At 46.3% G+C, this 257,101-nt stretch overlaps 5 protein-coding genes and 4 long non-coding RNA genes across 10 annotated transcripts; 4 read left to right on the top strand and 5 right to left on the bottom strand.

The window, feature by feature from the left end:
* Positions 1-6,257: 6,257 nt before the first annotated feature.
* Positions 6,258-9,362, bottom strand: LOC126545816 (uncharacterized). The gene is made up of 2 exons (XR_007602444.3): positions 7,753-9,362; positions 6,258-6,366 (listed from the first exon to the last, which is right to left on the bottom strand). It is a non-coding gene; the product is annotated as an uncharacterized lncRNA (long non-coding RNA).
* Positions 9,363-37,669: 28,307 nt separating this feature from the next.
* LOC129388212 (uncharacterized) lies at positions 37,670-40,441 on the bottom strand. Its single transcript, XR_008615243.2, has 2 exons — positions 39,898-40,441; positions 37,670-37,890 (listed from the first exon to the last, which is right to left on the bottom strand). It is a non-coding gene; the product is annotated as an uncharacterized lncRNA (long non-coding RNA).
* A 1,347-nt stretch (positions 40,442-41,788) lies between these two features.
* On the bottom strand, positions 41,789-42,891 carry LOC129380533 (uncharacterized). The gene is made up of 2 exons (XR_008608655.2): positions 42,442-42,891; positions 41,789-42,332 (listed from the first exon to the last, which is right to left on the bottom strand). It is a non-coding gene; the product is annotated as an uncharacterized lncRNA (long non-coding RNA).
* Positions 42,892-43,230: 339 nt separating this feature from the next.
* Positions 43,231-75,522, top strand: LOC126545805 (neuralized-like protein 2). Its single transcript, XM_050193810.2, has 6 exons — positions 43,231-43,549; positions 44,524-44,926; positions 55,738-55,894; positions 59,854-60,056; positions 61,925-62,051; positions 69,464-75,522. The coding sequence occupies exons 1-6, from the start codon at positions 43,481-43,483 to the stop codon at positions 69,477-69,479; spliced, it is 975 nt and encodes a 324-aa protein (XP_050049767.1). The 5' UTR covers positions 43,231-43,480; the 3' UTR covers positions 69,480-75,522.
* Positions 75,523-75,612: 90 nt separating this feature from the next.
* On the top strand, positions 75,613-101,434 carry LOC126545804 (zinc finger TRAF-type-containing protein 1-B). The gene is made up of 5 exons (XM_050193808.3): positions 75,613-76,333; positions 78,737-78,975; positions 82,685-82,896; positions 89,860-90,046; positions 101,064-101,434. The coding sequence occupies exons 1-5, from the start codon at positions 76,124-76,126 to the stop codon at positions 101,266-101,268; spliced, it is 1,053 nt and encodes a 350-aa protein (XP_050049765.1). The 5' UTR covers positions 75,613-76,123; the 3' UTR covers positions 101,269-101,434.
* A 284-nt stretch (positions 101,435-101,718) lies between these two features.
* On the bottom strand, positions 101,719-109,405 carry fab1 (1-phosphatidylinositol 3-phosphate 5-kinase fab1). The gene has a single exon (XM_050193789.2). It carries the CDS (start codon positions 109,093-109,095, stop codon positions 103,108-103,110), a length of 5,988 nt encoding a protein of 1,995 aa, XP_050049746.1. The 5' UTR covers positions 109,096-109,405; the 3' UTR covers positions 101,719-103,107.
* Positions 109,406-109,806: 401 nt separating this feature from the next.
* On the top strand, positions 109,807-187,892 carry LOC140216112 (uncharacterized). Of its 2 annotated transcripts, none has more exons than XR_011892778.1 (3): positions 109,807-111,410; positions 112,143-112,273; positions 114,484-114,618. It is a non-coding gene; the product is annotated as an uncharacterized lncRNA (long non-coding RNA). The 2 variants fall into 2 exon arrangements; XR_011892777.1 differs by lacking the exon at positions 114,484-114,618 and adding an exon at positions 187,805-187,892 and having other exon boundaries at positions 109,809-111,410.
* Positions 114,637-117,380, top strand: LOC140215434 (uncharacterized; the record flags this gene model as incomplete). Its single annotated transcript, XM_072285991.1, has 3 exons — positions 114,637-114,835; positions 115,311-115,393; positions 115,452-117,380. Coding segments are annotated over 3 exons (1,080 nt in total), but the record flags the coding sequence as incomplete, so codon positions are not given.
* LOC126545795 (uncharacterized) lies at positions 186,505-247,110 on the bottom strand. Its single transcript, XM_050193794.3, has 17 exons — positions 246,969-247,110; positions 214,584-214,750; positions 209,788-210,007; positions 206,282-206,419; positions 205,489-205,757; positions 204,317-204,586; positions 199,994-200,266; positions 198,443-198,607; positions 197,458-197,611; positions 196,348-196,645; positions 194,882-195,148; positions 192,088-192,215; positions 190,451-190,831; positions 189,342-189,579; positions 188,599-189,194; positions 187,787-188,155; positions 186,505-187,644 (listed from the first exon to the last, which is right to left on the bottom strand). Exons 2-17 carry the CDS (start codon positions 214,708-214,710, stop codon positions 187,488-187,490), a joined length of 4,050 nt encoding a protein of 1,349 aa, XP_050049751.1. The 5' UTR covers positions 214,711-214,750; positions 246,969-247,110; the 3' UTR covers positions 186,505-187,487.
* Between the last annotated feature and the right edge of the window lie 9,991 nt (positions 247,111-257,101).

The following is a 257,101-nucleotide window of genomic DNA, read 5'->3' as shown; positions in this document are numbered from 1 at the left end:
TCAATGCTTTTAAAAACCTACCAAAGAGTTTATTACTGAGCCATCAGAGTTTCAGTAGAGAGTTTTAGAATAGTTTTTGGGCCCCAAAGAGCTTTGCAGGTGTTTGCGTTGGGTCACACAGGAGTGAAGAGCTTTAGAATAGGGCTTTGGTGTGGCTTTGCATTTGTGGATAGTGTCTTGCGTTTGCAGCGCCACTATGGTGTAAAAAAAAAGCTATTGTAAATATTAAAATAAGATATAACATTTTACGGTAATAAAATTAATCTTAATTTTTGCATTTAATTACAGTGTAGGGGTTATTCTATTAGCAGCAAGCAATTTGTTGCATTTAGTTTTTGAGTAACCAACTTCACGTGCCTTCATCAGCCAAATTAAGCTGTCTTAGGCATACGAGCCATGAACTCTACAATCAAATTCGGAGTCGGCAGTGTCTAATGAATTAATCTTCATAACATGCGTTAGTTGAGAGAAAGCGATAACCGTAGTCACTTGTCCTAGCTTACGAACTTCACGCGTTACCTGGAACCATAGAGTTTCTCACTATAGCGCCTAGAGGGAAATCTAGCGCCACCGTCTATGGGAGTTTCTTAAGGGGCGCCGTGCCATCATGGGAATGACGGTATATGTGTCTGCGAGGCTTGTGTTGGCTGGTGTTAAAGGCTTCATCTAAAACGTGGATATGGCTACAGAAATAATGCATTCTTAAAGTAAAATCTTCATAAAGTGGTTCAATTCACCATATTACATCTTTACTAACCTACAATGCATGACCAAGTGAAAAAAAGCAAGAACAGATGACCAGCTGTTTCAAAGCTGGTGTGAATCTTTTCATCTGTCCTCCAACTTTAGCGGCATGCTGATACTTTTCACGTATCATATAATTCTACACGCAATAGCAAGTCCTCATAGTTAAATGAAACATGTTTTTGCGTAATAATAAAGCTAAAACAGCTTTTTACGTGTTGTTTTAGTAGAAAATTAATCATTGTAACAGAGGGAAAGGTGCTTGCCAGGTGCGTCTTCAAGGTGTCCTGACTCTCCCGAGAACGATGCCAGTCCGAAGCCACAATATACCGGCATTCCCATCGTTCTCTCTCTCGTGCATTCCTATGCATACCACTAAAGTTCCTTGATTATTTGAAAGTAGCGACACTCTTTGAACTCTGCCGCCGCTGCGCGATCTCCTCGCCTCCTCCTCGCCCCTCGCGCGTTCCCCCTTGGCAACCAGTTTTGCCCCCGTTTTTCTGCACGACGATTGGTCTCCCTGCCGTTGCCCTTGGAAAACGCGCGGATCTTGAGTTTTGCTTGTGTTTTATTTTTCGTTCGCGCCATTTTCCTCCTGAGCCAATGCCTGAGCACAGCTGGCTCGGCGCTTTAGCTCGCCGTAGCGAACATCGTGCGCTGTGTTTCCTGCTCTATGTGCTAGTGCTATGCCGGGCTGTTGCGCATATAAATGCAGCAAGAAGCCTGAAGATGGTTATGCCATTTTTATGATACCACAAGGAAAGCGTGACGGCTTGCGCAGGAAGCAATGGCTGCATGACATTGACCAAAAGAACTTTGTTCCGACAAAAAACAGCGTTGTTTGCGAGCTGAGGCGTCTTTCTTATAGCTCGTAGCAAAGCATCCCGTAATGCTGCATTTTTTTCTCATTCTTCCGGCCTGATCACCAGCGTTTTTGTTGCGGTTGTCCTCAGTATGCTTAATATTCTGGGGCGGCTCCATCACCTCGCACGTCGCTAACTGTTGTTATTCAGTTGGAAGTGCAGCATTATAGATTCCACTTTGTGCCCTGAAAAAAATAGTGGCAAGTATACCCTTGGTATTGCAGGTGATGAGCGTTAGCTAGTCAACATTGAGTTTTTTTTTTTTTTTAAGTTTTAAGACGAAAGCCTTTAGATCTCTATGTTTCAAGGTCGCGCTGTAAACTGGGAGTATCACGTGACCCAAAGAAGGCCAGAGGTGACCCAAAGCATGTGCCCCCTGCTAGGAATGGCTGGACGGGGTGGCAACGTGCCAGCTTTCAGCCCGCTGCACGTGTTCCAATCCAACCAGAAGGGGCGCACTTCAGAGAACTGCGGATGACCGGCAGCCACGTGGCACGCGGTCAGCTCAGGAATGTGGTACTCGGCCGCGCCACCCGGGACAAAGCAGAGTTCTACGAAGCCCTCTGACGTCGGCTCTGGACCTTTACACCTGTGTGTGTGTGCGGCACGTGTATGACAGCCCTCATCCTCCAAAAGGGCGGGTCATCTACGGTGACGTCGAACGATGACTGGACGAACGTTTCCGTCCACTGGGAATAAAGGGGGGACCAAGGGCTTATAAGCAGCGATTGTCGGCTGCTAGTGGGTGCTCGTCGTCGGGAGCTGAGTGCTTGTTGTCATGCTAGAAATGTACTAGTGAGCTGTGTGCTCGTAAGCTGTTTGCTGTAGGTTAGTCTTGCGGGCTCCATATGGGAGTGACGCTAGACTGTCGATGTATGTCTTGCCTAAAATGTTAATATGTAAATAAATCCTGTTCACCGAGTTCCTCTCTACGACCTTCAACTCCTTCAAATGGTGGCAGCGGCGAGATTGTCCGACAAATCCCTACACCCCCTGTATAAGAGAATGATTACCCAAAAGTTAGTTAATGAATCATTAGTGATTGACATAAGGTGGATTATGGAGGATTAAGGTTGATTAGAGTGTATTAAGAAGGATTAAGATGCATGAATAAAGGTTAAGGTGGGTGGATGAGGATTAAGGCAGATTATGGTGGATTAAGGCGAAGGGTTGATGAAAAGTATTAAGACTGATTGGGGTACATGAACAAGGATTAGGGAGGATTAAGGCGGATAAAGGAAGATTAAGGTCGATTAATGTGGATTAAGGTAAATTAGGATTGATAAAGGAGGATTAAGACCGATTAGGGTAGATTAAGGTGGATTTTGCATGAGAAGTGATGTAGAATGAGGGGAAAACCAGACGAGTTAACGGGTGACAGTCATATTGCCTATGAGTTTTAAGGGTTATTGCAGGGTTTGATAATGGACGCTGTCTCGCATGATTTTATTTTCCGCCTTATCTAACTCATATCATGGGTATATGGTTCCGAGGATCTCTCAGCGTCGCGGCGAGCCGATACTCGAGAAAATAATGAAACAAAAAGAAAAGTTAAACGCAATTGGCATTTTCTCTGCCCGCAACTCGTTCCACGTGCATACAGACCAGCTGACCACGAAATGTATCCCTTTCCTGGTCCCTCGATTAGTCTAGACGTAGAAGGTTCAACTAACGAAGCAGCAACGATGCGCATGAACGTTGAATAGACGGTGACAACTGAATGCATCTCGAGTTAATCGTGCGGGCACCGAATTGATGAGGAAACTGGCCTTCACATCCCAGGAGACGCCGACAACTACCGCCATCCAAAAGGGGTGAAAAAGACAACACAATGTTGACTGCTGAATAGCTGTCAAGTCTCAACGTTGATTTGGCGGCACTTTAGAAAGGTGTGTGAAAAGTGGTGGCGTGGGCGGAGAGGGGGGGTATGCGTTTTGATTCCGGGGGGGGGGGCCTTGGGTACGTGCCTGACCTCATCCTTCGCAATGTTGCACATTCGCACAGTGGAATTCGTATGTACAACTATATCTGCGCATTTCTTCAAGATCGCACAGCCACCGTAGGAATGGGACCGCATCGATCCAGTGCGATTCGCCTTGTAGGACGCGGGACACCCCAGGGCTCAGTTCTTTCCCCTACTCTATTCAATATCGCTCACGCAGGGTTCCCCCGACTACTCGACCAGATACCTGATGTCGCCCACGCTATTTATGCGGACGACATTACTATCTGGTCGACACGAGTTTCCGACGGAGCCATCCAGAACCGACTGCAGCAAGCAGTCAACACAGTTTCCGAGTACGCGAGAAAATGCGGCTAAGATGTGCTCCGGAAAAGTCGGAGCTCATAATCATTCGCCCCCGCAGCCGTTCCTCTACTCCCCCTATCACTGTGCACGTGGATGGCATACCCATACCACAGGTTAAGATCGTGCTCGCATCCTTGGCCTACGCGTCCAAACGGATGGCAGGTCTAACTGTACTGTTGCCCTTCTATCCAGACAGATTGAGCAAATTCTGGCCATGATCTGGAGGGTCTCCAACAGGCGCTCGGGCCTTCGAGAAGAGGACCTGCTGCGCTTGGTGGAGGCATGCGTGATCAGCCGGCTTACATACAATGTCCCATTTCAGCAGTTGAACCAAGCGCAACAACTTCGCATAGAGGCAATGATTCGAAAAGCGACGAAGCAGGCCCATGGCCTCCCAAACTATACTTTCACACGCCATCTCCTTAACTTAGGGACACATAACACACTAGGCGAGCTGCTAGAGGCGCATTGGGTAAGCCAGCGCCAGCGCCTCCTACTCACTCCTACTGGCCGCCATCCCTGTCTGAAACCTGTCCAACGATCTTGTCGTCAGCGATACGCCAAGCACTGAGTTTTCATCCATTGCCACGTAATATGCACCCCGAGCATGACAAAGGACGGCGCAAAGCCTGTGTACGATACCTTGGCCACATGCTTGCAAACATCCCGGAAACACATACTTTATACACGGATACATCACACACACTGAAGAGGGCTATACCTCGGTAGTTTTGGATGGCACCGAATCCCTGAGAGCAGTGGCGTAGCAACAGGGGGGGCCGGGGGGCCGTGGGCCCGGGTGCAAGGGGCCAGTGGGGGGGGGGGGGGGGGAGGGGTGTCATATACGTCTGACACCCTTTCCGCCAGCTACACGGGGGGGGGGGGGGATGACAGAAGACCTATGGGCCCCGGATGCAAGACGACCTAGCTACGCCGCTGCCTGAGAGACTCTGCTGCAATGCGCGGAACAAATGCCGCTTACGGAGAAATTCTCGGTGTTGCTCTTGCAATTCGATACGCCATCCGTGTTCCTGAGGAAGTGTATATATTGATGGACTCGTAACAGGCATGCCGGGCGTTCCTATCAGGACATGGCATCCCGAGAGCGGCGCACCAAATTCTCAAACAGATCCCGCAAAATGCGCCGACCACACTTCCCCGCATCCACTTACTCTGGACCCCTGGTCATGCCTCGCTGCCGGGTAACGAACGCGCACATGCGGTTGCCCGAGAAATTTCGCTCCGGGCGGCTCGGCATGGTGAGGCCACTGGTTCAGGGTGGGGGATCCCTTGTTCCGTTACAAAAACATCCTACGTCATTATACACGCATTCGTCGCGCCCACGCCGCACCACCGCCGTCCATCTCGCGAGAGGAAGCGGTGGCGTTACGCCAGTTACAAACCGCAACTTTTCCAAATCTTGGCTCTCTCAATAAATTCTACCGGCCCACACTGTTATGCAGATCGTTGCCCTGGCTGTGGCAGCTCGCCCACAATCTTCCACGTCACGGTTGAGTGCACTGCAAACCTTTTTCCTCCCTTGCCAACTCTCCTTTACCCCCTACGTAACAAAGAGCTGTGGGACGATGCCCTCCGCGACGGACCTCCCGAGGTCCTCCGAGCTGTGATACAACGGGCTCGAAACATCGCCGGAATCATCTTAGGAACCCTGGAATGAGGGTTCCTCCCACACTGCCCAGGTGAAAATGTTTTTACTTCCAGCTGGATTATGGAACTGGAAATTTCACCCAGCTGGATACTTTTCTAGCTGGGAAGGCAGCTGGAAAAAATCCAGCTGGGTGAAATTTCCGGTTCCATAATCCAGCTGGAATATATCCCAACTGGAACGTCTTCCAGCTGGATCCAGCTGCAAGAAATGCCAGCTGTAATTCAGCTGGAAGAGGTTCCAGCTAGAATCTCCAGCCAGGACTTTGCGTCTATAGTTCACGAGGGTTGCGATGTGGGCTTGTTGGTAATGCATCTTCAAGGGGAGTATGGTAGCGCGATTCAAAGACGGGACAAGAGAAGACACAAAGGGACACACACAGCGCTGTGTGTGTCCCTTTGTGTCTTCTCTTGTCCAGTCTTTGAATCGCGCTACCATACTCCCCTTGTAGTTGCGCCTATAAACTCACAGTCCGGGCTGGCACACAGCACTGGTCGCCATGGTGTTGAGCCATGCCCAGGTGAAATCCCAGGGTGTAACCTCGCATCAAGCAGGATACAAACTGGCTAGAACTCGCATGGATCAGCTTGCTGTCGCAAGTCACAGTTAGTTCCTAATGTGACTGGCCACAGGACCAACTGGTCCGGTGAAAATACATGCAGGCAAAACAGCATGGTGCTGAAACTTGAAACCCTTTATTTGAACACTTGCAGCAAGGATTGTGAAAGCATATCTTGCAGCTCCCCAAGGTGTGAAATGCACTTGCACATCGCCTTGTACACCATCTGAAAGAAATATTTAGGCATAGTGAGTGAAATTTAAAACAATCATGACTTTAATCCACTCAGTTCTAGTAAACAGTGAGCTTTACCAAAATCACGTGGATTGTATCGACAGCCTTTGGACAGTACCACAGTGTACCTTCATCACAGCCCCTTCTACAGTTTATGTGGCGCAAGGCCTCAACCTGAGCTCTCACGAGGCTCTCAACCTGAGCTGCAGGAGCTATGCAATGATTGTTAAATTGTTTAGCGCCATTGAGTGTTGCTTTAGTGTAAATAGAATTCAAATGAGCTCATTTGTATTTTGAACTTGGTGTGTGATGTAACTCAGGCTCCCAAGAAGCATTCTTCTGCTGAATAACACAAGAGCTTGAGGGCCAGTCTTTAATGTTATTGCTGTTTTGCACCAATTCAAAAGCCTGCCATTCGAGGCTACGTGTTTGCGAGCACGCACTTGCAGTGAAAGCACAGCATAAATGTGCTTCTATTGCGTTGGGCAGATTGACATATACGCACTAGTATTTAATAGACGTTTGTGCAACATTGGGCACAAACACTGCACGGCACTATATTCAAATGGGCTATTGGAGACAAAAGGGGCTTACGCAAACTGGCAAGCACTTCACATATGCTGCGTGATAATTTTTAAGTTTTATGCAATTTTTAACAAATCGCCAGTTGAAGATACCGTAATTCTAGTCCTTGAGCTGGGTCCTTCTGAGGAGATTACCTGCACGAAAAATCGAAACAAATATTGAACTAATTTTAAAAATTCAATAATTAACTTCCTAATTTATTACATTACGGCACATGTCGCAATCTACGAATTGTAGCCATTGAGATTGCCAGGCGTATCCACTTGGACTTACTCTCCAGAATGACACCAGTTGAAAATATGTGTCATGAAACTCTCCGTAAAATTTGGTCTACTTACTTTTTTAACAAAACGCTCTTTTATGTATTGGAGCACAAAAGTAACTGGAACGCCCATTTATTTCGCCTCGCACTTCAGAAAATTATATATCGAAACTGGCGTAATTCTGGAAATTCATTTAAAGTGGATGCATCTTGCAAACTCACAGGCTACAATTCGTTAATTTCAATATGTGCAGCAAGGTTAATTTGTCAATTTTTGCTAATTACTTGAAGATGTCTTTCGAGTTCGCCTGCTAATAATGTCCACCTCTTCGAATAATTCAGCTCAGCGACAAGAATTACGATATCTGCCACAGGCCATTTCTACAAATTCCGCAAAACATAAAAATGATCAACCTGTATACGAACATCACGTACAGCAGGGACCTATGACATCATGCTCAAGCGTGCCAACATTCAGGATAAAAACAAACATTAACTTACGCTCAAAACATAAGCAAGTGAAATAATTACCTCCAAATTGTAGAATCCGGGCTGGAGAAAACGGTGCTCTTCGATCCGCACTGGTGAATCACAACACCACAAAGTACAGCAATAACAACCGTTGATACCCGCTTGCCTGTACTTGTAACGCCGTCCAGAGAAGAAACTGTCCAAAAATATTTACTTCATGCGCAAGATCATGCAGGCTCTTCACAAAAACTTGATCACACGCACACCCGAGAGACTCTCGTTGTCTCACAAAATTGCCTCGCCGTGACAGATTCCGCCATGTGCTGTACGAAACTAGGGCCACTGTGGCGTCGTCATATTTTTTATATTCGGGCTGCATCTGTAATGCTGCTGTTTGCTGCGAATAAAAATCCGAGCTTTTCCGAGAAATGCTTATATTGCAATACCAGGCTATTATTTTATTATTAGTGTCAAAAGAGCACATCAAGACAAGATACGAGACTAAAGCTACTAAGCATTTAACAAAAATGGCGGCGATTGTAGCGGCGTCGTGCAGGAAGGAAAAGATAGGAGCAGCGGTCATTGCAGCCTGATGACTGCTGAAGGTGCCACATGTTAAGGCTCTTTTTTGTTAGGGAAGGAATTGCTATGCTGTAAACACTAGCCGTTTGCGCAACGGCTCATCATGACCAATCGGGCAAGCTCCTCGCTAGACGACGTCGACAGTGTAGCAAGATAACACAGTGTCGATCAAGAGCGCGTCGCTTTTGTCTACTACAAGTAAGGTTCAATAAAAGTGGCAGTTTTCCTGGAAATATATTTTTTGGCAACTCCTACTTTCGATTGCAATCGATCCCGATCGAGCCCGATCGCGATCAAAGGTACCCTGAGTGACGAGCATTTCCATGCAGTTCATGCAATTAATTACGATTGTTGTCACAACACAAACGAATAAAAATATTTTTTTTTTTTTTGCTGCTGCTGCAAGAGTAAAAGCTCTTCGTTCTGATACAAACACCACCTAGGGCTAAATATGGACATGTTGCAGATACAAAAAATGTCAATGCAAGTGGGAAGCTCCACTTTCCAGTCGATAGATTCTACTTCCGGCTGGAAAATGCTCCATCCAGTTGTTTCCAGTTGGAAGCGCTGTTTCCAGCTAAAAAATGCTGTATCCAGTTGTTTCCAGCTGAAGCTGGAAAACTTCCAGCTGGAAGTGCTGCTTCTAGCTGGAAAACTAGCTGAGGTGGATTCCACTTCAAGCTGGAAAGTGCCATTTCCAGCTGGCTCTGGAAAATTTCCATCTGGAAGGGCTGATTCCAGTTGGAAACCTGGCTGGGAAGACCATTTCCAGCTAGAATTTCAGAGCCCATTTTCCTCTCGCCATTCAAATATTAATAATAAAGATGTTTTACTCTCTCTACCCCACTTTCAGTGATGAATTCCACAACCGCACACTTCAAGCAAATTGGTCGATCTTCCAACAAAAAATCACCGACCTTGCTAATAACCACATTCCAGTTGTTTCAGTACCTACTAACAGCAATAAACCTTGGTTCACAAAAAAATTATCAACTTTAGAAAACAGGAAAAAACGATTTTTTCGGTCGGCAAAGCAAACCAATTGTGCTGTGGTCTGGGACAAATATTTACAGGCAGAGAAAGTTTATCTCTCACCTATACGCCGCGAAAAACACTCCTTTTTCCATGACATGTTGCTTCGTGTACTAAGCACTAACCCCCAGAAATTCTGTCAATTTCTAAACCCCAATTTGAAACAGAACAGCGCGGTTTTCACGGGGACATGTTGCAAGCAAGGAGAAACGACACGGACGAGCGCGGTCCCCGTGAAAACCGCGCTATTCTGTTTCAAATATGTCTTACCAACTCGCCCAAACGTCTGTTCTAAACCCCAAGCCACCGGATGCTATCACTATCGCTGACCATAACGATATAGTAATCCCCGAAGAAAAATGTGCCGATGCATTTAACCGCGCGTTTTCATCTGTATTCACCACTGAACCTGATGCTCTGTTACCTATACCATCGTCACCTGTGCAATCTGTTATGTCACCCATCGAATTCACTGAGCATGGCATAACGGCAATAATTGAGAAGCTAAAACTCTCATCGTCATCGGGGACGGATGACATCAACTCTAAACTGTTACAAAATACTAAACTCATCTGCGCATCGTACTTTAATCTTCTCGCAGTCTTTATCCTCCTGTAACATCCCCGTCACCTGGAAGAAAGGGCAGGTCGTTCCAATCTATAAATCAGGTAATAAAAACTCACCTCTTAACTACAGACCGATTTCCCTAACCAGCGTACCCTGCAAGATAATGGAGCACGTCATTTTCACCCGAATTATGCACTTCCTTGACACTAACTTCTTTCACCCATCCCAACATGGTTTTCGTAAGGGTCTCTCGTGCGAAACGCAACTTGCTATGTTCGTCCATGACTTTTTTACACGTTAATCTCGATGCTAACACCCAAATCGATGCCATTTTTCTGGATAATGCTAAAGCATTCGATAAGTTACCTCACCAACGCCTAATACTCAAGCTCTCCCAGCTGAACCTGCACCCTGACATCTCAAATTAGGTTATTTAATTTCTCACTAACCGATCACAGTCAGTGCATGTCAACAATCGCACCTCCGCACCCCTCCCTGTAACATCTGGCGCAACGTTACTAGATGATCTGGCGTCCCACAAGGAAGCGTTCTAGGCCCCCTACTTTTTCTTATTTATATTAACGACCCTCCCCTTAATGTTTCCTCTCAAATCCGTGTGTTCGCTGATGATTGTGTCATCTACCGCGCAATTACTAATGACTCTGACCACATTATTTTGCAAAATGACCTTAACAAAGTGCAAGACTGGTCCATGCACGACTGGTTAATGACCCTTAACGCCAATAAATGTAAGGTCATGTGCTTCACTCGCCGCCATCAGCCCTTATACTCACCGTATAATATTACTAATAGTACCTTAGAAAAAGTGGACACATTTAAATACCTCGGCGTCAACCTTTCGCTAACTTAGACTGGTCTGCTCATGTAACGCGCATTACTGCCTCCGCTAACTAAAACCCCTTGATAATTTGAAAGTAGCGACCGTCTCCTCCTCACGGCGCTTTCCTCCTCGATTCTCCTCGCCCGCCGGCTGCGCACGGCGCGCTTTTCCTCTTGGGCTCCCGCGGACGTGCCGCAGGATTCTATGGAGGCGTGTTATTTTGGGCTAGTTGCGCGCCCCAGTGGGGTAGAAAATTTTGAGAAATGCTAATAACAGCATCGATAATGCTGGAGGCAACGTTTATGAGGAGGTTGACTTTTTCCTTAAAGCCGTATGAACGGGGTATACCGATGTAAAGGGAGCTTTGAGGCGAGTTATATACTACAGACAATTTTTCTGCCACATGATCAGATGCTTTACTTCGTGCTTCTGATTTAGTATTGCTTGTGGCACATCCCTTTGTGTGTGGCTCATTAAGCGAAAGCCTTATACCTCTGTTTCAAGGTCCCGTTGTGAGCTACAGAAAATATCACGTGACCGAAAAAAGGCGGGAAGCGAACCAAAGCATGTGCAGCCGCGTATAGATGATTAATGATTAGCAAAGTAATGATTGATCAGTGATTGGATTAAGATGAATTCGGGTGTATTCAGGAGGATTAAAGTCAATGAAAGTGCATTAGTGTGAATGAAGGTGAATTAAGGTGCATAAAGGAGGACTAGGTTGGATTAAGTTCGATGAAGGTGGATTAGGGTGGATGAAGGTGCGCTATGGACGATTATAGTGGATTAGGGTGGATTAAAGTGCATGAAGAAGGATAAGGGTGAATTAAGAAGGATTAAGGTGCATTAAGGAGGATTATGGTGGGCTAGGGTGAATTAAAGTGAATGATGGAGGATTACGGTGGATTAGCGTGGACTAAGGTATATGAATGTGGATTCGGGTGGATTAAGGTGAATTAACGACGATTATAGTGGATTAGGGTGGATTAAAGTGAATGAGGGAGCATTAAGGTTGCTTAAGGAGGATTAAAGTGCATTAAGGAGGGTTAGAGTAGATTAAGGTCGATGAAGGTGAATTAGGGTGCATTAAGGAGGACTTCCGTGCATTATGGTGGATTAAAGTGAATGAAGGAGGATTAAGGTCGATGAATGTCGATCAAGCCCGGCAGAAGTAGATGTCCCAGGGGATTACCACGGAGAAGGTGCTTCCTTGAACTTAAGGTCGGAGAACTTACCATCCCGGAGCGCCCCAGTATCAAAATATTGGGGCTAGACTTTCAGAACACGCTGCGCTGCGGGCTCATGTTAAAGAAACTCCAGAGGGCGACCAACTACACACTACAGCTCATTCGCCGGGTGGCTAATCGGCACCAGGCATGGGCGAGGACGATCTGCTTCGGCTTGTGCAGGCATACATAACCAGCAGAACCATGTACTCGACACCATATGTCAAACTCGCAGCCACGGACTTAGCCAAATTAAACACCATGATCCAACGAAGCACAAAGGCAGCCTTGGGCCTTCCGGACCACGCGGCCACCGCAAGGCTAGAGGCCTTAGGCATGCATAACACGATCGAGGAGCTCTTAAACGCTCACCACACAGCCCAAGTCCGTCGTCTCTCGCTAACCCCGGCTGGCCGCACAGTCCTCCGGAAGCTTAGTCTCGAGGCTATCCCCGAGGGGACAGAGTACATTACGATTCCGCGAAAGGTCAGGGGGCATATTTATGCCCCACCTCTACCCCGCAACATGGACCCCGAGTTCCATCAGGGCCGTCGGCAGGCCCGTAGTGAAGCCATTTGGCGACGCTACGGCTCGCAAGATGGAGTGCTCTACACAGACGCAGCCAGACACCCTCGGGGCGACCTCATGACCGCGGTGGTAGCGGATCACAACGGAGGACTGATAGAACATACAACAATCACGGCTGGCCGAGTGGTGGAAGCGGAGGAAACCGCGAATGCCATGGCCATGCATGCGGAAGCGAATACCGTCATCAGCGACAGCAAGCAGGCCATCGGCAATTTCGTCCGTGGTAGAATTTGCAAACAGGCGTACCATGTCCTCACACGACGCCCCCTAAGCGGCTTGAAAACCCTCGTGTGGACCCCCGCTCACGCGGCTGTGCCCGGCAACGCGTCGGCTCACAGTTTGGCTCGAGATCTCGCGCGCCGAGCCTCGTCCGCGGATGCGGACGGCGTGAATGAGGAGGAGAGACACGAGGAACCCTGCGAGACTTATTATGAAATAGCTCATCGGTATCGCTTGAGGCGTCGCGCGCTGCCACCACCGGCCAAGCAACTCGACAAAACGCAAGCGGTCGCGTTTCGGCGACTTCAGACAAATACATACCCACACCCAAAATACATTAACAAAATCACAGGGGGCAGGGAAAGCGACAAATGTAGGCTCTGTTCAGAAACAGGAACACAAACACATAATGTGGGAATGCACCTCGCTCCCGTTCTCTCATCCCCCCGTCAGCAGCGAGGGCGGAAAAGGCCAAGCAGGCCCAGCGCCTTACTTGAGCCCTAACCCTCAGCCACGTCCCTCTTTACCCTTCCCCCTTTCAATAAAGTTTATCACCACCACCATGAATGTGGATTCGGTGAATTAATGTGCATTAGGAGGGTAGACTAATCGGTCTTAATAATCAATGAACCCTAATTCACCTTAGTCCACCCTAATCCACCTCAATTCTCCTTCATCCACCTTAATACTCCCAATCCACCTTCATTAAACCTAATCAACCCACATCTCCCTAACACACCTTAACCTACCCTATACGGTCTTAATCCTCCTTTATCAACCCTAACCCATCATAATCCACCTTAATCCGTATTCATGCACCTTAATCCAACTTAATCCAGTTTAATAGTCCCAATCAACCTTAATACACCCTAATCCACCTCTATTAAACCTAATCCAGCTCCGTAGTCCCTAATCCACATTAATCTACCCTAATCCATCCTAATCGGTCTTAATCCTCCTTTATCAACCCTAATACACATTAATCGATCTTAATCTTCATTTATCCACCTTAATCCTTCTTCATGCACCCTAAGCCACCCTAATCGGTCTTAATACCCTTTCATAAACCCTTCACCTTAATCCACCGTAATCCGCCTTAATCCCCATCCACCCACCTTAATCTTTATTCATGCATCTTATACCCGTGTCACACGGGTGTAGAATAATTAAAGGCTACGACCAACGCTCTGTGGAGGTCACTTCGCGAGTGCGACTACAAAAAACTGCTGCTGCGTGAGTCTCTTTCGGGTGGCGGCGTATACAGCGGCCGCGGACGCAGGAGCCTCGAAGGAACGATTCTCACTCGTCGGGGTTCGCTTCAAGACTGAACGTTTATTTTACAAAAGACATCGCAGTGACTAGAAAAGGAAGAGAAAAGAAAATACAAAATACGAGTTGTCCGTTGGCCGCACCGACGCCTTCGTCTTTCTCGGAAGCGCCGGCCATTCGCGCCCAGCAGGCGGTCCGCCGAAAACACGGGCACGGATGAGGTTGCGGGTCGAGGCGCCGGTCGGGACACCAGCCCAGCGGGGCGCCCCCTCGTCCGTTCGCCGGCTCCCTCTTGGTGCGGCTCCCTCTTGGTGCGTCGCCGGGTCCCCAACCACGGTTGCAGGAAACGCGCGACGGTCGCTACCAATTCTCAACAACCTCCCCCGCAATGAGCGTCGGCTCATTCCTCCCCTAGTTCAAGCGGGTAGAGGGCTTGGACCGGTCGTCTCAGCAGCTTTCGGTCCGGCAGAGAAATCTTGCATGCTCGAACTCGGCCATCCCTTCCAGGAAACGTTTCGACAACCCGGCACAGCTTCCACATCTGTCGCGGGACCTTCTCCTCCCCGAGTAGAACAATGTCCCCTTCCCTTATGCTTCTCTCTTTTCGCTGAGCGGTAACATGAGCAGAGCGAAGTTCTAGTAGGTATTCCTGCCTCCATCGTTTCCAGAATGAATCGACAAGTGTCATGCGGTGTTGCCAGCGTCTTGTGAGCGCAGCCTTCGTAGATTCGCTGGAGACCGTCTCTCTAGTGCTAGGCAAACTTGTCATTCGGCGCCCTATTAAGAAATGCGATGGCGTTAGGGGCAGAAGCTCCCCCGCGTCCGAGTGAAGGAACGTGAGCGGGCGGGAGTTCACAACCGCCTCGATCTGAGTGAGGACGGTAGTCAAGCTGTCATAAGGTAAGGCACTTCTTCCGAGGACCTTTCGCAGCGCTGTCTTAACAGTTCGCACCATGCGTTCCCAAAAACCGCCCCACCACGGTGCTCTTTCTACGATGAACTTCCAGGCGATGCGGTTGTCGCCCAAGTAAGCCTGCATCTCGCCTCCCTTTATAGCGTAGAAGAGCTTTTCCAAGTCTCTCGACGCTCGCTTGAACGTTAGAGCGTTGTCTGAATAAATTTTCCTGGGCATTCCCCGCCGGGCCACGAACCTCTTGAAAGACATAAGGAAAGATTGTGTTGTCAAGTCCCTGACGAGTTCCAAATGCACAGCTCGCGTAGTGGCACATGTGAAGAGGGCTATATAGGCCTTGTAGGAATTTCCAAGCTCGGTATAAAGTATCGGCCCTGCGAAGTCCACTCCAGTAATTTCAAATGGCTCTGATTCACGGATACGGTCGTATGGGAGCGGTGCAAACGGCTCATCCGCGGGGCGGCTGCTTTGTCTTTGACACGGAACACAACGACGAATGATTTTCTTCACGGCCTGTCTTGCTCGCAGGATCCAATATCTTTCGCGAAGTTGAGTCAGAGTGTCCCTTACTCCAGCGTGTAAAAGCCGCCTATGCTCCCAGGCCACCAATAAGCGTGTAAACGGATGCACAGCGGACAAAATGACTGGGTGCCGCGTCTCTTCTTTATGCGCGCTATTCTGTAGCCTGCCTCCAACTCTCAATAGGCCGTCGCTGTCAATGAATGTAGTCAGACCCGCGATGGCGGACTTACGATTAAGTGTCCCGGTAGAGATTAGAGAATGGATGTCCTTCCCAAAGGTTTCTCTTTGTGATACTTTCAGCCAGTAACTCTCGGCCTCTGCTAACTCTTCCGCTGACAGGCTTCCCCTTCGCTTCTCAGACGCGTTCCGTGCGTTATGAAGAAAGCGCATAACCCATGCGGTGACACGAAGCACCCGTGTCATTGAGCTCTTGTGCTCAAGATCCATGAGAGGCATTCCGTCTACCAGTGTCACGGTGTTCAGCACGTGAACTTTCCGGAGCTCTTCGGTGCAACATTCAGCTTCAGGGGCGTGTGAAGGCATCTCTTCGTACGTTTGAACACCTTTTAGCCACTTCGGTCCCGTCCACCAGCTCTCGCTGACAACCAAAGCGGAGGGCAGCAGTCCCCGTGTTAACAGATCTGCTGGATTTTCTCTCCCCGGGCAATGTTTCCAAACAGCGGGATCAGTTAGTGCTTGTATCTCCTGTACTCTGTTGCTCACAAATGGTTTCCACTTCAGCGCGGAGCTCTTAATCCAGCTCAAAGCGACACTAGAGTCGGACCAGCAGTGTAACTGAATTGTTGGTATGCCTAGCCGTTCGATCAAGTAGTGGGCCAGGCGTGCGCCGATCAAAGCACTCATGAGCTCCAGCCGTGGTAGTGACAAACGTTTGAGTGGGGCCACTCTTGATTTAGCCATCAGCAAAACAATGTGCACTCCCTGATTCGTCCTCGATTTAATATAGGCAACGGCACCGTATGCCTTTGGACTCGCGTCGCAGAACACATGTAATTCCGGCTCTGCGCTGTCGTTCTTTATGTCCTGCCCCAATTTTCTAGGAACGGAAGCATTTCTTAAGTCAGGGAGCTGTTGACACCACTTGTTCCACGTTTCGAGAATGTCTGACGGAAGTGGGTCATCCCATTGAGCCCCTCGTTCCCATAGGCTCTGAAACATAATCTTAGTCGTGATAGTGATGGGCGCAAGGAATCCAAATGGGTCAAATATGCGAGCCGTCGCTTGTAGAAGGAATCTTTTTGTGTCCTGACGCTGTTTTAGAAAGTCAATCAGGGAACCCATTTCAAACGTGAATTCATCGGTGGTCGGTCTCCACTCAACGCCAAGGATCTTAGTTACGATATGTGCTGAAATTCCGTGTTCGTCTCCAGACTCTTCTGACCATTCTGCTGCAAGGTTTGGGTCATTGGACTTCCATTTTCTCAAATTCATGCCTGCCATCTGAAGAATATGTTCCGCCTCCTTGCATATGCGCATAGCGTCCTCTAGAGTATCGGCACCTGTGACCAAGTCATCCACGTACACGTCGTTGTTTAGCATGCTTGTTGTCTCCGGAAAACTATCCTTTGTGTACTCTAGATGGTGCTTTAGTGTCGCGGCGAGAAGGAACGGACTGGATGTTGCGCCGAACGGGACCCTCGTCATCCGGTACTCTCTGATTGGAGGGAGAGCTCGTCCCTGTTTTGGAGTACTTTCATACCAGAGGAAACGAAGGGCGTCCCGGTCATCCTTTTTAAGCTCAATCTGCAAGAATGCCTTCTCGATGTCGGACATGATCGCCACATTGTGTACTCGAAATCGAGTTAAAATATCCGACAGATTTGGGTTCAGATTAGGCCCGGCGAACAGGACGTCATTTAGAGACAGTTTTCCCGGCGCTTTAGATGACGCATCGAAGACGACCCTTAAGCTTGTGGTCTGACTGCATGGACGGGCCACGCCGCGGTGAGGCATGTAATAAACGGGCCCTCTTGGGGACTCACCCAGTCCGATGACCTCTTCTGCGTGTCCAGCAAGCACGTAGTTCCGAACCGCCTGGTCATAATCGCGCATAAGGTCATTGTTGCCCATCAGTTTTGTCGTCAATGACCTGAGCCTACTGAAAGCCGTGGCTTTGTTGTCTGCCAAATCGCCAGCATTCTCTTTCCAGGGAAGGGAAACTTGATATCGGCAGTTGTTTCTGGAGACGTTCTCCCGAAATTCCCGCAAGACTTGGTTGTCTTCCACGTCGGCCTCTCCTTCGTCGACAATGCCAATGTGCTCGAGCTGCCAAAACGATTTCAGTTGAGCGGCAGTGTCGTCTTGGTCTTCCTCGCCGATGACAGCCACGCGCAACACTCCCACAGTGGACACGTACGTTGCTGTTGATTCTGTGGTGTGCGTTGTCCCCTGCAGGGTCCAGCCAAAAATGGTCTCCACGGCTACGAGACCGCTGTCCAGGCGCCTGACACCACCGGTTGTGACCTCCCAGTAGTAATCGGATCCCAGCAGCAGCCCTATCTCTGCTTCATCTTGCGTACTGTCGGCGAGTTCGAGGCCTTGCTCTTCGAGGTAGTTGACGGTGGAAGCTTCAGGTGCTGGCACGATGTCGCAGCAGATTTGTGGGATCTCAAGCGCTTCAACGCGGATCTTTTTTCCGCTGTGTCGACTGCACAGCCATAACTCCACTCGGCGGCACTTCATTCCTGAAGACGGCTTGTCGTTTCCAAATGTCATTATTTTCAGGGTCTCCTCTCCCATCACACGCAGTTCCATCTTCTGTGAAACCTCTTTCTTGACAAATGTGCGCTGACTTCCGCCGTCAATCATCAGCCTGACCATCGCTCGCTTCTCCCTACCCTGAACCCACGCTTGAGCCGTCTGCAGAAGGACACGGGTTCTCTTCTTGGTGCCTTCGACTTGCAGCGAAGACTGTACGATTGTCTCAGTGAGTACAGTCTTCTTTTCCGACTTTCCTGTTGCTGGTGGTCGATTCAGGTTACACAGGACTGCAACGTGCCGGCCGGAACATCTCTTACATTTAAGCCATCTTGAGGTGCGGCATTCGTATGCTCGATGACCTGCCTTGGCGCACCTAAAGCAGAGTCTTTCCCGCTGCACAATTGTCCTCTTCTAATCCGCAGTCAAATCAACATCACAGTCGGCGGTTAAGTGGCTGCTCGCTTCGCAAAATTTGCACAGTGTTTCAGCTTTCATGACGGCAGTTAAAACCGATGCGGACGCCTTCTTTTCAGGAATATCCTTGCGGATCGAGCGACTCAGCCTGTCGGTGCTCAGCTGTTGACGGATTCCACATTCGGCCCTCTCTCGACTTTCTACTTCGGTCTTGAGGAAACTGAGGAAATGTTGAAGATCATCTCCTGGCGCGACTGCAGATGTTGTCTTTTGTCTGAAGTAACCGAGGCAAAGCTCATTCGGGATGTTCTTCCGTAGGACTGTCAATAAAAGCACTCCATAAGTGCTCGACGCCACACCCAATGCCTCGAGACTCCGAACCCCCGTTTGTACCTCATCATAAAGGGTCCGCAGCCTCTCGGTGTCGAGGACGTTATGGACAGGTCGGATGTTGAGCAACCTCGACATATGTTCTTCAATGATAACATCGTCCTTTCCGAATCTTTCGACCAGTGTCTTCACTGCAATTTCATAATTTCGGTCACTGAGTGGTAGCCCGTCGATAGCGGCTGCTGCTTTGCCGGTGAGATAGCTCGTCAAGTACTGAAACTTGTCAATTGGATGTAGAGCTGGATTCTTGTGGATGGCAGACTCGAACTGATTCCAGAATCTGTGCCATGAGCGCAGGTTTCCGTCGAATTTGGCGATCTCTAGCTTCGGAAGTCTTGTCGTTGTCGACGGTAGCTGAAGAGTCGTCGTAACTGCATGCTGGACGGAACCTGACTGTGCGACGTGGTCAGAGTTATTTCCTGTTTCTGATGGTGTGCTTGACCTTGTTTCGCTCGCAGCTCCACCTCTCAGTGCCCTTCTTATCCTTGTTTTCAAGTTGCAAATTTTCAAGCTGTACGCAGCGCACTCTGTTAATACGGTGTCGAGCTCTTGTAGGTCAACTTTCTTTTCTATGGCTTCGTTGACTGCTTTAAGCTCTTCAGCTTGTTCAAGAAGGATGTCCAAATGTTCTTCAAGCTCACCGGTTGGTGCTTCCGTCGCTTGAAGTAAGGTGCTGGCCGCTGCGATGGTAGTGTCGATGGCTTGTCGCAGGGCCGCTTGCTTCCTTTGTAGTCGCTCCATGATGCAGGCGAAGTTATTCCAGATGTATCACTCCCGGGTTTCGGCACCAGAAAATTGTAGAATAATTAAAGGCTACGACCAACGCTCTGTGGAGGTCACTTCGCGAGTTCGACTACAAAAAACTGCTGCTGCGTGAGTCTCTTTCGGGCGGCGGCGTATACAGCGGCCGCGCACGCAGGAGCCTCGAAGGAACGATTCTCACTCGTCGGGGTTCGCTTCAAGACTGAACGTTTATTTTACAAAAGACATCGCAGTGACTAGAAAAGGAAGAGAAAAGAAAATACAAAATACGAGTTGTCCGTTGGCCGCACCGACGCCTTCGTCTTTCTCGGAAGCGCCGGCCATTCGCGCCCAGCAGGCGGTCCGCCGAAAACACGGGCACGGATGAGGTTGCGGGTCGAGGCGCCGGTCGGGACACCAGCCCAGCGGGGCGCCCCCTCGTCCGTTCGCCGGCTCCCTCTTGGTGCGGCTCCCTCTTGGTGCGTCGCCGGGTCCCCAACCACGGTTGCAGGAAACGCGCGACGGTCGCTACCAATTCTCAACAACGGGCGTTTGGAAGGCCTTCCAACCGATAGTCAGTTGACTCAAAGGTCAAGTTCGAGCTGCTAGACGGGCGGTTTCGAAGGCCGCCGAGTCAATAGTCTATCGAGTCAACGGAGCACCCTACAACTCTATCGAAATCTCGATGGCCTTTGAGCAACGGAAGCGGAAACAGCGCGAACATGCACTCTCGTTCACAGTGCGCTCGTACTCACGGTTAGAAAGAACAAATCAAACCAACATGCTCTAAAAATACTATATATGAGTGTTATTAATTATTCAATAAAGTATTTCTGCAACTTGACACGTGCGAAGTGCACATACTCTCGACAACAGTGACATGCTTGTGTTCATTCCCTTCTCCACGTTGTCTGGTACACTCTCCCTCTACTCCATGTGCTGTTTTTAATGTATGAACAAAAAAAAAATAAATTATAGTGCTTTTAAGTGGTTTTAATGTTGTTTCACTTTTCGTGACATGAAAACCAAGACAAAGATCCGCAGCGGCACACAATTCTGCAAGAATCGCCTGAACCACTCCACGGCCTTTCAAAAGTGCCGTTAGCAGCGCGACAACTCCTTTGAGTCAATAGAGTTGTGGCGTTTCGAAGGCCGTCGACTGGAAGGCCTTCCAAATGTGCCCGTGTGACACAGGTATTAATCCTTCTTAGTGCACTCGAATCCACCTTAATCTTCTTTAATACACTCTAATCAACCTTAATCCTCCATAATCCACCTTATGTCAATCACTAATGATTCATTAACTAACTTTTGGGTAATCATTCTCTTATACAGGGGGGCACATGCTTTGGGTCACCTCTGGCCTTCTTTGGGTCACGTGATACCCCCAGTTTACAGCGCGACCTTGAAACATAGAGATCTAAAGGCTTTCGCCTTAAAACTTAAAAAAAGAAACTCAATGTTGACTAGCTAACGCTCATCACCTGCAATACCAAGGGTATACTTGCCACTATTTTTTTCAGGGCGCAAAGCGGAATCTATAATGCTGCACTTCCGACTGAATAACAACAGTTAGCGACGTGCGAGGTGATGGAGCCGCCCCAGAATATTAAGCATACTGAGGACAACCGCAACAAAAACGCTGGTGATCAGGCCGGAAGAATGAGAAAAAAATGCAGCATTACGGGATGCTTTGCTACGAGCTATAAGAAAGACGCCTCAGCTCGCAAACAACGCTGTTTTTTGTCGGAACAAAGTTCTTTCGGTCAATGTCATGCAGCCATTGTTTCCTGCGCAAGCCGTCACGCTTTCCTTGTGGTATCATAAAAACGGCATAACCATATTCAGGCTTCTTGCTGCAGTTATATGCGCAACAGCCCGGCATAGCGCTAGCACATAGAGCAGGAAACACAGCGCACAACGTTCGCTACGCCGAGCTAAAGCACCGAGCCAGTTGTGCTCAGGCTTTGGCTCAGGAGGAAAATGGCGCGAACGAAAAAGAAAAACACAAGCAAAACTCAAGATCCGCGCGTTTCCAAGGGCAACGGCAGGGAGACCAATCGTCGTACAGAAAAACGGGGGCAAAACTGGTTGCCAAGGGGGAACGTACGAGGGGCGAGGAGGAGGCGAGGAGATCGCGCGGCAGCGGCAGAGTTCCAAAGTGTGTCGCTACTTTCAAATTATCAAGGGATTTTACTGCTAACCAAACACTGGGATTCCTGAAACGCCATCTGCGTCATGCACCGCAACACGTCAAACTACTAGCATTCAAGACGCTCGTACGTCCGGAAATTGAATACGCATCCCCCATCTGGTCACCACATCAAACTTACCTTATCAATGCACTTGAAAGAATTCAGAATCGTGCGGCAAGATTCATTCATTCTTCGTATTCTTACAACACTACCGTATCACTACTATAAGTACAGTCCGCCTTAAACACGCTATCATCCCGGCGTCGCATTCATTCGTTAATCCTCTTTCACAAGTTTTATTACAGTTCGCTCCATCATGCGCCATATGTGTTGGCCCCACCCCCTCGCCATTCCCTGCGTACAGGGCATTCCTTGCAAGTAACCCGTCCACGCAGCCGAACTACAACCTTCTCTGCATCCTTCTTTTGCCGATCATCAACCGACTGGAACGGCCTGCCCCGTCATATATCCGAAATCACCTAGCTGTTCAACGACGTTTGCTGATAAAATTAAGCGTAATACTAATATTCTTCATTGAAATCATGTGGCCACTAATTAAAATGAACATTTGTAAACCCCCCTCCTTATGTAATACCCCCATTGAGGGGTATTTAAGGAAATAAAAGTGAAGTACCGCTCGCGTCCGCACTCTTAGGTTGTTGAGTTCGTCTTCTGTAGTTCCAGGCTCCAGTCCGTGTATGACTCCCTTAAGGAGGTTGTCAGGCGTGGAGATGTAGGTTGTTGTAATCGCACCGCTGGCACGAGTTTTTGGGGTCTCGGTGCTGACGCCCGTTATTGCCAATGGGTCGCAAGCCGCAAGGGTAGCGTTGGCCTGGCGGCCTGGGGCACTGGAAGCATCCGAAGGTCCCGGCAAAGCAAGAGAAGACTGGTAACAGAACAACTTGTTTATTCTAACATAGCAAAAGAGCGGCCGGTCAGTTCGACCGAAGTGGAGAGACGGGAGAGCACGTAACTCAACAGTACAAATCGGAGCCTCTCTCCTGGCGTCCGGGGGCAGCTGCTCTTATACCCTCGGCGTCGCGGTCCAAAAGAGAAGGTCACGGGATGAAGGTCGCGGGATGAAGGTCACGGGACGGCGGAGCATGACCCCACGACGGCGCGAACTGTCGAGCCGAGAGACCTGCTGAACCGAGTGTAGTGACGCATCGCCAACCTTCACTTGGGGAGCTCCGCTCCCCTGATGCCGCGCTTTGACAAGCGTGGGCACACACACACACACACACACGAAGACACGTGGCACTGAAACACGCCTGGACACGCTTGGCGGGTAGGCGCTGCGGCGGCGTCGGACGGGCCAAAATGTCCGCCGCTTTGAACAAAGCCCCGGCGTCCGTTGCATCCGCGCCGGCATTACCGCGCGTTGTAGGCGAAACGTAACAGACCGCCCCGCCGGGGGAAGGAGATCCCGATGGTCAGGGGACTGCATCCGCTGTCCGGAGGGATGTCGCTCGATGATGCTCATAACCGAAGTTGGGCGTCCTTGGGCGTTTCTTGAGCGCAGCGCACAGAGAAGGCCTCGTTCTCACGTTCAGGTGCACACAGGACACTGCAAAGTGACTTCGGGAGAGTTGACATTTTTGTTCTCGTTTCCGGCAAGCGTTAGAACCACGCCAAAAGTCAACCGCTCAGTCAGCAAGCACGGCACAACCCTCACTAAGCCCTGCCAGGCTCTTCCCCCTTTTATACTGCTGCCTAGTTCCTTACAGTAGTTTAGCAGCACTCAGAACGCGTCCACAAATCGGAAAAATTGCACTAAAAAGCACATCATCACTTTGAAACACTACACAAAAGCAATAGGTTAAAAATCCTGCCTCAGGAAGAAAAACATCAGTAACAAGCAATTTTGAGGCTGATTCCCACGTTAGGGGCTTCGACTTAAGCCATCGGCGTTACCGTTGAGACTCCCCTTTTTGTAACGCACCTCAAAGGAATATTGTTGCAAAGCGAGGCTCCAGCGCAGGAGGCGGCCATTTTTGGGAGAGATGGTCTGCAGCCATTGGAGAGGGCAGTGATCCGTTTCAATGATAAACCTCGAGCCGGCTAGGTAACATGACAATTTCTGAACGGCCCACACGATACACGCACACTCTTTCTCGGTGGCGCTATACGCCTGCTCACGACTGGTCAGCTTACGACTAGCATACAGGACGGGGTGTTCTACTTCTCCATTTTCCCGTTGGCACAGTACAACGCCCATGCCTCGCTCACTAGCATCACACTGAACAACGAACCCTTTTGTGTAGTCGGGCGATCGTAGCACAGGCTGGCTTGTTAGGGCGCTCTTTAGGGCGCTAAAAGCTCTTTCCTTCGTCTCATCCCAGACGACTGTTTGCGGCTCTGTCTTTCTTAGAGCATCCGTCAAGGGAGCCGCGATATCAGAGTACCTGGGGATGTACCTCTGATAGTAGCCGGCGACACCTAAGAACGACCGAATATCGGTCTTCGTGCGCGGTTGCGGGAAGTCTCGCACAGCGGCCACCTTTATTTCAGAGGGGCGGCGTCGACCCCGACCAATCACGTGTCCGAGGTAGACAACCTCGGCCTGTGCTAACTGGCACTTGGGAGCCTTGACTGTCAAGCCCGCATCGCGCAGGCGGGTTAGCACTGCCCGCAAGTGCGCCATATGCTCAGGCCAGGATGCGGAGAATATCGCTACGTCGTCTAGATACGGTAAAGCGAATTCTTGCTGTCCCCGCAACACTTTATCCATGAGGCTTGAAAAGCAGTATGGCGCGTTCTTCAAACCAAAACTCAAAACTTTAGGACGGAATGTCCCCATTGGTGAAATGAACGCCGCATACCTACTAGCCTCTTCTGTAAGTGGAACCTGCCAATAACCCCTGACAAGATCTAGGGTGGAAATAAACTGAGCGCTACTCACTCTCTCAAGGCGCTCCTCGATGTTAGGGATCGGATAAATTTGATCCTTAGTGATGGAATTAAGCCTGCGGTAGTCGACGCAAGGACGAGGTTCCTTGCCCGGTACCTCAACTAAAATCAAAGGGGAGGTATAATCACTCTCACCCGCTTCAATAACACCGAGCTGTAGCATTTTCTTTACCTCAGCCTCCATAATATCGCTCTGGCGGGGTGACACCCGGTACGCCTTGGATCGTACTGGCTCTGGGGAGGTAAGTTCTATGTCATGAGTAAGGACAGAAGTCCTACCAGGCCTCTCAGAGAACAGACCTTGAAACTCTTGTAAGAGCTGGTGTAGTTCGGTTTTCTGCTCAGGCGACAGCGATGCTTTACTTATTAAGTCACTAATGACTTGATCGGTGTCTTTCCTGTTCGTCACTGAGCCTAGTCCCGGAAGCTCGACCGGAAGCTCTTCTAACTTTCCCGCATCGGGAATTTCCTCTCCAGTATCTGGTGCCTTTAACGCTACAGGCTCAATTTTATCCCGTTCGGGCGTGCTCTGAATACTAGCTTGCTGCGCCTCTGACCCTTTCTCATCGTTCAACAACGTCGGCCCCGCAACTACCGCCTTTGCAGCGAGCTCCCGAACCTTCGATCTGGTTAAGGCCTGAACGCTAGCCTCCCCAAACAAAAGCCCCTTCTCGCGCAGGAGGTGATCGGACCTGTTTGAAAATAAGTACGGGTACTGGGGGGGCAGCATAGATGACACTGCGGCCTCCGTCTCAAGTGCTCTTTACGTTCGCGCTCATCTTTCTCTTTCTGTTCTTTAAGTTCGCGCTCCTGTTTCTCTTTTTGTTCTTTAAGTTCGCGCTCCTGTTTCTCTTTTTGCTCCTCCCTCTCCTCAATGGTCTCAAGGCATTCCGACAGCTCGTCATCCTCAGCTTCTAACTCAAGAATAGCCCTTAGCAGTTCTGGTTTTCTGAGTTTGTCTGAGACATCCAGACCCAACTCTCTCGCAAGCTCCAGCAATTTCGGTTTGCGCAACGACTTCAAATCCATGGCTGCTCTGAATGCTGCTTTCTCTACTGCCTACTATTGTCTTGCCGCAAACTAACCCGGCAGCAACGACAACCCCAATTACCAGTTCTGTTTCTAACACTAACAAAAGCCTGGCAAAACTCAGAAGAAGAAAGTCCCGCACTCACCAAACCTCGCAGCCAAGACTTCAGCGCAGTCGTTCCGCTGCAGGCAACCAGTCATCACACAGGGCTCGTTGCGCTGCTCCCGGATGGTCGTTGTGCTGCTCAGCATACAGTCAACCGCATCTCTTCGCTGCTGGCCTCCGTTGTCGCGATCTCACCGCTGGCAACCAGATGTTGTAATCGCACCGCTGGCACGAGTTTTTGGGGTCTCGGTGCTGACGCCCGTTATTGCCAATGGGTCGCAAGCCGCAAGGGTAGCGTTGGCCTGGCGGCCTGGGGCACTGGAAGCATCCGAAGGTCCCGGCAAAGCAAGAGAAGACTGGTAACAGAACAACTTGTTTATTCTAACATAGCAAAAGAGCGGCCGGTCAGTTCGACCGAAGTGGAGAGACGGGAGAGCACGTAACTCAACAGTACAAATCGGAGCCTCTCTCCTGGCGTCCGGGGGCAGCTGCTCTTATACCCTCGGCGTCGCGGTCCAAAAGAGAAGGTCACGGGATGAAGGTCGCGGGATGAAGGTCACGGGACGGCGGAGCATGACCCCACGACGGCGCGAACTGTCGAGCCGAGAGACCTGCTGAACCGAGTGTAGTGACGCATCGCCAACCTTCACTTGGGGAGCTCCGCTCCCCTGATGCCGCGCTTTGACAAGCGTGGGCACACAAACACACACACACACGAAGACACGTGGCACTGAAACACGCCTGGACACGCTTGGCGGGTAGGCGCTGCGGCGGCGTCGGACGGGCCAAAATGTCCGCCGCTTTGAACAAAGCCCCGGCGTCCGTTGCATCCGCGCCGGCATTACCGCGCGTTGTAGGCGAAACGTAACAAGGTGTTTACAGAATGTCTCTTGCCTCGCAGCTCCTTGATCCTCAGGATCCGTTCCGCTGTTCGTTCTTCGGGTGTGCGTGCTATGACGATGTTAGAGCCCGTTGTTGCGTACTCCAGGGTAGCGTATCGTACTGCTGCCGAGAAGTAGCGGCGCCTGCCTATCGAAGCTCGACCGACGTTACTTATTGGGTAGCGTCCCGTTGTCGGCGGGCTGCAGGCATCCGGTAGACCATGGCGACCAAGCAAGGGCGAGACGATTTCTAGTGCAAAACTTGCACGGTTTATTCAAAGGTAGATGAAAGAAAATGAGAAGTACATGAAGTGATTAAAAGTACATTTCGGAGCTCCTTAAATAGGCTCTCTACAATCGTGGGCGTGATCTTGCTTTCGTCGATGTCACGTGACCGGCACAGAAAGAGGGCCCCTCCTCCTCTGGTTATACCGAGCCTGCTGAAAGGAAGAAGTCGTCCCGCCTCCGGGAATTGTAGACAACTGTCCGCCTCTTCTGCGCGTTGCGGGTTCGTGGAAGCTCTCTTCTAGGTCCAATTCGAGGAAAGGGTCTCTTAAACTCGCACACCCACACACACATACACACACAAAAGAGGCCTGTACACTGCGGGGCTTCCGGCAGACAGGCACACTCGAAACGGTCATGGCGAATTAGAAAGTCACGCTTCATTTCGACGAGGCCTGGTAAAAGGTCCGGCGAGAGAAAGTTCTTTCTGCACGTGGATCAGGACGCCCACAATAGCAGGCGAAGTCACGCCTCATTTCTACGAGGCAGGGTGAGATGGTCGGTTGAAATTCCTTTCAACACGTGGTGTCAGACGCCAACCCTAACACCGTCCGTATCCGCAGCATGAAATCGTCTCCTGTGATGTTTGCAGGTCCGCCACACGCCTGGACTATGGCTCTGGATACCTCATGCGTCCGCAATTCCCGAATCACCAATCCTGGTTTCGGTCTAATAATGATTTTCATGTCATTCTTGGGTAGAGAGGTAGAGAGGTGCCATGCTTCGTGGTTGGGGTGGTTGACCCCGCCATTCGACTCGGCGGTCCGCGCTTCTTTTCTGATTTTCTTGGGCGTTCGTAGGGATAATGCAATTTGCCACTGACCTTGCTTGCTGATGTCTTCGGCGTTCTCAGCGTCGGTGGCGGACTCCTCGTACTTCACCTCGTCAGGCGAGAGAAAGTCGTCATCAACACTCGTGACTGCCTCCGTTTGATCTTCGGAGTCCTGGTCCTCAGGGGACCTCAGGGGACGTGCACCGCAGCCTATAGGATTATATGAGATATAGGACTATACGGATTATAGGATTATACGAGATTGTACGAGAGAGGAAATAGAATGAAGCTACCACCCCCAGATAAGAATCTCAGTAAGGAAGAACAGGTTATATGGAGAAAGCTGCAAACCTATACATATAACAACCTGCACTTTCTCCATAAAATTCATGCCGAAAGATATACGGACACATGCCCATGGTGCGGAGCCATGCCAACCTTAGACCACATCTCATGGGCATGCACGGCATATCCACAAAAGACAAACACTGAAATTACGGAGCACACACAATGGGAGGCGGCGCTGTCCAGTTCACAGGAAGAGGTCCAAAGGGCCATCATCCGACAAGCAAGACGGCGCGCGGAAGCCAGTGGGGCCCTTGTCTAGGGGCTCCACCCATTCAGCGTTTTATTCTTCAATAAAGTTGTTGTTGTTGTTCTTCTTCTTCCGTTCAGAACGCGCAGCGAAGACGCACAAAGACAGCAGCAAGAGGGCGTTCAACGAGCGCGCCCGGGGCTCGCGTTTACGGCGAAGCGTTCGTTGAGGCGACGTTGCATAAGTGCGGCCGTCAAAAGTCGCGAATGGGATTCTCGGGATCGTCTTCAGACTCGGTGCAGCCGAAGAGTTTGGCGGCCTATGACTTGACAGGCTGTAGTCGCGGGCGCCGCGATGTTCGGCTCGCTTTTGCTTCCCCTCTACCGCTCGCTCCGAGAAGCCGTTGCGAAACCTGCCGTTATGTTTCACGCTTTCCTTCCTACCTTCGAAAGTTTCAGAAAACTTTTTTTATTTTTGTTCAGCGACTGCTTCCCCACAGAAGGCGCATGATTGCAATTCACTGCGGTAAGTGCGCAAACACAGCGTGATTCTGCGACACGCCCGCCCGCTGCTTTCGTGCTATATAGTTTGAGACATTTATTCCGAATTGGTCGCGCTGCCGATCTCGCGACTCTTCGGTCTCCGTTAAGAGTGGAATCTCCATCGCATTGCGGTTCTAAGAGCGCACGTTAATGTTTTCGGCTCGTCGTCAAGTCAAGACCCCAAGGGCTTGTGTTTTGCACAGCGCAAATGAACGGCGTCGGTCAACGAAGAGCATCTCCAGATTCGCGTCGATAGAATACTACAACCTTGGTGACGACGGACTTCCTCCGGTGCCCGGTGAATATACGCTTGACCTATGTGAACTGGCTAGTTGGTTCTCAGCCAGACGAGGTGGAGCGCTCACTACTAGGCAGTGCGTGCAGCAGGAAGGACGAGCAGATAATATCGATGCTGGAAGCACTGCAGAATGCCAAGTTCAACGTGGAAACAAGGAGGGGCGCATTGAGTTTGATTGCTGCTGTATGCGACTTTTCCTTTTTAAATTTTCTGTATATCTGGTCGGAGGTTCTACAGGAAGTTAACGAGACACAGAAGTACCTGAAGACTGCAGTAATCAGCCTCCAGCACTGCAGCCAGAAGCTCAAATCGTTAAGGATGCTCCTGGAAGAGCAGCGCGTTGAAGGTGGGGAAAAGGTCATCGCCCAAACCACGGCAAAATGTGAGGAAATGGGGATTGAGGTACAACAACGGGTTACGTGTCACGTTATTTTTGTATTTTGCTTAATGACATAATTAGTCAAGGTTATTTAACCAGAGCAGCATTCCGGGCCAAGTTGGTTATCCATTACTCAAGTATTATTGCGCAACAAAATGTGACACGGACGTAAGAGAAGAAGAACCATGGAAGAAGGAAAACATGCTATTCGCAGTTCGTTTTCTTCATGTAAGCGCATGCGCAGTCATCATCATAAAATTTTGCTTTATTGTAAGAATCTACACTGCTTCAGTGGCACAATAAATTTATCTGAAAGGTTGCGCTTGGTGTGTGTTCTTCTTCTCTTACGTCCGTGTCTTTTTTTGTTGCGTAATAATACTTGAGTAACGCAACGAAGCTATGGGGAAAATTCCGATTAGAAAGTTGCAGAGCGGTTTGCAAAACGTCCGAATAAACAGCTTCTGTCTTTCCGTTGGTCTTTCTATATATTAGAGTTTTTCAGCTTAGTGCGCATGGAGGTGGAAAACTGTTTATGAAGGAAACTGTTTTCCTTCCTGACATCTGAGAGCTTCTTTATTCTATGATGTGAACATATGTGAGTGCGACAGCGCAACATGCGGGGCCTTGCGAGTCCTGTGAGTGAGTGAATAAACTTTTATTGGGTCCAGCAAAACGCGATGAAACGCGCACCCGGCTAATCCCACGACGGGACTTCGCAGGAGCGAGCCACATGCACTCTTCCTTGGTGAACCTGGGGCCCAATGACCCGCACTCCCAGAGCATGCGAGACAAAGTAGCCAAAGTAGCAGCCTCACCACAGTCCTGCGAGTGAGTGCAAAACGCAATGAAACGCGGATCGACAGGTCTATAGACCGCCGGTCCGATCGCGGACGCGCTGGACAGCCAGGATTTAATTGGTAATTTGGTCATAGATTTCAGTCATTTAATTGGTCCATGATCTGGTCTTCAAAGACGGACGTCGCAGGAGCGCGCCCCGCTCTTCCTCGTGAACTTCGATCGGAACCAACGGCCCGCACGTACTCCCAGAGCATGAGACAAAGTAGCAGCCTCACCACAGGCTACGCAAGAACAATTCGGGTAAATGTCAGGATATCTGCTGTAAGGGACGCCGGCTTTGGGTTGGAGCTATAGTTTGCAGGAGTCTGAGCGTGACCGCCTGCGCCCTGCTGCTTAGGTTGGAGTGACGCGGCGGGAAAACCCTTCGTGACCCTTCTCCAGTGGCGTAGCTAGGTGGCTAGGTCGTCTGGCACCCGGGGCCCATAGGTCTTCTGTCACCCCTCCCCCCTCGGGTGTAGTCGAGGAAGGCGAGGATATATCGACAATTTCCTGGTTTCAGCACCAGTACGGCCGCCTTGGATACCGCGCACGTCCCCCGGGTCCCCCTCTCCTTCGCTTTATTTCCCAGAGATCGCGTATGCAGCAGGTAGACACGCTGTTTTTTCTGCGCCAAATAACACAGGGTACTGCACTGATAAATTGTGATAAGCGCATGTGTACACATCTTCTGTCAGACTGTAAGGCTTGGCAGCCAATACAAAGGCGGCATCGTGGAAAAAAATATGGCTCACGTCACAAGTAACAAAAAATATCTTTATAAAGTCTTAATTACCAATTTTAGCGGCAATATTGCACTTGCAAAATTGAAGCCCGACATTCATATCTTGCCCAACAACAACTTCACAAAAATCGCCGTAGGTACTATGGCGCGTAGTATTTTGGCTGTGACCCGCCGTGGTTGCTCAGTGGCTATATGGTGTTAGGCTGCTGAGCGCGAGGTCGCTGGATCGAATCCCGGCCACGGCGGCCGCATTTCGATGGGGGCGAAATGCGAAAACACCCGTGTACTTAGATTTAGGTGCACGTTGATGAACCCCAGGTGGTCGAATTTCCGGAGTCCTCCACTACGGCGCGTGCCTCATAATCAGAAAGTGGTTTTGGCACGTAAAATCCCATAATATAATAATAATATAGTATTTTGGCTGTAGGCAGCCCTGAACGAAAACGAAAATTAAATTGTGTGTCAGCGACGCTGATCTCCCCACCCTATTAGAAAATGCCACCTGCCTCCCTGCTGCGCGGGCCTATTCGGGCCTTAAGAAGGCCGAGGGCAGGGTAGACAAACTTGAGGTAGACATGCAGCAACTCAAAGAGGCAGTACAACTGGTGGCCATAGTTACCCAGCGTAGCGCGGAGGGTAGACCAACTCTCAGCCCAGCTCAGCCAACTAGTCACCCCAATGGGAACTAGAATGGACCAACTGGCAGAACAGCAAAAGCAAATCCTTCTGCGGTTGAATCATGGCCAGACTCAACACTAGGACAAACACTATATGGCATTGGAACTCTAGGGGCTTCACAAAAAAAAAAAAGAAACGTTATCCAAGCCCACCTTGCGAGACGCGATGGTCCCGACATCATCGCGCTCCAAGAGTGTGGAAAAAACGCTAAACTGAGCGGATACAAAACGTACTCAGGCCGGTCGCCAAACACTCAGACTGCTACGCTGGTGAAGCGAAATATCACCGTCATACAGCATGAGGTAGGATGCACGCAGATTGACTACGTGTTAACGGAGATTATACCGCAGAGGAGGAAAGAACGCAGCCTGCTAGTCCTGAACGTCTACAGCTCTCCTAAACTAAGGAAAGGCTGTGGCTTCAGGGAGCTCTTTGCCAAAGCGCAAGCATTGGCACAAGGGCAGCAGCGTCTCGTAATAGTAGGGGATTTTCATGCGCCACACCAAGCATGGAGATAACCACTCCCAGATAAAGGGGAGGGAATTATGGGACGCCTTGAAGCAGTGCAATTTAACACTCCTCAACGATCCACTGGCACCGACCAGGCAGGGGAACAGCGTGTCGTACGACACCACCCCCGACATGGCCATGATCGGAGCGGACGTTGAGGCTACATGGCACAACACTAGAGAGAACCTAGGCAGTGATCACACAATCATAGAGATCGTTGTCCAAAACGGGGTCAAAATCAAACGTGAGAGGAAAACACTCAAATCCATCAATTGGCAATCCTTCCGCGACAACGGAGGGGGTTGCGGGGAGATCACCGGCATAGCTGAATGGACCAATAGCATCAAGCAGGCGTGCAAGGAGGCTGTGGAGGAAATAGAATTAGATGAGGAACAAGACTGGGTTGATAGCCACATGAGACAACTGTGGCAAAAGAAAAAAGAGGCAGAAACCGAGCTCGCCGAAGAAAGGGCAACCGTAACTTGAGAAGGAGAATAGCAGCTCTCAACAAGGAAATTGAGAGCATTGCCCAAACACTAAACAGACAACAGTGGAACGACATCTGCGATAGACTAGACGAGCAATTAAGCTCCATCACCACCTGGAAAGTATTGAGGCACCTCCTGGACCCAGACAACACCAAAGCAGAGATCATGCAGGAGAAAAATGCAAATACTAACATACAATTTCCGGGGGTCGGAGGAGGATATGATTAACCAGATAAAAGAGGAGTACATACATAAGGGAAACAAACACCGAAACATTCCCCGACTATAGCGGCGAAAACAACGAGGAGCTAGACGAAGCAATCACCATAAGAGAGGTCCAAGCTGCCTTAAACAAGCTCAGAGCGAAAACCGCGGCTGGCCCAGATGGGGTCAACAACAAGATGCTGAAACCTCGATGACAACTCCCTTCAGCAACTAACGGCATTCATGCAAAAGTGTTGGGAGCAGGGGGAGATACCCGGGGAGTGGAAGAAAGCAAATCTAGACCTCATCCCCAAACCAGGGAAAGAACTCAAACTAGAGAACCTTAGGCAAACATCGTTAACCTCCTGTGTATGCAATTAAGCTCATGGAGCACGTCATACAGAACAGGCTCAACGGATACTTGGAAAGTAAGGAACTCTACCCAGACAGCATGGTCGGATTCAGACAACAAATCCACAAACGACGTCATGCTACAACACAAAGAACAAGTATTGGAAAGGAAGACTAGTGACTCGAGAGTCATAGTGGGACTGGACGTCAGCAAAGCGTTTGACAACGTCAAACACAAAGCGATCCTGTCACACCTCAATCACCTAAATATAGGAGGCAAGCTATACAACTATATAAGCTTCCTCACGGACCGAACGGTGAACATAGAAATTGGGGGCACAATAAGAGAAAACATTAAGCTAGGCAACAAGGGAACACCGCAGGGATCGGTGCTATCCCCTACCCTTTTTAACATTGCAATGATCGGGCTGCCAGAGAGACTCAGAAAGCTAGAGGGCCTCTGCCACACTCTCTACGCTGACGACCCCACCCTTTGGGTCGACAGAGGTGGTAGCGATGGCCAAATAGAAGACACCCTACAAAGGGCAATCTGGGAAACGGAAAGCTATCTGAGACCCATAGGGCTAAAATGCTCGCCGGAAAAATGGGAGATGCTAACCATGAGCAAGCAGCAGGTCAATATCCAGCTCCTGGTCAACAACACTCCGGTCCCAAGGGTGGACAAGGTCAGGATACTGGGTATTGTTAAGAACGGCCAGCTGCAGTGTAAAGTTTTGCCAACCCGTTGCGACTGTGGAAGCAACATCTCGGGAGCATCGCCGCCAACCTCTAGCCACAGCGTGACTAAATCGACTTTGTGTCGGGGAACAAGACGCGCATCCCCCACTCTCCGTCGCTTCAGCTAGGATGCGTTCGATGAAGCAGGCTTTGTGCTGAAACCGCCGCCAACCTCTAGCCTCATCGCCGTTGTGACGGAATGAGTTCGGCGGGTCAACTATTGTTCCCAAACTCCCCAACGCGGACCTGATCTGCTACGGGTGCGCGAGTTGCCGCGGGAACGCCGTTTTGCGCTGCTTCCCACGCACCGACCAAGACGCAAGATAACGCGCTACCCGGAACGGCTCCGAGTTCTACGGGGATCCTCTGACGTCGGCTCCGGACCTTCGCACCTATGTGTATGCGTGTGTGCATGCGTGTGTGTAGACCGTCCTGCCGGGAGGCGGCTAGTTTGCGATGACTAAACGAACGTTCGCATCACCTTGTATCGGGAGAGGACAGAGTGTTTAAAAACCGCTGTTGAGCGGCGGCTCAGGTCACTCTCTCTCAAGCAGTCATGTTAGACTGATGTACTTTCAAAACCAGTCATGTTAGACTGATATAAATACTGTAAATAAACCCATATTCCTCGTTCTCGATGAGAAGCAGTCCTTCCCTTCATCAACGTCCCCAGCGTGGATAAGTTGGACGACGGCATGGGCCAGCTACCTTCTAATTCATGCCCGACTCCAACCTTGACAACGGATCACGAGCGATGGGAATGAGCCCCCAATCATAACAGTATGTGGATACAAGAAAATGGGAGAAATACCGAAACGATAAACAGACTAGAAGCCACGACCAACCAAACTTGCAGGCTTCTCAAGAGGATAGCAAACAAACATGCGGGGATGAAGGAGGCGAACCTACTTAGGCTTGTCCACTCTTTGATCATTAGCCGAATCACCTACGCTATCCTGTACTTAATTACAACTAAAACAGAGAGAGACAAGGTAGACATCCTCATCAGGAAAGGTGTCAAAACAGCCCTAGGCTTACCACCGTGCACATCAACCGAGACGATCCTCAACCTAGGAGTGTCAAACACCCTAGAGGAAATGTGTGAGGCGAATCTCACAGCACAATATGTCAGATTAACTGGCAGCAAAACGGGCAGATCCATCCTTAGGAAACTGGGCTACCAGAGCCCAGAATCGCGAGAGGGGATAACCACCACCCCCAAAGGAATTACCAACAGGTTAAGAATACCCCCCCCCCCTCCCAAGAAACATGCACCCCATACACAACAAGGAACGCAGGAGAAGCAGAGTCCAAAGACTCCAAAGCTCCCTCTTCCAAGACCAAGGGGTAGTGTACACCGATGCGGCAGAGTACCCAGAAGGGCACTACGCTGCAGTAGTAGTGAGCGACAAAGGCGAGCTAATCTCGAGCTGTAGCGTGAGACACTCTTCACCAGAAGAGGCAGAGATGGCGGCGATTGCCCTGGCAATCACAAACCCATCAACCAGAATAATTATCACCGATTATAAAACTGCAATCAAAGCCTGTGACACCGGCAAGGTGGCCAAAGAGGCCGGCAAAATTCTGCAGGTAGGCAAGGAGAACGTACCCAACGACCTAATTAGAATAATATGGGCGCCCGCCCATAGTGGACTCACTAGGGGACGAGATCGCCAAGGAGGTAGCCCGAGGACTCACACACCGGGCCCCAGCGCAGGCAGACTACTTCCTGTCCAAAAAGCGAGACCTAACCACATACAGAGAAATTCTAGAACACTATAGAATGGGCAGGAGAACCCTCCCTCCCCCCCATAGATCTCCCACAAAGAAGGAAGTAATCTGGCGAAAACTGCAGACGGGTACCTTCCCAAACCCGTATATCCGACACAAATTTAAATGGCATCCTGAAGTGCACTCTTCCAAAACATGGAAATAAAGAGTCATGGGAATCCATCCCTCCGTAGCCATGAAGAACAAGCCCAGGCCGCCGCCGGAAGCCAACTAATTCCGGCCGACGTCTAGGGGGGAGGTAGACGGTGAAAGGGGGAGCTGCGTCTCACCCCGATCACCCATACTCCCTGACAGGCGCAAATAAAGTGCTTTCTCTCTCTCTCTCTCTTCATTCTGATCAATCAATAAAGCCTTCTTTTTATTTGCTGCTGTACGGACAAACGTGATTATCCGAGCTGCGGTACCACCACAAGATTGGAAACAGAACAGAGCACGCTTCGCGTCGATTCTTGGCGTCACAAAAAAAAAAAAAAAAAAGGCCGCGATGAAGCCCGTGCCAGCGAAAGCTTGCACTGTTGGTCTGCACTCGCAATGGAGAGGATTGAGGGATCAACGTCACTGGTCCACTATTTCATATTTCTTTCCCTGCTGCCATACTGGGCGCCGCCCGCAGTGCCAAAGCACTGTAGGCTGTACCCACGAAACACGCAAGCAGCTATTTGATGTCTAAAAGATGTCTTGAACGGCTAATTCAAAAGCCTAATAGCTGTCTTGATCAAGACATTTTGTAGCCATGGACGTCTAGGTGTACTTCAGTAAGCCCTGCTAACGTTACGCTAAAAGTTGGCTAATGGACAGCTTGGCAAGAACAACTGAAGACATTTATTAGACATTCCCTCAAATTTTTGCGGCAGCTGTTACAGTAACAAGACGTTTTCCCACAGTTACAATTTATTTTAAACGAGGCATGGACATCAGAAAAAAAAAAGTTTATATTGTCGGATAGAGTGATGCACAGGTAGTTTTTCCAGATGTGAACCATGGGAATAGTGTAGTAAGACCTCATTGGTCAATTAGTGCTTTTTAATTAGACTAATCAATTGAATGCCGCCTGTAAGAATTATTTTGCAAATGAAACAAGATCTGTATTGTATGATGATATCATTCCAGTGTTCACCCATTGACCTAAACAAGAACATCTCTGCATGAAACACGTCATTATTGACAAAACTTCGCCCTGCTGGGTTCCCTCCAAATTGAAATAGCCTCTAGCAAAGAAAAATTGTCAGTGATGCTGCAGTTCAGGCAAAAATTACATCCTGGTTTCAGCTACAGGGGGCACAATAGCATTACACCAGTATACGAAACAGAACACTGTGCTGCAATGAGTTAAGAAATAAAGGATAGTACACATCTGGAAGAACACTCTGCGAACCACTCTAACTAGCAATATAAATATATTTTTTCTGATGTCCATGCTTCTTTTAAAAGTAAATTGTAACTTACTTTGTGGGTGCCTCTTGTAAGTAACGCCACATGCTTGCACAGCATCAAGCAGAAATAATGGCCAGTTCTTCGGCATATCAACCATTAGTGAATTCCTTGTACGTTGCATGTTACCAGAACTGAAAGATAAATCATGATATGCTGTTATTTTTTTTCATAAACTGTACGATGAGCTTTTCATACATAAAAGATGAGTGCAAGCGAAAATGCAGCAAGACATCAACTTCACACCATGTCACATACTCATACTTTATTACCTAATAAATTAGAAAAGACGCAGAAAGTGTAATCAACAAGAGTGACAAAAAGCAGCAAAGGTGATTATGGATAAATCTTGAAGATGATTGCCGCCGCTGCCAGAGTAGGCCAGCCTTCGTAGGAGAGCACTTGCTGCCCACAAAAGCTTGCTGTCACAGGCCACGCGTGACGGTTCTTGTAGACATAGGCAAGCAATACCTGCACAGAAGAGGAAAAAGAAGGCGAGGGAGGAAATGGGAATATTGGAATCGGAACTTCAATTAGTAATATGTGCTAAGTAAGAAGTTTGCTCACATTAAAAATAAATTTAAGCACTCCTTTCCCTTAAATTATGGGTATCTTAAGGTAAAAAGGTTAAAGGTTAAGGTTAAAATGACTAGTATATTTCCTATCATCAGAAGCCAACAAACACTGACACTAAGGACAACATAGGGGAAATTACTTGTGCTTGATAAATTAATGGAAATTAAAGTGGATGAAAGAACACCTTGCAGCAGGTGGTAACCGAACCCACAACCTTCGCATTTCGCGTGCTATGCTCTACCAATTGAGCTACAGCGGCGTCGTTTTCCCATCCACTTTCTTGGGTATTTATGTGTTCTAGTAGAACCCTGGGAGTGTTAGCCAGCGCCACAACTCGGAGACCTTGTTCCTGCCATATAGTCATTAAGTTGCATAGCAGAGTCAGCCTTTAAATTATTATGGTGTTTTGTGGCTAAAAAGCCACTTATCAACCCGTGAAACAAGTCTGAGAAGCTTCCTGCAAAATATAATCAGTTTAAAACAGTAATTCACTCTGCAGGTAAATGATGTACGAACTTAATTAAAAAGTTAAATAGCATTTTATATTGTTAAACTAAAAGTAAGTTTGACATTTTGCACTGCCTAGCTGTTGCCTTCTTTTCAAACTTAAACATGACACAGTACAGAGTAAGCAGGTAGCATGCAAAGGAGGACTGGTGATAAAATAGTGTTCCAAAGCAACACTCCTAGCTGGATCAATCACTTTTGTTGATATATTTTCATGTGACCCCAATTGGTTTAGGGCAATACCTCACACAAATGGTGCAACACCTTGGATGATGCGTCACACAAAATTGAAAGTATCTCATGATGTGATCAAACGATAACATTGCCCACTGTCTTGGAAGTGTTAACATGCTGTTTGGGCAAGAAAGTGCAAAGTGATTCATATAGGTAGCAAATTCATCAGAGCATCTATAGCCTCAGGTAATTCTGAGAATCTATGTTGACTCGCAGTTGAGAAGCCACTGCACACAAAAAGGTGTATTCAAGTAATGGTCCATGCTGAATAATTTCCCACCTAGTGAAAAGGCAAATGTGGCAGGCTAATGGGCTAGGGCAAATAGATTGCTAAATTCTGATAACACCTCCAATGATATTATTGAAATAGGTGATAAAAAACAGCACAGGTAAAATTGCAGTTATGACAAAATTTTAAAAGCACCTCTGCAAACTGCTGGAACCCTGAGCATCATGCCTGTTCTACATGCACATATGTTGCAGCGCAATCTACATCTCAGACGCAGACGCCTCCACACATCACTTTGTGATCTCCTCACAATAAGGTTAAAAAACAGTCTGGCACAAGCTACCTGATGTGATTCATTTTGCAAGCGCCAGCCAAGTGCTGATGGTGGTAGAGCGAAATTGAAGTTTGTCCTTGTATGGAAGCCTCGGCCCATGTTTTATCAATTCTAGCGGCAAAGCACACCTTTTACAGCCCACATAAATCTTAAATTACACTGCTTGCTGATGCTGTACAGTAAATTCCTGTAAAGAAACTAAATCACACAGAAAACATTTAGAATACCAATTCAAATACTGGCTTGAATACATTTGTGCATTAGGGAAGCAAGGTGTAATGTACACTGTTGTAGCAAATTTTTACTCATGTATGGTACACTTGTATGACACAGCAGAGTTAATTTTTGAGTTCTTACATAGCAATGACTACCTACAGGTACATTTTGTAAGGCTTAGGGAAACTAATTATTAGTAGAACTGTGTATGTACACTGGCACTGAGAAATTGGTTATAATAGTGGCAGCTTATAATGGACCAGCGCAAAAAAATGCCCGTTTGTGAGACACCAACTAGCTATTTTACCACGAAGCACTCCCTGGCCTTAACCCATATAAAAAACACTGGGAGGACCAGAGAGGGTACAGTACATTGGCTTACACTGATCATGATGTCCCGTCATCCAGCTAGCGCCAAGGTACAAGAAGGATGTCCAGCTGTCTATAGAGTGAAAGGAACAAAATAAGATAGCATCAAGTCAGTTGAAAGGCAGATTTGCAATTACAACTAAGGTGACCCAGTCACAGTCATTCAATAATAAGTGCCAAGCTGTCGTGTTTTCACTCCCAGATGAAGCACCTACTAGGTTAAAGGTTTTGCTGCTTATTTAGAACAAAACACAAGTGAAATTTGTACATCAGCAGACGATTTAATTTGGAATTGTATAGATGAAGTAAACATAGCAGTTATATTTTTTGTTTTGCTATAAAGTGGGAACGCTACAAACTGCATAGTCACTGACACACACGCGCGCACACGCAAGAACAAAAGGACACAAAATAGGGCGAGTTCAGCCTGGTTCAGCATTACAGCCAGCGCGTCGTCTTCGAATGCACTCCTTTCGGTTGGTTCGTGCTACGTCAACCACAAAGACTAACAAGCAGGGCAAAGTTCTGACTGGTGTTGCGGAAGTCGTGGAGCGCGGTAGTGCTGAACGGCTGAGCACAAGCAGAACCCTCGTATAAAAGTAATGACGAAAACTCGCAAGGCAGAAGAGCCCATATATCAAGAACTGTCGCGGGTAACACCTAAAAATATTCACATTGTAACGAAAAACGAAGTGCAATGTATTTCACTTACCGGAAAAAGCGTTATCCGAACGTGCGACGTACAATGACGCAGCGAGGAAGGCGGCGAACGCAGATCCCGCCATTGTGGTAGTAAGCCGTCGGCGAAAACACGCAATACAGCCGATGTCACGAAGCACTGATGCAAAACACACGGCAAACAGCATCAGCACAGCTAAATGACTCCAATTAATATCCAGTATGAATGTACGGAACGGCTTAGAATGACGCACAACTGGCATAACGAACCCACGACCAGCCCACGACCGAGACATTGCGGGCGGCAGTGGCCGTTTTTTCAAACTTCCTGCCTCCCAGTGTTCCCAGCACAGAATGAGATGTCCGACAAATTTGGATTGTGTCGCCGAAGTGATCGCAGCGCGGTGGCTTTGTGACACCGCTGTGCAACGCCGGCGTTTCGCTCCTGCTGCTGTCAGTATACGTTCTGCGCGAGCATAGAATGGCTTCCAGGCGTCGTGTGCGCGCCCCGTATGGAAAACAATAACACGCCCTTGATTGTTGAAGTTCTGGTGTGAAATTATTTAATATCAAAGCCAATTAACTTATGTTGCTTCCAACGAGTTCGATTTGTCTGTGGCGTCTTTAATTCGCTAACGCCGGCGGCCAACGGTAACCGCACTTTTAACACGCCGTTTGGCATTTTATGCACTTTTAGACAAAAAGATCTAGAAAAGTTCTTGAGTTAGACATTCTGAATGCGTTTACCAAAACAGACTCTAGTGACACCAGTAGTGGGTTTTGCCGCAGATAGAATATATACTAGCATATTCCAAGTGCTGAGGTTATGTTTAGAAGAAATTCTATTTTCAGTCTTATCATAGACCAATACGTCTATAGCCGTTTGTAGCCGTTTCAAGAAGTTTTTAAGAGGTTCTGTGTTTCGTGGGTAGCACCCAAAACGATTTTGTTTAAGTTTTTGTTGAGTTAATAATATGACTTTGAGTCCTCAATTCTCGAATTGAAGTACTAATTAAGGGATTATTCAGGATATGGTTATTACTATCTGCTATATTTTTCATGCTACCGAGTTCCTAGTAATCACAAAGACACATAACTTCATAGAATATCGGGAAATATCCTTACAAAATTCGCCTTCTTTAAAATAAAATTCCGTGCAGCTGACACAGACACTGTATTTGTGACATGAAGTCACACAACAACAAAATGATAAAGAAATGGTTAGCTAGGACTAGGAGGAATATCTTTTATTCAACACCGCGAAACTGATAAAAAACAATTACAACGATTCAAAATTGATAAATCGAACATTGTATACATATTGCCGATGCACAAACCATGGTGGGACATCGAGCCTTCTGCACTAATGACCAGTATAGGACACATTTCCTTCTAAAGTTCTTTTTTCGACACTTCGATCGCTTCTGCAAACTCATTAATTACAGTAGTAAAGTTTATATTTTTTACGTGTTCTTTTTCTATGGTCAGTATCGCCAAATTTGACAGCCTTTCATCACTCATGGTAGAGCGCAGACACGTTTTGATCAGCTTTAACTTGGAAAAGTTTCTTTCGCATGATGCAACTGACACGCAGCTCGTGAGGAACAAGCGAAAGATAACGGTAAGATTAGGGAGGGACTCAAAAGAAGTTCAATTTGGCGATAAATTCCAGGAACTGTTGTGCGGTCCATGTCCCCGTGACATCAAGGTGATTTCCAGCGGCCTTGAGGTGCCTTCGTAGCCGGAGGATCTTTGGGACGATTTCTTCGACTGAAAATTGGTCATATATTTCAGTAAGACTCGACGTCAGTGTTTGAAGCGTTTCCACACTTTCAAACATCAGGGAAACAGGCTATATGATGCTGAAAACCAATGTCACCTTCTCCATAGCCTTGGAGCGGGTGTCCAGCTCTCTGTGAAAACGATCAAGTCATTCAGACATTGCCCTTCCGGTCTGTTCTGTTAAGATCAGGCCAGCGTCCCCTGCTCTTTCTCCTGACATCTTCTTGCGATATCTACTCACTCAAAAAAAAAAATAATAAAGTGGTTATTCAGCGATAAATGCAAGAAAAATGCGTTAGAATTTCGTCGCACCTCTTTAAGGTCCCGGATTTATTGTTTAAACCGAGTTCAGCACACAGCAAAATGTTGTTCCGGAGCCGTGGGAGCCATCCGGAGCTCACTCAATTAGGGTGACTCAATGCTCACTCGACACACATCCTACCTCGTCGTGGAGCGACGTGCACATAGAATAAAGAACCAACCACTTCCTCCGTGGAACCAACTGACGGTGGTCAGGAACAGACCACCTTCATATATATATATATATATATATATATATGCCGATGCACTTAGACGACGCGACCAAATGCATGTTGATCACTTTTGTATGTAGTGCACTTTCTTTGTGTTGTCTTGTCACAGAGCTTCTGCACCTTTTCTGAATCCAGCAAACCTAATAGCACAGTCTTTCGCGGGGAAAACAGAGAAATATATGTGAGAGGGCAACTACTACCAAACTCTATGGACACTATTACAGGTACACAGGTACACATCTAGCGCCGCTATGTTCCCAGCATGCACGGAACGTGGCAGGTCATTTCTAGCATGGCCTCCGAGATTGCCAGTCGCACAAGCTTGTCGCGAATCGCAGACGCTGCTGTAGCACCTGGGTAGGGTGGCTAATCTGTCAGGGTGTCACCGCGGGCCGCTGGCGCATGCTGTGGCGGCTGTGACCAATGCATTGGTGCGGCAGTGGGCTGTTGGCGCAGGTGCAGTGTGCTACCAGTTCACTGCGTGCACGCTAGCGTTATGGTGGGCGCTTGTAAATCTTCGGTGGTTGTGCAAAACCGTCGTAAATGTGGCTAAGGCTGATATTGTGGAATGCGTGACATGCGCCCCAGCTGAGGAGCTTCAAAATGCATGTCCGTGTCAGCAGCAACGACATGTCGTTTGGTGGGACTATGAACCTAACGACAAAAAAGGAAGTACGTATCTTCTCTAGTAAACGCGAGTTGACATGTTGCATTTCCTCGCTCATGTGCATGCGAATCACTTTCATGTGAAAGTGATCTGAGCGCCAGTTTCATTTTCTCGTACTGTGCTGCCACGCATGTCGAGACGCTTTGCGCTCGACACGATTGCGCATTTTTGGTCGTCTTCGAAAGGATGTAGGCAGTGAAGACGAAAACGGTCATTAAAAAGAAGTTTCTGCATAGTTTGTGTAATTGCGGTTGTGTGCTCAATGTTAGTCTTTAAATTGTAGGTGTTCTGTTTCACCTGCAAACAGCGGCACAAGTGTATTGTGTACGCATGAACGCTTCAGTGACTCTATTTCTGGCTTGTGACAGTATTCGAAGCCCCCTTCTACAAAAACTAAGGGCTGATCTGTGAACTGGTTTAAAGCAGCGTTTTTGTGCACCATGCATTAAACTTGCGACATGAGAGTTTCCTTTCTGCAGCATAACGCATGAATTTGTGTTTGACTTTGGTCTGGGTGGGTGCTGTATTAACTAAACTACTTGTAAGGCTACGAAAAAAAAAAAAAATTGAGCGTCTTGGTAAATTTCCATGTGCTGTAGCTTGCAAGAAAGTGCTATGGGTACTTGTCGGCACCATCAAAAAGTGTGATAAAAAGAGACGTAACGGGCTTGTTATGCTCCTTGTGCAAGCAATTGTTGGTTGATTGTTAGAGCAGCAGTGTTGGAAAGATTCTAATGCCCAGTAATAGACAAAATGGAGATGTTCAACACTTCTGCTGTTTGTATGTGTTGTAACCAGACTTATAAAACACCGCTACACATGTGCTGCAGAAGAACCACAGTGTGTATTCTTTATCCATCCTTGTAAATTTTAGCCAGGGAAGGCTAAGTGATGTAATTTTTTCTGTGCTTAATTGTGTGAGAAAGAAAATATTTTATTGAAATGAGGTCTTGTAATGGTGCACTGTATGCTTTTGCAGGTGGAGCACAAGTGGAAAGATATTCCCAATGGGGCATCTACTGTTCCTGCCAGTCGGTTTCACAGCTACCATGGACGTAACCTCATTTTGTGTGACAACAACATGGTTGCCTACCGCAAGACGAGCTTTGCCCATGCATTGGCGTTCTCTGAGCAACCACTCCTTCCAGGCGAAATCTTCCTTCTAGAGATAGCACAAAATGAGCGAGGATGGAGCGGCCACATGCGACTTGGCTTAACTCAGCATAATCCCGGTTGCCACTTCCCACTGCCCCAGTATGCTTTGCCAGATTTAGCCAATATGGGCCACTCCTGGGTTTTTGCTATTCACAACTCGGAACTGGACTCTGAGCATCTTGGCAGTTCACCTTACGAACGGCTTGACCCTTCCACATCAGTTTTAGGTATGTTTCTTTTATCTTTCTTCCCAGCACAATTGCATGTGTGCATGTTTTAGCCAGTTAATCCATATTTAGCTATTAGCATAGTTAATCCATAGTTTGCCATTGTTCTTTGTATGGGTTCATTTCATTTTGTTAAATGGCTATTTTTTTTTCATTCTTGTCACTAGTAATGTTTAAAGGGCTGGTAACTTTTAGACCCGCCGTGGTTGCTTAGTGGCTATGGTATTGGGCTGCTAAGCTCGAGGTCGCGTGATTGAATCACAGCTACAGCGGCCGCGTTTCGATGGAGTCGAAATGCGAAAACACCCATGTACTTAGATTTAGGTGCACGCTAAAGAACCCCTGGTGGTTTAAATTATTCTGGAGTCCCCCAGTACATCATGCCTCAATCAAATTGTGGTTTTGGCACATAAAACCCCATAATTTTTTTTTATTTCTCTTTGTAAAGGGTGGGACGAAGATCATGTTGTTAGTGGAAGACAATTTTGGATGTAGAAGATCAAGAGGCTTGTTATCCCACAGTTTTAGCACTCGGAAAAGAACATTTTGCCAAAAATAGCAATCACTGAAATGAGCTGCAAACTATCCAGCAGACAGTTGAACCTGCCCCGTATGGAGTTCGCTGCATGTGCACATCCAGTTTGGAGTCTTCTGTTTCAAGTTATCCGCACCTGTTTATGGTCGAACCTGCCTGTAATATTGGGACAAAGCTTGCTTCTGCCTTTGTGGTTTGAATTTGCTGAACTCTAGAAAGTGGGAGGAGTGGACAACCTTACTTTGCCAATAGCATCTGGAGCAGATAGGTTGTACACCATAAGTAGGAGGACAAGGTGTTATGAGTAACTTTGCAATGTAGTGTTTTTAAAAGATTGGGGGGTGCGTGCGGAAAATGCAGATGGCAAGCAACCTCCATTGAGAAAGTTATAGAAATGCAACCTCTATAATAAGCAACATATAAAATTGAATAGTTTCAGCTGTTGAATGTGATTGCAGCACAGTTGATAGTGATAGTTGGTAAAAATTGACCAAGACATTGTTGTGTAATTGCAGCACTGGGTGCACTTAAAGGCCAACTACAGCAAAATTTTGGGCTGCGTTATATGCCTAAGCTCAGATAGTGCAAACATAGAGTGGCCTCCATACAAAATTTTGCATTTAAAATATGAGTGGATGCATCACAAAAGGCTTGCAAAAGTATGTGTTCTTGACTTAAACTGGAAAAAAAGAACAGAAAAAAAACCCCCACCCTATTATTGTTTGCTGGAAGTGATGCATGACTGAGAATGTGCGACTCCTCAGCATGTCCTCCAAGGTTAGACATCTCCCATGCCCATGGTGCGCTGAGAAATGTCGCTGGTGACATGCTGAAACTTTCACCTTATCCATTAACCACTAAGGGCACACGTCTCCTTAAGTGCTATTTAAAGGCCACTAATAAGAAAATTACACAATTACAATCCCGGCAGCTTTGCTCAGATTGCTTCTGAAGTGATATTACTAATTTATTACCAATTTAGCCAAAATTCATTGCAGTTGGCTGCTGCAGCATCTTTGCCATGTTTGCAAAGTTAGCACGGTCTGTGATACATGTCAGTCATACATATCAGTCCCACGTCTTCACATAATGCGAAGACGTGGGATCGTTCCCTCCCTGCGGCAAGTTGTTTTTTCATCCACTTTCATTGCCATTAATTTATCATTTCTTTAATTTATTAGTAAGTACAAGTAATTTCCCCTATGTTATCCTTGGTGTCTTTATTTGTTGGCTTCTCGTGATATGATTAATAAAAATCAGGCCCCTCAGTTGACCCCCTTTCCTCTCATCTCAGTCTTGATGTCATAAAACAAGCCATTGGTGGGTGAACACAATGCAGTAAAATTGTGAAAGTGAACCAATCTCTAATGCTGCTAACAAGGCAAGAGCACATAAGGCTAGGACGCGGTGCCATAGGATGGCAGGGCCACCTGAAGTGCGCAGTGCTCATAGATTAATAAGATGCATTGGAAGAACACATGTTTGGAAATGTACCTGAAAAGTGTACATATCCATGTCATGTGTTCCAGTTTGTAAGGCAGGGAAGAAAGTTGGTGAAACTTAATAGTTTTTCTATCTTTCTACCCCAAAAACATCCATTCAGACTTTGTGCTGTGAGATGTAGGGATACTACACAACTTAATGCAAGTATGGTCATTGCCCACGAACAGCTACTGCAGTATGAATATAGTGGAATAGATCTGTAGTTCGCTGCGAGCATCAAGTTGGTCACATGCCGCAGACTTCTGCAATCGTCAAGAGTGTGTATTATGAGTCAGTATGCATCAAGCCAGTTACCAGTTCCGTTCTGTTGGTGCCTTTGTTCAGATGTAATTTCTTGGATGCTGCATTGCTATTTCCAGCACATTTTGCTGATTTTACAGAATGTGTTTTGAAGCCATGTAGAAAGGTGTTATGGAACCATGTTTTCCAAAATAGGGTGTTGCTTCACTGAAAGCAGCTGAGTATGTACGGTATTTTCCGGACTACAAGTCTCGCTCCCCCCCCACTCCCCCCCCCCCAAATTTTAGTCAGTGTTTCTTGTACAATGGTGCGACTTATATGTGCATAAAACCATGTGCGCTGGCGCGACCAGTTACCAGTATGAGTAGCATTCTTTCCCTGAGCACGCCGCAGGAGCAATGCAAGCGACTTGCTTATGACGTCTCTAAAAGTTATTCAGAGGCCGACGAAGGTGACCCATCGTTGCTGCCGGCCGAAGTAGCTGAACTTTTATACTGTCAGAGGACAAGGTCTTCGATGATATTTAGTGAAGTGCCAGGAATGTTGGATTTCAGCACCTGAGAGGAGTGTTGGTTGAAGCTTCTTTCTGCTAGATTTTGTGGCTTGTAAAAATTTTGTTTACAACAATTTAGTGCCCTGATATGAGTAAGTAGAGCATTTCGCGATGAGCCTACAAGCATGTATAATCCCGTTCCATCATGTCAACCCAGTTAAAATAGGCAGTTTTTTTATGCACCGGTGCGACTTGTATACCAATTTCATCTTTGAAACTTGCGAAAAGTTGGGGGTGCAACTTCTAGTTCGGAAAATAGGGTATTTGTGTTTGTTATGTGAGAGAGAGAGTAATAACATTATCTTTAAAATTTTGTTTGTTGAAATAGCTATGCAGCTTTTTTATAAACAGTGCATAATAAATTTGGCCATCATGAAAGGAAACTTTTATTTAGCAGCAGGTCTCAAGAACATTAATCACTTACTCTTTCCCAAGAGGAGGTGTAGGTAAAAGAATTTCATGTTTCACAAAGTTTTCTTTTCTTTTTTTTGTCTTACAAAATTGTGTTTCATTTACTCATCCTCATGAAATTTGAACTGAAGGATGTTTGACTCTTTCCTTACCATGGCCATTGAACATGTCATGAGTGACCCATAAGCATTGTGCCTAATCTAAAAGCTCCTGGCCATCTACAATCTAGTTTAAGGAGTAGACTTCAGTTTTCTTCGTAGGTTTTTTTTTTTTTTTTTGCCATACTGAGGGTGGTTGTCAGCAAGCACGCAGAGGTGTGCACTCAGGACAGCGAGCACTCAAATAGCTGAGTGCTGAGCCCTTGCGAAAATGATGTTGGTCTCACTATTCTGCTGTGTTCTGAAATGATTGTTTGGATGCTACTAGTAGCAGTGAGTCTGAAGATGTTATCAGATCATGGGAGCTTATTTTGGACCATAGAACCCTGCAAAAACAGCCGAGACTGTTGTCATCTGCTCAGTGGCAAGTTTGATTTTCTGCCTATTGATGTCTAATTTTTTTGTCCCATTCAGATGCTGTAGAGATGTTGGAAATATTGTAGGCCTTATTTACAGTGCGTCTACAGCATATTACAGAGCTGTGCTGTTATGAGCCCAGCAGAGTGTGATGTTCTGCCCAGATTTTTGGCACCTACCAGGAAGCGGAAGTTTCATTAGGCTGAAAACACTTTTTCTATTTCACATCCTTGATCAGCTATAACATTGAAACTATCATGTGTTGTAGACAGTTTAGGTGGTAAAATTTTGTATATTTTGAAATATTTTAATGTGATTAGCATCCTTTGTCTACTTCAGGCATTTTGAGCCTATCTATCTTTTGTAACCTCTTATGCCAACCCAGTGCCCCAAGTTGTCTATGAGCTTAGGCCACTATGTATGTGCTCATGGTTGTGATGCCATCATGGTCGTTCCAGCTTTGTCATCTGACTCTCGTCATGCCGTCGTCATCATGCCTTCTACGCCGACCTAGTGGGCCAAGTTGTCTAATTGCTTCAACTACTAGGTATTTGCTCGTGGTGGTGATGCTGTCATGGTCATTCCATCATTGCCATTTCAGCATTGTCACCTGTCTCTTGTCATGCCATTGTCATCACGCCTTTTATGCCTACCCAGTGGGCCAAGTTGTCTAATAGCTTGGGCCACTCACTAGGTATGTGCTCATGGTAGTGGTGTCGTTGTGGTCATTGCAACATTGTCATTCCATCTTCATTAATCGCCTCTCGTCATATCGTCATCATACAAGCTTTGTGATACAGTAGAGGCCGTCGTGCGCTCATCGTCATCAGACTGTCCTCATACCATTGTCATGCCATCGTTGTCATTGTGTCATCATCATACCATGGTCAGGATACCATCGCGGTCATTTTATTGTCATAATTGTCATGCCGTTGTTGTGACGCCGTCGTTTCACATTTTCAACACTCCAGTAACTCATCCCATTGTTGTCCTGCCATCACTGTCGTACTGTCTTCATTGTTCCATCAATGTCAATCCTTCTTCATTCAATCGCGATTATGCCGCTGTTGTCATACTGTCCTATTCGTACCATCATTGTCATTCCAGCTTCTTAATCTAGTTGTCATACCGTCGCGATCATGCCATTGTCGTTATACACTCGTCATCCCAATGTTTTCATGTCGTCGTCACGCTGTCACCATTATACCATCATGATCATTTAGGAATTGTCATCACGCCATTGTCGTCATACTACCTTTGTCATTTCATTGATGTTATTCCTTCTTTTTCATTCCATAGTCATTAGTGTATCAGCTTCATAAACTAGTCCAGTGGTTTCCAGCTATGTATATGTTGGGGACCCCTTGTGAACTGGTGGAAGTGAGGTGGGGGGCGGGGGGGGGGCGTATAAGTTAACACAACCATGCGGCGGGAAACAGGTTCCTTTTTTGTTACCTGGCAAGAAATGGTCAAACAATAGTGTCATGTCAATTCAATCTGGATAGCTTGCCAATACTTCGTGCGGTCATGCTTAAGCAGTTTCATATCTGCAGCCACATTCAACCTGTTTCGGTATTTGCTTTTCAAGTATACAAGCCTGAAAGAAGCATGCTCGCATGCATTTGTCGTAGAAAACTGCAACAAAAGCTTTACAGCTATCTCACGAAGAAGGGGAAACATTTCTGTAGTCTTCAACCAGAATGCCTCAAGGCTAACATAAGCAAGCCCGGAAAAAAGAAAAAGAAATTCTGTGGCGTGGGTTCCGTGAACCCCCAAAAATGGCTTCACGGAGCCCCATTTGAGAACCATTGCAGTACTTGTCAGGCCGCCATGCTCAAGTGTTACTATGGTGAGTCAGAGCCATAGCAACATGGGAGGGTACCGGATTATGCCACATATAACCAAGGTAATGGAAATCTTACAATGGCTATAGATGTTAAACATATTTTACTTCAGAAATTCAGTGTTGCTATAACGCTAATCGCATTACGATCGACAGTAATCTCGTTCATTGAACTCATCACACAGGAGTTCTGTTGTAATTTTCTTTTATTTCTGCATCTTTGTAACATTGTAAGCACTTCCCATATAATTTTTTAAAAGTTTGCATTTCACTAATTATGTTATACATTATGCACTGACATGTGTCTTTCAGATTTCTATCTGTAAAAAACACATTTCTTTAGTTTTCTTTTGATATCTAGCATGTTATTATGACCATGATTACATATTCAATAAAAAACAATCCTAAAGCCTTCAAAAAAGGGCATTCTTTTGATCATGGTATGATCACGCCATGGTCATTGAATGTGGGTGGCTCAAGAGTGCTGTGCTTGATTTCATGGCTCCTGGCATGCTTACGGACTTTCTGTGCCATTTATGACATAGTGTAAAGAGTAAACTTTCATTTCTTAGTAGCCTTCTTCTTGTCCATGTGGCAGCAACCTTAAACGAGCATGCGGATGTGTGCACCTTGTGATTGCAAAGATGGCGGGCTTTTCACAGCTGGGTCCTCATGTGGGCATCGTCAATCTTGTGATTCTGTTGCACCCTCAAATGATTGTTTGGGAGTCTGAAGATGATATCAGATTGTGGGGTTTAAGTCGGATGATGGAGATGACCAGCAAAATCAGCCTGGGCAGTCACGAGCTGTTTGGCTTGCAAGTTTCATTTTCTACTTTTTGATGACTAACGAATTTCCTGTGGCATAGAGAATTCATAAAAATCATCGCCCAAGAAAAGAACTGGACGAAGCGACAGTATCTGGAATCTGACTATCCAAACAACTGCACACACGCTTAATTGAAACGATGGCAATCTCCCGCCAACTTACGCAAAACGCCAGAAGCGATTATTGATGCCGATTTAAGCTGAAGGTTTTATGCCTCTCAGCTCGGTGAATAAGGCTTCCGTGTGGGAGCCGAAACGTTGAAACATTTTTTAGACAACCGAATTTTGGTCGGTGTTCTGTTTTTCTTCCTATTATGCTATTACTTCCCGATCAGATGAGATTTCATCAAATTCTTAATTTAATTCATAAAAATGTTTGAAATATTATATTTCTTATTTATGGTATCTCTACAGCATATGGTGGAGATTTGCTGCACCCTGCCAGCCCAATATTTGTGACACCCACTGGCAAGAGGCAGTTCCTACTAGGCAAAAAGCATTTTTTATAGCACATGTTGCTTAGGAGCTAGAACATTGAAACTTTCACTGGTTGTAGGTGAAAGTGCAATTGAAAGTAAAACATTTGAACGTGAAACAGTTGAAGTGAAAACATTACGTATACTTGAGAATATTTTTTCTTTTATTATTTTTATGTTATCAGTGCAGCATTGTAAACATTTCTTGTACTTTTCAGTGAAGTTTGTTTTTCACAAATAATTTTATGTACTGCACCCTAAAATGTGTTTGAGATTTTTATCCTTGGAAAGGAAGTTTCATGAGCTTTTTAATGATATATAGCATGTTATTGTAATCCTGATGTCATATTCGATAAAAAATCTTACTAAAGCCTTAAAAAAAGGGGGAGGGGAGGCATATTTTCCATGGTAACGAAAAAGTTAAATGTGCTTGTGTTACTGTTTAATCATTTTGTGTTGGTTGTACTTGAGCACCCCATTGATCACCATTGTGTGTTCTGTCCACCACTACAATACTCTTGGTGAGATCTCTTATTCTAGCAGATATTGACAAAAAAGCAAAGGATCTTCTAGGGGTGCTTAGACATGCTTTATCATTGTGGTATACCACCTCGAGCAATATGACCACGAAAAGTCAGATGAATTTCAAAAGCATGCTACATATTAGCTTGTCAGATTTGAATCCACAAATCACGAGTAATCAATGCTTAAATTGATATCAGTGTTCGTTGCATTTGTGCAAGTTGCTTTTGCACCAAAAAACCCGATGCAAGAACAACCACCTCTCAGTGTTCCCTTTTTGCTAATGATTGTATTTTGTAGTTTTGGTTTGTCTTAAATTTCAGTGTGCACTTTTTTGGCTCATTGAAAGTTGTTCCTTAACTCTTTCCTTACCTTTACAAATGTGCTCATTTTTGGCATTTTTATGTTTCATGGTTTTATTTTGAGATATATTAGTCTCAATGTATACCATGACACATCAATTTGCATCCTGTTCAATAGTGCTTTGATTGTAAGTAAAGCAGAAATAATTGGTTAGAGAGTTTTTGAGAGATTGAGATGTAAAACTTCAAAGTGCCTCAATAAGCATAAATGAAATTAATAATTTGCTATTATAGTACTAAGAGTAAAAAAATGAAATATACAATATTTGTGCCTTGCTCTGAGTCCCCAACTTCTGTAAGTGAGACCATTCCGAAGAAAATATTATGCAGCTCTGCTGGTGTGAATTCTAGCCATATTTATGCCCATGCTGTGTGGGAAAGCCATTAGTTTGCGAATGTGAAAATGGGTAAGCTCCTATGGTACAAAGAGCACATGTTTTTACTCCTTGCAGAGAGCACCTGCATCTTTTTTTACTCTCTCTCAAAGCAACGGTTAGGTTGGGGAGCATGCGAAAGCATCCTCATACATTGTTATTGTGTTTGATTAGCTTTTCTGTACACACACTGGAGTAGTCATGTGTGTAGAGCTGGGGCTTATTACAGTTGGCATGTAATACCCCGGGCAAGAAGGATCGTCAAACCACCATGCCCCATCAAAACGGAGGGTGGATTCCTAATTTTCTATGGTTGTCTTGAGCAGTTACCGTTCTCGCTGGCGCCCCGCAGTGTTCACGGGCCCCTTTCTGTGGGTGCGGGTGAACCCTTTTTACAAACTGTGCGACTCAAAGAGGGACCCTTTCCACGAACTGTCAAGCTCTACAGGAGAACTTTCGCAAACCAATGTCGCCTAGAAGAAAGGATAAGCGCCTACGATCCCGGACCTGCGGGTTGCCACCTGCAGAGGTGGGCCCATCCAGGCTCACCGAAAGTCAGAGCAGCTGCAAAGCCATGATGAGGACTTACAACGTCACCTGCTGAGTGCTACCTGTGGAGGCAGGCCCGTACAGGCTCACCAAAAGTGAGAACAGCTGCAAAGCCACGACGAGGACTTACCATGTCACCTGCTGAGTACCCCCCTGCGGAGGCGGGCCCGTACAGGCTCACCGAAAGTGGGAGCCGCCCGTCCACAACCAGACTCAGTGCCTGTCACGTGACATTGACGTGAACGAGATCCCACTTACGATTTTAGTGAGCCTATGTAAAGGGGCTCCGCAATGTACTTTGACACTTCATTCTCTTCTTCTTGTCTTTCACCAACCATTGAATAAACCGTGCAAGTATCGCACTAGAAATCGTCCCGTCCTTGCCTGGTCACCATGGTCTACAGGACGCCTGCAGCCTGCCGACAATGCCACGCTACCCAATAGTAACGCTTGATATCAGTTGAACATAATCACCAAACAACACACACTCCTAAGCATGTACTGATGTCTAAGACATTTTAAAAGAGCATAGACATTGGGATAGAAAATTATGCAACCTGACAAAAGCTTCTGTGTCTTCACTACTGCTGTCATTTAAAAATGATTTTGACGAGGCAGTTAAAGTGCAAATTTTGCATGGTTTGTTTGCGGAAGTGCTAGTAGAAGTGGTGGCATTTTGACGATAACTCCTGCAGAAGTTTTATTTTTCCAGACTCCCCATTGTGCCGAAAATTATCAAATCTGACCAATAGTTACTGTTGTCATTTCATACGGTGCATGGCTTTACTTGTGGTAGATTTCCATTGGCAATGCTTAACAACTTGTCGAAAAACTGTCGAACAAATGATATGTTTCGGTGGTTGCGGTGCAGTGTGCATTGATTGCAGCCAGCTTGTGTGTGTGTGTAAGCATTTAGAATTTTTTTTGTAATGTTGGCTTTTATACAATATTCTATCCAGTTTGTTGCACTGTGCAAAACCCAGGGAGTGTTTATTTCTCAATGCCATATGTGTAAAATTGGCATTGAAGAAGGCGTTTAAATAAAAACACAATATTGTTGTGCTATATACATAAAGGCTTGCGAAAAGAAATGAAAGTTTTGAAAACATAAAATAAGATGAATCATTTCTTTAAGTTTCATAATCCTAAATTGGAAAAAAAGAAGTGCTTTTGACAGAGCCATTTAAAGTGGCCATGACACCAAATTTTCGAAGGTGAAATATGCATTGCATGGGAAAACGAATGCATCCCACAGCAAGCTGACAAATTTTGAGTGCATTCGGTGTGGTAAAAAAATGGTAATACCTGAATTTTTTTATACTGCTTTTAAACTGCCTGGCAACACTAATAGATGACAAAATGAAGTTCCACTGCCGGCGATGGCTCCCTCAGACTACTAATGGAAGCCTGTCCCAAAGGCCATGCTTTTGTGTATTGCAAGTGCTGGAAATGATTGCTAGAGCCGGAAATACATCATGGTCACCATGCGTGGTTTTGTTTTCACATGTGCATCTTGCCAGTCAGCCCGAAATAGTTTCTGAAGGTGTTCTCTGGTTTGTGTTTTAAGCTAGTGAAAGAATTGCAGGCACAATGCGCTGTCCGGAGAATTCAGGAGCTTTTGCTCACTTCCAGGGGAAGGTTTCAGTTGAAGCACTTGTACAGCTGTGGGTATGCACCAGTTCAGTACAGTGTGCACATGGTTTTAGAATATTTCGGAGCAAACGACACAGCATTGATGCACTTTTTGATGTCACACAAGTTATGCCGAAGTGGTGGTTGCTGTTGGTGTGAGGGGCTTAGAGGCAGCAATTACAAACTGAAATTTCTGGTTAGAAAGTGTGCTGAGAGCTCAGTTGCCTAATGGTGTTCAACCATTAGGCCACTCCGCTCTCAGTTCCAATGATAGACTGAGATTAATTGCTACAGCAGTGTCATGCCCACTTTGGGTAACTCATTTAGTGACTTTAAGTAACTAAGTGATGACTGAGAAATTTATTTTTCTCACAGGCTTTCCTAGGCATAGGCTTACTGTAGGTCAAATAAATGGAAGTGAATTTGTGTATTGAATTGGGCTACTGGTCTGTTTGAATTGTCTGTGCAGGCACTGGTGAACACATCTACACAAGCCGGGGTGTTGTCCCCCGAAGCATGTTGCTTCCGACAAAGCGACCTAGGGCACCTGTGGGTGGTGAGGACGGTGTCACAGACTTTTCTGGTGAAGGGACTTCAATCAGCTCTGGCCTCGGCAGTTGTGGAAAGTAAGTTGCTGGCATTTGAGATGTTCCATACTAACACAATGCAATCAGCCCTTTGAGGACACATCTGTGTCATCAGTTGCAATAAAACGAGATTTAATGTAACCTAACTTTTAGGCAAATAGTTCTGCAGAAGTCTGCAAGGTAGAGGGAGTTTCATGATGTGAAAAAATTTTTATCCACCTGAAAGTAGCATGAAGCTACAAAGAAATGCCCTTACATGTTCCTCTGAAAGAAACCTATTTTTTGTGTGTGTGTGTGTGAACTGTGAACAGATGTTGTAGCATAGCAGAATGTGTGATCCACTACACAGATTCTTTGTTAAGTGGGTTCACCTGCGCACGCTCTGGTGAGCATACAGGTGCACATTGTGGTAATGAATTGTGCATCATGATGTAATGAAATATGCTAACGTGCAGTGTGCTATCCTGAGGGGCCTGGTGCATGTGTCCCAGTGCAGCTGTGTTTGCAGAGGTGACACCGCATGGACATTCATTGCGATAACATATTAGGCCATTGAGCCACATTGTGCTGCCACCATCGGTTTCGTATTTGGTGCCTACAATGCCACCAAAGTGGACAAGCAAAGCTTTTAGCAAGAAATTTTGTAATGGCTTTGCCTCATCCCTGCTGTATCTATCAAAATGAAGTAATGAGTGGTAAAAAATAAGTTACTACTATGCGACTTCTGGTTTTTCGGTGTGCATGTTTGAATGCCCTGGCTCTTTGACATGCTGTTTAGATGATATGTTTCTGGTAGGCCTACAGATGGTTGAAATCATCATACAGTCTTAAAAAGAATCTCTTTTCCACTGTCTTGTGGAAAAGCCTAAATTGGGCAGGCTGGTAGCTGCGTGAACTAGCACTTACGTCAGCACAATAATACTTTAAAGGGAATGCCTACCTCCCATCTTTCAGTGCACTGTAAAGCATGTGGGTGTAAGCCTTTCTTCGATAGAACTAAGGTTATCGTCAAGCTCAAAGACAAGCAAGCTCAAAAACTTGCAGAAGCCTTTCACATACAAAAAATACGTGCTCGTCCTGTGTCGTTTCTTTTTGTGTTGCCACCATTTTCCGCGCTGATTCAAAGAGTTGAAAAGAAAATACTTTTTATCACAAAACTTTAGCATTTGAAGTAAGACTAGAGAAAGTGAAAGCCTACTGCACTATTGTGCTGAGTGCAATAGGAGGTGCATGAACAGCAGCAAATTTATAGTGAGGCAAGAGGACTGGCTGCTGTCATGTTCACTGTTCTGTCAGTTCCGTGCACTCATTCTTTCTCCACAAATTTGTTTGAGCCACATACAGTCACAAATACTAGTGTATGTATCTTTTGGAAACGTTGTAGCTAAGGAAAGATAAAATGCAGTTAAACCTCAGTATAATTAAATTGGTAAAATTTGCACTTTACTTCGTTATATCGAAATTACATTACAGTTGTTGACGAATTTGTTTTGCGTGGCAGGGGCCATAAAATTTTCCGAATTATCGGACAATTGTAAAAAACAAATTTAATTAACAAATCTAAGTTCATTTTGTTGAACTTGAGAGTCGGCAACCAAATATACGGTTTCATGCCGTGTAAACGATATCTTCGCATCTACAGTTCAAGGCGATGCTTTCCTGTCCACTCCGGCGCTGCGGCTGATAGTGTTACATGCAATGGGATGCTGCTATTATGAAGAGCGCAGGCATAGAGGAGTGAACGCTTCCTGTTTCTCTGGCTAAAATGCGTCTCCGAAACTTGAGATTATGCGACCTTCAGCACCAAACATGCAGGAAGACAGCGCACATGAAGCCATGGCCATCTTGGCTGTGCCCTTGCCACAGGTTACTTCCATAATAGAGCGTGCAGGCCGCGCATGTGCTGAGCCGAGCTGAGAGCCACACACAGCCACGTCCGGGCTTGTAGAGGAGACGCGCACTCACCTGTCCACAACTCTACCCCACCCCTAGCTTGTGTGGGAAGACAGGCACGCATCAAGCCGCCATCCTTTTTGGTTCACCGTCGCGAGTTTTCCCTCGCACTCGCAGCATACGGTGCAAAGGGTGTGATACCATCTTATCACACTTGTGACTTTATATGGAACATGATGGTTAGAGGGTCTTGTTGCTATGCTGCTACACTTGGGTGGCAGCTTTCTGTCACACGGTGCGCGATTTGAGAAGTGTGTTCGCAAGCAGCTGCATGTAACTCAACCATTTGACCATCTATGCCTGCAGCAATTTCCATTTATTGCCTCAGTATTCCTTCACGGCGGCACTGAAATTTTGTTATATTGAAATTGAGTACGAACACACTTCGTTATATTGAGGTTCAAAATACACGGTGTTGTATGGACAAGAAGTTATAAAACATTAAGTACTTTGTTATATTGAGAATTTCGTTATGTTGACATTCATTATATCGAGGTTTAACTGCATTCTACTTGACGCCCTAACCAACCATCAAATTTTACTGTATCATGTGGCTGATCTTACATGTGAACTTTGGCTCTGTAGCTTTGGCTAGGCCACAGAAAGCTGTTGCCAACTATAGTCTTGTCTTCATTCAGCTTGACAAATTGCCTGACCTTCTGGGTGTCTGTTAGCTCATGTTTCTCATATAGAGCAGTGTAAATAATGCAACAAAACATCATCTGGCAAAGGGTGATGAGTCAACACTAAAAAAGAAAAATTCAGTTAAAGAAAATATGGTCTTATTGATGTGAAAAGACATGTATAGGTTACTGTATTTAAGGCTTAACTCTCAGAGAAATATTTGTGAGGCTTGTAGACAGATACACAGCACTACTAATGGTGTAATGTGCCTGCTTAAACGTCTGTGCACACAGACACGGCAAAGGAGGCATAACTAATTTGCATCATGGTGCTGTCATATGCACTGACATCTGCTACAATCATAGGTTTTTGAAAGGACTCCACAGCGCAAGTTTCTGTCAAATCATTAAAGTCCTGTCGTGTTGTCCAACTGAGCATACTAGTGATTAGGCCATTAAATCTCATGGATTCCCAAGAAAACTGATTTATTCGTCATCTGCATATATGCAGTCCTATCATTCCTTCAAAAATAGTTGCTTCACTAGCTGCTTGAGATATGACATTTACATTTGCTTATAGAAGGTGATTTGCAATAGACTGGCAAGGGAACAAGAATTCATGATTGCCATTCAGCTTCTAGAGTCTGTGCAGGAGTATGTATATCTCGGTCAATTACTCACGGGGTACCCTGGTCATGAGAAGGAAATTTATAGGCATTACGAAATCCTGACTGGGAGCTTAGAACAGTCATTGAAAAGAAAAATTTTCAATCATTGCATTGTACTGGCGCTAGCATATGGGGCAGAAACTTGGAGGTTAACAAAGAAACTTGAGAACTAAGAGCGATGGAACGAAAAATGCTAGACATAACGTTAAAAGACGGGAAGAGAGCGGTGTGGATCAGAGAGCAAACGGGGATATAGGATATTCTAGTTGGCATTAAGAGAAACAAATGAAGCCAGGCAGGCCATGTAGTGCGTAGGGCAGATAACCAGGGTACATTAGAGTTACAGAATGGGTGCCAAGGGAAAGGAAGCGCACTTGAGAATGGAAAAAAGTTTGGTGGGGTGATGAAATTGGGAAATTTGCAGGCACAAGTTGAAATCAGCTGGTGTAAGACAAAGGTAATTGGAGATCGCTGGGAGAGGCTTTCGTCCAGCACTGGACTATTATATTATTAATATTAGGCTGATTATGAAGATGATACTGATGATGATAGATTGTTTTGTACCATGAAAGCCATGAAAGTACTGCATTCACTTATGACTTGTTTACTGTCATGGACATAGGAAACCTAGTTTCGACTTTGGTGTCACTATGTGCTGTTCATCTATGTGTTTTTCTTGCATATCAGCAACATTTCAGAGATAATTATTCAACTTCCTTTTCTGTTCGTTCTGCCCTTGTGGCTTTTGCTGCAGGTCAAGCATTCTTCCAACGGATGTCGGAAGTCGAATTGGTGTCATGTATGTGACCAGGGGTCAGTCAGCTGATATGCACTTCATCATCAATGGGGAAGACCAGTTGTATGCAACAGATATCCCTCACCAAGATGCCCCTCTCTATGCTGTTGTAGATGTCTATGGCACCACCAAGCATGTTCGCATTGTGCAGCTTTATGGTGGTAAGTTTTGCCTGAATTTGTTGTTTTGTGACATTTTGGGGAGCGTTAAAAGTAGAACTCTAGTTGAGGATGTTGCCAGGCATGGTGTATAGTGAGTTTTGCACTTTGTAAACCGAACAGAGCTAGGCATGAATTTCAGTTGTTCTGCATTGAGGTTTTCTAGTGGGAAGAGCAGCAGCGGGAAACACTTGGTACACTGCATCTGGTAATTTCTTTTTTTTTCAGTCCCAATTTCTATGGATCATTCTTTAGGGCTCATACGTGGCATGTGCTAGTTGTACACATTGTTTTCACTTCTCATGTAGCAAGGATGTCAGGCACATGTGCGTTAACAAAATTTGTTGCTGTGCTAGTTGGTTCGTGCTTAACAACTGAATACTGGTAAGTGCAATTCCAAGATGGGACAGAAGATGGGCACAGAAGCGCTTGTCCTGTGCTTCTGTGTCTATCTTCTGTCCCGTCTTGGAATTGCGCTTACCAGTATTCGGTTGTTAGGCACATGTGCTAAGTTGTGAGCATATTTTTTTTTGCTTCTCATGTAGCACAGACATCTGGACCATAACCGTACTTCATTGTTTGCTTGATATGAGTGCCTTGAATTTAACCATACACCACCATTAGAAGTTATCACCCGGATAAAAGCATAGCTCACAACTGCACTTGATGCTATGTAGCGATTTGCTAAACGCATTGCTAAGCACATTGTTCTAGAGCTTGAACTAGCTCAAAGTTCAAGCCCATGTTTGTCCACATTAAACTGGCTTGCTTTCAAAAGAATTGCACTAGCAGACATGTAACGGCATGTAATGGCTGTACAAATTACACTAAAGCATTTACTACTTATTGTATGCCAGATCATCTTTATTATGATTTTACAAAAAGCCTCTCAATTTTGCATTAAACGAGCATGAAAAGGTGTGAAGTACTTTTTAACTGTAAATTTAACATTGCAATGTATAAGGCTTGATTGCTGTCAATGCCTAAATTTCTCTTAAAGGGCCCCCGAAACACTTTTTTTAAATTATAGAATGACCTCACTATATATGTACCCCCCCAATCTCTATAAGCCGAGTTATCGTACCGATACCGGGCTTTTTTTTCCCCCCTTATTTTTTGGTCTCCGCTAGCTCGCTGGCAGTAACGCAGTGGAGAAGCCAAGAGGGAAAAGCCCTGGCTAAAGGTTGAGTGTTGCGATGGCGAAAGGGCTCGTCGCGACACCCCGCACTGGCCGTGGTAGATTACACTATGCAGCACTTTGCCGCCATCTCAGAGGCCACGTGTAGTAGGCGCAGCTACGTGCAGTGCAAAGATGAAATTATTTTTCTGTCTTGTTGAGATTGCAGACATGCATATTTTTTATCTAGTTAGCTCAAGATTAGTAATTATATAGTACTGAGAATGTTCTTGTAATCACAAAATCAGCCAGTAGCGTTGGTCAGCCAACAGCTTTTGATCGGCTTTTGATGACGGCATTGTGAAAGCGAGAGCAAGTGTCTGTTTGATGCTTTTGACACAAGCTTGTAAATTTCCTGCTGCATGCAGTGCAATGATATTTGGCTTACATGTTTACAGAAGCCTCTTTAACAGATCGGCAATTTTTTTTTATCATGCTCAAAAAGGTTTTAGGGCCCCTTTAATAGCTCTAAATTTATTTTCATTGGTGAAATGTCAGGTCATCAATTATCCTTCCACTCTTACATAGTTTTCCTCACATCATCTTGCAACTTTTAATCTGGTGATCGTGCTAGTGTTGAATAAGGATATAGTGTTTAAACAACTTTCCCTTTCTTCAGTGTAGCATGCCAGGCAGTCCTCTCTTGCCAGTAAATGGTGCGATAAATGTGTTGTTAATTGTGTGCTGCCCACAGTGGTGGCATCTTTGCAGAGTGCCTGTCGTGATGCCATCCTTCAACATATATCAAGCTGTGCTGTGCGGACTTTGCCACTTCCACGCAAGCTCAAAGAGTACCTGTGTTATCACTCATCACGGCCACAGTAAGCACTTTGCAGCGACTCCAGCTGAAGACCACTACTTCTGCCTCATAATAACAAAAATCCTTGATAATTTCAGAGCTTTTTCTCAAACAAGTTGTTATTGTTGTTGTTGTCTTAGATAGGATTGTGCCTATGCAATTCCTGTCATAAGGGCTTTCTCCCTGTGTGCCATGCAAATGGATCTTTTGTTATCTGTGCAGTATTGAGCTGTTTCATAATGTTATAAAGTCTGTTATTTATCTTGCACATAATTAAATCTAAGACGGACTCTGCACAGTTACTAGTGGTTGTCTTCTATAGTTGCAGTTAGGTTTTGAAGTATCTTTATCACTGTATGCCGCACTTTTTGAGGTGGTGGTAGCTAAACGAAAAGGAAGCACGAACTCACAAATTTCGTTAACATTTCTGGTCTTAGGGACCTGCGCTACGACATTTCTGAATTGTGCTTTTATGTGTGGGCACCCCTAAGCCAGAATTTTTTCCAAGTAGTGACCAGTGATTGTTGTGCAGAGTATTCTGCAGTGTGTTTAGTGAGCCTATTGTATTTTCATATGCACTACATTACCTAATAGCTTAGCACCAACTGCTGAGCATGTGTATTATGGGATTTTTCCACTGTAAACCCTTGTAGGGGCAATATATGAGTTGTGTCCAGCCACCATGCTATCTTTGAGCATGCTTTCTAAGCATCTTTAGTAAACTGAATGTTAAATCTTGCTCTGCACTGTGCTGATGTTTATTTTGTAAGGTACTACTGAAGACAGTGAAATGTAGGCAGTAAAAGCCTTGTGGAGATAATTTTTATGGCTAGTTACATGGAGAAATATTATTGAATATTATAGTTGCTTGCACTTGGGAAGTAAGTTGTTTGAGTGATGTGAAAGTAATACATTATAGTTTTATGTCTGCCTGATTTCTGATGTTTGTAGAATAGTGTGTGTTGACTGGACGTTATCTCAGCAACGTTCAAAATGTCAAACCTGTTAGAGGCGATAATAGAGGGTTTTGAAATTCAGGTGGAAGTTACTACACCCCATGTTCGTCCACATGCCCTTATTCAAATAATTGCCTCTCTCTCTTTTTCTCTCTCTTTATTCTTTTTTTTTTGTTACTTGCCACACTTACTCCTGACCTGGAATAAAAATATGGTTGTTGTCAAAGCCTGTTGCTATCTTGAACAGCAAGGCTTTGAATTTTTGCAGTTGAAATCTCAGCGTTTAGGTTGTTATCAATTGTTATTGTTATGAACTGCTTGCTGAGATGTGCCAACATATAGTAAACATATATTTACAGAGTACTGTTGTTGGGTAGTTGTCTGTAAATACTAGCTAACACTATTTATGCCTCTCATGTATGTATGTATGTGTGTGTGTGTGTATGTATGTATATATGTATGTATGTATGTATGTATTTGATCCATAGAGTGACATAATGAGGTTGTGGCTGTGTGAACTCATGGGTCTGTAGTTTTTGTTCACTTGAGGTCACATGCTGCAATGGTCTCGCACAAGGCGCATTACTTCAGCATTGTTATATTGCCATGTAAGTGCTGTGGCTTGTTGGGTATAAAATAATAGGTGCTCTGTAAGCATCACTCAGTCAGTCCTACTGTACGACTTTGCATGATTAGAATAGGCACTATTGTTGGACATCTTCTTTGTAGCTTGTTTGAAAAGTGCATGTATGCTTGCAACTTCAATTTTTGAAGGCTTTCATTATGAGTGGCGTGTTGACTTGAGCACAGGTACAAATGAATGTACCGTAAATTAACCGGAGGACACAGCTTTCTCATCGTGAAATATGGCCAAGAAATAAATTTTTTAGAAATCAAATGCCATATTTATTAGATTATAAGGTGGTCATGATTATAAGCCAAGGGTGCTGTTGGGGAATACGAGAAAATTAACTTAGCTATGTACACTAATATAAGGCGATATAGAGTAGCTGGCAGATTATTCAGAGTTGGCAGGGATTTCCTGAAATACCAAATAGAAGCCCCGGGAATGACGAGTGTGGGTTATATGCGAATTTCGCTTTGAGCTGTGGCTTTACGGTAGCATTGCACGTGTCTCTATGGAAAGCGTACTTCCCAGTCTTCAAATTTGCTGCCTCGGCCGGCTCCTCCAGGCAGAAGTGAGTGCACGAGGAGCAAAAGTTTCAAGGTCTTGCGAAAGTTCCTGATTGGCAGCACCCACCGTGTGACTGCAGCACGCTTCCCCTTTGGTTCCCCTAGCAACTGGCATGAAGATTGTCAGCTCTTTTTACTGATGAGCCACTGAACTCTCACAAAATGTCAAGATCAACACAACATAGTTTCAGCATCAGATCTCGCCTGTAATAATGTCCCGGCGACCGTTAAAGTAGAAATACAAGACTGTGCATAAATGTAGCTGTTGTAAATGGAAGTCGCCAATAACTAAAATGTAGGCTGCTCCTGCAACTTTTGAAAACAGTGCCAGTGACATGCAGCACAGTGTGGACATGCGGTCCAGCACCTTAAGCATGCATGGAACATTGTATACGCGCATAGACAACTCCGTTCGGGCACATTGGTAGCCGTGTTTTGTACCAGCAGAAACTTTCGATCATCGTTATGTGCATATTGCGAACGCTGCAAATGCTTGGCCTGGCACATCGTGCAGGGTCATGACGCCGTCTACCAGCATCAGTAGTATAATTCCGGTTCTGTTACAACCTTGTTTTGTCTCACTGGAAGCATCTTGTGAACATGCTGAGACATTTAAATGTCTCTAAGTGCGTTGCTGGCGACAGCTCAAAATGATGTGGACGGGTGAGGATGAATCATTTCGGACTTTCGCCCGAGTGTGAATTCTTTCTTGTACAATGCACATTTCTAGATGCATTTCTCAGCAGCGCTTTGTGCCAACAATGCACAGTCTGGACTAAAGGTTGAGCAAGGTGCAAAGCATGCTTTGGCAGTGAAGATGGTGCTAACTATTGCAGGATGCAGTGCAGTCGTTAATGAGTGGTTGTCACTGTGAATGGAAGGTAGCAGGGATTTTGAGGTAAACCTTGGAGCAATGCAAGCTATTAAACCTACTGGGAAAGGCGCAACTGCACTGACTGATTTTAGTTGGTGATGAATGTCTCACTTTGAGGGTTACACCACAAAAGGTTCCGAAAACACCTCAAGGTAGAATTTTAGCTTGATGGCAAGACTGCTGTGACTTATGTTTTTTCTGATGCTTTTGTGAATTAGGTGGAACCAGCATCCACAAAAATGTGACAGTGGTGTACGATGGAACGTGGATAACACGTCGTCATACATCCCACATAGGTGTGGCACCGCGATAGTTTTACACAGGGTTGGTGTTTGACTGCGTTTTGCTGTCGGACTGCTGTCATGGGTGTACGCTAGGATGCACATGTGTGCCAAAAACTGTTGATGCTAACTATGGCTAAATGTATGTGGAGGCAGCACTAATACTATTCAGGCATTCAGTTGAAAAGTACGCCTTGAGCTACACAAACATTGTCTGTGGTGGCGATAGCCAAACTTTCTTGGCACCGTGTGAGTGCAAGATTTATAGTTTATAGCCCTCACAAAAGAAGACTACGTCAACCACGTAAAAAAAAAAAGGGATGGGAACAACTCTAAGGAGAAAGAATTAGTACAATAAAATGTTTTCAATATATCACTGAAAGTTTTATGGAAGCGTCAGGGAGGCATTCTTAATCTTTGTGCCAATTTTATCAGTATTTATCAAGAGACAAGAAAATTTGTTCTGAAAGCTATGTCCCCCCTTTAATCCCATAGTGCAGCCTCGGTGTTACCTCAGCATTTCCTTTTCGTATAGCAAAAGTGACCATAAACATGTCAGAAACATTCTACACTGTAGCTCTGGCATAACAGCAATGTTTGAGCAGCATTCAGCAACATATAAACTGGCTCGAGATATCTTGTCTTTCGTTAAAGTAACTTGCATGTCAGTTGATTCATATGTGTAAGTGCTTGTGATTTTGTTGCTTGTGAAGTTGTTACATCACTTTGGTTAAAAATGTCTTGTTTATGAAATTCAGACCAGTCCACTTGTAACAATACAACATGATAGTATGTCGCTTGTGATTATTTTTGTGTTCCTCCATGCAAAACTGAAAAGCATACTGGGTGTCCCAGCTAACACAGTTATAGAGCAACTCTTGAGCCTCCTGTGCAGATGAAACCTACTGTATGTTTTAGCAACCTCCTAGAGAAGTATTCAGTACTTTTGGTTTTATTGAAATAGTAATTTGTACTGATTAATTAAAATTTTTTAAATTATTAACTTTATTGCCCTAGTTTCAAGACAAGGTTTCTATAGCACATTTGAAAATGCCACCTTCAGTTGTGCGCTTCTGAGTAACTCTTTCGTTCGACATTAAAAAAAAAAGCTGTTATAGCATGCAAACGGCAGCCTGCGGCACCTTTTTAGAATTTTCATGGGCTTTCTTACAAGCATGGAAAAAATAGAGATGGAAATGATAACACATTGTAAAAACTGAAAGTAATGGTTTCATAGATACTCTACATATGTCGTATTGACATTGTGTAATCACTAGAGTTTGTAAATAATGAGTACTAATTACTTAATGAGAACACAACAATACTGTAGGCTTCTTAAGGAGGTTGCCAACACCATACACTTGGTTCCATCTGCACACAAGGCTTCATATTTTGAAAAAACGCTAGCTCCATGTTAGCTGGGACACCCAGTATAAATCATACATTTCATATTGCTCATCAGATGCTGCTATGAAATTTCGTTCATTGCGGAGCTGTTTTAAGGGAAGGTTGGCCATTATGTGAAGTAAAAATTCCACCAATCAAATGGTGCTGATGTGGACCGGTGCTGTCTGAAAAACCCTTAGGTATGTTTTGAAAGTCAGTGTGGATTTTTATTCAGTCCAGATTATTGCCAACGCCATAAGTGCAGTGACTGATTGAGTGTCGTAGACAGTGGAATAGTAACAGCTTGGCCTGCTGCTGAACAAAGCACAAAAATTACTTTTCTCCGCATATCTAACGCCTTTGTGCACAATTTGGTTACATTGTTAAATTGTGAAGTATAGCTTTGTTCATGTTGTCATAGAACCAAGCCATTTGATGAGGTGCGCTTTTCAGACACCACACTTTTTAAAGATAATTGACAATTTTCAAAGATAACTGAACATAAGTGCAGCCCCAACACCATTTCATAGATATTTGTGGGTGAAAGTTTTAATGCGAGTGCAGAAATAGTGGTAACCTAGCCATTAGGCACTGTATGTACCCCAACAGATGTGGCTTGTTGTTGAGACTGACTTAATTTTATAGATTTTTTTTGTTGCATGTTCATATAACATAAATTTGACAGTGCTTTATTTATGCTTCACATCCCACCCCCCCCCCCCCAGATACATGCATTTCAAAACATATCTCGGATGAATTATAGCTATGGCATAACTAGCCAAATTTGATACTGTGTAAATGAAGTGGAAAAAAATGAATAAAGTTAGACTGTAAAAAAAAAAATGACTGCTTTCAATCAATACATTTAGGCATGCTTTGTTTGAATGCCCAATATTTTTATTGGAGACTCTTTCAGCTAGTATTACATGTTCATATTCACTTTTATTTGACTCGTTCCATGTGTAAAGGGATTGGCAAAACTTAACACTTAGATTAAGACTTGAATGTGGTGTGAATTTTGGGTATATTCTTGGCGTGGGTATTTATTTGTCGCTGTGTCTCAGTCTTATGGTCTGCCAAAGGCTTTTAGGTCATTAAACAAGACTCCACCATGTTACAGTAGTTTGGAACCGTAGAATGTGTGTTACAGCAATTTAATAAATGTGATGTAGCAGTGGACAACAGGCAGGAGTGGATCCCATGACTTCACAGTACCAGACCAGATGGTTTATTTACCTTAGGTGGGAGCTGCACAAGAAGAATTTTAAAGGTACCTGTTGGCAGTGGCTCAGTGGTGTTCTGCTTTTGAGCATGAATTTGGCTTCTGGCCGCTGTTGCCACATTACAATGATGCAACAACACCTGTGTACCGAGCTTTGGGTGCACGTTATGGAGCCCCAGTTAGCCAAAATTAATTTGCAGCCATCAGCTACAGTGTCTCCATAGCCTCTGCTCCTTTTGGACGTTAAAACCCTTCAATCGGAATTTTAAAGGTACAGAAATTAAACATCAGAATGTCATTTTTGTTGTCATCTAAGAGTAAGAAACATTGCAGCAACATTTCATTAATGCTCTAGTCCAGTGATCTGAGCTTCACTGCAAATGAGCCTTTGTAATTTTCTAACATTTTTGAAGGCAAGCTCATTCAATATACAGACTAAGAGGGTATTAAACTGAAAATATTTTGTTGTACGCTAACATAGCTGATGACCTGAGTGGACAAGCAGCATTTTGTTTGTACACTGTACCAACTGAGTGGCAACCAGTATTAGTGTTTGGGCGTGTGCACTATTGTTGGCTATGTAAGTGTAACTCTGCGTAGCTCACAGCTCGTGACTTGTAAAAAAAATTTTTTTTTGCCATTCCTATTTTTACCTTTTTTTTATTGTTAGTGCAAAAAATGTATTGATACAGTAGCCATTATTATCCGCTCCTGACCAAACTAGGATAGAATTTTACTTATGTTTTTGTTTTTCTATTCCTCTCAACTTACTGAAAGTTCTAATTGTTACGATTATCTGTGGATACATCGGGCATCCCTAGAATTAGCACATCTAAAATATGTGCTTGTCAGCTTTTCATTAATCATTAGTTTAAAGTGAATAGTCTGAGGGTGCATCTGTGCTTCACTTCAGTGCACTGTGGACCAAATGTATCAAAATAGCATGCAGTTGAACTGTAACAATAATTTTGTCTCTGACTGTAGAACACGTCGAGATACTCCCAATGTGCAGTACAGCACGCCGCTTTTTAACTGCTGCTTTCATTAAGAAAACTGTAAAGTGATAGAGAGAATGCCTAGGTCATACTTGACATAGCACATATATTTCAGTTCCATTCCTGTTCATGCATTGGCATTGGCCCAAGCAGCACCTGTTTGTGTTGTCGCTAAAGTCAGCTGGTGCAGAGTGGTGGGCAATAGGAATGAAACATAGTTGAGGGAGAACCATTGCAGTATACCAGCCATGCTGCTCTTAGAAGGGCAAATTTCAGCTGCTCTTTGTGTGTGCCCTAGGAGGCTGTTTGCAGTCTCCATGAATTTCCCTTTTGTGATGCAAAATACCATGTGGCCATATGTAAATAGATGTTTTTTGTTTAAGAAATGTAGTGTTGCAAAGTATAGTTTGATTTTATAATAAATCACACATGCAGAGCTTGACATTTCAACTTCTGTTAATTTGACCTTGATACCGATGAAATTGATGGAATTATCCATCTGGTCTAATTAACTCTTTTCTTACAGAGCCATAGGAAATTGACCAATTTGATCAGCAGCTTTTCGACACATTGTTAAACATTGGGACAGGAACTCTTCCACAATCAGTGCTGCCATGTACCATATGAAATGAAGACTGCGCTTTTACTTTTGGTCATTTGGCAATATTCGACACATTGAGGAATTGCAGAAAAGTAAAGCTTCGACAAGAGGTGTTGTTGAAACTCGCCTCCAGTGATTGTCGTACTTCTATATAAAACAAGACATAATGTGCACTTTGGTCAAGTTGGATACGTAACTTTTAAGTGACAGCAGCAGTGAAGACACGGGAGTTTCTGTCAGGCTGTCTGATTTTCTGTTTCAACATCTACACTGTTTCAACGATGCCTCAAACAGGAGTGCACATTGTTTTTATTATTATGCTCGACTAATATCAAGTGCAACTTCATTTTTTCCTGCTGTAGTTTGCGTTTGATCATTAGTATTCCCACAGTGTATATGCTATACTCATGGAATGAAGCATGTCAGTTAACAACTGCATATACCTTTGTTTCCACTGTCTCGAGTTAGTGTAATACTACCCTTGACAGACGGGATTTGAACTAAGGGACATCTACTGGAAAGGTGTTCACATAGGTGACACACAACAGAGTAGTATTTTCTTTCTGGTAAGGATCCCTTGCAGAAAGGGAGATATCTGAACTACTTTACGGGTGCAAAGGCATTGCCTCATGCCCAGCTAATCAACAACTCAAACGTTGAAACACTTCGTAGTCTTGGTAATAATTTATTTGCTTCCAAAAATTTTTCCTATGGTTAGCAGATGCCTAATTTCTCTCGCAGTGAACTTTGATTGCAGCCATACTTTCAAACGCATGCAACTGTCCCCGTCGCAGATGTAGACACCGTAGCATCACCACACTCGCTGTGGGCTGCTTCATTTCATTTGTTTTTCTGGCTATCCAGTTTCGCTGGTGCAGCATTACAATGAACTGGAATATATGAGCAACGTACTGTTTGCTGTGCATTATCACACAAATTGGTGCTCGTAGTGGTGGCGTTGTCATTGCTAACTATTGAATGCATCTAGCAAGCCGTAGTTCTACCCTTGGCAGTCCTGGAGCGCGCGTCTGGTCAGAAGTCTGACGCGCATTCTAGATCAGCCATGCTCCAGCACTAGCAGCGTGCTTGCTCATTCTGCGCACATTGTTGTTAAATGAAATTTTAATTTCGCTGCTAACAAGAAATCGCACTGACAATAACGAATAAGTGAATTGTAATGCTGCGGCACGTCCTTTATGCATCATACTTTCCCTTTTTTTGCTGTATGCATTCTTGTTTTTTGTTTTGCACTGACCAGATCCACAGTTTTTTAGACCGTGCCGTACTGTGTGTCACTGGAGAAACTCCTTTTATTATTAAATGTGCTGAGAAAACATGTTACAGGTGTACTTAATGCATCCTCTGCACCAATCTCGTGTGGAAAAAAGAAGAGCAAAAACAATTCCATCGCATGTAGTCTGGTCTCGACGTTTGCTGTGTGTGGACATTTGATAGCGTTGCCACCACCACCACTGTCATTGTAGCTGCTGGTCGTGCCGCTGGTCACAGTGCACAAAAAGTCACTTGTTTTTTAGAGGACTGCAAACCCCCCACTTTTTAGACTGCACTTATGATATCCTCAAAGGCAACTTTGCCAAGGGCAGGCTGAAAATTGGGATTTTCAGCATGAAGTAGCTTGTACTTAACGCATTCAGTACCCATAGCATCACCGAGACGGATGCTGCAGCTCTTAACGTGACAGTGTTAAGGGCCCCGTGTCGCAGAAAATCTGGTGTTGGCATCCAGTGTCGACTGTCATTTTGGCACAAAGAATTTCGAACCATGCAGGCCCTCCATGTAGTGCAAGGAACTTACTGAACTAATTGAATTTCTCAAGGTATAATACGTCAAAAAAATCGTAAAGTACGACTTACACACAACCTACAGACATGATAGTGTCGGATTGTAATTTAAATATATAAGAAAACTTAATTTTCTTACGCGGAAACTCGATACACAAACCCCTTTCCCATGGCTTCTACCATTCATAGAGCGGCCACGGCCTTCGAGATTTGCGCACGGCCCATTCCTTGGAACACGTCCAGATGGCGCTCCCCTCCGCTGTATCGTGGCCCACGCAAGAGGCCGTGTTTCTACCAGAAAGCTCGCCTTCATACATAGCATTTCCCGCCAGCGTTTCGTGGTAAACATTATGGTTGCATAAGCTGCAGTTGCCGGGAAGCATGAGAAGTAGTCGGGGATCTTTCAATGCTATCGCATTCTACTCTTAAAGGCAAAGCTTAAGCGTCCTCCAAATTTTTTTAGTAACAAATTTGCACTTTCTGAAATTATGTGCAATAGGTTTTTTTTGGCTTAGCCCATCCCTGTGCTCAACTGATTATGTGCATAGCACTGAGCAGCACGATTTCATACTTATTGTTGCTTTCAATGAACATGATCATTTGCTGATGGATCGTATTCCCATACAAGGCGTTCATAGTTCCTTGTTCCATCCTGCTGCAAGGATTGTGTGATTGCTTTTACGTTAGTTAGAACTTAAGGCATGTTGCTCTCAGTCCTTCCACATCACCGTACGCACTACAGTACGACAAGGAAAAATTTTATATGCGATATTGCACCTTATAAATTCGACCACACGGAGTGCTTCAATTGTGTGGTGACCATATGAGGCTGGAAGTGAATGATAAAGCTGGCATATGTTCCGCTGATAAACTTGTATCTCAAGCATGTCCTGCACCTTCCCACCCCATGCTTTCTACTTCCTAGCCTACGTTTTTTTACTTTTGTTAAGCACAGCTGATAAAACCTTTTGCTTGAAGTGAGAGAAAATGCAGCAGCTGCAAGGCAGTGCCTCGGCAATAATTGGTTCCCTTTCTGTTGGTTCCCCCCCACTCATTCACACTATAGTATAGTATCAAGTAGAAAATTGAATTTTATTGAACACACCTTTACTTTTTTCTATCTTCATATTGGCAGTGAACTCCTACATTCTCCAATCAGTGCCCCAGTAGCAATCTCACCAAGACTTCCTCTGCCAGGGCCAGCGCAGACATCTTGGTACTGATCAGTCGAGGTACGATTATCCATCTAGGACTGATTTCAGAATCTAAAGAAAGCCTTGGCCCATAAAATGTATGGGCACTGGCTGGGACCTTCTGGCAGGATCGTATTAACAGGTCCCTTGCTGTAGATTTATATTTTTGAGGAATTTTATGGTTGATGAGCTAATGTGACTTCAAGAGCTATGCATATGTATGCAATAAATGTATTGTACAATTGAAATGGGGTCTGTACCTGCATATCACAGTATGCAGCAGGAATGATTGAAGTTGCATAAGAACTGCTTGTTATGACATTTGTAGTGGCTGCTTTGCCCCATGTAGCTCTTATCACTTGCCAATGGTATTTAAGTGGCAGTCTGATATGGTCAGACATGATTGGATGTAACTAACTACATGTAATTTTAATCTATTCATTTATTTCTGGTAATTTTGTAATTGATCGCTCACTTTTTTTACTCAGTAACGCTCACTGTAATTCATTTGCTTTTTCCAGTAACCAATTACTATATTGATGAGGTCAGCTATAACAGGCAATGCAGATTTGAGCACTTCAGTTTGACAGGAACTACAGTAGAATGCTCGCGGTCATGCAAGGTAGCGGCCTCGTGGATGCACAATGTTCAGAGAGCCAAACCCTGGTACTCGGTATTTGTTTCCTCATCTAAACAGTTTACCGGATGTTAGCCGATGAAATGAACTGGTGCTGCTCTGGCTCGATAGTGATGATCACTTCATACATTGATGCTACAAAACCATATACAGAATATTTTTTTCAGCTTTTCGTTGGCCCTACCAGAAGCTTCTTCTCTGGGCCCCAGGAACAATAAAGCACTGCGCTTCATAGAGGATCGAGAGGCGAGCATAGTGGCATTGAGTAACCACAATCATTATATATGGAACGTGTTCGTACGTTACAACACCGCCCTTCCCTCCAGCATGCACATCAAGCAAGTTTTAAGCATCACTGCTGATTTGTATACGTCAAAACGAGGGAAGATGACTGACAAAAATTTTGAAAAGTAATTGTTGGTGAAGATAAGCATGTGAATGGCTGAAGAAGATGCACTGAAGAACCAGGCCAGCTCATTATATGTACTGTATTTGCGCAATGTTAATAAAGGTTGGAAAGAAAGTAATGTAAGAGTAATGATTACATTTCAGTAATCCCTCAATTGCTTTCGTGGGTCACTGTAATTGATTACATTATTTAATGAAGTGATTGCGATCGGTTACTTTTTTTTTTGTAGCATGTACAAGTCTGGATATGGTGTCAATTTAGTATTATGCTGGCTGTTCATGACCTCTGCTTTTTAAATTTCACTGTGCCTGCAGACTTCGTTAGTGGACATTGCTAACATTTCACATGCTGAAGAAAAAAAAAAATCTTGGAGGACGCTTAAGCTTTGCCTCTTAAGAGCGGAACATGATAGCGTTATTGGGCCCTATTGACGCCAACACCAGATATTCTGCGACACAGGGCCCGATAGAGAGCAATTTTAGGCCACTCCTGATGGGAGTGCAGGACAGAGCAATGCCTCATACCCTGATAAGGCAGAGGCTACAACCAGCAACTCGCCAATGGCTCATACCGCCGTTAGCAAGGGAAAAGGGGTTTGTGTTGGAGTTTCTATGTAACAAAATTATGTTTTCTCGTATATTCAAATTACAGTCTGATGCTATCATGTCTGTAGGTTGTGTCTAAGTCGGACTTAACAAACTTTCTGATGCATTTTACTTAGAGAAATTCAATTAGTTCAGTAACGCCTATGCACCACGCGGGGGGCTTGCATGGTTTTAGTTCAGGATGATTTTTTTCTGATGAACAACACTGCCGACAGAGGACGCCGACACCGGATTTTCTGCACCACAGGGCCCTTAACGCTATTGCGTTAATACTACGTGAATTAAAGAGATAAGCTGCTGAGTGCCTGGAAAATTTTGTGAGTGAATTGAAGGTGTTGTGGTGTGAATTTAAATTTAGTATCATGACAGTGACACATTACCATAGTGTACTACACTAGACTGGCCTCATTTGCCAGATACTTTTGCTTTTCTAGATCTGTGGCAGGGTGAAGTGGGCGGTTTATGAACATGGGTTGTCTCGAGTAGCTTGGATTGTTCCTACCTGGTTCCTGTCATTTGAAGTTGACAACACACTTTAACATGTGGGTCCAAACCAGACCTTAAATATATATTCGTAGTAGTACGGAATCATTGGCAATGATCCATTGAGCTCAGATGCATTGCACATCACTTAAAAAGAATACACTGCAGAAATCCCCATTGTGTAAGTTTCATGCTAGGAAAAATTGTAGTCTCTCAAACCGTACCAGAATGTTTCAAAGGGAGTGGTTGCAGTCACCTGAAAATAGAGTTCGCGTCTGAGAGAAAATATTTCCCGTTTCGGTCGTTTACATGTCAAAATCAATTGAGTGAGAAAGGTTTCGGGTTGCTGTAGTGATGCATGCTACATGCGTTAAATAAAAGCCGTCTCATATATATATATATATATATATATATATATGTACACACACACACACAACGGTATTTTTTTTTCTTGACTCATTCGTTTTTATTTTTCAGACTACTAGAGAGAAAACGCGTCTTTTGCCCCCTTCAATTCTCGGCCTGCCCCATTGGTACAACGTTGACTCTATACTTTTGCGTAGTTTCATTCGTCTGCTGCAACATGATCATGTGTGTCCTTATTTCTGGATTTTGCTCTGCTTGTGCGTTGCTCTGTATACCTCATTACGTACGTGTGACGCTGCGTTAGTGTTGAAAAAATACTCTCGCACTGGTGCGCATCCGTAGGAAATTTTGATACCATTGATACTGTGTAAAATATACTTTGCATGCTTGTTGACATGCACACGTACGTCTACAGCACTCTTACCTGACAAGAACTGTACATGCTGCAGTGCTTTTGTTCCCGTGGCAATAAATGGATGCTAAACAGTATGCTGCGTTGCGTCATTGTCTTGTATTGTTGACGCACTGCAAGTCAGTGCCTGAAACGATAACTATTTTGTCATTTGAACCTTTTTGCTTCGAGAGTAACGCCTCCCATATGAAGTGCATCACTGGAATTATGCCAAAGTTTTCTTGTCTTGCGTCTGCATTAGAAATCACTTCGCAGGACCTTTGGTATGACTCGAGTCAAACGCGCATTTTGTTTTATCTAAGTGACCTGGTTGTGTAAATCAGCAATGTTTATCGGCATGAAGCGTAAAGAAATAAAACGGAACCCTTATGATTTTTTTCTACAATAGTTTCATTCGGTCGCCGATACGCATAAGTGCTGGTGTTCACGAACACATGCCACCAAAAACCTCGCTGCAGCATGCGCACGCCAATTGCCTATTCCCAACCCGCCCCGTGAGTAGGAAGGCAGTGACGAAGGAAAGACCTTGCGCAACGCTGGCGTGTCCATCACTGGTCAACCAAAACCACGTGGTCCGCTTTGCGCGACTCCATTGGATGGCGGAAGTCTGACGTGAACAGAACAGCTGGTCCGTCCGTCTAGATCAAAACAAACGGCATCCCCACAGAAGGCAGCAAAATGGCTGACGAAACTGGTAGCTCCGTGTCAGGGTCGGAACTGGCAGAATCGACAAGCGACGAATTGTTGGCTGAACCTGACGGACCCGCTAAGAAGCGCTTCAAGGCTGGCGAAAGAACGCCTGGCAAGTCTGACAAATTGGAGCACAGGCTGGGCGGCATTCTTTGCTGCGCGGTCTGCCTGGACCTGCCCCGCACCGCCATTTATCAGGTACGTGGGAGATCAGCTGATCGCAGATCCAATCCCAGGCTCGTAACAGCTTCCTCCCGCCCTTGTGAACGTCGCGGTCGAATAAACGCGGCGCTTCACGGTCGCTCATTCGACGGAGTGTGCGGTTGAGAGTGGCGGCGTATTAGTGTCGCATTGTAGAGATGCAGGTGCTTCGTCGTAGATGTACTGTACATGTACATGTATATATAAATTTCCCCCCTTGCTTCCTGCCTTTTGTCCTGGCATATGTTTTGTGTTTGTCTGTTTAGGCTTCTTTTCTATATAGGCATTTCTTAAGAAATGCATTCACATTCATTGTGTTTGCGTTTTGTGAATTGAAATAGGGACATCAGCGATGCGAAGTGTTTTTCGTGCGGTGTAGTGTAATATTTGACGTCAATTATTGCTTACTGTTAACGCGATAGCTTTACTGCTGAGCAACTGCGGCTGTCACTTCTCAGTTAAGTTCTTTGGTTCCTGTCGTGTGCTTTGCCGAGCTTAGATGATTGCTGCTCTCCAGTTTATCAGTGGCTCGAACATGCGCCTGTTGTTGAGTTCTGTGTTAAAAAACAATGTGGACTGAAAGACATTACGTAACGTGCATTACCGGGACTTGTGCCGTCGCACGCGTTGCCAACTGTTCGAAAGACGAAGATGCACGGGCCTTTTACGAAGACGTGTGCCCTTGGTCACAATTATCACGCACACACGGACTGTCTGTACAATTCTGTAAAATAATCACTGGTGGTGCAATAAACACAACCGAAGCATATATACGGTGTTGATTCTATTGTGTAGACTGTGCATATGCAGTGCTGCCTTGGCTACTTCAAGTGGCAGTTGGGACTGCATGTAGCAGAAGGCAGCTTATGCGATGCCATTACATAGTCATGGTTTGACGCTTCATAGGTCCCCTTCGTGTGTGACACATATAAATTTATAGCATGCTGTCTTGCATGCATTGTTTACATTGTGGTCTAGAGCCACTGCCATTTACTGATGTAATGTGGTTCATCATGCACAGCCTGCCGGAAGATATGTCATCCTTGTGTAAGGGAAAACTAAATTATTAATGGATATCAGAGTTCGCTCTGTGAGAAAGGGTAAGTATACATTGCCAAAGAAGAAAATTACAATAAATTTTTTGTTTTAAGAGTGTGGTTCAAAGTGAGTACATCTCATAATGTGGTTGGCATGGGCCTTGACACAGGGAGTATTCATCTAGAAGCTGCATGCCCTTCGGATGATTCAACTGTAGCTATTGCGAGCAAGAAGCATAATGCATAAAAAAATGGAGGAATTAATCTTTGTTGGGTTCTTGGACACATGCACTTGAATAGTCTCCAATATGGCAAAGGCACCCTTAATATATGGTAGTTATGGGTAGTCTAATTACAAAATGGGCAGATATTGGGTACCGTTTCATCCATCTGCTTTGCAAGCCTAATTGCAAAATAACCCTGTTTTAATAGCAGTATGAACATACAATGAATTGGTGGACCTGAAATTTAGATACAGATTGAGGTGACAAATTCTGCACAGATAATTCAAAGGGATGTAAAAGGTATGGGACTGCACTTGCACAAAGAGATGAACACGGTATTGTTGCTTGCGGTTCTCCAGAAGATAATTTTTTGGCATTATGCTAAACCAGTTATTAAACCAGGTGAACAGTTTCATATGTTTGTGTGCATGGAGAACCGAACACTGCTTATCTTGAAGACACATGTCTCTGGATTGAGGACTGCACTGTCAAATGGCATGCTTTGTTCTATCAAGGAGCAGCATAGTGTGCTGTGTAGCAGGGACAGGCTGTGGGACTGCCTTTTTTTGACAAATTAATGTCTCCAGGTAATGTAGAATAGGTAAGTCATGAAGTTGTCATAAAGGTTTTTGTCTAAACTTCTAGTAATACAGCTTGCTTTTATATATCTTTCTGCCTCTTTCAGGTTCATAGACCAGAAGATCCAGTCGAGCACACTTGCCCTAGCTGGGGAGCTTGCATGTGTCTGTGTACACAGTCTGTGACACTAACGCACTTGACTGTTGGCCTTTAGCATCTGGTGCAATAGTAGCTCTTGCCGCAACATTTCCCCCAGGACTTGGACAGGACTTGGTTGTGGTCAACAGTATTCTTGACACACTATTTTATTTTTTTATTTTTTTTTTTTTTTGTTTCTGTGCTGCTGCCATGTGTGTACAATTTAGGGTGTTTGTGGTAATGCACATAGGTGCTTCAAGTGCCCAGGCTCAAGGCTGGGCCTTTCTGTGCTGTTGTCTGACCACTTTTGCTGCAGTTCTTTTTCCCACTTGCAAGGTTTTCTAACGGAGCAGCTTCCCAAGAGGAGAGCATTCCACAAGGGCAACAGTGGTGATTTTCCTCTCCCTGCTGTGGTTTTGCAGTGCACCAACGGCCACTTGATGTGTGCCGGTTGTTTTACTCATCTCCTGGCAGATGCGCGTCTCCGTGACGAGACCGCCACCTGCCCCAACTGCAGGACAGTCATCAGCCGTGAGCTCTGCTCACGAAACCTCGCTGTTGAGAAAGCAGTCTGCGAACTGCCGACCGAATGTCAATTCTGCGCCAGTGAACTTCCCAGATCACAGATTGAGCGCCATGAGGCAGAACTCTGCGAAGAGCGGTGCGTCTCATGGGATACATTTTCTTGCTCCTTTGCCTTTGTCCATTTTTTTCTTGTTTATAAACAATGGCCATATTCTTGATCAATCACTTATGGGGACATGATTTTCAGTGTGTGTTTGTTGGCCAACTTCAGCAGATGTGACAAAAGGAATGGCACACTTCCAATCAGCATTATTTTCATGTCTCAGAGTTTCTGAGTGGATTGAGAGGTTGCCTATAGCAATACAGAAGCTTTCTGCTGGAAGTTGTCATGTAAAAGTGAATGTAGAGTAATTATGCAAGAAAACTGCTGCAGGTGTCAGTGTCCTGCAGCAACTGACATTGGCAGAACATAAAGAAAAGTAATTTTAGTTAGTAATGGCAGCATTTTTCACTGTGAGTAGGGTCATGAAGTATCCTTGAGACAGAAGAAAGGGCCAGTGAGTGAACGTGGCGTAAGCTCACTACAGGTCACAGTTTAGCATTGAGCTGGAGATATGAGGGCCACTGTCTTGAGAAACTCAATTGTTTTTGAGCCCCTCACTGCATGAATATTTATTTTCTTGTGAAAAAATTGGACATGCCTTTGTTTAGTTGTGATGTGCCTAAACCAACGTCATTTATAAAGAAACTCTTAGTTACAACCTCATGAGCCAAAAATTCTTGCATATTATATATGATACACACCATGCAGTTATGAGCTTATATATATAAATTGATCTGTGGTTTTACATGCCAAAACCACGATATGATTATGGGGCACATCGTAGTTCAGGACGGATTAATTTTGACCACCTGGGGTCCTTTAAAGTGCATCCAAAGCATGGTACATGGGTATTTCTGCATTTCACTTCCATCTAAATGCGGCGGCTGAGCGGTGTATCTTGTGACAGTGCAAAAAATATTGGAACTATTGAAAAAACTTGACATATTGCTTTTGAAAATGGAGTACATTTCTCACAGCGGCAGCTAGTACAAGTTCATTAAAATTTTATGCCTTTCTAGTAATTGATAACTTCATTATCTAGGCCAGATCATTTATAGGCCTTGGTTTTATGTTAATTTTCTGCTTTGCATAGTCTTGAGAAGTTTGATGCATGCCCCCCAAAAAACCTTGTTTGTTGTCTTCTGAGAGTTATTTGTTGTTACTGCTGTTATTAGCTCTTGGAAAGTGGCAGGCCCAACGGTATTTTCATAGTAAGCACACCTGACACTTTTACTTTCTTATATACTATACACCATTAATGGTACCAGGAAAAAGCTTTAGCCCATACAAACATACCTTGCCACCAAGTTTGTTCTTTCACAAGGAAAGAAATCTCTACTGTCTGCCACAAAACCCACAACTGCATGCTGTACCATATATGATACAGCAGTTGATGCTTGTCTCACAGAGCCACCCCAGTGTATTTCTCGATCAAAGCCTCACACTAGGCTAATATACTGTAAATAATTCAGTACCTTAATTTTTTGTGCACTATGTTCAAGTGTATAAATTGTGAAATAACTTGTTTATTTATTGACTTCTTGCACATTGAGTGAAGAGCTGCCACCATACAGCCTTTAAAGAAAAAGTAAGTTAAAAACGATCTCCAATGCTAATATTGCTATGCATTTCATTGCTTGAGAGGACATAGATTCTGGGTGAATATGTAGGATATTCCTCCTTTTTGATTCTGTTTTGCTAGCAATAGTAGTTCTATGTGTATCGTATATGATACACCATGCAATATGGGGTTAGACATTCAGTTCTTAGAGGATGGTTCCTTTTGGTCATCCAAGAACAGCTGTTGTAATTTGTGATTTTCTTTTTTGTATTGGTGTATACCATAGCTGGATTGCTGGTATATCGGCTCCAAATAAATATTTGGCTTTATTTTACACTAAGATGTAAAAGACTCATATTGTGAAAGGTTGGGAAGGAGGTAGGAACTGCAATGCAATTTGTTGTATTCTTGGTGCATCATGGGGTAGTAGTTATTAGAAATAATTGATTTGTGATCTCGAAAATGACATTGCATCTATAGCTGAGCAACAAAAGTGATGGTGCTTTTCGTGTCACATGGGGGGTGGTGCCACAATTTTTCTGTTAGGGGGGTGGGGGATAGCATAATTTCCTTTCGTTGGCGGTGGAGGAGGTCACTACATTACTTGGCATGGGCGCCAGGCAAAAATATTGCAACCCCCAATTTGCAACATGTGAAATTGTAATTCTTAGTATATAGTGTTTTATATTTAATTGGCTTGAATGAAAGACTGCGAGGCAAGCATTAGAGGCGGGCATGTCCAGCTAATACTTGCTGGTAGAGAAAGAACACATGGTGGAGCCTTATCCTCAAATGAGAGGGAACGGCATGTGTGCAAGATGTGAATAAATTCTTGGTCAAGTGACAACTGCTTGGCTGTTCCTAAATCAAGCCCGAGCTCAATGCACAGTGAAAGCATTTGTTACGGTGGTTTGAAAGCATGCTAAAGCTTGAAGAGAGATCAGAGAAAACATTGGGATACTTGCAAACTTGAAAAGCGCTTGTGTGCTATGATGTAATGAGGGCCACTGCTATGTTATTCCATTTGTTGTTTCGTGCTTCTTTGAGGCATTGATTTTCAGCGTAGCGTTTACACCATGACACCCATATAGAGTAACGCAAATGCTAGCAAAATACGTAATGAATGCCTTGCTTACAGTAGAATGCCGCTTCATTTAGTTTTATATTACTTTCTGTGGCCAATTTAAAATTTGAATTCCTTGGTGAGGTGCTAATCTTGTGTTTGATTCTATAAACATAAAGCACAATCTTTCCATTTCCACCATAAAGAGCAGCTGAAAACTTTTTCAAAACCACGAGCTTTCATCTCATTATTATAATTTCTCATCCCCTGAAAACGAAGATCATAGCTTAACAGGCCACAAGTCACCGCAAGCTGCTTTAATTTAACAAAAACGAGTGGCAGTGGCTGCAGGAGATGCTGTGGCTTGTTTAACGGACTCTGACGGTGAAGACGATCGTGATGTCGTCCGAAGTATTGGTGAGGCACGTAATTCGAATATTACACTCGTGTGACCCCTATGTTGACTCAACTTCCTCGCACCCAGTCTTTCATTACTGCGAGCACACTACGGGAATGGAGCTTCGATGAAAATTTCAACTGCAATTGCAGCACTGCTACACGCACAATTGAGAAAATACCTTCAGGAGTTTAATTGTACTGTGGCAGCATTCCAAACCCCTGTAAATCTTCCAAGTTCCAAAACCTGTTCAGCATACCTATAATGTTGCAACGTGGGTCGGTAAATTCAGTCCTTTTAAGTACTCGAATGTTTGCTATACAATCACTTTGGTTTTAAAAATGTGTACGTTGAAAGCAAAGCATCCAGCCTTTGTTAGTGTAGATGTTACTCTGCCGTGGTGCTACATATAAATGGTCATTATTTGCATCTGCCACTTTGTTTAGCCAGACTAAAGTCTTGTCTTTGTGATGCTCTGGACAGCACTGTTTACCTCTGTTAAGAGTGAACTTCACTATATGAATGCAATATATAAGCTGAACCTGTATATCTTTCTTTTGTATCATAAAAAAAAAACTCTTTCGTTAACTGGTATGCAAAGCTTGGTCCAAAAAGCATGTCAGGAGTACAGAATTTCCGAATGGTTTGCACAGTGTGTAAGTGTAAAGTCTACTGCATGGCTGACCTGAGCTTGAGTTGAGAGAGTGGCATGTGAATGCAGGTTGACACGCTGTCGCTACAGTCGGATTGGTTGCCAGTGGAGGGGCCCATACCATGAGCTGGAGGTGCACACCCAAGTGTGCTCCCATCCTCACAAATCAGGCGGAGAAGTGATGGAAGCTCTTGAGCTCATTGACCAGCAGATCCACAAGGAGCAGATGCTGTACAACACCATCTTTGAACTGCTGTCATTTGAGAAGATCACTTTCAATGGTACTGTACGACTGTACTTGGCAAGAGCAAACTTAAATGGCACATTCTGGACACACTTTTGCATTTTACTTGGTTGGACTGCAAGCCAACATGCCGACCTTGTGTGATTGCACAGATTGCACAGTGGCATATTAGCAACAGTGCAAAGTGCGTGGATATGTAGGTTATTGTTGTTCCCATACCATGTATCGGCACAGAAAGTTGTTGACAGGCCATCAAAATTCCAGGAGACTTTTTGCTGGCACGTCAGAGGCATCATGCTTGTGTTTCTTTTGCATAGACGGTCATCACAATTCTGGTTCACCATATTGGAGTGCAGGCTTATCATGAATGTTGGATATCGTGAAGGCATTTTTGTGTTGGATGCGAGTTCAATATATTGAGGTTTGACTGAATGTCCAGCTACTTTCACCACCCAAGACCACACATTTCTGCTGGTGGGTGAGCTGAAGACACCCCAAAATGAGTTGCCAGAAATAGTTTTTTCTGGAAATTATTTCTGCACATTTATATTTTGTTACGAAAGAGCAAAAAGTTGCTAACATTAATGTCTGGCGAAATTGGCAAATGATGCAAGTTCTTGCAATCCAAGGAGACTGTCATCACCTGTAGAACAGAATGAAGCCATTCATTGTTGTAAAACATAAAAGTTTTTTTCATGAGCTTATTTTCTTGCTCTGCCTATATGTATATATATATATATATATATTTAATTGCCTTGTGAAGCCATTGTAACGATTTCCTATGACTGGCTGGAATTTACAGCAATAACTTATCAGGGTAAGACAATGTTAGTCTAATACACGTGCACAGCATCACACGTCCCATGTCCCCATGACAGCACCATCCTAGCCTTTTTGTGGTGCTGATGATTGCAAATGCTCCCGCTATTTTGTGTCTAATGGCACATTCGGCTGGTCATTTTCAAGTGTTCTGGCAGTGCGCATTACATTCGGCTGGTTCTTTTGGAGTGGCTGGTTCTTTTCTTTCGACTTCGCCCTACCATCTGCTAGCCGCCTGGTTAGCTCAGATGGTAGAGCAGCTGCCCCGGAAAGGCGGTGGTCCCGGGTTCGAGTCCCCGACCAGAACGAATTTTTCTTCAACTGCGAGGCTTTTCTTTCGAGGAACCCGTATGGGTTTCCTTTGTAGCAATTTGCTACAAACGGGTGGATGTCTGATTTTCCCTTTATGAATTACTCCTCTCTACCCTGCGGGTTTCCACAGAACTACTTTGTCAAACTCTTGCCTTTGCTTCGAGTTGTCGACAAATTCGACTTTGCCCTACCATCTGCTAGCTGCCTGGTTAGCTCCGATGGTAGAGCGGCTGCCCCGGAAAGGCAATGGTCCTGGGTTCGAGTCCCGGACCAGGACGAATTTTTCTTCAACTATGAGGCTTTTTTTTTGAGGAACCCGTATGGGTTTCCTTTGTGGTGGATCTCTGATTTTCCCTTTATGAACTTAAGTTTTGATGCACAAGTTGTGGTATAGCCTGCAGTGCTTGCGTGCCGAAACTAGATGTTGTGTTTGTGCTGCTGCCCATCATGTGTCCCGGTTAGATTTTGGACGTAGAATGAACTTCATGAATGACCCTTGTGTGGAAGACCTTCTGTGCAAGTGTTTCGACATTAACTATTAACATCTGCTATCTGTGATTCGACTGTGGCCTTCAAGAGTTGTGTTTAGTGAAATAATTATTTACTCAGAATTTCTTATGTTCACACCTGGGTGTCGCACGAATGAGCTTGTAAGAATAATATTATGGAAGAACAAAATGGCAGTTGATGTTTCTCTTCAATAATATCAATTTACATTAATGTTGTTCACATAAGTTCTGGTGTTTTCTAGAACCAGCTCAATTTCAGCATGTAGGAACACCACTGTATCTTTCATATCAACATACCACGGCACGATAATATGAAGCTGCACATTCTGAAACATTTTGCAATAGTTGTTTTTACATAATTTACATGCTTGTTTGAGCATGGTCAGCAGAAGTGACCACTGGCACTTGTACTTAAGCTGCTGGCAAGTCAGGCTACTGTGAATGATTCCACATTCAACAGTTTAAACGAGCTTTTCGAACTCCATTGGAAAGCATTGGTCCTTTCCGAGACTTCTTCACACAGACCAATTAAAAGTGATGTCAAATTACTGCTAATGATATGTAGGTCAACTGTATATGATAGTTGTCAGAGCCTGTGCTGTTAGAACATTTGATCAGCTGTACCTTCTTCAAAAATGTTAGTAACAATGCACCATTGTTAGCCTCCGTACCATAAAGTAACAACCGTCAGAATTACTGGCAAGCTTATGCAGTTGTGCTGTGGGAGTAGGCTATAACCACCACGCGTGGATATAGCCTCGTAGTCAACAAAAGTGGTTATCGTGGGAGGATGATGCAATACTGAAGGCATATTAGGGCTAACAAGTACAAGGCATGTAGATCAATGCATGAGCCAGAATGGATGCACTTATGCCATGTAAAAGATATCTACAGGAGTTTTGTTTCATCAACCGTGCCTGCAATACAATACTGTCCAGAGTTCTACTGACAGTAAGTGGGTGTTTACCAACAAATGTTTTTGCCTGTGCAATGGCAATACCCACTTCGGCCAAGTGTGTACAGTGAAACCTCATTAAACCGTAGTTGGCTGGAGCTCGGAAAAAGTACGTACTAAACAGTGGTACTGTTTAACCGAAATAGCATGAGCTCGCCCACTTACCTGTCAAAAATGGAACTCGGAGAGAGTGCGATGAAAGGGGAAAATAACATGCAGTATTTATTCCCTTCGCGCGACAAAAGTGTTATTTTCGTTTGATGCCGCGGCAGCCTAGCACGACGGCAGCGGCCTCAAACTTACTGAAGCTGCGTGCCAGCTTTTCAGCCAGCCCCCTCTTCTCGGCAAACACTCGCATGGCAGATTCCTCGTTGGCGTTACGTATTCTCCGTGCACGTGCGCAGTAGTGCTGCACAAGTCCCGGGGTGCCTTTTTCATTGCCGGGTGCCGGAGTTTGGAATACTTTTCGTTTGTAATAGTTACATTATCGCGCCCCTGTTCTCGTCGTGACGATTGCATTCATGAGGCTGACGAAGCGCGCAGCTTCTACCCCTGTAGGGCCTGAATCGCCTGTCCTGTCGCTTTCCGTGTCGTCCTCATCACTGTCACTAGTCGACACTTCGGCAACAACAGAGGCAACGATGGCGAAAAGTCTAACTTCGTAGCCATCATCTCTTTGCGGTCTCAGTAGCGCTGCCAAGCAACTTTTTCGCATTCCAAATGTCACACACTGTAGTCAACAGCAGATCCCTGTCGTGTGCCAGTGCCGATTCTTCGTGTCATGTTCGATAGAATGGACAATGTCTAATTTTTCTTCTATGCTGAGCAGCTGGCTTCTTTTTTATCTGAGCTTCAGCATGACGCGAGTCCTCGATTGCGCGACGCCACAATGCTCTGGCACAGCGTCAAAATGATGTTGATGTTGATTGGCTTCACGCGCAAACGCACAGGGCACTTGGAGGCCGTTGCTCCGATCTCTGAGGCTTGTTGTTCTGCCGGGCCGCCCATGGAGACGACGCACCGCCGTGTTTGTGCAACGAAAAGTGGAAACGCTACGTTTTAACCGATGCGTACGCAATAAGCTGGTGCGGTTTATGCGGATACAAAACACATTATGTTCCATGGCTCCTGAGTCGGGGATTTTACTTTACTACTTTTAAAACGAAACTACTGTTTAAGCGGGTACGGTTTAATGAGGTTTTACTGTACAATAAAAGTTGGTCAGTCACTCACTAAACATGACCTGTGACTGATGAGTTGCAGTGTGGCACTTGAGGGATGTGGCTTTGACAAGTGGGTTAGCAAAGAGCATTAACAGCGGCAGTGTTGTACCTGCTTGTTTGTGGAAAATGAGCAGAAATGCATAGATGAAAGACTGGCAAACAAGAGGATAATTTTTTTGTAGCATCGCGTGGGTCTTTCCCGTGTCTTTCCTGTGTATGGGTATTTCCTGTAAAGATCAGGTGCTATTTGTTCATTGCAATAGGCATAGATGTATGCTGTTGGCTCTCCTGTAACATCCTTCGAGGAGGCATTATGGCTGGCATTTGTCACCAGAGAATGACAATTGGCTTAACCACATAATTGGTGATGTTGTCTTAGGTAATACAGTCGGAACCCACTTGTAACGATACCGGTTTTGACAATATATTGGTTATAACAATGAAAACCTGCTGCACCGTCAACTTTTGTATGTTTTCCATAGTGAAATAACCACTTACTACAATGCCCCGATGCTGCATTATCGATTGTGACGATGAAGGCTGACTGCTGGGTGTCTGAGCCGAAAGGCAATGAAATTTGAAATCTTTGAAAAGAAAAAAAGAAAATAAGAAATTCGAGCTGCTGCACGATGGCCCGCTGCTCCAACAGCTGCCGCGTGCTCACTTTCCAGCCTTCTCCGCACGCCTCTCTCCCGTTACTCTTCCAACCCTCCAAACACGAATGGGCTGCGCCCATAGCTCTACGCCGTGCCACCCTCCAAAACGCGAATGGACCGCGCGAACTGTGCTGCTCCCAGATTGCTCGCTTGCTCCTCATTCTGTACAGTTCTGCAAGCAGCTTAATCGCTGCATTTGTCTTTGTTGGCTGTGTTGAAATCGTTCCTGGCCACGTGGTTTCTCAGGCTCGTTTGACTCGCCACTGAAACGAAAGATGGCTGATCAACCTGCTGATCATTGGCAATGCACGACATTGCAGGTGGAAAGAATGCGCACGACTATAGATTTGGAAACTAAGTGCTTCTAACTGATGAGGTGATCGTTGCGAACGTGCTTGTATCGGATAGCGACGGTGACGACGGCAGCGATGACGCGGTAGGGCAGGCTGCCTCAACGTTGGCCTCACAGGAGGTCTGGCAGATGATTCAGTTCCTCCGGGGCTTCATTTTTGCGAGGAACCCTCCACTGCACTACCTGGAGCACCTGGAGGCAAAGTTCTGACTGGTGTTGCAGAAGTCGCGGGGCATGGTAGTGCTGAACTGAGCATCACAAGTTGGCGGTTGGACGTAATTATATTTATTCAATCGTGTATTTTACTAATTGTAGCAACGTGTCATTATTTCGCGTCATTGCTGGCACCTCCAGGACACCAAAGTGGCAACGGGGACACCAAAGCTAGAACCTGGACTGGTTCGTGGGTTGGGGCTCGCCGAGGCCTGCGCGTGCAAGGGGTGTATAAGATTGGCTGTCCACTATCGCGGACACCCAATTTTTTGTGCAAACATCCCCTGGCACTCTTCGATCTCCGCGGCCCCAACCCACGGGCCACCCTGCTTCTAGCTTTTATCCCCCCGCCTGCCTTATTATAACCTCAGGCGCTCTCCTGAGGCCTCCGTTTACAGTTCCATGTCCCCTCCTGGAGTGCTTGTAAAAAATCCAAGCTATCGTCGCGACGAAAAAAGCGACCCGCAACTTGTACAACACCAGTCAGAACCTTGCCGCACCTGGATCCCTTGGAGAAGGATGTCGGCAAGCTTCGCGTAAAGCACGAAAGATTGATAACTATAGGGTTTTCTCGTGCAAGCCAGTGAGAAGTATGTGGCGAGATGCTTGTGGCGATCTTGCCTCAGTGTTTCATCTGGATTTCTCAAGCTGACAGGCTGCTGCGGCAACCCTCTCACATTTTTTAAAACGCCCCTTTTGGGGCCACCAAAGCGATGCCTTGGTGGGGCTCGCATAGCGCTTGCCACCTGTAAACCTTCTTTGCAGTTGTTATAGCAGTGCCATTCTTTAACACCGACAGCCACGGCTTGTTACACGCGATCTGAGCGCCCAGGTAGCAGTTAAACGAGTGAACACAATCACCAGCCAGATGGAGGAACGTTATGGGGAAGGGCACTGGCCTCCCTGCCATTATAGTTTTCTCACATCTACTCTGCCATCCTCCTATGTTGATTTTTTCATGCAACCCGGTTATAACAATTATCGGTTATAACAATGGAATTTTCGTGCCACTTGAATATTGTTATAAGTGGGTTCGACAGTATGGGAACATGCGTGATCTCAATATTCTGACTGGCATTTGTATGAAAGGTTTTGTTTGTATTATGTGCATCATACACTGGTTTGTTGTATGACTGTTTGTGGTCAGTATAGTTACCTACAATTTTCCCTGAACAGCTTTTTAAAAAAATTTTGCACTCACTGCTGCTTTGTTTGTGCTCAAATTTTGCATCAAGGTTGCATATGATTTGAATCGTTCAGCATAACTCCTTGCATGTTGTTTGCCTGCCTTGTAAAAAAGAAAAAAAAAAGGAAGTGGAATCCATCATTTGGCTGTCCTCACTGATTTATGAAAACCAATCTTGAAAGCCATGCTCTGCCATACTGCAGATGTCAAAAGGGACCAGGGAATATCATGGCCACTGTTTTAGGAATAACTCTGCGAAGGGTGCAACCAAAGGCAACTTTGAATTTTTTCTTGATTAATGAGGCAAGTAACAGTGGCAAGTGTTAAATTGAACAATCCAGACCATAAAATGCAATGTTGATGCAAAATTTAAGGAAACATTAAACTTGGTAAGTGAAAAAAAGAATTTGAAAGTTTTTAAGGGGAAAATGCAAATCAATGTATAAATCTCTTATCTTCCAAAAGGGATGAGAGAAATTGGTAAAAGTAGGGGTCTGATGAAAAACTTATTAAAAATTTTCAACTTCATTATCAGGTTGCATATCGGCAAGCTGTGGCCACATAGTTAAGATGTTTCTTGTCAAGGTTGCCTTCTTTTTATGGGATTTTTCTTCTGTTACATTGTGGCACAAAAGGTTTCCTTTTGCAAAACTTAACACTAGAAAAATTGGGTGTTATTAATTTTCCTTTTGCACAGCTGTATCAAATTTACTTTTGTGGCTAAATGAGTATGGTTTTCAGTGTATGTTTGTAATGGCTGTGCCATTTTTTCCAGATTTGCAGTTTAAACCATACCGCACAGATGAGTTCATTCACAAGCTGTACTATGAGACATCTCGCTTTACTGCCTTTGGCTCACAGTGGGTTGTAAAAGCACGTGTGAATGACAATCAGCGTGATCCGACACAGTCTTGTGAGCGCACCCTCAGCTACCACCTTGTGCTCAAGAGCAAAGCTTCAACGTAAGTAGCACCTCTGAATTAAGCCATTAAGAAAAGGTCACTGGTTCATTTCTTTATTAGAAGCCAAGCCTTGGCAAATTTAGTAGACGATCGCTTACACTCCAACACTCACTCGTACTTGTGGGTACACACTCAGTCACGCTTGTATCCTGTTGCTCTCTCTGGCCTTCGCATCCACACTGACATTTACTCGCATTCTTCAGCACTCATACGTGCATCCACTTTAACTCGTCAATGCTCATGGCCGCCCGTACTCCCACTTGAAAAACAAATGTAAAGGAGTGCAGTGCCATCAGCAATGCGACGGGCATACTGTATATTATTCAGAATGTGTAAATATGGATAGAGTCCTATGCTATATATGTAGGATCCTTTGTTTTCAGGTAAAAGCTGATAATTCCAGATTTTGAGTTAAACCAAATTTTTCCCTAAAGTTTACCCCCCCCCCCTTCGTAAAGGGGTAATAATAAGTGCAAGGGTTACATAACCAATGAACGCTGCCCACCTTGTGTAAGCAAGTGGTCAAGACCATTAGTAACATTACAAAAAATAAACATAAAATTCAACAGCTGTAACGTGCTATGAAGCAAACGAGCAAACGTAGCGCTGACGTTGCTCTCTGTTGTGAACAGTAGCTCTGTTAAGAGGAAGCTTTACTCTACTAAGTTACGTTACAAAGAAGGGTGGCAGATTGGTTTAGTGGGTATTCCATTTATTTTGTTGCAAGGGAGCATGGTGTGAAGCAGTAAAACAGGACAACAGACAAGGACTAAAGGCACAACAGGATGGCACAGGAATGCTCAAAATGCATATGATAACATAAGTAAACAAGGGCTTGTAAAACAACAAAAAGCATCTCGCTTCTTTGAATCATGCCCGTGTGCATTACCTAAAAGTGCAGAGAAGAAAGTATTTGTTCATGTGGTTGCTTTTAAAGGTGTAAGTAATGCTTACGAACAAGGATTTGTGTAAAAGAGTTTGTCATATGACTTGTGAGCAGCTCTTTGTCATTGCTTATTCCTGCGAGTGATTGCGTGAATTAGTCATTTGTGAAAGTTACTAGGAAAATCTCAAACTTTGGGCAAGAAGCAAAAACCTCGACTTCTTTCTCGTTTTCCTTTTTGAAGGTAACAGATTTTTACCCCCCAAATTAAAAAAAAAAGATATGCAGCCTGACAGCAAAGGACTCTACATACGTGTTGCAAAAGCGCTTAGTTTTCTTGCACTTTGTTGGTTACTACTGTAGCATAACAAAGGTGTTGTTTGATATGTCTTATTTTTGTGATGGATGAAGAAAATACTAAAAGAAAGACGAGCATCTTTTAAGCTGGTGCCAATGGTGTTCTATGGGGGAAGCAGGAATCGAGCATTCCCATTGACTTATGCCTAAGCCCCAGGATAGTACAGGCCAATGTGTCAAGTATAGTCAGTTATACTGAGCAATAGCAAGTGAATTCTGCCAATATTAGGAGAGGTAAAAGTGGATCTAATGTATGTTTGCATATTGAGTGTCATTTGTTTGCAACAGTCTGTGGCCAAAATACTCCTCACATAAGTTGCTTGCAGACCGTTTATGCCATGGCAAATTTTTTGTTTTACTTTAACAATAAGTTTGACTGCTACAATAATATTAGAAGTGTGCATGCATGAGATTGTGAACAAGCTCAAGTCTACATTACCTACACTAATGAGAAAACATGCAATCTGATCAGAGGAATATTTGTGGGATGGGAGTACATAAAGGCATTTATGTGAATATGATGGAACGGCTACCTTAATCCTGTGCCCTGGACAGTTCTTATACCCATGTCACACTGGACGTTTTAATATCATTAGATTCGAATTACATTTGGTGCAACGAATGCCATTTGCCCTGTTGTGATGCTACACAGGAAAAACTAATCTCATTCGGTCATGATATCAATGGCAATCATTGCAAAAAAAGTTGATGTGAAAAGTACAATGTGGTATGTGTAAAGTGTCTCAAAGTCAGTCTATTTATTTTTATATAAATATGGTCTGTCACTTCACTAAAACACTCATATAAAGCTATTTCCAGAATATCTGGTCACGATAAGCCAAAACAAGGCTTAGCCAGCTTAGTAGCCATAGACGACAAATTGAAGACAAACAATATGACTGACATGGCAGCGCTGAATGACAACGCTCAGTTGCAGCAGGTGAAGCGGCTAGTTGATGTGTACTTTGCATTGCAAGCGAAGCATACTAATTGGAAGAGCCTCCATCGTCTTTAATAGACACAGGTGCCATTCATGACGCCAAAAACACACGTGCACATAGGCGCCCCATCGTTTACAGTATGGCTGACTAGCAAAGCTACGGCAGTCAGATGCAAGTGAGGTGGAGAGTAAATACATTTTGTGACAGCTGGCCATATGGCTTTTCTTTCTCTAGTTAAATGACAGGTGCCTTAAACCAAGGAAAATTATCTTTTTTACACGAATGCTTCTAAAATTATGTATGGTAAATGTCATATTTTGCCTTGTTTCTGGAGTAGAGAGTATACATTCGCTTCGAGTGTGAAGCTGAAAGAGCTTCTCGAACTCATTCGATTGTGGAAGTCATTTGATTATATAATGGCATTAAATATGACTGTGTAGCAGCCAAATAATATCATTCAGTGCTAATTCCATTCGATTCGAGTGACATTAAAACGTCCGGTGTGACAGGGGTATTACTCGGTTAAAATGTTTTTCGCAAGTGCCAGGGACTACGTAGTCTTTGTCATCCACATGTTTGGCCACTCTTTCTAAGTGCCAGTAACGGGCTAGGCTTGTCCAATCTATTTTTACATTCTCACGAGATCACTTTTTAGCTGTAGGGGTAGGAGGCTTACAGCTCCATTTGTCCGGCAGAGATATAAAAAATTGTGACTGGCAGTTGCATGTTGCCGTGCCCATCGCGAAAGTTCGGCTTTCATTTGATTTAGCCTCCAAGCTCCGAAAATGATTTGCTTCTCTGTGAAAGCATTGACAGTGATGGCAGTGTTTTCAGTGCTATAGATGCCGCCAGTGACTCCGATGTCGCCAACTGCGACTATAGTTCTGATAGGGCGCGGCAGTGGACGAAGTGCGATGGACATAACCTGGTTCTTGTTATTTCGAATTTCAGGCCCAAGTTTATGCTATTTTATTTATTTGTCCATACTGTGAGCCCTTTTCGGGCTGCTACAGGGTGGGAAATACAATCTTATAACAAAACAGTGGCATGCGCAAAAATAATTAATCAGTAATTATATACAAGGCATGTATAAGTACAGGGCACACATACACTTATGATTAGTAAAATAGCATTTCCAAATTTCTTTCGCAGGAAACCACAGAGTCAGCATTTTCGAAAATCTCGGAATTAAGTTTGTTCCAGTCAACAATTGTTTTAACCAAAAAAGAATGCTTAAAGACATCAACTCTGGAGGAATAAGGCATGAAAGCATAGCTGCGATTACTCCTTGGTGATATTCTTCCAGGAGGTCGCAAGTACAGGCTGGGATCCACGCTTAGGCTTCGCGTTTGTAATTGGAAAATGAATTTTAATCTAGCAACCCTCCGGCGCTCAACCAGTGTCGGAAGGTTAGCCCTATCAAGTAACCCTGTAACTGATTGTGTTCGATTGTAGCAGGAAAAGATAAACCTGGCAGCAAGTCGCTGTACTTTTTTTAGTTTATTAATGATGTACTTGCATACTCTAGACTAGGGCGAACAATTGCCCGATATGCACTTAGTTTTACATCAGAACTGGCAAACTTCAATTTCCTTTGTAACAAGCCGAGCTTTCACTGTGCGGATCCACAAGTGATCGCCATATGACGGTTCCATTTTAGATCATGTGTTATAGTTATTCCAAGATATTTCATTTCTTTTGTACGTTTTATTATATCGCTGCCAATAGCATAAGAAAAAAGCGAGGGTAGTTTCTTATTTGATATAGTCATGCAAGCAGACTTCCTAAAGTTAATTTGCATATCCCCATAAAGTACACCAGTCATTAATAATCTGCAATGACTCATTCAATAAAATTTGTTCACTGGCGCTGTTTACCCGGTAGAACACCAAACAGTCTTCAAAGAGTCGTACTTCAATCAGTAGGTTAATGTTCATGGCGTGAGAAGACCGCGCCACCCGATTGGTTGAGCTGGCTGGTGTCGTCGAGGAGGAGGAAACGGCTGAACACTTGATACTTTCTTGTAAACGACTTTACCCTGCAGTTGAATGTAACGGGGAGCTATTCAAAGCTTTGGGTTTTAAGGACAGTGAATATAAAATAGACTTTGAATAGGTACAAATAACTAAATGGAGGCTATCTGATTGGTAGATAACATAACGCAAAAGTAAAGGAGTAAATACATAGGTATGCATGCATATAGTACCGTTCAAGGCTAGGTGGCGTGTGCCGCCACCACCTGATTCAAAGGGTTGAGCCTAATTCATCCATCCATCCATGCTAAGCGAGCCGGCCCGCGCGCCGCTGTCGCGCTGAGACGCCATTTTGAAAAACTACGTGCAGCGACTGAGAAATGCAACAATGCCCGGGTCAGCGAGAAAGTTTCATACGCTGAACAAATTCGGCAGAAAGCGGAAGAAATCGATGGTTGGTAATTTTAAAGGTCGTCGCACTTCCCCAAGATGTGGTGAGGGCGATGTAGAGGCTACATAGAGTGGACAAGGCATCGAAGTTGGCGACAACAGCGTGGGTCCAGCCTGTGCGCCACCTCGTGAAGCCGACAGCAACCGCCATGACATGGTGATGCTGCAGCCTTCTGATGTGGAGCAGAACAGGATTCGAACCGAGGAAGAACTCCAGGAACTCGCGTCAATGGCAGCGATGAAAGGAAATCGGATTGTTTTAACCGAGACAGCGGGGTGGGTTGACAGTACGCTTGACGAGACTGCATTCACCATCATCAATTTGTATCTGCAAAACCAGCTTTTGAGGTTTGCAAAGTACACAGCGTGTGATAGCGGCAACGTTGAGTTCAAGAAAGGTGAGCGAGAATATGGCCTCGCTGTGAAACTTACGCTCTCATGTTCCAACTGCGGAGACATCGCGTGGAGCTTGCCGCACATAAGCGCCGATCAGACGGTGAACCCGTTCGTTGTAAATATTTTGGCAGCGCGTGCTATGCAGCGCACTGGGAACCAGCAGGCAGCACTTAATGATATTTTTTCGGTGATGGAACAACCGCAGTCTCCACTACAAGACGTGGTAGAACTACGTGAAAAAAAAATTGACCCCTGCAGCAATTTGTGCGGCTGAAGAAGTGATGACCAAAAGTGCATAGTCGGTTTAGCAACTATACAGTGTGCTGAACCTGGGAAACGCTAACAACATCGCTGTATCTTTTGATGGTTCGTGGATGACACGTGGACACTCATCCCATATAGGGGTAGGCGCAGTTGTTGAACTTTTCTCGGGGCTAGCGCTGGACTATGTTTTAGGCAATTTTTGTGCTGGCTGCGAGCGGAGACTAAAGAAGGATGACGCAATGTACACAGCTTGGAGGGCTAGCCATTTATGACAGAAGAACACAGACAAGAAGGTTGGAGAAATGGAGGTGCAAGCTGGCCTTCTACTTTTCGAGAGGTCCCTCATGAAAAATGGCCTTCGCTACACAACAGTGCTATCTGATGGCGACAGCCGCACTTGGTTTGCAAGAGGCTGATGTCTATGGTTACATAAAAATTGAAAAAGAAGATTGTGTTAACCATGTGCAAAAGCGTATGGGCACAGCCCTGCACAACTTGATCATGAAACACAAGGGGACAGAGAAGCTTGGTGGCAGAGGAAGGCTCACGGGTGACCTCACAACAAAGTTGAGCTCTTACTATGGTTGGGCGCTTAAATCGCACAAAGGAGATGTAGAGGCAACTCGCAAGGCTGCGATGGCGACATATTACCACATTACTTCTAATGATAAAGTTGCTAATCACAGTCTGTGCCCAACAGACCCAGGTTCTTGGTGCCGGCAGAATGCAGCAGCAGCCAGAAGCGAGCCTACTCCCAAACACCGGTATAACTTGCCACCTCATGTGTGCAAAGCATTGCTTCCAATTTATGAGCGCCTCTAGGAAAGGAAGCTTCTTGAGTGGTGCCAGAGAGGTAAAACTCGGAACAATGAGAGTTTACATTCCATAATCTGGCCACTTGCATTAAAGCAACGCCATGCATCATTATTTACTGTAGAAGCCACTGTGGCAGAGGCAGTGTTGCGATTCAACGCAGGCAACAGGAGGACATCGGCAGCAATCCTGAACAAGCTCAGCCTGAATCGCAGCCCAATGAGCTACAAACGGATAGCTGAGAAGGACAAACGCAGAGAAAAAGAATGTGCTCAGAGTCATTCCTTGGCCGACAGTGTTCAAGGGGCACTGAAGAGACGACATTTAAACAGCAGCAGGCAATTAGACTACATTCCTGGTGGTTATTAGGAATGTATGTGTGTAAATATGTGCAAAACATCTGTTAATTTTCATTAAATTTTGTGCTGTTTGTTTTTTGCATTTTTCTCAAAGCACAAATTTTTGGCTCCATGCAATATTGAGGCCTTGATATCTCAACACCTAGAACAGTTAGAACTGAAATTCTTTTTGTAGAATGAAGTCTAATGTGTACTCTATGAAAGATAGCAAGCGGATTTCTTACCTTTCATTTAAGAAATTATTTTGCTACATTACGTGCCATATGGTTGCCACATTTTGTGCGCTTACATTCAATAGGCTGTAAAGTATCTATTAATGGTCACATCAAAAAAGTGTTTGCTATACTTCAATCCTTACTTCTTATGCTATCTAACCATGCCTTACAAATAATTTTTATTGTGCCATTTATCTTTAATTGAGGCCGCAAACAATGGGAATGAAATGTTAATTTCCTTAAGAACTAATTGAGCTACACTAAAACTAAGTACATATTTGAAATCGGTGCACAATAAGTTGCACGAGTTTGATTAGTATGAATGGGAAAATAAAGATTATTTATATAGCAGTGTGCCCCCTTAAAATATGCCCAAACACGCTGCACATCATTTTCCTGAGGTATCGTGTCAAGAGCTATCTCTAGATTATCGAGGATTGGTGTGACATCTGCCCTTCAAAAATTTAGCACATGCATATTACAATGTTTGGCAAAACCCTTATCGTCTATCCTAAGGGTGGCTGCTATGGTTTTATGGTCCGATATTCCATTTTCTACATCGATTTGGCAATCAAAGCTGTCATCCGATAAAAATACCAGATCAAGTATTGAGTGGCATTGGCCCTGTATTCGCGTTGGTTCATTTACCACTTGAATTAGACTGTTTTGCCATTATTTCCAACATACAGTCCCCGTGTAGCCTATCGACAGTACTTGATATGCGTGCGTTCCAGTCAACACCAGGCAGGTTAAAATCGCCCATTAGTATTAACCTACTACGTCTGTTAGTTATGCTTACAATTTAATCATCAAGCTTCTGAAGAAACGTTGAGGAACTGCCAGGGGGCACGATAAATAACACCAATTATTAAAATGAATCTATCCATGAATAATTTGCACCAATTGCTTTCGTGATCCTCAATGACAGGAAGTGGTTCGTACTTAATTGAGTTCTTGATTAACAAGGCAATGCCACCGCCCCTTGTTGCCCTGTCATTACGTACGACATGAAAAGAATTGGGGAAAACTTCTTTAGAATGACAGAAAGTTGAGCTAGTTGGTAAGGATTCATTATGCAAAAAAGAGGTGAGGCGTGCAGACAGGACACAAGAGTGGAGAAGTGGACAACATGAACGCCGCGTTCGTGTTGTCCACTTCTCTACTCTTGTGTCCTGTCTGCACGCCTCACCTCTTTTTTTGCATAATGAAAACTTCATTTTTAATGTCGCGTTGTAACCACGTCTCCGTAATGCCAACCACGTGCGGGTCATGTATTAAAGTTAGGAATTGGAATGGTTCGTGCTTATTAACAATGCTTTGTGCATTTATATTTAGTAGCCTTATTTCTTGGGGCTTCTGTGGTCGCGAACACTCATGCGGCCCAGATTGGCTGTTAGTGCGTGCTTCGGCCCGTCTGTTTGCCATCAAGGCCCATGTATACGCAACGTCGCCGATAAATAGTTTGTCATGCATGAGTTTCACCCTTGCGCCAGACTGCCGATCCGACTGCGCTGAACGCCAATGCCTTGTTTTTGCACTGTTTCTTTTGAGTAGTCATCAGATAGTGTTATCTTCGTATCTTCAGTTTTTTGCAGTTCTTAAAGATGGCCATTTTCTCACTGTAGTTATATAGCTTCAGGATAATGGGTCTACCTCGGTTTGCCTGCTTTTAGCCGAGCATTAATCCTTTCCACTTAAGGACACTGCCACACCAAGGCGGTCACCAAACACACCCTTAATTACTTTGTCTTCTATGTCTTTGTGCATCTCATTTGGGCGCTCCAGTAGACCAAAAACCATAATATTGTTGCGTCTAGCTATATCCTCCAAGTCATTAATTCTTTGCTGCTGTAATCTGATAGCACACATTGCGTTCAAGTGCAAGTAGCTTAGTGCATGACTGCGCCACTGTGTCCAGTTTTTCCTTGAAACGTGCAAGTCTATCTCCATCAATGCCTGCTTGTCCAAGATAAGTTTAAGCATATCCTCAGTTGAGGGGCCAGGATCTCTATATCTCGCTGCCACCAAAAGTTGCAAGCAACATCACAATGTGCACAAAATTTCAGAGCATTTCATTGGGAGTGGCAGCACAATTAGACAAAGATGATTAGAACAGAAACCATAAACAGGAGAATAGTAACCAACCTGCAAAGCAAGCCAGCAATGTCTTAGCGACATGGTCACTTCGGTGCTGCCGCTCCCACTGAAGAGAAACGGACGCAGGGAAGGCTTCATGCACTCCGGGAACCCCGTAGATGTGCCTCCGATTGGTGGGCTCCAGTTGACGGTCAATGTGACGTCATCGGAAGCAATCGGCGATGAAGATTCCAAAACATAACATGTGCTGCCTGTAGTGCTTGACACTGCACTTGTTGTGAACTTACTATGCTCATGTAATACATATTTTGAACCTGTAAAAAAAATTGCTATCTGGATGTGCAATTAAAAAAAATGTCATTTTCTGAACTCTTTGCTGGCACTTGAACAGCGCAGTAAAGCAAATACTGTGAACTGTGCACCTGTGGAATTCAAAAAAGACGCTATAGGCAAACACCGGATCAATCTAGATTGTTTGACTAGCCTTCTAGAAGCCTTGCAAGGTTTGTTGTATGCCAGGAGATGGACTTAGTTGCAGAGAATATTGCAACTGAAAGGGTTGCAAAATGAATCCGCATTTTAAGCTGCCCACAACAAAAAAACTGTCTTGTGTAGCTGCACTGGTGATCTCGGAGGTCATGCTCTTGTTGGTCGCTACAGTCTCCGAGACAGAGGCTTACCCAGAGAGGATGCCATACTCCTTCCTGTAAAATGTGCTGACAGAATGGTGTGAATGATTGAGTTCTGTAGGAAAATTTGTGAGTGCATTTTCTTTCCGTTTGAAATGCAACTTTTACTCTAGTCTAACGTGCCCATCGTGTCTTTCATGGGTAGAAATGTGAAATGCAATACCTTTGATTGTTCCCTTACCTGATTTTCATAAGATACAGAATCGGCAATGTGTTCTCACTTGATAAAAGAAAGAAACTCTGAGGCTTCTGAGGCTGCTGGAGGTGCAGTTTGGATGTCAGCTATTGGTGGTGTCCAAAAATGACAAACTCCTGGCACCTACACTGCAGCAAAACATAGCTTTCAATGTTGGGAGGTGGGATTTGAAAACCACGGATTGCAGTTTTGGTTTTGTACACAATTCTAATGTGCTAAACGTATTTTAGTGAATCTCATAGTGTGGCTGGTCCCAGTGAGCTGGAACCAGCCACACTATGAGATGGGTGATAAAGAAATTATACAAAAGACAAATGGAAATTAAAAAAATTGGGGATAACGCAGCCTGATGTTGTGCACCTGATGTGGTTGCATGTCTGCTTGAAAATGACAGGCTATGTAATTCACACTTCTGGTAATTCAGACATCCATAGTCCCCAGGGCTTTACATGAATTAACAGAAATCTACTAAAGGTTAGAAATTTAACGGACAAGCAAACTTCCTACCACTGTGGTTAGGCATGACTAAGTCATGAAAGAGCTTGACGATCAAAAGAGGGAACAATCTTAGTGAATCATAAGTGTGCACATTGCCCTTTTGAAGAGAATGGCAGATTGCTGCTGTGACATTTGTTGTGCCAAGAGCAGAAATGTTGAGGGCTGCAGTGCGTTATGCATAGCCTACAAGTGAGTGCACTAGTGGAAATGCAGCGGTGCTGATGTATTCTAAATATTGAAGAAAAGTGAGTGGACTCGCGCTGATGCTGCACTGTGAAAATGATAGATTTTGAGCCGTGTTGCTGATGTATAAAGAAGTCAAAGTTAAAAAAACAATTGTGTAAGGCTTACCCATGTGCCATGTGCTTACCCAGCAGGCATTTCTTAGATACACTACAACAAAAGAGGCAAAATATTTTGTTGCGAGAGCCTTTGGAACATAAACCATTTTTACACTGAAGCTGGTTTGAACAGAAACCAGCTCTCTCGTCAGTGCTTAGTCACAGCACGTCCTCATGTTTAAGAAGTGGTGGTTTTGTGAATTTTACGCTTAAGCAACCATGAAACCTGTGTGTTTTGCATCTTGACATTGATTTCACACATGGCTTTTTCACCATGTATTACTTTTCGGAGTATGAATTTAGCCCGGGAAGTGATAAAGGTCATGGGTGCCTACCTTTCAAAAGTTCATGGCTACTCGCCTTCAGGATAAATGTGAAGGTGTGTCCAAAACAACCTGTTAGGGCAGCTGTTAATTGGGTACTGTGCCGTGTTGAGTCTGTTAAAATATGCATAGCAACTTGATGGTGCTTTTATTGCTGATTTGATTTAGTGGAAGTTTCGTTCAAGCTGCTCCTTACAATGGGGTTTGTTTCTTGCCATGTAGCACTATGGGCATCCACTACATGGTGCTCAAGGGCCCATTTGGAGACCTCAAGGTGAATCCGCGCCTCTACCAGCATGAATTTACAGAAGCTGCCATGGAGAGTCCGTATCAACCACTGCCGTTGCTGGACTCTGCCGAATGTAACAAACTGCTTGCTGCCAAAGCCTTCAACTTTCGCCTCATCATGTTTCATGTGACCAAGTGAAACTGCCACCAGTCATCCAGATTTCAAGCACACTGTATATTTGACTTCTCTTCTTCCTGAAGATCTGTATCAAATCCCATGTGCCACAGATTACTTCTGCCTGGTGGCTTAATTTAGAACCATTCCCCAATCCCTTGTGTCACACAAATATATCCACTTTCCTGTCTATTGTGCTTTTCTCATCTCTGTAGTCTTTTGATGACAAATCACCATGACAAAAATTGTGCGCACCAGCAAAGTAGTCACAAAGGCATGTCAGGGTTCGGTCAGGATATACCCATGCCGAGAAGAAAGCTGCACTGGTGTGTGCAGTGTAAACTTCTATGTTGATGTTCTACTTACATTAATTCAGGCTTTAGGTTGTTGGGCACTATGACGCAGGTGCCACAACAAAAAGCATCTATAATGAAAAAAAATTGCTTTGTTGAATGCAAGTGGAACAGACAAAACTCGCTGTAAAGTTCTTTATGGTGCTGGTTTTCAACGTTACTTGCACATTGGAACAACCATTTCAAAAATGGTGTTTATGAAGCATCAGAGTTGATGCACAATACCGTCATTGCACATCATAGCCTTATACGCTAATGCATGATACTGCACTCGACAAATGCTCGCACAGCCACCACCGTCGAGACCAATATACCAAATTTGTGACGAGTCTCGCAACACTACTGCCGCAAAGGGTGCTGGTAGCAGCAGGGCTGAAGGGTTATGGTAAGAGGCATTTTTTTTTTTAACCCCATGACAAACTGGCTTAGCATCCACAATGGTATTCTCGGTATTCCCTTCAAGGCTGCCTTGAACCAAAGTACAGTGCAAAAGTGGTGAGGACTAGGTGTTGGGCCAGCAGGGCCCGTGTACATGCACTTTGAACACCGCAAGATCAGTCTTTTGACCATTGCTACACTGAATACTTGCATGTATGAGCAACCTTGTTGATATGCAAGTCTATTGCCCTGGGCACTGTACTCCCAACATTAGCAGCTGCTGTCACTTAAGCTTTGTTTGCTACAGACAGGCATAACGGAGGCATAGTTGCTTTTATAGAGCTTGCGAACTGATGAATACATTGCTGCACTAACATGAGCTTTGTCTCATTTTCCCTTAATTATGTCTCTCTACCTTGTGGGTTTCCGGAGAAGTATTACAGGAAAATAAAGACTAGTAAGAACTGATGGGGTGAGCGCTCGACCTATCGTTTCTTGCTAGTCTTTCCACGTCTTTATTTTCCAGTTAGTGCAATAATGTATTCATTAGGGCTCAACCAACTCGCACAACAACAAGTTCTCAACTTGTGAACTGAATTGTCTCTAGGTTGCTGGAGTGATGGTGGGTTTCACACAGCTCGTTGCTGAGCATGGTCCACTTACACAGCTATCTCAAACCCACACTTTGCAGTGCACCTTTTGATGACTTAAGCAAATGCAGTTGTATTTATACTGTATTCTAGACAAAGTTTTAGCGAAGCATCATCTGAAAAGTATGTGTTTACCGTCGTTAAAGACTAGAAAACTCTCCATTATGCAGTTTTAATTCACGTATATTGTGAAACAAAAGTGGAGTACACAGCACTGGCTTTTGGTTCGTATTTAAGCTTTTGCTGCTAGAATGCTGCCATTTCTATAATGAAAGCTCACAGACATCCAGTACAATCTTGAATGAAGGTTGCATAATATTCGTTTTAGGCTACAAGCAATCCAGAAAGAAAAGCTCCTTTGCCCAGGAAAAGGTTCTATCACAGTAGCGTACAAGTTAATCACAGTACTTTAAAGTCAACAATGAATAGCACATTTCACAATAGAAAGCAGAACTTGCTTTGATGTCAAGATGCACAGCACATCAACACTCGACGCCTCTGCCTAGGCCACTCCAGTGATCAGGTACACACAGAAAGTACTTGTCCATTGCCTCACAGAACCGAACTCTATAAAGGTTTGGCCAGACGATTGTGGGAAGTTTCCCATGGCCCCGAAGAGTCACAGTTGACTTCACCACCATCTCAAGCTTCTTGTCCCAGGTGAAAGTACGTATGTAGTCTATTATACCAACCACCAGCTCTTTCCGGTCATTGTCAAAGCCAACAAGCAATGAATAATCCATGACAGAATTATCAGATAAAAAATTTGCATCATTCCTGATAGCCAGAGATAGGACAGTTTTGGAATGTGGTCGAACATACAGAGGAGAATCGCATGTTGTCTTCAGCAAGTTTTCATCTAAAAGGACCACATCGCCTTCAGTTTGTGAGCGTGTATTTACCATACGATTACGCACAGAACCCTTGAGGTCAAACTTTTGAGCAATGTTACGCTTGTAGAAGAGGTTCTCCATGACCAGGAGGTCTAGCTTTGATGCAGCATTGGTGGCAGAGTTCTTGTACCCGATGCGGAACACACCAACAATCTTGGCCAATACGGTGGGTTGCCTGTCGGTACAAGCACTGCTTACATATTGAAAGTACAGGGGTGCAAATTCAAGGAAAGACTGAACCTCGTAACGAGACATTTGCTTCAAGATAAAGCGGTCATCATGTGTTTTGCAGAATGAAGAACCAGACTTCCCACCTTGTGCACTCCAAGACACGCACCGAGAAAGTGAGTGGATGAAGCGATCTTCTCCATGAGGAAAAATGAGACATCGCAATTTTCGGAACTGTTCAGCAAAAAATATGCGGCAGTAAAACTGTGATGTTGCATCACTGAACTGGGTTTCAATGTGCATGTTGGGGTTCTTGTGTCCAGTTCGCTTGTCTGTTTCCTGGCTGCTACAAAGAGCCAGATCATTAAAATCTACCATAGCATTCTCTGCAGGTGCTTTTGTAGTTGGACTAGGCTGCTCACGCAACTGATTTAGAGCTGTTGTCAGAGTTGACTGCAGCTCTGCAAGTTTCTGTTCGTAATCCGTGGAAGCAAGAGCATGAGCGATAATAGAGCTGGGTTCCTGGTCATATATAACAATGGGAATTCTGGCACCATGAGACACATTAAAATGGTCTGATGCAGGAAATGGGCTTTGAATAGGATTGCTTCCAGAGCTAGACAGAAGCTGGCTGATAATGGTTTTAACAGTTCCTCTTTTTTCCTGTTTGCCAGGTGTGTCATCATCTACTTTGGATGCTGCGGACAGTTTCGTACGATTTTCAAGCATGCGTTCTGCACCATCGGAACGAGACCGTTCGTGGCTCCTTAAGGCTGCGGACTTCTTTGACTCTGTGCTATCGTCCAACCCTGGTGCTTGGCTATAGCTGTCCTGCTTTGGAGTACTTGTGTCTTGGCCCATAAGGCCAGCATATATCCCTGGAGAAGCGCCGTACATACAGCTTGAAACTGATGAGCTGCTACTGGACACCCGTAGTGCTGTGCCAGTAGGAGGACTAAAGCTGTCGTCGGGTAGGAATGCAACATTGTCATCCCTGATTATATCCAGCATTTGATGTGGTTCAATGCTGAAGTGGCCCTCCACAATGTCTGCATCTCCAGCAGAATCACTATCTCCCAGACTGCTGGCTGTGTCTATGCTTTCATTGAGTTCATGTTTGGCTGAACCTGTCTGGTCATCTGAAAATGCTGTGGTGTCAGCTCCAAGTGAAGATGTGGGCTTCTTCATTTGGCTTGATTTTGCCAGCAACTTTTCTTCTCTTTTTCTGACTGATTCAAAGTCTTGTAACCTTTTGTTCCAACAATTAACAGCATCTGCAATGTAGTGTTTTAGTAAGACAAGGCTGTCATTGATTTTCCAGGCCAGTGAACATGCCTCATTGAGGACGCACGTGTCCAATGTAGATGGATCTTGTGATTGGCACTTCTTCAAGTTTGGTGATGTCAGCTGGAGCTGAATGTCTTCTATTTTCTCTTTAAAGGCATTCTTCTCCGTTTGCTGCATTTCCATGAGGTCTGCGGCAAAAGCTTCATATTTAGTAGCCTGCACCTGTGCCCTAAGGGAGCACAATGTCTCAACGACAGTGTTATAAACCCAGTAGCCTTTAAGTGCCAAGTCCCGAATCTCATCAACAACTACACTAACTTGAGGAATTTCATCAACAATGGAGATCACAGGTGGAGGCAAAGCAACTTCCCTAATTGCGATAGGTGAGTACTTGAAAGATGCCACTACTTGCTGTGAAGCAAAGTATTGATAGTGATCATGGTGCAAAGAATGTTGGCACTGCTCATGTGAGCCCCTGCATGTGTAGGCATGACCATGAAAACGCAGCTCCAAGTATTTGGCAAATGAAAGTGACCATGTTTCCTCACTCATTGTAGTAAGTGGTGTCACAAAGCGACATTTACGGCACCAACTCCACATGAGAATAGAACTCTGGGCCGTGGTTGGTGGATTGTCTAAGTGATGCAACAGAATTTGAATACAACCATTTTCATGAACAAACTTGCGCACATGCTCCAGCATGGGGGTGTCGCAAGATGTATTGGGACATGTGTAGGATGATCGAAAGCAATAGCGCTCTAGGAAACCACCAAGTGGAATGTCATTGCGACCATAAAAGTCCATATTGACCACCCATGGATTGACGCAGAAGTATGGTGCATTGCTTGAAGTTGGTGAATAGCTACAGAAAAGCACAGCAACCCTTTGATGGTTGTAGGGACTGAGAGCATCAGTTCTGCCATCACAGATGTGCTGGTCTGCTGTGGCCCCAGCCCCATTGGTTGGTGAATGTCCTGGCAAAGTTTCAACCTTGCCAAAGTTGTGATGGCAAAGGTTCTGGATTCTTCCGCCACGGGCCCGAAAGTCTGCTAGCAGTGCTTCTGCTTCAACTGATTCCCAAAAGTATGAAAGCTTCTGATAAGTAAAAGGGTGATATGGAAGAATGACCACCTTTTCCAGCATATTCTTGGCACTCAATGTACTCAATGATGAATCATCAGGTTCCATTTTGTTCCACACTTCCTCAGTGTCACATGTTTTAGGAGACCAGTAAATTTCATCAGAGAAAAACTTGCGCAGTTCACAGCGGCGACCAGCTTCAGTCTTCAGGTAGGGCACTGTGAGCCTAATAAAGGGTGAACAACACAGAATTGTTGAATCCAGGGCTAACTTAAATGAGTTACTTAGTGGCAGAACTTGCGACTTCAATGAAAGTCTGTGCTCTGTGACTGCAGCTGCATCTTCATCCGAGTTTAACAAAGTGTGGAGTGGATCACTGAAGTCTTCAACACAGCTAATCTCTACTTTTCTTGTACTGTCCTCTGGCCCCAACGACACCTTCTGTTCTGTGTGGTCCGATGCAGCAAGGCTTTCATCATGCATGGCACAGTTCTCTTCAACTTCATTTTCCATATCATCCTCGGTAATGTGTAACCGTGCTGGTGGTTCAGCATGCTCATCCATTAAGAAAGCCAGCTCTAGTCGCCAGTTAAAAGCTACATACAGCATGAAACGAATTATGTTCTTGACTTTCTTTAGTTCAGTTCCCGAGCCTCCTCTCAACAGAATAGTGCATCCTAGTGTGCTAGTGCATCCATCGAAAAACAGAAGTGTCTTGAATCTATTTGATGGGAGTAGATAGGTCTTCACAAAAAAGTTTTGGCAGGAACCCAAGTTAGGCTTTCGAAGCTGGGCATCTATGGAGCTAACAATAGCTGATTGAGTGCACCGTGAAACTCGTTCCATAACCGATGGCTTCACATTGATTGCTAGAGTAACATCCATCTGCAAAAGCTTTTCTTGTGCCAGCCGAGACACTGTTTTTTCAACAAGAAGCAAGTCTGGCTGAAAGACCTGTATCTTGGCAACAACGTGCTTGAGATACTCGCATTCTTGCATAAGAATAGGGTCAAGTGAGGAGAGCTTGTTTTCAACTCGCTGGTACACAATGGACGAGCCCACAAGAAGAATGCGTGGGTTAGTCAACTGTTGTCGCATCTTCTTATGAACAACATTCTTTGTGCAAACAACGCCATTGACAACAGCACATTCAGTTCTGTGTCCCCCTGGAATCTTCTTTATATGAACATACTGCCGAATATCCATGTCATCATCCAGGTGCTTCACATCAGGTGTTACAGTGCTTGCGACTCTGTGAATAATTGGCAACACTACCTCAGCCCAAGGCAATGGAAGCCCATCAGCTGCTAGAAGCTGGTTCAACAGGTCTTTCTCAAGCGCACTATAGGCCGAGTTCAAGCTCTCTTTGGCTTCTTTCACCTTTGTTTCATCAAGCACAGACTTTTGCTGGCCAGAGTTATTCATGCTGCAGCTTGCATACAAAGCTCCACTGACACAGTCATCTGCAATAGTGCGATTACAGATTTCACTATTTATAGCACTTCGATGGGAGTCCCAGCGGCTACGCCTTGTGTCCTCAGGTTCTTCCTCCTCTGGGGATATGGCCAGTGAGTCACGTGGTCTTGAGACAGTTACTCTGGATTCTTTCAAATCAAGATTGAGAAAAAATGTTGATGTTGATGCTGCAAGTCGTTTCTTTTCCTTGTATGGCATTGAACTGTCCAAGCGGTCAGTTGGCATCTTATCTACTCTGAGTATGTCATCCATAACGGCAAAAGGAGAAAGGCTGCCAGCAGGCTGAATTTCAGAAACCCAAAGAGGATCTTGATTCTCCTCCACAACTTCATCAGGAGGGCTGTTCGAATGGCTTGAGCCAGCATCTGTCTGATTGTCTGAACCAGGCTTATATAGGGAATAGGCATCAATAAAGATTGGCTCATGAGGTAGCACAGGCTCCAGGAAATTGCTATCAATCAAAGCCTGTCCAATTGAAATTGCCTCCCCTCGTGAAGAGACTTTCCCCTGTGCTACAAGCCAGTCCACAAGTTCATTCCCAACTACACAATTGCTGTAGGAATGAAGGCGGTGCCGGTGGGTCTGAAAAGAGACTCCATGAACTGGGTGTTGTATCTGAGACCACAACTCACGAATGAACATCTTGTCGTAGACAGGCGTCCTGCCTGGTGAAGGGGTTTGGAAGCCAGACTTGTCTGAAGGGCTGTAATCTTCCGTGTCTCCCTTTGGAACGACTAAGGCTTCTTCCCGAAATCCCACTGAAGTCTTTCTTCTTCCTGATGAACCCCATGTGCCAGTATCAGGTGAAGTGGAGTCTTCCTCTTCCATGCGCATCATACCCAGCTTATTCTGCAGATCCGACAGGACTCCACGCAAATCAGCACTCAAGTCCAGCGATTTGACGTAGGATAATACCACCTGACAACAGTACATACAAACCCGCAAGTCTCCTCTATATCCGATTATTTTACCAGGAATCTCACGGTTACAGCAGCGGCTGCAGAATATCTGGCCACAAATCCTACAGTGGTGGCGCCGACGAAAAGTTGTGAACTTGTCGCCGCATTCGTAGCACTCCCTGCAGTTGCTGTCCGGCATCCAGTATTGTTTGAAATCTGCGTCTTTGTACGCATTTGGGGCCACGATACCGCGGTCCATGATGTGCGCGATACGACTCAACACACCAGAGAAACTGCGTGTGTACAAAACGTCCAGTTCTCCTCTGCCCTCGGGAGGTGGTGGCGGTACTGTCTGTGGTTCAGCAGTTAACGCACGTGTAGCAGCTATCGGAGAGTCGCATTCAGTCCTGGCACTGGGCGATGATTGTGGAGCAGGAGCAACAACTTCGTCTTCGGGGATGCATTGACAGGGACTCTCTTCACGCACTTCAGGCACTGCGGGGTCCGCGGTAGGACCAGTTCTTGGTGCTCGTGAAAGCTTGAAGAACCGGCTCAGAGAAAACCCACTCGCTTTAGTTTTCATGTCGGAGCTAAGAGGAGCAAACTCGGTGAGCGAAGTGGGCGAATCGAGTTTCTTCGCTCCGCGACGGTAATCAGCGGGCTCCATTTTGCACGCCCCGTTGACAGGCCAGCTGTTTTCGATGCACGGCTAGGACATTGCTTGGGCTTGAGCGTGGTTGGTCTGTCTTATTGCGATTGGTTTCCTGCCAACATATGAGCACTGAGTAAGGAAGACCCACAGGAGCGTCAAACAAACCATGTCCACGCACTAAGCACACCGAGTACTGCGCTAAGCGTATGAACGGTATGAATGATGAATGAAATTACTCTTCCCCACACCGTAACTAGAGCCGTAGCGGCCATAGCCATAGAACCGTAGCGGCCAACTGGGCCAACATGGGGCCAATAGCCACCTCCGGCCTCCCAGCCCTCCGCTGGCTTGCCAGCCTTGCCTTCTCAACAGAACAAACACCAACTGGAACTATCCCTATCCCTGCCGCGCGAGGACGCCACATTTTAGGTAGTAAGGGTGTGCGAATATTTGAAACTTTCGAATAACGAATCGAATAATATCCTATTTGATGCGGTGTTTGAATTGAATAATCACTATTTGTAAATGTGAATATCTTTTGAATACTTTTCGAATTTTCAAAACGTCAAGTGAGCACAAATAAACATAAAATTGGACCAAAAGTACATGAGAGAAAAAGAGAAAGTAAAACACGAGAACTTGCGTACACTCAAAAAAAAGTTTACACCTTTTGCGGCTTATCGTGTCCCCAAACTATAATCGTCATCTGCCTCGCTTGCGTTTCCTCTCTTGAAAACTGCGCTCGCTACTTTCCTGTCGAGAATGCTGTGTCAAGATGATAACGCGCAAGCTGTTCGTGACTAAGAAGTACCAGGCTCGCAGCGTTAAAGAAAGGAAATGCGGGCAAGACAGATGACGATCCCTCACTCTAAAAAAAGTTTACGCCCTTTGGGTTGTATTTTGTCCCCAAACGATAATCTCCATACGCTTTTTTTTCTGCTATATATCAGTTAATTGCTGAATGTACTGTAACTTATCTTTTCGATTACTTTTCCAAAGTTTGAAACAAATTTCAGCATTAGCATTTGTTGGGCGTGTTGGTAAACTGACTTGGAAAGCATATTTAGCGCCAGTGAACAAGGACGGAAGGGAGAGGACTCCACAATGCGCTAATGTGGTGTAGTCTCCCTTCTGTCCTTGTTTGCTGGCACTAAATATGCTTTCCAAGTTGGAAACAAAGAAGTCTACGAAAACTCAGAATCTGCTACACGAAAGTTTTGGCCACATGTACGTTCTTCTTTCGCTTCGCCCACTGCTTGTGTATTTTGTTCTACTGAAAAAATGTACATTTCATGCGCAAACATTCATTTTATGAAGAAGCAACGATCGATCGATGCCCAGCAAAAGAATGGGACATCTTATGGACATTCATTACATATGAACTGATGACATAGCGCGATATAGTCGCACCAACTACAGGCACCAACTGCATAGCATCGTCGATGTCAAAATCATAGAAGGGCGTATACAATGTGAAAGTTTTGGAGGGCCTACAATGCGCGCCTAATATACAAACTTTATGGAAGTCCAATGTACGTCTGAAGTACTGTTTTTAGAGACGTTCTATGGACATCCAATATTTTGTCCGCTGTATGTCTGATGAATGAACTAAATAGATGTTCAATGGACATCCAAAACTTTGATGCCACTGTACGTCCCTTAGATTTATGTCCATTTAAAGCATGTCCATAGGATATCCCATATTTTGCTGGATGTTTGGATCAATCCGGCACATCTATTGGATGTTTGTGGCTACCTGGGATCATATTTATAACACGCATGCTGTTCTTGACTTGGAAGTACCAGTCTCACAGCATTAAAGAAAGGAAATGCAGACAAGAGACATGACGATTATTGTTGTGTGGCAAGATATGACCTAAAGGGTGTAATTTTATTTAAGAGTAGTGGAGCAGGCTATACACTCTTAAAAAAGTTTACACCCTTTGAGGCTTATCTTGTCCCACAACAATAATCGTCATCTGTCTTGCCCGCGTTTAGTTTCTTTAACGCTTCCCAGTCGCGAACGGTTTGTGTGTTATCAGTTCGACACAGCATTCTCGACAGGAAAGTCACGAGCGCCGAGTTTTCAAAAGAGGAAACGCATGCAAGGCAGATGACGATTATTGTTTGGGGACAATATAAGCCCTAAAGGGTGTAAACGTTTTTTTAAAGTGCTCGTGCACTCATAAAAAAATGCTTAAGCCCAATGCACGCATAGATAAGTGGCACTCCTGTTCTTGCCTCAGTGTTCTGTACTGGCGCTCCCTATAGAAACCGACACATTTAAAAAGGCTCTGCAAAATAAGCTGTTCGTTTCATATAGGACATAGGTACAACTAGTACTTTTCACTATCTAGTGTTTCTTACGCTTTGGTTTTAACACTGCTTGCTATGTGGTGCGATATGGATTTGTTGAAGTTTATGTATAACATTGCAAAGTATTCTATCAAGTAGTAGGTATAATTTCTGCTAGGGCATCTTTGGTCCAACATTACAATGAAATTAACCTGAAACGTTTTCTTTAGACTTGAGATCTCAACTTTTTTCCTCCCATTGTATTCACTTTCAATAATGGTACATACCTGTACTGACATTATATAAGCGCAACTGAGATCTTAAATGTGTTAGTGTGACATGCGTGTTAGAAATCTGCCAGGCAGACAGTATGATTCACCCCAAGGTGAGGATGGAAAGCATTCTGCTCCTTGGGATGCACTGTTGATGCTGGGAAGTTGAGGCATTGTTAGGCCCTTCATGAAACGCTAGCTTCTTAATGAGCCACGTCAACCCTAAGATCTAGCTTCTTTTTCTCTTCCTCTCTCTTAAGTGGTGCTTGAGGCACATAAAACTGCTGAAGCTTTTTCTTTTTTCGTACCATTCTCCTATATGTTTCAATTTAGCCACCACTGTCCTCCAAAAGTGGCCTGTACTTGAAAATATACCACTTCTCAGATAACAATACCACTAAGTGTCAGATATTTTTGAAGTGTCACTTCATATTGCTCTTTTTGTAGCTCTATTCAAACACACAAGTGCTTGACTACCCATCTTGTATCCTTCAGAACGAAAATCAAGGCCCTGAATTGACAGACAACACTTTCCAAAGGACCGAGTGCAGACTGCAGGATACAAGAAAAGGGGCTACACAGCAACCGTGCACCTTAAAGTCGTTGAAACATTTCCAGATTTCAAGGCAAGTAAAAATTATTTTCAATGTTTAATATTAGCAATTACTATATCATATTTGCTTACACTGCAGAAACAAGGCTGCCGCATTTCTGCTTGCTAAGCCTGCAGGCACCTTAAATTTTATACGTGTTCTAGAAATAATTCAGTGCAAAACAATGCAATGCTCTAGAGGGTTGACATTATGATACCAAAATCTTTATAAATGGTACTGTTTGCACCACTCCACAAACAGCATTAACAGTACTAAACATGATGACTTTTATCTTGAAATTTACTCTGATGTTGTCAGCTCTAGCACGATAGCCTCTGATGCAGAAAAAGGAATAGTGGTATGGCACCTCCGTTAACATGTACAGAGTCCCTGCTCAGATGTGGCACAAGTTTTTTTTTCCACCACCATTACAAGTGGTCCAAAAAGTTGTCACTTTTAAGCCAAAGCAAAAAAGCAATGTGACCAAGTAGGTCACATGATATTCAGAACTTCCAGATGAGAATACATATTAGAGGGCCCATCACCAGGTTTGGGCATTGTAAACAAAAAAGCGTGGTGCTTAGATTACATGGTGGCAATCATGTCCCCAAAGTATGAAACAGCTGTGTGGCAAAAGCCCATTTGAAATTTCAAACAGAAGGCCCTGCGCACTTGAAGCGAGAGAGCATGAGAGAATGTCACATGCAAAAGTACCTCTATGCAAGACGTGCTGCTTGCAGCGTCACCGATTTTAGTGCGTGACCTTGGTTAATCATCTAATGTGGAAAAGAGAGTGAGAAGAAGAAAAAAGGAGGTGGGGCTTGTCACATGAACGTGATGCAGTCCACCGGCTTTGGTATGATAGAAGGCAGGGAAGCAATGCTGCTTGCAGAAACTAGTCGATGCAAAGGGGGAAACTGTCTCTGTTGACAGAGATGCCCTGCCTCCTGGTGCCATCATGACAGGAAAGTTCAATTTCTTCTACCTTGTCCAGTAATGAACCAATTAAAAACAATAATTTTGGTAAAATGCTTCCTAGACAGTGCATTAGAACTACTAGCGATTACACAAGTTTTGCAGTTTGGCCTAGTGAGGCGCCTTTTAATTTTTTCTTACCATAAACAAGAGCCCTCCTTTTGGCTATGTCGGGCTCTGTAATAACTAGTAAATTCAAATAACTAGTAAATCCAAATGTGCAAAATGTCAGTGTGCACAAAGATGTCCACTTTATCTGTACTACATGTGGGAGGTGTAATCAATAGATTAATCAGCCTGCTTTGTCCAGAAAGGAATGATGGAAGGTCACATTAGCCTGAAAGCTGTGCAAGTTGTCTTTTCTGTAGCTCAAAAGATGGCAATAGCAATCAGCAATGCTACAGAAAGGAAATCGCATATGCCACAACAGTTGAAGATTGTAGTACCCATACGAACCCCAACATCTGTGAAGAATAATTTGACATGAAAAGTGCAGCTACACTACTGCAAAAATACAACTACTCAAGCAGAAAAGCTGCGTCATTACAAACAACATATTCAAAGAAGCACACTATGACATACTATATACGTTCTTGCTGTGAAACAGTAGAGTAGAGAAAGCAACAGAGAACAGTATTGCATAAAAATGTTGCAGGTCAGTAAAATATGAGCCAAACAGTTGCCAATTTAAGACATTTGTATCTTGGTATTGATGCTGAAGTAAGCTAAAGGCTATGTACTTAGGACTGGTGCCTATAAAAATGCAGGTGCTACAACAAGCATTATAACTGGTGTGGCCCGTACATCTGAATATACTCTCTGCTGTATCTGATTTGCCGCCTACTGTACTCTGTCACACCTCACATTGTATTGAAATGAAAAATTGTAGGCTGCTCGACAGCAGCATGAAGGTACAAAATAAGCCCGTATGAGTTTCTCAGGAAGAAACCATTGCAGTTGAAAGAGAAATTCACCCAGGTCCGGGGATCAAGCCTGCGATCAAATCCATTACGACATTGTTGGTGTGCCGTCTGAGTTAACCAGGAGGCTAGCAAATGGCAAGGACAAATTAATGGTAACTCAAAGCACAGGGCAGCTGAATATAGCATAACTTTGTAACAAAAATAGGACAATTTTAATATTATAGATGCACTGCAGCAGTAAGCAGATGCAACTCTTTGTTGGGCTGTGCCTTAAATATTTACTCATGGTCAATTGGTTCTCAAGTTTATGTGATGCCATTTGCTGTCTCTACATCTATTTCACAGTTTCCTGTAACCGTAGGAACTTTGAATTGCCAAGTCAAGGTAGCAAAGGCAGCTCAACTGACAAGACTGTCTGAAGCCCTTTCATCAGGACAGCCTGTGCCATCTCGGAAAATTATCTTCTTTAATATGACCAGACTGTGCTGTCACACTTAACATGGTTTTTTGCAGGCAATTAGTGTTGGACAGACTATAGATGTGAATGTTAGTCACAGAATTAATGACTTTGTGCGTGAAGGCATCACATCAGTGCAAGAGATGAAAAAATGCATCAGTTATTGTGTTCACGATGTCCTTCTTGCAGGAAGGCAGCCTCCTGATAGTAGTTATGCATTTCATGCTACAAACAGACATAGCAAATGACATTCAACTTGCACTGAAGAAAGAAAGGTGCAGTGATCTTGATCAGGAAAATGCCATTCATCTGGTTGAGGAGCATCAGAAGCAAAATTTAGATGCTCATTTCTTTGTGTGCTCATATAATGAAGGCTGCAGCTCACCTTGCAATGAAAGTGAAACTGTTGAATGGGTTTCACAGCAGCATAGGAGCACATTCCTATTCTGTTTTCAGTCATAATTCATGAGTGAGCTTTTAGAGAAATATGGAAGCAATGTAGTGTGCCTCGATGCTACAAACAAGTCTACTGATTATGCACTACCACTTTTTTTTTTGTAGTGAAGATACCAATGTCTTTTATGACAGTTGGAGCATTTGCAGTCCGATTTGAAACAAATATGTACTTGCATCAGGGAAGCACGTGAAATATTTAGGGCATGGAATAAGAATGTGGCACCCGAGTATTTTATGATATATGACTACTGCCAAGCAGAGATAAGTGCTATCAAGTCAGTCTTTCCCCACAGGAAAATTCAGCTTTGGGATTTTCATAATGAGCAGGCATGGAAGCGATGGGTGCGTTGCAAGGATAACAGAGGGGAAAATAAAGACAAGGTCTTGCCACTTAATGCAGCGTTTGGCCCATGCCACCTGTTCTAATGCACTCAAGTCTCTCAGAGAGTCGGTATTCTGGAAAAACATAGGGTTCCAGGAATATATGCTTGCACATTGGATACCCATGTCAGAAATGTGGGTTAAGTACCACAGGCAGCAATTTGCAGTCATGTTTACAACAAATAGTGAAACAGAATCACAAAACAAACTCCTAAAGGAGTTTTACTTGGAGGGTGGGCGTGGCAGGAGGAGTTCGACTGGACTCATCACTGGTTTAGTGAAACAGTTCTTCCCTGACTGGCAGCAGCAGTTCTGTCAGCAAAATATTTTGTGGTCTGCATCATACAGAGTGTACCACGAAGGTATTCCAGGATACTTGCATAACAGACCTCCAATAGCAGTGAAGCACAGAATGAGCAGGCTTCACACAGCTATGTGCCACAGCAAGGAAGCTGTGGCCAGTGGAGACAAACAAGGCATTTTCAAAGCAAAATCCAGTGTGCCTGGTGAATTTCATACTGTAGACTTTAATTGTCCATCTTGTTCATGCCAAGACTTCGCAAAGAGCAAGCTGAGCTGCAAACATTTCTGTGCTGTATTTAATAACAACCAGGACTTCATGTTCAATTCCCTGCCAGAAAGTTACAAATTGGGACAGCTCCTCACCATACATTCTGGTCAAGCAACGCCAGAAGCAGATTCCAGCTACCAAATGCAGAAATTAAAACCGACTACAGTCTGTAAGGAGCCACTCCTAGAAGGAAGTCGCATGGCTTATCTAAGATCAGGCGCTCTGTTCGAGAGACTGCAAAAATAGTGAAAGGGCTGTCAGTATGTTGTACAAATAGGCATAAGCTAGAGAAGGTCCAGTTTCTCCTCCTTGAGGCCCAGAAGCCCTTGGCAGAGGGTGCACCTACACCTGGTTGCATTATAATGGGCGGCTCCCCGACCAAGGGCTGCTCAGGAGAAGAAAAAAGCAAGCTGCCAAGGTCAACATCATTTCGCCTGTCTGCCATAAAGAAAGCTAAAAGAACTGCATTGAAGCACTGGAAATCGCAGGGCACTGTTGGCTGTAAAGCACAAGGAATGCGAAAAGGTCTGAATCTTGCTCCCTCATTCTAAAGCGCCTTTCATATGCACACACCTTTCAGTCATTTAGCATATTATGTCCACTGCAGGATGACGGCCTTTCCCAGCGACCTCCAATTACACCTGTCTTGCACTAGCCGATTACAGCTTGAGCCTGCAAATTTCTTAATTTCATCACGCCACCTAATTTTCTACCATCCTCGACTGAGCTTCCTGTGGCACTCATTCTGCAACTCTAATGGTCCACCATGTCTACCCTATGCATTACATGGCCTACCCAGCTCTATTTTTTCTCTTATTTGTATGGATTTCTCTTTTCATATGTAAAACCCCTTGTTAGAATTTTTTTCCCATACACTTGTCTATGTGCAAGATATGCTGGATGAGTCTGGAAATCTTTGCTATGTCAACAACTTTCAGCCAGTGTTCCTTTTATGTTATTGTTAAACAGTTCCAGAAATGGTCATGTATGCGTTGCGTATGTGTTTCCATGCATTACCAACAGATGTTTGATCTCCCTGTCTTCTGATGCATTTGCTACAAACTTGTGTAAGCGTTTGTAGACATGACATCTTCATTTGAATCGCCATTGGAATATGAACCTGGCAACGTTTAACGCTAGAACGTTATCTAGTGAGGCGAGTCTAGCAGTGCTATTGGAGGAATTAGACGGCAGTAAATGGGATATAATAGGGCTCAGTGAAGTTAGGAGGCCAAAAGAAGCATATACAGTGCTAAAAAGAAGGCACGTCCTGTGCTACCGGGGCCTAGCAGAGAGACGAGAACTAGGAGTCGGATTCCTGATTAATAAGAACATAGCTGGTAACATACAGGAATTCTATAGCATTAACGAGAGGGTGGCATGTCTTGTTGTGAAACTTAATAAGAGGTACAAAATGAAGGTTGTACAGGTCTATGCCCCTACATCTAGTCATGATGACCAGGAAGTCGAAAGCTTCTATGAAGACGTGGAATCGGCGATGGGTAAAGTCAAAACAAAATACAGTATACTGATGGGCGATTTCAATGCCAGGGTAGGCAAGAAGCAGGCCGGAGACAAGTCAGTGGGGGAATATGGCATAGGCTCTAGGAATAGCAGAGGAGAGTTATTAGTAGAGTTTGCAGAACAGAATAATATGCGGATAATGAATACCTTTTTCCGCAAGCGGGTTAGCTGAAAGTGGACGTGGAGGAGCCCGAATGGTGAGACTAGAAATGAAATCGACTTCATACTCTGCGCGAACCCTGGCATCATACAAGATGTAGACGTGCTCGGCAAGGTGCGCTGCAGTGACCATAGGATGGTAAGAACTCGAATTAGCCTTGACTTGAGGAGGGAACGGAAGAAACTGGTACATAAGAAGCCAATCAATGAGTTAGCGGTAAGAGGGAAACTAGAGGAATTCCGGATCAAGCTACAGAACAGGTATTTGGCTTTAACCCAGGAAGAGGACCATAGTGTTGAAGCAATGAACGACAATCTTATGGGCATCATTAAGGAGTGCGCAATAGAAGTCGGTGGTAACGCCGTTAAACAGGAAACCAGTAAGCTATCGCAGGAGACGAAAGATCTGATCAAGAAACGCCAATGTATGAAAGCCTCTAACCCTACAGCTAGAATAGAACTGGCAGAACTTTCTAAGTTAATCAACAAGCGTAAGACAGCGGACATAAGGAACTATAATATGGATAGAATTGAACAGGCTCTCAGGAACAGAGGAAGCCTAAAAGCAGTGAAAAAGAAACTAGGAATAGGCAAGAATCAGATGTGTGCGTTAAGAGACAAAGCCGGCAATATTGTTACTAATATGGATGAGATAGTTCAAGTGGCTGAGGAGTTCTATAGAGATTTATACAGTACCAGTGGCAGCCACGACGATAATAGAAGAGTGAATAGCCTAGAGGAATTTGACATCCCTGAAGTAACGCCGGAAGAAGTAAAGAAAGCTTTGGGAGCTATGCAAAGGGGGAAGGCAGCTGGGGAGGATCTGGTAACAGCAGATTTGTTGAAGGATGGTGGGCACATTGTTCTAGAGAAACTGGCCACCCTGTATATGCAATGCCTCATGACTTCGAGCGTACCGGAATCTTGGAAAAACGCTAACATAATCCAAATCCATAAGAAAGGGGATGCCAAAGACTTGAAAAATTATAGACCGATCAGCTTACTGTCCGTTGCCTACAAAGTATTTACTAAGGTAATTGCAAATAGAAACACGAACACCTTAGACTTCCATCAACCAAAGGACCAGGCAGGATTCCGTAAAGGCTACTCAACAATAGACCATATTCACACTATCAATCAGGTGATAGAATAATGTGCGGAATATAACCAACCTTTATATATAGCTTTCATTGATTACAAGAAAGCGTTTGATTCAGTCGAAACCTCAGCAGTCATGGAGGCATTGCGGAATCAGGGTGTAGACGAGCCATATGTAAAAATACTGGAAGATATCTATAGCGGCTCCACAGCCACCGTAGTCCTCCACAAAGAAAGCAACAAAATCCCAATAAAGAAAGGCGTCAGGCAGGGAGACACGATCTCTCCAATGCTATTCACAGCATGTTTACAGGAGGTATTCAGAGACCTGGAGTGGGAAGAATTGGGGATAAAAGTTGATGGAGAATACCTTAGCAACTTGCGATTTGCTGATGATATTGCCTTGCTTAGTAACTCAGGAGACCAATTGCAAGGCATGCTCACTGACCTGGAGAGGCAAAGGAGAAGGGTGGATCTAAATATTAATCTGCAGAAAACGAAAGTAATGTTTAACAGTCTCGGAAGAGAGCAGCAGTTTACGATAGGTAGCGAGGCACTGGAAGTGGTAAGGGAATACATCTACTTAGGGCAGGTAGTGACCGCGGATCCGGATCATGAGACTGAAATAACCAGAAGAATAAGAATGGGCTGGGGTGCGTTTGGCAGGCATTCTCAAATCATGAACAACAGGTTGCCACTATCCCTCAAGAGGAAAGTGTATAACAGCTGTGTCTTACCAGTACTCACCTACGGGGCAGAAACCTGGAGGCTTACGAAAAGGGTTCTGCTGAAATTGAGGACGACGCAACGAGCTATGGAAAGAAGAATGACAGGTGTAACGTTAAGGGATAAGAAAAGAGCAGATTGGGTGAGGGAACAAACGCGGGTAAATGACATCTTAGTTGAAATCAAGAAAAGAAATGGGCATGGGCCGGACATGTAATGAGGAGGGAAGATAACCGATGGTCATTAAGGGTTACGGACTGGATTCCAAGGGAAGGGAAGCGTAGTAGGGGGCGGCAGAAAGTTAGGTGGGCGGATGACATTAAGACGTTTGCAGGGACAACATGGCCACAATTAGTACATGACCGGGGTAGTTGGAGAAGTATGGGAGAGGCCTTTGCCCTGCAGTGGGCGTAACTAGGCTGATGATGATGATGATGACCTATGCTTTTATTTATCCTTCACAAACTTCTCACAATATCATGGTGACCTAATTAGTGTGTTGCATATATATTATACAGTAGATTCCCTTTAAGATGAACTCGAAGGGACCATGAAAATTTGTTCGTCTTATCAGAAGTTCGTCATACCTGAAAATAATTGGCAACATGACCAGGTGCATCCAAATATCTTACTGCAAAATGGTAAATGAAGTAGATTTACAATGGGGGACAAAAACGACATAAAAGGCATTAATAGAAATCTGCCTTCAAGTGGTGCTCTTTCTTGGTTTCATCCAGTCTGTGATGGATGTTTGGTGCTTCTGTGCAAATCAGCGAGCAGCCACAAACGATGTCATCTCACCCAATGACTTTAAAAATCCTTTTGTGCCTTCGTGCTGCTGGAAAAGGTTCACTGGGGAGTTCAAGCAGGCATCTGCCGCCTCACAGGTCATCGGTGCGAGCTCCGAGATAGTGTATGAAGGAGCGCGCTGAGCGCGCGGCAAAGCAACGCAACCTAGAGGTAAAGCCTAGGTTAGGTTGAGCGAAGTGGGAAAGGAAAAACTAGTGTTCCTGTGCGGGAGCATATACAGGGACACTAGCAAAAACGAGGCGAAGCGTTGCGGAGGAGGAAAGTAGGCGGAAGCGAGCTGGGTTGACCTCCTCTGGCAGTTGTTACAGGTTTTGTTTGCGATACGGACGTACCGGCTTCTTCTCATGATGGCATTGTCCTCGTGCTCCATACCCTGTGCGTGCGAGTGAAAGCATGCAACGGTGAGCCGACGATGGCGGCTCAATCTCGCGTGCGCAATTGAGGTAATGAGGTGGGGAAGCGCGCCGTCTTCCGTCGCCCGCGTGACACCGGGGAGGGAAGGAGGGTGGCGTCGTATATCGGCCGCGCGCGGGCTTTATCTTGGGTGTGCGTGCGCGCACGAATTATAACGCACTATGGCGAACTTTGCCGAACCAAACATGAGCTCTCCTCGCACTTGCCACCGACGAACGTCGAGTGCTACAAGCATCGACGTACCGCTAACCTGGTCCACGTACTGCTTTGGTCTTCGGCAACGCGAAGCCGCAGAGGCGAGGTCCGCAGAAATCGTGGACGAATGGCTCGCCAAGCACGCCGCTGCCGCGGCAGCGGCTGTCGCGCGATTGCCTTGCGATTGCGGCTGTCTCGCCACCCTGCAACACCCCTTTCACTCCCAGTGGTGCTGTTAGCCAGCCGGAGCCTCCCACCCCGGCCCTCTTGCAAGTTTCACCCTCCTCACTTCCCCAGTCGGCTTGGCCTGCTGGTTCTCCCGAACCAACTTCCGCGGAACTCCCCGTGAGCTCCGATGAGGAAGATATGGATTTATCTTCCTCTCGGAAACGCGGCCGCGACAGCGATGACGAGGGTGACGCCCCAGAGCAGTTGATGGGTTCCACTGCCCTCCCAGAGAGCAAGAAGAAGTCAGCGCCTGTCCCTCCTTGCCCCACAGCTGAGGACCGGGCTGCCGCTTCGACCGCATCTGCAACCAGTACCGCAGTGCCCGATCCTGCCATTCCTGACAGGAACTGCACCCCCGGAGATGCTGTGATTGCCCAGGCAACGGATTCACTTTTAGACACTCCTGCCAAGTCTACCACATGGGCCAAGGCAATCTCGGAGGTTCCCCAGAAACCTCCACTACTGGCTGCCCTCGGAAAGACACCTGCTGCAAAGGTGACAAGCGGCAAGCCACAGAGCGCAGTTGCCTTCCTGAAAGATCCGCCAGCTCCTCCGACAAAGCGCCTTGCCTCGATCGAAAAAGAAGAAGGGCAAGGGGAAGCGACGGACAACTCCAGGTAGCCTGCAGCCTCCAGCGACTGCAACCACCTCGGGCCCAGCGGCTTCACCGCAGCAACAGGCTCCCACCAGCCCCCAGATCGCACTCTCCCCGGCACCCGAGAGCGGCGAACCAGCAGAGGACGCGTTCACCACGGTCCTCTCAAGGAACGCCCAGCGTCGCGCCAGGGCTCTGCAACAAGCCGCCACAACGGCCCTGTTCCGCCCTTCTGTCCCGGGAGGGGCCTTCGAGCGAGGATCCCGCCTTGCGATTGCCGCTGTGCTCTCTGCGCTACCAGGTGTGTCCGCGGTCCGTGTTATAACACAAAAAGAAACATCGTGGCCACGGACGCGACCTCACAGGCCTGCTTGGAGGAGCTGCTCGCCACCACCGAGCTCCGAGGCCATTCCCGTTGCTGCTCGTCCACCAGCTGTCCGTGGAAACAGCACGGGCTTTATACGTTGCATTGACGGCGAGTCTACCGACGCAGAGCTGGCTGGGGCGATCGAGTCCAGTGTCCCTATACTGTCTGCGACCCGCTCCGGCAACAAGGCGACGCTCCGCTTTAGCCGCCCGGTCCCTCCCGAGCACGTGTCCATATACAAGCTCCAGTTCCGGGTGAGGCCTGGAAGACCGCGTCCACTGCAGTGCCAGCAATGTGGCCGATATGGGCACGTGGCTGCAACCTGCGACAGACCTACCAGCTGCCTGCACTGTGGGAGGTCGCACGAGCGAGGAGAAAGCTGCCCAAATGCCGCCCACTGCAATAATTGTGGTAGCAATCACCCTGCTAATACTCCTGCCTGCCCCAGGTGGCAGGAAGAACGCAGGGTGGCAACCATCATGGCGACCGCCCCTACTGCCCTCTCTCGTCGTGCCGTCCGGGCCTCTGTGCGGGAAGAGGCACAGCAGGCGAAAATTCAACACCACACATTGAACGACCACTGGTTCTAGTGCCGATTGCGCTTTACCAGTGTGGATTGGAGTCACTTCATTAGTGTGCATTATGCTAACTTACCTGCCCGTTTCTGGAAAAATGGGCTTGATCTGTGCACATGATGTTGCTAAAAAAAGTCAGGAGACTCCTTGTCTTTCGTGAGGACCCGATTCGATAATGCTTTCGTGAGGACCCGATTCGATAAATCTAGACGATTTTGTAGGCTCCTATCTTTCAAGCCTTGGTGCAGGTTAAGGTGGCACGGGTGAAAGGCCGAGTCGTTTAGAATCCTGCAAACCGATGACTTGGAAATTGGTACCTTGGCGACCACGTCCCGCACGCTAGCATGAGGCTTTGAGGCCATAAATGCTAGAACATTCGTGCATAGGCTAAGACTCAAAGATGGAGTCCTCCGCCGCTGTCTTTAGAAGCTGCCGGTTTTTCTCAGGTTTTCATAATTTCTGCTGGTACTCGATGCGTTTGGTCTACCGCCACACTTCCATGACTGATATATATTTGCGGCCTTCCTATTGTTGCCAGTGACCAGTTTATCGATGGTGGTGACGACCGCCGTTGCTCTGGCGCCGTGCTTTGGAAGCGAGGCGTCCGCGTAGAGAACCTCGGGGTCCTCTTCCAGCAGTCGAGCCAGTGCCTTGGCCCGCGCAGAGCGTCTTTTGTCGTTCCTCCCCGGCTGCATGTTCCGGGGGAGGGGCTTGGTCTTAATAATGTTTCTCCACGTAGTGGGGAGCGGCTCCGTTGTCGGTTGCCGTTCAATTTGCCATCCTATCTTGCGTAGGACGGCCCGGCCGTGCTCTGTCCGGCTCAGCCTTATACTCTCTGGAGGGATAGTTGTGCTTCCACCAGCTCTTCCACCGTGTAGTGGGCACCCATGTCCAGCAGCTTCTGCGTTGACGAGTAGACTGGGATGCCCATGGCGAGCTTTACTGCTTTCCTTATCGTCGTGTTCGGCGTATCGCGGTGCACCTTCGTAAGCTGGAGGTACGGGGCGGAGTACGTTACGCGTGACACGACAAATGCCTGCACCAGGCGCAGTGCGTCTTCTTTGATCCCTCTGTTCAGGTTGGTGACTCTACGGATCATACTCAGGACCTGCTCTGATGTGGTCTTGATTTTGTTGACGGCTGCGTGCGCCTTGCCGTCGCTGCGCAACAGCAGGCCCAGTATCCGGATCTGCTGCGTTGGCTTGATCTCTGTGCCGTCGATGGTGATAATTATATTCGGCGGCGGCTCTTTCTTTGGTCTTCCGGGCTGTACCATGAGCAGCTCCGATTTCTGTGGAGCGCAGCTCAGGCCGCAGGTCGTGGCATACTCGTGGACGGTCGTTGCCGCTCTCTGTAGGGCTTCCTCCGCCCAGGCATCGGACCCGAAGCAGAAGTGGCCGTGGCCCTCGCACTCGCACAACCAGGAGTGAGGACCGTGGTCACAGACTTCAAGACCGCCTACGCAAGCTACCACAAGGGGAACATCTCTCCCGCGGCACTAGCGATCCTCACCAAACGCAAATCACCGGGACGGGCCGTTGAGCTCCGTGTGGGTCCCGGCTCACTCGCAAGTGGAAGGCAACGCACTCGCCGACCACTATGCCCGAGAACTGTCAATCCAGGCCGAGCCAGAACTACCGCACCCCGTGACAAATTACAAAGACATCATCCAAATGTACAGAAGCGGCAGATGTAGGCTTCCCCGTCCGCATCCGCAACTCAGCCGAAGGCAGCAAACGATCGTGCGACGCACGCAAGCGGGGTCGCTAGCGCATCCCGTGCTCTTGCACAAGATGTTCCTAACAGAGCATGAAACTTCATGCCCGTTTTGCAGACGATCAGAAGGCACTCTAGCACACATCCTTGCAGGGTGCACTAAGCTCAAGAACCCCCCACCATCCCTACCCCCACCCTTCCCAGCCCCAACCCCCCCGAGCGATGGGAGACCTTGTTTTCCAGCCCCGACCCAGCTCGCGCTGGCGGCTAGGGGCCAGGAACTGCTGGATGCATATGGGACCTGAGAAGAAGGTTCCACCCCGTCTGGTGCCAGCGCGCACCAACCTTTACTAAGGGCTCAATAAAAGTTGATTCTCTATCTTATTGTTGCCATTTCCCAGGTAGCAAACAAAGTCTTCAAAACGTCGTATTAATGAATTCAACGTCTCAAACAGCTTTTTGACCAAACTCGACGCATTAAAAACGTCGCAAGCAAGATACCTTAAAAACGAGGGGTGAATACGTTTCGAAAATGTTTTCATAAGTCTGGCCGTATCTGTTCAGTTAGCGTGCTGGGTTTTCGACGGCGCTGGTCTTGGCGGGAGAATTCTCCATTTATCAAGCGTCACTAGTGTCAATTGCTGCTGTATTCGCCCTGCATTCGCATGAGTTCGGCTAGGGAAAAGAAGCCTTTTGTGCTGTTGACCTGACGTCAGAAGAGACGAACTATTGCAAACGAAGTTGACACCGCAACAGACCACGAGGAAATGGTGCGCGAGTGCAGTAATATTGAAGCCGCTCTTTGTGACGCGGACACCACATCGACTTCGGAGGAGCGCTGCCAGCCAGTATACTGTAAGCAAAAATTAGCCAAGATGGGAGTTTTATAGGCTTATCAGCCCCAATACCTCCCATGCCTCCCTTGCAATACACTCCGTCAGGAGTGAAGACGGCATATGTCTTCATTATACTCCCATAGGTTAGGAGCGGAGTATAAAAACGACCATGACCCAATTATACTCCCCACGGAGTTTCAGGTCACGTGGTTGGAAACTCCCCATGGGAGTTTTAAATAGCACGGGCGTGTGTGTGTCAGTGCGCGTCCGTGTGAAGCTTGTGAAGCTCCAATGCCTTCGCTGGTTATTTCATATGAGCATTTGCAGAGAGAACGAATTATCAGTGCAGCGAGCAGCTGCAACGACTCATTAGTGCTTTGTGTGAATGTGTTAAGGTTATTTGCACTGCTCAAACGCACTGGAGGACTTCCCTGGGTTGTACGCTTGAAAATCCGCGAGAATGTTTTTGGTGTCCGAGAAAACGCCAAGGCGACAAGATGCCGTGCGCCTGTGCAAGGCATGTTTTGGCTGTGTACGGCCGTTCAATCTGCGAAATCGCGCCATTTGTACATTGGACGTAAAACAAGTCGTGGTATACAACTTTCAGCAGCAGTTCACAAACTTACGGGCAAATTTCAGCAGAACGTGCGACTTCTCCGTCACAGCGACGGATGTTTCGTCGTGTGTTGGTTCCCGGCAAACTTAAGTTTGCGTCTTCTCTGCACTCTGACCTTTGCCATACTACTCAAAAAGTAGTCTAAGTGGTCTACTTTCTGTGCCTTCGCACCTGCGAGCATTGAGAAAACGCAATTTGCAATTTGAACAGCAGCTAAGCGACGCCTGACCAAGGTAAACAACAAACGTTCTTCGAGCGTCAGTATTTCCCTTGTGGCCGTTTCTATAAAGATTTTAGAAGAAGAGTAAACGCATAACCAAGCATAAGAATACAATTTAATAATATAAACAGCTGATAATAAACATACTGAGAATAATAATTACAAAAAGGAAATATAGCTGATTTCCGAAACCAATGCAATTTAGTTTCGGTTTCGCAATACGAGGGTAAGGGTTCAAAAACTCGCTGTAACACCCAAACTAATCGTGATAGGGACATACTGTTTTTTTGCAATATGTAGCTAAATGTTTGGGGTATATTAAAATATATAAAAAACAAAAAATCAAATATTTGCAAAAAAATTGGCTGAAGGCTTAGCTTGGTTAAGCCTGGAAGATTGCGAAAGCAATACCCTTGGCTGCGCCTTGGTTCGGCTGATGGTGTGGACATGGTTGCCCTTTGTTAAACTTATGGCTATACATCATCCGACATAGCGCAAGGCAGCGCGCCGACCACAGCGAGGAGCCGAGCTGTAGCCCCATTTATCCTCCTAGCGTGACGTCACGCCAGCGAGCGCCCTCTGTCGGTAGCGCCGCAGCAGCGGCGCGCAAGGCTTCGCCTCCACCATCGATGCCGCGAGCTGGGGCCCCGTCTCTCGGTCTGGCGTGACGTCACACAGTCACGTGACGCGCAGCTGTGTAAGGAGGCGCCTCGACCACCGATGTGGTATGGGGAAAAAGCAAAGCTGAATCTGCTTTATTTAGGCCACTCTACCAGCTTGTTACCGTAAAAATGGCACCGTTACTGCCTACCATAACTTTCGTTTTCCTAGTCATTTAGTTTTGAAGTGCAATAAGTGCTGGCGTCCTCCCCAGTTTTTGATACTTTAACTCTTGCTAATGTGAATATCAACGAGCAATGATTGCCTACCATAACTTTCGTTTTCCTAGTCATTTAGTTTTGAAGTGCAATAAGTGTGCTGGCGTCCTCCCCAGTTTTTGATGCTTTAGCTCTTGCTCATGTCAATATCAACTAGCAATGATGTCCTCTTTACTCTTTGCTTTACCTTTTGCAGTACCACAAAACTAAGCGGGGGAACTCAGGTGTCACAGAATGCTCTGCTATAACTATGTTATTTCGCAATGACTGTATTGCACCTTGTTTAAGCACTTGTGGCAGGTTTAGATATATTTTTGATGTATTTCATATGGTCCTGGCTAAACCTGCAGCTGGATGAGTTGCTTTCTGTTTATTCTATTTCTGTGTTATTCTGTGTATTTCTATGTCATTATATTTCTGTGTGGTTTGTGCAAAAAACACATGGACAAGAATCAAAAACCAGTTGAGTGCTTGTGCCCGTGTCGTTCATTTTTTCCTTGCCTGTGTGCTTATGCAACAAATTTATTTTCTACAAAGCACTACGTTGCTTACTTTTGTGTGCATCTTCCAGCTTGGAAACCAATATATTGTCTATTTCCCAGTGTGGAAAATCAATACTGAAAATTCTGACATTAGCATACTAGCTGATGCATGTGAACAGATACTCCAATGTATTCCTGCAAAACCTCCCCGATCAGAGAAAAAAAATACTATGGCACCCTACAAAACTTCCCTCATGAATGTGAAAAAGTACTTCCGTAGTTCCCTGCAGAAGCTCCTTGATGGATGTAAACATATACTCACATAGTTCCCTGCATAAGCTATTTGATGGAGGTAAACATCTACTCCCATAGTTCGTTGCATAAGCTCCTTGATGGATGTAAACATATGCTCCCATAATTCCCTGCATAAGCTCCTTGATGGAGGTAAACATAAACTCCCATAGCTTGCTGCAAAAGCTCTTTTATGGAGGTAAACATATACTCCCATAGTTCGCTGCATAAGCTCCTTCATGGATGTAAACATATGCTCCCATAATTCCCTGCATAAGCTCCTTGATGGAGGTAAACATATACTCCCATAGCTTCCTGCAAGAGCTCTTCGATGGAGGTAAACATATACTCCCATAGTTCCCTGCAAAAGCTCCTCGATGAAGCAAACACATACTCCCATAAGTACATCCAAAACCTCCGTTCAGCAGCGGAGTAAATCTTTTACTCCGCCAAACCGGAGTATATTAACCTCCCATCGGGAAATGCGATAGAGGACAAGTCATTTACTCCCATCTTGGATCATTTTTGCTAACACCCGCATGGTCAAAATAGACCATGCGGGTGGTAGCGCTGATTCTGACAGCACATCCTCTACTTCAATAGCTTTGGCTTTTTCATAAACTTTATAATCATTCAATTCTTTCTGACGATTTCTTTCAGTGCCCTGCAGTAATTTTTTTTGTCATGACCACTATATATAGTGGTGATGACAAAAAAATTGAAACGACCGATATGTCACTCTCATCGTTTTGCAAATTCATTCATACCGCGCACTATCGTAGAATGGAACCGTTTGCCATCGCACGTAGGCACTCAAGGATACGCAGCAAAATTCAAAGAGCTGCTACACACTGAGCGCAGTGTCCAACCTAATTGATTTGTTTATTTTTTACGCGTTTTGTTTTCACAATGAGATTATATATATTTTACCGATGGCATGTTAATCTTTCCTCTGTTCCATTTTGTAAGCATTCTCATGCGGTGTATTTATAAGGCTTTTTCTATATTACGCATGAATAAAGGGGTCGAGTTTAAGAGCGAACATCACTTTCGATGGCACCGAAGGAATGCATCGATACATCCGTTAACGGTGCTCATGCAGAAAGTGTAGCGGTGAATTCTACTGTGAGCACAATGTATACAAAAACAATGTGCAGAAACCACCGTCGATGAATGTCAGTACAAGCGAATAGCCCGAATGGGCGAGCGGACGAAAGAACGAGAGAGAGAGCGGGCGAAATATAGTTGGCGATAGAGCAAAAGAACGAACGAACGTCTTCCTTGCACATCAACAGTATTATGACCGACCACTGACCTCTTAACAACCACAAAAACAGCCTGAGACAGTAAGCTATTCGCTTTAATATTCATTGGACTCAACGGTATACGGGCTCGGCACCCTTGGGCGCATAGCTTGGTGTGATCACGCTCGGTCAGACAGGCCGATCGTCTAACCACAATGATGCGGCACTGACGACGCCCGAAATAAAAGGCCTGCGAAATGCACAACAGGAACGGCCAGCTCACTGCTCTGGTTTGAGACGGAGTGGCATATCGAGCAAGCGAGCCAGCGCTCGAAAGAACAACGGAAGAGAGGGCGGCGTCTGGCTTTGCGCGACATAATTCACAGTCGATACACAGAAACGCACAGCGCGCATGACAAGCCGACGCGCACACCAAGCGCTCACACCGCGGCGCTTAACAGCCCGTCAACTAAGGTCGTCAACACAATCCAACTTTACGCAAGGTCGCCATATACGATACATGTCGTCACATAGGTCACATGACCAAGCGTGTGGCGAAGGCTGCCGGGGCGCGTATTTCCAACTGCTTGTAGGTACAGCGGGGCGTGGCACTTGCGGAGACGACGGACGTTTGCGCGCATGCGCGAGTAAGAGCGGGTGCGAGAGAGGAAATGTGGGAAGTTTTGCTCCTTGAAAATACGACTCTGCCTAGGTACTACGGAGGAGTTTCTTGGCGCGCGTTGTATGCGCTTGTCCCTATAGGCTCCAAACTCCACGCTGTCGCTAGAGGAACATGAGGCTATCGACCGGCTTCGAAGCAATCCTGACATCGTCATTCTTCCGGCTGACAAAGGAAACGCAGCTGTTTTGCTTGATAGTGATGACTACACTAAAAAAATGCTGGCACTGGTTAGTGACGCCAATACCTATAGTCGCCTGACGCGTGATCTAACAGGAAAACTGCAAAGGGACTTCCAGAAGCTTCTAGCTGATGACTTCCATTTGGCCCCACCCCAGCATAAGTCACTCTATTACCGGCTACTTTGTCACAACGGATAAGCTCCTGCACTTCATGGCCTACCAAAGATACACAAGCAAGGCGTTCTTATGCGGCCCATTGTCGAATACACTCGCTCACCTCTGTACAAGCTTTCCGGTTTCTTGCAGCGGATCATGCCGCCACTCGTTAGATTCTGTGATCTGTGATTGCGCGACATGCTTATTTCCCTTGTTTGATGCATTATATAAAGTGGCTTTTGTTGTGCCGGCAGAAGTCGCGGGGCGCGGTAGTGCTGAACTTACCGCCGCAAGTTGGCGGCTCCAGGCAACTATATTTATTCGATCATGTTTTTACTAATGAAAACAACGTGTCATTATTTCGCATTATTGGCGGCGCCTCCAGGACATCAAAGCGGCAACGGGGACATCAAAGCTAGAAGCCGCACTGGTCCGTGGGTTGGGGCTCGCAGAGGCCGAAGCGTGCCAGGGGAGTATAAGATCGGCTGTCCGCTGTCGCGGACAGACAATTTTTTATGCGAACACCCCCTGGCACGCTTCGGCCTCTGCGGCCCCAACACACGGGCCGCCCTGCTTCCAGATTTGATCCCCCCGCTACCGCTTGGGTGCCTCGGAGATGCTGCGCCGCCTGCTTTAATATAACCTCAGGTGCTCTCCTGAGGCCTCCGCTTGCCGGTTACATGTGCCCTCCTGGAGCAGTGCTTGTAAAAAATCCGATCTATCGCCGCGACGAGAAAAGCGACCCGCGACTTATACAACACCAGTCAGAACATTGTCTCTTCAGATACAGCGATCACCAAGCGGCGTCCGCGCCCACTGCCTCACCGCGCGGGCAGCCAGCGGTGAGGCCACCATGGTATTAACCAACTCGATCGCACTCCGCAATGCCGGCATGTCTAGGGGACAAACGAATACAACGCACTCCAAGAAACCTCCTCCGTAGTGCCTAGGCTGAGTCATATATTCAAGGAGCAAAAGCCCCCAGATTTTCTCTCTCGCGCCCGCTCTTACTCGCGCCTGCGCAGAAACGTCGAGCTTGGTCAAAAGTGCCATGCCCCGCCGTACCTATTAGCAATTCTAAATACGCTGCCGGGGTTGCCCTGTGAAAGCGGGCCTCTTTATTCTATGAGCGGGCTATGGCGGGCTGTGCTTAGTTCCGCAATTGTGCTCGTTTGGGCAGTCGTGTGTTTCTCACTGTTTTCGGTTGCGCTGTCTGTTGTCAAGCAAATGCTTTGTTGTCTTACTTCGCACTGCGTGTGCAGCGATTTGTTTGTATGGTTTTAAGTTGGAGAGCAGCCGAGTTTCTCATTCGAGAGCGCCGAGTGGAGGGCACTAATTTGCCCTTCAAGCTCATTGTCATGTCGCTATAGCTATATGTGAGGCGCCTTTTCAGTGACGTTGTAATTAAGGCGTTAAGAGCAGTATTAAGATGAAAGTTTGGGACGAAATGTTGCTTTTGGGTGCCTTGAATCGGGATCGGCCGTCATGCGTGAAACTAGCAAATTTTGCAGAATGCGATGGCGGGAATGCCGTGTCTGCGCACATTGCCAATATGCTCTAGACAGCAGCCGCTGTGGTAATTCAGTCTTCCGTTTAGCAAGAATGTTGCAGACAAGAGAACTGACAAACGTGCTCTTTGTTGATGTTCATCACGACTACGGTATAGCGTAAGACATGAGATGAAGTGCCCGTCGTATTTCCGTGCCCTGGCCGACAGCGCACTCGTAGAATATTGTGTGAACCACACCGTGCTGTTATCGCTTGCGATTCTGCTTCGATTCTGTTTTGGCACCTTTTATCCCACGTGACTGGTACCTCATGGTCTTAAGAGGAACTTTGTGTCCAATATGAGACGGCCGAATTCGATGTTCTTCGGCGCCTCGGTATGCTATAGCAATATCTTTCGCTGCTTCTAGCTTCGCCCTTGTTATAGTTTCTGTAGTTCGCGATCGGATACCGCATACATTTATATGTATAACTCGCTAGTGGATACTGCACTCGTGAGTCGTGAATTCCTTTGGCGTAAAATATCCTGTTACTCCAGGTAGTCACTACATTTTGCTGTTTGTGACTGGTGCCGGTCTCCACGCTGCGTGGCCTCGAACTCGGCAGGCGCCGAGCCGACTTCGTGCGTGCGCCATGTTTTCGCACGGAGTTTCGGAAGCGCTCGCGCTCGCGGTTTTTTCGACTTGTGCGCTATCCGTGCACTTCGCGCAACAGGGCATCTGCTGTTCTTGGTCCTTGTGCAACAAGTTTTCCAAGAGTACGTCAAACGGAGGAACCTCTTAGGCATTTAGGGATGTCAGTTCATTAAGTAAGTTGATGGGTAAAAGTACATAGTACTTGCTGCTTAGCGTTCATATAATATTGCCATGTAATGCCGCAGAGAGCTCTCCACATGTCAGTTATAGGCACTCTCGTTAGTGCGCTGGTTTCTCGCTTTGAGAGCGTGCTCTGCCTTCTCTCGCCGATCGGTGCTGGCTACGTGACAAGCAACTGTGTACCCGCCGTGGTTGCTAAGTGGCTATGGTGTTGGGCTGGTGAGCACGAGGTCGCGGGATCGAATCCCGGCCACGGCGGCCGCATTTCGATGGGGGCGAAATGCGAAAAACACCTGTGTACTTAGATTTAGCTGCACGTTAAAGAACCCCAGGTGGTCGAAATTTCCGGAGTCCTCCACTACGGCGTGCCTCATAATCAGAAAGTGGTTTTGGCACGTAAAGCCCCATAATTTAATTTTTAAATTTAAGCAACTGTCTCCGAAATTCTTCCCATGAAAATAGCGCCGCTTCATGATTCACGTACCGCATGTCCTCACTGACTCTTCTAACGCGAAGTATACACTTTGCGAAGCTTCCTTGCCTTGCCCGAGCCGTTGAAATCCGCGACTTGCTCGAAGTGTTCTCACCAGTCTTCCACATCTTCGAAAGTATCGCTGTAGAAGGACTCGGGCGTGCGTGGTGGGTACACGATGAGCTCAGACGATGCCACCTGGCTGGTCATGGTTGCACCGTCGCTGGTAGCTGTTGCCTGCACTGCTGCAGCAACAGGCAGTCCGAACTTGGGCGGGTCTTCTCGGAGGCAGCGGCTTGTGCGCTGGTGTACTGGAGTCAGTTCCCTGGATCCCAATCGCTGAGGGTCGGTGCTCCGCTCTCTTACGAACTGGGCACTGAAAATCATACCCCGAACCTCCACCAGAAATGTAGCACTCTTCAATGAAGCACACTAAACAAACGGGCGAACTTGTGCACGGAAACACAAGGCTAAAGCACTTTCACACAATTTGCAAGCAAAGTTAACAGGAGCATATCAACAGTGAACCGCGTCTCCACAGCGAAGACACTTTCACGCGTCCCGAAGACTAGGAGCGACGCCGTGACTTCTCATTGGACGGGGGGACTCGGGCGCTGCCGTGTGCGCGTGCACAAGAGACACGCGCTATCTCGCCATCCGCGAGCCGTTGCTGGCGCTCTTCTATAATGGCGATGCGATGAGTAATGCCTAGGGGCTTTAGCGATGAGGCGCTTGGAAGGGTACCTCACGAGAGTGCTCGTAACTGGCATGTGGAGAGCTGTCTGCGGCAATATGGTTGATTTGCACAGCAATTTTAACCCATGTATTGCGGAATGGATTTGTGCATAATTAATTGCATATATTGGTACCTACCTGGAGGTCTTAGTTGAAAATGTGATTACAAGGTGACAATGTGTCAATAAATGCAGCAGTATCGGACTAACGCTTGGTAACTTAGCGTGGTGTCTTGAAGGGTAATAAGCAGATGACAGGTGACATAAAACGCGATAATATCTTAATACGTAGTGGCTTTAATACTTGCTTCATTGCAATGTACCAACTGATCGTTCTCATTCAAACCACTGGCATTAACACAGTGGCCCCTGGTCAAAGGGCGGGAGAATATGCGGATATACATCGGGGCATCTTCCCTCATGTGCTTTTAAGGACGTCCTCCAAATCGTTTAAGAAATGCAAGTGATCATATTGCTAGCAAAGGAAGGGCGAGTGAACGCAATTTACATTTTCATTACATAGTTGAAATGCTTAGTATACTTAATGTGGAATCTACATATTATGTGCCCATTTCATTGGACAGCCTGTTCAAAACGATTTCCGCAATACATTTTTATAGTTAGCATTGGTTTTGTTAATTTTAATGATCTGGACGCAGTGTTGTAGTTGCATATTTCGTGCTCATGCCACTTTCATGAGTCATAAATTTAGCATGCCTTTCACATTGTAGCTTAAGTGTGCTGCTACATGTTTCATTAGAAGGTGCAAAAATTTGAGTGTGAGGCCTGCCCACTTATCTGGCAAGCACATCGAGTGGCAACACCTAAAGTTCAGTGCTACCAAGTGAAGAGTGAGCGCAAACATGTGTCAGAGATGGTATGTGGGCAAGCCGTCCTGGTGAAGCCACTGCATCTGCATTCAAAACATTTCAACTACCAACGTAGCGCAAAATGTCGTGTCCACTTCGACGAAATGGAGCACCAGTGCAAATATCTGGGCATACATGTTCAGGGCAGCAAGTGTGTCTACATCGAAAATAGTTCAAGTACCAGCATGTACGGCAGTGCCATTACCAACGGAACTGTAGAGTACAAAGTGCTGCGCTCCCAAGATGTTCATCAGTGGAACTCTGCCTGGACTATGTGCTAAATATTTTTGGATGTGAAAGTGAGGGTGAATTGGTAAAGCATTGGCTCGGGGCTACGTGAGCGAAAGGTTTTTCACATTCAGAGTGCTTTTTACAGTGAAGCTGTTAGCCCCTAGTTGTTAGGCATTTTTTGTGTCCGTGTCCGTTACCGAAAATGTGGGCCCATCGCGGTGGCCGTACAGGGCCAGAAGCGATGGCTCGTACCCTCGTAAGGCAGTGGCTTCAGCAAAGTGAAGCGCACAGTGCATACATTCTTTGGAAGCACGGATGCAACATATAGAACAGCGTACCTTTCAATAAAGAACAAGCGCAAAACAAGCATCCGAGCGACATAATTGATAAGGTGCGCCTGGTAACAATGCGAAGCACGTAGCGCTCCCCGCATACGTTTCCTGATAGCGATTACTGCTGCGCAAGCTTCCACGGCGATGGCAGCTTGCGACGTGGGAAGTGACGTTCCTAGTCTTGAGCACCTGATTTCATTGTTGTTGCAGCAGCACTACGGGCGGCGGTTTGCTGTCAAAATTACCATCACTTTAAAGCAGCAAAGCACTGCGTACCCCAACAGCAGTTGTAGTGGTGGTACTTAACAGCTTCGCTGGACATCCACTTTCGCAGGGCCGGGTGGCGAGCCAATTTCTTTTATTTACTTTAGGAGACTAGAGATGTGTGCAAGGTGTACTAATCTCTTCATGGGTTTGCAAATGATTGATTGCGACCTTATGCCTGTTTTTGTGAGTGGTACATGCATGTGCCTTTCGTACAATGCTGTTTATATAAATGGATTCGTATTTATTATGACCATTGCTCCCTTGGTTACTCAAGCACAGCTTCCTGTGAATCCCGGTTAATTTTCAGGTTCAAAAAATTCAATTATGGGGTTTTACGTGCCAAAAACCACTACCTGATTATGAGGCACGCGGTAGTGGGGGACATCGGAAAGTTGTAGCAACTGGGGTTCTTTAACGTGCACCTAAATCTAATACATGGGTGTTTTCGCATTTAGTCCCCATCGAAATGCGGCCACCGCGGCCCGGAAATTTCCAGGTTTATACAGTGTTCTAAAAATGAGGCTTGCGCATTCATTTCTCGTGTACTAGAGTACTAAGATTGTTTTAGTTATGTATAGCGTTACTCAGTCTCATCGCACTCTGCATTACAGTGATGCTCACTTGTTGCACAGATTTCCTTGTTTGAGTATCCTTTAGGATCATTCACTAGATTGTTTTTTAGTTTTAAGGTTCTTTTAATTCTCTGACCATTACTATATTTGATGTACCGTACAGGCAATATTTTCAAGCTTAACATGTTCCCGTTGTTTGGTTTTTATCACAGGATTGGTTTTTTATGCTATGTGTTGTTATTCCTTTTTGTGTTCTTTTCAAGCTTCTAGGTTATTGGTAACATAGCTTGTACACAGATACCACGCGATTAAATGTCGCATTTTCATTCTGTTTCTTGCAGTTGCTGTGATATCAATTTCTAAATAACTCTAGTCTGTTCATCTGATAGCATGTGCTTTTTACTGTGCAAAATAAGAAACTTTAGCCTACCTCGCGTTCTTGCTGTTCGTCATTGTATGCGTACTTACGAATATCGTTTATGCATGTTCTAGTCATTGTTGATCAATTTCTAGTTCATTAAGAATTGTTTCTAGTAGTTTTATTCATTCTTGATGTGCTTTTAATTCGATTTACTTCGAATTTCTCATATATTTTGCTCAAACCTTGCATAAGTATTATTTTTGCAATAAAGTGTTGCTTTGTGATATGCTGTTTCATGCGCTCTTGGCACAAAAGCGCTGGCCTGGCCGATTGTCAAGACGCGCCCATTTCTTAGCGGGATGTCATTCCCATTTTGGTTATAAACATCGTTGGTAGCTCCGGATTTTCGCCCCGTTTGCTGGTTTTTTTTTCGAACTCTGTTGTTTATGGACCGCTTTGGCGGTTCGTAATTACTACTGGCGCCTATCTACAAGGTCCGTCGTCATCTACACCCTCCTGCTGCGTCGTCCAACTCGAGTTCTTGCGCGGCTTCGCGAGTGCGAGTGCCCCCGCGGCACTCGCCGCGTCGGCGCGGAGCATCCAAGCTGCTGTCCGCTGCGTCGAGGGAGCGGAACATTACCGATGCAACTGCCATCCAAGCCAGGAACGTCTCCGTGGGGACAAGTGCAACGTGTGAAGGCGGTACCCTGAGCATGGATACCACCAACATGGAGCAGAACAGCCCTGCTGTCGTGGCGCACACCTCAGCCAAGAGAACGAAGGAAGCTACTGGCCTCCCATCGGATGAAAATGTAGCTCCAGCAGCCCCGAAAAGACCTCGCTCATCCCAAGGCCTGCCCGCACGACCGACACGCACGTCTCCTGAGTCGCCAACGACATCGTGGTGCAAAGTGGTTATCAAGCCTCGTGCTAGATATGACATGCCCACTCTGCACAACCGTATCATTCAAGCGGCCCTGGACGCCTGCCTCGAGACTTCCCGATTTCAAGGTTTTGCTCTACACAAACTCACTAATACGGTCTCAGTATGGGTGTCTGCTATGGCACTAGTTTATAAACTCGAAGAACTGCAACAAATACAAGTCTCGGAAGAGTGTGTCCTTCCAGTCCAGGCGTACCTCGCCAGTGGTACAGATTTAAGACGCTACGTGGTTAATGGCGTTGACCTTGACGAAGAACCCGAGAGGCTCCTGCAGGAACTATCGTGTCCCACACACAAGGTCGTGGCTGCTCGCTACCTAGGCAGCGGTCGTACGTGCCTAATCACGCTTCAAGGTCCTAATTCCCCACCTGAACGTATCCTGTATTACGGCTGCGTACTGCGCCCGCGTCCGTTCAAGCCTTCCGTTGTGTACTGCTACTCTTGCTTTAGACAGGGACACATGAAATCATCCTGCCCCTACCCACCTAAGGACGACACCATGGAGCCTGAACCGTCGGCATCGTTTAGATGCGGCCTATGCCAAACAAACGATCATGACATCACTTCCACGACGTGTCCTACGAAGTTGAAGACCACCAAGAAGGCTCGACAACGCCATTCTCGACAGCCAGCAAGGACCCCTCGAGATTCATCAATGAAACAAGTCCCTGTGTACAATCGTTACGCCGTTCTGGCCTCGCTGGAAGAGGACGCTAGCCAGGTGACAAAAGCAAGTACAGCGACAAGTGATGCTGCCACTCGTATCTATAGCGCAGCTGCTAGGTCGTCCACTTCACGACCGCAACGGGCATCACAATCGATAGAAGACACGCCGCTTACTTTGGCAGACGAAGAGTTCGAGATCGACGCTCGCCTGGCCAACCTTGAAAAGAAAATCCAACGTCTCAAGGAACGCCGTACAGTGCTCCGGCGTCGTCATGACGGAGCGCGGTCGTCACATTCGCCGTCGACGTCTAGTCCTGCTCATATGGCTAACCCGGCATCTGTGTCGAAACCTCTTTCACCCCAAGAACTCCTGCGCTTCGTTGCGCAACAGCTCCAGCATCTCACCTCGGTTCTACTGGCCAATCTTAATCTATGATGGCTGCTACGTCTTCAAGTGTGCCAGAAGGCATCTTACAGTGGAACTGTCGCGGCATCGCGGGGAAGGTCGGAGAGCTGCGTCAGCGTCTCAGATATGGGAAGCTGCGTGTTTGGGCTCTACTGCTTCAAGAATCCAACGGCCTGCCACCCATTCCAGGATTTGTGGCATACTCATCGCCTTCAATGTTGGATCGCAGGAGTGCTACGCCCGATGTCCCTCCAGGAAATGCTGCAGCGTATGTAAGATGCACTCTTCATCAGACTCGAGTTGATCTTTCACGGTGGTGTACTCTATGGCAAGAAGTCGTGGCCGTATTGGTTCGTCTCCAACGCACGGACGTTATCATCGTTTCATACTATGCCCGCCCCTACAGCGGTCGTGAGGCTCGGTTGTGTCTCGGCTGGCTGGCGCACCTACGACAGAAACATCCTGGTTGCCCCATTATGGTCGCAGGAGATTTTAACGCGCCCCACACCACATGGGGATACGCTATTTCCAGTGCGCGTGGTACATGTGTGCTGGACACATTTATGGACGCCCAATTCACTCTGCTTAATAATGTGTCGGTGCCTACTCGTCGGCGAGACCACCCTCGCGCGCCGCCACACTCACCGGACTTATCTTGGTGGCTAGGAAGGACGACCGTCTCGTGGTCATGTGAACCCGACTGCTGGGGTAGCGACCATCATCCGATTCACCTTGGCTTATCTTCGGGAGGAACAGGCCGCCTCCGCCGACTATGTCGAGTGGTGGACTGGGATCGATACAGGGCGGTATCAGAAAGCAATGTATCCAACTTCATGGTGGACCCGTCCCATTGTCTTAAGGCGGCATTAGTTGAGGCGACACGTACGTCGTGGGTTGATGAATCGCGAACCGCTCCTGATTTGCAACTTCTGCGTCGCTGGGCCTCGCGCCGCCAAGCAGAACTTGCATCAGAACGTGACCCTGCATCAAATACCCTTCGCTTAGAGGCCCAACGCCTTACTGCAGTAGCTCGGCGCCATGAACACCGCTTAGAACGTGGCCGCTGGATGGACTGGTGCTCTTCTCTCGGACCTTCGTCGTCCAATGCCTCCATTTGGCGCACCTTCCGAGTAATGGAACGTGGTCGGCGCCCTCCAGAGCCCGCAGCCTGCGTCCTATTAGCATCGGGCCAGACACCAGCAGTATTCGCAGAAACTGTCGCCCACACCTTTTTTCCGGCTTTGGACACAGCACCGCCTCCCTTCCTTGTTCAAAACTGCCTTCCCGCGGACGCAGGCACGCCGCCTACGCTCTCTGACATCGAGGGTATACAAGCTGCCTTCACTATGGCGGAATTTTTAGCGGCAATCGACCTGTCGAAGCCATGCAAGGCACCAGGACCGGATGGCATACCGTATGAACTTTATAAAAACACGGAACGCAAGGTTCTCGAAGTGCTGTTGGGGGCCATAAACGAAGCTTGGGCTACAGGAGTCATTCCCGATTCTTGGCGGCATGCAGAAATGGTCCCTATTCCCAAACCCGGAAAACCCCAAGATAATATCGCTCATATGCGCCCAATAGCACTAACCTCAACGTTAGGCAAGCTGATGGAGCGTATGCTCGCGACACGTATTACATGGTGGCTCGAGCGGTACTCATGGTATCATCCTGGCCAAATCGGGTTCCGTGCTCATCTAGGCGCAGAGGATGGCCTTGCGTACCTATCTTCTATGGTTCTCATCGGAGGCCGCTCCCGAAGAATTCGCACGATTCTGGCAATGGATATTCGTAAAGCATACGACCATGTGAGTCACGAAGCGATTGTCGAAATTCTCCATTGGCTTCAGTTCCCTAGCCGTGTCAGCACATTCGTCGAAGCCTTCCTGTGCGCTCGCACCTTCTCCATTCGCCTGGCTGGCCAAGCAGCAGGTCAGTTCGTCGCACATCGGGGTGTCCCACAAGGATCTGTGCTCGCACCAGTCCTTTTCAATATTGCTCTCCTTCCACTAGCCTGGAAGCTAGCCACGATACATAACGCACAGTACATAATGTACGCAGACGACATCACTGTCTGGTCAGCTGATCCTGAAATCTGCCACCAAGAACAAACCCTCCAAGAGGCCCTAAACATGACGCACAACTGGTGTGCTCAGATAGGCCTTGGTATTTCCAAGGACAAGACGACGTACATGTCAGTAGCGAACAAGTATGGGCGCCGTCTACTGGCACTCCGGCCTCTTCAGTTAACTCTGGATCAGCAACCATTACACGAGGCTTCAACTCTCCGTGTACTCGGCCTTGAAATGGATTGCTCCGGATCTGCGGGACCATGGGTCAAGAATGCAAAGCAACAGGCTGCAGAAACGATACAGTTGATACGTCGGATTGCGAAGAAATCTGGCGGAGCGAGCACCAACATGGCTCGCCTTCTTGTCCGTTCTGTATTGCAACCACGACTCGTCTACAGAGCCCAGTTTCATCATCTCACGAAGGCACAATGGGCTCGCCTTGAGGCCATTAATAACGAAGCTATGCGGGCCATAACGGGACTACCACGTCTCACTCCGTTGCCAACCCTACAGGCTGAGTCCCAACTCAACACTATTGACGAACTCGTACACCAACGTCGATGCGCGTGCGCCCTAAAGCCATCATATTTCGGCTCGGCTGCTTCACTGGCCCGGTACATGGGACACGAAATAGACAATCCAGCATCTACGAGACCCGATGTAGCTCCGTGGAAAAGGGTCCAATTAAGTGACAATAAGCCTCTTGGTCGTCTGTATAGCCCGGTTCCTCGTCAGGCGAATGCCCATGTTTCCCGCCTTCACCGTGCCGATGACAATCAAGACGATGCGACTCTTGTAGCATACACTGATGCCAGTGTTAATGGCACCATAATTCACACAGCTCTCGTGTGTCCATTGATACCAGAGGCAGGCCAAACGTGCTCGTATGTTGCCGATCCTGCACCACCGGCCTACCTTGCCGAGCTTGCTGCCATACGAGACGGCTTGGCCGCGTTGCTACCTACTGTTCAAGATGCTCGATACTCTCAACTCATCATTCGCACAGACTCGACTCAAGCCATCCACGACATACGTAGGGTATCTCGGTCCACTCTATTGTCAGATAGCATTCACCGTCTTGCTGCCACTACGAATATCCTCATACGCGTCCAGTGGGTGCCTCGAGCAGCCTTGCCGGGTCTCCTTGAAGCAGATATGGCAACCCACCCACAGATTACAACATACCCACTTCCACATTTCCCTGAAGACGCCTGTGGACGACTGATCCGGGAAAAGGAAAACCTCCGACGTACCACACGAGCTCTCATACCTCCGTGTGGGTCAGACCTCCCTGGTGGGTTAACCCGCCGAGAGGAGGTTACGTTAAGGAGGCTACGTGTCGGGGTCGCGCTCACCCCGTCTGTGACCGCTCTCTGGCCACAACAATACCATGGTCCTTACGGCTCATCGTGCCCATTTTGCAACACAGGAATCCAAAATGTGACAGCGACACACCTATTATGGACGTGCCCAGGACTTCATCTAATCCGTCTCCGCCATCTCCGGGCAACAGGCCTCCAGCCTGGCCGCCCACCCGACCTTGAACGTTGGATTCATGGAGCCCACCATCGTTCACTCCTAGATTTTTTGCACGAGTCGAACCTATTCGTGTTTTTCTAACATTTTTTGTATTATGCCTAAGGGCATGCTTTCGAATTAAAAAAAAAAATAAACATCGTTGCCCCATACTAAAGGCGGAATTGCGGATTCTTTTTCGTGGACATGTTTCTTTTATGGTGACTTGGTCGAGGATGCGTCGTAGCACTAGACACCGACGCTTCGACTCATTTGGAAAGCGCGAAAACGAGTTTCAGATTATCGTAAACCTTTCAAGACTACTTCTAAACCAGCTTTTATATAATGTCTTAAAAGCGTTTAGAAATCATATATGAAGAGCCCTGGCAAAGGAATTATTTGTGTCTTTCCCAATCCTATTTCAAGACCAGCTTTTCGAATACGTTTTGAAGAGCTGTTCTAGATCGTCTGAAAAAAAACTAATTAAGCCGGACATTAGCAGGCATGTACGACGTTTTACCAACGAAGTTGTCTTACTCGTGTCTTCTTTAAACCGTTTCTTTTGTCTCGGATAAACGATACAAAAACGTTATGTATCTCATTTGTGCTACCTGGGTTGCAGCTCCTAAGACAAGGATCATGTTTTCTTTCTGATCATTAGAGAATGACATGGCGACTTTAGGACGAAAAGAAAACATGGGGTTTTACGTGCCAAAACCACTTTCTGATTATGAGGCACACCGTAGTGGAGGACTCCGGAAATTTCGACCACCTGCGGTTCTTTACCGTGCACGTAAATCTAAGTACACGGGCGTTTACGCCCCCATCGAAATGCGGCCGCCGTGCGCGGGAATTGATACCGCGACCTCGTGCTCAGCAGCCCAACACCATAGCCACTGAGCAACCACGGCGCGCGCATGGGACGAAACAAAACGCGCCTTTAAACCTTTGCACTGACGTTGTCAATTCACTCTTGTGGTGATAGGTTTTGTGGCAAAGAGTTAAAAAAAAAAGAAAAAGAACCATCCGTGAAATTTATCTACGCTAAGACAACAGCTATTACAACGTGTTGCCAACTAACACCAAAACGCGTTACTTCAGCCGGGGTGCGGCAGATAAGAAACTAGCTCGATCACCTAGTTTTTCTTTATTTCCTTTATTTCGCTTTGGCTAACTCAGAGAGAGCTTGTTTGAGGGCGCTGCTTCATGTTGCGGGTGGGATCACAGTCACGTGGTATTTTTAATATTTCGCGGGGTTTACTTACCAGTCGGAAAAAATGTGTACGCATGTTAGTACGTCGCTGAAAATACCGCAATTAGATGTCCCTTGGCTGTGCCTACAAATACCTCATTGACATTTTGATAATTAGGATAGTACGTCTCGAGTTACATAATTAATTACAATTACCTAATTAAATATCAGCAATGAAGAAAATTACTAGCAGCTACTCCACTGCACCGGAAATAATATACACTAGGTATTTTTCGAGTAACACAATCACTCTTTTTTAAATCTATGGGTGCATGATAGTTAATTGGGACACCCTGCATATATTTATGACATCTGCGTGCAAGTGACGATGTTTCCATTCCTAATAAATGTTGCAAATTATTGGAAGAGTTTTTTTTAATGAGTCGTTAGCACTGCTTACTGGAAAGAGAAACAATACTGAGACACATATCCTTCCCGTGCATCTCACACGCCGTTAATAAAAGATTCTGCCAAAGGGTCACTGAAGTCTGCAGGTTTTTTTCAGGGTCAAAAAAGCACGCAAAGCTGTTTGAAGCGAGGTGAACATACAGCAACGTATTCATTCTCTAGGCATTGGCTATCCATACCTTTAGACAGACAGACCAAGAACTTTAATTACAAGGTCCTGAGAAGCTTTGCCCTAGGGCAGAGCTGCGGACTAGGGCAGAGGTGCGGACCTTTAGAAATAATTTTTAATTGGCTACCTCCTTCTTCTTCGAAGATATAATAAACTTTGTCCTGTGTGTACATTTAATATCTTGTGCATGTACATGGTGTTTACAATGGAAATTTAAAACAATGTTGAAGTGAGAAAATATGGAGGAGGCAGCCGCCTCTTGTTCTCCTAGTGCGCTTGTCCACCTAGTGTCAGGATTTGAAGAAATAAAGCGAACGTATGAATTAAAAGCCGTGCACGCCCGCGCCAAGAATGACGCAGTAAGCTATTAGCCAAAATGAAATTTTAAGTTAGAACGTGGAGGCAAGTCAATAGAAACCGCAAATTGGTGACAAAACTCTGGTAATGACAGTTTAGGTGTGCGAGTTGGGGGGGGGGGGTGTAGTAGGGGATAGGCTTCGGCATCACCGCGTGGGGAAAGCTTGCGCCCTTATTTTCGCCTTGTCGATCAGTTTTGACAGTTCTGCGAGTTCTATCTTATCTCTTGAGTTGGACACTTTCATTCTTTGTCGTTTCATTAGGTCCTTTGTTACTTGGGAGAGCTTGCCTACTGGTTGCCTCGGTGCCTTGCCTCCCACTTCAATTGCTGCCTCTGAAGCCAGCCTAGTTACGGTTTCATTCATTACCTCTATGTCATCATAATCATCTCTCTGTTCTAAGGCTGCATATTTGTTTGCAAGTGCCAACCTGAACTGGTCTGCTTTTACTCTTACTGCATCTGGGTTGACCTGTTTCTTCTTGACCAATTTTACTCTTTATCTCTTCAAATTGAGGTGAATCCTAGCCATCACTAACTTATGATCATTGCACTTTACCCTACCTAACACTTCTACATCCTGCACTATGCTGGGATCAGCAGAAAATATGAAATCAATTTCATTTCTTGTTTAATCATTAGGGCTTTTCCAGGTCCACTTTCAGTTGCTACGCTTCCTGAAAGAAGTGTTCATTATTCGAAGCTTATTCCTTTCCGCGAATTCTACAAACATCTCTCCTTGAGTGTTCCCAGAATCCATGCCGTAGTTGCCAATTGCTTGTTCACCAGCCTGCTTTTTTCCCACTTTTGCATTGAAGTTGCCCATTACTACAGTATACTGAGTTTGCACTTTTCTCATCGCTAATTCAACATCTTCATAAAACTGATCTACTTCCTCATCATCGTGGCTGGATGTTGGAGCGTAGGCTTGTACTACCTTTAATCTATACCTCTTATTAAGTTTGATTACGACTGCAGCCACCCTCTCATTAATGCTGTAGAATTCGTCAATGTTGCCCGCTATGTCCTTATGGATTAGGAATCCTACTCCGTATTGCTTCTTATCTGGGAGACCTCTATAGCAGAAGACATGTCCATTATTCACCAATGTTCTTCTAATCTCACTAAGGCCGATGATATCCCAAACAATGTCTGATAGTTCCTCAAAGAGTCCTGCTAAGCTAGCTTCACTCGACAGAGTTCGGCAATTAAAGGTTAACAGCACCGTTCAGTAAACCACTGACGTCACTGTTATAGGGCGGTAGTTGTTTATGTCTTCCTTGTCCCCCTTTTCCTTATATATTGCGCTCATCCTGCTGAGCCTCCACTCATCGGGGGCTTTACCGTCCATTATCGTTGTGCTCACTACCTCTTTTATTGTTTGCTTAGCTTTTGGGCCCAAAATATTTATTAACATAATTGTGATGCCATCAGGACATGTCCACGTGCTACGAGGAACTCTCTTCTCTGTCCTTTACCACTCTTATTGTTCAAGTGGAGCCACTGCACTAACCGGTCTATCCTCGTCTGATAAAGTACATTCAACGTTTCTGCGTTCTTTAAAATTTTCTCTCATAATTGTTCTTATATGTTCCATATGACCGGGTAGTTGGAGAAGTATGGGAGAGGCCTTTGCCCTGCAGTGGGCATAACCAGGCTGATGATGATGATGATGTGTTCCATTGCCTCATACCCTTCTAGCGGAACACCTTGAGCTGTAACTGTAAACCTCTGCTCTACGCTAGTCTTGTTAATCACGGAGTTCAGATGTGTGAAAAATATCTTAGCTGCTTTTCTATTCTTTTTGTTTACTTCTGGGAACCATCAAGTTATTCCCTTTCGTCTAATCTTCTCATCGATCAAATGGGATGCTTCCCTTCTACAGTTTGCGAAGTTATACTATTTTTGTCTACATGATCTTGTGGTTCACCCTTCTGCTTCGAATATCTGTGTTCCCTGGAGGCTTCCTGACATTACTCTATTGTCTTCTTAACGTCCTCATCCCACCAGCTCTTGGTTTGCGTCTTCTTTTTCCTTTGGGACTGACTCGTACCTTAGCAAGCTCTAGCTCGAATAGCCCTATTAAATTTGCCTATGTCCATTATGTTTTACTATCCTCAGAAATTACTTCCTCAATTTGTTGCGTTACTATTTCCAGCTGCTTTTCCGAGTAAAAAATGTTCATCTTGCCTCCTTCATACTTTCGTTTCCCTTCTAAAACTCAGCTTGCTACGTTTGTGATCACTACCCAGGCTTCTAGAGCCATATTCATCTATGTTCATTACCTCTCGCCTATCATACATACTATGTGACATTAGTGCGTAATCTATTGTCGAGTGCAGGCTACCTACCTTCCATATTATGTGCACTTCACCCTTATCAGCACTGTTACATACAACTAAGTCATGCCTTTCACACATATCCAGCAACATGTTGCCTGTTGAGTCTGTGAACTACTATGTGCGCATTCATGTCTCCTAGTATAATTATCTCGCACCCTCCTCCCAGTTCATTAATGTCACTCGCTATGCATTCTACCATTTCTTGTTCTCTCTCTCTCTCTCTCTCTCTCTCTCTCTCTCTCTCTCTATATATATATATATATATATATATATATATATATATATATATATATATATATATATATATATATATATATATATATATATATCACCAGCCTGGTAAAGCCCACTGCAGGGGCAAAGGCCTCTCCCGTACTTCTCCAACTACCCCGGTCATGTACAAATTGTGGCCATGTCGTCCCTGCAAACTTCTTAATCTCATCCGCCCACCTAACTTTCTGCCGCCCCCTGCTACGCTTCCCTTCCCTTGGAATCCAGTCCGTAACCCTTAATGACCATCGGTTATCTTCCCTCCTCATTACATGTCCTGCCCATGCCCATTTCTTTTTCTTGATTTCAACTAAGATGTCATTAACTCGCGTTTGTACCCTAACTCAACCTGCTCTTTTCTTATCCCTTAACGTTACACCTGTAATGAAGAGAGGAAGAGAATGACATACCGATCATCATCAAGAGCGGAGGGCACGAGACCGGCGCTCGAACACCACCATCTTGTTCTCCCTGCTCACTGTTCCGAGCTACCGCCCGTTTGTTGGACTCGCCCAATAAACTTCCTTACATTTGGTGGATCGTGCTGGGTACGCACATCGCCGGCACCCTGGAACTCCGATCCCGCACGTTGCACTCGACCATGCAAGCTGACGCAGCCCAACAGCCGCCACCTCTCCTGGCCGCCGTTTGTCCCGGCCCGGTTCGCCAGCGAGACCCCCCGGTATTTTCGGGTACGGAAGACCAGGACGTCGAGGACTGGCTGTCGTCCTACGAAAAAGTTAGTGGACCCAGCAAGTGGGATGACGCTGCTAAGTTGAGTACCGCGAACTTTTACTTGGCTGGCGTGGCGAAGCTGTGGTATACGAACCACGAATCGGAATTTGAAAACTGGTCTGCTTTCAAGGAGGCAATATCTCCGTTTTCGGTCGCCCTGCCGTGCGGAAGTTACGCGCCGAGCAACGGCTGCGCACACGGGCACAGGAACCGAATGAAACTTTTACCGCCTATATTGAGGACGTAATCGACCTCTGCAGGCGCGCCGATGCCTTAATGAGCGAAAGTGCCAAAATACAGCATATTATGAAGGAGGGCGTCGACGACGATGTCTTTCAGATGCTTCTTGCGAAGTCTCCTGGCACTGTTTCTGAAGTTGTAACTCTTTACCACAGCTATGACGAGTTGAGAAGGCAGCGGGCTCTCACCCGACGTTCATCTCAGACGTACAATCAACCGCTCGCTGCACTGGACATCATGCCTGACCAGTCATACCTTATCGCACAAATGAAAGAATTTGTGCGTGAGGAGGTGGCCCGTCAGTTGTCTCTCCTGCCGTTTGCTCAGCGTCAGGAGCTCCCACAACAGCAGCAACTGCAGCGACCAATCCCGTTAGCTCCCGTGCTTCGATACGCCATTCAAGAGCAGATTTCCGAGGCCATGCCGGTGCCCATTCAGCAGCAACCTGTCGCCGCGCCTCTTAGTTACGCTGAGGTAGTAAAGCGGCAGCAGCTTCAACAGCCCTCACCACCCCATGGTGTGTCGTATGCTGCAACCCCGATTCAGCCGTCCGTGACATGGGCTGCTCCCATCCCTGCAAATCCCTGGCGAACGCGCGACAACCGGCCGATCTGTTTTGCATGCGGTGGCCCTGGTCATATCGCCCGATTCTGCCGCCGTCGCGCGCCAGGATACTCAGACGCCCGTTCACCGAACTACATGGATCGTCCCCGCTCTCGTTATGAAAGTCCGGGTCCCCAAACAAGCACGTCTTCACGTGACTATCCGCAACGCACGTCTCGTCGCTCACCTTCACCCCGTCGCCGCTCCTTGTCGCCCATGCCTCGTCGACCTGCCCCTGAAAATGAGGGAAACTAGCCCCCGCAGTTCGTGAGGCAAGAACTGCGCTGTCGAAATGCTCAAGTCCTCGAACTCTGCCGTCGAATATTGTCGAAGTTTTTGTAGAAGGCACCCGTGCATATGCTCTTGTCGATACCGGTGCTGCCGTTTCTGTTATAGACGCCACACTTTGCCGCAAGTTTCGGAAGGTGACCACGCCTCTTGAGATGATGTCCTTATGTACAGCGAATGGATACCCTGTTCGGCCTATAGCTGCCTGCACTGCTCGACTTATTATAGCTAAAGAGCACTACATTGTTGAGTTTACCGTCCTTTCATCCTGCTCGCACGACATCATACTTGGCTTGGGCTTTCTATCGTATAATCACGCCGTTATTGATTGTGCCAGATCTGAACTTGAGCTCTTCCCGTTGTGTGACCAGTCCTACAAACCCGCTCATCAAGCCGCACACAAAATAGTCGTCACAGAAGACACAGAAATTCCGCCGACAGCAGCTGTTTTGCTCCCCGTGTTCTGCAACAGCACATGTGATGAAGCTGCATTCTTTGAACCATCACGCCTTCTTCTAAGTCGGAAGCCACTTCTTTTGCCTTATTCGACCCTCTCTATTTCGAATGGAACAAGCGCTCTCTGCCGCACAAATCCTCTTCCATATCCCATCAAACTGCTTAAAGGTGAATCCCTTGGATGCGTGCAACGCATTGATATCGGCCAAATTTTTTCCGTGCAGCAAGATTCAGCTCGACGCGAACTCGACGTCATCAGTGCTCTTACTCCTTCTGATGTACCAGCTGCCGACCTATTCGATTCGTCGATCGCAGACGGACTGTCACCATTTCAACGCTCTGCTCTTTTCCAGCTGCTTTACCAGTTCCGCGACTCTTTCGATGTTGCCCAACGTTCCCTTGGCCGAACTTCTACCATTGTTCACAACATCGACACCGGCTCCAACAACGCCCTTAGCGCGTGTCCACCGCGGAACGACCAGGTTGACGATATGCTTAAACGCGACGTTATTCGCCCTTCACAAAGTCCGTGGACATCCTCTGTGGTTCTCGTTAAAAAAAAAGGATGGATCGATTCGCTTCTGCGTGGATTACCGGCGCCTAAACAAGGTCACTCGAAAAGACGTGTACCCTTTACCCAGAATTGACGATGCCCTTGATTGCCTACAAGGTGCCGAGTTTTTTTCGTCGTTAGATTTGCGTTCCGGGTATTGGCAGGTGCCTTTAGCAGAGGCCGACCGTTCAAAGACAGCCTTCGTCACGCCTGACGGTCTATATGAATTCAATGTCATGCCCTTCGGCCTCTGCAATGCGCCTACCACCTTCGAACGCATGATGGACTCGGTTCTGCGGGGTTTGAAGTGGCGCATGTGTCTCTGCTATCTCGAGGACATTGTTGTCTTTGCGCCAGATTTCGCAACCCATCTCGAACGCCTCAACCATGTCCTGACGTGTCTGAAGACCGCTCAGCTGCAACTAAATCTCAAGAAGTGCCGTTTTGCTGCGTGAAAACTTACAATTCTTGGTCACGTCGTATCAAAGGATGGTGTGCTTCCGGACCCAGTTAAACTACGTGCCGTGATTGACTTCCCCAAACCGACGACTCTAAAGCAGTTACGAAGCTTCATAGGGTTATGCTCCTACTTTCGTCGGTTTGTGCGCAACTTCGCCTCTATAATTGCGCCTTTGACCCAACTTCTAAGCAGCGCCTCCAATATCTCGTCATGGTCTTCTGAGTGTGACCAAGCCTTCTCCACCCTTCGCCGTCTCCTGACGTCACCACCTATACTGCGCCACTACGATCCTACGGCCGCAACTGAGGTGCACGCAGACGCCAGCGGTGTCGGCCTCGGCGATGTTCTCGCGCAACGAAAGCCTAGGTTCGCAGAGTATGTCGTCGCATACGCCAGCAGAACGCTCACCAAGGCTGAGTCAAACTATAGCGTCACCGAGAAAGAATGCTTGGCAATAGTCTGGGCGCTTGTCAAGTTCCGCCCTTACTATATGGCCGCACGTTTGATGTCGTTACGGACCATCATGCATTATGTTGGTTGTCTTCGTTGAAGGATCCGTCAGGTCGCCTTGCCCGCTGGGCTCTTCGACTTCAAGAATTTGACATCCGCGTTATATATCGTTCCGGACGCAAGCATGCCGATGCTGATGCACTGTCGCGGTCACCACTATCCACCGAAACTGCGTCCATATCCACTATAGACCACCCATTGTCAGCTCTTGACGTCGCCACCGTCTCCTCTGCACAGCGCCACGATCCCTGGATCGCTTCGCTTCTTGACGTTTTATCCGAGGCACCCACTCTTTCGACCACTCGAACACTGCGACGCCAAGCTTCGCACTTCAGCATCCGTGATGGCCTCTTGTACCGGCGCAACTACTCGCCAGATGGTAGGAAGTGGCTCCTAGTTATCCCCCGAACGCTGCGCTCTACAATCTGCGCTTCCTTTCACTCCGACCCGCAGTGTGCTCACGGTGGTGTCTTCAAGACGTATGAACGCTTACGGAAAAGGTACTACTGGCGCGGAATGTTTCGCTTTGTCCGCAAGTTCATTCGCGGCTCCCACGAGTGTTAGCGACGAAAAAAACCACCGCATCCTGCCGCAGGTTCATTGCAGCCCCTTCCGCGCCCAGACCGCCCATTCGACCGCGTTGGAATTGACCTTTTGGACCTTTACCTTTGACCGCGGCGGGAAACCGATGGGCTATCACTGCTGTCGACCACCTTACACGATACGCCGAAACCGCTGCTCTTCCCACGGCGACAGCACAGGACGTCGTCTCTTTCATCCTCAAGCGTTTTGTGCTTCGGCACGGTCCTCCTCGCGAACTCCTCAGTGACCGTGGCCGCGTTTTTCTCTCCGATGTAATTCAAGCACTTCTCCACCAGTGCAACATTGTACATCGGACGTGTACTGCCTACTACCCTCAGACGAACGGTCTCACTGAGCGGTTTAATCGGACTCTGGGCGACATGCTTGCGACACATGTTGCATCTGATCAATCAAACTGGGACCTGGTTCTTCCATTTGCGACATACGCGTATAACACCGCTACGCAAGTCACAACCGGGTTTTCCCCCCTCTTCCTTTTGTACGGTCGCCAGCCGACGCACACTATCGACACGTTGCTGCCATACGCACCAGATGCCTCAGAGTGCACGCCCGTGTCAGCAGCGGCCCGTTACGCTGAAGATTGCCGACAACTAGCCAAGCGCTTTACTACAGCCGACCAACAATGCCAGAAAAACGCCCGCGATGATGATCACTCTCCTGCCGCAACATTCGCTCCTGGAGCACTTGTGTGGCTGCTTGTACCACCCTGCGCCCTTGGCTTGTCGTCCAAACTGCTCCCAAATTATCATGGTCCCTACCGCGTCGTCGAGCGTACTTCCCCCGTAAACTATGTCATTGAACCTCTTACGCTGCATGGCGACCGTCGTCGACGTGGACGTGATGTTGTTCACGTAGACCGCCTCAAGCCGTACTTCGACCCTCTTGTACCCACCTGTTAGATCGCCAGCATGGCTCCACCTTTCTCGACGGGGGCAATTGTAATGAAGAAAGGAAGAGAATGACATACCGATCATCATCAAGAGCGGAGGGAACGAGACCGGCGCTAGAACACACAATCTTGTTCTCCCTGCTCACTGTTCCGAGCTACCGCCCGTTTGTTGGACTCGCCCAGTAAACTTCCTTACACACCCATCATTCTTCTTTCCATAGCTCGTTGCGTCGTCCTCAATTTAAGTAGAACCCTTTTCGTAAGCCTCCAGGTTTCTGCCCCGTACGTGAGTGCTGGTAAGACACAGCTGTTATACACTTTTCTCTTGAGGGATAATGACAACCTGCTGTTCATGATCTGAGAATGACTGCCAAATGCACCCCAGCCCATTCTTATTCTTCTGATTATTTCAGTCTCATGATCCGGATCCGCGGTCACTACCTGCCCTAAGTAGATGTATTCCCTTACCACTTCCAGTGCCTCGCTACCTATCGTAAACTGCTGCTCTCTTCCGAGACTGTTAAACATTACTTTCGTTTTCTGCAGATTAATATTTAGATCCACCCTTCTCCTTTGCCTCTCCAGGTCAGTGAGCATGCCTTGCAATTGGTCCCCTGAGTTACTAAGCAAGGTAATATCATCAGCGAATCGCAAGTTACTAAGGTATTTTCCATTAACTCTTATCCCCAATTCTTCCCAATCCAGGTCTCTGAATACCTCCTGTAAGCACGCTATGAATAGCATTGGAGAGATCTTGTCTCCATGCCTAACGCCTTTCTTTATTGGGATTTTGTTGCTTTCTTTATGGAGGACTATGGTGGCTGTGGAGCCGCTATAGATATCTTTCAGTATTTTTACATACGGCTCGTCTACACCCTGATTCCGTAATGCCTCCATGACTGCTGAGGTTTCGACTGAATCAAACGCTTTCTCGTAATCAATGAAAGCTATATATAAGGGTTGGTTATATTCCGCACATTTATCTATCACCTGATTGATAGTGTGAATATGATCTATTGTTGAGTAGCCTTTACGGAATCCTGCCTGGTCCTTTGGTTGGCAGAAGTCTAAGGTGTTCCTGATTCTATTTGCGATTACCTTAGTAAATACTTTGTAGGCAACGGACAGTAAGCTGATCGGTCTATAATTTTTCAAGTCCTTGGCGTCCCCTTTCTTATGGATCAGGATTATGTTAGCGTTCTTCCTAGATTCCGCTCGAGGTCATGAGGCATTGCGTGTACAGGGTGGCCAGTTTCTCTAGAACAATCTGCCCACCATCCTTCAACAAATCTGCTGTTACCAGATCCTCCCCAGCTGCCTTCCCCCTTTGCATAGCTCCCAAAGCTTTCTTTACTTCTTCCGGCGTTACTTCAGGGATGTCAAATTCCTCTAGGCTATTCACTCTTCCATTATCGTCGTGGCTGCCACTGGTACTGTATAAATCTCTATAGAACTCCTCAGCCACTTGAACTATCTCATCCATATTAGTACTGATATTGCCGGCTTTGTCTCTTAACGCATACATCTGATTCTTGCCAATTCCCAGTTTCTTCTTCAGTGCTTTTAGGCTTCCTCCGTTCCTGATAGCATGTTCCATTCTATCCTGATTATAGTTCCTTATGTGAGCTGTCTTACGCTTGTTGATTAACTTAGAAAGTTCTGCCAGTTCTATTCTAGCTGTGGGGTTAGAGGCTTTCATATATTGGCGTTTCTTGATCAGATCTTTCGTCTCCTGCGATATCTTACTGGTATCCTGTCTCACGGAATTACCCCCGACTTCTGTTGCTCACTCCTTAATGATGCCCATAAGATTGTCGTTCTTGTTTCAACACTAAGGTCCTCTTCCTGAGTTAAAGCCGAATACCTGTTCTGTAGCTTGATCCGGAATTCTTCTATTTTCTCTCTTATCGCTAAATCATTGATCGGCTTTTTATGTACCAGTTTCTTCCGTTCCCTGTTCAAGTCTAGGCTAATTCGAGTTCTTACCGTCCTATGGTCACTGCAGCGCACCTTGCCGAGCACGTCCACATCTTGTATTATGCCAGGGTTAGCGCAGAGTATAAAGTCTATTTCATTTCTAGTCTCGTCATTCAGGCTCATCCACGTCCACTTTCGGCTATCCCGCTTGCGGAAGAAGGTATTCATTATCCGCATGTTATTCTGTTCTGCAAAGTCTACTAATAACTCTCCCCTGCTATTCCTAGTGCCTATACCATATTCCCCCACTGCCTTGTCTCCTGCCTGCTTCTTGCGTACCGTGGCATTGAAGTCGCCCATCAGTACAGTGTATTTTGTTTTGACCTTACCCATCGCCGATTCCACGTCTTCATAGAAGCTTTCGACTTCCTGGTCATCATGACTGGATGTAGCGGCGTACACCTACACGACCTTCAATTTGTACCTCTTATTAAGGTTCACAACAAGACCTGCCACCCTCTCGTTAATGCTATAGAATTCCTGTATGTTACCAGCTATATTCTTATTAATCAGGAATCCGACTCGTAGTTCTCGCCTCTCCGCTAAGCCCCGGTAGCACAGGACGTGCCCGCTTTTTAGCACTGTATATGCTTCATTTGTCCTCCTAACTTCACTGAGCCCTAAAATATCCCATTTACTGCCCTCTAATTCCTCCAATATCACTGCTAGACTCACCTCACTAGATAACGTTCTAGCGTTAAGCGTTGCCAGGTGCAGATTCCATTGGCGGCCTGTCCGGGCTATATATATATATATATATATATATATATATATATATATATATATATATATATATATATATATATATATATATATATATATATATATATATATATATATGTGTGTGTGTGTGTGTGTGTTATAATGGGGCGTTTGTGCTCAACACTCCTTATATCAAATGGATACAGTTGCAGAAAGCGAACCGACAATGGCAGAAACCAGTGCAAGCTTGCTTGCTTGTTCCTTCACCTCGAGCTTCTTAATCGTCGTGTTCTTTTCTGTGGGAGCAGCGCATTCTGCTTCTACGAGCAGTGACGGTCTTCTTCATTACAATATTTACATATAATTAAATGTCTCGATTTCTCTTGCAATAGAGCAGGCACACAGCGGCGCTGTCATGCAGTTCAAGTGTACGGGCATTATACAAGCCTTTACGCCAGATCGTGTGTCCCAGCTAACGTTAGCCAAGCAAACGTTAGCCAAGCTGTTAAAAAAAAAAAAAAAAAAACACACGTTGCAAGGTTTGAGTATACGCCATACGGTGTTCGGTCATCAAACTTTAACAGCTTGGCTAACGTTAGCTGGGCCACCCTGTATAATTAACAAGACAAGCAAAAGAACGCCTTTAGGAATTGCTTATACTGTTGCCTTTCGGGTCACTTTATGTGCACTTTATTGTCACTGAAAAAGCCAACTTCATGCAGTGTCGTAAAGCCAAGTTTCTCTAGAATTAAACAAACTTTTCGTGGGTGTTCTGCAAATAAATACGTTATTATGAGAGTATTTCGGGCATTTATCTAATGTGCGGATTCAATCAAGCACTTAAAAAATTGGCATTTTGGAAACGTTTCCTTCATTAAAAATAACTTTTTCTAATTCAAAAAAAAAAAAAAGAAATGCTGCCGCCCGAGAGCATACCAGCCGGGATTTGCTGCCGCACGTGCTCCGGAAAGCGACGAGGGTGGAGGACATTCTCATCAACTACGCCGTAATATTGCAACACTACCGACTGGAAAAAAAGTATATATCCACTACCACATCGAAAATTAAGCAATGAAGAAGCCACCACCCTCCGCAGACTACAAACGAGTCATGGAATCATCATGCATCGGATGCACTCCACAAAATTCTCATACCTATGCCGATATTGTGATGTACCCTATAGGGTACATGACAATATCACACCAACACCACGTGGTCGAGGGTGTATACACCCTCGACCACGTGGTGTTGGTGCGCCCGCACCACGATCAAAACAATCAAGATGAAGCTTCAGAACCGCTACAAGCCATCGAAGAAACGTGGGAGGCAATGTTACCGGCACCGAGCCTGGAGGATCAGCGAAGTCTGGTGGACAGGGCCCGGGCCGCGGCATCAGCCAGCGGCTTTCTGGGCTGAGAAAGCCGCCCACCTTGGGCCAAGAAGGAACACTTTCTCGCTGTTTCGCACAATAAAAGTATATTCCTTCGACTCCTCAAAAATAACTCGGAAGGTAAAGGGTTAAAGACGTGAACTCAAAGGAAATAAGTCTAGCTGCAACACAGAACATTGGTTGCCTTGCTTTCTTGACAACCTCAGCCACTGCAATACGTTTTGTGGTTTCACACCTACTTACCTACGAGCGTGAAAAAAAATATGCACACGTCTTTGGTATAACACAGCAGTCATAATGCACAACTAAATGAATAAAAATTAACTGTTAACCTAAAGAAACCGAGGTGAACCTTCACTAATTCACGAGCAGGTAGCCTCACGCTCCACTGGCTCTTGAAACAGTATGCTGTGAAAGCGCTGATAGTTGCGCGAGTTGGTAGCTATTCCTTATGATACTGCAGCACGCAGACACCAAACAAGGACACAAGGCAAAGGTAACACACAAGCGCTGACTCGCAACTCAGTTTAAGTTCGCAAATGAAGCTATATATATGTATGTATAAACTGCCGCCGTGGCCGTAGCACAATTTGTAGTGCAACGCGCACGTAATGCAGATGTTGTGGATTCGGCTCTCACCATCAGCAAGTTGAGTTTTCTGCCATTCCCATTAGCTTCTAATTTTTGAATTTCAATTAGAAGCTACAAATAATTTATCCTATGCTTTCCGTTTCTTCATTATCTGTTGTTTTGATATAGTTCTGACTAGCAAATACGTGCGAGCGTTCTTGCAAACCGGGCCCCTCGATCAGTTCCCCTTCTTTTCGTCGTCCAATACTTGATAATCGGCTATATTGTGCATATGGCCTACCAATTGGTCTTTCTTGCAGCCTGGTCATGTAGGAGTTTTCTCTCTTACGTTACAACCAGTGATGTTTTTTTTTCTTTTAGAAGGCTCTGTATTCTTTCTAGGGTGCACAAATACCTCTTTAGCGTTTTATCTTCCTTTTCCATAACTTCTGATATTTTTTAAACAACTATTTATTATGGGTTTTTGAACCGTTCGTCAGTATCAAATACCTGTCATTCTCGGAAAGCTTGTTTGCCACCAGGCTTAAAGGTGCCAAACGGCTGTTTGTGTAGTTCTTTTCATGACTGTTGTGATCTAGTGTTTAAAACGATCTTAATTGTGCGTGATAGTTGACTGCCTGTTCAGTGCAAGTGCGTTCCTACTTATACTGAAACAAATATTCCTGATGTATATATGTGCGTCTGCGTTTGTCTATTCGATATTCGATGCTTACTGTTCGTATTCGATTCGTATTTGAAAAAGTCGATATTCGATCATCTACCTCCAATATTTACATACTGGATTATGACAGCTTAAATTTTTTGTTATCTTCAGATTGGAAGGTTACAAATACAGTACGATTCAAAGAACACAAGCAACGTAGTTTTCCTAGCATAAAAATGCATTTAGCCTGCATATTATCCCTAATTTTTTTGTGCTTATCGACATGCGTGGTAGCAGAACTATAGATTCTGTGAAACGCGCTTAGCCGCATGTTGCTAACATGGCAATGGCAATTAAGCGAGCTTTGTACCGGTTAGATACCATATTTTCGCCCTTGATCTAGCTGAAAGCCGCCGTGAAGTACTGATTGGTCTGAAAGGCGTGAGAAACGGAAGCGATTTGTTCAGTCGCGCGTCAACGAGCTAAGCCGTTCCGATATTTACGCTGTTACACAGTCGAGATGTCTTATTCATCTGCTGTGTTCTAAATCTGAGCAGAAAATTTATACCACTTGGTTTTGGTAAATTAGTTCTCTGACACGCTTGCCAAGCGTCTACCAATCGAATGGATTTAGCGACACCGCTGAACCCGCAGCGTTTAAACGCTGCGGGTTCACATAGGTTTTGTAATATTCAATTATATGTACATTTAATAGGTTTTGTAAATTATAATTAAGCTTCGATTTTGTGACCACAATGTCACTGTGACCACTGTGCTGTGAAGCACTATCACAATGTGAAGGCAACCGTTTGTTCATCATGGCCACGGAGCCTATGCGTCGTACAGCGAGTTTCAGCCGCTTGTATGTACCTTTTGAATATTAAACTGCGTTCTAGAAGGCCGTCTTTCAAGCAATCTTTCTAATTTATAAGCTGTTAAAATATCGCCAACAGTTCATTGTAGTCACTAAAAAAAGTTACTGATTGCTAAATCGCAAAGTTCGCGGTAAGCAGATAAAAAAGTCAGAAAATCTAGCGGCAAAATCACTAAAATGGCAACACTGATAAAATATCGGTAAATTATAAAAGCAAATTTGATTTTGTGTGGTTAGACGGCTTCAACAAACACGGGATGATGCAAGCGATGGTAGATCAAACTTGTTTTGTACAGCCTAGCGATAGCTTTCCCAGCAATGCACGCTTGCAAGCCGCGTCCCGCAGGCGTCTCGCGCCGCTTACTGCGGAGTCATCTGCTACAGCACGTGGAGGCGAGGCCCGAAAGCAGGGGATACGTAATAAATAAATCGTGCCTACGTGAGCCCAATTATGAAATAACACTTGGCCTCAGCTGTTGTTTTGTTGTGTTTGTGCAGTGTGCAGCCGACATTGCCCACTTTCACAAGTGTGTGTGCGTAGGGGGGGGGGGGGGGCATAAATGGCTTACCTTTTCTTTTCAATTCTGACTGTGGGGGAAGGGGCACACCTCACCCCGAATCAGTAGATACACCTATGACAAGCGCGGTGTCACGCACGTACAGGCAAATATAAACACATCTCACTCGATGACCACGAGCGCTCGCTGTCGCAACGCTGAAGTGATGAAGACCGCCGGCGGCGAGAAGCGAACGCTTCGTGCTGCCGCAGTTTCACCGCGAAAACATCTTTCACAACCAAATACGTGAAAGTAGTCTTGAAAGCTCTGGGAACCTCAATTGCCCTATTGAGGTTCAATTACACTATTGACAGACCAAGTTGCCCGAATCAATGTCTAGATCAAGACTTGAAAGACTACTGCAGGTTTGCAGAGGTGGGTAAATTTACGAACTGTTACCGAGTACTCTGTGTGCTATATAAATACCAGTGATGAGTGCGCTGAAGAACCAATGTGGCCGAGACTCCAAGGGCAGCTGGTGGAGAGGCCAGACCCCCATTATCAGTGCTTCAAGCCGCTTTCTGTAGACCCGAGTGATCTTGGTTGGGACTCTAGGCGCATATATTCCCGAGTTTCAAAAGTGTGTGTGTGGGGGGGGGGCAAATGACCTACTTTGCCTCCCCCCTCCCCCAGTCCTGAGAGTGGGGGGGTGGTAAGTGCCCCCCTTGTCCCGCCGGTAGGTACGCTATATGGTCCTCGCCCTCCATCTGACGCTGCTCCGAACCGGGGTTACGCGCCGCCCTAGCCATTAGCGCCTCCACCTGCTCTTCCAGCTCGGCCCGCTTTTCCCGTTATTCTTTAAGCTCGCAAGCTGTTTGCTCTAGCAGGTTGGCCTTAGCACCCTCCCTCTCACGCAACTCGCCGACCTGAGTTTCCAGCTCAATCATCCGCTCTCGCTCCACCTTTAGCTGCCCTTTGAGCTCCTCAACACTAGCTGCCCATTGCCCTTCCATCCGCCTTACAGGCCCCTTTAATCCCTCACACAGCTTGCACGCGAGCTAGCCTTCTCGGCGTCGGCTAAACTCGCGAACTCCGTATTGTCGAAATAGCACCGACGTTTGCAAACGTCGGTGCTATTTCGACAGTACGGAGTTCACTGTACTATTTCACTGCTATTTCGACAATACGGGGTTCACTAGCACTGTATACGACAATATAGTGTTAGTGAGTGCATGCACTCACTAGCACTGCACTACTAGAGCTAGCACTCACTAGCACTGTACTAGCTCGCCATCACCCGCGGCTTTCCTAGCCTACCTCTCCATCGCCCGTCCGACTACCTAACAATAAAGCCCGCCAAAATACCTAAACAGAGCACCACGGTAAGCCCTACGGCAATCTCGCTATCCCGCTACCTCCCTACACCTACATGGTTTAAAACTGCCGCCCTACACTGCTTAGACCACGCGCAATAACTCGCTTCCAAGAAATAAGCCAATAAAATACAAAAGCACTTAGCTTCGCTTACACCGATTCCCACATGCAGTGCGTGGGATCCGCATCACACTTTTTTTTTCTTGAGCTTTTGGTGCGCGGCGCTATGCCGGTGATGGTCTGGCGCGCGACTACACGACGTTGATGCAAGTAGTTCAAACGGAAATACGCCCCTCTTGCTTGACTGAGTGCACTTGATATACGTATAATGTACATGGTAAGTTAAGCGTTAAAGGAGGGGTAATATTTCATCTTTATAGGGCAATGCAGACAGCAAGCGCGAGCAACTTTAGCGAATTATAAATGCAAGATACCTATGCCGATCAGCAAAAACCCGCAAAGGGTGGACAAATTAGCGGATCTCTTACGCATGTAGGGCCCTCTGGGCCGTACTTATCGGCGACAAGGTAGCGTAGCCGCCTGCGGGATTATCTTACTGATCTATGTCGCGGAAATTCAAATCCCCTCCCTCTTTTTTCCCCTTTTTTTGAACGATGGTGTATCTGCGTATGACATCCTCCAGTGCACTACATCTGCAGGCTTGGAGTGGCGCCTGACACCGGCGAAACATGCCGAGAGCGAGTAGGGCTATACTAATCCAGGTACAACCAAATTATGAAGGCCCACTAAGCTTGAACAAAGACACTTCTTCACCAGAACAGGAATTGGCCTCCCTGGTGCAGTATTTGGCCACAACCTCCCTAATGAAATGATATCTTTAATGAACCAATGGCCCTCAGTCCCCATCAACTGCGGAGCACCTGACCAAGGCGGCGGTCAGACTTGCAACGCAGCAGAGGGTGCTAAGAATACCTGGGTCCGGACAGGCAGCCAATGGAAACTGACACTTGCAACGTTTAACACCCGAACCCTCTCGAGTGAGGCTAGCTTAGCAGGACTCTTCGAAGAACTATCAGGCATTGCTTGGGATATTATCGGCCTTAGTGAGATTAGAAGAACTAGTGAGGCTTACACATTGCTGAATAACGGCCATGTCCTCTGCTATAGAGGTCTCCCGGATAAGAAGCAATACGGGGTAGGATTCCTAATCCATAAAGACATAGCGGGCAACATTGACGAATTCTACAGCATCAACGAGAGGGTAGCAGTAGTCGTAATCACACTGAATAATAGGTATAGATTAAAGGTAGTACAAACCTACGCTCCGACGTCCATTTACGACGATGCGGAAGTACATCAGTTTTATGAAGATGTTGAATTAGCGACGAGAAAAGTGCAAACGCGGTATACAGTAGTAATGGGGGACTTCAATGCAAAAGTGGGGGGAAAAGCAGGCGGGTGAACAGGCAATTGGCAACTACGGTGTCGATTCTAGAAGCGCTAGAGGTGAGATGCTGGTAGAATTCGCAGAAAAGAATAAGCTGAGAATAATGAACACTTTTTTCAGGAAACGTAGCAACAGAAAATGGTCCTGAAAAGCCTTAATGGTGAAACAAGAAATGAAATTGATTTCATACTTTCTGCCGATCCCAGCATAGTGCAGGATGTAGAAGTAATAGGTAGGGTGAAGTGCAGTGATCATAGGTTAGTGAGGGCTAGGATTCACCTCAATTTGAAGAGAGAAAGAGTAAAATTGGTCAAGAAGAAACATGTAAACATAGAGGCAGTAAGGATAAAAGCAGGCAAATTCAGGCTGGTACTTGCGAACAAATATGCAGCCTTAGAACAGAGAAATGATGATGAGATAGAGCTAATGAACGGAACCGTAAAGAGGTTGGCTTCAGAGGCAGCAATTGAAGTGGGAGGCAAGGCACCAAGGCAACCAGTAGGCAAGCTCTCCAAAGTAACAAAGGACCTAATAAAGAAACGACAAAGAATAAAAGTGTTCAACTCAAGAGATATGATAGAATTCGCGGAACTCTCAAAAGTGATCAACAAAGCGAAAATAAGTCATATTAGAAATTATAACGTGACAAAGACTGAAAAAGCCGTTAAAAATGAACGCAGCCTGAAATCACTGAGAAGGAAAGTTGGCATAGGACAAACCAAGATATGTGCACTGAAATATCATCAGCAATCTCGAAGGTATAATAGAAGCAGCGGAAGAATTCTATACTGACCTTTACAGTACTCAGAGGACTCAGGAGCACTGTATTCGAAACAATAATGAAAAGTATACAGAAACTCCTCCTATAACTAGAGGTGAGGTCAGAGAGGCCTTGCAAGGCATGAAACGGGGAAAAGCGGCAGGAGAGGATGGAACAACTGTCGATTTAATCAAAGATGGAGGAGACATAATGCTAGGAAAACTGGCAGCTGTCTATACGAAGTGTCTATCGACTGCAAGAGTCACAGAAAACTGGAAGAATGCAAACATTATACTAATCCACAAATAGGGCGACATTAAAGAACTAAAAAATTATAGGTCCATTAGCTTACTCCCAGTATTATATAAATTATTTACCAAAATAATCTCCAGTAGAACAAGGACAACACTGGACTTAAGTCAACCAATCGAGCAGGCTGGATTTAGGAAAGACTACTCTACAATGGATCACATCCATGTCATTAACCAGGTTATCGAGAAATCCGCAGAATTCAATAAGCCTCTCTATACGACTTTCATAGATTACGAAAAAACATTCGATTCAGTAGAGATACAAGCAGACATAGATGCATTGCGTAATGAAGGAGTACAGACCGCTTACATAAATACCGTGGAAAATATCTACGGTGATTCCATAGCCACCTTAATTCTACACAAGAAAAGTAGGAAGATACCTATAAAGAAAGGGATCAGACAAAGAGACACAATCTCTCCAATGCTATTCACTGCGTGCTTAGAAGAAGTATTGAAACTATTAAACTGGGAAGGCTTAGGAGTAAAGATCGATGGCGAATACTTCGGCAACCTTCGGTTTGCCGATGACATTGTTCTATTCAGCAACACTGCGGATGAGTTACAACAAATGATTGAGGACCTTAACAGGGACAGTGTAAGAGTGGGGCTGAAGAATAATATGCAGAAGACAAAGATAATGAGAAATAAACTGGCAAGGGAACAAGAGTTCAAGATCGCAAGTCAGCCTCTAGAGTCTGTGGAGGAATACGTTTACCTAGGTCAACTAATCAGAGGGAATCCTGACCATGAGAAGGAAATTCACAGAAGAATAAAAATCGGTTGGATCGCATACGGCTGACATCGTGAGCTCCTGACTGGGAGCTTACCGTTATCACTCAAAAGGAAAGTATACAATCAGTGCATTTTAACGGTGCTGACATACCGCGCAGAGACTTGGAGGCTGACAAAGAAGCTTGAGAACAAGTAAGGGACTGCGCAAAGAGCGATGGAACGAAGAATGCTAGGCATAACTTTAAGAGACAGAAAGAGAGCGTTTTGGATCAGAGAGCAAACGGGTATAGACGATATTCTAATAGACATTAAGAGAAAAAAAATGGCGCTTGGCAGGTCATGTAATGCGCAGACTAGATAACCGTTGGACCATTAGAGTGACAGAATGGGTACCAAGAGAAGGGAAGCGCTGCAGAGGACGGCAGAAGACTAGATGGGGCGACGAAATTAGGAAATCTGCGGGTGCTAGTTGGAATCGGTTGGCGCAGGACAGGGGTAATTGAAGATCGCAGGGAGAGGCCTTCATCCTGCAGTGGACATGAATATGATGATGATGATGATGATGATGATGATAATGAAATGCAAGATATTTGTGTCCTGCTTATTTTGTTCTATAAGATAGCTACCGACCCCGCAACGCCTTACAGTATCACCCGATGCGGGGTGGTTTAGCGGCTATGGCGCTGCACTGCCAAGCACGAGGTCGCGGGATTAAAGCCCGGCCGCATCTCGATGGGGGCGGGGGGGGGGGGTGATAACGTTCGTGATCGTGCACGTTACAGAAGCCGAAGTGGTGAAAATTATTCCGGACTACGGCGTGGTCCATATAGCCAGAGCGAGGTTTTGGCGCGTAAAAGCCCGGAATGCAACTTGTTTAAATGTATATATATATATATATATATATATATATATATATATATATATATATATATATATATATATATATATATATATATATATATATATGTATAGGGCCAGAATTCATCTAACGCGCAAGTAATAACCAATTATATCCTCTTTTAATGTTTCCTGTTGAATGCTCACGATACGTGGAGCCGGCTTGTTGGCGTATAGGGCTTGTTTACGAGGACTCCTCTGCACGTCGCGAAAATCGCAGGTATAGTGGTCACGTGGTATAACAAACCGCTGACACATGCGTCACAGTCAGCCTGGTGTATAGTGGTTGCAAGCTACGCAGTGACCGTATCGCCGAAAGTTGGACGCACGCCGCGTAGGCGTGCGTATAATTGTATTATATTTCTCTCTGCGGTTCTCCTCGTTCGACGCGCGTGATAATAAGCCGCTTCTTTCAGAACTCGTAATGCCTTTGTCTTCCCTATAATCCTCTGATCTAAGTCTTTCAATGCAGCTTCGACCATTGCAGCGACCTGAGCACTTGTACGAAAAAACCCTACGCCAACAAGCCGCGCTCTATTTAGCGCGTATTGAATTTCTCAGGTTAAATGATGGTTTAATTCATGATTGAATGCACGTTTGGGGAATCGAGGCCTTATACCGAGATTACGGACCCGGCAACTAACAAATCAATATATAAAATAAAATAAAGCTCCACAACAATATTTAGTTAGTAAGCTTTCAACGATCCAATTAAGGAAAACATTTAGAGAAAGTTGTGGAGAGGGTCATTGTTAACGCATTGGATAGCCGCACAGGGCGCCCTGAAGCCACCTGAAAGCCATAATTTCGGCTTGCGCGTCATATTTGTGATTTTTTAAAAGTTAGTTCTCGTGCAAAAGAAAACGTTTCGTAGTGGTTCCAAACAACACTCAAGCGAGGGATTCGGCGCTCAGTGCTCCCCCCGAGCGGACGTGCGCAAGGAGAGCTCCGCCGAACTCTGAGAGCTTCCTGTCATCGCTGGACGAACTTTGGCCCGCCGCACTGCGCCTCGCTTAAACATCGGCGGCCTCGGCCGGCCCCAGCCCCCCGACCCCGCGCCGCACTGCAGGCGCTTCGCCGCCGCCGCTGCCGTGCTCGGCATGAATCCGCCGCCCTCGACAGCTACGACTGCGTCGCAGCCTGCGCAATCCACCACGCTGAACCCACAGGGCATGGACTTTGGTGACGCTTCACAAGGAGGATTTACGTGCGTGACCCCTTTAGCCCCACGGCAGGACGAGGCCACCACCATAGTTGTGAAGTTGACCGATGGATTCAACCTCTCCTCAGTAACACCAATCGAGTTGAGCCTACACATTCGTCGGGCGGCCTACCTTGCCAAGTTCGAGAGGCAGGACGCAGTCGTAATAATTCCAACCACCCAAAACCTCATCGCGAAGTCCCTCCGAGCGGCCGCTGCTTCTTCGGTGAGATATTATTTTCTGTTTTCTTCGAAGAATCAGTGCTGTGTTGAGACTTCACTGTTGTCCAGGGGGAACACACATCCCGTGGGATTCCTGTGTGCTAAAGATCACGCACAATATCGCGTGCTTTGGCTGCGCTCCGCAGCGCATCTACGCCTACCACGGCGGTAGGCAGCAAAGAACACCGGCACGAGCCATATGTCCGACAGCGCGTTCCTAGGCGCATGAGTGCCGCAGAATCGGTGCCGCACTCGGAACTGCCACAACAAGCGCCCAATGTCATCAAGCCGGCGACGCTAGTTTTCAACGCCGCCCTACCTTCCAGCGCACCTTCAGTGAATATGGCTGAGACAAGCGAAAGTGAAGCCAAGAAACTACGGGTTGACGACGACAAAACATCTACCTATGATCTAAGTGAAGATGAAGACATAGACTGCGATGAAACGCCGTTCTCCTTGGTAACGTATAAAAAGAAGCGGCCTGAGGGAATTTCAGTTGTTTTTCGACCCTCACAGGAAGGACGCAACTTCTGGCAAGTCAATCCAAACCGAGCTACGTCGGAAATTGTCTCCGCGGCAAAAGAAAAAGTGCAGTCTTTCCGCGTTAATAGCGATGGAAGTTTCTCTGTCAGCGTTACTTCAGTCTCATCTGCAAGACATCTACTGTCGATGAGCGAAGTGGCTGGTTTGGAAGTCAAGCTATTCATTCCGGCGTCTTATACCAAGAATGTTGGCAAGATACGCCATGTGCCAGTTGAGTATACGGAAGGACAACTGGTTGACTTCCTGAAGGATTTTGGAGTGACATCAGCCCGTCGTCAGGCGCGCTACAATCGCCAAGAAGACGGAGCGGTAGAATCACGCCCTCTGAGAACCGTCATCCTCCATTTTAGAGAAGACAAACCAATGCCGCAACGAGTGCATTTAGGTTTCACGAGTCACCCCGTAGAAGAATATCATGGCCCTGCTCTAAGATGCTACAACTGCCAGAGATTTGGACATCTATCGAAGAACTGCCGCAGTCAGCGTCGCTGCAAGATATGCTCTGAAGAGCACAACGATTCAGAGTGCAAGTCTGTGTGTCAGCCAAAGTGTGCCAACTGTGGTGGAAACCATACAGCTTCCTACTCCGGGTGCCCTCAGAGCAGAGCTGCCTCCAGGTTACGCAGACATGAGTTAAAATACGGAAGGCTGCCTCCTCGTAATGCGCCCCCACTCAACCTTGATGCTGTAAGATGCGCGCCTCCAACTCCTAGCAAAGAAAAAGAGCAAGGGGTCCATATGAGCTATTCTGCAGCTCTGAAACACTCAGGTCGACAACGTTCTGACAGTGAGCGGCATGATCCACGTTCAGAGAATGCTACTCATCTTGCCCAGGCTTCGAGTGAAATTCGTCGACCTTCTCAGCAACGCCCTCAGCCATTGACACAGCAACCTCATCTAACATCTGAGCGTCTGCCTCAGCATTCGCCTCAACCACACCAGTCATCCCAGCGACCATCTCAGTCAACTCTTCAGCGACCTGCTTCGAGCACGCATGGAGCTTCAGCGTCGTTTGGTGATTACGCGTCTTTACCTGCAGCACAGATGATCCTGCCCGTGCTATTCACAGCTCTGCGTGCAATTCTAAGTGCCATTCCACAAGCTTACAATGAATAATCGTTATAACAATGTTGTCGTATTTCAGTGGAATGCTAATAGCCTTCGAAATAAGTCAGCTGACTTTCGCAAACTACTAGCTCAACATAACTATCCTGTTTTATGTATACAGGAGGCAGGCGTAAGAGATGACTTTCGTCTTTCAAACTATGTTATATATAAATCATCGCGCGTTACTGGAAGTAGCAGAGCGATGTTATGCGTGAGAAAGGACCTGTCGTCCTATTTAATACAGTCGAGCGATTTAAATATACCGGAGTTCGTAGCATGCAAGATTTCTTTTAGAAATACAAGCGTCACAGTGATCAGTGTTTATCTACAACGTGCTAGCAAAATATCAGTTGACAGCTTGGTGAATGTGTTTGGTATCGCAAACTTACATGTGCTGGTTTGTGGGGATTTCAACGCACATAACGTCATCTGGGGCAGTGAATATAACGATTCCCGCGGAAGCATCATAGAGTCTGCCGCAGAAAAAAGTAATCTCATCGTGTTAAATGACAGCTCTCCAACGTTCTTGCGGGGGTTTCGTTACTCAAGCTGTATAGATGTTACGCTCTGCTCACAAGACCTTCTTGATGGCGTTGAATGGCCAACGGACATAGAAACGCATGGTAGTGATCATTTTCCAATCCTGGTAAAACATCGCCACATACGGAGTGAGGGTACCCGGCGCTACTCAAGATATACTAATTGGCAAAATTTTCGTCACCATTTAAGTAACTCATTGGGTGAAAATCTGAGCTTTCAAAGTTTTGCAAATATATTGTGTGAGTCTTACGAGATCTGCACAAAACAAGTCACTGTTCCAAATGAATACGCTGCAGTCGACGGGGAATATGAATGTCTAAGAGCAATTAGAAGACGCGCAGAACGGGCTTACCGCCGCAGTGGAAAGCTGGATGACTACAAGTGGCACAGAAAGTTCGGTCAACTTCGCGCAGACGCTTACAAAAATTAGGTACGAGAAGGTGGCGAGAATACTGTGCTTCGTTGTCTCCGTTTACTCCAGTTCCCAGAATATGGTCAGTTGTCCGATCCTGTAGTGGTCCAGTTACCCAGAGCCATCCCTTCCGAGCCCTTGCCGTAGCTCGAAGCACTCCGGAAACATCTGTTGCTGACGAATTCTGTCAATTTGTATCCAGACCAGGAATTCCGTTTACTTGCCTACAGTTTAAAAGTTCGAAAACACTAGCAGAACAGAAAGTTCGTGCGTGCTTTATGTCACATCCTCAACTTGACTGTGAGTTTAGTCTAAATGAATTGAAATGTGCTCTTTCGTCATGCCGTACAAAGACAACCGCAGGCCCAGATGGTGTCACGTATATGATGTTAAAGAACCTAGGTCCAATAGGAAGAATGGCTCTTCTGGAGATATTTAATGATATCTGGATAAGAGAGACTCTTCCAGATTCATGGAAATTAGCCCGGGTAATTCGAGTTCTAAAACCAGGAAAGACTCCCCTTTGTCTTGACTCCTACCGACCCGTCAGTCTCACAAGCTGTTTTGCCAAACTAATGGAGAAGATGATAGACCGTCGACTGCTGGTGGTGTGAACACACAAATGTTTTTTCCAATTACATGACCGGTTTTCGACAAAATCGGTATACAATGGATTCAGTATTAGACATTGCCACATGCGTCGAACATGAACGTAGTTGCGGAAATGTGACAGTAACAGTATTTTTAGATATTCAAAGAGCATTCGACACTGTAAGTCACGTATACATCCTTGCTGGTATGTTAGAGCTTGGCCTACACGGTCGAGTACTGCGATGGGTATCAAATTTCTTAAAAGACAGAAAAATATTTATGGAAACAATCGAAGGAGAGAGTAATTATCACAGCATCACGCAGGGCGTTCCGCAGGGCAGTGTTCTCAGTCCGTTTTTATTCAACTGTGTCATGGCAGCCTTGCCACTAAAACTCCCGTCTGGTCTACAGTATTCGCTGTACGCAGATGACATCTGCATATGGGCCTCTGGATCTCATGTACAAGATATTCAAACAACGCTGCAAGAGGGTCTTGGTAATATCGACACCTTTTTAAAAGAAAGAGGCATGAGTCTTTCATACGCAAAGACAGCCGTACTTCCTTTTACTAGACGACAGCTGAATAATTTCCAACTTACGCTTAATGGGCAAACTTTGATGTTTGTGAAAGAGCATAAATTTCTTGGAGTTATTCTTGACCGCCAGCTAACATGGGCTTCACACATCCGCGCAACTGAAAAGCAGACCTATGCAGTAATAAACGTACTTCGGCGACTCGCTGGCACAACGTGGGGGGGATCAGTCTCTTCACTATTACAGGTTCATAACGCACTCATAAAACAAAAAATTGCTTACTCGGCACCTATTATCCATGGTTTATCGCAAACTTCTGAGGAAGGTCTTCAACGTTTACTGGCAAGAGGGCTGCGAGTGTGTCTTGGGGTTCCGCAGGCTACCTCGAGTTCTTTAGTAATTGCTGAAGCTCGTCACCCACCATTTCCAGTCATACGAACGGTTGAAACATGCCGATACATCTATCGCATTTTAACCCAACACGAGAAGCATCCATTAAACCTTGCGCTTACCGAAAGAAACAGAAGCAAAATTCACGATGTTGTTCGAGAACATAAAGTATTATTACCAAGATTCGAATTATTCAAAGTGGATGTTTGTTACCCTCCCTGGATGTTAACATGTCCTCAAATAGAATTATCGGTTGAAGGGATTATATCTAAGAGAGACATGTTCATAGTAGCCGCGCAGCAACTGGCACTCTTCCAAATTTACTCCTTATATCCCCAGTACATCCACGTTTATACAGATGGTTCGTGTCATAAAAATTCCTCGACTTCAGCATTCGTCATTCCACATTTAGCGCTAGAGCAAACATTTAAATTATCCCGAGAGACATATTCCACCGTGGCAGAACTGTTTGCAATCCTGTGTGCTTTGCGTTTCATAACATCAGAAAAACATTCGCAAAAATGGGTTATATTTAGCGATTCGCAAGCCGCTCTCACATTACTACAGAACAATAAGAAAAATTCTTTGAACACTTCGCTATTGTATGAAACATTCAAAGAACTTACAAAAGCAAGCGCAATGAACCACGTAATTGCATTCCAGTGGATACCTGGGCACTGCAATATTCCTGGTAATACTTCAGCGGACGCAGCTGCGAATCGAGCGCACAATAGCACGGAGACAACCGATCTTCCTCTATTGCCTAGTGAAGTCCGTTTGCTCCTGAGACAGATTTCTTGTCGCCTCAGCAAAACTACCTGGTTTGATCAGCAAACTAAAAACTCGGAGTTATACTTTATAGACCCATGTATAAACTTATCAATGCCGGAAAATCTAAGAGACAACAGAAAATTTGAGACATTGGTACACCGCCTGCGTCTTGGTACTGCATTTACAAAACACTTCTTGTACAGGATAAAACGTGTCTCTAGTCCGCAGTGTTCTTGTGGCCATCCAGACGAAGATGTGAATCATATTCTTCTCGAGTGCACGAAATACGATCCACAAAGAAGGGTACTGCAAGCAAATTTGTTGATGTTAGACAGAAGACCATTCACTTTAAAAAAGATACTTGGCCCATGGCCAACTGCGGGCCTTCAAAAAAGAGCGCTCCTTGCTCTGAAAAAGTTTTTAGAGAACACCAGCATTTTGGGAAAATATTAGGTATCAGATGATCCGAATACGCTAAATGAGTAACACAAGCGTTGTCCGTGGTTCATAATTGGTTTATGTGGTGATCGCAATTTTTACGCAATATGTATAATTCTGTACTTGTTGTGCATTACATGTGTTGTGTGTTTTGGCTGTACAAAATATCTGACTTTATATATGCGTACGTGGACTGAACTAATGCACAGAACTTTGCGACTGGTGTACTGTTGGACTGCATATTTTTTATTCATCCAGTGTTCTACTGAGTGCCATATTTCGTGTCGCTATTCTCCCTTTTTACGGAAATTTGTTTCCTTTGCCAAGTGACAAGGAGTAGCCGGTGCCACCATAAAGGCGCCAACCTCTCCTAATATTCACTTCAATAAAAAAAAAAAGCTCATCGCCATCGACACGTACCGTGCATCGGCCACCACCAAACTACTCGCCTTACAGTCCGTGGATGTCTGCGGAAAATCGCACCCTGTGAGTGCGTACTGCGCCAACGACCCACAGAACGCCCGCGCTGTCCTGCACGGTGTACCACTCTCCTTTTCTGAAGATGCCGTACGGGAAGAACTCCTTATTCCGGGCCGAAAAATCCTGTCTTTTCGGCGACTTGGCAAGACGACGGCGTCTCTCATCATCACGGTAGGGGTCCCTGAAATACCAAAGAGCGCCATCCGGTTTTCAGCGGTCTACCGGCTGTACCCACCCAAGCCGAAATGCCTTCAGTGCTGGCATTATGACAGCCTGAAACACAGATCTGATGTCTGCCCCAACGCCTCGACATATTCGTGCTGTAGATCTTGCGGGCAACATTTCCCCCCTGGAACTGACACGTCAACAACTCCTCACGAGTGCGATATGCGCTGCTGCAACTGCGGGGGTGACCACCCGGCTACGGACGCAAACCGCCCACACCGCCGCATTGCAGAGGAGGCACTTCGCCGACGCAAACCACCGACACGCATCAATCCAAATCACCAAGCAGCCCACCACCTCTCACGACCGCCTACTCGAGAAGACTCCGGCGTGCCAACCAGCAACCGGTATTCGGCACTCGACACTGACTGCAGCCGTAGCCGTAGCCGCAGTCGCAACCGGAGTCAAAGTTACAACCGCAAGCCCAGTCAAAATCGGCCCAAACAGAAACCGAAGCCTGCCCACAAGCAGAAGGTGGACTTCAGACAGCTTCAGACAGCTAAATCACAATGTGATCAACACGATCCGCGCCGTCCTTCGTGGCAGCAACTTCCTAAACCTAAGCCTGCTGCTGACGACCCTAACTGGCCTGCGCTACCTAACCAGCGACAGACGCAGTCTACGCCTTTAAAGGTGAGTGGTACAGCTCTCCCAGAAACTGCCCCCACTCCGCAGCCCTCCCCATTGAGCTCAGACCTTCTGTCAGAGGAGTTAGATGCACGTATTCGTCGCATTGTGCAACAAGCGATCGAATTTACTATCGCAACTATAATTACTGAACAGATACAACGCGCCATTCTAACCGCTCTAACCCCCTTGTCAAACCAATTTGCGGAAATTTCCACCCGCCTCCAACATATAGAGGACACTATGCACCCACACAAGCGCCCCATCCCCCATAACCCTTCTGAATCACAACATGGCCACTAACTCTAGGCAAACACCTCCGATCCCAACCCCACCATCCGCATCTCTCACGATATGGCAATGGAAGTGTCGTAGTTTCAGACGTAAGAAACAAAATCTCCTGCAACATATGCTATTCATGAAAACAGAACCGGATATTCTTGTGTTGCAGGAGACCCACGGTGCCTTTCCACTCACTGGCTATGAACATCTTGTTGCTCCTAGTATTACATACAAACAACGGGGCACGTCAGACCCACTTAATCCTACAATGACGGTGACTTACGTCAAGAGCTCCTTGCCCACAATCCAACTCGACACTACGCGTATGAATACACCGACTACTGAGCACGTGAGCACGAGGACAGACGTTCATGGTCACAGTCTAGATATTTTAAACTGTTATTGGACGCCAAACCAAAATATCTGGCCGTTATCAGGCTACGACCCCTCCCAGCAACGCTTAACACCTCACCATACTGTCCTAATCCTCGGAGACTTCAACTGTCGACACCCTTCTTGGGGATATGATAAAGCATCAGCGCTCGGCCGCAAGTTAGACACCTTCATGTCAAACTACAAAGTCTCTCTCTTAAACGACATTACCTCTCCCACCAGATTGGGGAACTCACGTGAGGACACAAACCCTGATCTCACTTGGTCAATCAGCCGCTACAACATTCAATGGGAGAATACCCAAGACACTCGGGGGAGCGATCACTCTATTATTGAGATCCGGCTTCCCTTGCGTAAACAAAGGTCAAGTAGGACACCCCGCCACAAAACCATCTGTCTCGTTGACTGGAACAAGGCGCGTAAACGACTCAACTGGAAGAGATTGATGAGAACACTAACCCCACAGAATGGACAAACAATGTACTGCAGGTTGTGTCCCAACATGCTTCCCGCATTGCCGCCACAGAAGATCAACCCCAGGTCGACACTCACCTCTTAGCCCTCTGAGAACGACGCCGCAGGCTGGTAGGCTGGTGGCACCGTGCAAAGAATAATAGGACGATCCAGCAACGTATACACACCATAACTCAGGAGAGCCAAAAATACGCTGACCAACTGGCATCTCAAAGGTGGTGGCAAACATGTGAAGACCTCAATGGCCAGCTTCACACACCTAAAGTACGGCAAATCTTTCGCACTTTCATGGGCCAAGCCAAACCTCGCTACGCCCTCCAACGATATCAAATGCAGACCGGGCGCTCAACAGGAGAAATTATCCAAGAACTGCGAGCGGCATTTTATCCGGAGTTCAACCCACCACCACTTGCACCCTTTCCGCAATCACCAACCAAGACAGAAAGGATTGACTCCGCATTTACACTCCAGGAGCTGCGGTCAGCACTCATGCAGCTCCGACGCAATACAACTCCGGGTCCGGATCAGATAACATATACCATGCTCCGCAACTTGCCCGAAAACCACCAGAAGCACCTTCTACAACTCATTAACCATGCATGGGAGACGAGGAACATTCCACAGTCATGGAAGGAAGTTTTAATTATTTTCCTCCCCAAACCTGGAAGACCTTCCAACACGCTTAAAAACCTTCGACCGATATCCCTCACATCGTGCGTGGGAAAATTGATGGAAAAGATGGCCCTGACGAAACTAGAATGGCACCTTGAGAGCCAGGGCCATCTCCCGGACACACTCATCAGCTTCCGCAGGCACGTATGCGCCCAAGACGTGGCCCTGCAGATTACCACAGATGTCTATGATCACCCTAGCTCGGCACAACTCCGGACAATTGTAGGCGTGGATATCAAACGTGCCTTCGATAATGTCCTGCACCAAGCCATCATTGACAACCTAGCAGCCACCAAACCAGGAGAACGCATGGTTCGCTACGTCTGCGGCTTCCTCAGTGCTAGGCAAGTGCGCTTCTTGGGTCCGGACACCCAGCCATCCACGTGCTTCCCTATAAACCGAGGAACGCCACAACGTTCCATTCTGTCACCGACTCTCTTCAATTTGGCGATGAAGGACCTCCCCGCAAAGCACAACCTCGTTACAGGTTTACGCCATACAATATACGCTGACGACATCACACTTTGGTGTGCCACCAGAAACCCAGGCGAACAGGAAGCCACACTTCGAACCGGCTTAGACATCGTCGACACCTACATACACCAGCTAGGCCTCACATGCTCCCCGGAAAAATCAGAGTACGTCGTCGTACTGAATTCCTCTACGTGCAAAGCAGCTGCTGAACGCGCCCACCTCACCTTGACTATGACCGGCGAACCTATCCCGCGCAAAAAATCCGTCCGCATCCTCGGATTTCTGTGGCAAGAGAATGGACGTAGTGCGGAGTGGCTACGGCGCATTCTCCATCAGGCAAGTCAAGTCATACACATGATGACAAGCGTAAGCAAGCGCCACACAGGCCTGCGTGAACACGAACTCCGTAAAATTGCTGAGGCAGCAATCTACTCCCGAATCCTCTATGACCTGCCATACGTTGCACTTACACGCACCCAGACCAAACGACTCGAGACTTCTTTGCTAAGATGTCACCGCATTGAAATGGGTGTTCCCAGGTACGCCCGTAGCATCGATGTTGAACGCGCAACCCTGGACAACACCTTGGATGTGAAGGTCCAAGCCCACCGGGAGTCTCAGCATCTCCGTTTGAGCACCTCGTCCCAGGGACGCGCCATCCTGCGAATGTCGGGACACGACACTTCACCACTTCCACCTCTTTCCATCGATCCTCCACCATGGATATCTACCCCTCGAATCCGAAGTCCGACCGATACCCCGGAATATGCACTCCGAACGCAACGCAGGCAGGCGACAGGCGCGGGCGACCCATCTAACTGACCCAGCGCATGACACCTACTATGCTGATGCCGCCTTCTCGCCGACCGCATCCAAGACGGCAGTCATCGGCCCTCAGGGTGACATCACTCGTTGGCATAGCGGAGTACCGTCTCCAACCGACGCCGAAATCCTTGCCATATCGGAAGCCGTTACTATTCCCCCTCACTCCACGCCAACCATAACCGTTCGCTCAGACAGCCAGGAAGCCCTTCGTTCTTTCGCAAACAACCTACTTCCCTGTCATATTGGGGCATCCCTCGCGCTACACATGCAACAGCATCCCTAACTTCACGTCCTCTTGGAGTGGGTGCCGGGCCATCAGGGGATACAGGGAAATGAGCGTGCTCACTCCCTCGCTTGCGAGTCTAAAAACCGAGCGCTGCTATTCCATGGCCTGACACCTATTGCGCCAGAATGCACCGCGCTGAATACCACAAGCAAAGCCGCGCTAGGCTCCACGAACTGCGCTCGTCTGCATGTACCCGTCCGGCCCCCGATTCCTCCTTCACCCGCCACGACGGCTCCCTAATTCGTCAGGCTCAAACTCTAACATTGGCGAATGACGCCATGCAACACATTATTGAACAACGCCGCAGCCACCCGGCATGCCCAGTGTGCGGCGGCTATCCCGACGTTCGCCACACGTACTGGACCTGCCCCCGTGCAGTCCTCGCCTTACTATCTCCCCACCCCTTCCCTGAGCCCATCTATTCCTAACTGTTGGGAGAGCTGGACCACTCCGCCTGAACCCCACCGAGCCGCTTTTTGGTCGCTCCTTGTGCAACACATAAGGCACGTCCAGGGCGCCACCACACCCCCCCGCTCCGTGTGCTACTACATGACCACACGGCACCGAAGTGCGTCTCAGACGCGTCTCATAGACAGCGCCTCAATTTTTAAGTACAGAACATGTATTCGCGAATACATGTTCTGTACTTAAAAATTGAGACGCTGTCTATTTACTGCTTGCTCACCCCTCCGCATGCGCCTCAAGGGCGCGAGCGTAAAACCAATAAATTCAGTTTCCTGGACCCTGCCACTGAAGTGGTCATTCTGAGTGACCTATTGCCCTTCTTGAAATACGCACGTGCTGACTTGATGGCAGTTGTCTGTTAAACGTTCAAAAATTGGACCACAAGGAGGCTATTTAACTCGGCTCCCTAAATCTAAGCCCATGGGCGCACTTGCTTTGCGAATCCCATGCATATATACTTTTTTGGAACTATATATTCTTTTTCGCACCGTAGCTGGACCACAGAGTTGCCGGAACGGGCCGTGCCTTGTATATGTGTACTGTGACACTGTGTTTCTTTCCACAAGTTGCCGCTCTTCTGTCTTCCTTCTGGACCCCTTCTCTATTGTGCCCCCCGCCACCCGATTCAACTTGCCCTCTCTCCCGCTACAACGGCAGCCCACGCACTGGTGCTGCGGAGCGACCGTTTTCTCCCTCCTTGCCTCGGGTGCACGGGAACCTAGCTGCCGCTACTTCCCGCCCCCCTCACTCTCCGACTCACGTCTCCCTGCTCCTGTGTGCTTTTTTCTTTTTTTTCTTTCCTTTTTCTTTCTTTTTCCCTTTTTTCCTCACTGACCTCCTTGCTCTACATACATGTGACTCCGCCTTCCTCTTGCCCTGCATAGCTGCCAAAGGCCGCTGTAAATCTTCCAAGGCGCCGAAAATCAATCACTGTCACAACTGTTCCTCTCGGTTTGATGTATGTAAGAACGACTGGGCACCCGGTCTGGTGTCTTCACTACCAGGGCCGAACTGCCATTTTTTTGTAAACCCTGATGAAGATCGGTCCACCGATCGAAACTGTCGAAATTAAATACTTGTTCTGTTTACCTTGTAGCACCACTCAAGTTCTTTACGTTTGAAAGGTAGCCTGAAGAATCCCTCTTTGCCTACTATATATATATATATATATATATATATATATATATATATATATATATATATATATATATATATATATATATATATATATATATATATATATATATATCCTCGCCATCAGCATATATCTTTAAGTCCACAGCAGGACGAAGGCCTCTCCTTGCGCTAGCTGATTTCAACTTGCGCCTGCAAATTTCCTGATTTCATCAGCCAGCCTAGTTTTGTGCCGTCTTCGACTGCGTTTCCCTTCCCTTGGCAACCATTCTGTAGCAATAATGGTCCACCAGTTATCTACGTACCGTGATCCATACCGCTCTCTTCCTGTATCTTAACGTTACGCCTAACAATTTTCGTTTCATCGCTCTTAGCGCGGTCTTGTTCTGGAGCTTCTTTGTTAACCTCCAAGTTTCTGCCCCATATGCTGCACCGGTAGAATGCAATGATTGTACACTTTCCTCTTCAACGACAGGGGTAAGCTCCCAGCCAGGATTTGGTAAGGCGTGCCGTATGCACTCCAACCAATTTTTATTCTTCTGTAAATTTCCTTCTCGTGATCAGAGAGAGAGAGAGAGATAAGAATACAGGAAGGCAGGGATGTTAACCAGTCAATAGTCTGGTTGGCTACCCTACACTGGGGGAAGGGAGAAGGGGAAGAGAAAGAAGGGAGAGAGAAGGTGTAGGTACGTGTACGGATAGCACTTCAGTTAAAGTCGCTCGAGCAAACCAGAAGTTCTGAGAAAACACAAAAGTGCCTTCACTGCCTTCTGAGCCGATGATCGGTCGGGACGGTGCTCTAATATTGTCTGTTCACTCAGAGGACGATCGTCTAGTTTCCTCAATGTGTCGGACAAATACTGTCTTTGTGCTTGAAATTGAGGACAGTGGCACAATATGTGGCCAATGGTCTCCTCGCATGCGCAAACATCACATGCAGGACTATCAGCCATTCCAATTAGTGCTGAGTAGGCATTTGTGAAGGCCACTCCAAGCCATAACCGACACAGAAGAGACGCTTCACGCCGGTGCACACCGGCTGGAGGTCTGAGTTGAAGTGACGGGTTGAGTCGGTGCAGTCTTGTGCGCCTTGTATGTACGGTATTCCACTCTGCTAAGGAGATAGTGCTTGCCAGAATGCCAAGTTGTCTCGCGGCGTCGGTCCTTGAGAGCGGAATGGGGACGCAGCGGTCTTCTTGGTTTGACGTCCGAGCTGCCTTATCGGCGTCATCATTACCAATGATACCGCAATGACCTGGTATCCACTGAAAAGAGATATCATGGCCTTTTTCTCTTAAGTGATGGACAAGTTCCGCGATTTCGCACGTGAGCTGATCGTGAGTTCCATGTCGGAGAAATGAATGCACACATTGCAAGGCCGGCCTTGAATCGCAGAAGACTGCCCATTTTCTAGGACTTTCAGTATTTATCAATTGAAGCGCGTCGCGGAGAGCCGCGAGCTCTGCAGCTGTAGACGTAGTGACATGGGAAGTCCTGAACCGCTTGGTTATTCCCATTGCTGGTATAACTACAGCGCCGCCGGAACTGGTTGATGTAGTTGATCCATCAGTGTAGACGTGTGTGCAGTCGCTGTATTTCTCGTACAAGAGAAGTAAAGTTAGTTGCTTGAGCGCTGATGATGGCAAGTCCGACTTTTTCTGAAGTCCTGGGACTGTAAGGTTCACTTGAGTACGGCGCATGCACCATGGAGGAATAGAAGGCCTTGCCGCAGGTGTGTAACCTGACCTGAAAGAGGCACGGTGCGCGAAGACAGTCGCACTGAATGTCGTGTGGGGCCTATCTACTGGGAGACTTGCTAGGTGGTGGGTAGGGGTCCGGGCGAAGTGTCTTATGTGCACACGCATTGTTTCAATGCTAATGTGCGTTCTAATAGCGAAATCTTGAGCGACTGCAATAACTTCAGTCGTTGACGCACTCCGCGGTAGACCGAGACATATCTTGAGTGCTTGAGCTTGGATGCTTTGGATTGTGTTCAGGTTAGTTCTGCAGGTGTTGGACATGACCGGTAGGCTGTACTCTCGTGATCAGGGTTCCCTGTGAGTAATTGACCTAGATAAGCGAAGAGGCAAGACACAGCGTGGTGAACTAGAAATTAAATTGACCAGAAGCGAGAAAATGAGCGAGTTGGTAAACTGGCCCATTTTTTTCACTGGTGAAAATTTACTTTCTAGTTCACAGCGCTGTTTCCTGTCTCTTCGCGTGCCTTTGCTTTTGTCCTAGTAGTTCGCACTTCTACTTAGCCATGCTTCCATACCAACTCGCCCATTTTTCGCTTCTGAGCTACATATACCATGCATTACTTATGGGTTTCTTAAGATACAGCCTGCCCGTGCTGGGCAACACCAGAAAAAAAAAATGAATCTTCGCACACTCAAGAGTATACCAGCCCGAGTTCAATACGGACTTGCCTCGGCCTCCACAAGTGAACATCCACAGCAGCCACAATCGCCATAGTGCGTGATCACCCAATAGCAAAGTACATTGCAGTCAACGCTCTAAGAATGCACAGCATACATGTCGCAAGAACACCCTCTCACCATCTTGCTTGCCTGTCAACAACTAGGCCTCATACGAGTTTTAGCCGTCTCCTAACTACTCACGGAGCATCACTACCATCGAATTACGTCCCAGCAGGATGGCCTTCGCTGCCACTGTGGTCTCTGCATTCACTTCGAGTACACCTTACCATTCCAGGCGTCAAAAAGAAGGTACACATGCCGCCAGCAGCATTGAAGCAGGCAGCATTATTGCTACTTCATGGAGTCTACAGTGACCGCTTACATGTTTACATCGGTGCAGCTTTCCGTGCTGCATGTTCTGGAGTTTATTGGTAACGAATCATCGCAGTCATGGCCCATCTTTTCTCACTCGAAGGAACCTCTCCAGCGTGTGCTGTCCCCGTTCAGTCACGGACATAACGTGCAGTTACTCACAGACATCCGACCACTCACGCAATCAACAAGGGGCACATCATCATCTGCCAGTAAATGGATACCGGGTCACTGCGTAATTCCTGGAAATGACAGTGAGAATGACGTTGGCCTACCGGTCCACGACGGTGTCCATAGTATACCAATATGACTGTCGAGAACAGATGCAGCCACGAGGCTTCGCTCCATCGCAGGCCAGCTTACAAAGACTCTGGGCAACAAGAGCGAATTTACCAACGCACGTGTCCACAGATTGGATTCACGTCTGCAACTCCGTGTTCCACCAGGGATACCAAGAGCGGAAGCAGCATTTTTCTGCCGCCTGTGGCTCGGCGTGGCTTTCACGAACGATTACTCCTTCCGCATTGGAATGGCCAGACAGCCCTGCTTGCGACAACTGTGGCTGCGAGGAGACGAACAAGCACCTCATCTGCGACTGTCCCCGTTACAGTGTGGCAAGAAAAGTGCTCACGACCGTGCTTGAAAAACTGGACGATAGCCCCTTAACGGAGGAACAAGCTCTAGGACACTGGTACAGACGGGTTTCAACACTCAGTGCCTTAAATGCTCTGCTCAGGTTCTTAAGGAGTTATGAATGGTGCGACCAACTTTGAAAGTTGTAGCGCGTTGCATCGCGTTATAGTGTGAATTTTTTATCACTTTATTTTTCTATTCCTTCTATCACGTTTTATTCCCTTTACTCCTCTCCCCATCACAGGGTAGCCAGCCGGTACTTACACTGGCTAACCTCCGTCTTTCCCTCCCCTTTTTTCTCCTCCTCCTTACATCGATGGGTCGGTCATGCACTCAAAATCTACATTGTCCAAGCAAGATGTGCAGAGATAAAATTGAAGACATCGCACTTGACATCAACGACGGCGGTCAGACTTGCAGTTCTGCGTGCAGCACTTTATTTGGTCAATCATGAAACGCCCAAGAAATGGTCCACCTTCTACGATTCCAAGGCAGCCCCCTCCAGAGTTTGCTCTCTGTATTACGCCGTGGACCCCACGAGCGACTTGTCCCGGACACAAGAGAAATTTACCCTCGCGAAGTTGAGAAAGGAGATCACATCGTCCTTCAATGGTTTTAAGTCATCGGAGTATCCCTGGAAACGACCAAGCACATCTTCACATGAAAGTAATGATTGCGTCGCTATTCCGATGCCAAGAACAGACGCGGCGGGAAAGCTCCGCACGCTTGCTCGCGAGCTTACCTTAGCCCAATGGAATTCGGTAGTCATTAAAAACCAGCGCCTTTGTTCCCTGGATCCTCATCTGAAGCTCTCCCTTCCGCACGGCTTGCCACGAGGAGAGGTAACTCTCATTTGCTGTCTATGGTTTGTAGTAGTTTTTACCGATGCCTACTTCTACCTCATCGACTGGCCACAAGTCCATAATGTGAAGTTTATGGGTGCAAAGAGACGATAACGCTCCTTCTGCGCGATTGTCGTCGTTTAAACTGATCAGTAAACTAGAGTGTGTACAAACAGCTCTGCTTTTTTTAAAAAAAATCTTCTCTAGATTTCTCATCTTTCGGGCCCTTACCCCATCACCCTGTGCAGTTTCCAACCGGACACTGAAGCTGGTTAACCTATCTGCCTTTCACCTCTCTTTTTTTTTCTCTCTCTTACTAATATCTACTGTTTAGAATGAAGCCTTCAGTCAATTTTGGTTCTTCTAAAAACCTGTCTGCCTATGTGCTGTGAAAACGATCACGAGTCTCGGCTGGTAGAGCACATGACTGGTCAATACAGTAACCATATACATAACAGGCCTTATTTCACAAACACATATACAAAATAAGCACTCAAGACAATTACACATTTAATCGGACTACACATAGAAAAACATAAACTATGCCAGAGGAATGATTCATCAACAACGCTCACGGCCACTACAGAGAGAGGAGAGACAAAGAGGAGGAAAGACAGGGAGGTTAGCCAGTGTAAGTACCGGCTGGCTACTCTGTGCTGGGGAAAGGGGTAAAGGGAATAAAAGGAGAAAGAAGAAGAAGAGGAGAAAAAAAAGAGAAATCGGAAAATTCACGCAGTAACGCGATAGTACGCGATACAACACTCAAAGGCGACCGCACAATTCGCATGTCCTTAAAAACTTCAGCAAAGCCCTCAAGGCCTTGAGTGCCGAAGCCCGTCTGGACCAGTGTCCTAGAGCTTTTTCCTCTGTAAAGGGGCGATTGTCCAGTTTTTCGGGCGCGGTCACGAGCACTGTTCTTGGCACTTTGTAGCTGGGACAGTCACAAAGGAGGTGCTCAATCGTCTCCTCGCAGCCGCAGGTGTCGCAAGTAGGGCTGTCGGCCATTCCAATGCGGAATGAATAGGAGTTCGTGAATGCCATGCCGAGCCACAGGCGGCACAGAAGTGTTGCTTCCGCTCGTGGTAACCCTGGTGGTAGACGGAGTTGCAGACATGAATCCAATCTGTGGAGACGTGCGTTCCTGAACTCATTGGTGTTCCACAGCTTCTGCGTAAGCTCGCGGGCGAGGGACCGAAAACTTGTGGCTGCGTCTGTTCGTGACAGTGGTATTGGTATAACGTGGGCACCATCGTGGGCCGATCGGACGGCATCATCCGCACTGTGATTGCCCGAAATTCCGCAGTGACCCGGTATCCACTGGTAGATGATGTTGTGCCCCTTGTTGATTGCGTGATGGTGGAGTAGTCGGATGTCTGCCACTAGTTGCATATTTGGTCCGTGGTTGAAAGGGGACATCAGACCCTGGAGAGCTGCCTTCGAGACACATAAGAGGGACCATGACTGTGACGATTTGTGACAAACTCTAGAGCAGCACGGATAGCTGCGAGTTCTGCAGCCGTCGATGATGTTCAACGTTCCTGTCTTACAGTACTGCAGAGCGATTACTAGAGACCAGAAAGTTTCTGTAGACTAGAAAGTTTCTCCACTCACTTTATTACCGTAAACTCATAATTAGTCCTGAAACCTACTTAAAGCGCCGATATTCTAGACAAACTAGACATACGCATGTTCACACCCTTGAACCATACTTCGTGGGCACTAATCTTTTCATGCATTCCTTTTTTCCCCGGACTATCAATGAATAGAACGCTTTACCATCTGAAGTCTTTTTGGAAATGGATAACCATGAATTTGAAAATTATGAATCTTTTTCTTCATGACCACAGGATTCAAACTATGATGGCTGTCAATATGACATTGCATATGAATGTATGTGACTAGTGCTTTGCTGTGTTGCATGACTTTGAACTGTATATAGAACCATGTGTTCACTACTTCTATTTTTGTATAGTGTTTGAACTTATTTGTCAGTTTTCTTTGTATTATGCCATCCCTGCTCGGTCTCTAGACTGCAGTATGCTGTAATAAATAAATAAATAAATAAATAAATAAATAAATAAATAAATTTTATTTTATTTCATTGCTTGTCGAATAGCGTCAACAAATACATCTTAGCTGTGCGGGTTAGAAGTGACGTACATGTGTCGCGATTTAAATATATTCAGTTCTTGCGGTCAAAATATCTCCCAAACATGTCAATTTAGGATAACAGCCTGTCATCCGGTACCCTTTTCGGAAGCCTTTTCCTAGTCCATGCATGGAAAAAAGTGAACAAACAGAGCAAATGCTCAGAAACTATTTAGGCTTCTTGAAAAAAATTCGTGGGGTCGCAACATTCATATGGGGACGGCTTACCAGCGAAGCTGTCTATGCTGCATACATTACGAAGTCATACATCTTTTTTTCATACGGCACCACACTACGACGACACAAGCGTCGCCGCGGTCACCGCACCTGCTTCCATGCATCTGCCGCAACCGCTGCTGCAGCCGCGCCGGCACCTCCGACGCGCGTGACGTCATAACCAAAGAAGCACAGGCCACGTGCACAGGCGCCGTCGCCACACTCTTTCCCCTCTCATTAGTGGTCAAACAGGATTTCAAACAAATAAAGCGCACGAAGGCCAAATCGCCACACTATAAGTGCGCTTTCTTATACAGAGTGTCCCAGCTAAATTTAGCCAGAGTTAAAAATATGCAAATGCCACGTAGCTGGACAGAACAAAGATAATGTTGTTTGCGGTCGCTTGGAGATACTCAAACTATTTTTCATTCCACCTAATCAGATAATTAGTTTTAATTAAGCAACTTCTCAATTATAATTAGATGAAAGCTGTAAATGAGAAAATTGTAGAGCGCCATGAAATACTCCCGACACAGCTTTGTTCAATACGTGCTACATAAAAGTTTTTTTGAGCGTGAAAGACGCCCTCGAATACACGAACAGTGCCTCGAGCGGCCAGTCGCGCGGAAATTTCGCGTGCATTTGCGGACAGTATCAATGAAACTATTTTCGTACGAGTAAAGCAAACTATAAAATAATCTCACACCACTGTGCATGTCATACGTCTAAGTAAATTATTCTATCACTTTGAAGTTAACATGAAAGCGAAACGCATCTATGTGCTTTTCAGAGGGATATCTTTTGTTTAACGTACACTGACACCATTTTTTTCAGGATTTCAGACATTACTGGTGCTAAAGAAGCTGGCTTCGCGCTGGCTCTTGGCACAAACCGTGGCAGAGACAGGTCGTTGAGCTTACCGACTCACAAGCGGCTGCAGAAATTACGCTAAAAATAATATCTCACTGGTAGCGCTTTATATCCTACGAATGGCTACCCGGCCTAAAGAAAGCCACGATCATCTGGACTCCCGGTCATGAATCTCTTGTTAGGAATTAGAAGGCCCCATGCCTCGGCTCGAACATACGTCCACCGAGCCTCTCAGCGAGACGATCGTGAAGGAGAATGACTAGAACCCACCTCCAAACAGTTTTACGCCATCCTGCAACACTTCAGACTTGTAAGACAGAAATTTCTCCCGCCCCAAGCATCACTAACGCGCGACGAAGCAGTGTCGTGGAGGAGGCAATTACCAACAAACACATTGCCACATCGTACGTTATGTCACTCGATGCATCTCACGCAATATCCATACACTTGTCCCGATTACAGCGGTTGTACCGTGCCACATAAGCATGCGAAAGAACAAAATCAATACCTTGTAACACACACCCGACCGCACAAAAGTGGGAATCTTTGGTGTCTAACGTCGACTCCGGGAATCAGCTTGATCCGGTGATGAGAGCGCTCCAGGGTCCTGGACTGAGAGCTCCACCCGCGACCGAAGCCTCCCGACAGGGAGCATCCCGGTAGGATTTCGTACCATTAAAATAATTTCTCTCTCTCTGACCTCCTGTTACTGTGAGTTATTCTGAATACTGGACAGTATGCAAAAAACATGGCGCGCGTTCCAAATTACCGTGGACTCACGCACAGCGAAACCATTTGCGCAGTCATTCTCGGCCTTCATTCTCGTGTCGTAAGTAATGCGTGCTCTTACTAAACTTAACTTCTTCACTAGTAGTTGCTCTCTTTAAATGCCCTTCACCCTCGTAACGCAGAAGGTTTCCGGGTCTTGAGAAGAATGTACACGCAGAATACCGTGTTTGTAATTACGGCAACAGAAGCTAACTTTTGGGAATACTGAAAGGATCGGTTGGAGAAATACAATATATTGGCCAAGTGCAGTTCAGTCAAAATGGCAAACTTACCGGTTTTGTAGTCTCGCATAAAATGGTCATTTAGCGCACCAGGACTGGTGCCCTGCCATTCCAACTCGATCCATTGGAGACTCTTTGGCCCCCATTACATTTCCATTCCATCTGTACGACTGGTGCCATAATTTTACTCGGATTCCATTCGGGGTGTTTAAAAATGGTGTTTAAAATTCTGGGTGTTTAGAAACAGATGTTTAAAATCATTTCAACTATGGAGTTGGCACTTCGCAACTCTGCTTCTGACGACTACGGCTACTGGCACAGGTCGCGCCATTATTGAATTTTTTTTTTTGTTTACGTGCCGGACATAACAGATGTCTCGGGGAGAGCGACCTGTGGTCTGGCGCCCATTTCACTGGGGTCCAGAAGCGGCAAGAGGTGAGGTCTCTCCTGCGTTTCCCTCCACGCTTGGCACACTGGGACGGCCGTGCGTGATGCTACACTGATGTTCATCCTCGAATGCTGGGTCAGCGAAAGAGCGCCATATACGAGGCGCAGCCCTATGTCAATACCACATCACCTGGTTCCCTTGTCTAGAGACCGAGGGAAGGACACTGCTTCAATAAAAGCTCGACAGCCTTCGGTGTGCTCCTCCAGTCAACTCTCGTAAATACGTAAAATAAGCCTGCTGCCTTTCGTTTCCCATCTGACCTCTATTTCTTACTTCAACAATGCCCTCAGCGTGAGAAAGCCGACGACGGCATGTGAGGTACGTATCTATCACTTAGAGATACCTACCTCACCTCTTACAAAAAGCGGCACTGATTCGGCACAGTACAACATGAAAAAAAAAAAAAACAATGCCAGCTTCGTATCTTGCTTTATTTGAGGATTACCGAAATTTCCATATGAGATATTTTACTCGCACGGGAACTGTTTGCAGCCGAAAATTTTGCGAGCTCCTGGTTTACAAACAATAGCACACGCAATGAAGGAAGGGAATGAACAAATGAGGGCTGTGACCATATTAATACCTACAAACGGCTCGAACGTTTATTGAAGGTATCTTGGCGGCATCCCGTAAGAAAGTGTGCGTAATGTGCCTTGACTACTTGAAAAGGAACTCGACAAGCTTACACTTGATAAAAGCGCATTCCATCTATAAGTCCACATTCTCAGTAGTATGTGCGTCATTTATTTCACAAGTGGGGCAATGCGGAATAACAGTTCTTTCAAAAATCTCACGCTCAACGACAGCACACACTGCATGAAAGTATATTATGTACAAAAGAAATAATTAGATCTTTTATAAAGTTATGGAACAAAAAGAAGATACAAAAAAAAAACTTATTTCCAGGTATTACACCGTAGAGGGATGTGTACTTCCGTATCTGAGCAGGAGCGAACAAAATATGCACAAAAGTAATAAATTAACGCAGCATCCGGGTGACCGAGCCCGAGCACCACAGAAGTCGAAGGCACGCCGACAGCTGAGTCGGAACTATTTGTGGTGCGCTCAGCTAAAACCGGACCACAGACACTGCAGGGTTCAAAACGAAAAATGGACGGTGACTGCGACTGCTGTACAATAGGTGCATGCGTGTACGCCCGGTTCTGTTGCTTGGTTCAGTCCGCACACTTGGAAAACCGCGCACGCACACGTAATGGGTGATCATGTTCTCGCACATCGCGATGTAGGACTAGAGCGCACCGTCGCCAACCGATGCGGCCACGCGACGGGTTCCTGCCACTGGCATGCGTCCATAGGCGCAGTAGTGCGGCAGAGCTCGAAACAGGCGGCGTGGACGCGCACCCCCGACTGCTGTGCCGCCGGAACGGGAAGGCGCTAGGTCAGCGTCGTGGTTGCCAGGCGCGACGAGTACAAGAACCTCGGCGTTTTCCGCAAACTTCCCAGCAGAGGAGATATCGTCTTGGGCGGCTCATGCGTTTGCTGGTGGTTGCCAACGCTAGGGCGCAGTTCAGGATGGATTAGATACGCCGGGCTGTAAGGAAAAAAGAAAGAACGCGGCCCTGGGGGTTCAGGCATTCACAGGATTCACTACACGCGCATAACACTGACGCGCAGCACAAGTAACAAAAAAAATCTAAGAGAGACGGCTCCCGTCTTTAGAAGACGAGGCTCACAGCGGCGTCATGTTGCAGCCGACGGCTTCCAGCCTGCTGGTGCGACTGAGCTGGCGGAGAGTGACGTACTGGTTGCGCGGCGGTGGAACTGGGGAACCCGGCTGTTGCGGCTGCTGGCCCACCACCACGGCAGCAGAGCGTTCCACGGACTCCACGCGCCGGGCCAGCGACGAGATGGAGTGCAGGCGGCCGCGGTCGCCGATGGCAGTCAGCTCGAGCGAGTCGGTGCCCTCCACCTGGACGCTGGCCGGAGGCAGGTCCAGGCAAGGGGAGATGAGCTTGGTGTCGTTAGCCAGGATCTCGACGATCTCGCACGCCGTGGGCCTCTGCGACGGGCTGCGCGCCCAGCAGCGCAGCAGAAGCGCCTCCCTGCGTGCGGGCCGCACAACAGTGCGCGCACTGAGCGGCGCACGCAACACCCACAATTCGTCCAGACTCCGGACGGCAGAAGTATACCAAAAATTAGCAGCATGCTTTGTCTCAAATAAGTATGTATCGTTTAGCAATAAAGCTGCGCGACTAACAAGCCTGGCGGAGCAGATACCATTATAAGACATGCTGTCTGTCTCAGCATGGTTGTTCATGCAGCGCCAGCCATCGGTGCAGTTTAGCAGATCAGTCGTGGACGACAGCATTTCATGTATATTAGTGAAATCGTAACAGGTACCCAGTGCACGAACCTTTGTTCGAAGCAAATTTAAATCAGTAAACTAAGCTTTCCTTAACTTCCTCACCGGCCTCGAAATTTTGAACAACGCAATTATCGAAGCGTGCTGCAGGGAAAAGCGCTCGGGGCGATGCACTTAGCTTACAGCTCAGGCTTGCAGCCGTTGGGCACGGGTAGGGTTTTGTATCCCTTGACGTACTCGAGGACCTGGTTGTTAGAGAGTCCCTGGTACGGGAAACTGGCGAACGTGATGATCTCGTAAAGCAGCACGCCGTAGCTCCAGACGTCAGACATGGTGGTGAAGATGCCGTCGTTGAGGCTCTCGGGTGCCATCCACCGCACGGGAAGCATCCCGCGCTTGTTGAAGCGGTAGTAATCCGAGTCGTACATAGGTCGACACATGCCGAAGTCGCCAATCTTGACAGTGCGGCCGGCGTTGACGAGGCAGTTGCGGCAGGCCAAGTCGCGGTGTACGTACTTCAGGTCGGCAAGGTAGCTCAACCCACGCGCCACGTCCAGCGCCATGGCCGTCAGGCAGCGGTCCGACACTTCCTCGGACTTGTGGCGCTCGTTCTCCTTAACCAAGTGTCGGCGGGCAAGCAGGTACGTCTTGAGGTCGCCATACAGCATAAACTCCATTACCGTGTACACGGGCTCGCCCGTCGTGCACACGCCCAGCAGCCGCACGATGTTCTTGTGGTCGAAACGCTTCATCATCTCCGCCTCGCTCAGGAAGTCCAGCTGCGAGTAGCGCGCGGCTTTGCAGTTTTGCACGAAGTTATCGCCACAGCGGACGAAGCACTAGAGTGAAGTGAGCGGTACATGCAGAAGAAGCGCGTGCAATGGGAACATGCAGAAGATGAACTTGCTGAAAAGGAAGTGTCATACCTTCTCTTCGATGATGGCACCGACCTTAAGCGTCTTGACAGCCACGGCTTGCCAGCATTGGTCTGTCACTAGCGCCTCCCCACCGTACACAGTGCCGAATGCGCCTTCACCCAACTTGCGGTTGATCACAATGTGGTCCCGTGGCATTTCCCAACCATCCAGGGACGGCAGGTGGTTCGACGTCAGTAGTCCTAGCTCTCGCATGCGCGCCTCTGTCTGCTTCACTTTTTCTTCGTACCTGAAACAATCGAGCAGTCGAAGAATTGGTACGTCGGGGAGCGATAAAAGCTTTCTTGCGCAATCGCATTTGTCACGGCACATTTCTGGGCGCAGTTATAACGTAGCGAAAAATAATGAAATGCGTCACGAGAAGGCTCCGCGATATCAGCACCGAGACATGTTTCAGAAGTTGTCAAAGTAGTTACGCAATACGGGGAAGTTGGTTTCGTTATTTTTACCCAGCATCATTCCAAACAGTTCAACGTGCAGTGACATGCTTATTAGGCTAAAAATAATTTGAGCATCAATGCCACCGCGCTATGTCAATGCAAAATTACTTCAAGAAAACAATGAAACCAGAGAAAGCATAGGGCAAAATAGTTGTGTCGTTTAACCGAGATTTAAAAATGATAAGGGAAAGGAAAAATAAAAGTAGACGGACAGACAACTTGCCGCACGTGGAAGCCGAACCCACATTCTCCGCATGCGGTGCTTGACCAATTAAGCTACCGCAGAGGCCATCCCTTCGTCTACTTTCTCGGGTGTTTGTGTTTGTGTAAAAGATTACCCTTGGGAGTGTTAGCCAGCGCCCCTTCACGGCCATTTAGGCGAGTGTGGAACATCCTTTTAACCACTGGCTAACACACTCAGGGCGTGTCAACAAGCCCGTATAACAACCGTGGTACTACTGTATCTGGAGTATTTCCGAGACGATTAGCAAGGATGACAAGTAGGGGTAATGCTTGCGTCGTCATTCTTATGTTTTCGTTTGTGGCGTATATGGTTCGAGCTCTTCTCATAACAGTGAACTGGATACAACTCTCCCGACTAGCGGTTCTTCACGAAGGCGAATGGGACGCAATTTAAGCGTGGCGAAGAGGAGCGCATACCTTCTCTTGAAGACGACGCAACCACCGATCATGAGCAGCGCGAACAGACTCAGCCCGATTACGTTGGCGACGACAATGGCCAAGTCGCAGCTGGTATTGAGCAGACGGCGCAGCCCTTCAAGTGGGCATAGCACAGGGTCTTCGCCGCCGTCACCCTGATTTCGGCCGGCGGGCCAGTGGATGGCGCTCAGCGATTCCGAGGGCCCCAGAGCCAGCCGGTCACCCTCGTCACCGACGCCAGGGCTGTACGTGCCCACGTGGTGCTGGCTGCCGTTCACCCACTGCCTGATGATGACGTCTGTCAGCCGACTCGAACGATAGAAGCGGACGTGGCCTGTCACGCCGTGGAAGTCGGTTGCGTTGATCAGCCGGATCAGTTCCCTGCAACCATGCCCAATTGGTAACTCATAGCTTGCCCCACTCGCCGCTCATGACTGCGCGCCACATGCAGGTTCTGAGAGATTCTCCTAGTGCTTCTTTACATACCGCGGTCCAAAGGAAATATAAAGCGAGGGAAGCAACAACGGTAAGTAACAATAACAACAAAGCTCGATGAGAGTTTCACTCAGAAGAAGGCTCTACGTCCTATTATACTCACAGGATAAAGAGTGCATTTATCTCCTGGCTTGGGCCCCTTTCTGATCAACATCACCAAGAACATGATCAGCCTATTTTCATGTCCACTGCAGGACGAAGGCCTTTCTGAGCGATCACCAATTACCCGGGTCTTGCCCCGTCATATGTCGATTTTGCTCCGGCGAAGAAGTGCAGTGTTAGAAGCATAGACAGTCAGCATCATGTGGACAGACGGTGCAGACGAACAGCTACGATCCAGGTATTGCTACTGACAGTGTAATGCAGCTATTTAAAAAAAAGACGAATGAAAAACGGTTACGCCAGAAAAAGGCAACCAAAAGCATATGTAGGTAGCCAGAGACGACAATGTTCATTGTTCTAGCACAACGCAATTCACTCCCAACTACTGCGATGCTACATGCTGGAAATGAAAGCTATTCGCCTTAGCGAATCGTGCCACGCATTTAGGAGCGCTACGTATACGGGCGACACAGACGAACAAGATCAAACAGGATAAACGTTTGTTCAAAGGAGAAAGAAAAGAAGGAAGATCGGAGCCCAGCACGCAACATTTGTAATGCTGCTTTGTTTCCTTTCACTCGTTGTTGAAGAGTTTATTTAAATGAATAATAATAATAATAATAATAATAATAATAATAACAATAATAATAATAATAATAATAATAATAATAATAATAATGAAGAAAAGTTTGCCCTCGTAGGGAAGTGTATTCACCAGAGTGCTGAGTAAGGAAGGAGGAGTCCAATTTGAAATTTATCGGCCATTTTCTTGCGTCGCGTAGAAAAAGAAAGAGCGACTGAATCTCGCCTTTTAATTCTAGGAAATGTATTTTTCGAGTCCAAGTTGCACCTACTTGCCATTCTGAACACGCAATAGCAAGAAGAAAAAAATATTCACGGTAATGTTTTATTTGCCTCAAACATAAGCACCCTTTCCTATACTTTGGTCACCATGGGAAAGAAAAGATTAGCTTCGAATAAATACGGTATGCGTCACTAAAATATGCACAGCGGCGCGCGAATGGCGAGATGAGACTCACTTAAATGTTGCGTCCTCATGAATGGAGGACGTATAGCTGTGGTTCTTCTTGAACAGCGCATCAACAGCGAGGGCAAACACCCACACCGCATCGTACGCGTAACCCCCGTAGTCACTGTCTTCTCTGCCCTGGACAAAAGAGAAACCGTCGATAAGCAACACTGCTCGTCAGATAGGAATGTTGCGAAGCCTAGCACGACGGCATCACCCACGTGCCCTAATTACTCGGTACTTCTAAGAATATAGGACACGCATTGTCTAGCTGAAGAAGGGGAGAGCTGCGTCTTATCCAGGACCTATGGAGAACCTGGAACAATGCAACAATACTACTAAAATTCTTCGTTCCCGCGTTTCTTCAGTGGCGGCGCCCGGTCTATATCTACACGTTAGCACCAGGATCGACGGTTTGAAGCGGCGAATGACGAGAGGTAACAGGATCCGACGAAAAGAATCGTTACATTAAATCAACTCTTCTATTCAAACCGCGACGAAATGAGACACGTTCCGTTAGCAGTTTTCGCTGTATTTACACCCTTAAGGTTCGCCGACGTGCACCATACACTCTAAGCAACCGAAGTTTTCAACTACATGCGTTTATAAAGACGGTGCCACCTGGCAGGCAAGGATGGAATCCGCAGTCGCGTATACACAGCAGATGGACACGTCTAAAAGTCAGTGAGCCGTATAGAGCGTATTGCCAGGGAACTATGTAGTTCGTTATTGGCGTAATGTCTAACTCGCTCGAACACAGCTTCGTTGAGGCTGCTCCGTGGCTGTCTACATTCGTTCGATGGGAGAAGATATGGCTTAAGTGGGGGCAAGAATGGGCACCCCATTTCCCTGCCTTCGCGCCCCAACCGCGGCGCCGGTCACGTCAATGACGTCACAGATTTTATGCTATTTTCTAGCACTTCTTTTTTCTTCGATGTGTTGAGGTCTATACAAATCGAGAGGTTGAGTTTTAATTTTTCTAAAGTATTGTAATTCGAGCTCTTTTGTGTATACTCGACCGTAAGTTGGCTCAGAATCACGTGGCCCCGGTACAGGAATCTCGTGACGACGTCGTGTTCGAAAATCACACAATGGAGTTGTTTCGGATAGTAACAAAGTTTGTAATATTCTTTAATCTTTGCAATTATGTTTTAAACTCTAATTAAAACGCTCCTTTTTGTTAACGGGTTGCCTGATCGCGGCTATTTCTTGAGTGCTTCATCTCCGCCTTTCCAGATAACAGATGAAATACGTAATCGCGCCCTCTAGTATAAGCCACGGCTTATTTTTAAATTATTTATTTTATACGATCGTTCCGCGCAAGCAAGCACGAGCTATGCAGGCGCTCCAACGTACCCTGTCTTCTCGTGCATGTTTAAACCCGTAGCAGTGCGAGCCTAGCAAGAGTTTTACCGCTGGGATTTAGAGAGTGCGACTATTGGCAGACGGTGCAGGAGCTACTATAACGTATGTTTCAGACGACGGCTGGCCCGCATAAACAATATTTATGTTATTTATTTCGACGTATCCGGCCAAGGTAGATGAGAAGCACCGAGATGGAGCAACATTTGCTATCGGTGGTAGCAATTTAACCGTAAAATTTTGATCAGATATTCATGTGATGATTACCAAAAATCATTCACATCGTCATTTATATACGGTATCAATACTTCCGTCAGCTGCTTTTGCTTCAGAGCAGCGATATTAGAGGTTGGGGTAGGAAGGAAGGTGGTAGGGTTCCAAGGGATACGGAAGTTTGAAGGGTACATGAATGTGGAGGAGGCTAGCTTGCTCTCATGAACGTATATTACGAGATCATATTCAGCCTACTTCGATGAGCTGATGGCGAAGAAACTAAATCGCCAGAAACGCGAAAACGAGGCGCACACGTCTAAGTGTCCTGGCGCGTTGTGCCTGTGTTTTAGTCGCATTATATACAATACTCTTTTGCCAGTGACACATATAAATGTACAGTGAGCTGAGATATCTGGTAATGAGCCATTATGAACAACAGAGCATTGACGACCATACACTAGTGTGGTAATTATAGAAGGTAGCGCTTGCATTTTCTTGTGGTTTCGTTGTGTGGTCGTTTGTTTTGGGTTCTTTCTATCCTCCTCCTCCACCTGGTTTAGAATGAACGTCCGAATGATTCTTATGCCGAATGTCATGCGCTGGAACTTCTACTCCCTCAGTGCATCGAAAGAGTCTGGCCAAGCACTCCTTCGTACAACACCGCGTGCCGCGAACTTACGCCCTGCACCATTTCGCGGCACCACTTCGACGCGTGACAATGCGCACTGCAGCCTTCACTGCAACTGTTAACGATGTTGCCACTTTCAATGTTCCCTTTCTCCTGCCTGCCCCACTATCTGTGCTCACATTCCTACTGACCGTTGTGCAGGTGCCACTTCCGGACCATAGGCAGACTTTATAGACCTATACAGAGAACCATAGGACTAGGCCAGCAGATCTACAGTCAACGTAAAACTTTTGCGTCTGGACAGCAGTGATAGTGGTTATTTCAGGATTATTACCTCCCGCCAGAATAAGCAAGGTCGACGCGATTGAGCTTGAAATGTACCGGACAGTTACATTTATGAGATTGATAAGCACAGGCTTTTCGCTGCAGTTCAAACCCATGTTCAACTTGTGCCTACAATTGCCGACAACATGACAAAGCTACCCTTTCCGTTCCGCGCCTGTGGGCGCATTCGGCGATGCGGAAGCTTACAATCATTTTTGCTAACTCAACGTGCGTTAAGAAACCCAGCGCAGCAGTTCAGATAGCGCCGTGTTCCTACCTGACCTGTAGCAATCTGCTTGTACGTCGCCTTCCAGAAAGCGACAGTCTTGTTGTCTTGCATGGTGGCATTGTCGTCAGCATACGCCTTTGGGTGCAGACTCATGTAACCGTCGATGGCCACCTTCATCTCGCCAACAGTGCAGTTCACGCTTTCATTGAAGTGCTGATTGTAATACTCGGTGTTATACCACTCCCGATGGCGCTGTTCTTGCTGGCTCAGCCACGTCGGTAGAAACCACTGGTAACCGTCTCTTCCCGTCATGCCCTGCCAAATGCAAGACACGTGCTAAGGCAAGCATGCTTCTATTGCTAATGCAAGTATCGACGGCGAAAATCCTACGCATTGACAACACAACGCGAAAGAACGATTCAGTGTCAAGAAGGTAGAACGGGTGGTTTCAAAGCTCAAATCGTCTCCTGAGTAACATACGGTACTGTGACTTAACGGCCATCCCCTTATGATTGAAGCACATTCATGGTGGTTTTGAAGTCATAAAAGGTCCATTCAACAGACTTGGGCATTTCAAGTGAACAAAAACAGCGTACAGCACAGTCATTCAAATCTAGGCCAAGCATCGACGCTCGACATATGCGTTACAGGAATTCATCAGTTCAAACAAAAGCCCGCGCACGTTCTTTGACAGTGGCACGGACCGCAGTCTACAAGCTAGTCGCCACCAGCAGCGTCTTTTGCGGCCGTGATGTTTGTAGCGGAGTGGTCTGCCACTGGTCGCCCTAAACTCTACAGCAGTTTTGGTGATGCCAGTGAAGCCAAAGGGATGGAACCGTCGCGGCTAGGACTGGACTCGCAGCGTAGCATAACATATGTGTCAAATGGATCTGAACTTGAACTTGTTGGTATGTGATGTATATGACTTCATTGCGAGAAACTGCGAGAAAAATAACCAGACAAGTAAGAAAGTTTCGGCAGTATTTCTTTGTCTCCTAATTTTACACACGTTTTCCCGTAATAGAACATATAGGCCGTACCTCCCCATTTTCCCTTTAAAAGAAGCTAAGAAAAGGGTACATAGTCGTGACGTAACACACTAACACAGGCTCCCCTCTTTCAGAGGTCTGTGGAGTTTAAATGCGAGCCGATGCAAGGATATCGCACACAGTGGACGGCGAAGGAGATAGGCACATGCGCGGCGTATATAGTTTTGTTGCTGCAAAAACACTTTCATCGGCTATTACTGAGCATTTTTGAAAATTGTTGCGGGAGAACGGTCATTAAGGGTGCCGATAAGAGTGCCAGTCGAGACCAAAACGGGGGGCAGTTCTACAGATGTAATTCAGGGGCACTTCAAAACAATAGCGCGCGATCGATCGAATGGCATGTGCAAGTCAAATTAAGGCCTGATTCGAGGCACCGACGTGTTCTCGTTGACTCGCGGTTCGTTCTTGGGCTGCACCGTTGCAGCAGCCACCAGGAAACTGCGCTCACCGGGAGTTGCCGCGTACCTGCCTGTAGGCCTCGCACATAATGGCGCGGGCGGCGTCCTCATCGAAGCCGCCGATTATGATGCGCGCATTGCGGGATTTGAGGTCAGCCAGGTACTGGGACATGTCTTGAGACCTGTGCGTGCCATTGTGCGTGCCGTGGTCGTGGGGAAACTTGCGGTTGGTGACAAAGTTGAGGCCCAGCTTTTGCATGTCGTCGTGCAACAGGTTCAGGTACTCGCTGTACTTGTGGCCGTCCTCGGTGAGCGCTGCCAGGCGCCGCCACTGCAGAGCCTGCAGCATCTTTAGGTACACAAACCTGCGTACAGCACGAGGACGCTGTCAAATGGCACGGTCAATAAGTGATCTCGCGGAAGCAGCAAGTGCAGTACCTTTCTCACTTTGTCCCGCACTCTTCTTGTCTTTTTGGACTTACTGCCCATTGAAAGGGCCAGAGCGTTGACTCGCCGATTTCGGACCCTCGCTGGAGACGGAACGCTAAAGGCGTGCCTTACGCACCTCGAGTGTAATGCACGGCCCGATGGTTTCAGCACATAATGTACTTAAGGTTTCTCTTATACGAAGTTATGAGACCCATTAGTGGCACTAAGGTACACTTAAACGCGGGATGCGCTCGCAGGCGCTCTTGTTTCCAGCAACACCAAGGCTCGCAGGTGTGCGCCCTGAACGGCTTGATGTGACGTTCGAATTTATACTAACCCCTCCTATATTACTCGTTCACCTCTTCTGCTTGGTACTTACAGTTTACCGTTAGACTTCAGTGTCTCGACAATGTTGTTTAGGTGAGGGCTTTCAAGTTTACGTCCGGAATCGGGCACTTATACATGGTACACCGCGGGGCACACAAGGGTGACAGTTGCCTAAACTTGTGGTAGCTTGGAGGGAGAAATACGAGTATATGTATACAGAAAGGCCGGATGTGAATAGCAATCTAGGCCAGCACGTTTGCCGGCTCCAGGAAGGTGAGAAACCAAGTTCGGCAGGCAGTAATACATAACATAATACATACATAATACATACATAATAACACCTAGCGATTGTTTCATTTCCGTAACTTCCATGCGGCACGGCCGCCGCTTCGAGGCACACGCTCGCAAGTGATTCACGCACCTGTATATATGGTTCTCAGGGATGGTGCGGAAGAAATAGGGGTACTTTTCGCGCTTGGAGAAGAGGGCCCCTTCGGCGCTGTAGCTAATGATGGGCGTGTTGTAGTGCTGCGCCACGCCCACGATCGGCTCCAGCGTCTCGGTGCAGGCAGGCCCTGAAAAGAGCACGGCGGTTCCGATGGTGCCAAGAGCGAGAGCCTAACATTCCACATTTTCTATGAAACGATAAGCACGTAGAGAAACATGAGTGATCTATGCCAGAGCATCACGTGTGCCTAAATACAAGAAAGCTACTGATGTTAGTGGAGAAACACAAATCTGTGCTTGAATAGTCATGAAACAGGAGCATGCGACAAAGTGGTTCGTGAGAAAAAGCATCGGTCAATTCTGAAAGTTAAGAAGTTGTGGAAACGGCCAAGTGAGATGGACCGCCTCTCTCCAGTCCTAGCTCCCAAGACAGTGCACGCTCTTCGGGAAGATAGAAAGCGGCTTTAGAGTTTCGGCCGCACTGTTACAGAGTCGACGCGGGCCTCACGTTCGGCGTGCAGCTGATTGGAATAGGACGTCACAGCCTCATTGTCGAAAGCGTCCAGAAAATGTTCATACGAACTATGTGAACTCGGCCCCTCGATATCAAACAGAATTTATATGCGACAGGAACGAATTTAGGACGACTGGAGTGAATTTTCTCTTTCGAAGCTGAACGCTAATATACGAAAAGTACGCAGCCAGCACTAAATGTGGGCGTAGTTAGCATTCCTGACGCTTTGGGTTTTAAGTACTGCAGGAAAAGCGTAAATAATCCCATCGTATGAGACGGATGGAAGATAGGTAACGGAAAGTAAGGTCCCTGACTGTGCGTATGGTGGGCAAGTTACGCGAGATCCCAGCCGTCAGCAACCATGGACTTTACCCGTCGCGTACGCCTACATCATCATCCAAGTGAGGCTTTCTGTTAGCATTATACTACAAGCAATAAAGCTTACCCAAGATGCCGATCAAGCTCTTGTAGGTGGAGTTGGTGACGTAGTTGATGTAGCGCTTCATGACCACGTCCTGCGCACACTGACCATCCTCTTCGAGGATCACAAGCTTGAAGTCCTTGAGAATATTCTCGTTTCGATTAATGCTATCCATAGCCATGCGTGCCGCTGCAACGAAAACAAGCGATACAAACATGTAGTAAGGCGTAGTGAAGCACTGCCATTTCAATTTGGAAAAAACGTGAATGTAGATTATGTTCGCGCAGAGATCACCAGTATGGGCAAAGCACAGAGTGATGGCTGCAAATTTTTTTACGACTGCTGTTACAGGATCATTCCCTTAGTCGTTTTGATGTCCGCCGCTGTACGCCAGCGACCGCTGCAGGAATTCCGAAGTGCCTTGGAAGAATTTATAAAGGTATAAAGAAAAAGTGGGTGAGAGAGAGAGAGGGAGAAAGCAAGGAAAGGAATGGCAGGCAGGTCAACCAGACGAGTGCCCAATTTGCTACCCTACGCTCGGGTAAGGGAAAGGGTGAATAGAAAGAGGAAAAAGGAAGAGAGTGAGCACTGAGTGGACAAAATGCAATTTTGCTCACAATGCTAAGCAGTGATGCTACAGCAGAGAATTCCATTCCCAAAGTGCGCGGTCGCGCTGCTAGCTATGACTGACTGCCGAGTGCAAACTAATTCAAATGTAGAGACAAGCAAGCCCCAAAGGGTGCAAACGTCCCTAGATTGCAGGTTCAAGCCCCAAATGGTGTAAACTTTACTTAGATTGTAGGAACCAAGATAAGCCCCAAACGATGCAAACTTTTCTTACAGACAAGATAAGGGCTTTCTCACCCTATCAAGTGATCTTTTTTTTTTTTTTATTTCCCCAACATATTCTTTTATAACGTTGTTTCTGCTATGAGAAAAGGAGTAGCCGTCACCATTATAAGATGACGACGTCTCTTTCTTTTATTTTCACTTCAATAAAGAAAAAGCCCCAAAGCGTGCAAACTTTTCTTTGAGTCTACAGTCCTGGTCGGCACCGATGGCGCACGGAGCAGGGCCTGGAATGCCCAAGCGCGTCAAGGATGGGTATGCCAGTCAATCAAAATTTTTCAGGAGGAGCTGTCGATGAAAACTTTAAGAGTTTGAATAATTCATTTGTTTTAGCTGAGGTCAGCTTACTGCAAAATATTATATATTTGTAATGTCGAATAATTCTGCTTAAGAGCACAATTTCGTAACTGCGCTCGCAATGTCGAGCGCAGTTACGACGACTGTTGCTATTCGACACAACGCCTGTCGGCGGTTCCGCTTCCCCATAGCAAGCATTATATGCCCACGACTCGTGTAATCCGTATTGTTGTAATTCTACATTCATTTCCTTGTTTTGCGTTTGCTGCTCTGCACCCACCGCTTTCAACCGCAGCTCTGGCTTTCGGTGGAGAAACAGCTTCACAAACATTGTGCGATAGACTGACATTTACATACACGTATGACAATTTGCGATTTGCACATGACAAGTTATAGCATCTAATTTATGGCGATGGCCAAGGAACTAACCTGTAAGCACGCCGCCCACGCGATTATAGATGCCGGACATGGGGAAGATACCGCCGATGTGGAGCATGGGCTTGTCGGCGACCCGTACCGAGAACTGGTGCAATAGGACCTCGTTGTCGAGTAGAAAGTGGCACGCAATCTGGTGGAAGCTCTTCTGCTGCGGCCTCTTGCTCTGGTAAAATTTGAGAAGCTTTTCGTACTCCTGCTGTGTGAAGGTCATCTTCTCCACCAGCTGATAAACGTCTGGCGCGGTGTCCTTCAGCTTCGACCAAGCTACCTGCACGAAGCACGCCGCGGTTGAGCATAGCTAGCCTGTCCGGCTAAATGCAGTCAAAATCGGCAGTGGTATAGGCAGGGAGGCTACTTCGTACGCAATCGGGTTTGTGGGTGAGAAGGATGGCTGCGATTACGAGAATTGTTCATTAAAGGTTTCTCTTGAACTACATCACTTTGGTATACATTAAAGAAATTTCACACAATTATAAACGTGTATTTCTATAGGCCAGAGAAAAATATTCAGCTCTTTCCTAATAGCTATTTTTGTTTCACCGACTGAAGACTGAGGAAGTTGGGAGTATAGAGTCAGAGATCAGTGAATAACTTCCTGAATCTCAAAGGCAACACACCCCAACAAACTTTTCATGAAATAACGACGGTGTATACGACAGGCCAGACGGCCTGTCGTATGGCGTCGTTAAATACTGGCGCCGGAGTTAAAATGTGGACAGAACTTGGTCACAACGGCACCGACTCCAGGTCGACCTCATTCAGCCATCGATGGGGACACTGTTACAAAAGTGGAGTAAGGCATGTTGTTGGGCTAGTCAGTTCATAGATTCATATATTCTTCGCGCAGTTTAAAATTTTGCGGAACAAAAGTGGAGACAGTAAATTTGAAAATCACCGCATAACGATTCATGAACTAGCTGAAAAGTTCAAGATCAGCGTAGGGTTCACAGGAAATATTACTCTGTGAAATCTGACGAAAGGAGTTGGGGCGTCGGGTTCCTCGCTTGCTTTCTGCTTTTCACAAGAAGGACCGAGTGACCCGCACTAGTGAACTTTTGGTTACGCGCCTAAAAAAAACCAAGATACCTTTTTGTAAGATACATTACAGCAGCTGAAACAAGAGTGTATAGTTATGAACTAGAAATTAAATTCCAATCTAAACAATGCAAGCACTAGCACTCGCCGTCCCTTTAAAAAAGGCATGAGGGCAACTTTCAGCTAGCAAGGTGATGCGAACAATTTCTTGAGATCCGCGAGAGGGTGGTGACAGATTTATTGCCGAAAGGTGCCACCGTAACGGGGACCTGTTATAACTTACCGACAAAATTAAGGGAAGCCATGAATATCAGAAGGCGTGGCATGCTGTGAAAAGACGTCCTGCTCTTGCAAGACGATGCTCCTGCTCGCAACTCTCATGTTGCGCTAATGGAAGCACGCTCCTCTAGATATTAAATTCTTCGTAATCCCTAGTACATCCCCGACATTCAAATGTCCACCTCCTTTTAGGTAAGAAATTTTTGAAAAGCAGGAGTTTCCTGATGACGACACGCTCATCGCCGAAGTCACGGCTCTAAGGCCAACCTAAGGACTTCTACAAGAGTCGTATCCACTGCTGCGTAACAAGATGGCAGAAGTGCGTGGCTCTCGGTGGCAGCTATGTAGAGAACGGTAAACAAGTATGCTAATTTTCGTGCTCCTCAGCCAAGAGAAAGTGGGTCAGGGGAAATTTTTATTGAACGCCCATCGTATCTCCAGTCTGTTATGCAATTGTTCTTGAGGGCATGCCCTCACTGAAGGATAGTGATGGAATGGGCAAGAAATAACTAGCGCACGACCTGCGGCCACGATAAAGAAAAATAGGCTTGTTGAGGGGTGTACGTATATTCGGGGTTGCGAATAGCAATCATACCGTATTTTTTATTCAATTCGTGTTCGAATCCACATAGAATGACATGCAAAATTTTCGAATAATCGCTTAGGGCCGAATATATGAGGCAAGTATGTATTCTGAAACCTGCATGAAGTGAGACCTATGCAAGTGGCGGCTGCTTTATAAATCTTGTCACTGACCATAGAACGACGAAATCTATATTTTGGTGCCCGTACGTGTTCACAGTTCCACTAACTCATGATTTATTGTCAGTGACCGGATTTACAATACTTATAGAAATTTACGTGTTGAACCTGTTCAGACGGTTTTCTGTCAAACGCTTGACTACATCAAGTGGTCCCTGTGTACAGATCACTTCAAAAGTCTTCAAACTAAACCATAAGCCACCCGCTCCTGAAGCCGTTCTTGCGAGTGATGGCGGCTTCAGGAGGAATTGTAGCTCCGCAGAAGCCCCGGCGAAAGATCGGTGATGGGAATAGTTAAGTTTGCTCACAATATATTGCAGTAATATAGCATGCCTAATTTATTCTCATGCAGCCTGTCTTGGCTTACGCGAAATTGAGTTGCTTTGGTAGATCCGATCCCGCTTGAATCACTATAGTGTGATGTAGTATCTGAATCATTTTCTAAGTTATATCGGTCACAATCTTCTGTCTCACATTAGCATGCGCTTATACCGCCTGTATTTTTATTAAAAACATGTTGAAATTTCACAAATTTCTTTTTCGGAAATCGTGCCTGTGAAAGACAGAGCTGCACAGCCTTTCAGGTGGATTTCTGGAAGAGGCGGAAATTACCCGCTCAAGAAATCGCAATGTCCAGATGGCTCATTAAGAAAATTCGCTAATTAACATTATAGTTTATTCCCTACGGAACGCAAACTAAAATGAAGACATTGAAGCAGAGTAAAAGTGAAACCATGTCTGCTTAGCAGAAATCCCAAGACTAGCACCACTTCTGCGATCCCCAAAATCTGCTCTGCGCCTCAATTTTGACCAGCTGAGGTTGTTTAACGTGCACCCAAAGCACGGTACACGAGCGTGCTTGCATTCCGTCCCCATCGGAATGCTGCCGCCGAACCCGCGACCTCGTGCTCAGTAGCACAACGCCAAAGCGCCACCCCAGCGTATGGCTATAGATTGAAGCAAATTATGTCAACAACCTACGTGTTGTCAGATGATGACAGACGCGATGAAATACTTCCTGCATCTATTCCCAGCTAAGATCAGATGGACACTGAAAATAATGTGGCCAAATACACGTAATTTAGATCCCATCGACGTGTATTGTAAATAGAGCCGCGTTCACCACGCGAAAGATTGTGAAAAATAACTATAACTTGGACTGCATGGATTGAGACGTTCCTGAAAAGGCTTAACTGAACAAAAAAAAAAGCAGTACAGTATTATTTCGGCTTGTCAGAACAACTTTCAAATTACAGACGTAATAGGTAAATTTACAGAGCCAAAAGAAAAAAGAAATGCCATATAAGTATGACATGTAGGCTAACTTTATTGCCATCAACATATTCCGCAGCATTGCACTGACGAATGATTTCTGCAACTGCTTCAGTTGGGGTTTCTACTGTTCTACTTTGCCTCAGAAGATGCCTTTGCTCAAGCGCATGACGTGTACCAGCTAAGTACGAAATTACTTATTCTTTGCGTTTGCGGTCATACTAAAGCGGATGTCAAATTCATTGCATAAATAATGCAGTTTGGGACACGTTCGTCATCTAGTGGAGGAAGGTAGCGAGTGTGACAACCAAAAGAACACATCTAAGGTATTGCGGCATAGCTACTGTTATTGAGTGGCAACACTATATCGGCAGAGCCCAATAACCTCGAGTCTGGCCTTTCACCACCTTAGCGTGATACGCATGCGTTCCGCTCTTAATAAGGAAGAGTACGTTGAAGCGGCTTAGCTGATCGGGACACGGTACTTAAGGGTTTTCTGCGTATATCTGATGGATCTTTAAATACAGTACGTACGCTCTTTCAGCGAAACTCGGAAGACCGTGCTTAGACACTGTTCCTTGTAATTTAAATGGACAGAATGCTGAACTGCTGTTATAGTGAATGCACTGCTAGCATTTCTTTCCCGATTACTGCGACTTCAGCATAACGACGTTCTAATGCGCACTCCTTTTGATATCCGAAAGCATTTCTCCCGAATACCCTAATTGATTTTTTAAATAAATAACCACTTATCCAACACCACTGTTATTGCCTTTGTTTATTTTATAGCTTTTATTGTTTTTCGACGTTTTCTTAGAAGTATTGCTTTTTGGTTTTTCATGTTTCGCTTGTCGTTCGCCAGAGCTTACACTGAATGTAATTGAGACAACCTTGTGTATACACGCTTATATTTTTCGGACGTGTTCTACTTTTCTGAAAGTTGCCGTTGATCACTTTAAAGAAAACTTGCCCGTTCCATGTTGTTGACTTCGAAGAGACAGTTTGACGTGTCGAGATTTCCCTGCAGCGCACGGTCCTCGCAATGAGGAAAGGCGATGCGCGTGAGATCATGGTTGCTGAATGTCAAGGAACTGGGCCTCCAGTTGAAAAATATCACCGGCTGTTTGCGCTCTAGAAGCTTATTGACATAGGTGTCTAAATGCTTGCCGATCCAGACCACGTTCACACGAAGCTTCAATGTCTCGATCTGGTGCTTCAGCAAGGCGTATGTGCTTTCTGAAATGAAGAGAAAGAAAAAAAAAAGTGATGCAAGAATGGAGGGAAGAAGGGAGGAGGGGGGGGGGGGGGGGCGATAGAAACTGCATTGATAAAAGGACGCATTCAAACATTGCCAATCACTCCGCGGCAACTTGCACGTAACCATGTGATGTGTCTTCATATTCTTTTGTTTGTGTAACAGTAGTCTAATTCATGCGCTATAAATCAATACACGCCGCACGAGCCACCCTACGCTATTCGAACGCATCACTGATACATCGTGAGCAGGACATGCCACAGCGATTAGCCAGCTCTCACATTTACTGCTTGACGGTGCCCTTAGCTAAACATAGTGAGTATTACATTTCGAAGCAAAGAACCAACTAAATGGGATTCGCCGATAAGTACACATGCAATAATTTCTGAAGAACACTGTTGTAGAGTCCGGGCGACGGGATCCACAATAGTTTGCATACGAATCCGACGCGAGCGGGCCGAGACAGAATACAAGAGTTGTTTATTCAATACAAAAACGGAATATACAGGTACTATATTTCACAGTCGGTGGTTCCAAAATCAAAGATAGCACCATGCAGATGCAGGCATGCTGCTTGCGACGAAGCGAGAAAATAGCGCGCAGACACAAAATCTGGTTCCTTGTTGCTTGGCGCTAACCGGCGACCAGGCCCGAGAGAATTTACACGAACCTTGTGAAGTAGGCCGTGCCGAGTGATACTACTCCGTGTATGCATCATACTAGCCTGAGAGGCAGATTGCAGGCGGACAAGCTGATTCCGATCTGCTTTTGGCGTGCTCGTGCAAACGTCTATATGACGATGACTGACGCGATGCGCGCAGAACTGGGCAATTTACCCAGTGCTGGGGCTAAAGCACACAAAAAAGCAGCCTTGCGAACCCACCTGGGAAATCTGCGATGAGCGTGGCGCAAGGCACTCCCCGGCCATCCCTGAGCGGGTCACACAACGGAGACCGATAGACGCCGCTGCGACAGCTAGTAAAGTTGCAGAGGTAGCCGCCTCTGGTCAGATGATCCTGTAGCTTCTCGTCTTGAAGCAGGTCCAGCTGGGACGTCATGTTGGCCGAGCGGTACGAGCGCCAATGGTCAAGCACCATATTATACTTGTTCCAGAATTCTTGGGCCGTTTGTTTCGACACATACCAGCCGTACCTGAGAACGAACCGCGAGGCACGGTGCTCATTGTGGTGTCAACCAATAGGCACACGCTACTGGGAAGAGCCCGCTGTACAGATGCTGAATTACCCCCAGACTCAACGGATTGTTCATATCAGACGCCCTCCAGTGCAGTAAGAATATTTTACGAAGGTAGTTAATCTCGCATACACTGTCACGAGAGCAGAGATGAATAATGTAGCACTGCATTTCTCCAATGCATCAATGACGTGCCAACCTGTTACTTTCGATCATAACAACCCAGCATAGTCGCTAACATTTAGGCGGTGATAATGACTTGGCGTAGAGGCTTCATGACTGCTATAACTGTCAGAATTAGGAAAGACAGTGTCAAAGAGATGAGGACGTGATTATAGCTTAAAATGAGAGCTTCATTTCTCGTACTTAAAATGTTGAATGACGATGACGTGCGATTGGAAAAGCTGTTTAGAAAACGCGACTCCTATTTGGATGCACAAGGCCACTTTCCCCAGCGCAGCAAAACCCTACATCGAACTCACCGTCCGAGAGGACCCAGAGGACCAATGTCCGTGATGCGATCTGTTCGCAGCCATGGTTTGATGTCAAAAGAAGGTCCCATCCAGAGTTCTAGGTTTATCATCGTCTCAGGAACGTGGTCACTGGAGACGTTGCAATCACTGGAAGGCCGCATAGAACGACGAATGCAAGAAACTGATAAGGTTCGGTAAAGCATGTGATTATTGACTGAAAGCTTCTTTCACACGGAGAAAAAAAAATGCTCTTTTGCTTGTCGCATGGATGGGAACGGCGTGGGTTCACTGACGGTGCCCGAATGGCCTCAATTTTTTGCAGTTCACTTACGGTATACTGCCGACGCCACGACTTACATTTCCTTGACCTCTCGCTTCATAAAAAGGTAAGGGTCCGTTGAAACACCGTTTCCTACCCAGCCGTGTGCAGTTTTATACAAAACAATCTCGAGCGAAATATGGCACTTAGTCTGACGAATTAGAAGCCACCGCGAGCTTCCAGCTGCGTCAACTCCTGCGCCGGGTGCGGGGATAGTCTAACAGGTCAGCACCCTCAAAGTTACGGAGGTAATTTCTGCAAAGCCTTTGCGTCCAAACTAAAGCGCTTTGAAGAAAATTGGACACTCGAGTACTGCTTATGCCGACAGGCTCGAACCACAACTGATGCGGCGCACGGAACATCGTGCGGCGGAAAGCGAAGTGCTCCGTCTTCTAAGACACGTCGATCGGACATTTCATAGTTACCAGTTTCTTTGTAGTTATCAGCCATTATAATGCAACGCCAATGACGTTGTCTGGGTCATTATAAGCGAGAAACATTTAGTGGCGCTGTATGGCTGACGTGGGTTGTTAGTGGAAGGGGCGTCTGTGTTTCACTTAGGTGAAAAATTTCCCTTCTTCCGCTTGGTTTCCGACTCTTCGAGCCTGGGCAGTCAATATTCGGCACAGGGAGCTATAAAAATTACGCATAGGAGCCACCAAGGAGACTTCTTGTACGGTGTATTATCGCGCAGATTTATTATGCCACGCTTAGTCTAGTCATATGCTGCCGTTTCATCGTACTGTTTAACTTTTAGCCTGAGATTTCTTTCGTGTAAGTACAGATTTTTTTCCTGTACATATTTTTAAATGTATACAAGCTGTATACAACCACAGCGAAGACAATTTTAAAACTTTTTACTAACGTTACGGATATGGCGTTCAACGCATTCTTTTAAAACGTCAACAGCTTTCTGCCTATATACGTTTGAATCTGTTAGAGCGGCTGCTAAAACTGGATAAGATTTCCGTCTATTTGAACACGACAAAAGGCAACGTTACAACAAAGAAATGGAGCGCATATTGAATAATTATTTCTGAAACATCATGTTCTTCATAATAGTGTAAGTGTACTGCTAGATATCTTTAGGCACAGCTATTTGTAGGGACATTCAGCTTTGTTTTAATCAATCGAATGGATTATGCTCTTTAGCTGATTCTTCTTTGTTGTTATCTACACTGTAAAATATTTTTGTGAAAAAAGAAATAGCAGGGAAAGCCATATGACAAGTTTATTAGCACATTTTTGCTGTTTTGTTGTTCCCTGTTTCTCACTTTTTCTGTAGTTTCACTAACATTTTCTGTTCATGGCTTTTCCGTCATTTTACATAGTAAATGTTGTTACGCACTTTACTCTCTTATGGGAGTAACTTTTACTCCCGTAAGGACGGCAGCTCTCATGGAGTACGAAGGAGTCAAATGCCGAGATGCGGTTGTAACAGGTCACGTAAATACAGATAAGCAAGCTACACAGAACGACGTGACATGTGACATCAAGTATTTACTCCACCGGTATGTTTCCATGCTCTCAGTGGCACGACTTGCCGGGAGAGCAATTGTATCTTTTTCAAACATTAGGACCCATTGGCTCGCGCATATGAGATCTATGCATACGTATGTGGCTGGTAAAGCTGCACACAAAAGTGAATTGAGGATAGTAAAAAGATGAACAAGTGTCATTTCGCTTACAGTATTGATAAAGAATTCACTTTACCGTATAGGGATCAATTCTGTTAAAATCAGGAGAAACTTTTTTAGCAAATACAGAAAGAAATATTTTTTAAAGTAAAAGAATGTTTTTTTTTTCACTGAAAGGAATTTTCAGTAGTAGAAATAGAAAGTTTTTCGGTTTCTCACATTTATTTTTTAGATTGTGTGTATGAAAAATCTCTGCACGTGAATTTACAATATGTGCATTTGTGGAAAACTAACGTAACTGCCGCGAACACCTAATTTAACAAAATTAACAATGTAGACATTCTGTGTAAAAAAAAAAACGCTTAGGAAACATGTTGAAAACCCGAGGACACCTAAGCACTTCTTATCAGTTGTGAATGCGAAAGCATTAATGTCCAATTGAACTGCACAGAGCGGTCCTCCGAGTTTTGCGCTGCGAGTAATGTACCATAGCGGTAGGTGCTGCCCGAGACAGCAAGAAGCAGCAGCCTGCAGTGCCAACGCTGCAAGCCACCGACGCGGCGATGCCCTCTCCCCTCACGCAACACCTGCCGCGCTATCGCGGTGCAGGTATTCCCTTTCGCCCACTCTGCGGCTCTTCTCCGTCGAGGCGCAGCTCATGACGTGGCGTCGCAGAATTGGCAATGCGAGTTTGGGTGCCGTTTCAGTGCTACAGACGACAAAGGCCGACTTTTTCGCTCAATGTGCCACTTGATGCTGTCGCATCAAAAAAAAACAAAAAACGAAGTGACTGTCTTGCTGACCATTCTAGCGTTTAAAACCACTAGGCCCCGGAGGCGCACCGGCGAAATGAGTCATATAAGCTCTTTAAAAGCATTTGCAAACTTTTCTTTCTTTCCGTTGGTATTGAGTATATTTAATTGTAAAATAAAATAATAGATCTCCATGTTCAAGAAGATGGGCATTGACAACGCACCAAAGTGCAATTCATTAGTGTCATTGCTACATTTGATTTTCCAGCTTCACTTTCTCTGCACAATACAGCGTTAATTGTCGATAAAACTGCGCCTTCTGGCAATTGCATTAAAACTAAGTGTTGACTCAAGTAAAAATAAATCCAATTTCTTTTTTTATTCTTTGCGAGACCTTTCCAATAATGGGGTGATAGCACGCCCCCAAGACATCATCGTAATTGGGATGATGCCTTTCACTAACTAGTCCAACAAGTGGCTAATACAAGCAGCAGGTCACATCGTAGTACATGGCATGCTGCGCTATTAAGCTCGATCAGGACCGGATGTGACACATGTGAACGAAGCAGTCAGAAAGTATGCGATCTGCAGTACGTGATGAACAAATGGGTTCCGGAATAAACAAATTGGAACTGTCGGAAGGTCAAATATTGCCAAAAATTAAAGCGCCAGCTGACCTCTTGGTGACGTCTCATTAAAAGACGAACAAGATGTCATTCTGCCCGTCCAGGAAGTAAATGGAAAGATTGGGCGCGTCACGACAGCGCCGCCACAACATGGAGCAACGCAAACGCACAGGAAGCTCACTTGAGATCGGCGCAGCCGGTCAGGCGCTGCAGCGAAGACTCTGGGTCGATGCTGCTCGTTGACCTGATGACTACGTCCCGGTAGCCCAGAAGCTCGGTAACCAAAATATGAAACATATGAGTGACCAGCCGCTGCGTGGGCCTCTGGCTCGTCTCGACGACGATGTTGTGCGCGCGGCCGTTGACGTACATGATGCGGGGCGCCGGCTCGGGCTGTTCAACTGCATAAGGAAGACGCACTCGTCGTTTGCGCGAGTCTCGACAACTGAAGAAATTTTTTTTTTGTGCTTCCCATCAGCGGGGGCCACAGGAAGATATAGCTATGCATTTAGTCGGGAGACGCTTTTTACTGCCGAGGCAAAGAAACGGCGCAGCTAACAGAAATAATTGGGAAGAACGACAACGTGGGCGCTGCCGGCTGCCAGTGTTTTCACGTTATTTTCTCTTATTCCTGTTACTTGGGCTGCTTTCTTGGCACAAATGGCCCGTAAGGAACAAAATGCAGAGAGATAGTAAGTTCATACGTAAACATGTAGGTTAATTAAGTTTCATCTTACAATATATATATATATATATATATATATATATATATATATATATATATATATATATATATATATGCGAGTTACCACAGGAAAACAAAATTTCAGCAACGATACTCTGATTTTTAAAGCAAACGGGATATAACAGTGATGCCGAGGGAAACCCACGTCTTCTCTGATAAGTGTGCTTACACAGACCCTTCACAATACGTCCATACCTTCTTACGATGCGTAGAGACCGCTCATCCACTGTCATTCCCTCAAACATGCTTCGAGCCACCGAAGAAATTTTCCTTTTCACTATCACGCGTAGCATTTCAGCAGTGGCAACGCCAGACCCTCGACTGTGAAGCACGCGTACAGTGGCGCGTCTAAGTGCATCATCGCAGCTGCATCAAGTTGTAAGACATGCCCTCACGATTCCCTTAGAAAGAGAGATAGATAGATTAATGAAAGGGAAAGCGGAGAGCTTGGCGCCGGAGGAGTGCGCCTCTTACTCCAAACTGGTTAGAGCCTGCTGGTTGGATGCAGCTGTACGAGCGAGGAGGAGACGAGCGGCCCTAGCCAATCAGCAGCGGCCGAAATGGACAGTCCACTAAGTGGACTCTTACAGAATACCCCCGCAAGTCCCTCCGCTGCTTGACCTCCGCTGAGCACGTTTGAATTCTTCCTCGCTTACGTGCTGGACAGTGTATTCACAAACAGAGAAGAAAATGCTTGTGTACCATTAACCGCTTTCCCAGGATTATGCCGAAGATACAGGGTGCAAAAGAAAACTAACCCTTTTAAATGGAAGTCGGAACCATTGCCTTTGCCTTACGCAAAGTAAGTTGACTTCGCTGATATGATATTTATGAATTCGACCTGCGTTTCAATTCTTCAGCTGTCACAAGTCTCGTAAAGCGCCAATGTAATGTCAAACACATCAGTCCAACATTTTGCAGGTCAAGACGAGGTTGAACAAGCGAAATTCGATTTGCACAATCTATCTCAGTAAGTAATATTTCGCGCGTTTGCTACAAGCACATCGTACGTACGTGAAAAGTTGTGAAAGGTGGCTGCATGCAAAACGCTTCTTTAGTTTTGTCCTTTATGCATCCGAAGGAAACTCTTTTGACAGAGCCACTCACTTAGGCATGCTGGATGTCAAAACGGGAGAGTAGTCCACACCGTTAGCTGCGATAACCAATCTAAAGGCACGTAATACTGAATTTAAAATAATTCTTTCGTACAGCGAGTAGCGTCTGCGAAAGCAAGGAGATAAACGAAAAAAAAAATAACCCGAGAAGACTCCCTGTCCCACACATGCACGAAGCACTTTCGCAAGATGTAAGACGATGTCAAACGATTAAGAAACGTTTACCACAGGAAAACAAGCAGGGTCATAAGTTAGCTCAACCCGCCGTGGTTGCTCAGTGGCTATGGTGTTGGGCTGCTGAGCACAAGGTCGCGGGATCGAATCCCGGCCATGGCGGCCGCATTTCGGTGGGGGCGAAATGCGAAAACACCCGTGTGCTTAGATTTAGGTGCACGTTAAAGAACCCCAGGTGGTCAAAATTTCCGGAGTCCCCCACTACGGCGTGCCTCATAATCAGAAAGTGGTTTTGGCACGTAAAACCCAATAATTAAAAAAAAAAGTTAGCTCAAGTGACTTTTTTTTTTTTCGTGTCAGCATGCACGTAACGTATTTAAACATGCCACCTATAGTCGAAACAGATCTTTTAAACCGCGCGACTGGTCGCTCGATGCACTTTGCATGTATTCGCGGGCTTCTTTCACGCTCGGAAAAAACACGTTTATGCAGCACGTATTGAGCAACAGAAAGCTTTTCGTGTTGCTCTGCAGTTTTGTCATTGACACTTTTCATCTAATTATGTTTGAAAGGTTGGTTAATTAATTAATTAATTAGGAATAAATAGGTAGTTAGGTAGAATGAAAAAAAAATAACCTGAACATCTCCAAGCGACGGCAAACAACATTTCCTTGGTTCTGTCCTGCTACGTGGCATTCGCATATATTAAATCTCTGGCTAAGGTTAGCTGGGACACCCTGTATAATCGAATTGTATACTTCCCTATACTACAACACTTGTGACATAACGTGCAATGACGAACACAACCACGTGTATTTAGAAAGGACGACGCAACTTCCACTATTTTGAAGATTCAGGTTTCCAGTTTGGGCTGAGAGGTCAGTATTCTGATTCGGGATATGTTATACCTCCTCAAATGATTAATTAGGTAAACGCAAGTATTTATTGTGGAACTCTAGTACCAGCAAATTTGTTGTGTACGTTATTCTCGTTTTTTTTTTTGTCATTCGTCAATGTATCCGTGCCATATCTCAACTTTGTAAGAGAATATCGTATAGTCGGTATTCCTTATCCATTGAGGAAATTTTTTGCTAGTAGTTTTTGAAAGCAAATATCACACTGTTCACGCGTCTTTTCTCAATTTCATTGTGGAACCGTAATAAGGCTTCTGTTTTAACATTTTAGTCGTTTGAGCAATCGACAATCAAAGAAGACGCTTCATGGACTGAACCAGAACGTGTTCCTGTTGAATGGATTTTGTCGTTTGCATATTCTAGCAAAAGCAGAGCGACCAGAGTTCGCAAGACACGTTTTTTTTTAAAGAAATCGAGGGGCGCCAACTGGGGCCGTTTCAAAAGGACTAGTTCATAATCTGAATCAGCAATGTTTTTCCTTGCATGATTGCCCAAAGCAGCCGCTTGACGACACCTTTGGCTACATTTTAAGGACCAGGCAGTGAACTGGCTACTTTTATTGGTACTTTTGTAGGTTTCATGACTACTTTCCAATCTTCGGACCTGGCAACCCTGGCTGAGAAATATATTGGCGTTCCTTTTAACAGTGCCACTAGCGTTTCTCAAGCCCAAAAACAAGTCATCGGTCAAGCCCAGGCCGCCGCCGGAAGCCAACTAATTCCGGCCGACGTCTAGGGGGGAGGTAGACGGTGGAAGGGGGAGCTGCGTCTCAACCCGATCACTCATACTCTCTGACGGATGAAAATAAAGTGATTTCTCTCTCAAGCAGTTCGGGGTGATCTTAACTGTAACGCTGACGCATATTTAGCCGATTTTGGGGGCGGATATCGCATAAGTGACGCGAGTTATAAGACTTCTGCTAAGCAGATATGGCGTCCCTTAGTGCTCAATTTCAATCTCAAAATCTTGACATGCGCCTTAAACTGAATAATTAGATTTCGTTAGGGAATCTCTTTAACTAGCCACCTGGACATCGCGATTTGTCGCGCAAGTAACGCCTGCCTCCTCAGGTAACCCACCTGAACAGGTCCAATGACACTATATGCTCCAGGCGATCTAAAAAAAAAATGTTCGAAAAAAATAAAAATAAGAGACGGTATAGCTGCCCCAGCTGAGCTCTCGTGCTGCCTTAGAATTTTCTCTACCTTAATTCAGTTGTCTTCCAACCACCAGTTGCTAGAAAGCAAATGCAAACATTTAAGCTGTAATACTGTAATTCCTCTAAAAATGGTCAAATTCAAGAAATTTGTTCCACGTCCGACAGCTTGGCGAGCGACACTGATCATTCAGGTGATCACATACTACGGTGTGCGAAGCTGTAGCTCAACACAAAGCGCACTGTGCTGACGTCCTACAGGGAAACGTAGAAGACCAGATGGTTGCTCTTTTATTCTTTTGCGCTCAGCACAGCGTAATCGATGAAGCTGCGTAGGTAACGGAGTGTAGCAGAATAAAGGCAAACTGCTTGTGCGTTCGTCCTCTATCGCACGCTAGGAGGCCACGACCCACTTTCCGCTATGCACGTGACCAGCGTGAAACTGTAGCCGCTACTAAACTGTACCTGAAGTCGTATTATACTATAGATTCGTCTTCACGACGCCTGAAGCGATTCGCATACTTGATAACACGGGCGATGACAGGTCTTGACTGTCATGCAAGTTATATGGTCGAATGGCGATTTCATCCATTGTGAAAGTTGAGCTTGGAGCATGGCAAATGACGAAGATGACCTTGAAACTGCAGCATAACTGCCTTTAAAAGCATATTTAAGCTCATCGTCTAAGCTGCTTATGTTTGAACTCAGCTGACTATCTCAAAGTTAGTTCTTACACGGGGGAAAAAGCGTGCACTTTTGTGAGCAACACATACGCCAGCGGTAGTTATCCCCACGCTACAGTCACCCTCCTTGCGATCCAGTGCGCGACGTTTTGCACTATATTGTGCAGTAGCGTTGTGCGGCCATACTGACCTCCCTTCTTGTAGCAGTTCTCCTGCTGGCTGGGGTCGTTGATGGAGACATAGCGGCACTCTCCGGGCGGGCTAGGCGCGCTCAGGAAGGCCACCAAGATCCACAGGCACCAGGAGGAACTCCTCATGTTAAACGCTCACCCATGGCAGGCCACGAGCTGGGTCGAGCTGCGGACACAACACGAATAGCTGCTCTTGGGAAAGCCGCGCAAGCACCGTTTGTTGCACTGCCTTCACTGAGTAGCGACAATACCCGTGAGCAATAGGGGAGCGACCCCGATTTGCTTGCAAGATATATTATATATATATATATATATATATATATATATATATATATATATATATATATATTATTCGCATGGAGATACATTATTTTTTGCATACCGCCGAATTACATAGATAGTCTTAACTTCTCAAATATTATGATTAGGTGAAAAGTGTAAATGAGAAAATTGTAGCGCACCATGAAAAACTCCCCATACAGCTTTCTATTGCTTAATACGTGATACACGAAAGTGTTTTTCTGAGCGTGAAAGCAACCCGCGAACCCACGCAAAGTGCCTCGAGCGGCCAGTGTATTTTGCGTGTATTCGCGGGCTTCCTTCACGCTCGAAAAAACAACACTGATATGTAGCATTTGTAGCTTGCGGATAATTATACCTGTGGGTCTGGCTTCAATAAAATCAGTTGTTAGTTTGCGCCTGTCTTCGTCTTCCTTTCAGTTGTGCCGTCCCGTTGCGCGCTATGTCAAGATCGTTCTCATCACACGCTAAAGTTTGTTTTATCATTATCTGTGGCTCATGGAACACAAATGTCCGACAGTAACGCGAAGACTATACTGACGGTATTTTCAAGATTCTACCAGCGTCACTTCCTCTGCAAAGTGTTGCCCAAAAGCCGGCTAATCGTTGCCAGTTTTAGGCGGCGGCAACTTGAAGTGAAATAAATCGAGGTTTTTAAGGATGCAGCACACAAATTGGAGGCGACCAGATTTTACTCGCCCTAATGCTACGTGTTCAACGCAGCTGCTATGTAATTAGCAGCCTGATGTTGCGCCGCGAGCAGTTATAGTTCAGACAAAGCTGCTCGCCCTCAACATTTCGTGTGAAGAATGCATCTGACACAACCATAGCTCCGGAGACAGCAAGTAGTCTAAACTTTATATACGAGTCGTCCGAGAGACGTGCAAGATGCTATCCATCGAAAAGGGTCAAAATTAAGTGCATTCATGCGACAGGTACACGCGTCTATGTTTTGTGGATTGGCGAAGAGAACGGTTTCTCAATTTCTGCTCAAACGAATAGGGTTCGAAAAACAGTGCTGCACAAGACTTTCTCAACTATCCTCTTAAACGCAGCACATGTAAAGCTATGGTGCCACGAGTATATTTTAAGCATTAACGGACATCGTCACAGTTGCACTTCGAAGTTCTAATGGACGGATGGGTGGGTTTCGTGCGCGCAGCACGAGCATCGCCACAACGACAGCCGGTCGGTGTCGTTGCGAGGCGTGCCACATCGTCGAAGGCGACGCAGCACAACGGCTGGCTCTTGAAACTTCGTCATGAAACTTGTCTTTCAGACGACCGGTGACAAAGCGTTCGTGAAGCGTGTTACGCGGGCGAATTAAGTAATCAGAATAATAGGGAACACAAAGCAGATGTTCCGCAGAACAGAGACAGTAGCAGAACGTTCATTAATAATAATAATAATAATAATAATAATAATAATAATAATAATAATAATAATAATAATAATAATAATAATAATAATAAATAAGTTAATAAGTAAGTAAATAAATCAAAGGTGTTTTTTAAAGTGCCCAAGAACAACCTCGCGGGTCTTGGTGCTAGCGCACTCGGCAAATCAATGCACAGGAAGAACAATGCAAGCTAACACACACACATACACACGCGCGCACACATAAAAAAAATAATAATTTCGCGAACAGATTTTAACAGCATAGAATGCGTACACGAAGAGAATACAAAGCAACAGTGGAGAAACAGAAAAAAAAAGATTACAGAATGGCGGAACACACAACAGGCAGATATTAGGGTTTTTGTTCAGTTACTGAAATTCCTCTGCAACTCCTTTCAGGAAAATATTAAAATTAGGCATCAAGATATCAGGCACTCTGAAAAGGGGGTTATAGGTCGCCGGCACTCTAGATAGAGCGTTACAAAAATCTGAAGGCTGAAAGGCGCGCTGTTTCCTTGTGCCTTTCTGCGAAATGTAAAAGCGCACACTAGAAAGCACGTGCGAGCAGCAAATTTTTCCATGTATTAATTTGTGAAGAAAACGAACACCCGATTTGTTGCGTCTACAGGTGAGGGTAGGTAACATCAGTGGCTGTGTTAGCTCTATGGAGATGGAAGGCTTTTGACGAAATATATGTTTAAATATAGATGTGAACTTTTTTTGCACATTTTCAACAAGTTCACAATTTGACTTACAAGTGCCGCCCCAAACCAGTACACAATTAATGGAAGGCATGCGCTCTTTATATATAAAATTACAAATGGCCCAGGTTGTTTGAAGTCTCTCGTCTCCCGACATAGTGTGCAGAGCGTTCGAAGTGCACGCCGCCTCGTCTGTTACACTCCAAGGTCCTTCGTTCCCTGAGCTCATGGCAGGAGAACGTCTTTAACGCTACAGGGAAATAAAGTCCTGCTAGTCTTCCGCGTGACGCTTACAAATTTCGTTTTTGACGCATTTATGACCAGCTTGTCTTCAGCGCACCATGACGCAAAATTTGCAATGTCCTTCCGAAGAGCGTCGCAATCATTAACATTTTTTTACCGCTTTGAAAAGATTCGCGTCATCAGCATATAACAAAATTGAAGAGTTCTGAATGACTGCCGAAACGTCGTTAATAACCAGCGAAAAAAGAAGAGGGCCCAGGACAGACCCTTGAGGAACTCCACTTGTAACCGCATAAAGTTCTGACGACTGACCATTTACGCTAACGTAGCAGTACCGATCGCGTAGGTAGCTTCTTATCAGCGCTGTGATAGAGTGGCGCAGATCAAGTTGTGTCAGCTTTTGAAGGAGTATTTTGTGGCATACGACATCAAACGCCTTACTGAGGTCAAAATAAATGACATACAGCTGTCCTTTCTTATACATTGCTTGAGAAGCATGCATCATGAAGCTAACGAGGTTGGTAGTTGTGGAGCGTCCCGATATGAATACATGCTGCTGAGAAATAGTATTTTAATAGAGGATGAAATTAATAATAATAATAATAATAATAACAATAATAATAATAATAATAATAATAATAATAATAATAATAGTAATAATAATAATAATCATAAATTTTTGTGTCCACTGCACGATGAAAGCCTCTCCCAGCGATCTCCAAATACATCCGTCTTGCGTTAGCTGACTCCAAGTTACGCCTGCAAATTTCTCTAATTTCATCGCCCCACCTAACTGTCTGCCGCCCTCGACGGCACTTCCCTCCCCTTGGTTTTTTTTTTTTTTTTTTATTGAAGTGAATGTTAGGAGAGGTTGGTGCCTTTATGTGGTGGCACCGGCTACTCCTTGTCGCTTGGCAGACGAAACAAATTTGCGCAAAAAGGGAGAATAGCGACACTAAATATAACACTCAGTAGATCACCGGATCAATAAAAAATATACAGTCCAACAGTACATGAGTCGCAAACTTCTGTGCATTAGTTCAGTCCACGTACGCATATATAAAGTCCGATGTTTTGGACAGCCAAAACACAACAACAACACTTGTAATACACTCCAAGTACAGGACAGAATTATACATATTGCGTAAAAATTGCGATCACCACATAAACCAACTATGAACCACGAACAACGTTTATGTAACTCATTTAGCGTATTCGGATCATCCAATACTTAATATTTTCCCAAAATGTTGGTGTCCTCTAAAAACTTTTTCAGAGCAAGAAGCGCTATTTTTAAGGCCCGCAGTTGGCCATGGGCCCAGTATCTTTTTGAGAGTGAATGGTCTTCTGTCTCATATAAACAAATTAGCTTGCAGTACCGTTCTTTGTGTATCGTATTTCGAGCACTCGAGAAGACGATGATGCACATCTTCGTCTGGATGGCCACAAGAACACTGCGGACTAGAGACACGTTTTATTCTGTACAAGAAGTGTTCGTAAATGCAGTACCAAGACGCAGCCGGTGTACCAAAGTTTCAAGTTTTCTGTTGTCTCTTAGAGTTTCCGGCATTGATAAGTTTATACATGGGTCTATAGAGTATAACTTCGAGTTTTTAGTTTGCTGGTCAAACCAGGTAGTTTTGCTGAGACGAGAAGAAATCTGTCTCAGGATCAGACGGACTTCACTACGCAATAGGGGAAGATTGGTTGTCTCTGTGTTATTGTGCGCTCGATTCGCAGCTGCGTCCGCTGCAGTATTACCAGGAATATTGCAGTGCCCAGGAATCCACTGAAATGCAATTACGTGGTTCATTGCGCTTGCTTTTGTGAGTTCTTTGAATGTTTCATACAATAGCGAAGTGTTCAAAGAATTTTTCTTATTGCTCTGTAGTAATGTGAAAGCGGCTTGCGAATCGCTAAATATAACCCATTTTTGCGAATGTTTTTCTGATGTTATGAAACGCAAAGCACACAGGATTGCAAACAGTTCTGCCACGGTGGAATATGTCTCTCGGGATATCATTCTGTAATTAATAGACCACCGTTTATCTCCCCTACGGATGACATGGCCTGCCTATCTCCATTTTTTTATCTTAATGTCAACTAGAATATTGGCTACCCCCATTTGATCTTTCATCTACACCGGTGTCTTCCTAACATTTTTCGTTCTAACGCTCGTTGCGCGGTCTTAAATTCTTCTCAAGCTTATTCGTTAAACTCAAAGTTTCTGCCCCATATCTCAGCACCGGTTGAAAGCACTGATTGTACACCTTCCTTTTCAATGACAGAGGTAAGCCCCCAGTCCGGATCTGACAATGTCTGCCGTATGCACTCAAACGCATTTTTATTGTTCTGTAAGTTTTCTTCTTATGATCAGAGTCCCCTGTGAGTAATTGACCTAGGTAAAAGTACTCCTTCACAGACTCTAGAGGCTGGCTGGCGATGCTGAACTCTTGTTCTCTTGCTAGGCTACTGATCACTATCTTTGTCTTCTGCATATTAATCTTTAACCCTACTGTTACACTCTCTCTGTTAAGGTTCTCAATCATTTGTTGTAACTCGTCCCCAGTGTTCCTTAACAGTACAATCATCTGCAAGCCGAAGGTTGCCGAGATATCCGCCGTTGAGCCTCACTCCAAAGCGTTCCCAGTTTAGTAACTTGAATACTTCTTGCAAGCATGCGGTGAATAGCATTGCAGAGATTGTGTCTCCTTTCTTGACCTCTTTCTTGATCGGCATTTTCCACAAGATATGAGCCTATAACTCGTTCTTAACATTATTACAGCGTCTACATGTCACTATAACACATCAGAGGAATACGAGTTGATAAAAATTCGCAGGAAATCTATCACTTCCCGTGTATACGCGTTTACACCATTGATGCCAACAACTATTATGTGGCGAATTCAATGTCCACGAAGATCAAGCGATGAAGGCCATGTTTGGACTTTAAGAGAAAGAAAAAAAAAAAAAACGTTTTAGGGCTATCTTGCGCCGGTGCTCAAAAAAAGTACGGCAGATTTCGGAACACGGCCTTCACTTTACTGCATGGCTCGTTTTTACGAGAAAGGAAGTAGGAATGCAAGTAAACATGAGCATCAGTACAGCTCTTTACCGCAGGCTTGGTGCGTATATAGACTAATTTGTCTAAGCGACAGACAATTATGGACGTTATAAGAGTGAAGTTTTCGAATCGAACCAAATACGAGCATTCGAGACAAACGACGTTCCAATAGCGAATCAAATATGGGATGTTTTCTCATGTTTAAATAAAGTGAAATATAAAGTTGGTATGGTGTTCATCTCCTAAACAAATAAACATTTTGCTTAATTTACGTTAATTTATACGTGCAGGACGTCTGGTCAACTGAGAAGCTTGTAAATGCTAAACAGCTTTTAGTTATCTGGTGCACAATGAGAGTAATGAAACATGAAACCACACGTCACTGTCGATGAACGCAGTGCTGTGGTACCTCGGCGTTAGGTATGACATAGCACCGCACTTTTTCTTTTAAAGAAACCCAAGCATGGTGAGACAGGCCAAATGTTAAACGGATTCGCGTAAACACATTCAACAAGTGCGTAGACCGCTTAAAGACGAGAAGTTCTTTTGGAGTGACTAGAAGTTACCGAGAAGTGTAGCTATCTGCCCATGCGCTCACCAAGGAACTGCATGGTGTCTGTGTGCAACAACTGCGGAAGAAAAATTATGAACAGCCTCCACTTGCGCCGGCGGGGATTCTATGTGCAGACTATGGTAAGTGTCGCTACTCCTTACATTCGAGCAATAACTATTAAAAGATTTCGAATAGTGAATTCGCCGATTTCGGGAGATTTGGTTCGTCGATACGGACGACGAATACAGCCGAAGCAGAAGAAGTGGCCGTGGCCCTCGCACTCGCACAACCGGGAGTGAGGACCGTGGTCACAGACTCCAAGACCGCCTACGCAAGCTACGGCAAGGGGAACATCTCTCCCGCGGCACTAGCGATCCTCACCAAACGCAAATCACCGGTACGGGCCGTTGAGCTCGTGTGGGTCCCGGCTCACTCGCAAGTGGAAGGCAACGCACTCGCCGGCCACTATGCCCGAGAACTGTCGATCCGGGCCGAGGACGAGCCAGAACTACCGCACCCCGTGAAAAATTACAAAGACATCATCCAAATGTACAGAAGCGGCAGATGTAGGCTTCCCCGTCCGCATCTGCAACTCAGCCGAAGGCAGCAAACGATCGTGCGACGCAGGCAAGCGGGATCGTTAGCGCATCCCGTGCTCTTGCACAAGATGTTCCCAACAGAGCATCACACTTCATGCCCGTTTTGCAGACGATCAAAAGGCACTCTAGCACACATCCTTGCAGAGTGCACTAAGCTCAAGAACACCCCCCCCCATCCCTACCCCCCACCCTCCCCAGCCTCAACCGCCCCGAGCGATGGGAGACCTTGTTGTCCAGCCCCGACCTACCGACCCAGCGCGCGCTGGCGGCTAGAGGCCAGGAACTGCTGGACGCATATGGGACCTGAGAAGAAGGTTTCACCCCGTCTGGTCTGGTGCCAGCGCGCACCAACCTTTTCCAAGGGCACAGTATAAAAGTTGATTCTCTCTCTCTCTCTCTCTCGTATTAATTTCGAATATTCGCACACTCCTACAAAATACACATATGGAGGTGCCCACATTTACTTCAACAAATACCATTTCCCTAAGCCTCCCTTATAGACTGGGTAATTACGAAATGCTAACACCCTTACTCAGATGAGGAATGACCGACTCTTTGCTACTGAAACGGCACTTACGGAAAATGAGTTAATACTGGTAGATTTAGCCACTTAAATATAGGTGACGTCTAACATGAAAGAGGCTTGGAACATGGCAGGAAACTAGGTAAAAGCAAAATACGAATGCCGAAGCCAGGATCGGCTTCCAGAAGCTGCGGAGGCCAAACTGTCAAAAGAGATCAAGGCAGAAAAGGCGGGTCGTGCGCTTGTCCCGTCAATTTCGTTCCGTTTGTTGTGTACGTGCTTTCTTCAACTTCTCGCCACCAATATGAATGCAAGCTGTGTCAACAGCTTCAAGATAAGGTTATTGAGGTTCAGGGGCCAAAAAGCTTTGCGCACTCCGGTACTGGAGCATGGCAAAAATGGCTCGCGAAAACGCAGAAAGAAGCAATAGCGCGTTTTGCGTTCGCACTTTGCGTATTGAGCCGGAAGCGCCACTAATGCCAAGAAGCAAACATATGAAGCGGTGTTAAATACTATAAAATAAATGCTGGGCTTAGAAGCCCTTCGTGTTCAATACCAATTCCACGTATTAAAGTAAATAAACAAGAATATCAGTCGGCTCGCAACACCTGGCTGTGGATGTGGATTCATTCCTATACGCTAGAGTATATAACAAATAAAAGGCCGAAAACTTCGCATCTTGCGCCTACGAGCTCTGCGAGCTCTCCCAATCAACAACCGACCTAAGCAACTGTGATAATTTATCGCTCAATGTGTTATCTACGCGAGATGGGAGAGAGCGATAGAGAATACATTCAAATCCGATTATAGTGAGCCCGGGTACTGTGAATTGTGCTGTTTATCAAACACACAAACCTTATTTAGCGATACGTCGAACTCGATTACTCGATATGCTGAACTATCTTTAGAGCAGGAACCACTTCGTTATAACCAGGTTTTTATAATTTGTTGCTTACGAATCGTTACAATTTGCTCACGAATCTGGTAGTAATTCGCTTAAAACGACAGCTATCGTGACAATAAAGGGCAATGTTGGAAGTCTTAGAGTTTTCACCCGTAAAGAAAGGTATTATATACAGCCGCAAAATGCTACAGCACATTTATTATCACGCACTGATTTCACTGGAGCAGCGGTCCTGGCGTGAAACTCAAAGCAGGAGCTTGTGCCTTCATTTTATCCTCTACTTTTGCGGGTCTAACAGTGTGGAGCTGGCAAGCCCGCCCAAAAAGTGCAAGAAAGAGGAACAACTTTGCCTCGCGAGATTTGTTGTTGAGTCGCGACAGCTCGATATTGCACAACATGTGCATGTGGTCAGGAAGAAATACTGTAAGCTTTGTCCCATTCATGAATGTTTCACAATCGTAAGCCACTCCATTAACTGTGCTTTTCGAAGATATACATAGTAAAGCCCTATAATTTAGCGGCCTGAAATGCTCGCGGATCAGGAACTTTGGGCATATTTTTGGCTGCTAAACTTCGCAATTTTGGGCTTGTACCATGCTGCTGCTCACTTGGGCCGTAAAAGGTACTTCACGTGTGTTCTTTTTCATGTTTTTTTTCCTGCGTTTCCGCATTGGTACTGACACAATCACAACGAAACTGAAGCAGGTAAAATATGACAACGTTAATTTCAATAATGTTTGCCAGCTGGCGGACTAATTGGTGATGCATTCTTCGTAGCAGTGTTACAGCACATAAACCAAGAAGGGACAGAGCGCACTGAGCGCACAGAGTGCTAATACCAAGGCCCTCGCCAGACAAGTCCAAGACTATATGCTCATCCGCCGCATACACTAGTCAAACCGGAGGTCGCGGAAGCAAATATCCCCCGTCCGAATCGTAGCACATCTGTGGACTGTCTGCAGCCTCTATCCGCGGCGACAGCCCAAGGCGGGCGCGGTTAAGCTGGTTCGACTATAGAGTGCGCAAGAGTGATGGAGGAACCCCAAAAGGCTGCCACTGAGAGCGCAATGAACGCCACGGTGACGCGTGCTCGCACGTGACTATATAGCCTGGAAAGAAGAATTGGTTTACGTGGGAAAATAGCTTCAGCGCCAGTGACACCAACTTTATATCGAGAGCAATTCTTAAAACAAGGGAGTTTTCCCTTCTGTAACCATGCGTATCATCTTGTTCACAAGAGCCCGCGCCATCTAGTGCAAGTGTCAGCACTTCTACTCACGTCAACTTCGTGGCGCACTTCGTCCCAACATGTCTGCCTTGTCTTCGTTGCTTCGCGAGCGGTTGAAAAAGTAGCTCACATGGTCTGCAGCGGGACAAAAAGGAAACTTCCGGAAGCTTCGAGCCACTCTTACGCAGGTACCGGTTCGTGCCTATTTTAAGAAACGAGAGGTGACAGACAAAATGGGAGGAAAGACAGCGAGGTTAGCCAGTGTAAGTACCGGCTGGCTACCCTGTGCTGGGGAAAGGGGTGAAGGGACTAAAAGGAGAAATAAGAAAAAAAAAAAGAAAAATTCACACAATAACGCTATGCTAGGCGCTACGACATTCAAAGAGGATCGCACAATTCACAAGCCCTTAAACACTTCAGCAGAGCCCTTAAGGCCTTTGAGTGCCGAAACCCGTCTGGCACAGCGTCCTAGAACTTTTTCTTCTGTGAAGAGGCGATCGTCCAGGTTTTCGAGCGCGGTCACGAGCACTTTTCTTGACAAATTGTAACGGGGACTGTCAAAGAGGAAGTGCTCGATCGTCTCCTCGCAGCCGCAGGTGTCGCAAGTAGGGCTGTCGGCCATACCAATGCGGAAAGAATAGGCGCTCGTGAATGCCACGCCGAGCCACAGGCGGGACAGAAATGTTGCTTCCGCTAGTGGTAACCCTGGCGGAAGACTGAGTTGCAGGCGTGGATCCCATGTGTGGAGACGTGCGTTCCTAAATTCACTGATGTTCCACAGAGTCTGCGTAAGCTCGTGTGCGAGGGAGCGAAGACTTGTGGCGCAATCTGTTCTTGACAGCGGTATTGGTATAATATGGGCACCATCGTGAGCCGATCAGGCAGCGTCATCCGCACTGTGATTTCCCAAAATTCCGCAGTGACCCGGTTTCCACTGGTAGTTGTGCCCCTTGCCAATTGCATGTTGGCGGAGTAGTCGTACGTATGCGACTAATTGCAGGTTAGGTCCGTGGTTGAAAGGGGACAGCAGCCACTGGAGAGCTGGCTTCGAGTCACAAAAGCGGGACCATGAATGTGATGATATGTGACCAATAAACTCTAGAGCAGCAAGGATAGCTGCGAGTTCTGCAGCCGTCGATGATGTAATGTAAGACGTCTTAAATTTGATGGTGACAGATTTTGCGAGAATTACCACTGCTTCAGCTGAACTTTTGGAGGAGACAGAACCATCCGTGTAAACGTGGATGCGTTCTTTGTGCTTCTCATGTAGGAATGAAAGCACGGTTTTTTTGAAGGCGAAAGATGACATCTCCGTTTTCTTTCTGATTCCGGGGATGACCAGAGCCTGGAGTGGATGCAGGCACCACAGTGGTAGAGATGGTCGTGCTGCAGGTCCCACCAAGTACAGGTAAGCTATAGCGTAGGAGACCCAGGAAAAGTGCGTTATATAGTTGGAGCATCGCACTCACAGACACACCCCATGAGTTTGCTAAAAGAAATCTGAGCACATGGGCTATCATGACTAGTTTCCTTTTTAGGTAGGAGACATGAGGACTCCAGGAGCAGTATCGTTCTATTATCTCTCCTAGATAGTGGTGCGTCTTCTCGCAGGTAGTAGGCTGTTCATTAATTCTGACAACGTACAGCCTCATTGCTTTGCACGTGAAAGCGACCATACAGCACTTCTCGGAAGACACCTCCAGACCTCGTACTCGAAGATAACCTGACGTTAGTGCGGCCGCTTTTTGGAGTCTGGCGCGCACCTGAGGACGCGTCACTCCTGACGACAAAATGCATATATCGTCTGCATAGATCAACATATGGACGGATTTCGGAAGGGTATGAACCAGGTCGATGAGCACGAGGTTAAATAGAGTGGGGCTCAAGTCTCCGCCTTGTGGTACGCCACAGTAAGCGTTGTGATGACGCACCATACCCTGTTTGCACAAAGAATGACATGTCCTTCAGATAGTTGAATATCCATCGAAATTCATCTGTCTTCCAGTGGAACGCCAGGAGGCTTACGTCACGCATGTCCGACTTTAGACAGTTTGTCTTTACGCACCAATTGCCCATTATCGTGACTTGTGAGCCCAACCTGTCAGCTCCCATCAGACTGTCCAGGTATGAGTGCTTTACGTCCTCTACCCACGGAGAGTGCAGCAAGGTTGTTGTGTTTATACGCCATGACTTGACATATGTACATCACCCAGTGCCTCCTGACGAAGCAAATCAATACGTTTGCTTAACAGTGAAGAAGAAGCTCACGTTCACAATTCTTGGAGCCTATTTATCTCCAACAAGCCGTCTAGATTGTGAGCGCTTACGGGGAATTTTGACATCGACTCCGCAGCCGTGGGTGTTCACTGGTGACTTTAACGTCCACCATTACCTATGGGGAAGCTCCAAAGTCAACTCTAGAGGCAGAACGTTGGTGTCCTTTGCCTATGAACTCGAATTTTGCCTGTCAAATGATGGAAGCCCTACTTATCTGCGTGGATCAGCGTATAGTAGCTGCTTGGACCTAACCTTCGTTTCACGTTCGCTTTCGAGAAGAGTACACTGGTTTTCGGATTTAGAAACGCGGGGTAGCGACCGCATCCCAACCTATTTGAACATCGAAGGTTTGACTAGCTCCAAGTCCTCCAGAACCGTCCAGTGCACCGATTGGCCTAAATACAAAATAATAATGGAAGACTGTTGTCGCGACGGCACCTCCTATAACCTGCAGGGCGCGATAAAGGATGCCATACAAACAACCACGCATTTGCTTTCGAAGAGTTCTTCCCGCACCGATTTCGACATCGAACTAGCGAAACTAGCGAAGATATAGACGCACGAAGTCCAATTATGATTTGAGATTGGCTAGACGAACACAAAAGAAAATAAAGCGTCACATGAACAAGCTGGCTTCGCGACAAGGGTATCCTTTTGCGAGTCCCTGGATCCGCGAAAACCTTTGTCGCTTATATGGAGGACTGTTCGTGGACTTCGCACAACCTTTGGTCAGTGCCACCCGTTTAAATCTCTGGCACTCCATCTACAATGTAGAGATATTGACGTCGCTGAATCTTTCTGCAGAAAGATTGCTGACGAAGCAAATTCTGATGGAACGGGTACGGGAACGCTCGACCACCCACTGTTCTCACGCCATCCCCGCATGGAATGCCCTTTTTCTATGGAAGAACTAGTAGCTGCGCTGGCTTTGTGCAGGCGTTCTTCAGCGCCAGGACCTGACGGCATTACATACCGTGCCCTGTATAACCTAGGAGACCAAGCTCGGAAGACACTCTTGCTCCTGTACAACGACTCCTGGCAGACGGGTACGGTTCCGCAAGAATGGAAGTCAACTCGCCTCATTCCACTTCTCAAAGCTGGCAAGTCGCCTTTGGACATTTCCTCATAACATCCGATCGCACTTGCCAGCTGTGTCGGAAAAACAATGGGTAGAATGATTTTAACACGTCTGGAATGGTACTTAGAGTTTTATGAAATCTACCCAGATGCTATGGCCGGATTCAGACGTGGCCGTTCGTCAACAGACAACGTTGTTGACTTGATAACATTTGTGCAACACCAAAAGGCCTGTAAGCGACTATCTGCTGCTCTGTTTCTAGACGTTAAAGGGGCTTATGATAATGTCACCCATGAAGCCATCTTTAGCACGTTAGAAGGCGTCGGACTTGGTGGTAAGATATATATGTGGGTGTGCAGCTACTTACAGAGGACAGCATTCTACGTGCACACAGAAAATGGCCTGACATCCGAGAATTAGAGTAGCCGAGGAGTCCCTCACGGCGGAGTGCTTAGCCTGACTCTTTTCAATCTCACCCTCTGTGGATTAGTTGACAACCTGCCAAGCACCGTACGACTTTCCATCTATGCGGACGACATCTGCATTTGGGCATCAGGTGTGACACGACTTCAGCTTCGCGCTCGGCTTCAGAAGGCAGCCACAATGACATCTTGCTACCTTCGTGAACAAGGACTTGAAATTTCATGCGGGAAGTGCGCAATGGTGGCGTTCACGAGGAAGCGAATGTCTGCTTACGGCGTATCTATTAACGGGCAACTTATACCATACAGCAGAAGTCACACGTACTTGGGAGTCGTAATTGACAGAGACCTATCTTGGACTCCGCACGTGAATTACGGGAAAAAGCGGCTGACTGCTATCTGTCACCTGTTCAGGTTCCTTGCAGGAAGAAGTTGGGGAGTGTCTATACACGCTATGCTACAGCTGTACATGGCGTTGTTCGTTGGATTCCTGCGATACAGCCTGCCTGCAATATCCAACACCTGCAAGACTAACCTGCGTACGATTCAGAGTATTCAAGCCCAAGCCCTTAAGATATATCTTGACTTACCACGCAGTACATCAACGGCTGAAACCATTGCCCTTGCGCAGGATTACCCAATCACAACGCACATTACCGTTGAGACAATTCGAATGCATCTCGGGCATTACGCTAGGACCCCTTCCCACCACTTGGCGAGCCTTACTGCTGCAAGGTCCTGCTCGACATTTAGCGGCATTGTCAGTGCACATCGTGCGTCGTTTACTTCAGGGTACGCACCTGCGGCCAAGCCAGCGTTTTCTCCGTGGTGTTTGAGCCGTCCACAAGTACATATAATGATTCCAGGACTACAGAAGAAGACAGATCTACCAGCCCCTGCTCTAAAACAGCTGAGCTTACTTCTTTTGCATGAAAAGTACAGCAACCACGTGCACATCTATACCGATGGATCGACTACGTCGTGCAGATCTGCTGGTGCCGTGGTTATACCAACGCGAGGAATGACACTGCGGTTCAAGACATCGCATGTCACGACCTCAACGGCGGCAGAACTAACGGCCCTGCGTCGAGCACTGGAATTCATTGATTCTGAAAGACCTAGAAAATGGGCTGTGTTCTGTGATTCAAAACCGGCATTACAGGGCACGCAGTCAGTTCTCCGACACGGATGCCATGACCAATTGACATACGAAATCGCGAAACTTTACCATCAAGTCCAACAAAAAGGTCACGAGGTCGTTTTTCAATGGGTACCTGGTCATTGTGGAATCAGTGGCAATGATTCCGCCGATAACGCTGCTCGCACAGCACATCAAGAAGAGCATAGCGTTCCAATTCCGCTTTCGAGGACAGACGCCGCAAGGCAGCTTCGACACCTGGCACGCAGTCTCACACTGACCGAGTGGAACTCGCCAAACTTACGACTTACACGACTGCATCGACTAAACCCCTCCCTGCGACTCCGATCTCCACTCGGACTTCCTCGACGTGAAGCTACGCTTCTCTGTCGCCTTTGGTTAGGAGTTGCCTTCACAAAGGCATACTCTACATTAATTGGACTGACTGACAGTGCAGCATGCGAGGTCTGTGGCACCGAAGAAAACATCGACCACCTGCTGTGCCACTGTCCACGATACACCCCAGAGAGACAAGAACTTGCCAAAGTTTATCAAAAACTGGACAATCGGCCCCTTTCTGTGCAGGTGCTGCTGGAACACCGCGCCCATTGCCCGTCGGCCCATAAAGCGGTGAAGGCGCTTTTGTGCTTCTTAAGGACGACGGGCTTGTGCGACCATCTGTGACTTTTAATGCAATTTCTGTAAGACCATACATGTCAGCGAACTCACCGCAATTTCCTTCTTTCCTTCCCTCCTCTCTTTCCCTGTTATCTTTGTTTTCCCCCTTTCCCATTCCCCCGGTGTAGGGTAGCCAACCGGACGTTATTCTGGTTAATCTCCCTGCCTTCTACTTATCTCTTTCCCTCCCCCCATCGAAAAACAAGGCCACCTAGGCCGATATCGCCCAAGGCGCCCAGGATGGATTGATGGGTTACGTTGTCATAAGTCTTTAACGTCCAGGAACATCGCCGCTGACAGTCTCCTTAAGCCTTTTTGTGCTTAACAGACAAGACAAGATCTATGACGTTGTCTATAGAAGAGCGTCCGCGTCGGAAGCCTGCCATAGCGTCAGGATATATCTTGTAGTGTTCTAGATACCACTCTAGACTTGTCAGCACCAACCTCTCCATCACCTTTCCTAGACAACTGGCCAGAGCAATGGGACAATAAGGCGCCACGTCTAGGGGGGATTTACCTGGTTTGAGCAGAGGCACAAGGCGGCTGGACTTCCATGCAGCAGGAACCACTCTTTCACGCCATGAATTGTTGTACGCGTGTAGAAGAGTATGCCGGGCTGTTAGACCGAGGTAGCCAAGAGCTGCGTATGTCACCCCGTCAGGCCCAGGCGATAAAGAACGTCTGAACGCTGCCGACGCCGTTTGCAACTCCTCGATGGAAAACAGATTGTCCATACGAGAATCCCGCGAGATCGGAACGTCATGGGGATCATGTGCGGGGAACGAGGACGGTTGACCAGCAACCTTCAAGCAGAAGTCCTCCGCTACGTCGATCTCTCGGCGACCTTGGCAGAAAGCCAGGCAATTTGAAGGGGTGGCATTGTAGCGGTGATGTTCGAAGACCGCACACCGTTCTCTATATATGTGACAGGGGTTTATGTGGATCAAGGCAATCGCAGAAGGTCTTCCATCTTAGAGACTGCAGGGAGTTGATCCGTCGCTGGATCTTTCTGTATGCGTTTCGCCTCCCTTAGGTCGTAAATGGACTTGGTGCACCTGTACCTTCGTTCCGCGCGATGACAAATTACGCGAAGCCGCTCCAATTCGGCTTCGAATTAAAGAAATTTAGCAATAGACCTAAAAACTCCTGTGGCTTTTTGAGCAGCGTCGTTAATTAGATCCTCGACGTTGCCCCGTAGACAGCGCTGAATCTTTTGGCAAATCTTCTCCACGAGGAACGTGTATTTAGGCCAGTTGATGCGTTAAAGAACTGTGGTAGAGTGTGACTTGCGTATGCCGTCGATTTTAAAATGTTGGAACGTGGTCACTATCATGCGTTTCGTTGTCCGGAAACAATTTCACACTGGCACTGAGACATCTTGAAACAAAACTTAAGTCTAGGCAGCTGCTGTATGTCAACCCCCAGAAAAGTGGGACTTCCATCATTTAAGCAGCACAGTTCATGGTTCGACGCGAAGGATAGTACACGTCTTCCTCGACAATCCATCTTTAAGCTTCCCATAGCGGATGATGCGCATTGAAATCGCCGGTAATAATCAGGTGTCGCTGTGAAAATTGCACTTAGCTTTGCCTTGTCAAATCGACTCGAAGGTGAAATGTAGGCTTCTACGAGCGTGAGTGCGACGTTCTTGCATTTTATAGTCCAACATACGTAGTGATTGTCATCAGGTACCTCTGGGTGTAAAACATAAGTGAAATCGCATCTGACGCAAACGATGACTTTGCTGTGGTCGCTACAGATGGCAGACATGAAAGCTTGATATCCTGATAGGCGGATGGCACTCTCAATGTTTGGATCGCAAATGACGATGATTGGAAATTTGTTCTTGAAAACGAAGGATTGAAAGTCCGAAATGCGGGATTTAAGGCCTCTGGCATTCTACTGGAAGATAGACGCTTCCTTGACTTCTTTAAGTAACGAGTGCAGAGGAGCAGCCGTGGTGCTTCTAAAGACTGGACAGTACCGAATTCAGGGCATCCAGTATTTGAAGCACACCTCGAGCCGCCGGAGTGTGCATGGCAGTCAGTAGTACTCGTAGTGTGTCCATAAGGGCCGTTATCATGGTGACAACTTGTTCGTCGTGGTCTTGGCTGCTGTCAGAAGGTGAAGCATGATTCGGCGAGAGTGTTGCATCTTGCTGCTTTGCTGGTTGGTCTAGCCATGGCAACGGCGGCCACTCCTCACATGAGGCAATGATATTAGAGCTTTTCTGCTTAGGATCCTCGCTGTTAGTATTGCTAGTTGTCTGTGGAAGTGTGTGAATTGTCAGTGGACGCGGTGCATCCTTAGTAATAGCAGTGGATTTCCTAGATCTCCGGCGATATGAACGCCGACATCGCACCTCAGTGGCAGCCTCCCTGTGCGACGAACTATCCCTGACCATTTGCCTCAAGACTTTAATCTCATTTTTCACATGTGGGCAATTCTTTGAAGATTCATCGTGAGAGCCTTGACAATTGGCGCACTTTTCGTTTTCTGTACGAGAGGCGTCGGAGCTGTGCGACCCAGAGCATTGTGATCACATGGCAGCATTTGTGCAAAACGCACTAACGTGCCCTATCCTTTGACACTTCCGGCACTGAAACGGCTTTGGCACAAAAGGCCGTACTACGTGTCGGAAGTGACCGGATCACAGTTGTCTTAATTGTGGAAGGAGATGTCCTGACGAGTCTTCTCTTTACTTTGTGCTTTGCTACGGGCACGAAGTCACTGTCATCCGAGGTTTCATCACTGGTCGCTGAGTAGATAAGTGTCTTCGCTGTCGGCGAGGAGAGCATAGGGGCTTGTTGGTACGGCATATCCGGCTGTGTGTCAGATGTGCTTTTCTAGTGTCCTTGTCGTTCAGCTCGCGCTACAACAAAATAAGATATGCTCGCTGTCGGAGCCCCTCTGGCGACTAGGCTGCTTTCTCGGAGCGACCGCTGTTGACGTGGAAGGAGCCGGCACCCCTCCAGGTGACTCCACGTCGATCTCCGTAGTTAAGGCAGCAGTGTCTCCCACAAAGTAGCTTGAAATTCGCAGAGAGAAAAAAGCAGCGTTCCACACAACACACACTTCGTCGTCGTCCCTTGATTAAGGAAAATCTTTGACTTCAATAATAGAAGCCAGCCAGCACGGGGTATGAGCTGTTCATCTGCAGGACGCTTGCCTACTCATCGCGTTCGCTAAACGGAAGCATAGCAGCGTTTGGTGCAGATTGAGAAACACTGTTAACAGTTGAACAAAATTTCACGATGATATTTTTGGCCAGCTCTAAGTGATCGTCGAATCATAGAATCACAGAATCGATATTCAATAAACCGCTGTGCGAATGAGCGTTAATACATGAGGTTTGTCCGGCAAAGATTTCCGATGAAGGTGGCGTACATGCCGGCCAGGGATAAAAGTTTTTCTTAGCGGACGCTCTTTCCTGTTTTCCAAGCGCCATGCATTCCGATGAGAGATGAGACAGAATTTCAGGCGAACTTTATTGCGCCTCTTCCCGTGTCAGACCAGTAACTCATATCAACAAGTAACCAACAAAGATGCAGTCATTGTAGAACTGTGCAGCTACTCGAGCACACAGAATGGCCTGAAACGAAGGAAAAAGCTCTGCATGGCCTGCGTTCTTACAGGTGCTACCGTGACGAGCTCCACTTTGAGGAAGGCCTGCTACGCAGAAGGAACAAACTGGTCATTCCACGAGCCATGCGACCGGACGTTCTCCGCTTGGTGCTCGCCGCGCAGAGGGAGGAAGAAAAAAATCCCGCAGAATCCATCCCACGATGATTGTCGACGTTATTGTGATTAGCACGCAAGCAATGTAGCGACACAGATCTTTAGTTACAATCTGTAGTAGTCTTTCTGAGATTTTCATAGCTTCAGGTTCGCGAAAGCCGCAAAAAAAAGCTTCACTATACGCAGTCTCCGAATCGCAGACAGTTATGTCCCGCTGACCCTGCAGAATTCGGATTCAGCATACCTGATTTCGAATAGAATACATCGCGATTGCAGAGGCTTCTTTATCAGGCAAAGCTTTAACTTTAGTTGTCAGCTAGAAGAGCCCGCATTCTCACTTGTGTTAGTAAACGTTGACGGTACCGGGTTGGAAACAAACGCCCCGATATGCAATTTCTTTTTTTTTTGTTGAGCGAGTGAGACCGACGTTCCAGGGGCTTTAGTTTAGACAGCAGCAGCACGCCACAGTAGGGGAAATGGGCTAAGAATGCTAATCGCATTAAAATGAAGATAAGGGCCAGGCAGGTATTATATTCTTGTTCGGCATGAACGCCGGCATTTCAGTTCTTGCCAAGTTGTGCCCAAGTAGTGAACAAGCAGAAACGTTAGACAACCGATTCACGCAGCCACGAGATACCAAGTCTGCCATGGCAAGTCGTCATGCTTGACATTTTTTATTATTATGAACTTGATGTTTTCTGGCGCTAGGATCAAGTATGACCAATGTATGGATACAAAGGCCAATCATGTTTTATCCTTGTGGATTCCTACTGGTTCTTTTTGGAGATCCGAAGACTATGATTCGCGTGTAGTATCTATTGGCGCAAGGGCCAAATATGCACAAAAAGCGCCATCCACTAGGGATGAGTTGTAAATGAATTGTGAATGAAATGGAGAAATGAGTTGAGAATGGTCGATGTAACATGACCGTAGAAAGGCTTGAAAATTTCTCGCTGTAAATGGCGTAAAATACATAAGTATTACAATAACGACACTGACTAGTGATGTGTACTATATACGACCATAAAAGTTTTTTTACGAAGGGATGATGTAGTAAAACGTATCGGTGACAGTAACACTAGTGCCTCAACAGGGCCCTTGAACGGAAGGGCTGGGAGGCATATGCTTCAGGAAAATGTTTGCACTGCAGCTACGACCTCCACGGGGAGGCTGTGCTACAAACAACCTGGCCAAATGATATTTAAGATGCCTATTGCTGCTAAAACGTTTAATACTGCTTTAAAATTGTAAAGCCATTCATTGCTCAGAAAAAAGAATGCTGGGTAGAGAGGCATTTGCTCGCGATATGCGGAAGGGAAGTACTTTTGTCTCGGTCTTTCAGTCAGGAGGTAAAAGCGATTGCCGTAGGCATGCCTCATTCTTAATCTAAAAAAGAAGAAGAAAAAATAACACTTCCTGCTGTCTCGCCGTTATCTCGGATATCCAGTTCCCTAATTTTCGTTTGATCATGTGTAGCTTATTTAATACTTCACTATCGCACTGGCTTTGTACTTATGGCGTAAAATGATTTAAGGACTGTGGCCAGAACGAGTATATTGTTTGTATCACTAAAAGCTAATGACATAGCGTTTCCATCAGCAGCTACATCGGCTTTTATGCCTCTGTGGACAGGTACCCAGTATAGGATAATGATTTGGTTGCACATTTACGCTGAGCTTAGCAAGGTGTGTAGTAAATTAAAACAGAGTTCCTATGCTTTTTGTAAGCATGTTAGGGCTCTAACGACGCTCAATGAATCCGTGAACACCATAGCTTTAGTGAGATTCGTTTGCTTTATTTGTTTAACAGCCGAAACTACTGCGTAGGCTTTTCCTGTAAAAATACTTGAGTGGATGTAATGCAACGGGTGCTCAAAACGACAGTTCGAGAGTTGCATAAGCTACACCAATACGAGACTTGGAAGCATCTGTATAAAATTCTGAGCAGGATTACTTCGCCTGAAGTTCTAAGAAGTGTGGGTGTACATGTGTCGCAGGTGCACGTTTTGATAACTTTACAAAAGCGATATTGCGCTTGATTGTCGGCAATTCCCACGGCGGTCGAAGGCGAGTGGGAGCCATTAGGACACTTTCCAGAAGTGGGATGCCTGTTTGTTCTGCCAGTGCTTCCAAACGCAGGCACAAAAGCTTTCATGGCTGGGCGTTTGCGAGACAGAACAAAGCAGCGAAACGGCACAAGCACGCATGCAAATGTACTTGAAACAAGCCCGAACAGCAGCATAAAATATACATATAAAATTACTTTGTTTTATAACGGGGAAATGTTACAGGTGTTTATGCGGGACTTGGCCAGATCATAAATGCGTGTGTGCAGCCTTATCTCCGCATTGTAGCGATTGTAAGCACCATGCGAGCAGTCAAGTAGGCCTGCAATCCCTTACCACTCTCCACTACCGCAGCAGATAACACGACAAATCACGATGCCACGTACCTCGACTGAAAATTCGAGGAGCTAGATAACGTGGCCGCGAGCTTGATAAAAGCAGAGAAGAATCAATACGGCATTTATACTAACAAATCTGGCTATATGGTCTAAATGGGACAAGGTTAGCTGTGTACGGTGGCAAGATAAACAGGAGGGATAGTGTGGGGAATAAGCGGCCGATCCCGAGGACACCATTGAAAGCTCCTAGGAGGCGGATGACGCCCGATTCGAGGGTGAACGCGAAGAGCTCCCCGAGGACGACTCGCGCATCAGGTCGGCCAAGAAAAAGGCCAGTGCGAAGCCCGAGCCGCCGACAAGTGGGCAGAGCAGTCGTCAATAGAACAAGTAGGAAACCACAGTGCATGCGCACAGCGTGGCTTCAAAAGAGCCCTGTCGCTCTCCCTCGGCGGAAAACTCGTATTGGCCCCAAACAACGATTGCCTCTGGAGTATTGCATCTAGATTCTAGACTAATACCCTTATACAATGCAACCACCGACGAAAGTTTTTCACCAACGAAGAAATTACGGATTCTACGTGGCAATCAGAAAGAGACATACTTGAAGCTGTTTCTCAAACCGATTCCGAAGCTCCGCTTCGAGCTACGGGCATGCAGCGGTCTATAATTTGCGGCAGTTCATTTACTGACGTGCCATCAGTCTGCGACAAAATAAATCTGATTCCGTGCATCGTCGCCTGTCACCCGCTAAAATTTCTCGAAACAGCAAATTCGGCTGACAAAGGTGCTGATTGTAAATGCTGTTTATGTAGTTTTTCTTACAGTGGATTAATCGAACTGCGGCAGCAGTACGAAATGGGGTTTTCTGTGTCTACCCGTCCGTCTGTCCTTTCCGCTACGTCACCGTCGTCAGAACACCTATTTTTCAGCTTCACCGCCACCATATGGAGGATGTAGACCGATGACAACTCCTCTACTCATGTGTATACATCAAACTTAAGTGTGTACCGGAATGGAGACTGGGTTACACTCACCGCTAAGAGACCCCCCCCCCCCGAAGTGATCCGACTAACTATAACAACTGCCGTGAAAAAAAGTTGGACGGCGACTCAAATTCCAGTTAAAGTCGATCAAGGTCAATGTACAATATCTTCCTGAACGAGTTCGAGGTAAGAATTGGGCGGAGCTACCATGCACGGCACTCTACACGTCTTCCTCGCGCAAGGGGAGTAGGAGCAGCGCCGCACTCTAAGTGTCTTAACTGCACTACCTTCGGGACCGGCCCTCGTTTCTGGACTGCACATACTCACAGGAATGGCCCACATTTCTTTTTTATTATATAGTATTTAAAAGATTCCTTTAATAGGCGCCAGCTACTCCTTTTCACATTTTTATACGGCACAACCTTCTGGATCGGCCCACATTTTATACTGCACTCACTTCAGGACCGGCCCGCATGTTTAGAATGCACTTCTTTCGGAATCGGCTCACACTTTTAGACTGCAAATACCCACGGGAACGGCCTACATTTCTAAAGTGCACGACCTTCGGGACCGGTGCACATTTTTAGACTGCACTATATTCGGGAGCGGCCTTCCAAAAAGGCTAGAAATCCGGATACCCGATATGGGAAAGTAGGGTCAACTCACTAAGGCATACATTGTCTTTAAAAAAAAAAATGTTGCGTTCATCCGCGCAAGTTAGAGAAACATCAATCAAGCTTATAGTTTACCTTGGGGGCGTTAGCTCTAAAAAGATAACGGATAAACGGATAACGGATAACGGCAGCTCTTTTTTTTTTCACTTTCTTTTCTTTTTTATTATTTTGCGAATACAAGTCGATCGCTCACCTCATGATTACGAGCCTGGATTTTACGCTTGCGTGCCTTATCTAATGCGCACTGAAAATTCAGAGTGTGACGAACACATACACCGGCGCATGGTGGCAACGTCTGTCAGCCGTTTTAATTTCTATGAAAAGCGTCAGATATAATGCTATGCTTTTATAGATTCGCTGTAATTATCATTGGGCATGCTTGCGATTACCGCTCGCGACAGCTGAAAGACGTGAGTGCGCATATTCAAGAAACAGCGCTGCCGTGTTCAACGTCGTGTATGAAGTAAGGGAGCTAAACACGATCGACGTGAATGACGTGAGGAATTGCATGCACTCACACATTGTTTGCATAGAGCCCCACCCCCTCCTTTGCAACTCTATGTTGATTCTAACAATACCAGTATATCCGCGTCGCGTTTTACACGTCACAGAAAACATAGCCGTGTTATGGGTCTCATATGTAGCAGACACACGCGACGACTAAGGCTGCGCGCGTTACGTGTTTTTATTGTACAAGCAATGTTCTCCTGGGTATACATTGAATTGTGCGACTTTCACAGCACCATGCTTAGACACAAAACAAAACAATTTGTTTTTTACAGCTGGTCATACTGCAACGGCTGTCAGCGCGTCGTGTGACATGGATTGCGAAATTAACTGAGATAATACCTGCGAACCGATATATTTCGGCCAGCAGAATCGAGGACTAAACAACAAGAATAATAACAGGGCTGACGCGAATTGCGCTTGGTCGGCAAGTACCTGAGGAGTGCTGGCGCCACCTGCGAGGTGTTGACTTCTCCGCAACGCAGTGGAGCCTGTTTTTACCCCGCTTTGGCGAATAGCGGCGCTAGCATCGCTCGAGGCGGTGCTAAGCGGCACGGGGAAAACAGTGGCGCAACTCTGGCTCCCTAAAGGGAGCCTATACATCAACTCTACGAAAAGCTGGACAAAGTGGTTACTGTACACATCACTATTTTGGTCCCTCTAGAATATTATAGATTTTCACCGGTTCCTGCTGGGAGACGCCGCTCCCTTTTTCGGCGATGGAAGTGGAATCGGTCGAGCACCGTCCAGGCCTACCTACCAGCGTATGCGGGAGCTACTCCAAGGAAAAGGAACTGCCTTCGGAGCCAAGCTGACAGCGATGACACCGAGCTGTGCTCTTCCTCGAGCGACGCCACTTCGGACGATGAAGGCTTCGAAGTCCACACACGACAGAAAGCGAATAGACGAAATGTCAGCGGGTGATCCGCATCAATAAGTCGACTGCGACTCCTACGCCAAGAGCTCCGAAGCGTACAATTCTCTTTGTTCCCGAGACGGCTAAGGAGAATCTCAACCGACTCAACAGACAGGCCATCTCTTTATCTGGAGGCTCTCGCTCCAGGCGAGATAAAATACGTAATAATTAATAACTGCAAGAACGACCTCGCTATCGATGTTACCAGTGCCCCGGCACAGGCGAGACGAAAAAGAAAGAGGCGCGGTTTATGTACCGTCAGAAGTGGCGACCTCAACCGTGCCTTGGGGGAGTGGCGAATGATAAAAAAAGAGTCTCGGTGAAGAGGCAAGTTAGGTTGGAGAGAGTAGAGAGTTGGAGGTGGCCACAGGACTAAGCTCGTGCACAGGTATGCACGCGGCAGGTCCGCGTGTGAGCCAGTCGTGAACAGGTCTCTGGTTGGGAGCGGCAATACGTTTCCGAACAGAATGTGCTTGTGCGGTGTGATAGGGTCGGTAACTTCATGTTGCCGCCATGTTGCGGATACAGGTGGCGCACTAGACATTCCAGACGAAATTGTAGGATGGTTTCCAGAGCAGGTGGTTGTCTTGGACACCGTGCATGACATCGCGACAAAATTTCGGGAGAAGCTGAAGCCCCACATAAGCACTACCCTCACGCCCCCCCCCCCCCCCCCCCCCGGGTACGTTCCTGGCCACAATGTATTATTTGTTTTTATTGTTTTTTTCCTTGACGAGATTGAAACAAAGCGCTCACCGGATGAATTCACAAAATTTAACAGTTTAGCCGGAAGTTTCGTTGCTCAAAAATCAAGGGACTGCTGTAACGATGGCGCTGTGATTGCAGTCAGACGCGTCAACGGCGCCGTTGATACGCCAGCAGAATATGCGCGGTCCATTCTGCTTTCGTACACGGAGCCGATAAGTCACCTCGTGCAACTGACTCGAAAAGAGATTCCGTGCCGATAAACATGCAACAGCGTTCACCAGCGAAGTGTCAGAAAGCCAGCCAATGCGCTCGAAACACTAAAAAAAAAAAAAAGTCGGCTGTGTGGCGATTCCTGCAGACAGCGGACGCGCGCGTCATAGCAGCGCTGCGTCTGACAACGCGCTGATCGCCGAGCGAGTCCCTTGACGAAAGACGCGCTTGAGCAAACTGCGCACAACATCCTCGGGGGCATTATTCTCCTATCGGCTAAATAGAATGTTTAAAGCCAAGTAGCCGATGCTTTCGTACTGAACACTGTCGTATTGACCTGTTTGCTGTCCGTTCTCTATATTTTCAAATATTGCGACTAAGACAAAAAAAAAAAACCTATTGCAGATAACACCACCGTCTTTGTAGGTGAGCTACATGGAGAGAAAGACAATAATACCCGGCAAATCAGCGGCACAAATAAGTATGTACAAAAGTTCGAGTATTGCAGCTTTGAAGCTCGTTATTTTCGAGCGCCATATCGTTTAGCGATTTCCCTGAAATGAGCGCAAAATCTGGGACGCCACTTATTGTCGTAGATATCCACGGTTTGGCCGCGAGACCAACTGTACAAAGGGTAGCTGTAAGGTCTAAAACGAGACTTATTGTACTGAACAATCGCCGAGAATGTTCGCAAACGTCTGCCACCCAAGCGTGAGTTGATGCTTCGTTTTCGTGCCCTATAGCCCACTACCTCTGTCATCTTGTTCATTGTTGTTTGTGAGTCGTTCACGAACGAGACGAAGTGCGAAGTGGCAGTGGGCCTTTCCGAGTGCACGAGCAAGGTCGGGGAAAATCCCCCTAATTTTCTTTCGGCGTTGCAACAATGCGATACTGCAGATAACGAGATAGGTGCGTTTGCGCAGCACAAGAGATTCATTTACAGAGAGTGAGAGTTATAAGGAAAAAGCTGAGAGGCCCTGACTTATGTTCTAGTCAACTCTATCTAAGGGTATGCAGAAGAAGAGGTTCGAGAGAAAAATAATGGTAATGATGTAGGTACTGTGCATAGATGTGAGCTTCGCTCACTCCCTGAATTCTACCGCTGGTACTTACAAAGTTCACAATTACTTTTATCGGTTGGCGATCACGTCGCTGGTCTGGCCACAGGCCTAAGATGATTATCTTCGAAAGCGGCGATAATGAAACTGGCTGACGCGAGTATGCCGTGGATCGAAACAGAAGGCACCAGCTTTGTTGTCTTCGCCACAGTTAATTCGTCGCGGTTTGTCTTTTCCGCATGGCCAATAAAGTGCAGGTTACAAAGCATAAACGTCCCACGAAGCCGATATATACAGGCGGAAACATGCTCAAGCGCGCATATGACGCACCTCCGACCGCTATAACGTGCGTGCTTGCAGCACAATATAGGTACGTCCCATATGTCGCGGTGGAAAATAACGCCGGATAAGACGGTATGCGCGCGAGGCTAGGACAGCGCTTAAAAAAAAAAGAATAACAATAAGAAACGGGCATCACATGCAAGAGAGATGGAGAGAGGGAAACCGATGGGTCCCGTCGTGCTTGTAAACACAAAGCATGTTGAGTCGCGCCGCGACCGCACGAGAACAACTGACAACGGTGCACCGGCAAGCGCAAACGCTTCCACATCGAGCGGCGCACTATCTGCTGGGTGGGCGTGCAGTCTTTTCACACGCGAGAACATCACATGAGAAGGGGGGGAGGGGAGGTGTATCTGCTACACAAGCCGTCTCGGCAGCTTCTGTGAAGTATACAAGTACCACTCTCTTCGTCTGCGTATAAAATCGGAATGTTCTGACTAAAGTCGAGGAAGATTGCGCAGATAGTAATCTAACGTGTTTAATATAAAGCACCTGAACTTTTGGCTGGCCCCTCATGCGGTAGTTACACGTAGGGTGAGCGGTTTTACCCGTTGGTGATGATTTGGTAGATACGAAATTTACGCCCACGAGGATGGAGGGGTCGAGTACCTGACTCGTAGTATAGTTAAGGAAATTCAAAACACTGAGCCGAGCGCTGCTCCACCGGTTAATATCAGATCAAACGTTTCCCTCTCTATTCGCTCAGTGGCTATGGCGTTCTGATGCGGAGTTCGAGGTCGCGGGTTCGAATCCCGGCTGCGGCAGTCGCCCGTAGGTTGCTTGGGGACGTTCACACCCAAAGTCTGATATTTCTTTCTTGCGCATCAGCCGAGAACGCATGTAACGAAGTAGGCAGGGAGGGGAAGCACTGACCTTGTACAATTCTCGATGGAAGCTGCACGCTGTTTTCCATTCTCGCCTTGATCACAGATATCTGTGTTAAATTTTAACTCTCCGGTAGTAAATGCATGAATCGTCTCGAAAACTTGAAACGCTCGCTTCAAAAAGTTAGACCATGCAAACGGAAGGCCGCGACGCCTTTTCACGTTTCATCATCCGCTCCCGTAGACATGCATTGTAACTTGGCAAATGAGCCGAGCTGAGCGAATATGGAAAAGCGCGAACCACGTGGAACGTATTCGTGTTTGCGGCGCGGCGTCAGCGTGTCCACTTGACGCCGCGCGATAACCACGCGGTCGTTATGGCCGCAGCGCGCACACCACAAGATTTCGACATTAACCGCACGAAACAGTTTCCATCGGGAACAACAATGCCGTCATTGCACAACGTTAAATTGGAACATAATCGAATTGAATTTTCTCTTAAGAGGAATTATAGCGTGAAAACTTTTAAGGCGAAGCTTCCTACGACTAACCGATTCGTCCGTGAGCGCCGAAAACGCACTGCAGGAAAGCCAACTTACGCATCTGCGTAGAACACTACAGTTTACATTCGCAGTACCACGCCAGCGTCGACTGGCCGGCCAGTCAGTACCTGATAACGGCGCGAAACGACGGGCTCAGCAAGAGTAGCGTATGCGCACAAAGTTCACTGGAAGCGCAAGTGCCGTCTGCTAGGCCCTGTCCCGATTAACTGAGCTTCCCCGCTTATCGGAAACAGCAAGCGCGGGTGAACGCGGGCTCGTCTTAGGACCTGGAGAAAAAAAATCAAAGCCCATTTCTGCAAGAAAGATGGTTGAACGCCACGCTACACAGACGAACTGTATATATCTGCATTGCATTACGCGCATCACGCAATGCATTCCCGGCCGTCACCGTTGGCAGGCCGCGGGTGCAGCGCACGGCAGAAGAGGCTGCCGCACGCGAACGCATATGTAGAGTCGACCGTGAAAGTGTGCGTGCGTGTAACCAATAGATACATGATCTAAAATAAAGGCTATGCAACTTTACGAAATGTGTCTTCATTCAACTTCAACGTTCTAGAAATACAATCCTAAATAAGCAATCAAATCACATATGCATAGCATCTGGTCGCTCAACATTTCTTGGGTTCGTTGGGCGGGTGTTGGCTTTGGACTTTGATTCAGTTTGCATAGGGGGAAAGCTTTGCGTTCAACCATCTTTCTTTAAGAAATGGGCTTTGATTTTTTGTGCATACGGGCCCTGATTTTTATGCAAACGCTACAGCAGCTAAGTTCCTGCCAAATCCTGCAGATAGACACTTTCGTTAGGCATATGCATATGCATATGATAGGCATATGCATAAAGTAGAAGAAATATTAGTTACGTACGACGTAATGAATACCAACGCCCCTGCTTAATCTAAAAAAAAAAAAGCTCGATAAATAAAAGAGCAGTGGGGATGGTAGCTGGGGAGGCTCAGCGTTGCTGATAACAAGGACGCACGTACCATCAAGGCAACGCTGGATTGCTATTGTATATCTGCAACGAGCAGCCTCGCCAAGAGGTTTTGAGCAAGTGTCTTCCGGGTCAGACGTCAGAAGGCACTTCGCCCACGCTCTCAAGACTATAATCAAGCAGCCGGCGCTGCTGAGAGTTGGTTGCCTTTCCGCGCACCAACTCAGCATTGCAAACCGGACGTCTGCACGTGACACGCCCGTCGCACGGACAAGCGTATGTACCTTTAGCTAAGTGAGTTATCCTAATGTAGTCGGTCGAAACACCGTACAAACACCGTGATGTAACAAAACCGATAGCTTCGGCGCACTGGCTCTTTCAGAAGCGCTTGCGTATAAGGGCTGTTTTGCTAAGTTACATCTATTTAATTGGAAGCTCGAACATTTGCACGAAATGCCATTGAAAGTCACGTGACACGGGTCAGTGAAATTAGTCTAGGCGCATTACTTCCAGTCAGCGCTCTGCTCCAAGCAGATGTGAGGTGATGTACGCGTAGGTCATGAAATTTGCATCTTTACTCTTATCTATTACCAGGATCATGAACGAAATAGATGAAAGCAATCTTGAAAAAGAGAAAGAAATTCGTATCGTTTCGTGTGTGCTAATGGTGAGGCGTTTTGCATACAGCGTTTCTATAGTTTTGTCTTCTTGCGCTTGAGCCAAACTGACGCCGATGTATAAATTGTTGCTGAAAATTGCATAAAACTGCGAGATAATTCGGGCAGGAGGTAAAAATAAATAAATAATGTAGCTTTACGAGTAAAAACCGCCACCTATTTATGAGGCACGACGTAGTGGGGAATTCCGGATTAATTTCGACCACCTGGAGTTCTTTAACGTGCACCTAAATCCAAGTACATTGGTGTTTTTGCATCTCGCCCACTGCCAGAAGGGAATTCTTATGAAGTATTTAAGAACATCTCTGCCTACAGCCGGAGCCGAAATTTAAGGGCAGCAATACAGCGCAAAACAAATCATTAATAAGGTTCCTGTGTTCATTCAATATATAAAAGGTAGACTCGAAGTGCACATGCACGTGTGCGCACAAATAGTTTTTTTTTTCTTCTATTCGACCCTATATTCTCTTCCCCCAGTCCAGGGTAGCAAACTGGAAGTGCGTCAGGTTTACCTCCCAGCCTTCCTTCTCTCTCTCACCACGTCAAAAGCAACATGCATGTACGTCAGTCACATCTCTATGCAAAGATACGATAATAAAACTCATAAACAGCTGCAACCTCAGCAAAAGCATAATGTCAGCAGTAAAGAGCAACGTAAGACTAGCAGCAGCAAAGGCAGGCGAATATTCAGGAGCACGTGGGAGATACCCTTCACTGATAAATGCTTATCTGCAGCTGCTGTGGGCTATATCGTTTTTTCTGTTATTGTTTTTTATGTGCAGGAAACATCACCGAGCAAAAGTAACATTGCACGGTTGGCGTGCATATTATTATTACTAGATCTGAAAACTAACACACCTGACAGGAAAGGGAAAGCGAGGAGCAGGCTGCCAACTACCACCGGAAGGGGCACAACGCCTGCCTACTGTTCAGAAAGGAGGGGACAGAAACACAGAAATGGAAGATAGAAAGAAGGGAAGGAAAGAAAGAAAACGATGACAAATCTCAAAGAATAAAGCAGAACGCACACAGTTCAGGTTACGCACAGTGGGTCACGCTACTAAAGAATGCTAAAATAGAAGAAATAGTGTCTGAAGTCTTGTGAACCTAAGTTAGTTCTAGAAAAGTATGGAAAGCGCGATGATCCTGATCGCGTCGAGACGCACAACCACTGGGGTAGAAACATTCGTCGAGTGTCGTACCCCGCAGGCCAAGAAGATGATAGGCCCTGACCAGCGACATACGCTGCGCGCTGAAAGCGGGACACCCCGATTTCAGGTGCTGAAGTGTCTCGCAGCAGCAGCAAGACGTACACGACGGACTGGCCATACGTCCTTGTCGGTATAGACGTTCGCACACGTTCACACAGCCAACACTTAGCTTGAGCAGCTGTACTCTAGCACGACGAGGCAAGTCTCGACCGCGAACACGGGGCAGGAACGTTCCATTTGCGACGCGCTGGTCTGGATGCTGCTTGAGTAGGTGGCGACGAATCAGCAGACGAGCGTCATCAAGCTTGCACAAAATTTCTGAGCAGACACAGTCGTTATGGGCGCAAGCGAAAGCCAGACGATCAGCCTCTCCATTTGCGGGGATACCTACGTGTGAAGGTATCCAGTGGGCAACGATGGTACCCTCGCGATGCAAATTTGTTGGCAGAGTGAGTAATGCTGCGCACAACTGGACAATCAATCTGCCTGCGTTGAAATCTGCTAAGGGCAGCGCGGGAGTCCGCAGCGTGCTTGCACGGCAATACTTCAAACCACGCAGGTGATTCCAACCTTTAATAAGCTCACGCCGTTTCGAGCGACAGCAGCAAAAACAAAATATAAATGTCCTCGCTATTCGCACTCCACGCAAAGGACTAGACATCAATGGGACACAAAATTCATTTCGTAAACCATCCTTTTTCGCTCATCCTTACATACACATGTATGTTTCTTCAATTGTGAGTTCCAGCTCGCAAACACTTTTACCTAAACAAAGCAAAGGAATCATATCAAGATCGAGACCAATTCATCTGAAGTTGCGTTGTAAGGAATGTCTCAGCTTGGAGCGAGCATTTTGGACAAGGGCTCTTGTCTTCGCCAGTACGAAGGCAAGTCCCCTTGAAATGTTGGCACCGAGGTGAAGGCTCCCTATTTCGTAAACATATTTTTTTTTTTTTCTGCATTTGGTATGAAGAAGAGCTGCTGGAAGAGATCGCAACATATGAAAAAAAAAAGAAACGACAAAATTAGATGCCCTCGCGACCAGGAGATATGGAGATTCGACAAAGGCAGCCGCACTCGAGGTATAGAGGCTACTTCCTGTATCTTACCGATATACTTATTCGAAAACAGATGCGAATCAAAGCTAAGAGTGTAAAGGGTCGTGCAGCATGGCACAAAATTGACAAAACACTCGAGTCACATGCACCGTGCAATAGACAGCATGGCAGTGCAGCAGCTAACCGGCGCCGTCTGGCGGGACGCGTCGCGCAACATCATTCGGCCGCCATTACGAGGGGCAACGAAGCGCTTGGCGATTCCATTTCGCGACGTGATCTCGTCGCAGCACAAGACGCCATACACGCGCCCACAGTATACATACTAGACATGCAGGAGCGATGAGGGGGGGGGGGGGGGGGCGAACGCGCACGAAGGGCAAGGCGACATGGCATCCGTTGCAGTTTGTCCGCTACACCGAGAAAGGAAGCTTCCGTCCTCGCGTGCTCAAAGCACGGGCGTTCGCGAGACACCCACCTGTAACCCCACCGGGACAGCGGGGCGCTGACGGGCGACGGGCGGGCGGCGTCTATGACACGAGTCGTGCTCGGCTGCTGTTCGCGTAGTCCGCGCGGCCGGCGAGTCCACTTGCAGCGCATTGGCGCTGCCGGACGAGATGGACGTCCGGCTGCGGCGAGCGAAGGTGGGGGGAGGCAAACCTATTGTTTTTCACTTGACTGCAGTCGATAAGCCTTGCCCGCACCGATAAGCCTCTTTGTGTTTTAATTCTTCCGGACTGCTTATCGCCGGCTCGCTGCAGGTACGATCAGGGAGCTTGCTATACCCGCAGGCGGGTCTTTTTGTCTCGTTATTCCTGCAGCGGCGCCACTCGATCCTTTGTGTTTTAATCAGTGCCGCAAAGGCTGCCTCGCAGCTGACAACGAGTCGAAGCACGCCGTGCGCGGCATGGCGAACCATGCAAACCTGCCTCGTTTGACCGGCCGGACGCACTGGACACAGCGTAGACAAGGCTCTGCGACCGCGGAAGTGAGAGTTTGATCGGCTTATTTACGTGCGATAGCAGTGGAGACCGCTCCTGCCAAAGCTTGTCGCCGTCCAGCTCGCAACAATGAAGCGCCCGGTGCCAGAAATGTGTCCCGTGCAATGCCAACCGGCTTGATTGCGAACTGCGACGCCACAACACCATCGGTCGAGAAAGTCAAGTGCCGAGGCCCGTTTCCTCATACACTGCATTCGAGTTTCCCAATGTAACAGTACACGCCAGGTCAAACAAGCGCAGACAACGCAAACGAATATCGCATCAAAACGAATCCAGAACAGGTGAACCTGAAGGCCCCGTATGGACGTGTGAAGTGAAACTCGGTTATTCACAGTGTCGGTAGCTTTTATTTTGTAATCATTATGATAAAGAAGACGATTGTTAGTGGTTAAGGGTCCAAGGGCTGCGGTTCCGATACAAAGGGCAGATGGTTATTGCAGGGTCAGGGTTGGCCCAGGGTCATCTATCTGAAGGAGCGATGGTAAGGGGTGTTCTAATAATTAGACTTTTCGTGTTAAAAGGTGCGAAACTATATGGAAAGAAAGGAGGAAAGAGAGCCACATGCAACTAAATTTATTCAAACCGAGCAGTTCACTTTTCAAAGAAAGCACCAGCGTGTGCAAATAGACTGCGCACTGAAACCAGCCAGAATATTAGAGGAAATCAAATTGTAAAAAGTTGGACGACGATTCAACAGGTCGATGAAATAGGGGCGCAGTCACTACGCAGCGCACTCAATCGCGTCACTCAATCGTGAGGGGAGTAGGAGGGGTGCCAGACTTTAAATTTTTTGAACGTACTATCTTCGGGATCAGCCCACAATTTTAGACTACGCAATCTTCGGGATGGGCTTACGTTTTTTAACAGCACTATTGGGGGGATCGGCTCACAGTTTGACGTATGATGACGTGCTAAGCAATTTGAAATAAGTTCCTGGGTTTTACAAGCCAAAACTACGATATGTTTACGAGTCACAACCCTTGCGGGGGCAAAACCGTCAATGTCGTAACGGTAACAGTATCGGGCTTCTGTGATAGACGTTCTCTGTTCGAATCCGGACACTGGAGAATATTATTGATCTATTTGTTTAAAAGTTTCGCCATAAGGGCGAAGCAGCGAATGTGATAGCAACTTGTTAGAATATTAAACGAAGTAATTAAGGCTCGTAGCCTTAGTGGCACTATGAATTGCATGAAACGTAACCTGACTAAGTAAACGTGCGTGGCGTGTGCAGACATATAAACAGAGAAAACTCGATGGCCGCAGGCAGCATCGATTAGAACTCCAGGATCTCGTCGGCGTTGTCGCCTTGTGTCGAGCTCGCGTTCCCGTACTGCGGCATGCTCGCGGGATGTGCGCGTTCGCATCGCGCTGGTCAACTGCACGGTTTTGCCGACGTCATCGCACAGCATGGGCGTCCCGTTCCCACAGCGCCAGCTCTGGGCGCCTCCCGGATGCCGCGTGAGCCACATACGCAGCAGCGCACTGTGTTTGCATCTGAACCAAAGGAGTGGTCTTGGCGCGTACACGGGCCCGCCTTGCTTGAATGCGATTAGCGTGCGATTAACGCGGGGACGATTGTGCGATGTGAGGGACGCGGTACGTTGCCGCAGAAACGCCCAACCGGCACGGTACTATTCCATCCGCCCTATCCGTGGCTAGTACGCGTGGGAGAACGATAGCACGAGCCGGCAGGGTCTGTATGGTCTGCATAGGCTATGTATGGCCTGCATAGAAGTTTGTTCCAGCATACTAAGCTGTCTAACCTAAGGGCTTACAATACAACTTCTTTTGAGCACCAGTCTGTGCGATTGGAGCACGAACTCGCCTAGACATCTTTTGCCACCTGCCATTCAAATTCGGACGAATAGGGAAATCGCAGTTAATGTGAGGAATGTTCTTAATAAAAACGTAAAAACTAGAGAAATCGGTATTTTTGTGCAATTGTTAAATAATTATTACGTGTATTATGTAATCGCGTGGAGTGTTCATACGACACGGCAAGCGTCACAACGCGCCTGGCTTGTAAAAGCCAAATTCTTAAGGATGTACTATTCCGCCTAATGAGCCATGCACCCGTGGCCTAATGTTTAGGGCATCGGACTGCAGTGCTAAGCGTCCTCCATTCAAATCCTGCCGTTGGACAATTACACACACACATATATATGGTTTACCGTGAGCGGTGATATGGCTTTAAGGTGCAGGAGAGAGCCTAAAGGTGAACCCAAGAGAGCCTAAAGGTGAAAGAACACGCTTAATATATTATAAACGTTACGCATCATGAAGGATATATAATAATAGAGTTGCAGATTAGGGGACGCAAGCGGCTTGCTTACGCAAGAACTAGGGGCCACGCTATACTGCGCATGCGGAGACCCTTACGTCTGGGTCTACGCATGCGCAGTACCGTGGCCTCTAGTTTTTGCGTACGCAAGCCGCTTGCGCCTCCTAATGTAAAACTCTCCAATGAGTGAAACTAGAAAATGCAGATACTTTTATCGCGGCCCTTGTTTAGACTAAACTTCTTGAATTCTCTGTTAGACAACTGATTTACTCCTTCTTTGATTTGGCGTTCAGAAGTAGAGAGATTGCAGGACTCGAAGCTCACTTTCATGGCCTTAATACAAGTTGAAAATGCTACTTGATCGTAGTGGAATTGCGCGAAGAGAATTTATTTTTGTGATACATACGTCGCGACAAATCCCCGATCGATTCGAGACATCACTCCCCTTGACGCGATATGTTCACCTAGAAAGATATCTGTTGATGTAATTAAATACATAGTCACCTAAACCGTAACAGCAGAAGTCCTTTAGTATGCCATGGCGCCGCGTCGTATGCGTTTTCAAGATCAAAGACGCCTATTATCATAACAGGCATATAATAATAGTATTATGTAATAGTAATGTGTAATGTATTATGTATATGTAATTATGTAATGTGTATAGTATTATGTAATAGTATAATGTAATACTTCAAAGTATTAAGCAATACTATTTGCGAACAAGTGCTTATCTTGTGAATCATTCTAGGCACACAAGGCTATCGATTATGGACCTTCTGGATTGGAAGCCAGCTTTGGCAGCGTCCAATATACATGTACTCAAGGAAGTGCATACATCTCTAGTTTTAAATTTTATCATTCAGTTTGCACAGATAGCTTCAGTGCAATCAGTTTACACAGATAGCACAGAAAGACAGAAAAACACGCATCAAAAGATGCATGTCTTTCCTCTCTTAGTATATATAGGGATCACTACAGTATCTCTCTGCTGCTCGGAAAGGCCCCCAGTGTCAGGAATTTCAGTAAAAATTCAGACAACCGCATTTACACTTAATTGATCATGTACCAATGTAACGTAAATAGGAGCGCCAGGTATGCATGACGGAGCTAAACCGCTGGCTTGTTCCCAGTTGAAATTTTGTACAGAAGTGGAATTTTGCGGTGAAGGCAGTTCAGTATCATGTTCGGATGCATAACTTGCCTGTTTCGGCCTTAATAGGCGAAATGTACGCGTCAGCTGCGGCGATGACCGACAAATATCGTAAATTTTTGGGAACAGAACCTTGGAGCCGTCTGTCATTGCAGTGTCGAAGCAAGCACGCATAAACGCTCTTAAGTAGTCAAATTTTAGGATTGTTGCTGTTAATAAATGATTCATCCTTCCTGCTGAAATTTTGCACGCGTATAGACCTTTTCATTGGGCGAGGAGAAAAGGGCGCGCGGCGAGCCTTTCCTCCTCTCTGGCTTGTGCGATCCGGCGCGGCGCTGCTTGAAAGTATTGCTTTCGCGTGCTGCGGAACGATTTCGAGATGTTTTAGATCGTACTTGGTGAAATTTACGCAATGTCCGTTCATATAAGCTCGTCAGGGAAGCCTTTCGGTGCATCGGTAACTACAGTACGGAGAAATATCTCTTGGGGGCGCAAACATGTGACGCATATTATCAGTCGCGGTGTGCGTATGTGTTGTGAACTGTTTTGTGTGTATCGGTTTTGATTCAACGAAGACAACTGGCGTCTCTGTATTACCAGCATGAAATGGTAAATCTGCTCACTATCTGATCGCTTAGCGTAAGGACAAAAACAAGAGCGCCTGCTCGTGTACGGCCAACCTAAGGCAACTACGAAACACCTAAGCGGCAGACGCTATCAAATATTTGTGATACACCGGCGTCGTTCTCACGACGATTCAAGTCTAGTAGGCTTGAAATCACTATATGTCTACGGTAGCCTCTTGCATGAGGCCGATGGCGCTGCTCAACACAGCGATCACTGCGGTTGGTGGACCAGCATGATACATATGAATAAGCCATGTACTTCGGCATTGCCTTTTTGCCCTGTAAAGCCATAATGTCCGAGATGGATCCCATAAAAAGAATGCAATGGCTATTTTGAGGACAAAATTTCCGTAATACGTGTGAGTGCGTCGTACAGAGAACGGAACGAACACAACCGAAAAAAAAAAAGTCGGTTATCATAATCTTTGTCGAAAAAGAAAGAACGGGCTAACGCCGCAGTACGACCTCGTATAGTCACGCCGCACAACGTTTACAGAGCTATAAACGTTGATGTCGCATGCTTGGACCATGCGCTATATAGAACAAAGATATCTGTAATCCAGTACCTACCACTGCTTAGGATAATCGCGAAGTATAGTTCACGCTGTAAGGTATGTTGCTATTACTAACCAAACCTATTTTATTCATCGGTGGAAACCTCGCCTACCGAAACAAGTAGTCACGCAATGTAATCTGCTAGGAATAGTTTGAACGCTTGTCAAAGTATAACAGCACAGCTCCTATCGTAGCAGAACGGTACCCGCGTTGCTACGATCGTCGCGTATGTTTCATTGCTCCTAAACCACAGCATAGAACTAGAGGACAATACTGCAATAAAGACCACATTAGTGAATGGAACTTTCAGAAATACACTGTTGATCTTCGAGGCTGATTGTAGGCTTAAACATGCGCGCACACATCGCGCTGCGTGCTCCGTCCGCCTCAACGCCAGCAGAAAGTCCGGCCATACCAACCTATACCACTTCAGTACATCTCATAGAACCGTTTTCCACGTAGAAGACGCCACGTCATACTAAATAGACCGCACGAGAGCGAGAACAAACGCCAAAAACTACCGCCGAGCGTATACCTGCCATGCAAAACGGAGCGCTCGCCCAAGCCAGCATGCCGACTGCCCATAGATGGCGCCACTGCGTGCAATATGGTGGCGCCCATAAAAATACAGTCTATATGGGAGACCCTGTACACTTATAAATAATAGGTGATAGTACGTTCCTATGTTAAGGCGTATTGATTTGATAGCGTCGATTGCAAGAGTCATGTGTGGACCGCTGCCGGCGCTGACACAACAGTCGCAGCGTGGCGCCCGGAGACAGCGAGATGTCTCCGAGATGGCAAGAAGGGCGGTAAAGCGCGCAGCGTGCGGGGGGTCCCTCAAGGTAGACGAGGGGAAGGATGAGAATGGAGAGGAAATCGAGTCGATCGGTAGACACTGTGACGTCGATGCTAGACTAAATAAAATGGAGGACGTCCAGGATGAGCTTGCGAAACTGGTCGAAGAGCTCAAAAATGAGCTCAATATGCCGCGTAATGCACGGAAGGCGGTACAAGGAAGACTCCAGGCAGCCGAGGAAATACCGAGCAGGGCCGTCATTACGAACGAAAATGGTAGTGACGATGGAACGCCGTCTCCATGCGTGACAGGGCCCGGAAGTACCGATGAAGCGCGTGGAACGCGTGGAACGTGGGGTTTGGGCAGGTGGAAGGAGGTTCATCTACCTTGAAGCTACCACAAAGGAAAAGCAGGAACGAAGGGACCAATGCTCCGTGTCAAATCCGAATCACGCGGAAAAAGATAACAAAGGGAAGCAGGAACAGGTCTCGTCCGTAGGAGACAGTGAAAAGGTGATAATCGCCGGTGACTCAAATCTGACTATAGGATCTAGGACGCGATTGTGGAGAGGGTGAAAGGCAACAAAAGAGTGGCGCTATAGGGACGTTCCCAGGGCAGACATTGGGCTACGTCATGGAGCGAGCTAGATAAAGCCTCGCGGAGAATGCACAGGGACGGAACCTTGTAGTAGTAACGGGGGCCTAAATGACATGCTAAGCAAGATAGGGCCGGACTAGCCCAGCGTTCGGCGAAGGGTGTAGACGACTTGCGCGAGATGTCCCCTCGGGTGCAGACTGTGGTGTGCACGGTGCCGGACGTACCTGTATGTGACACTAACGAACAAAGAGCGGTTGCGGCCGCTAATGAGGCGATATGGAGAGTGAGCCAAGAGAAAGGTTTGAGGTTATAGAAGTAAACAGGGAAGTGAGAAGGTATGGCGGTTTTCAACGAGGTGGAATCCCCTTCAATCACAGGCTTGGACGAGAAGTGGGCTGGCGACTTGCTGATCACGCAGTTCCTTTTTTGGGGGGTACAAGGGCGCTGTGGAGGCCAGGGTAAGTAGTACTGAAGAAGGTCCTGTGCGAACCTCGGACTACATCACCGTCAATAACAGGAAAACTACGAAAAGAAGAAAGAAGAGAGCTCGCCGTGCAATAGGCTACATAAACATGGAGGGCGGCAGAAGAAAGGAAAAATTGTTAAATAGTGAGGAGCCTTTAAATAGAGAACAAATAGGCGTGTATACGATTACAGGAACGCACAGAATTCTTTTTATTTCAGAAAGTGCCTCGCATATAGACTTGTCACTATCAGGGTTCATGAACACGCAGCCCGCGGAGCCCTTGTACACGGCCTCCTCTCTTCTGTCGCGATTGCGATGCACATCGCCCATCACTCTGGGGTGTATACGAAATGAATGCTGGAATCGTTGAAGCTTTGCGCGGATGAGACGCAGCCACACGCCGGCTCCGGTCACTCAGCGAAAGTCGGAAGTGATGTCGGAAGCGCATATCATACGCAGGCTCTCGAACCAGTCGGCCGACGCTGCTGAACCCGCCAAAACAGCGCATATGTCGGCGTGAGCCCCTAGTGCGTGCACTCTGGCCGTCTCGGGTGCAGCGTGCGCAACGCGTTGTTTGTCTTCGATAACGCCAGCGGAAGCGGTTGTCGGTGGGAGAAAAAAAAAAAAGGCAGCAGCGGGAGCTAGGGTGCAAGTGACCGCCGATGCGACTACCAGCCGACGTGTGCCAATAAAGAGTAGCCAGGCAGCTTTCCCAGCCAGGCAGCGTGTATATCTAGCACGATCGACGCGATCGGGACAACTCGTCAACGTGCAATATACTTCGACGCGCAGCTTTCTTCAACGTCCGCGTGGCGACATATATACGCGCCCGAACGTGGAGGACTGACAAAACAATGCCCTGGACAGACAATGGAGAAATACAAGCGGCCACCCGCATTGAGACTAGCGTAAAACTATAAATAATGCAGAGCCGCAGCAAGAAAAAGCGACGTAAGACAAATAAATAAATCAATAAAAAGAAAAAATGAGAGAGCAACGAATGCATTTTCTGGTGACGTCAACACTCGCCGCGTTGCCGGTCAATTCGGATTGAGAAAGAACTGTGGCATTCTAACGGCGATTCACTCCGCATGCATACCGTGTCTTCGCATAGAACAAACGCAGCTCAGTTTACAGCAGAACAGTCTACCAGTATAACCTGGATTCATCGGTGACCTGAACGCTGCAGCAATGTTCGCGTCCAAGGGATGCCGACACTGTTCGCGATGATATCACTTCGCGTTGTATACAAGTGCACACGCGTACGCTATAGTACGTGCCACTAACAAATGGAACAAAACTCCGATGTCAAAGTCCGCTATTGTCCGGCCTGTGGCAAGAGGGGCATTGTGCTCGTGAATGAGTGTATAGTAGCTGGCGCAACAGTGCACTTGGGTCACGCAAGAGTGTGACCTTTCCCTGACTTCATGGTTAACACCCATTTAGTTCTTACGCAGAACGGTTGGCGAGCCTCAAAATGACGTGAGCCCTGAATAATATGCGGAATGGAGTGCATTCAACATCGTGAGCTTGCATTCCATTTTATTGGGTCATTTCAGTAGACGGTTTAAAGTCTCACTATCGCCGAGTTTTGAATTCGTTCACGTTTTCTTTTTAAAACAGTTTTTACGCAGGTTACTTCTGACACTTGCGTAGATAAAGCGACAGGCTCAAAGTGATATTTTATTTTTGCGCTGCCAGTTAACCGATGTAAATTAAGGCAGCCGAAGTGCTCATGGGTTCAGTGCAATAACCACGCGTTGTCGAAGTTCATCCATGCTTTCGTACGGCGTCGTTTACAGTTATCGTGACCGCGAAACAGCTATTCCCAGATTTAACTAAATATGGTACTACAGTCCATCTCATAGCTTAACGTGGAATGAAAGATTACTCGCCAAAAATTATCTGCTTTTCAGATTCACTCTCTCCTGTTTATGAATTCAAGCAGTGTAATGTAGCATGTATAACAGCTGATAACGTCACAAAGCCCGGAAAGGGAAGAGATTAAAACACTCAAATTACTACCAGACCGGTTTCAGGTTTATTAATAAGTGTGTCAATTTTATTGCTAGCATCAATTTGTGCACTACCTCCGCTAAGAGCCCAACCAACCCCTTTCCTGTTACACGATCTCGCCTCCTGGAGATGCCGCTTTTCTGCCATTTGTTAGTGTGTGTGGCAGAGCTCGCTTTACGTCAATCAGAGTCACCTTCGCCAAATGGTCGAAAAAATACCCATTATTTTTTAGTTGAATCATTTAGGAAGCGTTCATGTACATTGTTTAGTGTTCACTCGTATGTAGGCACTTTCTTTTTAACTCCTGCGCTGTGTCCCTGACAGGCCTCTTCTTTGCGGCCTCTAATTGAGCACGTAGAGGATTAAAAAAAAAAACTGACGTAAGTAAAACTGAGGAATTGAATGGCCACGTTAATCGCTGCCTTGGCAATCGTGCAACAACCACGTGCCTGTCTTTCTTCTTAGTTAGCAAGGATAGAAAGTGCACGCACGGAGGGATTTAAAAGCACGCGCTCGACATTACCGAGTTAAACGCTTCGCGGGACTTCAGGAGCTTTTGCCAGTTTAAACATATCAGTCGCAATTAAGGCTCCCTGGTCTGAAGTGCTTTGACAAAATTTGCAGCCTGTTTCTGAAGAAAATAAAAAAAAAGAAATGTAAGAAAAATTTGCAAAATCAGTTTTTCACGATAGACGGAAACAAATTCAGCATGTCGCAGGGAGCTTGTGCTACCTTCCGTGTTCTAAACTTCAGCTATGACTGCGTGAAGAACGGGCGAAAAATATTCCGAGATTACAGTTATATCGTCTAAGACATGGTACACATCTGCAAAAACTTCCCTGAGCGGGTGAAGAAGGTTTGGTCGACGTTAAAAGGCCCCAGTTGGGATATGATATTAGAGCGGAGCACCTACAACGTTCGCGCAGACGCACGCATACGGTCCTGCGAGGCACCGTCGGCACTTTCACACAATCCTTTTTAGAACGTGACTCTCCTCACACCGGGAGCTGAATCGGCAGGCGCGCACACAAAAAGCGAAATAGGCGGTAAGACCGAAATAACTTGTCCCTTCCTGCGTCGACGGCGAAAGAAGCATCGTTTAGCGCCCGGTCCTTCG

This window comes from Dermacentor andersoni, chromosome 1 (genome assembly GCF_023375885.2).
Source record: "Dermacentor andersoni chromosome 1, qqDerAnde1_hic_scaffold, whole genome shotgun sequence".
NCBI lineage: Eukaryota > Metazoa > Arthropoda > Arachnida > Ixodida > Ixodidae > Dermacentor > Dermacentor andersoni.
Note: the sequence above shows the minus strand (reverse complement) of the source record. Positions and strands in the feature narration are given on the sequence as shown.

What these genes read in the sequence shown, in the direction of transcription:
- LOC126545795 (XM_050193794.3), bottom strand. Translation starts at nt 214,710, where the DNA reads ATGAGGAGTTCCTCCTGGTGCCTGTGGATCTTGGTGGCCTTCCTGAGC. An exon ending in CGTGGGCGGCGTGCTTACAG is followed by an intron (nt 198,608 to 199,993) that starts GTTAGTTCCTTG and finishes TTTTCGTTGCAG; the next exon opens with CGGCACGCATGGCTATGGAT. An exon ending in GTGCCATCATCGAAGAGAAG is followed by an intron (nt 189,195 to 189,341) that starts GTATGACACTTC and finishes CGCTACTCGCAG; the next exon opens with CTGGACTTCCTGAGCGAGGC.
- LOC126545804 (XM_050193808.3), top strand. Translation starts at nt 76,124, where the DNA reads ATGGCTGACGAAACTGGTAGCTCCGTGTCAGGGTCGGAACTGGCAGAA. An exon ending in CCCGCACCGCCATTTATCAG is followed by an intron (nt 76,334 to 78,736) that starts GTACGTGGGAGA and finishes GTGGTTTTGCAG; the next exon opens with TGCACCAACGGCCACTTGAT. An exon ending in GCAGAACTCTGCGAAGAGCG is followed by an intron (nt 78,976 to 82,684) that starts GTGCGTCTCATG and finishes ATGTGAATGCAG; the next exon opens with GTTGACACGCTGTCGCTACA.
- LOC126545805 (XM_050193810.2), top strand. Translation starts at nt 43,481, where the DNA reads ATGCATGTCCGTGTCAGCAGCAACGACATGTCGTTTGGTGGGACTATG. An exon ending in ACCTAACGACAAAAAAGGAA is followed by an intron (nt 43,550 to 44,523) that starts GTACGTATCTTC and finishes ATGCTTTTGCAG; the next exon opens with GTGGAGCACAAGTGGAAAGA. An exon ending in CCCTTCCACATCAGTTTTAG is followed by an intron (nt 44,927 to 55,737) that starts GTATGTTTCTTT and finishes TTGTCTGTGCAG; the next exon opens with GCACTGGTGAACACATCTAC.
- fab1 (XM_050193789.2), bottom strand. Translation starts at nt 109,095, where the DNA reads ATGGAGCCCGCTGATTACCGTCGCGGAGCGAAGAAACTCGATTCGCCC.